At 51.6% G+C, this 278,611-nt stretch overlaps 12 protein-coding genes across 20 annotated transcripts; 7 read left to right on the top strand and 5 right to left on the bottom strand.

The window, feature by feature from the left end:
- Nucleotides 1–11,254: 11,254 nt before the first annotated feature.
- On the bottom strand, nt 11,255–41,211 carry CHRDL2 (chordin like 2). The gene is made up of 11 exons (XM_068419077.1): nt 41,130–41,211; nt 31,801–31,913; nt 31,253–31,346; nt 30,257–30,399; nt 26,283–26,376; nt 25,111–25,166; nt 23,746–23,914; nt 22,634–22,828; nt 19,145–19,327; nt 14,089–14,181; nt 11,255–11,692 (listed from the first exon to the last, which is right to left on the bottom strand). Exons 1-11 carry the CDS (start codon nt 41,209–41,211, stop codon nt 11,613–11,615), a joined length of 1,302 nt encoding a protein of 433 aa, XP_068275178.1. The 3' UTR covers nt 11,255–11,612.
- Nucleotides 41,212–58,923: 17,712 nt separating this feature from the next.
- On the top strand, nt 58,924–86,957 carry RNF169 (ring finger protein 169). The gene is made up of 6 exons (XM_068419001.1): nt 58,924–59,266; nt 74,987–75,063; nt 79,955–80,101; nt 80,813–80,925; nt 82,368–82,467; nt 85,201–86,957. The coding sequence occupies exons 1-6, from the start codon at nt 58,924–58,926 to the stop codon at nt 86,410–86,412; spliced, it is 1,992 nt and encodes a 663-aa protein (XP_068275102.1). The 3' UTR covers nt 86,413–86,957.
- A 6,798-nt stretch (nt 86,958–93,755) lies between these two features.
- Nucleotides 93,756–111,650, bottom strand: XRRA1 (X-ray radiation resistance associated 1). The gene is made up of 19 exons (XM_068395345.1): nt 111,580–111,650; nt 109,609–109,718; nt 109,408–109,422; nt 107,949–108,103; nt 107,643–107,714; nt 106,829–106,901; nt 105,716–105,813; nt 103,596–103,729; nt 102,485–102,583; nt 101,432–101,691; nt 100,595–100,635; nt 100,110–100,226; nt 99,058–99,151; nt 98,252–98,370; nt 97,233–97,490; nt 96,485–96,650; nt 96,246–96,358; nt 95,566–95,671; nt 93,756–93,997 (listed from the first exon to the last, which is right to left on the bottom strand). The coding sequence occupies exons 1-19, from the start codon at nt 111,648–111,650 to the stop codon at nt 93,756–93,758; spliced, it is 2,343 nt and encodes a 780-aa protein (XP_068251446.1).
- Nucleotides 111,651–111,778: 128 nt separating this feature from the next.
- Nucleotides 111,779–122,865, top strand: SPCS2 (signal peptidase complex subunit 2). Its single transcript, XM_068419273.1, has 5 exons — nt 111,779–111,865; nt 118,033–118,116; nt 118,459–118,619; nt 121,791–121,925; nt 122,606–122,865. The coding sequence occupies exons 1-5, from the start codon at nt 111,827–111,829 to the stop codon at nt 122,790–122,792; spliced, it is 606 nt and encodes a 201-aa protein (XP_068275374.1). The 5' UTR covers nt 111,779–111,826; the 3' UTR covers nt 122,793–122,865.
- Nucleotides 122,866–124,840: 1,975 nt separating this feature from the next.
- On the top strand, nt 124,841–126,886 carry NEU3 (neuraminidase 3). 2 transcript variants are annotated; one of them, XM_068419123.1, is made up of 3 exons: nt 124,841–124,982; nt 125,085–125,312; nt 125,429–126,886. In XM_068419123.1, exons 1-3 carry the CDS (start codon nt 124,956–124,958, stop codon nt 126,344–126,346), a joined length of 1,173 nt encoding a protein of 390 aa, XP_068275224.1. In that variant the 5' UTR covers nt 124,841–124,955; the 3' UTR covers nt 126,347–126,886. The 2 variants fall into 2 exon arrangements, with proteins under 2 accessions (XP_068275224.1, XP_068275215.1); XM_068419114.1 differs by having other exon boundaries at nt 125,082–125,312.
- P4HA3 (prolyl 4-hydroxylase subunit alpha 3) lies at nt 126,475–137,481 on the top strand. The gene is made up of 14 exons (XM_068395344.1): nt 126,475–126,595; nt 129,777–129,993; nt 130,995–131,137; nt 131,437–131,657; nt 132,691–132,840; nt 132,937–132,988; nt 133,178–133,335; nt 133,420–133,596; nt 134,016–134,080; nt 134,264–134,423; nt 135,211–135,273; nt 135,536–135,604; nt 137,062–137,158; nt 137,341–137,481. Exons 1-14 carry the CDS (start codon nt 126,475–126,477, stop codon nt 137,409–137,411), a joined length of 1,764 nt encoding a protein of 587 aa, XP_068251445.1. The 3' UTR covers nt 137,412–137,481.
- Nucleotides 137,482–138,734: 1,253 nt separating this feature from the next.
- On the bottom strand, nt 138,735–179,724 carry PPME1 (protein phosphatase methylesterase 1). The gene is made up of 14 exons (XM_068419137.1): nt 179,563–179,724; nt 163,517–163,610; nt 159,388–159,480; nt 154,671–154,728; nt 154,218–154,269; nt 151,811–151,965; nt 151,591–151,681; nt 150,044–150,109; nt 148,944–149,076; nt 148,462–148,591; nt 147,726–147,770; nt 145,937–146,001; nt 145,158–145,225; nt 138,735–143,414 (listed from the first exon to the last, which is right to left on the bottom strand). The coding sequence occupies exons 1-14, from the start codon at nt 179,658–179,660 to the stop codon at nt 143,396–143,398; spliced, it is 1,167 nt and encodes a 388-aa protein (XP_068275238.1). The 5' UTR covers nt 179,661–179,724; the 3' UTR covers nt 138,735–143,395.
- Nucleotides 179,725–179,962: 238 nt separating this feature from the next.
- C2CD3 (C2 domain containing 3 centriole elongation regulator) lies at nt 179,963–246,258 on the top strand. Of its 7 annotated transcripts, none has more exons than XM_068418896.1 (33): nt 179,963–180,032; nt 180,155–180,418; nt 181,746–181,903; nt 182,508–182,707; nt 183,147–183,364; nt 184,225–184,357; nt 185,689–185,814; nt 187,782–187,926; nt 188,327–188,487; nt 191,145–191,360; nt 191,833–191,945; nt 193,834–193,952; nt 196,645–196,767; nt 199,708–200,172; nt 201,745–201,896; nt 203,862–204,111; nt 205,249–205,432; nt 206,735–206,915; nt 209,533–209,705; nt 211,587–211,707; nt 213,399–213,667; nt 214,753–214,842; nt 216,128–216,748; nt 218,861–219,178; nt 222,159–222,297; nt 222,637–222,701; nt 223,802–224,007; nt 225,537–225,637; nt 226,778–226,954; nt 228,764–228,906; nt 231,654–232,701; nt 233,962–234,064; nt 245,695–246,258. In XM_068418896.1, exons 1-33 carry the CDS (start codon nt 179,963–179,965, stop codon nt 245,908–245,910), a joined length of 7,068 nt encoding a protein of 2,355 aa, XP_068274997.1. In that variant the 3' UTR covers nt 245,911–246,258. The 7 variants fall into 7 exon arrangements, with proteins under 7 accessions (XP_068274997.1, XP_068274990.1, XP_068275004.1 ...); XM_068418889.1 differs by having other exon boundaries at nt 228,689–228,906; XM_068418903.1 differs by having other exon boundaries at nt 228,689–228,906; nt 245,690–245,922.
- Nucleotides 246,259–247,591: 1,333 nt separating this feature from the next.
- On the top strand, nt 247,592–251,035 carry LOC137674054 (putative mitochondrial transporter UCP3). The gene is made up of 7 exons (XM_068419175.1): nt 247,592–247,679; nt 247,972–248,110; nt 248,261–248,471; nt 249,060–249,257; nt 249,362–249,463; nt 249,549–249,729; nt 249,942–251,035. Exons 2-7 carry the CDS (start codon nt 247,985–247,987, stop codon nt 250,036–250,038), a joined length of 915 nt encoding a protein of 304 aa, XP_068275276.1. The 5' UTR covers nt 247,592–247,679; nt 247,972–247,984; the 3' UTR covers nt 250,039–251,035.
- Nucleotides 251,036–253,838: 2,803 nt separating this feature from the next.
- Nucleotides 253,839–259,433, bottom strand: DNAJB13 (DnaJ heat shock protein family (Hsp40) member B13). The gene is made up of 8 exons (XM_068419308.1): nt 259,366–259,433; nt 257,833–257,936; nt 257,354–257,515; nt 256,720–256,877; nt 255,713–255,826; nt 255,000–255,113; nt 254,845–254,921; nt 253,839–254,025 (listed from the first exon to the last, which is right to left on the bottom strand). The coding sequence occupies exons 1-8, from the start codon at nt 259,431–259,433 to the stop codon at nt 253,872–253,874; spliced, it is 951 nt and encodes a 316-aa protein (XP_068275409.1). The 3' UTR covers nt 253,839–253,871.
- Nucleotides 259,434–259,673: 240 nt separating this feature from the next.
- On the bottom strand, nt 259,674–275,291 carry PAAF1 (proteasomal ATPase associated factor 1). 2 transcript variants are annotated; one of them, XM_068419090.1, is made up of 12 exons: nt 275,218–275,291; nt 275,093–275,133; nt 274,353–274,456; nt 273,854–273,943; nt 268,161–268,259; nt 267,285–267,435; nt 265,725–265,919; nt 265,295–265,386; nt 263,492–263,607; nt 261,766–261,848; nt 261,005–261,087; nt 259,674–260,119 (listed from the first exon to the last, which is right to left on the bottom strand). In XM_068419090.1, exons 1-12 carry the CDS (start codon nt 275,262–275,264, stop codon nt 260,042–260,044), a joined length of 1,179 nt encoding a protein of 392 aa, XP_068275191.1. In that variant the 5' UTR covers nt 275,265–275,291; the 3' UTR covers nt 259,674–260,041. The 2 variants fall into 2 exon arrangements, with proteins under 2 accessions (XP_068275191.1, XP_068275201.1); XM_068419100.1 differs by lacking the exons at nt 274,353–274,456; nt 275,218–275,291.
- Nucleotides 275,292–275,332: 41 nt separating this feature from the next.
- On the top strand, nt 275,333–277,985 carry COA4 (cytochrome c oxidase assembly factor 4 homolog). Its single transcript, XM_068419285.1, has 2 exons — nt 275,333–275,440; nt 277,552–277,985. The coding sequence occupies exon 2, from the start codon at nt 277,564–277,566 to the stop codon at nt 277,828–277,830; it is 267 nt and encodes an 88-aa protein (XP_068275386.1). The 5' UTR covers nt 275,333–275,440; nt 277,552–277,563; the 3' UTR covers nt 277,831–277,985.
- Nucleotides 277,986–278,611: the final 626 nt, after the last annotated feature.

Here is a 278,611-nt window from a genome sequence, read left to right as displayed (position 1 = left end):
AGAAGACATGGTGCCCATTCCAGCCCGTGGGTTGAACATCACCACCCCAGCCTGGCTGGGACCTGCACCTTCGCAGGGCAGAGAAGGTTAGTTGTCTTCCTTTGACCACCCAAAATCCACCCCTCTGTGCCTTCAGACCAAAAATCTGTCACACAACCACATTTCAGGGATGTCCAAGTCTATCCTGGGGAGATGTATGGGTGTATGATCAGATCTGAGCACGAGGCATGCTGCCATCTGGTCTTGCAAGCCATTGCCCTGTTGATGAGAAGAGGTTGATGCACCCAGCTGGCAAAGATCCTGGTGCAAGTTGTGGTGGCCACGATAGTGCCCCATGGAGGAAGATAAGGAAGATATGCCCCACACCAGTGCTCCTGTGGCTATGACAGGGCATAGAAAACTGGGTGCCCTCTCTGCAGAAGATATGGTGGTGTCCATGCTTAGCACAGCCTCCACCAGGCATGGCTGGACACCCAGCTCACACGTGCACAGTGTTGTTCCTACCCAAGACCCCATCTACACTCAGACCCCTCCAGCCTGGGGAAGACAGTGGACAGTGCATCTCACGTGGCTGGTACAAGGTGGTGTTGATGGGGATGTAGAAGCCCGTGGTGTCACCACTGCTCCTCCCATGATGTAGGAAGGGGTCAATGGGCCCCGGGGATACATGCCCAGGCATGAGGATGGGGAAAGGTGCTGGGACCCCAAGGGAAGAGCATTTGGGAACTGTAGAAGACAATTTTGAGGGGGGTGGACCAACGGTGGGCAACAAGAGGGCTGAAGGGGGTCTGGGGAGGAACAGCATGTGAAAATAGAGGGATAAGGAGATAAATGGGCCAGTTCCACCTAAGCAGGTGGATGGTCACTGCACTCGTCCCTGATCAGCGCAGTTTTTCTCCTTAATTAGGCTCCACTTCCTCATTAAGCTCCATTTCTGTTTGCCTGGGTGAGGGGCTCTCTCCTGTGTGTACACATGTGTTTGGGGGTCTGGGTGCCAGCCACACAGACCACAGGTCACAGCTGGGTGTTGGAGAAGCTGTCAGTCTGGGACGGATATTGGAGAGACTGGGGGGCTGCAAGTTGGGACTGGTGGGACTGGGATGTCCAAGCCAGCTAATGGAGAGACCATGGGACCTGGAGGTCAGCTGCTGGGAAGGTCATGTAGGGTGTACATGGGCTACCGGACATGGCATCTCCTAACTTATATGACCTGGGGAGCCTCACTTCTCAGTCGGCCTCTTCTCCCAGGCAACCAGCGATAGGACAAGAGGACACAGCCTCAAGCTTCGCCAGGGGAGGGTCAGGTTGGACATTAGGAAGCATTTCTTCTCAGCAAGGGTCATTAGCCATTGGAAGGGGCTGCCCAGGGAGGTGGTGGAGTCACCATGTCTGGAGGTGTTTAAGAAAAGCCTGGACATGGCACTTAGTGCCATGGTCTAGTTGCCATGGTGGTGTCAGGGCAATTGTTGGACTCGATGAGCCCAGAGGTCTCTTCCAACCTGGTTGATTCTGTGATTCTGTGGCCACCTCTGGGATGGACCATACATGACTCTGTCCTGAATTTCCAGCAGGCTCTGAGTCCCTCTTGGGGCAGCCTTGGACACGGTGAGTAGCCACTCACCCTTAAAAGGCAACAGTGCTCACCACAGCCTTCCCAACTTGGGGGAAGCCCAACTTGGCAACCCCTCAAATCCATCTTCCAGCACACACAAGAAACTGCCTGATCTCCAAAGCGGTCCAAGTCCTTCTGAGCACCAGCAGAGACCTCTTCAAACCCCAACCTTTCCATGGGGATTCCTCAAGCTTCACCTACTCAAACTCAACTCCAAAAGCTTGAAAAGGAGCATCTCCAGGGCAGAACTCCTTGCTATTTGGACATGTGGCCAAGCTCTTCTCCCCTGCTCCTTCCAAGGCCACCACTTCCCCATTTGGGGACACCAACCTGCAGCTCAGAGGGACACGGTGAGATATGGGGTGATGTTTGCTGCGCAGTCCCTCTCCCTGTGTCTAATGGGTCCATCAGGATTATTTTCATTGTCTGTGCAGCTGGGAGGCAAACAGGGGTGTCCGGGCCAAGTAATCCTTCTTACTTCATTTTCAACTGTTGTCAAAGCCCCTGATCAGACGACCCAGATGGTGCTAAACGGCCATGAACAACCTTTAAACAGTGGGTTATTGTTGTGCTCATTGAGTTAGATAATTGTGATGGGCCTGAACTAATTAATTTCTACCCAAAAAAAAAGCACTGAATCATGGTCTTTTGGCAGTGCTGGTGAGAAGGACTCAAGCAGTTTCCTTCGGATTTATCCAGGCCGTACAAACAGGGATCTCCGCCGGGGGCTGCGTGCTGCCATGGGCAAAAAATAGGAGAGCAAGAAACACCACTCCGGTGCGTGGGAGAGGGCAACTGGAGGTGGTGTGGGCAGCTCTCCTGCATCCCACTGGCGCACGTCTGCTATGGAGACAGGCTGAGAGAGCTGGGGCTGTTCAGCCTGGAGAAGAGAAGGCTCCGGGGAGACCTTCTAGCACCTTCCAGTGCCTGAAGGGGCTACAGGAAAGCTGGAGAGGGGCTTTTTACAAGGGCATGGAGTGACAGGACGAGGGGGAATGGTTTTAAACTGAAAGAGGGGAGATTGAGATGAGATCTGAGGAAGAAATTCTTGGCTGTGAGGGTGGTGAGAGCCTGGCCCAGGTTGCCCAGAGAAGCTGTGGCTGCCCCCTCCCTGGCAGTGTTCAAGGCCAGGTTGGATGGGGCTTGGAGCAACCTGGTCTAGTGGAAGGTGTCCCTGCGCATGGCAGGGGGTTGGAACTAGATGATCTTTAAGGTCCCTTCCAACCCAAAGCATTCTGTGATTCTATGATTCTATGACCCCACAGGGCAGGAGGACCACGAGCACTGCGGGATGCTCCACCGGCTCCTTTGTACCATCGATCTGTCCTGCGTCCCCTTTGGAAACCCCTCGTTTGGGGATGGCCAAACGTACAGGGCAGAGAGGCCAAGCATCACACCAGAGGAAAGGGCCCCTGGGGCTGCGGTTGTGCCGTGCTGTTCATGTTTCCTCCACCTCCCATCCCTCCTTCAGCTCCAGCCCCGCCAGCTGTGGTCTCCGAGGATTTCCCTGTTTTTCTCATCACCCCTTTCTCGGCACCCGTCTTCCAGGCAGCCGGGGGCTGTTTCCAGTGTCAGGATAGTCCTGACTTGCTGGCAAAGCTTTCCTCTGCAGGGAATTTTTTTTGTTTCCCAGTTTTGGGGGTGTCAAGCTTTGACAAAGCCGGAGGCAGGGAAATGCGATCTCGTTTCCCCGGCAGCTTGGACAACCCCCCTAGATTAGGTACATCCTGAGCTGTTCTGGCATCCAAAAAGGTGCAGAACAGGAGAAAAGAGTGATTACAGACACATTTCTATGTGAGAAGAGACAGGAAATATTAGGACTGTTTAGTCTGGAGAGGAGACAGGTCCGTGGTGGCACGAGAACAGCCTGTGAGCTGTGCAGCACGGACGATCCTCTGGTTTCTCCATTTCTCATCGCCGAAAAAGATGTGCAGGGGAGAGTGGTTGTGGGGGAAACGCTCACCCAGCACTGTGTGCAGGTCTCTATGGAGAGCTGCAAGCACTATTTTAAGAGAAATCCCATCCTTTTGGGGAGAAAACCCCCCTTTGGCTGAGGGAGGGTGACATGAGAATATACAACCCAATTCATTGGGAGATGCTTCATCTACGAGCCGAAAATTCAAACCATCTCCAGAGCTGTGGGCTTCACACAGGACTTTCAGGGCAGCACCAAACCCAACAAAACCTTCTTTTATGGGGCTTAATTTCCCCGTGGCAGAGCCCTAAGGGTGCGGTGACACCCCAAACTGAGTGGAGCACGTCACCAGCCCCTGCTCTCCTGTCTTGCCCGGTGGGGAACGAGGCTCCAGCAAACGTAGCCCAGAGGTACTGGCTTCCCCTTTGCTCCTGAGGTGCCTGTGGGGAAGGGGGGGGCTTCATGCAGATTAAGGTGAAAGTAGATATTTTGCATGAGTGAAAATCCGATGCAATGGAAAACAGCAGGAGCCAAGGACGTGAGTGTAGCTGGCAATTATATAGACATATAGAGAAGTGTTTTGACTAACCTGATAAGAGAGCATGAAATAGCATGGCTCTGACGTAAAAAACCCCTGAGACCCCGGAGGTAGAGCCAAGATTTCTGAGGGTGACTTGCCATCCGTCCTGGAGCACACAGCCACAGGGTAATTCAGGTTGGACGGGACCCCAGGAGGTCCCTGGTCCAACCTCCAGCTCCAAGCAGGGATAGCTTTGAAGTTACATCAGGTTGCTCAGGGCTGCGTCCAGGCAAGGGCTGAGTTTCTCCGAGGATGGAGATACCCCCCCTTCCCTTGTTACCTGTTCCAGCATTTGATTAACCTGAAGGGGAAAACTTTTTGGTGTATCTTTCAGCTGCGCTGGGTCCAGCCTGTCACTGCCTGCCTGGTACTGGGGACCCAAACTGGACCCAGTGCCCAAACATGCTCTGCAAAGACCAAAAGCGTCTCAGCACAGGTTGCACCAGCCATGGGACATCTGTTGCACTTATTGCACACAAAACAGGTCACAGCAAGAGGAGAGAGGGATTGCAGGAGGGCTGGCAGGAGTAGTATAGGTCCCATAGAAGAAGCTTCAGGAGATATGGGTCCTGCAGAAGAAGCAGCAGGAGGTATGGGTCCTGCAGAAGAAGCAGTAGCAGATATGGATCCTGCAGAAGTGGCAGGAGATGCAGGTCCTGAAAAAGCAGCAGCAATTAGATGACGACATCTTCTCCCTGAGGGCTGAGAAGGGACTGTGGTGAGGGGACAACTGCCCCAGCCAGGGATGCTGCATTAAACACCCCTGTGTGTTGCTGTTGCCCTATGGAGCCAAATCCCTTCCGACAGGAGAGATGCTGCCGTAGTCCAATTGCGTGGATGCACCTGCAAATACCCCGAGGAGCCCACAACAAGTTAAATGGAGCAGCTACTCAGCGGTGCTCAGAGTTAGCAACATCTAACCCACATGCAAAATGCTGGCAGAGGCCAGGCAGATGCAGGCAGGGTGGCAAAACCCATCAGTGCCACCTCATCCCTCATGCAAGAGGGCTGGACACGCTGATGTCCCCCTCTCCTCCTGGCTCAGGCCAGGAGTGGTGTTTGGGTCCATGCCAGGTTCCTTCAGACAGGACATTTGAAGCCCCGAAGCCCTCAGTGCCACACAAACCACATTGTGGTGTTTGCTCTGAGTTTTTTTTGCTCTCAAGACTTCAGGCAATCTCCATGCCACAGCATCAAGACCTGTGCTGCTCCTCCAGCTTGGTGGTGCCACCAAGGGGTGCTGGCTTTCCACTCACAGGGTTTTTATCCACAGCAGCAAACGTCTGAGCTGGCTGAAACTCCTTCTCATGCTCTGTGGCCAATTCTCTGTGGGGAAGGCAGTCTGGAGCAGGAGGACGTCAGCCAGATTATGCAGGGAGGTCTCAGAGAGCTCCATCTTTCCCAAACTGTGCATCATCTCTGCAACCACAAGCTGAGGTTTCTTCTTGCTCATAGATGTGCAAACACAGTCAGGATTGCAAGATTTTGTTTCCAACTCTTGAACAGATCAGAAATGAGTCACAACCAGGACAACTGGGCAATGACAGACCTGAAAACTCTGTTAAGAAGCTGTAAGAAAGGTGGCCCAGCTGTAAAGAAGGACTGCAGATCCTTCTTTTGTTACAGGGGCTTCTGCTGAACCTAGAGGCTCAACAAGGCCAAGTGTCGGGTCCTGCACTTGGGGCACAACAACCCCCCGCACCGCTACAGGCTGGGGGAGAGTGGCTGGAAAGTGCCTGGGGGAAAAGGACCTGGGGGTGTTGGTCGATGGCCAGCGGAATATGAGCCAGCGGTGTGCCCAGGTGGCCAAGAAGGCCACCAGCATCCTGGCTTGTATCAGCACTCGTGTGGCCAGCAGGACTAGGGCAGGGATCGTCCCCCTGGACTCGGCACTGCTGAGGCCACACCTCGAATCCTGTGTTCAGTTTTGGGCCCCTCACTCCAAGAAAGACCTTGAGGTGCTGGAGCGAGTCCAGAGAAGGGCAATGGAGGTGGTGAAGGGTCTGGAGCACAAGTGTGATGAGGAGCGGCTGAGGGACCTGGGGGTGTTTAGTCTGGAGAAAAGGAGGCTGAGGGGAGACCTTCTCACTCTCTACAACTACCTGAAAGGAGGGTGTAGCGAGGTGGGGGTCAGTCTCTTCTCCCAGGGAACAAGCGATAGGACAAGAGGAAATGGCCTCAAGTTGTGCCAGGGGAGGTTTAGATTGGAGATCAGGGACAATGTCTTCATGGAAAGGGTTGTCAAGCACTGGAACAGGCTGCCCAGGGCAGTGGTGGAGTCCCCATCCCTGGAGGGATTTAAAAGCCGTGTAGATGTGGTGCTGAGGGACATGGGTTAGTGGTGGCCTTGGCAGTGCTGGGTTAACGGTTGGACTTGATGATCTTAAAGGTCCTTTCCAACCAAAAAGATTCTGTGATTCTATGATTCCATGACCACAAAGGTGCTGAGATACCTTGGGATAAGGGGAGCAAATGCAATCATCAGCGAGGGGTTGTGGGCACTTAGCTCTATGCATAGCAGGGCGGCCTCAGCCCTGCACCCACCAGGAAGGACCCCATCCCTGCTGGCCCCCCAGCCGTGGTGGGATGGGTTCCTGCATGGTCAGGGCTGCAGCAGAGGTGATACCAAGACATGTGGGATGTCCCCAGCAGACCCTGGGAGCAGCCCCCCCCCAAGTCCCCTGCCGAAAGCCCAGCCCTGCCCTGCAAACTCAGTGTGGCAAGAGATGAAAGACCCCACAGCGCTGTGCCGGCTCTGCCCCCAAATCAACCCCGTCTTCACGGCTCGGGGTGGAAATGGGGTGATTCCTGCAGAGGCGAACGGACGCAAAGAGGAGGAGCGGGGCGAGGGAGGCGACGCCACCGACCGCGAAATGTTGGCTTCTGATCTGTGGCTGCTGATCCAATTAAAAGGGTTAATCCCCAGAGAGGCCCCCGCGGGGAAGGCAGCCTCTGAGAGGTCCCCCACGGGGAGGTATGGTCATTAGGGCAGGCTCCTGGCACGGCCAGGACTGGGGTATCACTGACACCATTGCAGGAGATTACCCATCGCTTGCAGCCCCGTCCAGCCCCCCAGCAAGTCCCTCTGCCCCTCCTCGGCCACACATCACCAGGCAGTGCTACGAAGTGGGTCACCAGCCCACGTGGCCCCTGTGCATGTCCCCAGTGCTCCTCTGGGGTGTTTTTTTACAGTCCTGGGAGAAATGAAGTTCTCTGACACTGGCCAGCATTCAGGGTAAATGAAGGTGAAGCTGATGTCTTCTCCCTCCCATGCCACTGTGGGGAAGGAAAAGCCAGAGGGTCCAAAAGGTTGTGACTGGAGAAGGATGGATGGGGAAGGATAGATGGAGAAGGATGGATGGATGGGGAAAGAAGGAAGGAAGGAAGGAAGGAAGGGGAAAGAAGGAAGGAAGATGGATGGATGGATGGGGAAAGAAGGAAGGATGGATGGAGAAGGATGGATGGATGGGGAAAGAAGGAAGGAAGGATGGATGGATAGATGGAGAAGGATGGATGGATGGATGGATAGGGAAAGAAGGAAGGAAGGAAAGAAGGATGGATGGATGGAGAAGGATGGATGGATGGATGGATGGATGGATGGGAAGAGTGAGAATCTCACCTAAGAAATCCATGGTTGAAGCTCTGTCATCTGAAGGAAGATCTGAGTCCACCCCTCATATCCCTGTTGGCTCAGGTATCACTTCAGATTGGTAAAAGCCCTTCCTGCCTCACCACAGAAAGCAGAGGGGATGCTTTTGGGTCTCCTTGGGTGGAGACAAGCTGTCCTATGCCACCTGTGGCTGTGTCCCTCGGACAGCAGACACTGATGCTGCTCCAGGACTGGTGCAAGGAAAGATGGCTTAGGCTCATTGCTCCAATCAAACCATCAAAAACTGGTGTTGTCCCAGTTTTCTCTGCCAGGAGCCAGCAGCCAAGACATGGCACGTGGCTCCTGCCTCACTGGAGCTCGCCCCTCTGGTCTGTGCTGCCGCAGTGAGTGAGGGGGAACAGCAGCCAAGGTGACAATGTTTTACTGTTCAATATAAAATTTATGGGGTGCCTTTTATGACAGTGTCCCAAAGCAGGGCTGCAGTAAAGGGATAACTAAAAGGCAGCAGAAAGCCTGACTCGCTGAGGTGGCAGTGGTGTAACACCTGATGGTGGGGAAGAAGCTGACACCGGAGAGGATGAGATGCTGTTTGGAGGCAGCCAGTGCCAGAGGGTGCGATGGGTGCAGGAGATAAAGAAAGTTATGGGAGGATGGGACAGTCACATCTGCAGCCACACCATGCAAATGGCATCTTGCAAGACTTCCATGTCTTCCTTCCATGGTGGGTACGCTCAGCACCAAACCTTGTTTGCCAGGACCAACTTCAGTGGTCTACAACTACCAGGACCAACTACTGCAGTCTACAGCTACCTGAAGGGAGGTTGTAGTGAAGTGGGAGTCGGCCTCTTCTCCTGGGCAACTAGAGATAGGACAAGAGGACACAGCCTCAGGCTTCACCAGGGGAGGTTCAGGTTGGACATTAGGAAGCATTTCTTCTCAGCAAGGGTCATTAGCCATTGGAAGGGGCTGCCCAGGGAGGTGGTGGAGTCACCATCTCTGGAGGGGTTTAAGAAAAGACTGGACAAGGCACTTAGTGCCCTGGTCTAGTTGCCATGGTGGTGTCAGGGCAATGGTTGGACTCGATGATCCCAGAGGGCTCTTCCAACCTGATTGATTCTGTGATTCTGTGATTCAGTGCAAGGACAACAGTGGGAGCAGAGCACACCCAATCCATCCTGGAGCATCTGCACCAGAGCAATGCCCTCGGTGTTTCCCAGGAAGGGACCAGGTAGCAGCACCATCTCTCAGTGGGAAGTTCCTTGGGATGAGGCTGCTCCTCCATCTCTATCTTGCGTCTCCATGAAACCTCTCTCTGAAGAAACTCCCTCTTGCACATCACTGTTGTTCTCTGAATCTCCATGCCCAAGGCAAAGCTCAGCCAGGGGTCCAGGGTGATGGGGTGATGCAGCTCTGGGGTTACTTCAAACACGTTTTTTAGAAGAAATATAATGCACCATGCTCTGGGCAGAGATTACTCAGTGAGGGACAGCAGGGTCCTCACCCCAGGCAGGTTCCTCCGTCGCTGCTCACCAAAGGGTTTCTCCTGGCCATGGAGCAGCTGGCACCATCCACCACCCTCCTGGAGATGGTAGAGGAGCTCTGTATGCCTGGCACTCAGATGATTTGCACCCAAGAGGTCTGCTGCCTGTGTCTGGGCTTGGTATAACCTATATGAATCATAGAATCATAGAATGGTTTGGGTTGGAAGGGACCTTAAAGATGGTCTAGTTCCAACCCCCCTGCCATGGGCAAGGACACCTTCCACCAGACCAGGTTGCTGAAAGCCTCATCCAACCTGGGCTCACTATAACCTATATGGGCTCAGTAACCTATAGATATCTGTGGGAACCCTCGTCTGGGCCAGACACTGCAGGGTTCATGCTGGTTTTCTCCAGGCCATCCCTAGAAACCCAACCACGCAGCTTCATTTCAAACACCCACCCCTTCCGGTAAACGAGCGTAAATTGGGCCTCAGCTCTACTTCAATTAGAGCACATAACAGCGAGTTAATTAGGCTGACGAGTGAGGGGTCAGGCTCTGCCTGGGGACTGGCAGCACCCTCCCTGCTGGGGCATGGCTGCAGTCATGCACACGGCTGTGGGACAAGAGGGACATGGCCCTTAGTGCCCTGGTCTAGTTGCCATGGTGGTGTCAGGGCAATGGTTGGACTCGATGAGCCCAGAGGGCTCTTCCAACTTCAGTGATTCTGTGTGGGGGCTTCACCCCTCTCCCTTCGCCCCACGCCACGGGGGACACCCCCAAAGCCCAAAGCATCGTTGGGATCTTTCCCTGGATGAGTTTAACCAGACCAGCCCTGTCGCCTGGGCCATCGCACGGCTCCGACAAGCGGTGCCAGGTCGGTGCCCACAGGCTGCTCCCGTTATCCCTGGTTGCTCCTCGCTGCAGGGCCGCTGGAGCTGCAGACGCTTTGCTCTCTGGCTTCTCTCTACTTTGGCTGCGCACAGACCTGGTTTCCATCCACACCCCGTGGCAGCAACCCCTGTTTTTTGGGAGCGTAACGAAGAGAGAAGGGGAAGGCATGGCCGTCCCTGGGGTGGGAGCTGCTCATATTGATCCTTTTATAGCCCCACGTGAGCCGTTGCCTGTCCAAGAGAGAGCACCTGCACTCACTTAGCAGCCTGCTTGGGCACCCGTCCAGCACACCAGGACCTCCCACTGCCTGGCCTGGGTTTGCCCCCAGCCTTCACCTGACCCCCGTACCCACTGAGCTCCGTTTTCAGCCCCAAACCATCTGTGGACCATAAGTGGGGCAGGATGATCCCCTGATGACGAGCAAAGCATCCATGAGATGCCCTCTGCATGCCCCAATCCCACATCCCAACCCTGGGGATGTTGCCTGAGTGAGTGGAAGGGGATCAGAGCCCACGGGGATGGGCGTCCCAACGAGGCCCCCCCCAAGTTGTACCACAGACCCTACAGGGAAAGGAGAGCCAGCACAGGAGGCTGAATCAAGAAGATGTTTTAATCAGATTTATCAGACAGATCTGGATCTCCAAATAAATAGATTTATCAAAACAGAATAAAACAAGAAACCAGGGATAAATACATGTACCAAAACAACCTGAAAACCCCCCAAAGCTATTTCCAGAAGGTGGAGGGCGATGCTGCTGCACGCCCTCCTCCCCACGCTGCAGAAATGGTCCTGTTCGCCCTTTGGGAGATGCCTCTCCTGTGAATACAGCCCAGTAGATATTAAGTAAGATATATATAAATACATGGCATAATAACATGCTTAGTAGCGACCTTAGTGCAGCGTTCGGGGCGTCAGACCCTGTCAGCTGGTGGGCCCTCCCCAAAACTACATCTTCAAGTGACCTGCAAAGAAGGGAAAAGAATCCTCCCAGCTGAAACAGAGGAGAAAAGACTCAAGATTACTCAAGAAATACCCTTTGGAGGGTGTTCAGCCAAAGAAACCCTTTGCAGGTCACAGGGGCTCCAAGAAAAGAAATAAGGATGATTTTTTCCTTTCCTTGCAGGTCATCTTCATGCCGGTGGTTGGTATAAAGCATGGTCACGTTCTGCTTTGCTGCCAGCTCCTGATGCTCCTCAGAAACGCCGGGGCATCGGGGATGTATCCCACCACGTCACGTCGCACCAGGTCTCACGTCGCCGCCGTCTCTCCCTCCTCCCTCTGCACACCTGACGTCTTATGTAGAGGGAGATGACAACTGCCCTCTTGGAGGCACCTCCACGGCTGTGGCTTCAGTGTGGTTGAATTTGGTTCGTTTGCTGGAGTTTCTGTAATTTACACTAGATTATCCTTTATTGCCGTGCCAGTCTATTTAATAATGCAACTTTTTTTTCATATATATGTGTATGTGTGTATGAGTGTGTGTGTAGATAAATCAATAGCTAATTTAAAGTTTTTTTTTCTTTACAAGTTCTTTGTTTCTTTCTCTGGGCTTTCTGTCATCCTCAGCTCTGACGTCTGGGCTCGGAAGATGTTCCAGTGACCTGGAGGAGCAGAGATGGACACTCATGAGCAGCAACACTTAGAATAGAATCATAGAATCACAGAATTGTGTTGGTTCAAAGGACCTTTAAGGTCATCAAGTCCAACCGTTAACCCAGCACTGCCAAGGCCACCACTAACCCATGTCCCTCAGCACCACATCTACATGGCTTTTGAATCCCCCCAGGGATGGGGACTCCACCACTGCCCTGGGCAGCCTGTGCCAGTGCTTGACAACCCTTTCCATGAAGACATTGTCCCTGATCTCCAATCTAAACCTCCCCTGGCACAACTTGAGGCCGGTTCCTCTCGTCCCATCGCTTGTTACCTGGGAGAAGAGACCGACCCCCCCCTCGCTACACCCTCCTTTCAGGTAGTTGTAGAGAGCGAGAAGGTCTCCCCTCAGCCTCCTTTTCTCCAGACTAAACACCCCCAGGTCCCTCAGCCGCTCCTCATCACACTTGTGCTGCAGACCCTTCACCACCTTCATTGCCCTTCTTTGGACTCACTCCAGCACCTCAAGGTCTTTCTTGTTGTGAGGGGCCCAAAACTGAACACAGGATTCGAGGTGCAGCCTCAGCTTGAAGCAGGAGAGCACAATTTACCCTGCGTGTAGCACCCATGAGGACCATGCTGGGAGAGAGATGGGGAGAGAGGTCTACCCTCAACACTGGCCATGGCCAGAGCAGCTCATCAGTGGTCCCATAATCCAGTCCTAGGCTTTGCCACCTTGCAATTAAAATGGTATTTGAGGTCAAGAGGGGCCCTATATACCCCACCTAGATACCCCCACAGCCTGACCGGTGATATGCAAACTGCCTGCAAAACAAATGCACAGGAGGGAGATGGGAAACACCCCAAAAATGAGCACAAAGTGTCCCAATCCCTCTCCTTGCTCCCTCAAAACACCAGCATCCCTGTACTTGCAGGAGATGGGTCATTAGCCATTGGAAGGGGTGCCCAGGGAGGTGGTGGGGTCACCATCTCTGGAGGTGTTTAAGAAAAGACTGGACATGGCACTTAGTGCCCTGGTCTAGTTGCCATGGTGGTGTCAGGGCAACGGTTGGACTTGATGATCCCAGAGGGCTCTTCCAACCTGACTGATTCTGTGATTCTGTGTGAGATGGCTGGAGGTGGTTTCCCTCTATGTGGTCACTTCCCCCCGTAATCCCAGCAAGGATTATGCAGCCCTAATGTCGTCATCCCCAGGGGGGGAATATTTTCTAGCTGAATTAATCTCCTGTTGTGAAGAAATCACTGGCCAATGCTTTCCTAGAACTTGCAGCAACGGCAGAGGGATGGTTTCACAACAGGGTTATTTGTCAGGGGAAACTGAGGCAAGAACTTACAAGGGCATGGAGTGACAGGACGAGGGGAACAGTTTTAAACTGAAAGAGGGGAGATTTAGATGGGATTTTAGGAAGAAATTCTTGCTTGTGAGGGTGGTGAGACCCTGGCCCACGTTGCCCAGAGAAGCTGTGGCTGCCCCCTCCCTGGCAGTGTTCAAGGCCAGGTTGGATGAGGCTTGGAGCAACCTGGTCTGGTGGAAGGTGTCCCTGCCAGTGGCAGGGGGTTGGAACTAGATGATCTTTAAGGTCCCTTCCAACCCAAACCATTCTATGATTCTATGGTTCTAAGAAGCAGTGGACACATGCCAGAGGTCCCATCAGGGTGCGAAGCCCAAACTGGGAGCAGGGACTTGAAAATCCCCCAGGATTTGACCAAGAGATGTTGTCTCGAGTGGATTGGAGGTGAAAACAAATCTCCACCCTCCCTGGGGCACTGGGTGTGCTGGTACAGACTGGGCAGCAGAGCCGTTCCTGGCTGACCCGACGACCCGTGGGTGCTGGACAATAGGGGAATGGCTCCGATCCGAACCTGACCCGTTAAACCCAGCCCAGGCGAAGAGGCAGCCAGCGGGAAATAGCACGGCAGTTTCACTCCGCACAGGCACTCTCGGCATGTGCACTGGCATTCCTGCTTTTTGTAACATTTACGCACATCCAAGAACATTAAGAATGATTTTTAAAAACATTTCAAGAGTTTATTTTTTTTCAAATCCCTTGCATAATTTTTTTTTTTTTTTCATCCTGCAACGCCAGATGGATTAAATATAAAAATAAAACAGTTTTACAGGCTTTGGAGAGACAAAGCCTTTGGATTTCACAAGCGTGCAGCCACTTTTAGAAAGCTGGCTGCCCTTTCCGATACCATAAAGTGAAAATGTGACCGCTAACCAGGAGTGTTGCGTGTAAAGACAGGTCAACCCTGACCCGGCAACGTTTGCACAAGCCTTTTCCCTACAGTTCACTCCCCACGTCGGGCTGGGATTTATGCAGCAAAACACGGGGTTGTTTGGGGCAGATTCTGTGGGGAAATGGGATTTTTCTCTCCCTACCTTCGTTCGTCCTGGTGATCAGCCTGAAGTTCTGCGCTTCTTGCTTGAATTCCTGTTTGCTGATCTTCTTGGTCTGTATCAGATGAAATATCCCTGCAGAGGGAAACAGAGGGCATCAGATCCTGCGACGCTCAGTCCAAGGCTCAGCCTGGTTTGGGTGCACACAGAATCACAGAATCAACCAGGTTGGAAGAGCCCTCTGGGATCATCGAGTCCAACCGTTGCCCTGACGCCACCATGGCAACTAGACCATGGCACTAAGTGCCACATCCAGTCTTTCCTTAAACGCCTCCAGAGATGGTGACTCCACCACCTCCCTGGGCAGCCCCTTCCAATGGCTAATGACCCTTGCTGAGAAGAAATGTCTAACCTGAACCTCCCCTGGTGAAGCTTGAGGCTGTGTCCTCTTGTCCTATCGCTAGTTGCCTGGGAGAAGAGGCCAACTCCCACTCCACTACAACCTCCCTTCAGGTAGTTGTAGACTGCACTAAGGTCACCTCTGAGCCTCCTCTTCTCCAGGCTAAACACCCCCAGCTCCCTCAGCTGTTCCTCATAGGTCAGACCCTCCAGACCCTTCCCCAGCTTGGTCGCCCTCCTCTGGACTCGCTCCAACCACACCTCTCTGTCCCCTCCTGAGATGCAAAAGGGACAGAGGCTGCACTGGATGCCCCAGGGTCCTGGTTCGGGGTGGGATCTGTTGTGGAAGCCTGATGGGAGTTTCGGGGTGAATCCAGGGCTGGCCAAGGACCAGGAGAAATCTCATTTGAACGCAGTAACTGCTCGTTAAATCAGAACACAACAACGCTGTGAAGCAGGTGAAAGCAATAAGATTTTGTTGCTCTGAAAATCATCTCGCACTGGAGGAGGTCCCATCTCCCCTAAAGCCATAAGAGAAATTAAGGTGAGACCAACTGGATCCCAGGATCCCCATCCTCTCTGCTCACTCCCGACCACCGATCTTCCCCGACCGCAGAGGCCCCTCCATCCTCAGATGTTTTCCTTTCCTGGAAGCAGCCGGGGACCAAAATTTTCCATCTCTCTGCCCCCAGCCCTGAAACTCCTCCAGGACAGAAAAAAAACCCCACGAATGACCTCAGCAGAGATTGATATTTCTATCCGTGCCAGCATCGTCCCGTTAGCAGAGGTGCCTGACTCAGACGTTTGACCCAAGGAAACCAGAACCTGCGTTTAGAAGTGACCTTTCTGCGGGATTAAGGGTTGCAATAGTCATATTTGCCTGCAAAGCGTGACAAACCGGGCAGGTATGTCTGGCATATCCTTCCCCACCTCTCACCCAGGCTCCCCGTGCGTCCAGCCTCTCGCTGCTGGCACATCTCAGAGGAACATGGTCCCCCTTATTTGGTGAAGAGACTTTCCCCGATTCCCAGCAGCAATTACACATAAAAAGAGTATGTAACGGATGGGAATCGGCGAGCAATCCATCGAAAGGAGATGTTATGGACTGTGGAAAATTAATAGAGGAAGTCAAAGACATCTGGAGAAATATGTGGATATTTGGACTATTAATAAGTCCTTCAAGTGGGTCAGGAGAAGAAGTCCTACCAGTAACAAAAGAAGATACTGGATGGAGATAATAAAACTGTTAATGACGCAAGAAAGGCACAAGTGTTCAATAAATCCTTCTGGTCTATACTTAGAAAGGAGCAGGAGGGTGTGCTTAGAGTCCCCGTGGCTGATGAAGCACTTTCCAGTACATTAGTAACCGAGAGGCTATTTTAAACAAGAGCTACAAGAGATAAACATCTTTTAATCAACCGACCTAGATAATGTTCACCCAAGAGCCCTCGGAGAGCTGGCTGAGACCTTTGGCCCCCCGGATGGTCGTTTCTGACAGATGTCAGGAGCTGGGGAGCAGCGGAGGAATGCAGACGATGCTCCAGCACGTACGAGGAGAGCACGAGGCAGCGCGGATAAGAATAGCCCGCTGCGTCTGCCGTCCACCGAAGAGCTGGGATAGAGCTGGGAAAAGGTGATGCCGTTTGCCCGCAAGCAGATCCTGTCCCACGGACAGGATTGTTCTTTGCAAAGTTTAGGATGAGATGGAGGGAGGTGGTGGGGCTGTCGGGCACTTGCCACCTTTCTTGGTGCTTTAAAGGGGGCTTACAAGAAAGATGGGGACAGACTTTCTAGCGATAGGAGGAGGGGTGATGGTTTTGAACTAAAAGAGGGGAGATTCAGACTAGGTAGAAGGAAGAAATGTTTTAGGATGAGGGTTGTGAAACACTGGTGCAGGTTGCCCAGAGAGGTGGGAGATGCCCCATCTCTGGAAACACTCCAGGTCAGGTTGGATGAGGCTCTGAGCAACCCGGTCTAGTTGAAGATGTCCCTGCTCATTGCAGGGGGGTTGGAACTAGATGATCTTTAACGTCGCTTCCAACCCAAACTATTCTATGATTCTATGGCTTAGGCACTGCCTCAGAACCAAAAAACAAGCAGAGTCCAGTACAGCACAAGGAATGAATTAAGGACCAGTCCCATCTCTAAGGGAACAATTCATCTTACCCAATATTGGAACGATAAGCTCTTCCACAGAGCTGTTCTGCCCATCCTGAAATGGATGGACGGGACATAGCTTCACTGCTTCTCTCTGCTGACTACACGAGGAACCAACATGACTCTTTAAACGTGGCACTTATTGCTGGGCTGGGGAGTGAAGTGAGCCTCATTCAAGAAACTGGTCTCAGGACTTGCTAAATCATGTGCAAAACAAAGCTTCAGGAGGTGGACAGAGATGGGAGCATGAGTGCACAAGACCCATCCCAGCAGGAGACAACCTTTGACACCCCATTTTGGGCTCTGTACTGCAAGAAAAACATAGAGGGAGTCCAGAGCAGAGCTATGGAAAGGACCAAAGGAGCAGAAATTTCTAACATCAAGGAAAGACTGAAAAAACTCAACTGTATAAGAGAGGATAGAGGCAGGAGCTGATGGCATCTGCAGAGGAAAGGAGTCTGCTCTTCACACCCGTGGTGAAGAGGATGAGAAGGCATGAGCTTGAGCTGCAGAGAGGCTGCACTTTGGGAAAAGTCATCCCTTACGAAGGGGTTTGTGGTTCTGGAAGAGATTACATGGGCTGCCAAGTCTCTGTGGCAGGAGATCTTCAAGTGCATGCCAGAAGAGTGCAAGGATGGCTGGTCCGGACCCTGCAAGTCCCCTCCAGTCGAGGTGTGAGGGTACACCAGCGTGATGAAACACTGGGGATCACTGAAGGTCCCAGAGCTCCAGGTTTTCAGGATAGAAAGGAATATTTTGGTCAATGTCTAATCAACAGCCTGGCAGGGTAAATGTGGGAAAGAGGTCCATGGGGGTACTGCACCTCCAAGTACAGCCTAGGCACAGTGAAGGGCAGGAGTCAACGACAGAGCCTCCAAACTGTGCTGGTCCCTCTCTGATCCTGCCTGTTCCTTTGTTGTCCTCACTCCCCATGATAAATCCTGCTCTAAAACATCAGCAAGTCACATTTCAAAACTTCTGAGCTGTTCAGACCCCTAAAAATGTGGGGAAGCCCCCACTGCAACCCATGTGGGTGCTGGTCACGCACCACCAGCAAGCTGGCTAAAGCTTTCGGATGGGTGTTGGCACCGGTTTCTCCTTCCAACTCCTGCCTTGTGGAGGAAACCGTGCCGGCACAGAAATAGATGAGGCCAGGTAGGTATCGTAAGCCCATACAAAGGCAGATGGATGGGTTCCAGGTGTGACTTGCAGCCTCTTTTCTCCACACACGCTGCTCTGTTGGTGGAGTGATGGACCATGGAGAGGTGGAATCCATATGTGACTGAGCTCATGCTCTTTCCCAATAGTAACACTTTGCTCTGCCAAGCAAAAGAGCTCTGTTGGCCTCGGGGACAAGAGCCTCCCCTGTCCTTGGCTGGCAGGGCTCAGGAGCTCCGTGCAGACGCGAAGCTTTTGGCCTCAGAAGGTGGCGAGAAGGTTTGGGTGGCAACCTCTGCCAAGGAGCGAGGAGAGGAAACGGTGGGGCCCAGACAGTGCAGGCTCAGAGCTGTCCTCCAGCTACAAGGTGCCATTGTGAAGGAGGCTTTGCCGAGGCAGGGGGGAGGATGGGGAGAGGGGCACCGTGAAGGATGGAGGATGGCAGGGGGAAAATGGAAACATGGTGGCAGCCACAGCTTTGTCTCTGGAGTTAATTTCTTCGGCTACTATCCACGTGTGCCTACCATTGGTGGCTGGGAACAGCCAGCAACAGGAGGGCTGAGGTCCCCTTAGGGAGAGAGGTGAGACATGACCATACCCAAGAGAGCAGAATATCTGCCTACACATGTCGAGAAGACACAGGCTGAGGGTCGCCGTATCCATAGGCAGGGTGCGACCAACCTCAAGTGCTCAAAGCACAAGTTTTTGCAAGGGGTAGAGTATGTCCAACGAATACTTGGGGTTGGGGCACTGTGATGCTTCCCCAGGCCCAAGAGAAACACAACACAAATATCTAGTGGACCAGGCGTCTCTAATTTCAAAGCTAAAGGTGTGGGGACAGAGCAAGAGATCGGTGTCATTTGACCTCTGGAGGACACACCACCAGACCCATCCAAAAAGTGGGCTGGGGGCAATTCATCCCCCTGCCCTGCATGCACCTTTGCAGCAGCTCTGCAAGCTTTGCTCCCAGTGATGGGTGGACTGGGGGAAAAAAAAGAGCAAAAGCAAAAATATGGAATGACTAGAACAATCTTTTGCTTTGTTTTCCATGTGCATTTGGCATGAAAGCGGGCAGGTTTGGAGGAACAGTTCCATGGCCCTTGCCTTGTTTGCCCATGTGCTGTGCCTCCGGGTGGTGTTGCAGCTCGTGGTGGGGTATACTGGAGCCAGAAGTGGTTTCCAGCCCCTGGTCTGCATGCAACAGCAGCAAAAGCGTGTGAAAGGGGGGAGTTAGAAAAGCCAGCCTGCTGTCAGCAGGTTTTGACTCACCACACAAGGTCTGGAGCACCACTAGAAAAGCCTGAAAAAGTGAACAAAGCTTGGAAAGCACCAGGTTTCCACACACACCTCCTCCATTGCTGGCTGGTTTCGTTACAGGACTCACCTTTAATCAGCTTCCAGTTGTAGATTTCCACCTCCTCCGCAGGCTCCTTCTCGATTGCAATCGTCCTGAGGATCTCCTTGGAGGTCTCCGAGCTTGGTGGCACAAACATGTACACCAGGACGCGGTTGGGGTTCTTGCCACACCGGGTGGTGACTATTTCGTCAGTGGGTTTGACTCTGGTTTCTGAGCAAAAACAAGGACAGAACTCATAAAATAGGGGCAGTAAGGAGCTTGGAGGAGGTCATCTCAGCAAGGGTCATTAGACATTGGAAGGGGCTGCCCAGGGAGGTGGTGGAGTCACCATCTCTGGAGGGGTTTAAGAAAAGCCTGGCCATGGCACTTAGTGCCATGGTCTAGTTGCCATGGTGGTGTCAGGGCAATGGTTGGACTCAATGATCCCAGAGGGCTCTTCCAACCTCATTGATTCTGTGATTCTGTGATCTCAGCACCCAAGCTGAGGGAAAGGCGTCTCATTGGCTTTGATGCCATGTGGCACAGCCTCATCTCCGAGTGGCTCCCAGGATCCGCTCCCCAGCACCGAGATCAGCAGCGGAGATGTTGCTAAAGGATCTGTGGACCTGCTCATCCCCGTATTTTCCATTCCCCTTAATATTGTCAGCCTTGATGCCAGCGGAGATGGGGAAGGGGGATCTTCTCCACCTGGATTCCCTGTAACCCGCTGCAGGGACCTTGGTGCCACCATCACTGCAAAGCCCAGGCTGGATTCCCCGCTTCCCATCTCGCTCCCGCTGCCGTCCCAGAGGAGCAACGTCAGCGAAGGGATGAGCCCGCAGCACGGGAGCCAGCGCCGTGGCCGGGCTGCCTGGGCACCGCGCCCGGCTCAGCCCCACGGGTGGGCTCAGCCCCAGCACAAGCCCCCTCCCCACATGGGGTGCAACACTGGGGCCACCGGCGGGACCCTACATGACTTTTTCAACATCCTTGGTAAAGGAGAACTGCTAATTTTAATTTTTTTTTTATGTATCTGGAGTAATTAAGAATCCCCCGTGGTTTTGGAAGCAGATTTATTGCCTTTGGTTGTGGTCCTTGGAACGCGGAGGAGCCCAGCTCTGCTGAATTTAGCCTTGTTCTCCCAGTCATTTTGGATGCTAAAGCTTTTTACACTACTCGAAAGAAAGTTTGGCTATAAATAGACACGTGGGGTTTATTTTAGTAGGACGGTTATTTTAGGCCTCATTCTGCTCTCCCCCGTGCTTTCTGGGGCGGTCCTGAGCTACTCTTCTCAGAGAGGGGATGGAAATCCCAATTTAAAGGGATGAAAACAGGGCTTTTTCATCAAGGAGAAGACAAGTGTTCAGCTCTGCAGGCTCAGCGTGACATGAAGGGGGAAGACCACAGCCCACCACCCTCACCATGGGGTCCAGATGCAGGGAAACTTCCATCCCAGACCATTAAACTTCACCCACATCAGAGCTGCTCTTTGCATCGATCAAGGCAGCCCCACCTTCACGATAGGGAAGGGGTTGTTTAGCCTGGAGAAGAGGAGGCTCAGAGGTGACCTTAGTGCAGTCTACAACTACCTGAAGGGAGGTTGTAGTGCAGTGGGAGTCGGCCTCTTCTCCCAGGCAACTAGCGATAGGACAAGAGGACACAGCCTCAAGCTTCGCCAGGGGAGGTTCAGGTTGGACATTAGGAAGCATTTCTTCTCAGCAAGAATCATTAGCCATTGGAAAGGGCTGCCCAGGGAGGTGGTGGAGTCACCATCTCTGGAGGGGTTTAAGACAAGACTGGACATGGCACTTAGTGCCCTGGTCTAGTTGCCATGGTGGTGTCAGGGCAATGGTTGGACTCGATGATCCCAGAGGGCTCTTCCAACCTCATTGATTCTGGGATTCTGTGATTCTGTGAAAGACACATCCTCACAGCTACAACAGGTATTTAACAACCTTGGAGCTTCACACTGGAGCCACTCGATGGCCAACAGCACTGGGGAGGAGGAGCAGGGACGCAGGGGTCCTGGTCACTAGCTCTGCCCCCAGAAGCTGCAATGGTCTCCCCATCCAATCAATTCCCCTTCAGGTGGGATCTCTTTTGCAAATAGAAATTACTTAGCGTTTCTCTCCAAGCTACTGGGTATAAAGGAGGAAGAGGAGGGCAGTCATGGAAACTGCCTGGATAAAAAGATCGGTGAAACCTCCGTGTAGTGAAGCAAAGGAGAAGCATGTAACTTGGCTGAGCAACGTCTATGTGTGTGATTACTATCTATGAGTACTGGAAAGCAAGAAGAAAATCATTTTGGCTGGGTCAGAGTGTTTAACTGGAAATAAATGAAGACTGAGCAGCAGACAAGAGATCCCAGCAGAGAAAGTTGTAGACTTTAAACCAGGAAGACCTGCTATAATGGGAATGTAAGACTGGAAGGGCTCTGCTCAGTCATCACATCCCATTCCCACCAGGCACCACATCATAAATCCTGCTCATAAACATATCAGAAACCTTATTAAAACAAGCCGAGCTTCTGCTCTTCACTCCCCCGGGGAGGCCATCCCAGAATCTCTCTGCTCAGAGGCTGGAAAACCTTGACAATCACGGCTGAAATTATTTTGCAGCCTGTTTGCCCCCATTTTTAAATGTGGCAACGCCCCGTGCTTGTTCTCCCAGGTGAGACCCCTCCACGAAACCACCTTGAAGATGCACATCAGAGGAGATCACCCAGAAACTGCTACGCCCGCAGTCAGGCTCAAAGGGACTCAGGTATCTTTAGTCTCTCTAGGGAAGCAGTGGGTGGTCCATCATCTAAACATCTACTGCTGAATGACAGAGGTACAACCTAGAAAACATTCTCCAGTGGGAACAGGAGAAGATTTCATGCCCTGCCACATCTTTGCCAGGTCTGTGGTTTAAGGTGAACAGCTTTCCAAAGACCAAGAAGCAGCTAAGAGACCCAAAATCCATTGAACATGAAAAAAAAAAAGAGGTCTTCTCTACCGTAACCCAGCACCAGCCCAGTTCTACCTGGCCCACCCCAATAGTTGTGTGCCTAACCCTCCCCTTCCAGGGATGGGGACCTCAATTCAAATTCAAACCAAACCACGAGTGCTGCAGATAACCCTGCACTTGGGAAGTCTCCTAATCTCAAACCGACATTTCAGCTGTCACAATTTAACCCTATGACTTCTTGTCCCAGCTGGAGGTCTGGAGAACAGACCATGCCCTCTCCCCAGAAGGCATCTTCTACCTGTCTGAAGACTCAGAGCATGTCCCTCCTTTGGCATCTTTCTCCAGACTCCACCCACTCAACAGATGCGACCTTTTGGTACCGGTGCAGCTTCCTCACCTTGGGTCAGTCCTGCTGCCCTCCAAGATGGCCCAACCCTTACATCAGTGCTTGCCCTGCTGAACTCACCTGGTGTGAATTCAAGTCACCAGTGTTGTGAACCCCTACACATCTGTCTGCTCGGAGCTTTAAAACAAGGCTGAAGGAAGGAACTGGAAGGCAGTTGCAGGAGCAGGTGGGATCCCACCTACCTGGACATATTTTACAGCATTTCCCATCTACTTTCTCCGGAGAGTCACAAGGATACTCCTTGGGGCATGTGATCTTCTGGCAGTCCTGGACACCGTCCCTGCAAGTGCAGAGGATGCAGGGCAGGAGGCCGTAGAGCCTGAAGACAGGGTGCCACACTTCCCCGTGGGAGTAGGTCTTCCCGTTGTAAACACAAGCTGGAGGAGAGAGAGAAAAGAGTTGCCAGTGGAAATAAATCCTCCTCCTCTTCGTACACCCAAGGCTTGGTGGAGCTCAATACATTTCACCACCTCAGAAACGGGTGGCCCTGCTGTCTTGAGGAGCATGGTCTTCTGGCAGCACATCCAGCAGCAGCGGACGCTGGGATATTGCAGCCACCCCACCCAGGAGGTGCCATGGGGCAGGGGGACCAGGCTCCAGGAGGTGGAGGCTACTGGGGTCAACCACCCTGGTGGGGGCGAGTGATAAGTGTGGGCAGGACCTTACCTGCCTCCAAGCCTCTGCAAGCCCAGGGTCTCTCCGAGGCTGTCACAGCCATGAAGCACAGTGAAGAGTGCCACCTGCTGACTCCTCCACGAAAATTTTTGGAGGTCCAAAATTTTCCTCCAGGGCTTCATCTCCAAGGACTGGAAAGAGTCCTTCTGGAGAAACAGCACTGGGAGAGCCCCCACGAGGAGAAGGGACCTGTCTTTTCCCCTTTGGCTCCATGAGGTTGCCTCCTCATCTCACTTTCCTACTCCCTGCTCCAGGAGAAAGACCACAGCACTGGGACAGACCCAGCACATGGTGGGTAGGTGCAAGAAGGAACATCTTATTCCTCTGCAGCACTCTCCTGGAAGGATCATGTGGGGTCTTTCAGCTGAGCACCTCCCTTCCTCAAAACACCCCAAGGACCAATCTTCTTCCAACATTTGTTGGAAAGTTGTAGATTCATGCAGCTAAGAGGCTGTGGGCCATCATGGCTGAGATAGCTGGGTGAGGCTGGCTGTGGAGGAGTGGGAAGTAGGACTTGATGGTGGAAACCTGCTGCTGAAACAGATTCCCTGGAGAATTCAAAGTCCTGGAGAAGTCACCTTAGGCCACGTACAGACTGCCTGGCCGCTCCATACCTTACCTTTCTTGTGCTTCTCTTTCAAGACGATCTTCACGGTGGTGCCACCTCCTCCTTTGGGTTTGAAGCTCCTGGGAATGAATTCCAGGGAAGAACTGAGAACAGTGGATGTGGTGGCTTCAGGTGGCTTCCTGCCCATTGCTTCCCCCAAGCACTGGTCTTGCGAGTGCCTCTGTGAGCAGTCAGAGAAAAGAAGGGGACTCAGACACAGGCAGTTGGGTTGTTCTCACTCCAACACATGTTGGAAAAAGCCATGCGGTGTCCTGCAGACCTTCCATCTTCCCAAGCTCAACCCAATGTCCTCAGAGAAGTATGTGAGGTCCTACATCACTAATACAGGCAGGGAAATAGGCTGGTCTTTCCTAGATGCCTGCTGGGAAACTGAGGACTGGCATCAGTGCAACCCAACCAGGATCAGAGAGGTAAGGATGGGCCATATCCTGCCCTCTCACCTGGTGGGCACCAGGAGGGTTGGTGTGGGGCTGCCAGCCAGCAGGACTGAAATCTCAGGAGCATCCCACGCTTCCAAGAGCAAACTGCTGGGACAAGACATGCAGCACAAAGGGTCCCCTTGTGTCTATTTTGGAGGCTTTATAGGTGGTGGAGGTGTGACGCTGGCGTTTCACCCAGTAGTATGGAAAAGGACAGGGCCAGGAGCTGTAAGTGACCTAATCCCACAGACCTGGCACGGGCCACCCAGCTCTGAAATGTCACCGTGAATCCACCCTCAGAAGCCAAGGAGTCACTTTTTCCTTGCTGGGGCTGCCGATACAAACAGCCTGGGGAAAGCATGCTGGTGATCAGCTCCAGCGCTGGCTGCTCTATGGGAGCTACAACTGGGAGGTGGGACACCTTTGAGCCCAGGGTGGAGAGACATCATCTCCTGAAGCAAAAGCCCCCAAAGAGAGATTTGGGCCATCTGACTCTATGGGTAAGAGCCATGTCTGGCTGTTTGTCACCTCTGAGTCTGCTCTGTCCATGTTCCTCAGCTGTTTTAACCCACTGACCAACCTCAGCCAGGTTGGCCAACAAGGAGAAGTGCCCAAGATTTCCAGTTCCTACAGGTATTTTGCTCTTCCAAAGACATCAGAAATGCTTCAGAAGAAGAGAACAAGAGTCTTTCCCTGGTGGTTTGAGGTCTCAGCCTATGCTGATAGCCCTCACCTAGAGTCAATTCCAAGACACGATTCATCTGCAAACCAGGTGTTGGTGGTTCTGCTGTCCAAGGAACTGACTGCCCTCCTAGAGCTGCTCTGGGTCATTTCTTTGTAGAAGACTATGGTCAAGGGCAAATGGTTTTCTTTGAGCTGCTCAATGGGGCTGAGCTAGAAGCAATAATCTGAGTTTTAAAATGCAAACGTCACGTACAACACCTCTGTTTAACTGCAGGGGTTCCTCTTCCGTGGACTTCTCATATGAGCCATCTGCAAGCAAAAAACATTGTCCTGTGAAATGCTGCAGAGCTGGATGAGGATTTGCTCTCTGAGGTCCAACTGACTAAAAGCAGTTCTCTTGAGGGTGATGGCCCACCTGCAAGGTCTGGAGAGAGAAAAGCTTCCAATATGCAATTCACATCACCCAAAGCAAATGGGAGCCATACCCCAAAAACCCTTTTATCCTCACTGACTATTAACAAGAGCTCAGCTCCAAGAAAGACACAGCCTTGTAGCTTCTGAAGTTAGGTGGCATGAAAACATCCCAGAGGTAGAGTATGAGTTGATGGGGATGATCTGGCATTCAAAAGAAATCCAAAGACACTTCTCACCGAGTCAATGACATGCCCCAGCTGCACCAAAGAAAACTAGGGGAGAGGAACACAGATTGCAGAAGGGGAGAGTTTGGAGGAGGCACCTGGAGGAGGTCATTCTGTGTCCATGGCCAGGAGACAACCACGGCCATCCAGCTTCATAAATATTTCTTGTATTAAAGAGTAATTTTATGCTGTGACTTCATTGTCAGCAAGGTGTGAACCTGCCCGTTCACTCCTGAGTCTGTCCCATCTGGAGACATGGAGCTTGATTCTCTCCTCACTCTCCCAAGTGTGAGCCAGGGGAAACAGCAGCAAATTCAAGAGTTTCTCCCCCACGGAGAGCTGCGGGAGTGAAACTCAGCCATGCTCTACTGGGGTGGAAGTGGGGGGTTTTTCCCTGACTATCCTGGAAACTTCCCTGGAGCAACAGCAGCATGCATGATCTTTATGTGGTCTATACAACCATCTTCACCCTGGTGGGTGAGTGGTCTGGAGGACTTCACCCTCCATGCAGGTCACATCTCTTGCATGATGCACCATTGGCAGGGCAAAGAGCTCAGCTCTGGCCAGCTTGTGGGCTGGAGGGAGGCAGGACACAACTCAGAGTGGAAGGGGAAACACGCAAGAAAAAAATGACCCCTCATCTTTTCTTTCTTGGTGCAAGTGGCCTGATTTACACCACAGGCTTCCAAAATCCTGCTAAAGGGGCTTGGGATGGCTCCTGCCAGATGGTGACAATGCCTGTGTCTCCCAGCCCTTGCTCAGGAGCAGCTCCTGGGCCCTTCATTACCTTTGCAGACCTGGCAGCAGGAATCCGGCACGGTTAGGGGAGAGGAGCACAACAGCTCTGGGCAGGTCACCAAGCCGCAGTAAATCTGGCCTTCCTAGGAGACAGGGGCAAAAAAAAAGCATTGTCAGTGGTCTTCCCCAAAACCAGGCAGGCAGTGCCTCCCTCCGCACCCGTAAACTCTGCATAACACCCACCCATTCGATGTAGCACAAGAATCTTTTCTCTGACATCTCCCAGGACAAGGACCTGGAGGAGACAGGTGGAAAGGGGAAGCGTGATGCTGAACCCAGACCCAGGTCCATGCCACAGCTCTGCCCTCCCTCTGTCTTGGGTTATTTGTAACACCAGAGTGAAGCACACAAAGACACTGGGTTGAGAGCTGTGGATGGACATCCAGGTGTAGACCTTCTTCCACTGGCTTGGTGGTTAGTTTGGAAAACATCATTGCTGTAGTGATTCAAGCTGAAAACCACGGGCAAAGGCCACGCTTGACCTCAGTGCATCCCAGTCCCACCTCAGTCAATGGGTTTGCCCCTGTTTGCTGCAGGGCAAAGTTTCTGATGCTTTGCAGAAGGGTAAAAAATGATGTTCAGCAGCCAGACCTTAACAGCAAGGTCATCCTCTCCATGCAGCAATTTTCTTTGGGGTATCCCCAAGCTCTCAGTCAATCAAAACCAAGAAGTTAACCAAGGATTTCCACAGAAAACCAAACCACAGCAGTTTCTTTTGCCATTAGGAAGTCAAGATGCTGTGCAGGGCATGTGAAGAGGAGGAAGAAAGTCTGGTGAATGAGAAGTGGAGGTCATAGAATCAGAGGATCGTTTTGGTTGGAAAGGACCTTTAAGATCATCAAGTCCAACCGTTAACCCAGCACTGCCAAGGCCACCACTAACCCATGGCCCTCAGCACCACATCTACACGGCTTTTAAATCCCTCCAGGGATGGGGACTCCACCACTGCCCTGGGCAGCCTGTGCCAGTGCTTGACAACCCTTTCCATGAAGACATTGTCCCTGATCTCCAATCTAAACCTCCCCTGGCACAACTTGAGGCCGGTTCCTCTTGTCCTATCACTTGTTACCTGGGAGAAGAGACCGACCCCCACCTCGCTACACCCTCCTTTCAGGCAGTTGTAGAGAGCGAGAAGGTCTCCCCTCAGCCTCCTTTTCTCCAGGCTAAACACCCCCAGGTCCCTCAGCCGCTGCTCATCACACTTGTGCTCCAGACCCTTCACCAGCTCCGTTGCCCTTCTTTGGACTCACTCCAGCACCTTGATGTCGCTGCAAACAAAACCCTGTTCTCTGCTTCAAGGACCTCCATGGAGTTCAGACCTGCACGGAGCGGGCTTTGGCCACGCAGCCTCTTCTTTCTTTCTCCTTCTGACCAGCAGCTCACGGCGAAGACCTGCCTCAGGCAGGAAAGAGCAAATGTCCTGAAAAGCGGGATTTATCCTGGAGGCTCTGGTCTCAGGGCAGTTTTCAAAGAGGTTTAGACCAGCTGTTCACGCAGCTGTTCTAGCAGCTGACAACATCAGACACAGCCCGGCGAGACCCCGCCGCTGCAAGGCTCCACAGCCATCCTTTTATTTTCCCCTTTGTATCCAAGGCATCATCCTGCCGAATAAACAGAGCCTGAGCGAGAGCCAGTGTCTCTGAGAGGGACACGAGGGTCCGCAGGCTTCTGGGGACAGTGGCGGATGGGAAGGCCACACAGGGCCAGGTGGGCATGTACAAATGGGTTTGAGGGCTCCTTCCTGGCAATTGTCCCCAGCTTTGTGGGCTGGCATCCAGTTGGGGTCCCTCAGCGAGGAACCAGACTCAAAATTGTATAATTTCTATGTCTGTGCTGTTCCTCTTGCCACCTGGCTCCAAGCCACCAAGCTCCGAGGCGTCCACAAGCATCAAAGGCTCAGGCCAGCTATCCTGGTATCACAGATACTTTCCTACCAAGCATCAGCTGATGGTAACCACCATGTGCGTGCTCTTGGCATGAGAGAGGGAGGTGGTTTGGGCTCTCTCACCCCTTTTTCTTTCCTCCCAAGCTTAGTCAAAATATTTGCTGCAAGCAAAGCACAGATCAGCAGAGCCTGGTCCCATCCAAGGGCTCTGGATGATGGGCAGCGAAAGCCAAGTCTGCAACCCTCTTCTTTTTTACGGCAGAGGCTGCAGCCACTGCAAGCAGTTCCCCGCAGCATCCAAGTCCAGCGTCAGCACTTTCTATCCCCCTCCCTCGCTCCCTCTCGAGGAGGAGGAGCTGCTCCATTTATCTCCCAACACTCAGCTCCTGGCACGCACCGCCCCACGCTCCGCACACCTTCCCCATCACCACTGGCCAGGCTGCCTCGCGTCTCCATCGGGTTTTGATGGTTTTTAGCAGGATCCCAGCCTGTGGGAGAGAGTTGGGCAGAGCGGAGCCAAGCTCTGTCTCAGGGCATTGCTGGTGGCTCACGGAGAAGGAACATCCCTCTGGTGCTGGCAATGGGTGGTGGATGGGCAATCCATCACGGGGATGCACGGTGAGGACCACAAAGGCCACCATCGCAGCTCTCAGGTAGGGCAACCAAGACCATCAAGATGGGGATGCAACGGTCCTGCACAGGTCATTGCAGCTCAGTGAGAAAGGCAGATGCATCCTGCAAATGTTTTTTGTAGACAGCCTGGAAAGCACGTGCACATCTCCAGGGCACAGCTCTGCACATGATGGCCTGGAGGGCTGGTGAACACACTGCAGGAGTTTCCAGATGAAATCGTCTCCTAGTGCATCTCAGCCACCTGACTGCTCAAGCACGGCTCAACCCTGGGTTCAGCTTCCACTTAAATCCAAGCAAGGGGGGTGAAGATCACCAGGCGCCTGCCCATTGCCATCCCTGATGGTCAGGCTCTGCTGCGAATGCCCCCATCTCCCTGCTGTCATCTGCCGGCTGCGTCAGGGGTGAGCTCCAGCCATGCAGGGCAGGAGATGGCTGCTGAAGGCACCGCAAGACCCAGGAACCCAGCTGTGGTTGGGAGCCACCAAATCATTTCTGGAGCTCAGCTCAGTCCCACCAGCTTGACACTGGACTCGATGTACCAAGAACTTCTGAAGCCCAAGAGCTGGCATCCATGTTGCCTTGCAGGTGTGCTGAGCTCCCCCAGGTCACACAATCACACCATCCCAGACTGGTTGGGGTTGGAAGGGCCCTCTGGAGATCATCCAGTCCAACCCCCTGCCAAAGCAGGGTCACCCAGAGCACATTGCACAGGGTCACGTCCAGGTGGGTTTGAATATCTTCAGAGAAGGAGACTCCCCCCCCCTCCCTGGGCAGCCTGTGCCAGGGCTGTGGCACCCTCAAAGCAAAGAAGTTTCTCCTCATGTTCAGGTGGAACTTCCCATGGTTCAGCTTGTGCTCATCCTCTGGCTACAAACTCAGACGATGCCTCAGTGGAGCAGGTGGGAGAGCTGGGTGCTGCAGGGACAGCACTGGTCCTTGCAGCAGGCAAAGGCACTTGTTGGCCTGCTCAGTGGGGACAGGGCTGTCCCCCTGCCCACCCCAAGGAGCCCCAGCAGGGTTCACCCAGAACAGGCCCATGGGATCTCCAGTGAATAACCCACCCTTGGAGCAGCTTGTTTGTGCTGTTCCCACCAAGGAGGAGACACAGGCGAGTGCTTTGTGCTCCGACCCCAGGGCCCAGAAGACATTTGCAGCACACCTTGCTCTGGGTCAAGGCCAGATAACACACCCGGGCAGAGGAGGAAGCACCCAGCTCTGTGGTGGGCCTTAGTCACTGGGCAGGGAGGACCCAGCACCATTTCAGAGGAAGCTCAGAGGAAGATCAATCTCCTGCACTGATAACCTGATCCTGATGATAAACCATCCCACCATGGGCTGGCACAAGCCAATGGTCCTCAAGAGGTTTTTGACCTGGTGGGACACTGTTGGGGTGCAGGAGCAGACCCCGAGTTCCCCCACCTCCCGTGGGCTCGCAGGTAGCTTACGGAGCAGCTGCACTGCACACACTGGTTCAGCTGGCGGCTGGGAAAGAGCTCGCTGGTGGTGAACATCTCGCCTTGCTGGTAGGTCGTCCCATTATACTGGCAGGACTTGACGGGCGCCCGGAGGCCAGAAGGGGAATGTGGCTCTGGAAAAGAAGATGAGAAAGGAACAGGATGAAAGTCAGCCCTTGCCTGGCGCCGATGTGGCACGGATGCTCAGCAGATTCCCCACCAGCCCAACTCAAAAGGACAAGGAGCCCTTTACACACCACAGTTACCATGAAGAAGTGGCCACGGCATTGCGTGGCCCATGGGGATTTACGTGCCTAAAAGCCTCTGGAGAATATCTTTAAGGTCCCTTCCAACCCAAACCATTCTATGATTCTATAATAGGGCTGCCCTGACCACGCTGAGCTCAGCACAAAGGTAAAACTGGAAGCCTGACCACCTGAGGTCTTGTCCCCCACCGTGCCAGAGTGGTAGCAAAGTTAGTCAAAAACCATCAACGATTTCGGAAATAAGGAAAAAAAAAATAGAAAAAAAAAAAAGGTATTTTTAGTTTTTAGCTAATTACTCATAGGAGAAGCCCTTTTGATCTGACTCCAGATGTTGGAGGTCATCACATCCAGGGGAAGGAAAAATTCAAGAACTTTGTTAAAAATCTTCAGAAATGGTTTTTGTTTTTTCCTGTATCCAACACATTTGCTGGCAAATGATCTTCTGGTTTATCCGTGAAGTGCTATTTTATTCCTCCAAGGCTTCTTGGGATGGGGGGCAGTTGGAGAAAGTGGTCTGGTAGAGAGCCCTCTTCCATCAAAATGCCATTTTTTGGGGGAAAAAGCCACGTGAGCAGCCCGAGTTGCCATTGCTGCCATGAGCATGGCCAGACCAGCATCGTTGTGTTGCTCCAAGTGTGACCATTCAAGTGGCTGCAGTTAAGGTACGCCCTGAAGGACCATGGCCACCTTGTCACCCCCTCCCCGTGGGATGTCCACCTACCGAGACACCGCGGGCAGCACTGCTGGGGGTCCGTGATGGGGTTGGCGCACTGCAGAGCCGGGCACTGGATCCGGTAGCACCTGATGTTGGCATTCTGGGGAGACACAGAGAGAAAGATGGTTTGTTCAGCTACAGTTCTGTGATTCTGTGATATGTTCACCCCTGCACAAGAAGGAAGATGTTGGATGATGGCCCTGTTATCATGACAGATTGTGCTGGTGTAGCTCACCCAGCCAAGGACATCCCCATCCCTGGCTCAAATCCAGCCAGCTCATGGTCTCATCTCTCATCATCAAAGACCACCCGTGGTCCCACAGCAGCCCTGAGCCACCTCCACCCGCAGCTCCCTCACAAGGTCAATCCAACACCCCCAGGGGTACATGGGGTTTTTCAAAAGGAAAGAGATTAATCCAACATCCCTATGGGACTAGAAAAGACTTCTCTGGTCAAATTAGACACCAGAAATGATCTGCTTAAAAGCTGCCAAAGCAATGCCCCAACGCAGCAGCAGCCCCACCACCCCCCATGGCACCATGCAGGGGACGTGCCTCGGAGCAGCTGCAGCGGATGCAGTACATCAGCCCCTGGGGCTCCAGGTAGGGATGCCAGCTCTCACCCGGGCTGTACTTCTTGCCGTTGAAGTCGCAGAACATATCTGGCCCTGAAAGTCAACCAAGAGAAGCTACATGAGAGAAAGGGATGGTCCTTGGGAGACCTCTCCTCCCTCTGCAATAAGCAGAGCAAGGGCAGCTCGGTACCTTCATGCTATCCCCCATGAGCAGCTGATGGCCACATCCCATCCACCAAACCCCAGATGGAATACATTCCTCAAAAGCCATTTTTTTTGCCACAATTTGTTTTTCTTTCTAGCCTGGGACCCATCTGACCAACTGGCAGCTCCTCTGTGCAAGCTGGACTCCCTTTGCAGGCAAGGAACAGAATGGGTGTTTTTGAGGCATAAATTAGAGTTGTCTCTCTAAAATGTGTCAGTAGAAATGCTCGTTTGAAGATTCACAGGTGATTTCAGGGTGATGCTATGGGACTGCATTTTCCCCAGAAGGGCTGTGAGTGGGGGGGGGGATAGAAGAGCCTGAGTTTAGGAGATATTTTCACTGTTTTACCCAAAAAAGAAGAAGAACAAAACACATTCTGGGGTTAGAAACACATTCTGAAGGAAAACCTTTTCATCCTCCTAAAAGCTTCAGCTCATTCTCTCAAGGACCCCTGGACAAGTGCTATCAGCACATGGGCAGCCGACCATCAGTCCTAAGGAGTAGGACCATGCTGGTTTGCCCCATCCCACCAGGCTCAGCCCCTTGGCTGTACCAGGCTTGACGCAGCACTGGTCCAGCTGGAGTGGATTGAACCATGCTCTTCATTTATGGGGCTGCCCATGGGGATAGCAAGTCCATCTCGTCCACTTTTTGCCCCCAAAAGCACAAACCCATGTATTTTTCTATTCCTCCCTGATCCTATCATCCTGAGATGAGCCAGATTCCAGCCGTGCTCCTGAACTGGAGGTGTCTGTCCCAGAAACAATCTAGCCCTGCCTACACTGGCATGGGTTTAACCTTGCAATGACACAGGGAGAGGGATGAGATCACAGAATCACAGAATCAATCAGGTTGGAAGAGCCCTCTGGGATCATCGAGTCCAACCATTGCCCTGACACCACCATGGCAACTAGACCAGGGCACTAAGGGCCATGGCCAGTCTTTTCTTAAACCCCTCCAGAGATGGTGACTCCACCACTTCCCTGGGCAGCCCCTTCCAATGGCTAATGACCCTTGCTGAGAAGAAATTCTTCCTAATGTCCAACCTGAACCTCCCCTGGTGAAGCTTGAGGCTGTGTCCTCTTGTCCTATCACTAGCTGCCTGGGAGAAGAGGCCGACTCCCACTTCACTACAACCTCCCTTCAGGTAGTTGTAGACTGCAATGGTGCCCAGCACGACTGGTGAAGGAGATCCCCTTTGGAGATTTTCCTTCTCCCTGGATTTTCGCAGGTCCCTATCAACCCCCTCCATCTCCAAGCCCTTGGTTACACACCAACCCTTTGGCAGGACAAGGCCAGCCTGTGGCAGGACCTGTGGGACAAATTGTGGCCATAATCACCAACAAGAACCACAGAGCTTTGGCCAGAAAGCCCAATTCAGTCATCCTTAATGTTCACAGCAAAAAGCATCGTCTGGTCCTGCAGAACCGAGCTCCTACCCCAGTCAGACCTGCAGGAACCTGGACCCCATAACTCCCACCACAGCCCATCAGCTGCTCCTGCTCTCCTGTGGCGTGTCCCCAAGCCCCAACCAGCTGAAGGGACGTGCTGGGGCTTAAGCTCTTTCATGAGTAAGCACATGCCTGCCCATGTGTGTTATTAGTGGTTTCAGTGCTTACAGCCCCCCTAAAAACTGAAGGTGATTTAAAAGGTTATGTCATCAAGGGGATTTGAGGTAGTTCAGGTGATTATGTTGCTCCAAGGCAGCAGGACTTTTACGCTCCCTGAAGCATTTATGGGTCTTTTAAAACCTTGCGGTGCCCTGGGGATGCAGGGAGAGGGGAGGGGGCTGTTTTCAGAGGCATGGTGCCCAGCTCCTGCCACATGAAGTCGGGCAAGCTGGTGGGTGCTGACCCTGCTACACTGCTGGAAGGACTCCTCGATGAATAGCAGAGGGCCCCCAAAATGACCTCGGTGGCTTTCACCACCCCAATGATGCTAAAAGCCATCCCACGCTCCGCTCTGTCACCGGGGGCAAAGCAGTTGTTTAGAGAGCCCGGCCGGCGTTGTCCCACCTTGCCAAAGCTGAAGATGCCACCTGCTTAATGCATTTCTCCCACCAACCAGGCAAAACTCATATGAATACACCGTGGGGGTGCTGCCATCCCTCCTCCAGCTTCTGACCATCCTCAGGATGAACCCAAGCGATGCTCTACCACAGCCGGTCCCTGTGGCCATCAGCAAGGGCAGCCCTACGAGTCTATGATGATCTTTATGGGTCCCTTCCAACTCAAGCCCTATGGGTGTGCCAGCAGCCCTGAGCTCCTCATTGAGTTAATGGCTTCAAGCACGATTCTCCAGGTTGTACCTTCAAAGGAGGTGGCCACCAGCTGTCCAGACCACCTACTCCAAGCACAGTGGTGTGGGGCCAGCAGAGGCAGAGATTTGCAACAATTTTGGGGTGGATGCCATCAGAGGGACAGGCAGGAGGCTTTTCCCTACTCAAGTCTTTACACCATCCCCATAGCTCGCTCCAAACCTCTAACGAGTCAGCAAACCCACATTCCTGGCCATGCATGACAAGAGCTTACAGCCAACAACAAGAACGGGGAGTGCGTGGCTGGGAACTGCAGAAACCCAGGAGAAAGGTGGGGTGGGGGGAGAAGAAAGAAAAGAAAATCATCATTTTGCAAAAGGGTGAGAAAAACGACTTCATTTTTCCCTGCTTGCAGCATCTCCGTGAACTACGCTGAGGGTGAAGAAATCAAGTTGCCTTCATGTGACGCGGCCCCGCTCTGCTCGCAGAGCCAGTTGGCTGCTTCGTGCAAACATTTAATCACTTGCCTTTCACAAGTGGAGCCCTGGTTTGGGTCCAGCCCTCGAAAGCAGCCTGATTCATGTCTGCAAAAGGCCCGCTGGTAAAATTAAAGCCGACTGGCAGCGCTGGGCAGCAGCAGACACTTGTCCGCATCTCAGTAGCACTATGCCGCGTATTTGGCAAGAGGCGCCGGCGTGTTTGGTTAAAAGCAAGCTGGGGATGGATGGAAGGAGGAGGCTTAAAAGCTGGAGGCTCTGGATCATTTTTTCCCATGCCAGGCTAATAATTTCATTTTCAGAGGTCAAACTTTGGACATCTTCCCAATTCACTCGGAGTGAAAAGCCATTTGTGGCAGTAAATTGCTCCCGTGCCGCTCAGTCTCCTTATTTATTGCGTCTTCGGCAACAGCACGCTCACAAAAGTCACGTTGTTTTACTTCTCATTTTCCAGAGAGGGCTCTTGAGTTGAGGAGTGTTTTCAAGGCTGCAGTACCAAACATCCAGATGAAGCCATCACCTTGTTTTCCTTCCCAAGGACCACGCAAACCCTGGGCAGGAGAAGACAGTGGGCCAGCCTGGTCCACGCCACCTTGGAGACACAACCAGAGCTTGCTGATTGCAAGCCAGAGGCTCCACGCTTGGAGGTGGCCCTATGGGACCTGGAAGCAGGAGCAGAGGTGGGAAGGAGCAAACACCTCGCATTGCAAACACCTCCAAGAACAGGTCCCATCTAACCAGTTTCTTCCCAAAATACAAGAAGCCCCCGATACAAGACTCTGCTCTTCAGGGTACCATTCTGAGTTGTATGAACCAGAAAGACCAACTGAAGGCCATGGAAATGATTCCTCTGCCACTCAGCAGCAAGTCCTGTGGCCTCGTGCCCAGAGGGAGGGTGAGAGATGCTGCAGAGAGTGACTCCTCCATGCAGAAGCTACTCTGCTTTGGCCACCCTAAAGAGCTCTGCTGGGGACATCATGGAGGAGGAAGGTTTCTCCCTACCTCCCTGTCCAACAGCCATTTTCTGCCGTGGCTCCAGTGTTTTCTTGGATGAGGACCACCTGGTTACATCCAAACCATTGAATACCCCAGGCCGGGGTCTGGGGGCAGTGGCCTGGCCCAGCTTATGTCCATGCCCACCTGCTGGAAGTGTCCTGGCCCAGCTGTCCCCAAGCATTTGGCAAAGCCCAAGTTGACACCGGTCAACACCACGTTGGGGAGTGCACCAGCAGCAAGAGTCTGGACACCTCCAGTCAATGCTTGAGGCTGTGCCCAGGCCCTGGTTTACTTTGATTATCATTAATTGTCATTAATTATCATTAATTGCATCCTGGATGGCAAAGAGGGTGTGTAATATGAGACGGAAATTATGAGGGGGAGGACGAGGCAAGAGAGGGCTGTTATAAAGAAAAGAGTGATCTCTGGCCATGGCAGGGACAAGAAGAAGCCATCAGCCTGGGGCAAAGCCTGGAAGATTTAGGACAGGTATTGTGGGAAGCTTGTGACCTCCCAGGAGATATAAACCCCAGAAGAGGCTATCGCAGAGGCTCTGAGACACTCTACGAACTCCCTGAAGCAGCATCCTCATGAGATGATCTAGAGACACCAGTCGAGGGTAACAAACTAAATGGCATGGAGAAACCCCTCCTGCACTGCCTTTGGTGACCGCTGACATCTCTCTTACACCATGAGAATGGCCCCAACACCTCTTTGGAAGGTATCTCAACAGCTTCATACACAAACCACCATGCCATCCTGCATCTTCATGACCTGCTCTAGATCCAGTGAGAGATCATGAACCAAGGGGAGATGGGTGAGACCCCACAGCCTCCTTATTGAACCACCAAACTGGCCACTGTTGGTCAGACCACCCCCAGATATCTTCTGGCCTTGGACACAGACAAGTCCCCTCAGGCCAGCACGTTCATGAGACCTCTCCCACCCACTGACACAGCCCGTTCAAGCCACTTCCTTGCACCCCTCCACATTTGCGGTAGGCTGTGAGGACAAGGACATCCCCATGGGTTTCCCTACGTGGTGTAACTCGTCCCACTGCCTGGGTGCTTTGACCATGGCTGGACCAGGGGCCAGAACAGGTCAGATGTTCTCCTGCACCCATCCCGAGCACAGCAGCAGGAACCACAGCGAGCTGTTAAACCTGCAAGCGTGACGGCTACTGGAATACCATGTTCTGCTGCCAAATCCTCCTTTGGCTCAGGCTGAGCTGTGCTCACTTCACCTCCCTCTGGACATAGGGACCGATGCTCAACAAACTCAAGACACAGACACACGTGCATGCAAGACCTGGCCCCTATATCCCCCACTCCCACGCTGGGGTTTCCCAGACTGAGCAGAGCGTCCTGATGGGTCATGGGAGGTTTAAAGCTGCTTTACATCATAGAATCATGGAATGGTTTTGGTTGGAAAGGACCTTTAAGATCATCGAGTCCAACCGTTAACCCAGCACTGCCAAGGCCACCACTAACCCATGTCCCTCAGCACCACATCTACACGGCTTTTAAATCCCTCCAGGGATGGGGACTCCACCACTGCCCTGGGCAGCCTGTGCCAGTGCTTGACAACCCTACTCCATCAGCCCAGGGAACAGCTCCCAGTTGCCCACCCATTACCCAGCCGGGTCTCTGTACACGTGGGATCACCATACATCAATCCGGAGTCACACTGGAGCTCCTCTACACTACAGAACACTGAGGAGTCAATGGTTGGACTCGATGATCCCAGAGGTCTCTTCCAACCTGATTGATTCTGTGAGTCCTGAGGGGTGAGTCCCTGCTGCAGTTAAAGCCTTGACCTGTGGCTAGAGAGGGGCTAATGCACCCATGAGCCCCCAAAGCATGGAAAGCTCCGTGCCTCAGTTTCCCTAGCAGGGACTTTCACTCCAGGTACCAAACTGGCTCCACCAAGGACGCTGTCAAAACACCCTGAAGCTCTCACCCCACTTCTCCCTCATTTCACCTCATGGCTCCGGGGTTTCTCCCATCTCTGCATCCCTGGGCGATCCCCCCGCAGCTCCCCCCCAAGCAGGACACGTCTGAACCAGGCTCCCGGCCCCGAGAGCTTTTTCGGAGGTCACACACCTGCCAGCCAGCACCGCGCCGGGCGCGCGGGGGTGTGTTTATGCAAACCAGTTTGCGAGGTTTAAGAGCGGCCATAAATAAAATGTAAAAAGCACTGTCTGGTACACGAAGTCCAGGCGCTCCTGTGACAGCCCTGTATTTATGAAGGGCTTAAAATGCAACTTAGCTGTGAAGGGACTGGTTAAAACACACCGGGCCCTTGACGTGTGGCATCCTAACGACTCCGCTCGCTTCCAGATCGCTTCCCACGCACTCGCCTTGCTCAGTCCTGGGCTGGGAATTTCTTCTCGGGACTTTGGGAGCCTGGAAAACTCTACAGCCTCATGAAGCATTGCTGAGCTCCCCAGGGTGGAGGAGCTGAGCGAAGTCCTGCACACAGAGCATCCCCACAGAGCAGCAGACGGGGCCCCATTTCCCTCCACTCCTTCCCAAGGGGATGCTGGGTTGTCTGAAGTGGGGTGTGCAGTCCTCACCTCTACCTTACCGTGGCCATCGGGAGGATTTGCTTTTCATCCCTGTCCTTTCCATCTTGGACAGAATCACAGAATCAGTCGGTTGGAAGAGCCCTCTGGGATCATCGAGTCCAACCATTGCCCTGACACCACCATGGCAACTAGACCAGGGCACTAAGTGCCATGTCCAGACTTTTCTTAAACCCCTCCAGAGATGGTGACTCCACCACCTCCCTGGGCAGCCCCTTCCAATGGCTACTGACCCTTGCTGAGAAGAAATGCTTCCTAATGTCCAACCTGAACCTCCCCTGGCCAAGCTTGAGGCTGTGTCCTCTTGTCGTATCGCTAGTTGCCTGGGACCACTCAGTCCCTCAGCACACTCATAGGACAGATGGATCCCACAAACCCCCTTTTATCCAGGAACCACGTTAAAAAGAAATGAAACAGTAGCTTCCAAGCTCCTGGGGAAAACCACTGCCCTGCACCCTCCAGAGATGCTGGTGTTTAAATGCCTCCAGCCGAGACACCGTTGTGTTCAATTATTGCCGCTGAATTACTGACAGTGGACGGGCTGCAGCCCACTGGGCCCAGTAACCTGTGTAAATCCCCTAAAATAGCCTGTTTCTGTGGGCAAATTCTTCTTTTCTGACTTGCCTTCAAGCCCGAGCATTTCTGCTTCTCACCTATTTTTAGCCACGACACTGTAGGTCTCTTGGCTGATGAGCCTGCTCGTAACTAATTTATTCCTGTCTTCATTCTCCCTGAGCTCTCGGCCCCAAGAAAAATGTGAGGCTGGGAGCTGCAGAGGTGGACAGCAGAGAAAAGTCCACGATTTCACAGAATCACAGAATCAGTCAGGGTGGAAGAGCCCTCTGGGATCATCGAGTCCAACCATTGCCCTGACACCACCATGTCAACTAGACCAGGGCACTAAGTGCCATGTCCAGGCTTTTCTTAAACACCTCCAGAGATGGTGACTCCACCACCTCCCTGGGCAGCCCCTTCCAATGGCTAATGACCCTTGCTGAGAAGAAATGCTTCCTAATGTCCTAAGCCCTAATTTGATGAGGACTTGTCACCAAGACCCCCTCTGCCCTTGTCCACGGGCCACCTGGAGCCCCAACCAACCTCCCCGCAGCAGAGCCAAAGCGATCCAGAGCTGGGGGCAATCCTGGACCTTCCTGCTCCAATCCTGTCCCACAGTCCCCAGCCCTTTATCACCATTATAAACCCCGACAACAGACCCCAGTGCTTCTTCCCAAAGCAGGCAAACCCCTACTGCCCCCATCCATCCTGGTTTATGCCCAATTTAGGGGCTCTGCTACCATCAGCAGGCACCTCCGAAGAGCAAACACCTCGTTGAGCAGCTGTTTCACCTTCTAGAGATGTCTCCATCCTCCTCCTAGTCTGGGTACCACGGTGAACGCAGCCCTGGCAGAGGCAGGGGGTCAGACCCACAGCCCTCGCACAAGAAACGGATGCTGCAGTCTGAGTTCGGTGGTTTCGATGAGCCCAGGGAAGGGAAAGGAGCCAAACTCACCCGAATTTTGCCCTCCAAGGCTCTGCACAGCCCCATCCAACCGCCTGCCCAGCACACCCCATCGCTGGGACAAGCAATCCAGGGCTCACATCTTGGGTCGACGCTCCAGGAGGACGATTATTTGCCGAATGCCGCTGGCAGCGGGCGAGTCATAAATCACCCTAATGCAGCCACCGACAGACTCCGCTGGGATTTCGGGAGATTAAAGGGGAGAATGAACGTAGGGACACGCCGGGTCCTGCTCTGGTTTGCTCGGTGCTCAGGTGGCTTTGCGATGTTGTAGGGGTGCTCAGCACCCGCTGGTGGTGTCCCAGTGCCTCGCCCAAGCCAAACACACCTCCTGACCCCAGTTAACACCTCCAGCACCCTCCAAGCTGCTGAACAGCCCTGGCCAAGTCCTTCAAGCCCTTTTGTACAAGGAAGTGCTGAACCTCCCTTCCCTTCCCCACCCCAAATCTTATCTGCCTCAGTCAGTCGGTTGCGAGCAGGAGCAAGGACAGAACAAGGGATGGACATGGAGATGGACAAGGGGTGGACATGGAGATGGACATGGAGACGGACAAGGGATGGACATGGGGATGGACAAGGGATGGACATGGGGATGGACATGAGGAGGGACATGGAGATGAACAAGGGATGGACATGGAGATGGACAAGGGATGGACAAGGAATGGACATGGAGATGGACAAGGGATGGACATGGAAATGGACAAGGGATGGACATGGGGATGGACATGGAGATGGACAAGGGATGGACATGGAGAAAAGCCCCCAGCTTTGGTTTGGGGGGGTCGTTTCCCCAAATTGCCCACCTCTCCGTCCACCCTCGGAGGGGAGATGCACCCGTGAGGGGTGGGATCTGTGCGGGGGAAGGGCTGTAATTCATCCCCCTGCCCTGTGCGATTTCCAGCCCACAGGATTGGGGTCCCAGACCTTCAGCACGTCCCTGCCAGCCCACGAAACCCCCCAGCCCCTCACCAGCACGCAGCAGCGTGCTTGGCACTGTTCGTCCCCGCAAAGCAGCAGGGGACAGCAGTGGGTGAAGGGGGACACAGCTGCGTCCCCAACGGACCTGGCTTGCTGCACAGCCTGGGACACCCTAGCCATGGAGGACCAGCACCTGCCATGGCAAGAAGCCTCCCCGTGTCCCTAGCCATACCCACAAAGCCGCCCCGCAACTGCCTGGGGACCACGGTGATGGGGAAACTGAGGCACGGAGGGACCCAGCGCAGCCAGGATGGGAGCGGCGGGGGGACTTACGAGCCCGGGCTCGGCTCTCGGAGGCGAAGAGGAGCAGCAGGCACCGGAGGAGGAAGGCGAGGGGACCCGCCCCGGGAAGCATCGCAGCCCGGCGATCGGTGCCCGGGGGCTTTGGTCCCGGTGCCCGGGAGTGCCGCTGCCCTATGTCCCGGTGCTGGTCAGGGCGATGTCTCGGTCCCGGTGCCGAGGGGTTTCGCTCTCGCTGCCGGTGCCCGACGGTGCCGCGGTCTCTGTCCCGGTGTCGGATGCCTCGGGGCCGGTATCTGTACCCGGCGGTGCCCTGCGATGCCCGGGGGTACCGGTGCCGGGGATGTCGAGGCGCCGGTGCCCGTGGGTGTCGGTACCCGGGGGTGTCGGTGAGGGGGGATGTCGGTGCCGGGGGTGCCGAGTTGTCGTTGCCCGGGTGTGTCGGTGCCGAGGGGTACGGGTGCCCGGGGGTGCCGCGGTGCCGATGCCCGGGAGTGTCAGTGCCCGGGGATGTCGGTGCCGGGGGATGTCGGTGCCGAGATGCCGGTGCCCAAGGGTGTCGGTGCCGGGGATGTCTTTGCCCGGGGGTACCGCGGTGTCGGTGCCGGTGCCCGGGGGTGCCGAGGGGCCGGTGCCCGGGGTGCCGGTGCCCGGGGGTGCCGCGGTGCCGGTGCCGGTGCCCGGGGGTGCCGGTGCCCGGGGGTGCCGCGGTGCCGGTGCCCGGAGGGGCTCGTCTCGCTCCGATCAAAGGCGCCTCCTTTAGAGAGAGCCGAGGAGTTTGTTTGTTGGTATTAAAGGCGGAGATTGATGGAGGGGAGGGGGGGAGACCCGCAGAGTGGTGTTTTTTTTGTTTAATTATTATTATTTTCCCACTTTTTTGGGTGTTTTAGGAAATTCCTCGGCGGCGGGAGGGCGGAGGGAGGGCGGGCGGGGAGGGGGTGCGGGAGCCGCAGGTTTAACCCCTGCCTCTCTGCAGCCTGGCCGGGGCTCGGCGGGGCGGCTCGGGGGGCTCAGCCCGGGGGGGGGTGGCTGGAAGGACCTGCCGGGCTGGACCCCGTCCTGGGGTGCTACGAGCCGGGAGGTGACACTAAAGGGACATGTCACCCCTTCACACAAGGCCCGGCTGCACCCCTTCTCCCTGTTAAACCCCACTCGGCTCTGAGATGCTTGAGCCCCCCTGGAGAGGTTTAAAGCCTCCACGCTGGGGCTGACCCCACGCAGATGCATCTACCCCATCCCTGGGCGAAGCCACCGATGCCACCCTGAGCATCCCACACTCCGAGTGGGGCAAAGCAGAAATCCAGGCTGTAGCCTCCCCTCCCAGGGCTCTGCTCCATCACCGAGGTCCCCCAGTGCCCTGACTCCCTTCCCAGTAAATCCCAGTTCCCTTCCCAGTGCCATGGATGGGCTCCTTCCTTCCCAGGGCAGCGGGGTGCAGCCATCCACCCCGTACCCACAGCATGCAGGGGCAGAGGTTTCAGCGAGACAAAGCAGTCGAGCTCGCTCTCCCCACCAGCTGCTTTACATTCCTCCAGCTGCATAAAGCCATCTTAAATGACCAGCGTAGCCCTTGCCTGCAGGGACCCCCCCCTGGCCCTCAGCCACCATCCCAAATCCTCCTCCAGCTACCCCAGCAGAGCGGAGAGGAGCGTTCGCACCTCGGCTGCCCTTCGTCTTCGCAGCATGGAGCTGCTGGGCATGAAACGCCATCGGTTGAAAAGCCACCGGTCACGTCATCACCCCTGGAGAAGCCACCTCACCTGCTCCTGTTCCTGCTGCTCCCCAAATCCTGCACAAAGTGGTCCTGCTCCGGCTGCCAGCCCTGCTCTGCCTGTCTGTGGGGCTCAGCTTTCTGCTCTCCAGGACCCCCGTGAAGAAGTTGGACAGCACTGGGTCCTCCCTGAGCAGCCGTGTCCACGCAGCAGCACTGCTTCCCATGGCCACCAGTCCATCGTGGAGATGGGTTTCTGCAGCTTCCTTAGACCCCAAAGGCCAGATTTTGTGTCCTTTTTCACCCGTTTCTTCTGCTCCACCTTCACAACTCATACTCCCAGGGGTGCTTAGAGCACGACACTCTACTAGCACAAGAAATACAGGCTTTAATGTAGTGCTGAACACCTTCACACCCACATTGCCCCCCGGGCAGGCTTGGATGGAGGTCCCAGACCTCGCAGGAGCCCTTTGCAAATGGCTTCATCTCTACACCACAGGGTCTCTCTCTTCCCCTCATCTTCTCCTGCTTCCTCCACCACTGGCCAGGGAGAGACTGTCACCACCTGCAATCCCTTTGGCACCAGGTGAACGGAGATCTCCTCCATCAGCCAAGTTATCATTTATTTTCCTCCATTAATTCAAGCTCGGGATCAGGCTTTACAGGGTGTGAGATCTTTGTGCCCGACCTCAACCCACTTGAAAGTAACACCAAGCCACCAGCCTGCCAACAACTCCAAGGTGGCCCCAAACCCCTAATCCTGGTCACACCAGCAACGTGCCTCATTCGGCTCAGAGAGGAAAGCAGTCAAGGAGAATTTCTGCAGCAAAAACTTGTCTTTCCATCCATCCCTTCTTTCCATCTGTCTCTAGCCCTGCCCCAGGAGCCAAACACATCCCTCTGTACCAAACTACATCTGTAGGTGCCTGTTCCTGCAGCTGGATATGAGAGAGGGAAATCTTTGTAATAAGAAACCTGTTTTAATAACACTTTAAATTGTCTGCTTTGTTATTTTCTCTTTAAGCTGCTGAGTGCAAGAAGTCAAGATGCATTTCTGCACCCCCATGAGCTGGATACATCTTTTGGGAAGATGTTGGTAATCACCAAACCACGGCTAGCAAATGCAGACGAGTCCTCACCCCACCTTGACTCTCCCATAAGGAATATCTGTGATCCTCAAAGAGCACAGCCCTGTGAGCAGAGCAGGAGACAGCGCTGGGTCGTCTGTGGGGATCGTCCAGTTCTGGGCCCCGCACTTCAAGAAAGATGTTGAGGTGTTGGAGCAAGTCCAGAGGAGGGTGACCAAGCTGGGGAAGGGTCTGGAGGGTCTGACCTATGAGGAACGGCTGAGGGAGCTGGGGGTGTTTAGCCTGGAGAAGAGGAGGCTCAGAGGTGACCTTAGTGCAGTCTACAACTACCTGAAGGGAGGTTGTAGCACAGTGGGAGTCGGCCTCTCCTCCCAGGCAACTAGCGATAGGACAAGAGGACATAGCCTCAAGCTTCGTCAGGGGAGGTTCAGGTTGCACATTAGGAAGCATTTCTTCTCAGCAAGGGTCATTAGCCATTGGAAGGGGCTGCCCAGGGAGGTGGTGGAGTCACCATCTCTGGGGGGGGTTAAGAAAAGCCTGGACATGGCACTTAGTGCCCTGGTCTAGTTGCCATGGTGGTGTCAGGGCAATGGTTGGACTCGATGACCCCAGAGGGCTCTTCCAACCTGACTGATTCTGTGATTCTGTCACAGGTCTACTTGTTTCCAATCTCTAAAAAGAATTTTGCCACTCGGTGCCCTCCCCTGCGAATTGCCAGCAGAAATCTGCTGAAGGACCAAGTCACTACAGGGGAAAACAGCAGCCCAGAACCCAGGGCTGATCTGCACATCATCCAGCACCCACCGTCTGCAGAAAGCACAAGCAGTGCCCTTGCTGTTGCATTTCAGGGCTAACCGGAGCAATCCTGACATGGCCACACACCTTCAAGGCAAACTACAAAGCTGGTTTTCAGAGAAGGCAGCAACTTGCCTTGTGGATTACAGTATCTGACGTGTCAGAGCAACCCAGAGCCTGGGATGGTCCACGCTGCCCACTTTTCCTCTGAGCGATGGGTCAGCACCCCTGCAGCCTCCGTGCAGGTCTGGGATGGGGATGTTCCATCGCTGGAATGAGTCCAGAGGAGGGCCACGAAGATGCTCAGAAGGCTGGAGCCCCTCTGCTATGGAGACAGGCTGAGAGAGTTGGAGCTGTTCAGCCTGGAGAAGAGAAGGCTCAGGGAAGACCTTCTAGCACCTTCCAGTGCCTGAAGGGGCTACAGGGAAGCAGGAGAGGGGCTTTTTACAAGGGCAAGTAGTGACAGGACGAGAGGTTTTAAACTGAAAGAGGGGGGATTTAGATGAGATATTAGGAAGAAATTCTTGACTGTGAGCATGGTGAGACCCTGGCCCAGGTTGCCCAGAGAAGCTGTGGCTGCCCCCTCCCTGGCAGTGTTCAAGGCCACGTTGGATGGGGCTTGGAGCAACCTGGTCTGGTGGAAGGTGTCCCTGCCAGTGGCAGGGGGTTGGAACTGGATGATCTTTAAGGTCCCTTCCAACCCAAACCAGTCTGTGATTCTATGATTCTATGTCCCAGGCTGTGGTCAGGGGACCTGCATTTTTTCCCCACCTTACTGTCCTCACTGCATTATCTGTGCACTGACAGCTCCATGCAGTGCAGATTCACATCATCCAGGTTCATCTCACCTGATGGTCCCACCCTATCACCATCTAACCCAGCTTCCCTTGTTTCACCGCTCCACTCATTTCCAGCTCCCTGCAATTTTTGCTAGCAATGCCCCTCTATTTTCTTCTCATGCCTCGATGAAGATATTAAAGGGGTTTGGGTAAACAGCAGGCTCCTTCCAGCTCCCACCAGGAACAGCCGGTTCCTCCTCTCCCAGCTCTTCCCTTGCACAGGGCAGGCTTGAAAAGCCCATTTGTAGCGTAGGTCTGTGGGCAAGTTATGAAAGTGTTTAGAAAAATGGGGACGTGAAGCTCAAGTCAATGAAGTTATTTTACGGCTGTGCTGCAACAGCAACAGCTGAATTCAGGACTGTAGATCCTGGCCCCACATCAGGGATAAAACTTATGGGAAAGTTCAGCCATGTCCTAAGTGCAGACCCAGGAAATAAAGGCCAGTCTTGTCAGGAGCAAGGTGCTGTGTTACATCTCTGTTGCGTCTCATAAAGAATACATTCACCCTTTGGCAAAAACGAGGCTCTTTATCTTCATCTGCGAAGGAATCTGGCTGACAGTTCGATACTGCCAACATCAATCCATCTGCGATCATGAATCAGGCTCCAAAAACCATGGGATTGGCTTGCAAATAATAAAACTTGGGTCCTTTTTATTTGCCTTCTGGTTCCTGAGCCTTTAGGTCAAACTCGCTTCATGTTTTCTGGGCAATCAAGAGGAGACGATTCCTTTTTTTAATTTTTTTTTTCCCGCATGAAAACTGAGATTCTCCTACAAACTACTGAGTAAACAGCGTGGGCTCCAATAACATCCCCCACCACGCAAGCCTCGTGGCAGGATCGTGAGCTGGCCAGACTGCAGGCTGGAGGAGCTGGCTGCACACCCTACCTTTCCCTGGAAGTTTGTAGCCCAGCGTCCCCGACGTTTGATCCGGCGTGCGTCCGCGGGCCAGGAGAAACGCACCGGCGAGGGCTGCCAGCTGCAGGCGATGGAGCTGGAAACCTGCAGGACCATGAACTGTTGCAAGACGGACTAAAGAAATCCGGCTGGAGGAGGGAGACCTGTCCCGGGGACAGAGGAGCTGCTGCCTCACTTGACATCATGCTGCAAACACACGTAGCCTGATGTGGGGTGCTGATGGACAGCCGGCTAAACATGAGCCAGCAGTGTGCCCAGGTGGCCAAGAAGGCCAATGGCATCCTGGCCACTATTAGAAATAGCGTAGCCAGCCGGTCTGGGGAGTGATCGTCCCTCTGTACTCGACACTGGTGAGGCCGCACCGTGAATCCTGTGTCCAGTTCTGGGCCCTGCACTTCAAGAGAGATGTTGAGGTGTTGGAGCGAGTCCAGAGGAGGGCGACCAAGCTGGGGAAGGGTCTGGAGGGTCTGACCTCTGAGGAACGGCTGAGGGAGCTGGGGGTGTTTAGCCTGGAGAAGAGGAGGCTCAGAGGTGACCTTAGTGCAGTCTACAACTACCTGAAGGGAGGTTGTAGTGAAGTGGGAGTCGGCCTCTTCTCCCAGGCAACTAGCGATAGGACAAGAGGACACAGCCTCAAGCTTCACCAGGGGAGGTTCAGGTTGGACATTAGGAAGCATTTCTTCTCAGCAAGGGTCATTAGCCATTGGAAGGGGCTGCCCAGGGAGGGGGTGGAGTCACCATCTCTGGAGGTGTTTAAGAAAAGACTGGCCATGGCCCTTAGTGCCATGGTCTAGTTGCCATGGTGGTGTCAGGGCAATGGTTGGACTCGATGATCCCAGAGGGCTCTTCCAACCTCATTGATTCTGTGATTCTGTGAAAGAAATCTGGCTGCAGGAGCCAGTCCTGTCCCAGGTACAGAGGAGCTGCCACCTCACTTGACATCATGCTGCAAACACACGTAGCCTGATGTTTCTTCTGCTCAGGTGTGAAGGCTGGGGAACACATGGGTAAATCCTGACTACCAGTCATCCCACAGTGAAAACCACAGTCCCCGTTCAAACCCCTCAGCCAGCCCACCCCACCAAACCTCAGCCAGCAACAAAATCCAAGCTGGCACCAACCTGCTTTCATCAAGCAAAGCAAATCGCCTCCCATGAGTGGATTCTGCTTTTTTTTTTTTTTAAAACACAGGCTGTGGCACAAGACCCTGAGCAAAACTCCCACAGCCTGGTGGGAGCTGCGGCCAGTGGGAGGGCAGATGTGCTGGCACCTGAATTTGGGGCTGCACAAAGCAGAGGCAAGATTCCTGTTTCAACAGGAAACGGTTGTCAAGCACTGGAACAGGCTGCCCAGGGCAGTGGTGGAGTCCCCATCCCTGGAGGGATTTAAAAGCCGTGTAGATGTGGTGCTGAGGGACATGGGTTAGTGGTGGCCTTGGCAGTGCTGGGTTAATGGTTGGACTTGATCTTAAAGGTCCTTCCCAACCAAAACCATTCTGTGGTTCTGTGATTCTAACCCCATAGTCTTCCTCCATCCCCGTTGATGACTAGAGACCATGTCCTTTATTTTTGGCACACATTCGAGGAGGAGTCGATGCATCCCACATCGGCATGCCAGAAGTTGAAGCCACAATCAGAGGAGATGGAGGTGGAGATGGAGTCCTCCCATCCCAGCGAGATGCACATGAAATGGCCTCTCCACCATACTCCACGAGGTACAGCTAAATCGAGCAAAACCCAAATTTAGTCCATACCACAACTTCACAAATCTCCCCTCCTATACCTGGAACCTCAGGGGTTTCCTCTCCTCGTCTGGGGATTTGAGAGCTGGTTCATGCCACTTCTGCAGGGAGACACAAGCTCGTGGTACCTTTCTGGCCCTCAGCTCCAGCCCAGCCTCCCAGGAGGGCAAAAGTCCTATCTTCAAAGCCCCCTAAGAGCAGAAGACATGCCACCAATGCTGGCAGCCCAGCCTGAGCCTTGCTGCAGAGTTCAAACAGGGCTGAGGCACAGCCCCAACTGACGCCCTCCATCTGCTTTCCCACACCACCTTGTTTTGGTGGGCTTTATCCCTCCCTCCCACTGCCCTCCTTGAGAAGGGCTCTTGTCACTTTTGTCACTTCTACATTGCGCTGCTGTTGTTCTCTCTCTGCAGAAGGATGAGGTCCTGCAAAGTCCTGCTTGGAGAGCATCACCCACAAACTGGACACCCTGGAAATGCTTCCTATCAGCCTTTTCCTATTTGTCTTTCTTTTTGGTCTTTCCAGTAGGCAGCAGCTATGAATTCTCCTCCAAATCCAATAGTGGCCACCACAGAGGAGTCGGTCTCCTCCACCTCTCAAAGCCTTGAGCTCATGCATGGGCTGGGCAGGAGGGTAAGACTCCTACTACTCCTGGTCCATCCTGCTTGACAATCCTCCTCCCTGTAGGCACAGAAACCATCGGGAGGTAGAAACGGACATTTGGGTAACTGGGGTTCATGGCTTGGGTGGCTCCATTCCCCACTGCTCCCTCTGGGCACCGTGCAGAGATGAAGAGTTGGATGAGGAGGCAAAACATCTCTCTCCGAGCTGCGGAGTAAATCTTGCCTCCCCGGACAATGCCCTAGGAGCTCCTCTCACCACAGAATCACAGAATCAATCAGGTTGGAAGAGCCCTCTGGGATCATCGAGTCCAACCATTGCCCTGACACCACCATGGCAACTAGACCAGGGCACTAAGTGCCATGTCCAGGCTTGTCTTAAACCCCTCCAGAGATGGTGACTCCACCACCTCCCTGGGCAGCCCCTTCCAATGGCTAATGACCCTTGCTGAGAAGAAATGCTTCCTAATGTCCAACCTGAACCTCCCCTGGCCAAGCTTGAGGCTATGTCCTCTTGTCCTAGAGCTAGTTGCCTGGGAGAAGAGGCTGACTCCACTGGCTCTGCAGCTCCGATTGTGGTGGGAGGAGGAGAGCTGGCAAGGATCCTTCAGGCTGAGCCTTCACCTGTTTCTGTGCTGTTCCTTCTCCTGCATTAAGCCAGCGGTGGAGTAATGCTGTAATTCACAGCAGTGAAACCACAGGAGAGGAGCTACCTCATTCCCACAACTGACGGTGTAACCCTTGAACTCCTCGCTGGGCTCGTGGCAGCCACCTCTGCAGCCAGTCTCCTGTGATGCTCCGACCTGGGGCCTGGCTTTGGTTCAGTGATGGCAGGAGATGTGCCTCCAAGCTGCAAGTCAGCACTGAACGTCTCCTGCAGCTGCAAGAAGACACCTTCCCTGCAGGCAATCAGCACCTCCTCATGATGCAGCAGCTTGGGGAAGCTGCCTCCGGTTGCAATTCTAATACAGACACCACTTTACCCAGCATCTGATTTCCTGCTCCATCCTGATGAGTGATTAACGCTGGTGAGAGCTCCTCCTGAAGGTCTCTTGAAGGCAACTGTGTCTGGGGGACGTTCAAGCAGATCGTTCATCGTGGAGCAGTCCCGGAGATTGCTTGCCCAATGGACCATGCATGAAACTCGGCCTCGCTCGGGAGCTTTATCACGTCTCATACCACACCTCAAGCTACAAAGACTCTACAGAGAACATCACCCTACCTCTCCTGAGGACACCACCCTACCTCTCCTGACTCATGCTCCAGGGAAAGGAAGGAGCAGCCTTTACATCTATCACCCCACAGCGATCTAACGACCTGCAGGGCTCATGCCAGAGGCAACATAATTTGTTACAGCACCTTGAATGCAAAGTGGGTTCCCGAGGGCTTTGTGGAGTTGCAACAGGATCTGGTCAAACCCTGCGAGAGCATGTTTCAGCTCTGGGTTGCTGGCATCTGAGAACATCTGTTCCACATGCAAACAGCCACAACTACAGCAGGCAGAGAGAGTTTTTGGATGAATCTGAGTGCTGGAGGACTTTCAAGAGATCTAAAGCTGCACCTTTGGGGGTTTAAGACAGTCAATGACTGATGAAACTTAAAAAGATGATTTACTAATGGAATCACGTTGGATTCCCCAACCTAGAACGGGAAATCTGGTAGGTTTTTTAGTGTCTGAGCCTGTTGCCAAGCACAAGACCAACGCACGGTAAATAGTCTATACTCGGTGATATAGAGAGGACAGTGAGTAAGAGATTCCCCTGTAGGGATGGAGGTCAGCAACCAAATAAGAGAGGGGTGAAGAGAGGCTGGGCAAAGCAAGGGGGAAGGACAGGGAGGAAAAATGGAGGAGAACAGTGCCCTGGACCTGTCCATCTCTCTTGTCTCTGCTGCAACACATCCCCACCTGCATCCCAAGGCAAGCGTTTGGCCAGGGCTGGCATCATCGCTGGGAGGACCACAAAGAGAAACAGTGGTGGCAAAACCCTGCCAGCTCCTCGGGAGAGGTGAGAAGCAGAGAAACATTCCCTGCAGGCTGGGCAAGGCAGAGGTTTTGGCTCAGGGTGGCGGGATGCGAGGCTGGAGCCTTGCACGGGCTTAGGATACCCTCTGCAGGCCAGCGCTGAGCTCCGCACATCCCGAAACGTAAAGTCACAGACTGGTTTGGGGTGGAAGGGACCTCAAAGAACATCTAGTCTAACCCTCCTGCCATGGGCAGGGACACCTTCCACTCGACCAGGTTGGTCAAAGCCACGTCCAACCTGACCTTGAAAGCTTCCAATGATGGGGCGTCCACAACTACTCTGTGCTAGTGTCTCACCTCATTCATCATAAAAAATTTTTTCCTCACGTCCAACCTAAACCTACCCTCTTTCAGTTTAAAACCATTGCCGCTTGTAGGGGTTTGGGTTGGAAGACAAGCTGGAGACACACAAATCAAGTTCTGCCCTGGGTAGGCTGGATGTGCAGGAGTAATTTGGCACAATTTCTGGCAGAGATCCCTTTCCAAATCCATTGTCACTAGGACCTCTGCAGAGAGCTAAAGCTCTGCACGCTGGCTTGTCCCACGAGTGGTTTTGGTGGGGAACTGTGGGGAACTGCCTCCTCTTCCCATGTTCTCTGTTCCTCCCCAAGGGCTCCTCATTTTAGTCATTTGACAGCTCAACTAGAGATAACTAAAGACAGAAGTGTGGGTGAGGTTCCTCATCAGAGAGGGACCCGACACTAAAACATGGTGAACAGACGGATTGTTTAAGTACCCCAGTAAATAGATTAAAAGAAGCAGAAAAGCAGCACAAGAGATTCCCATAGCAACCAGTGCAGAGGCTCTGGTTCCTCTGATTTTCTCTGATACACCTTCCCTGCACACAGATAATCCAGGGGTGCTGGTATGACCTCGGACCCCGCTGCAAATGGATGGCCTTAAAGGAGGTGCAGTGAGCGTGTGATGGAGCCAGGAGGACAGAAATCATAGAATCATTTTAGTTGGGAAGGACCTTTAAGATCCAACCATTAACCCAGCACTGCCAAGGCCACCACTAACCCATGGCCCTCAGCACCACATCTACATGGCTTTTGAATCCCTCCAGGGATGGGGACTCCACCACTGCCATGGGCAGCGTGTTCCAGTCCTTGACAACCCTTTCCATGAAGACATTGTCCCTGATCTCCAATCTAAACCTCCCCTGGCACAACTTGAGGCTGTTTCCTCTTGTCCTATCACTTGTTCCCTGGGAGAAGAGACCGATCCCACCTCGCTACACCCTCCTTTCAGGCAGTTGTAGAGAGCGAGAAGGTCTCCCCTCAGCCTCCTCTTCTCCAGGCTAAACACCCCCAGGTCCCTCAGCCGCTCCCCATCACACTTGTGCTCCAGACCCTTCACCACCTTCGTTGCCCTTCTCTGGACTCGCTCCAGCACCTCAAGGTCTTTCTTGTAGTGAGGAGCCCAAAACTGAACATAGGATTTGAGATGTGGCCTCACCAGTGCCGAGTCCAGGGGGAAAGTTCTTGCACACCTGAAGATGAACCTGTCAGGAAGCAGCGTCCTGGGGGAAGCCACTGAAGCAGCTGGGCTGGAGAGCACAGAGAGCAGAGAGGCAGCAACCAGGGGCATCAAAGCAGGGCCATGGCTGGAGAAGAAACATATCTTCTGAGCTGCACTGGCATTTGAGTTTTCTTCCTCTACTTACTATAGAGATATGTAATAGAAACAAATACTTGTTCAGACAGGATGGCAGGTAGAGGGGGACATCCCAGCAGGACCGGACAAATCCCAGGCTTCAATTTCAATAAGAGAAGTTTGGGTAGAAGAGTGAGATACTAAACGAGTGGGACTGAATATTTGGGAAGGCTTCAGGGTCCCCACAGCTGGAGATCTTTGAGAAGAGCATGAGCGTATCCATCAGCAATGCCCTACGTAGAGCTGATCTCACCTTGGACCAAAGTGTAGGAGCAATCTGGATCGCCGTGTCCAGCCCTCTGACCCAAAGCAGCAGAGGTTTAGTTCTGATGGTCAACAGGGCATCTACACCACACTGGGACACAAAACACCTCCCAACATCCCACCTAAGGAACACATTAACACACCAGGGGAATGTCTCTGAGATCAAAGACCTCTCATGCACCCTGGGAATGAAGGAAAGATGGGTATAATAAAGATTTAAGGATTTTTTTTCCAAGGTAATTTGTTCTCTCTTGGGTTTAGGTGGCCACCAGATCTCTCTGGTCCCTCTCCATCCTTCTGATACCTGCAGCACTTCCTCATCTTTCCTTCATTCCCAGGGTGCATGAGAACAGTCAAACCTGTGGCAGGTGACTGACCAAGTCCTGATTGTCCTATGTGCCCCTTCCCTAGTCTGGCAGAAGAAACAGCCTCTCCTGCTCCCTGTGTGAGTCCTAACACCCCAACCTCAGCCCCCACAGCTGGTACAGGAAAGAGCAAACTCACCTCAGGAGAAGTTTCAGGGCAATGCGACCAGGATGGTTCATCCCCCTCCTTCTTCCCTTCTAACTCATCTCCCAGGATGATGGGATGTTACCAAGTGTCCTGTGCGCTTGGCGCTGCACAAGTATTGAAGCAGGGGTCCAGGATGAGCTTAAGCAGAGGGACAAGATGCCTTCCCAACCCAGTGCACATGATAACGTGGAAAGCAGAAGAGCTGGTGAGATGGCCAGGTCTCCTGTGTGCACAAATGCTGTGCATCTCCCACTCCTCACATTTAACACCTCGAAAGGCCATGGCCCAGCCTCATGCACCTGCTTGCAGCCTCGCTCCTGCCAGGCCACCGCGGAGGTCTGCTGGTGGGCTTTCCAAGCAGATATCCCTCTCAGACTCATCACGAGGAGCCCAGATTTTGAAGCACTTTTAGGTGTCTGGAGAGGGAGGGAGGCATCAGGTGGGATTTTGACAGCACGGAGGTGGTGACAGCAAGGTGCCCAACATGGCCACCCTTGCCCACCCACCCGCTCCTTCCCTTTCCTGAGGTGCCACTCTGTTTGGGGTACATGTCACAGCAATTCGTGGTCTTTTCCTTCCCAAACATGGTGGCCACATCTAAACTACTTTTGAAGAACAACCTGTAGCCCCAGTAACCCTAAAATCGTCCCTGGGGATGGTCTGGGTTTGAATGGGACTAGTTGTTCGAGGCCAAAACTGTGCCAAGGACCTTTCTAACAATTCACTGAGGGCGCTTTGGGGTGTAACACAAACCCCTTCCCTGGGATCTGGACTCACCCCCCAACCCCAGCACTTCAATTCAAGGAGCAGTTATGCAAAGGTAGCTCCTAGTCTAGACTCTGTTACCAGCCTGAGACAGGAGGAAGGGATGTGGGTTAATGGGGCCAACAAGGACACCAAAACAAGAGTTATGGGAGATTTATGTGCAACAACAGCAAAAAAAAATACCTTTCTGTTGACAGGGATAGGCTCAGGCAGTCACCAGGAGGGAGGTGGGTTGCCAGCACTGGAGGTCTTTAAGAGGATGACCAAGTGTTGCTCAGGAGTGACTCGGGCTGAGTTGATCCTGCTGCAGGAAAGGGGATGACTGAATAACCCCTTGGGGACCTTGCCAGCCCGATTTTCCATGAGTCCTGCACCCCCTTGGGCAATGCCAGGGTGTGGTATCACACAGATCTGAAACTCCACATAGTATTTGCCTTTAATAACCAGCTGGTCAGCTTAGTCCCCTGTCACAGCAACATGGCAGGGAGGGTTGCACTCCCCCCGTTGCCAAGGAAAGCACGTGCATCTGGATGCCACAGCTCCTCTCCTCATCCCTTCCCTCCTGGAAGGGTGTCCCTCTGCAAACCCTGCCTGGAGGAGGAAGGGAAAAAGGGGAGCCACCATGAAACAGACCCCACAGGGATCACAGAATCCCAGAATCATTCAGGTTGGAAGAGACCTCTGGGATCATCGAGTCCAACCATTGCCCTCACACCACCATGTCAACTAGACCATGGCACTAAGTGCCATGTCCAGTCTTTTCTTAAACCTCTCCAGAGATGGTGACTCCACCACCTCCCTGGGCAGCCCCTTCCAATGGCTAATGACCCTTGCTGAGAAGAAAAGGATGTGAGGATGGAGCTGGGGTTCGCTGTACTCACAGAGCTCATCCCTGCCAGCAGCCCACACCCCCTGCTCATGCTCACACCTCGCTGTCTTGCTTATTTTCAAAGCCTGGCTGTTCTCTGCCTCCTTTTCCCTGCCCTGGATGCACATCCTCTCTATGACAGCTCTGTTTTGCAACCTCTTTCTCACACCCTCCCTTCCCCAAAAAAACCCAGGATGATTAAATGTCATTTTGCATCTCTTGCTCTGAGGCTCCCCCATAGGATGTGGGACCTCTAAGGAGGAAAACAGTTCAAAGCCTTTCTCTCTCGGTAAAAGCTGTTTGTTAAATCATTAGTCTGTTCCACAAGTATTGAAGCTCTCCTCCTCGTTTGCTAATCGCTTAATGCTGCAGGCCAAACGCTTTCGGTCTTCCTTCAGAAATGACTGTTCCTCATATTAAACCTCCGAGGAGTATTTGTTAAATGTTGTTAATGAAAATAATCAACTCTGCATGCTAAACAGAATCACAGAATCAACCAGGCTGGAAGAGCCCTCTGGGATCATCAAGTCCAACCATTGCCCTGACACCACCATGGCAACTAGACCAGGGCACTAAGTGCCATGCCTAGTCTTTTCTTAAACCCCTCCAGAGATGGTGACTCCACCACCTCCCTGGGCAGCCCCTTCCAATGGCTAATGACCCTTGCTGAGAAGAAATGCTTCCTAATGTCCAACCTGAACCTCCCCTGGCCAAGCTTGAGGCTGTGCCCTCTTGTCCTATCGCTAGTTGCCTGGGAGAAGAGGCCGACTCCCACTCCACTACACCCTCCCTTCAGGTAGTTGTAAACTGCACTAAGGTCACCTCTGAGCCTCCTCTTCTCCAGGCTAAACACCCCCAGCTCCCTCAGCCATTCCTCGTAGGTCAGACCCTCCAGACCCTTCCCCACCTTGGTCGCCCTCCTCTGCACTCGCTCCAACACCTCAACATCTCTCTTGAAGTGCGGGGCCCACAACTGGACACAGGATTCAAGGTGCGGCCTCACCAGTGCCGAGTACAGAGGGACGATCACTTCCCTAGACCGGCTGGCTACACTATTCCTAATAGAGGCCAGGATGCCATTGGCCTTCTTGGCCACCTGGGCACACTGCTGGCTCATGTTTAGCCGGCTGTCGATCAGCACAAACCTTCAAACCCTGGCAGCAGTGGATGTACAGCAGTGCCGTCCCTGCAGCTGCACAGCTTCATACAGCACCGTAGGTGGGAGTGCACCTTCGTAAGATTTTTAGCCCGGTTTCTTAGTTTGGGGTTAAGGAGGCCTTGGAGGTCTCATCACTTCGTAATCAGCCAGACCTTTCAACCAGCAGAAGTGGAAGTCTGGAGATGAATTTTAAGTCCCTGTTTCAAGCACTGATGGAAGATGATGGGTTGGGGGCGACCTGAAATTTTTGGGATGTGGGTGCAGAGTTGGAAGGGGTTAGCCTGAGGGTGCAAGTTGGGAAACTGGGTTCCTCCAAACCCTGTGGCTGTGGAGCTGAGCGCTGTGGTCACCAAGCAAAAATGCTGATGTCATGATTTAAGGCTGGGCTGGCTATTAAACCCGTGGCAGATGCTCTCTGTTAAACTTCCTCCCCCCCAAGAAGGGGAAGGAAAAGAGCACGAGACCCTCATGATCCCCCCGCTTTATACTGAGAATGACGTGTATGGGATGGAATACCTCACTGGTCAGTTTTGGGTCACCTGTCCTCTCCACTCCTCCCTGCTGGTGTGACCCTTCTACGGCTCTTCACTCGTAATTAATGAGGAATTTAGCAGTGACCTTGGTTTATGGGATAAGTATAAGCAAGAGCTTTTCTGCATACCATTCCTACTGGTACCTCAGTGATAACTAGAAACTTTGAGCGTTATCAGTCCTAGAAGCAGACACCGTCTGCAAAACATGCAGTGAGTTTCAGAAGGTGCAGTTACTTAGAAGAGACTGAGCTGAAAGTAAAAATCACTGAAAGGAAAATTGGTTCTGTTTTAGTCCAAACCAGGACAGCTGACTGAATACCTACAAGCAGATATTACCCAGAAAGGGTTAAATTAAAGGGCTGGTGTGGCACTGGCCCCGATGCTCTGCTGGTTTATAGAATCATAGAATCATAGAATTCTTAAGGTTGGAAAACACATAAAAGATCAAGTCCAACCATCGACCCAATGCCCCCATGCCCGCTAAACCATGTCCTGAAGTGCCACATCTAGACGTTGTTTGAACACCTCCAGGGATGGTGACTCCACCACCTCTCTGGGCAGCCTGTGCCAGTGCTTGACAACCCTTTTGGTGAAGACATTGTCCCTGATCTCCAATCTAAACCTCCCCTGGCACAACTTGAGGCCAGGCTTGTTACCTGGGAGAAGAGATGGACCTCCACCTCGCTACACCCTCCTTTCAGGCAGTTGTAGAGAGCAAGAAGGTCTCCCCTCAGCCTCCTTTTCTCCAGGCTAAACACCCCCAGGTCCCTCAGCCGCTCCTCATCACACTTGTGCTCCAGACCCTTCACCACCTTCGTTGCCCTTCTCTGGACTCGCTCCAGCACCTCAAGGTCTTTCTTGTCGTGAGGGGCCCAAAACTGCACCCAGGATTCGAGGTGCGGCCTCACCAGTGCTGAGCACAGGGGAGCAATCACTTCCCTCGTCCTGCTGGCCATTATAACCTGCTAATCTCATCTGTGGAGCTCCTGGACGTTTATAGCCAGCCAAAGAGTCGAATGGGAGCTCTCCACTGCTTGGCCTGTTGATGTCCAAGTCAAGCTGTGCTTAAGAAGTGTTGAGGAGTCCAAAGAGAAGCACGAGCTGTGCACATAAGGAAGAAAAGCTGAAAGTAACAAGAAATCAATGTAGAAAAGGGCTGTTAGTACACAGGGATTTTGTGGTGTCTTTTTAAAGACTCAGCGCTGGATCTGGTTGGAAGGTGGCTGTGGAGGAGGCTGGAACGGGCTGGAGGCAGCCAGAGGCCTGTGCTGTGCCCCACAGCCACGCTCTGGGGCTGCTGAGAGCCCCTACACCAAGAGGGAGGGTCTGAAACCCTCTGAGAAACCACAAGGATTTGAAACAGCTCCATGAAACTCAGACCAGTGGGAACGACCCGAGATTACTGGTGAGGCCGCATGTCAATTCCCGGGTTCAGTTTTGGGCTCCCTTCTGAGGAGAGGCTGAGGGAGCTGGGTCTCTTTAGCTTAGAGAAGAGGAGACTGAGGGGTGACCTCATTAATGTTTATAAATATGTAAAGGGCAAGTGTCATGAGGATGGAGCCAGGCTCTTCTCAGTGACATCCCTTGACAGGACAAGGGGCAACGGGTGCAAGCTGGAACACAGGAGGTTCCGCATAAATATGAGGAAAAACTTCTTTGCGGTGAGGGTGACCGAACACTGGCACAGGCTGCCCAGAGAGGTTGTGGAGTCTCCTTCTCTGGAGACATTCAAAACCCACCTGGACGCGTTCCTGTGTGACATGATCTAGGTAATCCTGCTCCGGCAGGGGGATTGGACTAGATGATCTTTTGAGGTCCCTTCCATTCCCTAACATTCTGTGATTCTGTGATTACACCCTTCAAGGCTGAAATAAAATATATTCCCCCCCACAGCCAAGCCGCGAGGATCTTCCCTACGGCAGGCCGCGGCCTGGAGACCAGCAGCTCGCTGAAGGAGCACGCAGCCACCGTGCCCGGGGTGGTGGAGGGGACACGGGCCTCCTTCAGGGCCAGGGCCGCTCCACAGGGAGCCCCTCTGCCGCCCCGCAGCCCCTCACACCGGGCCCAGGCTCTGTGAGCGGAGCTGCCTGCTACTACCCCAGTGCGAGGCCTCCCGGCTACTGAGGGAAGGGGGAGGCGGCCCCGTCCTTATGTAGCTGGGCGAGGCCTTATGAATATTCATCAGGAGGGCGTGGCGATGAGGAGGCGGGGGTCGTGAGTACTGACGCGCTCAGTGCTCATGAATATGAAGCGAGGGGGCGAGTCCCCTCATGAATTATGTGGGGTGGGCGGAGCCGCGCGCCCCAACGTTCTGTCCCTTCAAAGTGTGAGAAGATGGCGGCGGCGGCGGCGGGCCCCGGCGGCCGGGCCGCGGTACCGGCGCGGCGGGGGAGGCGGCGGCGGGGGCGGGCCGGGGCGGTGGCGGAGGAGGAGGAGGAGGTGCTGGCGGTGGCGGAGTGCCCGGGGTGCCGCCAGGCGCTGGCGGAGGCGGTGACGCCGCCCTGCCGCCACCCGCTTTGCCTCGCCTGCTTCCAGCGCTGCCTGCAGGGCCCGGGCCTCTGCTGCCCGCTCTGCCGCAGCCGCCTCTCCACCCGGGCCCGCCGCCAACAGGCCCGAGCCGAGCCCGCCGCGACGACGGCCGCCGGAGGAGGCGGGGAGCAGCGGCCGCCGGACCAAGGTGCGGCGGCAGCGGCGGCAGCGGCGGGCGCCTGCCCCCCCCCTTCCCCTCCGGTTCCAACCGCTGGCGGCGGGGGGGGTGCGGGGAGCGCGCGGCCCCGAGGGGGCGGGGCCGGCCTGGAGGGTGCGCTGAGTTTGCGGGGGCTCAGCCCCGTGCTGCGGGGCCAAGTGGGGTAGAGGGGGGGGGGCGGTGGGGCTGAGCCCACCCTCCTTTAGTAGCGGGAGGTGGGCCTCGGAGGGGTAGCCCGGTTGGGTGGACGTTTGCCCACCTCGCCGTGGCCAGCATCTGCTCCATGCACTGAGCGCGCCCGGGCTCAGCCGTCGGGGTCCCCTCGCCGACAGCATCAGCCATGGCAAGAGCGGGAGCAGGAGGATGGTGCCCCCCCTCCGCAGAGCGAGGTGGCAGGACGAGGAGGTGCGAAGGCTGTTGGGGTCCCCTCGCCAACAGCATCAGCCATGGCAAGAGGGGGGGCAGCAGGATGGTGCCCCCCTCCACAGAGCGAGGTGGCGGGACGAGGAGGTGCGAAGGCTGGGTGGGAGTGGGGCAGCATCTCGCCCCGTCCTCAGCCCCCACGCTCATCCACGGGTTTTAACAAAACACCCCTTCGTCGGGCAGGTCTGGCCTCTCCTTCGAACCCCAAAATAGTGAACGGCCAATTATTTTTATAGTAACGTTGCCCAAAAGTGAACGGTTCCAAGGGGCTGGTAAAAGTCGGGTGGGTTTCTGCCGCGTCGAGAGAGGACAGCTTTTGCCCCGTGGGAAGCCCCGCTCCCTTGTTGACATAAAAACAAGTCCATCGTTTCTGAGTTCATGGCTTTTTATCAGGCGTTTCCTCCCCAGCTCGGAAGCCGTCGGCCTTCCTCAACTCCTAGAAAACCGTTCCCTGCGTTTCCTTTCAAATAAATCCTCGTTTGAGCTGTCGGCGTTGCTCTTCCCGGTGGGAGCCGAGGCGCTGCGGAAGGTGCCCACCTTGCTGCTGTCCGAACTCCCCGGTGCGCCGGGAGCTTCTGCCGGTGCCGCGGCGTGGGTTGGTTGGAGAGATGATGCGGCTTAACCAACGCTGGTGGGAGCCCCGTAGAGCAGACGAGGCTTTAAGCTACGGATAAACATCCTTTTAGCCATCCAGCCGTGCCCTAACCGTTCCTTTTCGAGCGTCTTACTGGTGTCCCGGTTCATGCTTGTGTCAGCAGCCTTTAATTTGCTACGGGAAAAATTGGCAGGATGAGCTTAAACGGCTTAAATTGGTGGTTTGAACTAACCCCGCTGACCTCTGGCTGGAAGGGACTCGGGAAGCCTTCGCGCAGAAGGATTTGCTGAATCAATGACCAGACGGGCTGTCCGGAGGGAGCTGAGCCAAACGGCTGGGAGCGGTTCCTCCTCCCTGGCCCAGCCGGAGGAGGGACGACAGAAACTCCCCGAGCCGATCTCTGCTCCGAGGTAGTTGTATCAGTCACGCTTAAATATACTCGGCTTGGTCCAGCCTAGCTTGAAAGAGCAAATCCAGCCCTGCTGCAGGAACGCTTATGCGGTGCCTTGGTTGGTTTTTTTTAAGAAAAATTAGTTTTAATTCTCTGCTTGTCTTGAATTGTCATCGAGTGCACCCTCAGTAACTATCGAGTGCACCCTCAGTGAGTTCGCAGACGACACCAAGTTGGGCGGGAGTGTTGATGTGCTGGAGGGCAGGAAGGCTCTGCAGAGGGGTCTGGACAGGCTGGAGCGATGGGCCGAGGCCACTGTGTGAGGGTCACCAAGGGCAAGTGTCGGGTCCTGCCCTTGAGGCACAACAACCCCCCGCACCGCTACAGGCTGGGGGAGAGTGGCTGGAAAGTGCCTGGGGGAAAAGGACCTGGGGGTGTTGGTCGATGGTGGCTGGATATGAGCCAGCAGTGTGGCCAGGTGGCCAAGAAGGCCACCAGCATCTTGGCTTGTATGAGCACTAGTGTGGCCAACAGGACTAGGGCAGGGATTGTCCCCCTGTACTCGGCACTGGTGAGGCCGCACCTCGAATCCTGGGTGCAGTTTTGGGCCCCTCACGACAAGAAAGACCTTGAGGTGCTGGAGCGAGTCCAGAGAAGGGCAACGAGGGTGGTGAAGGGTCTGGAGCACAAGTGTGATGAGGAGCGGCTGAGGGACCTGGGAGGGTTTACTGTGGAGAAAAGGAGGCTGAGGGGAGACCTTCTCGCTCTCTACAACTGCCTGAAAGGAGGGTGTAGCGAGGGAGGGTCGGTCTCTTCTCCCAGGTAACAAGCGATAGGACAAGAGGAACCGGCCTCAAGTTGCACCAGGGGAGGTTTAGATTGGAGATCAGGGACAATGTCTTCATGGAAAGGGTTGTCAAGCACTGGCACAGGCTGCCGAGGGCAGTGGTGGAGTCCCCATCCCTGGAGGGATTCAAAAGCCGTGTAGATGTGGTGCTGAGGGACATGGGTTAGTGGTGGCCTTGGCAGTGTCAGGTTGATCATTGAACTCGATGATCTTAAAGGTCCTTTACAACCAAAACGATTCAGTGGTTCTATGAATTTGCCTGAGATGTGTGTGCTTTGCAGTGAGGCACATGGTCATCATGGTGGTTGTCATTTTCTGCCTGCCTGGACTTCCTAAAGCTCTGGAAGTTTCTTAGAGAGAATCATGGAGGTCTTAGCACTGAGAAATGTGGGTTGTGCCCCCAAACGTGGACGGACACCTGTACCTGAGTGTCACCTTGTAGTCTGAGTATGGCTTTGTCGTGGGCACTCTAAATTGGGCTAGACTAACCCCTACTCATCCCGTACTCCACGTTTCATACCATAAACCTCGCCTCTGTAAAATTGCACTGTGGAGTGGTTGGATGATGAGGTGAGCTAAAATGAGCTTGAAGGGCATTTCTGTGACATTTCTTGAGCCTTGGCTCAAGCTTGTCCTTAAGCAGCACCAGACGGCTGCATCGGGCTAAGAGCTGTGAAGGTAATTGGCCACTACTGTTGTAAGTTGGGCTAGTAGTGTGGAAATCAAAGGTAGTTGATCCGTGGCAAATGGTAACCTACTACGTGCAGAGAGAGGGCAGTGGATGTGGTTTATCTTGACATTAGTGAGGCTTATTGGAGAACCATAGAATCACAGACTGGTTTGGGTTGGAAGGGACCTTAAAGATCATCTAGTGTGTAAAAGCCATGTAGATGTGGTGCTGAGGGACATGGTTTAGTGGTGGGCTTGGCAGTGCTGGGTTAATGGTTGGACTCGATGATCTTGGGTCCTTTCCAACCAAAACAATCCTATGGTTCTGTGAGACTGGGGATTCTTCATTAGGTGCTACACAAATACGTATGAAGACAAAGTCCTTGTCACAACACTTGTCAAAGAAAACTGGATAGAAGTAAGCGGAGACAACACATACTCACTGCCTGTGTTATGTCATAGCGTGGGCTGGGTTTGCTCGCCTGCTCCTGGGCACCTGATGCCCTTTGACCTGCCCTGCTGCCTTCAGCCTGCCCTCCAGCTGCTGCCTCAGAAGGGTGTGTGTGGCCCAGCGGTCCCATGTCCTCTCTGCCTGCTCTGTGGGCATCTCTGAGTACCATATAGCACCTGGGAAGGCACCCCAGATGCTGGTGTAAAACCAAATTTTGAGCTAAGGATGCAGCATGGGCTGTAATACTTTGCTAAGTGAGGTTTCTTCTATTAAAACAGTTGCCTGGTGAAAGTCTTGGAAGACAGATAGGTGCAGCAGATGGGAGGCCTGGAGACTGAGGGTACATGTTTGAGGCTTTAGCTAGCCAAGAAGAACGAACATAACATGTTCATGGTGAGGTGCTCAGCCTGATTTGTAAGAAAATAAGTACATTCACGTTTCTCCCAAGATGGAAGACCCTATGAATCAAGACAAAAGAAAAGGGTCATAGAATCATAGAATGGTTTGGGTTGGAAGGGACCTTAAAGACCATCTAGTTCCAAACCCCTGCCACGGGCAGGGACACCTTCCACCAGACCAGGTTGCTCCAAGCCCCATCCAACCTGGCCTTGAACACTGCCAGGGAGGGGGCAGCCACAGCTTCTCTGGGCAACCTGGGCCAGGGTCTCACCACCCTCACAGCCAAGAATTTCTTCCTCAGATCTCATCTCAATCTCCCCTCTTTCAGTTTAAAACCGTTCCCCCTCGTCCTGTCACTCCATGCCCTTGTCAAAAGTCCCTCTCCAGCTTTCCTGTAGCCCCTTCAGGCCCTGGAAGGTGCTAGAAGGTCTCCCCGGAGCCTCCTCTTCTCCAGGCTGAACAGCCCCAACTCTCTCAGCCTGTCTCCAGAGCAGAGGGGCTCCAGCCCTCTGATCACCTCCGTGGCCTCCTCTGGACTCGCTCCAACAGCTCCGTGTCCTTCTTCTGTTGAGGGCCCCAGATCTTGTGAAAAAGGACAAGCAGCTGAGATCACGGCTGTATCTTCTCAGACAGCAGGCACAGGGCTCACCTTCGCTATCAGATACTCATCCACATTGATAGATTTTTGCCTGTCAATCCTGACGTTACCGTCCTAAATTATGGATGACTTCAGGAAGCTTGGAAAAGTGCTTGGAAAAGAGTGTTCCCCTGTGAACTGGGAAACAGAAATTCAGTTTTCCAAGGAAAGGGCTTGTTAAGCTGGTCAAGAGCTTTAAACTCCTAACATGAACGTGGTCTGGGAGGGAAACAATAAACAACTGCTTTTATAATAGACCCCTGGGTGTTTTTGGAAGGGACAGGGGAAATCTGTCTGGAAGTGGTGGAATCACCATCCCTGGAGGGATTCAAAAGCCGTGTAGATGTGGTGCTGAGGGACACGGGTTAGTGGTGGCCTTGGCAGTGCTGGGTTAATGGTTGGACTCAATGATCTTAAAGGTCCTTTCCAACCAAAACCATTCTGATTCTATCATTCTATCTGCTCTCCTACGCCAACGTAGGATGGAGGGTACCTAACCCATTCCTCATAGCCATCCAAGTCATCCGTTCATACACAGGTGGTAGAAGGGATTCCCATGGCCACCTTTGTTCCAACCTCTGAACACTTGGAACATTTTGCCCAATATCGAACCAAAATCTCCTTTGGTACAAACGCAGCTGATTTCTTTGTCTCTCTTCTGCCCGGTAGCTATGCAGAATAATTAATAACTGATGCTTTTATAAGAGGGGTGAGATGTTTCTGCCAGACTTCTAACATGACTTCTCCCTCCTTCCTCCAAGTCTTTTTTTGGCTGCGGTTTCCCTCTTTCCTGATGGATCAGACCAGTCTGGTTCTTGAGCATTTCCTGGTGATTCCTTAATTTCCTGACATTTCTGGTGCTCTGTAGCCTGTCGCCAGGTTTTTTGTTCTAAAACCACAGCGCTGAGGGTTTAGGAATGGCAATCTCGCTGAAGCCTTTCCCCGCTACATGAAAAGGAGTGATTTCCTCCCCACGTCAACCTGATTGAAGTTGACACCACCTCTTTCTTCCTCCTTGTTCCAGCATTGCTGTTGTATGGCTGGTTGGTGGGATGGGTTAAATTTAAGATTGCCCAGGAAAAAAGATAAGGTAGAGGTGCCTCTTCAGGGGCAATAACAACTGTGACATGAGGCTGCTGAGTGCTGGCACCTCCATCTCCTCCCTCACTGTCCTGTCTCTGGTCATCCACGATACTTAAATTATTTTTAATCTACCATTCAAGCCATTAATGAAGAGAGCGATTAGGACCATAGAATCATAGAACAGTTTGGGTTAGAAGGGACCTTAGAGACAATCTAGTTCCAACCCCCTGCCACAGGCAGGGACACTTTCCACCAGACCAGGTTGCTCCAAGCCCCATCCAACCTGGCCTTGAACACTGCCAGGGAGGGGGCAGCCACAGCTTCTCTGGGCAACCTGGGCCAGTGTCTCACCACCCTCACAGCCAAGAATTTCTTCCTCAGATCTCATCTCAATCTCGCCTCTTTCAGTTTAAAACCAGACCCAGAGCTGATGTGACCAGACCCAGTGGTCAACATGAGAGGCTGTCTTGGCATGACAGTGGATCTTCAACTCTTGGAAAATAATATTTCAGCTAATTGTGCATCCATCTGAATGGTGGTCATACCTAGACAGACTGTACTTCTAGGAATGTGTTTTATAATGTCCTTCCAAATGAAAAAGACAAAATATTTTTGATATACTCTTACTCAGGATGCTGGGAATGGGGTTATCCTGCACAACAGAATCACAGAATCAATGAGGTTGGAAGAGACCTCTGGGATCACCGAGTCCAACCATTGCCCTGACACCACCATGTCAACTAGACCATGGCACTAAGTGTCGTGTCCAGTCTTGTCTTAAACCGCTCCAGAGATGGTGACTCCACCACCTCCCTGGGCAGCCCCTTCCAATGGCTAATGACCCTTGCTGAGAAGAAATGCTTCCTAATGTCCAACCTGAACCTCCCCTGGCGAAGCTTGAGGCTGTGTCCTCTTGTCCTATCGCTAGTTGCCTGGGAGAAGAGGCCGACTCCCACTTCACTACAACCTCCCTTCAGGTAGTTTTAGACTGCAATATGGTCACCTCTGAGCCTCCTCTTCTCCAAACTAAACAACCCCAGACAGGGGATATATCCAGATAATACGGAAACTAAAGGGTGAGCTGGGAAGCAACATGCAAGGAAGCTTCATGGAATGAGCCTGCGTCTGCTGGGATTTCAGCTCCGTCTTGGGTCCAGCTCTGTTGTACCCAGCCTGGCAGCTCTGCAGGGTTGCACGTGTGTCTTGGGTCTGGAGACACGTTCTGGAGTTGCAGTCTACAACTACCTGAAGGGAGGGTGTAGCAGAGTGGGAGTCGGCCTCTTCTCCCAGGCAACTGGCGATAGGACAAGAGGACACAGCCTCAAGCTTCGCCAGGGGAGGTTCAGGTTAGACATTAGGAAGCATTTCTTCTCAGCAAGGGTCATTAGCCATTGGAAGGGGCTGCCCAGGGAGGTGGTGGAGTCACCATCTCTGGAGGGGTTTAAGAAAAGCCTGGACATGGCACTTAGTGCCATGGTCTAGTTGCCATGGTGGTGTCAGGGCACTGGTTGGACTCGATGATCCCAGAGGTCTCTTCCAACCTGATTGATTCTGTGATTCCTTAACTTTCTCTGTAAAGAAAAATTGTGGATATCAGTCTCTGCAGCAGGTAAAATACCCTCTCACCCCCAAGAGATGAACTCATATCGTTACTTGTTTCTTCTTCATCCCCTAATTATCCCATCAAAGAAGGAGACTGGATTGAATTAATGCAAGTTGTTCTTACAGAGTTGATGGTAGTTTGTCGTCTGCCTCTTACCTTCTAGATACTTGTTAATGAACTAACAATTGGTTGTAGCACCCGTTCGCATATTGAAACTAAGCCTGCTGTTTTACTGTTTTCAAGTAGCTGCTTCCCCTCTCGTTCCCCAGCTTCTCCATGACCTTAAAGAAAACCCCTTTGCTCCAGGAAGCCTTAAAGACACCCACAAACAGTTCAGAACTTACCGAGGGGAATTTCACCATCTTTCTTCTCTCTCTCCTTCTCACATCCCCAGACAGCCTCTCCATCTTCCATCTCTTCCTTCTTCCCAGGATTTTCAACAGCAGGAACACATCTTTTGGATTTATACCCAATGTGGCTCCAACAACTCCCATCTTCACCGAGACTGACTCTGGGCACACCATGCAGAGGCATCAACCGGTTCTCGGCCACATCCCTGGAGAGGTCTTTCCAGTTACAGTCTATTGTATTCTTGAACTTGGTACATTCCTTCTAGCTTAAATGGCCTTTCATCTATTTATACCGCTGCACACTCACAAATTTTATAAATCCCATCCTAAGACCTATTTACTGTACGTGCACCGTGTGAAACCTGCAGCCTGGTGTTCACCATTAGCTGTCCGTAGAAACCAGGCAAGACAAATCATTCATATGGATGAGAAACAGTATTCAAGAGAGTTCTTCCAAAATACCTTTCCTTGGCACTTTTTGTGCAATCTTTGTTATTTACTTCTTGTTTCTGTGCTCCTGTTCCTCAAAGCACCTGATCACAGTTAATTTTTGGTGAACACCAAAGCGTCACTCTTCTGAACACTTAAGCTTTCACTGTGTCACTTATTTCTCTGCCCTATTCCCATTAAGCACTGGCACAGGCTGCCCAGGGCAGTGGTGGAGTCCCCATCCCTGGAGGGATTTAAAAGCCGTGTAGATGTGGTGCTGAGGGACATGGGTTAGTGGTGACCTTGGTAGTGCTGGGTTAATGGTTGGACTTGATGATCTTAAAGGTCCTTCTCAACCAAAATGATTCTGTGATTAACTGATGGACGTTTTGTTTTCTGTCTTGCCTTTAATGCATGTCTAGATCCACTTTTTGGTGGCTTTGTGCACCTTTTCCCAGCTTCCCAAGCCAAACTTTTGAAAACAAAGAAATGGAACAAGAGGTGCAGGGGAAAGCAATGCTTTCCGTGCCCTGGCATCAGTGCTGGGAGAGCTGGATCGCTCTGTTTGGGACATGAATCAAGCAAAATCAGGTAATTTTCACCCTCTACTCCACTCTGGTGAGACCCCACCTGCAGTACTACATCCAGCTCTGGGGTCTTCAGCACAAGACAGACATGGACCTGTTGGAGAGGGTCCAGAGGAGGCCGTAAAGATGATCAGAGGGCTCTGGTATGAGGAAAGGCTAGGAGAGTTGGGGTTGTTCAGCTTGGAGAAGAGAAGGCTCCGGAGAGACCTTCTTGCAGCCTTTTTACCAGGGCCTGTAGTGACAGGAGAAAGGGCAACGGCTTTAAACAGAGAGTAGGTTTAGATTAGACATAAGGAGTAAATTCTTTGCTGTGAGGGTGGTGAGACACTGAAGCAGGTTGCCCAAAGAAGTTGTGGATGCCCCATCACTAGAAGTGTTTGAGGTCAGGTTGGATGGGGCTTTGAGCGTCCTGGTCTAGGGGAAGATCATAGAATCATGGAATCATTTAGGTTGGAAAAGACCTTTAAGATCATTGAGTCCAACCATAAACCTAACACTGCCAAGTCCACCACTAAATGTCCCTGCCCATGGCAGGAGGGTTGAACTAGATGATCTTCAAAGGTCCCTTCCAACCCAAACCATCCTGTGATTCTACAAAAATCTGTTGGGAAGACTTGTCTCAGGGAGATTATTGAAATTATTGGTACTGGCCTCTTTAGGATCACAGAATCAACCAGGTTGGAAGAGACCTCTGGGCTCATCGAGTCCAACCATTGCCCTGACACCACCATGGCAACTAGACCAGGGCACTAAGTGCCATCTCCAGGCTTTTCTTAAACCCCTCCAGAGATGGTGACTCCACCACCTCCCTGGGCAGCCCATTCCAGTGTCTAATGACCCTTGCTGAGAAGAAATGATGTAGAAGAAGGATGTAGTGAGGGAGAAATGACGGTATGTTAGTAGCTATCGACCACATTGATGTTTTTCTAGTGTCATCTCTTGCTTCAGCTGTAACTCCAGGCTCAGAACTAAGATTAAGTCTATTTCTGTTCCATTTGGCTGTACATGAGAACTGATCTGGACCCTGTTGTGGTACAGGAGCTGCTCTTGTTGGAAAGCTGTTTCCAAAGCTTCTCCATAGTCAGAAAACTTCTAACTTCTTGTTTTTTGTTCTGAAAACATGAAATCTCATCTTCCATCTGCAAGTATAAACACTAACTGCTGGAAGTTAAAAGGAAAAACTGTGAAAAACCTCAAGGTTTTGATTATCCCTGCCAGGAATAAAGGGAAGCTACAAAGTCTGCTGAAAGTTTCCATGGAAGCGGGGGATGAGGGGGATTCACAGAATCACAGAATCAACCAGGTTGGAAGAGACCTCTGGGATCATCAAGTCCAACCATTACCCTGACACCACCATGGCAACTAGACTATGGCACTAAGTGCCATGTCCAGTCTTTTCTTAAACCCCTCCAGAGATGGTGACTCCACTACCTCCCTGGGCAGCCCCTTCCAATGGCTAATGACCCTTGCTGAGAAGAAATGCTTCCTAATGTCCAACCTGAACCTCCCCTGACGAAGCTTGAGTCTATGTCCTCTTGTCCTATCGCTAGTTGCCCAGGAGAAGAGGCCGACTCCCACTGCGCTACAACCTCCCTTCAGGTAGTTGTAGACTGCACTAAGGTCACCTCTGAGCCTCCTCTTTTCCAGGCTAAACACCCCCAGCTCCCTCAGCCGTTCCTCGTAGGTCAGACCCTCCAGACCCTTCCCCAGCTTGGTCGCCCTCCTCTGGACTCGCTCCAACACCTCAACATCTCTCTTGAAGTGTGGGGCCCAGAACTGGACACAGTATTGAAGGTGTGGCCTCACCAGTGCCGAGTACAGAGGGACGATCACTTCCCTAGACCGGCTGGCTACTCTGCCATGGGTGGCAGAGCTTTGACTTGCTGGATGGCGTCGGTTTGGCAAAACCCAGGAGCTTCTGAACAACAGACAGAGAACCGAAGGGTGTCTGAATCGAGTTCAGCTTCTTTTTATTCAACCCATGTTGCTGAACTTACCAGATGGATGTTTCTGAATCTTCTGCCAGTAAATATAAAATCTTCTGGTCAGGAGTGTGGATTGACGGCGTGTAATGCACGGTTCTGTGTCCTAACGTCGAAAGGATGGAGTCACTCAAGGGGATTGAGGCTACAAGTCAAATGCCTCTTATAAAAGGAACCAGCGTTAAACAATTAGAAAATCTTTTGTCCTCTCAAACAGTGCAGAAATCAGTTGTTTTGTCCAAGATCTAGCACAACAGGATGAAACTCTTGTCTGCCAACATGAAAGAGCAGGATGCCAGGTTTGGTCCTGCTGCTGTGACTGTTTCAGTGCTATCACCCTGCTTAGAAGGAGCATCCCAGAGCCAGGCTTCCCAACCGCCCTGCCAAGTAGCCTTCATTCAGAAACCATTTCAGATGACACGCAGCACGCTTGAGAGGAAGAGCAAGCAGGAGATTTAGAATCATAGAATCACAGAATTGTTTTGGTTGGAAAGGACCTTTAAGATCATCAAGTCCAACCGTTAACCCAGCACTGCCAAGGCCACCACTAACCCATGTCCCTCAGCACCACATCTACACGGCTTTTAAATCCCTCCAGGGATGGGGACTCCACCACTGCCCTGGGCAGCCTGTGCCAGTGCTTGACAACCCTTTTGGTGAAGACATTGTCCCTGATCTCCAATCTAAACCTCCCCTGGCACAACTTGAGGCCGTTTCCTCTTGTCCCATCGCTTGTTCCCTGGGAGAAGAGACCGACCCCCACCTCGCTACACCCTCCTTTCAGGCAGTTATAGAGAGCGAGAAGGACTCCCCTCAGCCTCCTTTTCTCCAGGCTAAACCCCCCCAGGTCCCTCAGCTGCTCCTCATCACACTTGTGCTCCAGACCCTTCACCAGCTTCGTTGCCCTTCTCTGGACTCGCTCCAGCACCTCAAGGTCTTTCTTGTAGTGAGGTGCCCAAAACTGCACGCAGTTTTGTTCCAAAATCCAATAAAAGGCCATTTTTTCCATCATCTTCCCGATTTCCGTTGTTCTCCTAGGCTGTAGCACACATCGAAACAGCCAAGCAGCCTTGTCCTAGACTTGAACATCCAGAATGAGCATGGGGAGGTGTGCTGGACGATTACATGTGATACTTTGATCATCTTGCCTTCCAGCCCAACTGCATCCCGGTGTGAGGACTGATCTGGTTTGATTTGCAGCGGTTCTGTGCTGATGGAAGCATCCTTGGTTGGGGGCAGCCACCATGCAGCATCACTCTAACCCAGAAACTATAATGGGGTGTTGTAAACGTAGCTATATAGTTGCACATACATTTTTGTTTACATCTCTTCTACACAGAGTTAGAAATTTGGGGGTTCTGTCTTTTGACAACATCCTGGCTTGTGTCAGCACTAGTGTGGCCAGCAGGACTAGGGCAGGGATCGTCCCCCTGTGCTCGGCACTGGTGAGGCCGCACCTCGAATCCTGGGTGCAGTTTTGGGCCCCTCATGACAAGAAAGACCTTGAGGTGCTGGAGCAAGTCCAGAGAAGGGCAACGGAGGTGGTGAAGGGTCTGGAGCACAAGTGTGATGAAGAGCGGCTGAGGGACCTGGGGGTGTTTAGCCTGGAGAACAGGAGGCTGAGGGGAGACCTTCTCACTCTCTACAACTACCTGAAAGGAGGGTGTAGCGAGGTGGGGGTCGGTCTCTTCTCCCAGGGAACAAGTGATGGGACGAGAGGAACCGGCCTCAAGTTGTGCCAGGGGAGGTTTAGATTGGAGATCAGGGACAATGTCTTCATGGAAAGGGTTGTCAAGCACTGGCACAAGCTGCCCAGGGCAGTGGTGGAGTCCCCATCCCTGGAGGGATTTAAAAGCCGTGTAGATGTGGTGCTGAGGGACATGGGTTAGTGGTGGGCTTGGCAGTGCTGGGTTAAGGGATGGACGTGATGATCTTAAAGGTCCTTTCCAACCAAAACGGTTCTGTGGTTCTATAAAATACACACCTTGTTGCATAAAAATGCTGTATGTAAAACACCTCCACCTGATGTTAGATCACTAGCTAAACCAGCACAACTTCATAGATAAATATTGTTCCATTATTTAAAATCTCTTCTCGCTTGCTGAACCCACGTTAAGCAACCAAACAGTTGATGTGGCTTGTCTTCACCACTGCATGTTCCCCTCGGGGTAGCTCGTACGCTTTTATTACCCTGGAGGGATAAAAATACACCTTTTTAGCTGTGAAGATAAGGTCTGAGACAGACCTTAAACATTCAGAGGTAATTGAAGGTTGCTGCGGGCTCATTACGGATTGCTGCTGCTCTTGGGACTGCGTCGTGGAAGTTCAGCTTGATAAAATTCACAAAGAACTGGAACTGCTCAAGGACACAATTGAAAAAAAACAACATTTTGAGAAGCCAGTGGAAGGTTTCCAGCTCGGCCAGTTGCAGGCGCAGAAGCGGGAGCAAGGAATGCAGCCTGGCCTCCCCGGCATCGCCACGGCTCGGGGTTTTATCACCCATATTGAGACATTTGGGATGTTTTCCTTGAAAAACAAGCTTAGCTCACGCAGGCGTGTGAGTAAGAGGGAATAGCAGCTCTTTTTTTTTTAAAAAAAAGCCTTATAATCTATATGCTTGATGTTTAATTACAAGAGATTTTTTTTTCCCCTTTTAAAGCAGATATTAAAGAAATACTTGGTGATTTGTTCAGCTCCGGTGTTGGCAACGTTCCCTCTCCGGAGCAGGAAGCTCTGGAGTTTGTACTCACACTCACCAGTGGGGAAGGACTGAAGTTATGGGGCTTTTAAACTTCTAAGTTTAAAGTTCTTCTAAGAACTTTAAAAGCAAACCAGTAGAAGACAGGCTAGGTGAAAAAAGGATTTACTCAGTGTGTAAATGGCATGTTTCTGCAGCAGGGTTGTGACCTGTCCCCGGGAAGGAGGAGAACGTGGCCATGAACCAGGGGATACCCACTGGGGCCGCCGGCCGCTGTGTGACCAATTTACTTACCCCACCGTAAACTTTTCATTTCAGGCCAACGTGTTTGAGGAATAAAAACACTTCCTAAACAAAATATGTGGTGGAGCTGCTAGTTTATATCCCTTAATTTTAGGAATTAATTAAGGAAAAGGAAATACCACTGATGTTTCCTCCTTGGTCGTACCACGTCGTAGCACGTCAGGATGATGGGCTGTGCTGCGCCCTGCCTGGAGCAGTGACATGGGCTGAGGCAGGATGGTTGTTGAGGGGTTGTTTTATGACCTACCTAGGGTCTGACCTACGAGGAACGGCTGAGGGAGCTGGGGGTGTTTAGCCTGGAGAAGAGGAGGCTCAGAGGTGACCTTAGTGCAGTCTACAACTACCTGAAGGGAGGGTGTAGTGCAGTGGGAGTCGGCCTCTTCTCCCAGGCAACCAGTGATAGGACAAGAGGACACAGCCTCAAGCTTCGTCAGGGGAGGTTCAGGTTGGACATTAGGAAGCATTTCTTCTCAGCAAGGGTCATCAGCCATTGGAAGGGGCTGCCCAGGGAGGTGGTGGAGTCACCATCTCTGGAGGTGTTTGAGAAAAGACTGGCCATGGCACTTAGTGCCCTGGTCTAGTTGCCATGGTGGTGTCAGGGTAATAGTTGGACTTGATGATCCCTGAGGTCTTTTCCAACCTGGTTGATTCTGTGATTCTGGTTGTTCCCTCTTCCATCTGAGCTCCTCTGACTGTAGCCCAACTTGCCCAGACTTGTGCTGCACAGAAACGTGAGGGAGCTTTGAGGCCAACTTCAAGAAAGGAGTCATTTGGGGAGGAACAAACTCCAGGGAGGGAGGTTAAACTATAACCCCGTGGCAATATGCTTTTGGTTTCTTGATTTCCCAAGGGGGAAGGGAGGAAGCGGGAGCAGGATGGGGAATTCCTGCCGGACGGAGCAGCCCGCCCAGCTGGCTTCGAGATAATGACCTCGGGGAGTGGATTGTGAGCAGAATAAAAGCTGTGCTTGCTCTGGACTGGGGGGACAGCACTGCAAACGGCTGCAAAGCTGGAGGGGACATGGAGGAGTAAAATTACCGCTTATATAGAAAATAGAGCGTGCTCTTGATGTTCTTATTTAAATGGCAGAAGGGTACGGTGCACCAGTGCAGGCTGGGGGTGACCTGCTGCAAAGCAGCTCTGCAGAGAAGAACCTGGGAGTTCTGGGGGACACCAAGTTCCCCATGAGCCAACAATGTTCCCTTGGGGCCAGGAAGGCCAATGGTGTCCTGGGGTGCATGCGGAAGAGTGTGGGCAGCAGGTCAAGGGAGGTTCTCCTCCCCCTCTACAATGCCCTGGTGAGGCCACACCTGGAGTAACTGTGTCCAGTTCTGGGCCCCCCAGTGCAAGAAAGACCAGGAACTACTGGAGAGAGTCCAGCGGAGGGTACGGAGATGGTCAGAGGGCTGGAGCATCTCTGCTGCGAGGAGAGGCTGAGGGAGCTGGGGCTGTTCAGCTGGAGAAGAGCAGACTGAGGGGGGATCTTATCAATGCTTACAGATACCTTAGGGGTGGGTGTCAAGGGGATGGGGCCAGACTCTTCTCAGTGGTGCCCAGTGACAGGACAAGGGGCAACGGGCACAAACTGAGACACGGGAAGTTCCATCTGAATATGAGGAGGAACTTCTTTGGTGTGAGGGTGCCAGAGCCCTGGCACAGGCTGCCCAGGGAGGGGGGGAGTCTCCTTCTCTGGAGATATTCAAACCCGCCTGGACACGACCCTGTGCAACATGCTCTGGGTGACCCTGCTTTGGCAGGGGGTTGGACTGGATGATCTCCAGAGGTCCTTCCAACCCCAACCACTCTGGGATTCTGGGATTGTGTGATATGGGGGTGAATTCGGGGTGCTGTGCTGCTGCTGTCAGCCTGTTCTTGGGTGCCTGGCTGGAGCAGATGCTTAAAGCCTGGTTTTATTTCCAGGACTTAGATTCCCCATGACATCTCAGGGCTGTTACTTAACTTCTGTGTTTGCATCCTCCTAATAGTCCCCTGATTGCTTAACTGCTTGTCAAGAACTCTTGAGAATCTCAAAAGAAACTATAAAAGTCCAAAATGGTATTACTTGGCCATCCTTCTCCCAACGTTTCTGTGTGTTAAACAGAGCTTTGGTAGCAGTGTCATAATATAAACAGATGTGCTTGAAAAAATGCCTCAGAACCTCTTGTACAGGCCCTGGAGAGCGAACCCTTTTTGGGAAATAATGGACAACCCCAGTCATCGTACACTAAAAAGTGTTTCTTTTTTTTTCCCTTCTTTTTTTCCAGACTTTATATTCAGAGCACCCATTAAATTAAGCAAACCAGGGGAACTCCGAGAAGAATATGAAAACCAGCTAAGGAAGGTAAAGTATTGTGTGTAATTGTGGGTTTTCTTCCAGAATAACTTGGATTTCCTTCAGGAATGCCATCCTACCTGAAGGAAACTTGAAGGGCTTTTTATTCCTGCTCTGTCACAAAGGTCATTTATTCTCTTTATGCTGTTCAGCCAGTTCAGGAGAACGTTGGCAGGAATTGAGCACGTAGAAGCCAGATTTTGCTGTCTTAGGCTGCCTTCCAGCCCATGGAAATGTACCTTCCTTGGTGGACCTCGAGTGACTGGTTGGTTGTGCAGGGTTTAGTAGAGTAGCAGGATTTGTGGATGTAATTCCATAAAGGCTTTTGTGGCATAAAGCATCTCCTTGCTACTGCAGTAACATCCTTCTCAGAAACCATCTATTCCAAACTTGAGGTTTCTGTCTATTTTTAGGCAAGAAAAAAATGTCATTTAAAGACGAAAAAATGAGAAGGGAAGAAAAGCTTTTCAGCTGTTTTGGAGTTAAAGTCTGGGAAAATATTGTCTACATTTAAAAAGGGGTTTTTTTCCTTAATCTAAATCATTGAAATGTCTCTAGTGGCTGGTCATTTCTGGAAGTTGGCTGCTTGTTAAGTGAGAAACTGGCTGCTCATGGCTTGGATGGCCATACGCTTCGCTGGGTGAAAAACTGGCTCGTTGGCCGGGCCCAAAGAGTTGTGGTGAATGGAGTTAAATCCAGTTGGTGGCCGGTCACCAGTGGTGTTCCTCAGGGCTCAGTGCTGGGGCCAGTTCTGTTCAATGTCTTTATCAATGGTCTGGACGAGGGGATCGAGTGCACCCTCAGTGAGTTCACAGATGATACCAAGTTGGGCGGGAGTGTTGATGTGCTGGAGGGCAGGAAGGCTCTGCAGAGGGGTCTGGACAGGCTGGATTGATGGGCTGAGGCCACTGGGTGAGGGTCACCAAGGGCAAGTGTCGGGTCCTGCCCTTGAGGCACAACAACCCCCCGCACCGCTACAGGCTGGGGGAGAGTGGCTGGAAAGTGCCTGGGGGAAAAGGACCTGGGGGTGTTGGTCGGCGGGTGGCTGAAGATGAGCCAGCAGTGTGGCCAGGTGGCCAAGAAGGCCACCAGCATCCTGGCTTGTATCAGCACTAGTGTGGCCAGCAGGACTAGGGCAGGGATCATCCCCCTGTCCTTGGCACTGGTGAGGCCGCACCTCGAATCCTGGGTGCAGTTTTGGGCCCCTCACTCCAAGAAAGACCTTGAGGTGCTGGAGCGAGTCCAGAGAAGGGCAACGGGGCTGGGGAAGGGTCTGAAGCACAAGTGTGATGAGGAGCGGCTGAGGGACCTGGGGGTGTTTAGCCTGGAGAAAAGGAGGCTGAGGGGAGACCTTCTCGCTCTCTACAACTGCCTGAAAGGAGGGCGTAGTGAGGTGGGGTCGGTCTCTTCTCCCAGGTAACAAGCGATAGGACGAGAGGAAATGGCCTCAAGTTGTGCCAGGGGAGGTTTAGATTGGAGATCAGGGACAATGTCTTCATGGAAAGGGTTGTCAAGCACTGGCACAGGCTGCCCAGGGCAATGGTGGAGTCCCCATCCCTGGAGGGATTCAAAAGCCGTGTAGATGTGGTGCTGAGGGACATGGGTTAGTAGTGGCCTTGGCAGTGCTGGGTTAAGGGTTGGACTTGATGGTCTTAAAGGTCCTTCCCAACGAAAACGATTCTCTGATTCTATTACAAGTGAAAGCAATGGCTGCTCCAGCTGAGCAGATAGTGATTTCCATTGCAGCCCCTCTGGTGAGAGTCACTCGTAACTTGCTAAAACATTCACGCTGCCACTCGTAGCTCCTGCATCTGTTGTCCCTTCCTCTGCCTGGACCTGCGCACCGTCCTGCCCAAACAACGTGGACTCTGCCCCGCTGCCAGTGTCGCTGCCAATAGATTTAATCGCTGTCCCAGGGCCTTGATCTCTGTGATGGTGGTTTTTCCTTTGAGATGGGTCCAGCCTCTCACTGATTAGTTTACCTGCTGGGGAAAAAGAAGAAAGGAAGGGGGAAAATCACAGAATCAATGAGGTTGGAAGAGCCCTCTGGGATCATCGAGTCCAACCGTTGCCCTGACACCACCATGTCAACTAGACCATGGCACTAAGTGCCTTGTCCAGTCTTTCTTAAACCCCTCCAGAGATGGTGACTCCACCACCTCCCTGGGCAGCCCCTTCCCATGGCTAATGACCCTTGCTGAGAAGAAATGCTTCCTCATGTCCAACCTGAACCTCCCCTGGTGAAGCTTGAGGCTGTGTCCTCTTGTCCTATCGCTAGTTGCCTGGGAGAAGAGGCCGACTCCCACTGCGCTACAACCTCCCTTCAGGTAGTTGTAGGCTGCACTAAGGTCACCTCTGAGCCTCCTCTTCTCCAGGCTAAACACCCCCAGCTCCCTCAGCCGTTCCTCGGAGGTCAGACCCTCCGGACCCTTCACCAGCTTGGTCGCCCTCCTCTGGACTCGCTCCAACACCTCAACATCTCTCTTGAAGTGCGGGGCCCACAACTGGACACAGGATTCAAGGTGTGGCCTCACCAGTGCCGAGTACAGAGGGACGATCACTTCCCTCTGTGTCTCGAGGCAAGAGATTTCATCTCAGCTTCCCTGCCCGTGAAACAGGGATAACCCATGCTGGCTTTCCTCCTGAGGAAGGGAGAGGAGCATTCAAAAGGTTTTACACCTCCCGGATGCGAGTTGTTTTATATATCCTAGCTCTTGACCTGCTTCCCAGCCTTTTTGCAGTTGAAAACAAAGTCGTTACCATAATTATATACTGAAAAATTTTTATTTGAAGTGGATAATCTCATAGTGTAATTTTCTGAGCTGGCTTTTCCAGTGAGATGTCTGTGCAGGATAGCGAGATTTTTGTTTCCTCTTTTACACAGCTCACTCAGTGCTCTTATATTTTATATTTTTCCAAACGAAGATGTAATTTCTATGTTCGAAAAATCCTAACTCATCCTCTTCAACTGTCTTTCTATCACAAGCAGTCTATTGCTTGTAATCACACGGCCATCAGGAGGGAAACTCCTACCTGAGGCATGTGCTGACATGCAGCTTTCCAGCTTCATGGGTAGAACGGAGCAGGCTCAGGGAGTGAGTGAGCAAACCCAGACGGTTTGTGGAGTGAAGATGTCAAACGTGAGTTTACCAAACTTTTGGAAACAAATGTTAGTGTTGAGAATGATGCTCCTGAAATTCTCGTTTCTTGAGCAATTCTTGAGCAAAAAATTAGCGATTGCTCGTACAGTATTTTTTCCTGCAGTTTCAAACAGGTTATCTGAGAGGCTACAGACAGGTTAAAATGTGTTTTCTGATAAACATAATGCTAATAGAAGGCTCTGGGGAGACCTTCTAGCACCTTCCAGTACCTGAAGGGGCTACAGGAAAGCTGGAGAGGGGCTTTTGACAAGGGCATGGAGTGACAGGACGAGGGGGAACGGTTTTAAACTGAAAGAGGGGAGATTGAGATGAGATATTGGGAAGAAATTCTTGACTGTGAGGGTGGTGAGACCCTGGCCCAGGTTGCCCAGAGAAGCTGTGGCTGCCCCCTCCCTGGCAGTGTTCAAGGCCAGGTTGGATGGGGCTTGGAGCAACCTGGTCTGGTGGAAGGTGTCCCTGCCCATGGCAGGGGGTTGGAACTAGATGGTCTTTAAGGTCCTTCCCAACCCAAACCATTCTGTGATTCTAATAGCAGCTGGTGGTCCTGCATCCAGTATTTCCAAGATGCTACTCGGACAACGTAAGATATGTCTCCCAGGGTAGATGTTTCACACCAGCTTGCTTCAGTTTCTAGTCCTCATGTTCCAGCACAGTATTGCCACGTTTATAAGTAAATTCTCTGGGAGATAATTTACATCAGGCTACTTAAAATTATTTTTTTTTAATTAGTACAAATTTTATCATTAGAGTTTGCTGTTGTTTGTAACCTGAGTTCTGGACCTCAGTTCCTTTTTGTATCCCGTTCATTAGGATTAGGATCCTCTTGATGCTTTTTTCACTGTTCACTGTCAGCAGAGCTTGTGCTCGCACCTCCCACTAACTGTGCCATGGCTTGGCCTAAAATCCTTAAATATTCCTGTGTGGTGTTACATACGCTTGTGGCTTTAGATTTGGGAATTGACTATAATTTTAGAAGTTAGACAAAAAAAGTGAAGATGTCACAGAATCACAGAATCAGTCAGGTTGGAAGAGCCCTCTGGGATCATCGAGTCCAACCATTGCCCTGACACCACCATGTCAACTAGACCAGGGCACTAAGTGCCATGGCCAGTCCTTTCTTAAACCCCTCCAGAGATGGTGACTCCACCACCTCCCTGGGCAGCCCCTTCCAATGGCTAATGACCCTTGCTGAGAAGAAATGCTTCCTAATGTCCAACCTGACCCTCCCCTGGCGAAGCTGGAGGCTGTGTCCTCTTGTCCTATCACTAGTTGCCTGGGAGAAGAGGCCGACTCCCACTTCACTACAACCTCCCTTCAGGTAGTTGATCCCGTGGATCCCTGTACCTTATGTCCTAGATCCTGGCGTTCATTTGCACTTCTCATCCGCATTTTCACTTCAACTGATAAACTGAATTCAAGCTTTGGGCCTCCAGTTGGCCATGGGAGGGTTAGGAAATCTCTCTGGATCTTCTCCATCCCAACGCAGCCATGAAGCAGTAGGATTTCATAGAGCGTGTAGGTTTCAAGATGGGAATTGCTGTATCTAACCAGTTGATAGCATTGCAGAAACAAACCCATCTTCACGTTATTGCTAGTGAGGGAGGCGGTGGCTCTACTCTAGAGAAATGAAGACACTGAATTAAACGATGTGGCCAAACTCTTAGAAAATGACTTGTTGGTAACCAAGCGTAGTACTTAAAACATTGTAAACGCGCCGTCTCTTTTGTCATTGTTTCCAGCTGAGAGAAGAAAAACTACAAGAAGAAAAAGCTTCTGAGGATCTGATTCACAAGTTCATTCTAGATGACGTGGACGCAGGAAAAAGAAAAATGGAAGAACAGCAGAAAAAAGATGAAACTTTAGTGCTTAAAGTGAACCAAGAGTGTGTAAGTAAGCCTGTGCTTATTTCCTATCCACATCATAGACAATGACTGGTAGGTGAAATGCTGCTAAGAGTCGGTCCTGGAACAAGAAGTAGATTTCTTAAGATCTTGACTAGCTGAGTATCTCCTGTTCCTGCCCGTTGGAACTGGGAGCTTTCATCCTTTGACATAGGGAGCTATTGATTGAGCTCCTTGTAGCCCTTGAAGGCTATGAGCTACCAGGTCATAAAGATCCATGTTAACAAGAACTGTCTTCTAAGGTTTGTTATGACTAGAGATGTTCTCCTAGAGGTATCTGTCCCCTCTTTTACCCCCTGTTCTCGCGACTGAAGGTGCAGCTCAGTTAAATCTGGAGAGGTAACCGCTCTGCTCTGTGTATCCCTGGTCTTCAGGCACACGTGCATTTCCATGAACGTATCTCCACGAAGCTTCTCCAGTGTCGGCGTACGATGCTGTAGTCCAACAGATTGTTCATGCTGAGTTTTGCCTATTTCTCATTTCAGGAAATGCTCTTAACATTTAAAGACTGATGTGTGGGGACTGAATAACATCCCGTAGTACTTTTCTTGTAGGATTTCCTCACATTTCTTTGATTTGGGTGTAATGAGAACGGGGGCTTTTGAAATCTTTAATATCTTTGCAAGAAAGAGATTTATTTTCCAAGTGATTCTCTTTGTTGTACGTGTCAGCTAACTCTTCCTTGATTGACTTCAGTTTCCTGAACGTCTCTCGGATTCAGAGAATGAAGAACCATTCCAGGGCAAGCAAACTCATCGGTCGGCTTTTGTTTCCAAGACCAGCGCCTACTCCTTTGCTTTCCTTTCAGGGTAAGATGCTGAGACTTTATTCAAGCTGATTAATGTCCGTTACAGATGTTCTTTTGACTGTTGTTCTAAACGTACCTGAGATGCTTTAAATTTAATTAAAATGGTTGTTCCGATCCAAACTAAGTAATATTTTTTCTAGAATTTTAGAACAGACTAATTGGTAGAATGTAACGACTGGCTGATTACCTCCTACCTGTTGTAAAATCCTGGGGGTTAGCGAAGTTAGTGTTTGTCCCATGAAGCAGAAAAACCATTGCCTGTAGATTTAAATGACAGAAATCATTCGTGATGAACTCAGGAGTGCTGGATCCTTCGCCAGCACAGATGCTAAGAGAGAGCATCAGCCCCAAACAGCTTATCAGTGAAAGCTGTTGCATGATGTAGTGGAAGCAGCTGAGTAACTATGTGTGTTTTGACCTGAGGAGCACACAGAATCACAGAATCAATCAGGTTGGAAGAGCCCTCTGGGACCATCGAGTCCAACCATTGCCCTGACACCACCATGTCAACTAGACCAGGGCACTAAGTGCCATGTCCAGTCTTTTCTTAAACCCCTCCAGAGATGGTGGCTCCACCACCTCCCTGGGCAGCCCCTTCCAATGGCTAATGACCCTTGCTGAGAAGAAATGCTTCCTAATGTCCAACCTGAACCTCCCCTGGTGAAGCTTGAGGCTGTGTCCTCTTGTCCTATCGCTAGTTGCCTGGGAGAAGAGGCCGACTCCCACTCCACTACAACCTCCCTTCAGGTAGTTGTAGACTGCACTAAGGTCACCTCGGAGCCTCCTCTTCTCCAGGCTAAACAACCCCAGCTCCCTCAGCTGTTCCTTGTAGGTAAGACCCTTCAGACCCTTCACCAGCTTGGTCGCCCTCCTCTGGACTCACTCCAACTCCTCAGCCCCAAACAGCTTATCAGTGAAAGCTGTTGCATGATGTAGTGGAAGCAGCTGAGTAACTGTGTGTGTTTTGACCTGAGAAGCACACAGAATCACAGAATCACAGAATCACAGAATCAATCAGGTTGGAAGAGCCCTCTGGGACCATCGAGTCCAACCATTGCCCTGACACCACCATGTCAACTAGACCATGGCACTAAGTGCCATGTCCAGTCTTTTCTTAAACCCCTCCAGAGATGGTGACCCCACCACCTCCCTGGGCAGCCCCTGCCAATGGCTAATGACCCTTGCTGAGAAGAAAACAGAGGTTTCCACAGCATCATCATTAGCTCTGACCTCAATTAGTTACACGCCGGAGGTGGAGGTGTCAGTGTGTTTAGTGCGGAGGCCTGGAACACAGACCAGGACTTTGCTGCACATCCAAAATTCCCAGATCCCTTTACCCCGAGGGTGTAGGAGGCATCTTACGGCCAGCTGCTGCCAGGGCTGTCGGGCTGGTTGTTCCTCGGGTCAGGAATAATCTGCTGTTTTCACACATCTGCTTTTCAGGAACTTAACCGCCAAGGTGGAAAGGAGTCGGAGCTGCAATGACACCATTCAGGAGAGATCAAAGAGCAGGCAGAGATCAGCCCCAGCCAACAAAACAAAGGTACTGGCTGCGTCTGGAAACGTAGGGTTTCTGTGTGTAAACGTACTTATCTGAGGTTACACAGCGCCGCTAATCTGGAGATATAAAATACCGTGTTTGTGGCGCTGCTGGTGCTGTGTTATCGCCACGGGGCCAATCGCTTCCTTGCGGCTCACAATAAAAACCTGCTCGGTTAGAAATTACTAAGCAGCAAAGTAGACAGCTGACAGAGTTGTTTGTTAGTGTTGAAGGATAATTGGAAGTTGGAAGGGTGCTCATCATGCTTTTGTTTTGTAATTAATTTTCTTTTCAAGGCTGAATCCACAGACGATTAAAGAAAAAGCTTTTAGAAGTTTAGAAAAACATCTTCTCTTTTTCCCCCTTTCCTGCTCTTTCTAAAGCTGTTTAAACAGAGCAAAACTCATTGTTCTCCTGATGTTTATAGAATCACAGAATGGTTTGGGTTGGAAGGGACCTTAAAACCCATCTAGTTCTAACCCCCTGCTACGGGCAGGGACACCTTCCACCAGACCAGGTTGCTCCAAGCCCCATCCAACCTGGCCTTGAACACTGCCAGGGAGGGGGCAGCCACAGCTTCTCTGGGCAACCTGGGCCAGCGTCTCACCACCCTCACAGCCAAGAATTTCTTCCTAAGATCTCATCTCAATCTCCCCTCTTTCAGTTTAAAACCGTTCCCCCTTGTCCTGTCACTCCATGCCCTTGTAAAAAGTCCCTCTCCAGCTTTCCTGTAGCCCCTTCAGGTACTGGAAGGTGCTAGAAGGTCTCCCTGGAGCCTTCTCTTCTCCAGGCTGAACAGCCCCAACTCTCTCAGCCTGTCTCCAGAGCAGAGGGGCTCCAGCCCTCTGAGCATCTCCGTGGCCTCCTCTGGACTCGCTCCAACAGCTCCGTGTCCTTCTTGTGTTGGGGGCCCCAGAGCTGGACGCAGCACTGCAGGGGGGGTCTCCCGAGAGCGGAGCAGAGGGGCAGAATCCCCTCCCTCGCCCTGCTGGCCACGCTGCTTTTCATGCTGGGATATTTTCTGTTGCACTTCCACCCTACAGGAAGAGCTGCCCTGGCCTCGCTTCCCCTCGCATCCAGCACACCGAGTGAATTGACCGTATCTGTTACCCTGTGCAACAGGCCAAAGTTTTCAGTGCTGCAGTGCTTCAAAATGAGCGGTGACCACGAAGCACCGCTGAAGATCTGAGCTGGAGGTTTTTCAGGCTCTTCCAGCAGTAATCACTGGGTACCGCCCAGTCCTTGGAGATGACCTTTGCAAACACCTTTCCTTGCGCCGTGCCTGGTGGCACCACTGACCCCTCTGTTTGGCCCTGCCAGCAGAAGCAAATTTTGCACGCTCGCTCTTGTGCTAATCTCATGTCTCCGGGGCCGTACTCTGCCTCCTCTCTGATGTGCCTCCCTGGCCCTTGGAATCCTGGTGGCTGGCAGCAGGAGCTTAAATCATGAGAGCTGTGAGTGCGAATGTTGTGTTCAGTTTTGGGCCCCTCACTCCAAGAAAGACCTTGAGGTGCTGGAGTGAGTCCAGAGAAGGTCAACGGAGGTGGTGAAGGGTCTGGAGCACAAGTGTGATGAGGAGCGGCTGAGGGACCTGGGGGTGTTTAGTGTGGAGAAAAGGAGGCTGAGGGGAGACCTTCTCGCTCTCTACAAGTGCCTCAAAGGAGGGTGTAGCGAGGTGGGGTCGGTCTCTTCTCCCAGGTAACAAGCGATAGGACGAGAGGAAATGGCCTCAAGTTGTGCCAGGGGAGGTTTAGATTGGAGATCAGGGACAATGTCTTCATGGAAAGGGTTGTCAAGCACTGGCACAGGCTGCCCAGGGCAGTGGTGGAGTCCCCATCCCTGGAGGGATTTAAAAGCCGTGTAGATGTGGTGCTGAGGGCCATGGGTTAGTGGTGGCCTTGGCAGTGCTGGGTTAACGGTTGGACTTGATGATCTTAAAGGTCCTTTCCAACCAAAATGATTCTGTGATTCTAAGATGACAAGAAATGCTGGTCTTAAGCTCTGCTAGAGGCTGTCTCAGGCAGTGTCCGGTGCGGTGGCCGCAGTGTGGTCTGGGACCATTCATCAAGGTTGTTCCACCACTCTGCCTCAGGCACATCAACACCGTTTCTCATGACATTTTGCAGCGCAGTGTGTTAAACCTGGACCAAGTATTTATTCTTTCTCACCTATGGCTTGGTAGGGAGCAAAAAACCCTTTGGAGATCATTTTCCTTGAAGAGTGTGGCTTCCTTCCACCATGGTGGTGTTTCTTGGCTTCTCCTTGTCTTGCCTTGCTTCAAGCATTTTGTTATCGGAGTGGTTGCCATTGTGGCAAGAACAGCTCTTAAACTGAAATAAATTTGAGACCCAGATCGTGCTGGACTCCGGTGTCCCCTGGTTATGTAATGCCCAGGGAGGTGGTGTAGTTGCCCAGGGAGGTGGTGGAGTCACCATATCTGGAGGGGTTTAAGAAAATCCTGGACATGGCACTTAGTGCCGTGGTCTAGTTGACATGGTGGTGTCAGGGCAATGGTTGGACTCGATGATCCCAGAGGGCTCTTCCAACCTGACTGATTCTGTGATTGGCCATGAAAGGTGCTGTGACCACCAGAGGCTGCCACGGCTATTCCAGCTCTCCAGCTGGTCTGCTGCAGGAGCTGAGCGTGGTAGCCACACGTTCTCCTGTCCTCCTGCATGCTTGATCTGTATTCTTCTCAATGACAATCATTTTGAGCTGTGGTGCCTTGCCTTGCAGGTGCCACCCATCACCAGCACGCCGACGCCGCTGGTTGGAGTTTTGTCGTCCACCCAAAACAACCGCTGCCTCTCCGCCCCAGACCTGACGGCAGAGAAACGCCCGGTTCTCAACCCCGTTTCGTCCCTCTCGGCCCTGCACAAGCCGGAGCGATCCATCAGCCCCGAGAGCAACGACAGCATCTCGGAAGAGCTCAACCACTTCAAGCCGATCGTCTGCTCCCCGTGTACTCCTCCAAAGAGGCTTCCTGACGGCAGAGTCCTGAGCCCTCTCATCATAAAGTCCACCCCGAGAAACCTGAACCGGAGCCTGCAGAAGCCGACCACCTACGAGGCCAGTCCTAGGATACTGAAAAAATGGGAGCAGATATTTCAGGAGCGCCAGATCAAAAAGACTCTCTCTAAAGCGACCCTTACGTCCTTGGCTTCGGAGCCCGGGGAAGACGTTACCGTTCCTGACGTCACCAACTCCAGCACTTGCACTAAAGAGCAGCCACAAATGCAGGACGATCACCTTCCACCTGACACAACAGGAGACCCTCACCCCGAGCTGGATTTCTTCCCTTCCATCAGTGAAACGAAGCTGGGAAGAGGGAGTGAGAAGAACAGAGATTCACAAGCCTTAACGATAGACGACAACGCTGCTGAACCAGATGCGAGATCGAACGTCGCCTCCCTAAACACACGAGTGGCTGAAGCCCCCGACCTCAAAGCGAACGCGCTCATGGACAAATCCTGTCTTAGTCTTGGCCCAAAAATGCTGAGCAGAAGACTCATGGGCGTCAGCGCGTCGCTGCCTGACAACAGCGCGCTAGGAGTCCCCGTCAAGCCAGCGGGCAAAAAGCAGCTGAAATACCTGAACAACAGCGAGTTGATCAACGTGCAGAACAGCACCTGCAACTCCGTCGAGAACATCATCGGGGAACAGCCCCCGTCGCTGAGACGGGGCCGGAAAAGACGCTGTAAAACGAAGCACTTGGAGCACAACGGCTCCGTCAAAAGACTGAGGCACGCGGCGGGGGAGGTGGGGTTGCCTCCGGAGGATCGCTTGGTACGGGAGATGGAGCAGAAGCTCCAGCAAGAGGAGGAGGACAGGAGGTTGGCCCTGCATCTGCAGCGCATTTTCGACAGCGAGAATAGGACAGTGGAGAGGCGGAAAGTCAGAGTCGATCGGTATCTGCTGCGGTCGAAGAGCACGTTGGGTGCTAAGTAGCGCTGGTGGACGATGTTGCCTTTCTAGAGGACAATGAGGTTTATCAGATTATCTTAGAGGAAAACTATTTTTTGTCATACTTCCACCCACACAATGGTTTTCTCATTTTGGTGGTAAGACATTTGTAGGTCCAGTTCAGAGAGAAGCCAGAGTCCTTTCAGGTTAAGAAAAAAAAAAGAGAGAATGAGGAAAAAAAAACCTCCAGCCTTTCTGGTCAGTTGGTCTGAAAGAAGCGTCTGTCGTCCCCATGAATACACTGCAACGCCTCTACGTGCAGTCGGTGGCGTTTGGGTACCCCAGATAGGAGGGTTCTGTGAGCAGCAAATGAGGTACGGGATAAGGACCTCGTCTGTTCCTTGCCTGGCCGCTTCAATATGCCAAGAGAAATCAGAGCTCTACTTGCAGAGGGGAAAGTGGCTTTTTCTGTCCTAGAAAGAGTCACAGAATCCCAGAATCAATGAGGTTGGAAGAGCCCTCTGGGATCATCGAGTCCAACCATTGCCCTGACACCACCATGGCAACTAGACCAGGGCACTAAGGGCCATGTCCAGTCTTTTCTTAAACCCCTCCAGAGATGGTGACTCCACCACCTCCCTGGGCAGCCCCTTCCAATGGCTAATGACCCTTGCTGAGAAGAAATGCTTCCTCATGGCCAACCTGAACCTCCCCTGGCCAAGCTTGAGGCTGTGTCCTCTTGTCCTATCGCTGGTTGCCTGGGAGAAGAGGCCGACTCCCACTGCGCTACAACCTCCCTTCAGGTAGTTGTAGACTGCACTAAGGTCACCTCTGAGCCTCCTCTTCTCCAGGCAGCTTTTCTCCCAGTCCCTGCCTCTTCGGAGGCAAGAGGGTTTCGTGTTCTTCCCACTAACATTGAAATCTAGAAAGGGAAATGCTGGCCAGGTGATTTCGGGAAGGACGTTTTCCCCGCTGACACGTACCCTGCAGCTTCTTGCTCAGTTAAGAGCTCTCTCAGCACACCTAAGACCTGTTCTTACATGTCCAAGAGCGGCCCGAGGAGGCATCCCGAGGTACCTGACGCATCGCTGTCCTCTCCCAGGCACCCAACGGGTTGGCGGTAGAGCTGGGACGGGAGCCCAGCCCTCCCGGCCTGTGGGCACACGGATGCTCGGCGTGATGCAAGCCTGCCCTGCCCCTGCTCCGAGCTAGCTGTCTTCACGTTCAAACCACTAAGAAAGCTCAGGTGAACGATGCACTAACAATTTCCACTTCAAGGCATGAAGGCGGGCATGGACCAGAGCAAGCTGGGAGCCTGGGTTTGGTGGAGCGTGTGTTCTCTACCCAGATGTGGCCTTCAGTGGCAGCCCATCCTCCAGGCTCTTCATGTTTCTAACGTTCTTCCCCATCATCCATTAGCAGCACAATAATTTCATTGATTATTTCCAGTAATCAGGCTCAAAACCATCAGCTCAGCTTGATCCTTGAAAGCTGCCTTGCAGAGTATTCACTGGGGACCCTCGGTGCCCGCAGGGACCTTCATCCAGGGCGGAGGGGCTGCGGCGGTAACGATCTTGCTGACCCGTGTGCCAGGTGACGAGGGGTATTTTCAGGATGTAACTGAAGGACAGTGCTGGGGCAAACTTGCCATCACCCGTGGAGTGAAGGGAGGAGGGCCGATGCGTTTAAACAGATGGAGCTGATCGAAGAGAATGGTCGTTGCCAAATTTCTCCTCTTTAAAAAATGGTTGAATTTCTCCCTCTATCTTAAACGGTTAAAAAAACCCCCGAGAACTGGTTTTCTTTTTCTCTCCCAGCATACTTGCATAACTGCAAGGACCCTGGCGGGTTTTTTTCCTAATTGAACTGGATTTTTTTTTAAAAAAAAAAAAAGAAATCGTATATTTTAATGGATAAAATTTATATATTTTAAATACTATATTTCAACAGATTGACACTTTCCTGTTGAGAAATCCTATAGCAATGATTCCGTAATATATATATCTATCTCTGTATCTCCTTAACACACAAACTACTGGAGGTTTAAAGTCGGACCTAGGGCCAGCTAGACCCTGCTCTGCCTCCCCGCTGCGGCCCGTGGGCGATGGCTTTCTGTGCCCTCTCCCGTGCCGCAGCCTCGTTAGGTGCTGATTGAAGCAGGAGCTTTCGACCCAAACCGAATCCTGCTCCTGTAACCCAGCTGTGAATTGGAAAGAAATTAAGTAATTAATTAGAACCTTGACTGGAGCTAGAAGAGCGGCGCAGAGAGAAGTAGCGATCACAGAATCACAGAATCGATGAGGTTGGAAGAGCCCTCTGGGCTCATCGAGTCCAACCATTGCCCTGACACCACCATGGCAACTAGACCAGGGCACTAAGTGCCATGTCCAGGCTTTTCTTAAACCCCTCCAGAGATGGTGACTCCACCACCTCCCTGGGCAGCCCCTTCCAATGGCTAATGACCCTTTCTGAAAAGAAATTCTTCCTAATGTCCAACCTGAACCTCCTCTGGCGAAGCTTGAGGCTGTGTCCTCTTGACCCTTTACGGTGAAATAAGCTCAGGAGGGAAACCCACAGCTTTTACTCCGAATTCACGCCATTTTTTCCCCAGCATTTTGAGCTAAAGCTGCACTTCCCGAGTGCATCGAGAGTTATAATTATTTTCACAGGCCCCCTTCTCCCTGCCCCTTCCCCGTGGTTAATCCTTTGAGCCCGAGTCACACTTCCCTAAACAGTTTCCTTCTTTCTCGCAGCGCTTCTGCGAGTTTCACAGAATCAATCAATCACAGAATCAATCAATGAGGTTGGAAGAGCCCTCTGGGCTCATCGAGTCCAACCATTGCCCTCACACCACCATGTCAACTAGACCATGGCACTAAGTGCCATGTCTAGTCTTAAACAGACAGACTTTCATCCAGACGTGGGCTGCCGGGCGCTCTCTGAGCGAGCCTACACCCCAAAAAACTCGATTTACACGCTGAATGTATCCTCTTTTGCCCTCTTCAAATAGATTTCAGAGCCCCACGCACCAGGCTAGTGTCTTAAATCTTCTTTTTAAAACATTACAGAAATATTTAGGGGGTTTTGTGTGTTAATTTCCTCTTTTAAATCGGAGCTGGACGGAAGCGCGGGTGAGCTAGAGCTTGTCCCCAGCCAAAAATAAAAGCTTGATGGGACCCCTCACGCCTCCAGCTTCCCAAACCTCGCCTTCACTGGGCAGTCAACTCTCCCCAAAACAGAGTCCACGTCCTGGCAGCGCTGCTCAGCTCCTTCAGCATCACACGTGGTCTGTTGCGTCCACATTGAAGGAGACCTTTGGACGTGGCGTCGCAATCACGTCATGGAAGGGTTGCGGTCGCAACAGCTTTCAGTAAAGCGTCAGGGTGGGATCGATGTTTTCTCCTGAGGTTTGTGCACCCACAGGTTTTTAATCTGATGAAGCTGCTGGCTGCATTTCTGCCTTCGCTTCTGCATCTCGTTGCTTAAGGACTGGGGAAAACATGGGCCATTTTCCAGCCTAGACCTTCTCACCTTCTTCCTGAGCTAGCAAGAGCATGACTGCCCTCGGCTGAAATCCGCCCGAGGCGGTGTTGGGTTCGAGACCGGAGGCGATGTGGAACTAGGATGAATGTTTTATTGATGTAACACTCTGTAAGTTTGTGTAAGTTTGCACAAAAAAAAAATCATTGTATATAGTTACACTTTAAAAGAGCAGGAATTCCCAGCCTCCACCCTTAAAGGTGGGTATGACGCTACCTTTGCTGCAAATAATGCCAGCTGAGAAGTAAAATACCTCTTGCTGAATGGTGGATGCAGCATAAGACCTGCAGAATCACAGAATCAATCAGGTTGGAAGAGGCCTCTGGGCTCATCGAGTCCAACCATTGCCCTGACACCACCATGGCAACTAGACCATGGTTCTAAGTGCCATGTCCAGGCTTTTCTTAAACCCCTCCAGAGATGGTGACTCCACCACCTCCCTGGGCAGCCCCTTCCAATGGCTAACGACCCTTGCTGAGAAGAAATGCTTCCTAATGTCCAACCTGACCCTCCCCTGGCCAAGCTTGAGGCTGTGTCCTCTTGTCCTATCGCTGGTTGCCTGGGAGAAGAGGGTCTAAGATGAAACCGAGTATTTACTGTGTCCAGTTGTCGGCCCCGCACTTCAAGAAAGATGTTGAAGTGTTGGAGCGAGTCCTGAGGAGGGTGACCAAGCTGGTGAAGGGTCTGGAGGGTCTGACCTATGAGGAACGGCTGAGGGAGCTGGGGGTGTTTAGCCTGGAGAAGAGGAGGCTCAGAGGTGACCTTAGTGCAGTCTACAACTACCTGAAGGGAGGTTGTAGTGAAGTGGGAGTCGGCCTCTTCTCCCAGGCAACTAGCGATAGGACAAGAGGACACAGCCTCAAGCTTGGCCAGGGGAGGTTCAGGTTGGACATTAGGAAGCATTTCTTCTCAGCAAGGGTCATTAGCCATTGGAAGGGGCTGCCCAGGGAGGTGGTGGAGTCCCCATCTCTGGAGGGGTTTAAGAAAAGACTGGACATGGCACTTAGTGCCCTGGTCTAGTTGCCATGGTGGTGTCAGGGCAATGGTTGGACTCGATGAGCCCAGAGGGCTCTTCCAACCTCATTGATTCTGTGATTCCGTGATTTATTTACACTTACATGAAAGTCATTTCTAACCCTCCTCCTTTCTGCAGCCACCTTCTCTCCGGGATGAAGGCAGTCCTTGTGGGCTGTGGGACAGCATGGGTGTGCGAGCATCCTCCCAACATGTGAAGCTGTCTTCTCTTGCGAGAAGAAAAACAGGTCATGAGATTGCACTGCAGGGTAATGCTGGAGGGGCTGGGATTGGTTTGACGGCCAAAGGACCGTGTCTGCCAAAGATGCCACCGACTCTGGAAAGTTGCTTTCTGACTCTCCGGAGTTCTCTGCCCAGGAAAAGCCACAGAATCACAGAATCAATCAGGTTGGAAGAGCCCTTTGGGCTCATCGAGTCCAACCATTGCCCTGACACCACCATGGCAACTAGACCAGGGTACTAAGTGCCATGTCCAGTCTTTTCTTAAACCCCTCCAGAGATGGTGACTCCACCACCTCCCTGGGCAGCCCCTTCCAAACGGGCCGTAGGGAAAGGTCCATGTTTGGAGTCAGTGAGATCAGATAAATGAAGGACAAGTGCCAAAAGAAGGGATCATGGCAGATGAATGTATAATGTTGTTCTCTAGTGTCAGTATTTCTCTTCAGACGCTCTTGTACATGCAGTGCACAGTAGTCATGAAGCGTAGCTTGAACAAGAACTTCTTTGTATTTTTCTCCACGAAAGCAAAGGGGGAGGTTGAAGCCTTAAAGACTATCACCACTGATTGTAAAACCAAGCCTTTAGCAACGCTCGAGACCCCTGGGCTCCGCCTGGACCCTCCGACAGCCCTGGGCCATCTCCCAGTTATCCAGCAAAAGGTTGACAAGGAGTTTGGCCAATGCGTGGGGGAAAGCATTGGAGGAAACCCCATCCCCTCTCGCCTGTTGGGGGACCCAAGACAAAAACTTAACGCCTGTTGGACGCGACGGTCTCGCGTGGTGGGATGTCCCCATGGATGGCAGCTGGGTGCAACTGGGACGCGATGCCGGCTTGAACTCCAGCGTGGAAGCTGGGATGATCCCCACGTGTCAGACACAAACCTTGCTCTTCCCCGTGTCTAAAACCCCGCGACGCAGCAGCTCTAGAATTAGCTCTTCACTATGCAAACAGCAAAACCTTCAGCTCGGTGCAGAGGGGGTTTGTACGCCTGGTTTCCTTGGTGTTTACTGTCAAACTTTAAAACAAATCTAGATGTTGCTACATTTTTTTTCCAATAATGCTTTAAATCGTTGTGCTTTCACATTCTCAACTCACCAGCGGAGCACCGGGGTGGTAAAAGACTTTTAACGGGTCGTTTTGGGTCTCAGCTGAACCAACGTGGCTTCATCTGAATGTTTTCAAAAGCGATGGATGTTCCTGAAGGACTCTTGACTTGCATGTGTAAAATGTGTGGGTGAAATGACATGCAGGCGGCTGTCATGTTGTGGCTTCTGTTATTTGGACCAGAGTAAATCCTGCTTGTGAAAAATTGTCACAAACCAGAAATATGCCAACTGTGTACAAATGACGTGTACATTTTAACAGCGACGAGGACTTTTTAGCTGCGGGACAAAGGGCGACGTTAAAACAGAATAAAAACAGGTTCTGACAGTGAATTACGTGTTTCTGATGAAGTTGTTGGGCTCAGAAACAAGCAGGATCCTACTGCTGCCTGTCCCCAACGGGTTACAGTTACTCCTGGCTGAGTGAGGGTGTTGAGTAGTGGTTTTCAGGGGGAAAAAAAGCGGTAAAGGTGAGTATAATGACATATTTTTCATGTAGGTGAGCGGGCAGTGGGGAGTGAGCATCCTCCATCGCTTGGCCCAACCCCACTGACGCAGCTTTATTCATAAAATCATAGAATCAGGGAATGGTTTGGGTTGGAAGGGACCTTAAAGACCATCTAGTTCCAACCCCCTGCCATGGGCAGGGACACCTTCCACCAGACCAGGTTGCTCCAAGCCCCATCCAACCTGGCCTTGAACACTGCCAGGGAGGGGGCAGCCACAGCTTCTCTGGGCAGCCTGGGCCAGGGTCTCACCACCCTCACAGCCAAGAATTTCTTCCTAAGATCTCATCTCAATCTCCCCTCTTTCAGTTTAAAACCGTTCCCCCTCGTCCTGTCACTCCATGCCCTTGTAAAAAGTCCCTCTCCCGCTTTCCTGTAGCCCCTTCAGGTACTGGAAGGTGCTAGAAGGTCTCCCCGGAGCCTTCTCTTCTCCAGGCTGAACAGCCCCAGCTCTCTCAGCCTGTCTCCAGAGCAGAGGGGCTCCAGCCCTCTGAGCATCTTCGTGGCCTCCTCTGGACTCGCTCCAACAGCTCCGTGTCCTTCTTCTGTTGGGGGCCCCAGAGCTGGACGCAGCACTGCAGGGGGGGTCTCCCGAGAGCGGAGCAGAGGGGCAGAATCCCCTCCCTCGCCCTGCTGGCCACGCTGCTGGGGATGCAGCCCAGGACACCGTTGGCTTTCTGGGCTGCAAGCGCACGTTGCCGGCTCATGGTGAGCTTCTCATCACCCATCCCCCCCAAGCCCTTCTCCTCAGGGCTGCAGAGCACAACAGCAAGCAGACATGGTTTTCATGTGCTGTCAGAGCAGTGTTGTGGCTGTGTCGGTGGAAGTCACTGCCTGAAAGCCTGAGGTGAATCTTACCACCACACTGGCTTTTCCAACCTCAGGAGGGGAAAAATGGCTCCAAACAAGTTAAAAAATAACATACATTTTATGCAAGAGGACCAAGGTGTGGGATGCTTTATTCAATGCCTGCCTATAAGGTGGACTAAACATTGGGCACCTTCTTGGCCGTTCTCTTCCCTGGCAGCTGTAGCTGTTTGGGGCTGCCCTGCTTGGCCGTTGCCTCTGCGAGAAGGGCTTCTACTACCTGCGCCTCATCCAAGGTCTTGGCCATCTCCTTGCCGAAGGTTGCGGGAAGGATCTCAAACACCTCCTGGAATTCCTCCATCAGCCTCCGTGCCTCCCGGTATGCCTTGGGGTTGGATTTTTCCTTCTGTAAAACAGACACTGGAAGAGGCCAGGGGTGTGAGGAGAGCGATGGGACGGCTCCTTGGCTGCAGTATTCCATCTCCCCTCCCACACCTCTGCCCACCAGTGGCCCCACCTCTCCCCCATCCCCACGACATGGGGACATCACCATGGCAGGGACACAAAGGTGGCTGCTGGGATCTAGCTCTATCCTGACACCCACAGAAAACATGGGAGCCCCAAAGCAAAGGCACTGGTGGTCTCAAGCAACTCAAGAGTGAAGACAGATGTGCTGGGGTCAAGCCTGGGCAGTGGCTCTTACTGTAGCCTGCAAAAAGTGCCTTAATTTCTTGCTTCTCTTTCCTCCTCGCTTCCCTGGTCAGTGCAGGGAAAAGGGACAGCACTGGAGAGTAGCCAGGTCTTGCCTGCACTAGCAGTTGAGGATTGTACCACCATCGAGGCTGGGATGGAGATAAAACATGGCCAACGCTCAGAGACTCAAGTCCTGCTCCAAGGCCAGTCTCCCACCAGCTGGGTTTGGGGTGGGGTTAATCCAGCTGTGGATCCAAGGGGTCCCAGCAGTGTCTGTGTTGCGTTTACCCCCATTAACCAGTAGCCAGAGCATCGGGGTCCAACCTCATAGAATCACAGAACCGTTTTGGTTGGAAATGACCTTTAAGATCATTGAGTCCATCCCTTAACCCAGCACTGCCAAGGCCACCACTAACCCATGGCCCTCAGCACCACATCTACACGGCTTTTAAATCCCTCCAGGGATGGGGACTCCACCACTGCCCTGGGCAGCCTGTGCCAGGGCTTGACAACCCTTTCCAGGAAGACATTGTCCCTGATCTCCAATCTAAACCTCCCCTGGCACAACTTGAGGCCGGTTCCTCTTGTCCTATCACTTGTTACCTGGGAGAAGAGACCGACCCCCCCTCGCTACACCCTCCTTTCAGGCAGTTGTAGAGAGTGAGAAGGTCTCCCCTCAGCCTCCTTTTCTCCACACTAAACACCCCCAGGTCCCTCAGCCGCTCCCCATCACACTTGTGCTCCAGACCCTTCACCAGCCCCGTTGCCCTTCTCTGGACTCGCTCCAGCACCTCAAGGTCTTTCTTGTCATGAGGGGCCCAAAACTGCACCCAGGATTCGAGGTACGGCCTCACCAGTGACGAGTCCAGGGGACGATCCCTGCCCTAGTCCTGCTGGCCACACTAGTGCTGATACAATCCAGGATGCTGGTGGCCTTCTTGGCCACCTGGGCACACTGCTGGCTCATATCCAGCCGCCATTGACCAACACCCCCAGGTCCTTTTCCCCCAGGCACTTTCCAGCCACTCTTCCCCCAGCCTGTAGCGGTGCGGGGGGTTGTTGTGCCCCAAGGGCAGGACCCAGCACTGAGCCTTACTGAACCTCACACAGTTGGCCTCAAGGGCATTCAGCAGGTGAAGCCCTTGTCCTCTCCCCAGGGACATGGGGGGAGGCTGCTGCAATGGGGGGGGACCCTCCATTCCCACCTCAGCCATACCCTGGTGCCCCACCAGCTCAAGGACACCCCTGCCTCTGTGGTGCCATCAACAGTAGAGGCTGGGAATGCAGGAACATACCCAAGGGGACTTCAGTGATGTTCGAGGTGTTTCTCATGGCCATCAGGATTCCTTCCAGGACCTCCGCTCTTGTCTTTCGGGTGGGAGGGTCAGGCATCCTTCCACGCTGCAAGGAAGACCAGGAGGCTGCAGCGTGCCACCCCTCCACCCTCCAGGCTGATAATCCTCCACCTCCCTTTCCTGCCCCTCTCCCAAGTTAACACAAGCTCATGCTTCTGCATGAGGTAGGTGAGACAGTCTCTTTTTTGGACCAGTTTAGACACCAGTTTAAGATTATTGAGCAACACTGGCTCAGCTTTTTGTGACTGCAGTGGATTCAGGGACTGTAATTCTACTCAACCCACCCTGCAGACCCAGCTCAGAGGCTGTTTCCTCCTCCTCCCTTGGGAGGGGGCTGGCTTTCTCCAGGGTGTTGGTGACAAGCAGTTCCCCCCGCCTTGCCCAGGGGCTATCATGGCTCTTGGCCATTTACCAGCCCCGGTGTGCTCAGCTGCCCCATCCCTGCAGGTCAGTTCCCGTGGGGGCTGCACGCACCACGCCATGAGGGAGAGAGGACATTGAGGTGCTGGGATTGGGAACTGGGGCCAAGCCCACGCTCAGGCTCTCAGCACCCATCCAACCACGTGGGTTGATCCAAATACAGAGGCAACCATTCTCCCTTTGGAGCTTCGGCTCTTTACCTTTTTCTGAGGCACGTAGGGATTCTGAATGCTGTCCAGTCGTGGCTTGGTGTCCCAGTAAACCAGGGGGTGTTTCAGGATGTAGTGCAGCGCTTGCACGTTCTTCTGTATCCCTGTGAACCAGAGGGAAAATAGGACAACAAAAGCCTTTGCTGCTTCTTTCTTGGTCAGAGTGGACATAGTGTTCATCAATCTGCCAAGGCTTTTCCAAGTAAGAGCCCTCTGCTATCTTCACTCACCGACTGGCTCAATAAAATCTGGGTCTGTGTCTCCACCGAGCAGCTCCTCGTAGCCTTTGTATCGCTCTGGAACCACCTCGGAGCTTCCTTCCCCGCTCTGCTCGCTCCTGTTCTCCAGCCTGCCCTCTGCCACGGGTCTCAGCGGAGGGCTGGACACATCCTCCACCTCAAAGCAGCAAAATAAAGGAATTCACAGCAGCCCTTTCTTACCAGTCAAGCTGATGGAGTCAGCCAGAGCCTGTCCTGCTGTGGCCAGAGGTCTCTCCTGGTGGCACTGAGCCACGCAGCCACCACCTCATCCCATCTGTGCTCAGCAGGATCAGCACAGGGCAGAAAGGGGCCATCCCCATCCCAGCACAGACTTTTTTTTTCCCCTCATAATTCCAAGATTTTCAAGGAAATCAAGTCCAAAAGCTGCCCTGGTGAGTTCTGGGAGGGAGTTTTCCAGCAGATGCTGTAGGGACAGTGCTGGACAGATGAGCTCCTGCAGCTGGGGCTACCCACCAAACCAGCACAGCCCCATGCCACCCTGCGAAACAGGCCACCAATTCTCATTCTTGGTCACAAGGTTGCATTTATGCTTCTTGCTGGTGCTTCCTTCTTCAAATCCCTTGCAGTCAAAGGAGGTTTATAACCACCGGTGCCCACAGCGCGTGCACAAGGTTTGTTCACTTGGGGAATGAAGATTCATCTCTGGACCATTTCTGGACAAGCCCTGCAGCCCTGAACACTTACAGCCCGGCCTCACCTGCGTCATGAAGGAGGATGCAGTGTCCTCAGCTAAGCCAGGAGAAGGCCTGGAGACACCTTCCCCTTCCTCCAGTGCCATCTGCTCGTTGCCAGCTGAGGTCTCAGAGCTGATGGGGGGCAGTGGTTGGGCTGGACTCGGAGGTGCAGCATCTCTCACAGCCTCCACTGCAGCTGGGAGCTGTTTCCACAGCAAGGTCTTGGCAGGAGCTTCCAGCATCAGCGGACGCTTTTTGACTTTGGGGAGATGCAATGTGACCTGGGGGGACATGAGGGGCAGAATCACAGAATCCCAGAATCAACCAGGTTGGAAGACAACTCTGGGATCATCAAGTCCAACCATTGCCCTGACACCACCATGGCAACTAGACCAGGGCACTAAGGGCCATGTCCAGGCTTTTCTTAAACCCCTCCAGAGATGGTGACTCCACCACCTCCCTGGGCAGCCCCTTCCAATGGCTAATGACCCTTGCTGAGAAGAAATGCTTCCTAATGTCCAACCTGAACCTCCCCTGGTGAAGCTTGAGGCTGTGTCCTCTTGTCCTATCGCTGGTTGCCTGGGAGAAGAGGCCGACTCCCACTGCGCTACAACCTCCCTTCAGGTAGTTGTAGACTGCAATAAGGTCACCTCTGAACCTCCTTTTCTCCATGGACATCCATGCATGCCGCCATGAGTGTCAGCGTGGGGTCAGGCACGACGGCTGGAGGCTGATCCTTACGGGACAGGGAGTGCCAGGACAGCCCCGGCTCCAGGGACACGCTGGCAGCAGCTTCAGTCCCATAGGATCCCTCACCCCAAAACCCAGTGACAAACCCTGCCTGGGGCAACAACAAGGGGGTGGTTGGACTCCCCAGCCTCATCCTGAGCAAAATACCTCCAGTCCTTCCCACCCTTCCCTCCATCCTTCCAAGCCCACTGGGATCCATGTGTCCCACCAGCTCTTCCCATGCTCCCCAGCAAGTCAGTTCCTGGGCAATCCTGCCCTGAGGATTGCAGCAAGGGTTTCATCCCTGCCTTACCTTGCGGCTGGCTTTGAGAGGGATGGAGAAGTGCCACTTCTTCACAGCTGGGCTCTTCTGTCGGACAAGTTTAATCCCCAGGTTGTGCTGGAGGAGCCAGGTCAGGAGAGGTGGCGGCCCTGGAGGAAAAGGTTCAGCAGAGCTGCAGGCAGCCAGCGCAGAGCCCATGCCCTGCTCTGTCACTGGCAGCACACTGTGCCAACTAACCCCAGGCTCAGCTCAGAGCATGGCATTGCCCAGGGAGCAGAGTAGAAGCCACCCTGTTTTGTAGGGAGATGCTTTAGGACACACACCAGACTGGGTTACGTGCCACCAAGGCCAGAGGAACATCCCTGACCTGTTTTATTTACTAGTCTACACGTAGCTTGTGCAGGTAGCAACAACCATCACAACATTTCAGCAGCATCTTTCTGGCTACCTTCAAATGTTGCCTGTCGAGGCCACGGGCACATTTGGGGTTTATCCCCTCTGCTTAGAAAGCTGCTGCAGGAGAAAACCTGGACTGGCTTCAGACAACACCATTTGGGGAGTAAAATTTAGCCTGAGACTGCACTGCTGCAGTCAAAGATGGGCTGTTAGGGGCTTCCATGGGGCTGGGAGCAAAGCATTAATGGCATTTGCAAGAGCGGTGCTCATCTGTGTTGCTCTTTAGTGAGCAGAAATGATTAAAGCACCTCTTTGGGGGCCAGAGCCAGCGTGGCAGGAGTGTCCAGACACCAAAAGGCAGCGTGGTCTTTGTCCCAGAGAGCTACCAGGGAAGAAGGGAGAGAGCAGGAGTGCCCTGCAGAGCTGGGCTCATACTGTACCGCTCCGGGTGGTGGTAAGAGGGTTGTTGTGAAATGTGAGCTCCTGCAGGCATGGGAAGAAAGCCACGGGTAAGAGAGCTGCCTCATCTGCAATCTGCAAGAGAAAATAGTTTACTGTTTGCTTTAAGCACTGAGTCGTGCCAGAGGCTGTCGAGTTTCATCCCAACCCTCCCACCAAAACAGGAGCCTGGCACTGGGCAGGTGCGTGCAGTGGGGAGGAGGAGGAAGGAGATGACATCCCTTAACCAGAGATGCCCAGCAGCTCTGCTGCCTGTGAGTGTAGAGGACAGAGGCAGCGCTCCCCTCTCCCTCCTGCATGCTGCAGCCACAGGACTGGTGCCTCCTGGAAGGAAAGTCCTGCCTCTCTACCCTGTGGGTCCAAACCACAGCCTGGCCAGGGCACAGCAGCCAGAAACCATCTCACCGACAAAGCAGCGCCCTAAAAGAGGGAGATGACACACAGGGCACAGCAGCAGAGCTCGCTTTGCTGCCCCATCACGTCCCAGGGGGATGCCCCTCACTGAGCAGCGGTAACTGGGCACTGCCAGCTCACCTGGCTGGGACGCAGCGTGAATTGAGCCCTGGGCAGGAGCCAAAAGCACCAGGAAGAGAAGCTTAAATGCTGTTGCATGTTACTTGTCTGTTGGGGCACACTGAGAACCCGCTGTGGCTCAGCAGATGGGTATAACCTGGCAGTAAACCAGCAATGTCCTTGATGAGACATCACCATCCACCAGGCAGCTCCAGCAAAGGATCAGTCCAGGGGGAGATCCTGGATATATTCTCTGATGAAATCCCCGAATATGCAAAGGTTTAGACAAGCTGGGTGCAATTCAGCTGCCTAAATAGATGTCCTATCCCACCTGAGAGATCCTGGATATCTGACACATCCCTGGGGGCTGGCAGATGGACACACAAGCCCAGGAGAGCTGTTCCCTTCTGCAGTGGGAAGCTGTTCCCTTCTAAAGACCAAGGCTGTCTCCCAGGGAACTAATGCCAGGCTCAAGCAGCTCAATCTTTACACCTCTCCAGAGCCACAGGACCCAAATCACCTTGTTGAAGGCCAGGCTGAGATGCTTCAGTTCAGGAAAGGGAGCACAAACGTCCCTGCGCATAGGGGGAACCGGCAGAGTCTTAGAGGCAGATGGGTCTCCTTCCCTGGGAGAAACCTTAAAGAGAGAGGAAGAGGGTGAGCAGAGGCACGACTCCAGAGGCTCCAAAGAAAAGATTACAGGGCTAAGAATGAATGAACTCCCAGCTCCTGAGCTTCAGTCCCCACCTGAGCTGCAGAACAGAGGGGGCACACAGTCACAAGCAAATGGCAACCCAGCTTTTACTTGAAACTGATAAATTTAAGCTCCAGTGTCCCTTGGTTATGGGGAAATTTGCTCCTGATCTTTCTTGATGAGAGAAGATACTCACTACAAGCCTGGCAGGCACCCAGAGTCCTGGCTGTACCCACAGGCTTATTGAAATTCAGCTGAGAGACTTGAGGAAGGGAAGTTTTGGAGCTTACACCCCAAATCACAGATCTTACCAGTGCTGAGTGTTCCTGAGAGCCAGAATTAAAAACGACCCCTGCAACAAAACACAAGCAAAGGGAGGGTTTCTACGTGAAGCCGAGCGCTGGGCCAGCCCCAGCCATGGCAAGGCTGGAATTACCCTGGAAAAGCAAATCAGCATCAGACAGGATCTGGCTCAATGGCAAGACGTGCCCAAGGTGAGAGGGGATCAGGCCCACCGTAGCAGGCTTGCTGACAGCCCCATCGCTCCAGGTGACATCCACATCCCTCAAATACAGCAGAAACCCTGCGACTGGCCTCAGGGCAGCCAGGAGCTCCCCACAGGTAGATTTTGGTTTGGATAAATACTTGGTTTCATCTTAGACCCTCTTCTCCCAGGCAACTAGCGACAGGACAAGAGGACACAGCCTCAAGCTTCGCCAGGGGAGGTTCAGGTTGAACATTAGGAAGAATTTCTTCTCAGCAAGGGTCATTAGCCATTGGAAGGGGCTGCCCAGGGAGGTGGTGGAGTCACCATCTCTGGAGGGGTTTAAGAAAAGACTGGACATGGCACTTAGTGCCATGGTCTAGTTGCCATGGTGGTGTCAGGGCAATGGTTGGACTCGATGATCCCAGAGGGCTCTTCCAACCTGGTTGATTCTGTGATTCTGTATGTCCAGTAAGCTCCCAGTAATTACAGAGGGACTGTACAGGTTAGCTGAGATGTCAAAAATGGTTCCACATATTCCTCCCTCACTGTTTTAATTATGTCAAGCTGCTTCACTCACTAGTAAACATCTAGCAGATCCTCACCCTGACGTAACTGAGCCCCACGGCTTCGGTGTGGGCAGGGAGAGGCAGGTGCTGCTCACCCGTCCTGTCTGGATCCCTGTCGTTCTGTAGCATGACATGTTCAAGCTGTCCTTCCTTCGCTTCCAGCTCTGCTGGCATCTCCATGTCCTCCTGCTGAGGTGGCCGGGGCTGCTGCTGGAGGCTGCTCAGGGACTTGTACCACTCTGCCCTGAAGCTGTCGTCATGCAGCGCGGGGTGGAGGGAGAACTGCCTGCTCTCTGCTTGGTGCAGGTAGGGGACAGCTGAAATCCTGTTCCCATCCAGATTCAGCTCCCTCAGGCTATGGGAAGAGGAAATGCATGAGAAACCCCATGATTGCTGTCGGTGTCTCCATGACTGCTATCGGTGCACGCACCCGGCCATCTGCTCACCCTGGCACCCGCAGGGCAGGGAGCTGGCCCTCAACCTGCCTCCTCGCTGGGCTGCCCAGCAGCAGTGCGGAGGCATCCACGACACCCCCGTCTCGCTGCCCCATTCCCCCTCCTTTCCAAACTCCAAGCACAGGCTCAGTCCTTGGCACAGCCCAGCATTGCCCCTGGAGCCTGTGACCTCAGTCCCCCACACCAGCCTGAGGGTCACCTAGCCCTAAGCTCCTCTCTTGGTGAGAATTTAAGACAAGAGACATCCTGGCAGTTCATTAAATCACCCAGGGCTCTGACGAGCTGCAGTCCTGCAGGGATTCCCTAATGATGTTCCACCTTCTCATGGAAGTAGAACATCACCAAGGCCACAAGACAGCTTAGGAAAGAGCAGAAACCCAAACCTGCACACTCCAGCCCTGCAATCTCGTGCCTAAACCTCACCCACTCCCTCTCCTCTCTCACAAACACTGTGGATAAAGTGCAGTTTCCTCTGGGAATGTCTTGTCAGAGCCAGGGCAACAAGGCAGACCCAGTTCCCACCTCCACTTCGTAGCACTGGAAGCACCAGGGCAACATCTTTTAAGAAAAGACTGGACATGGCACTTAGTGCCATGGTCTAGTTGCCATGGTGGTGTCAGGGCAATGGTTGGACTCGATGATCCCAGAGGGCTCTTCCAACCTGGTTGATTCTGTGATTCTGTGATTCCTTACCTGCAGAGATGAGACAGGCTCACAAAGACACTTGGGTCTGACAGACGATTGTCATCCAGCAACAAGACCTCCAGAGATGGAAACCTTAAATGAGCAGAGCTGCGGATACAAAGAGGCTCATTAATAACACACGTGGGCAAAGACAGCTGAAAAACACATCATTTGCTGCCACCATGGGAAGATGTATCCACTGGGATACTGGTTTTCATTCTTTTATAGAATCACAGGATGGTTTGGGTTGGGAGGGACCTTAAAGATCATCTAGTTCCAACCCACTGCCACGGGCAGGGACACCTTCCACCAGACCAGGTTGCTCCAAGCCCCATCCAACCTGGCCTTGAACACTGCCAGGGAGGGGGCAGCCACAGCTTCTCTGGGCAACCTGGGCCAGGGTCTCACCACCCTCACAGGCAAGAATTTCTTCCTAAGATCTCATCTCAATCTCCCCTCTTTCAGTTTAAAACCGTTTCCCCTCATCCTATCACTACATGCCCTTGTAAAAAGCCCCTCTCCAGCTTTCCTGTAGCCCCTTCAGGTACTGGAAGGTGCTAGAACGTCTCCCCGGAGCCTTCTCTTCTCCAGGCTGAACAGCCCCAACTCTCTCAGCCTGTCTCCAGAGCAGAGGTGCTCCAGCCCTCTGATATCCTACCTCAAAGCAGCTAAATTGAATCAGTCCAAACGACCATCTAGCTCAGCATCTTATCTCCAAGGATAAGATGGATACCTTGGCATGGCAACTGTGGCTAAGCTGTACGTGAAGGGTCTAATTAACGATGAACAAACAGCATCCTCCTCACGTGGCTCAGCCACCCGACAGGGCTGCTGAATCCCTGCCCAGAGGTTCCTCTCTAGCTGCTGGTGACAGCAGATACCCTGGGTGATCTGGGGCTGAGCTGGGGTAACACTTCCCTGCCACCCAGCACCGACCAGTTGGTTATTTGATCTTCCAGTTTGCAAGGCAAGAGCTCTGCTGCCCAGACTGATAAATCCCAGGCTGCCCACCCTCGCTGCCAGCCCCACTGCTCCATCACCCTGCCTGCCTGCCCAGTGCACCCCACCAGTGTGCCAGCAGCTCCCCACCAAACTCAAGCAGCACTTGCTGTGCACTTACTCCCACGAGCCCGCCAGGTCTGGAGGCAGGGACCGAAGCTCGTTGGCTGTCAAACGAAGGATTTTGAGCTGGGACAAATCTCCCAATGTCCAAATGTCCTGGGGGGACAAGCTGTTGTAGGAGAGATCCAGGTCCTGAAGGAAACAGAAGAAACAATCCCCTGGAGCAAAGAACAATCTCTGTTGGCTTTCCCCAGGTGGATATTAAATCATAGAATGGTTTGGGTTGGAAGGGACCTTAAAGACCATCTAGTTCCAACCCCCCTGCCATGGGCAGGGACACCTTCCACCAGACCAGGTTGCTCCAAGCCCCATCCAACCTGGCCTTGAACACTTCAATATTTACAAATATTTACAGGAGACTTTCAGTCCTGCTACCACCTGCCCCACAGTGACACTGTGAGCGTCTCTGACTTGCAGGGACTTCACTTACAGCAGTGGGACTCTTCGCCTTTTGTAGCTGATGCCAGTGACAAGGCTGCTCACGTGGAGGCACACAAGGATGGACAGGATCAACCCTGGGCTCAGGAGCCTTGGAAATTTGGTTCCACATCACCTGGGCACGTGCCCACTGAGTCAAACCCTTGAGTGGGTTACCAACAGTGCATGGGAGAAACATGGGAGAAGCTCTCCTACATTTCATGGATTTAGGGACCTCCCAAAGCCTGCAGAATCAGAATCAGAGTCAATCAGGTTGGAAGAGCCCTCTGGGCTCATCGAGTCCAACCATTGCCCTGACACCACCATGTCAACTAGACCAGGGCACTAAGTGCCATGTCCAGGCTTTTCTTAAACACCTCCAGAGATGGTGACTCCACCACCTCCCTGGGCAGCCCCTTCCAATGGCTAATGACCCTTGCTGAGAAGAAATGCTTCCTAATGTCCAACCTGAACCTCCCCTGGCGAAGCTTGAGGCTGTGTCCTCTTGTCCTATCGCTGGTTGCCTGGGAGAAGAGGCCGGCTCCCACTTCACTACACCCTCCCTTGAGGTAGTTGTAGACTGCACTAAGGTCACCTCTGAGCCTCCTCTTCTCCAGGCTAAACACCCCCAGCTCCCTCAGCCGTTCCTCATAGGTCAGACCCTCCAGACCCTTCCCCAGCTTGGTCGCCCTCCTCTGGACTCGCTCCAACACCTCAACATCTTTCTTGAAGTGCGGGGCCCACAACTGGACACAGGATTAAAGGGGTGAAGGAGGCCAGGATCCAAGCGTACAGAGCTGACAGCTGAGCCACCAACAATTCTTTAAATAAGACAAGAAGCAAGAAACCTTTTAAGACAAAACTTTATATCCAGCAGCAATCAGAAACCAGAGAAACCCAGGCAAGGACGCCTCCTCAAAGAGAGCAAACCTAGAGAAGGTCAGTACAGCTGAGCCAGAGCCTGAGCTCTCCCTAGCAGAGACCCCCTCCAAGCTGGAGGGAGAGGACTTGAACCATCATCCCAGGCACAGTTGCTTGTTCTTAGAATCCTCTTTGCCTCTTCTTTAAAGAAAAAAAACCTAAACTGACCCCTTTGCTGTGTTAGAAATGCAGCCCATAATTTGGGGAAACTGCACACACCTATCTGGAGAGGAGGAGGAGGATGGGGATCTGCCAGGGACCACACAGCACCAGGGAGGTGAGGGATGCCACGGGTGACTGACACACTGCAGGGAGAGGATCCTACAGCAAAGGGGGTGGCCCATCACTGGGGAAACGAGGAGTTCTGTGGCAAGGGGCTGAGCAATGGGGATCTGCGAGGGATTGCTCTGCAGGAGAAAGCAAGACAGAATCACAGAATCACGGAATCAACCAGGTTGGAAGAGCCCTCTGGGATCATCGAGTCCAACCATTGCCCTGACACCACCATGGCAAGTAGACCATGGCACTAAGGGCCATGTCCAGTCTTTTCTTAAACACCTCCAGAGATGGTGACTCCACCACCTCCCTGGGCAGCCCAAGAGGTGAAGGTCCTTGAGGGACACAGCAAAAAGGACATTCTGGAGTCACAAGGAAGCAGGAAGAAAGAATGACCCTGTAGTTTCAGAGAACTCACACTGCAGGGACATATGTCAACGCTACGTGTAAGCTTCAGCATGATGGTTGGGAGGTGAATAAGGTCTCCGAGCCCCCTCATCTTACTTCCAAATGCAGGAAGTCTCCAGCGGTGATTTTCAGATTTCTTAGTCCATTCAAGGAAAGTTCCAGTTCCCGCAGTTCTGGAAACTTCCGAAATGGCTCTGCAAGGGTGGGAAAGGAAATGCTTCAGCGAGTGAGGAACAGTAGGAACAGAATAAACCATGTCTTGTCTGGGTCTGGAATGGACCAAAACCAGCAAGAACGAGAGCACCAGTATCATCAGTGGGCATGCTTGAAGAAAATGCCAGCTCAGAATCACAGAATCAACCAGGTTGGAAGAGACCTCAGGGATCATCGAGTCCAACCGTTGCCCTGACACCACCCTGTCAACTAGACCATGGCACTAAGCTCAGTTAGATGGTTGTCCATACAACACCTGATGCCCCACCAGCCTACTCCTTAGACATCTGCTTTGCTTTCATGCATTTCCTCCTACCCTAAACTGGATTATTGCTTGAAGCCACTGATGGCACATTTAGCTTCTATATTTTACTAATTATAAACGGATTTCCTTTTTTCTTCTTCGAATTAACTGAGCCCGTGACACTGGATTTGGATTCACCTCCCAGCTCTACCATGAACCTCCTGAGCCTTTGGGACAAGTCACAGAATCACAGAATCAACCAGGCTGGAAGAGCCCTCTGGGATCATCGAGTCCAACCATTACCCTGACACCACCATGGCAACTAGACCAGGGCACTAAGTGCCATGTCCAGGCTTTTCTTAAACCCCTCCAGAGATGGTGACTCCACCACCTCCCTGGGCAGCCCCTTTCAATGGCTAATGATCCTTTCTGAGAAGAAATTCTTCCTAATGTCCAACCTGAACCTCCCATTTCATTATTCCACGCTTCTATGTATTAAATGAGGATTTTCTTTGTAAAGAGCTTTGTTTTCTAATAATGAAAAGGACACCACAGTGGCACACAATTATCATTATAATAAAGGGAATTAGCGCAAGGATTTCAGCTCAGTAACAGGAAGGAAGCAATTCTGCAAAGAAGTGCCACTTATGTATCTTAAACCTCTCTGTAAAGCTCTAGACCTGTGTTCAGAGAAGCATAATCTTCCCTGGGTCGAAAAGCGGCATCTATTTTTTGGTAATGCAATCCCTTACCTAGTGTCAGCAGGTTCTCAGAAGCATTTATATAAGCAAGACGATCAAATTTCTCAAAATCATCTTCTTTAGCCTGAAAAATAGAGAAAAAATAAACATTCCAGAAGACCTGGATTAATTGAGCCCCAAAGCCAAGGCCTTTCTGTGTCCTCACTACTGACCTTTCTCCCCTGCTTGTGTCGCAGGGCTCCTGGGCCATATCTCATACCTAAGTGTGACCCAGCAAGTGTGACCCACCTTACAATTTACCACATCTATCCTTCACAGCACCATGAGGGAACCCTAAAAGGACACTAAAAACCTATCAGCACCTCAGCTCATTTTCTCTTTGCATTGCAAGTTAGTCATGAATCCAAACAGAAGTCACTTCTCAAGCTGAAGGTGAACTCCTGCCATAGTTGAGATAAACATTATGGGGCCTTGAGCAACCTGGGGTCTAGTGGAAGGTGTCCCTGCCCATGGCAGGGAGGTTGGAACGAGATCATCTTTAAGGTCCCTTCCAACCCAAACCATTCTATGATTCTACCATTCTACCCCTAATCCCAAAGAACAGCATTTTGGGAGGGGATGTAAGTGAGGAAGGGTCTACAACTGATGAAGACCAAGTTAATTTGGTTATGAAGACACAATCCAAAAGTTTGTAGGACAAATGCTCCAAGGCTGTTCACAGCTGGCTGGCTCACCTTCCTGTGCATGAAATATGCCTGTTTCTAATGTGTGTCTTCACTGATCTCTGGACATTCATGTGCTAATGTGGCAAAATTTTCAACTTTTAAGGAAGTTCCCTAATATTTCTTGAGTCTCTGATACTCACAGAGACCAGATTTTGGCTGCTTATGTTCACAGAGCACAGGCCAGAGGGGTTCTTCAAAGAGGAGTTCTTCATCTGGGAAAAAAAACCAAACAGAAATGGTTAGTCCTACAGCAATCCTGTCTGTCATGTCCTAGGACCTGAGCCCCAAAACCAGATGCCCCCAGGTGAGGGGGGCACCTGGTGCCTTGGATCGTGAGAAGGTGGCACAGAGATGGGGAGGGAGAGGCAGCTGCAGAGTCCGTCCACCAGCAGGATCTCCCCAGCTCCACAAAAGTTTAGGTCATAACAGAGGAAATCTGCACTCACCAGAAATGCCTCATCTAGGACATGGTCTTCTTTATTTTCTTCCATGGGGACAGACTTTGGGGGCTTTCTCCTCTGCTGTGGTGTCTTCCCGGAGGTCCCCTTCTCAGTCCAAGCCCTTGGGGTAGCTGTGTGTACCAGCACCCAGCGCCCAGACCCTGGCACGGCGATGGACCGTGGCAAAGGAGATGGCAAGATGAGCACGCAACCTTCCAAATGTGCCCTTCTCAAAGTAGCTGCACTCTGCCTGGTGTTTCAGCCCGGCAGTGAAATCCATCCCTTTAAAATCCCCTATATGGGGAAATACTGAAGTATAAAATCTTCAGTGACCATGAATTTAAGAAAGGAACATTCCAGAGCCATGGAAGAGGAGAAACATGCATCTATTTTATAGATGCTAGTAGAGCCATGGGTTGCAGACATGGAAACGTGGGCTGGAAGAGCCTTCTGGAGATCTCCAATCCAACCTCCCACCCAAAGCAGGACCATCAGCAACGTTCCATCAGTCAGTCATGGCTTTGTCTAGCGATTCCCTCACCTCCCAGGGTAACCTGGCCCAGAGCTGCACCTCCTCCCAGCAAAGATGTTCCTCCTAACGGCCAACCTAAACCTACCAAGGTGAAATTTTTGGCTTAGTTATGCCATCTGCCACTGTTAAGAGTTTGTAGCTCTCCTTCTGGTAGCTGTAAGCCACAATCTCCCCTTGGACTCCTCTTGGCCAGGTAAAAAACACGCTCAGCACTCTCAACCTCTCCTAGAAGGTCCTGTGCTCCAGACCCCTGACCAGCCTAGTACAGCTCTCCACCACTTCTCAAGTGTTAGAAGACATTTCTGCCATTTCTAAGCATTTTACAGACGTGACTCTCAAAGCCCAGAGAAAAAGGAGAAGCTCTAGCTCAGAAGAGCTGCTGGAGAACCATGCTGTGCTGTCCACGTGCCTGCCTGAAGCTTCCCTCCTGCTGGCATGTGGAGATGGCTGCTGGACCCTTCTAGACAACCCGCCTTCTTCATTCCAATGACTTTTTAAACTATTTTAAGACTTTCTCAGCACCCTTTTAAGTTCTGTTATCAACTGTTATCAGTGTTATCAGCTGTGATGGTGATCTAAGAAACCACAGCCGAATGTGCCCTCTATCTAGCCCAACAACAGGGTGGATGGTGGACCTCCCCCAAGGACACAACATTATTCTGCAGGAAGACTTCACCAGCAGCACTCCAAGAATCACAGAATCACAGAATCAACCAGGTTGGAAGAGCCCTCTGGGATCATCGAGTCCAACCATTGCCCTGACACCACCATGGCAACTAGACCAGGGCACTAAGGGCCATGTCCAGTCTTTTCTTAAACCCCTCCAGAGATGGTGACTCCACCACCTCCCTGGGCAGCCCCTTCCAATGTCTAATGACCCTTGCTGAGAAGAAATGCTTCCTAATGTCCAACCTGAACCTCCCCTGGCCAAGCTTGAGGCTGTGTCCTCTTGTCCTATCGCTGGTTGCCTGGGAGAAGAGGCCGACTCCCACTCCACTACAACCTCCCTTCAGGTAGTTGTAGACTGCACTAAGGTCACCTCTGAGCCTCCTCTTCTCCAGGCTAAACACCCCCAGCTCCCTCAGCCGTTCCTCGGAGGTCAGACCCTCCAGACCCTTCAGAAAGAAGTTTCACTTTCTTTACTTGCACTCAAAATCTTTCTGGCGGGGAAGCGGTTCGTTGGGTAGTTTCTTTCATCACCCATTTTATACAGTCCTGTTGTAGTCAACTTGACTGCAGTGCTCCTGGGGAGAGTGAGAAAGAAATAAATGGGTTAAAATTTTCACTGCCTCTAACATTACTTTGCTTTAACATCTCTTTCCAAGAGTTAATTAAGTGTCAGCCTGTAGGCAAAGGAACGGTGCCAGGGACACATGAGGAGAACACCCTCACACACCCCACTCACACCCACATATACACCCCATACACACCCAACACATCAACACACCCACACGCTCCTCACACACACCTCCTAAATACACCCCAGCACGCACACAACCCACGTCCTCAACACCCCAAAACACCAACACTGACACCCACGTACACTCACCCACCCACTCCCCACACCATCAGACACCCACAACGATGCACACCCCACACGAACACCCACGCACACTCTCACACACCCCACGTACACCCACACACACTCTTCACACTGGAGGACACCCACAACCACCTACCCCCACACGAACACCCTCCCACACCCCACTACACCCCACCACCACACGCACTCCCCACACTCGCAGACCCCCACAACCACGTACACCAACACGAACACCCTCACACACCCCACGTACACCCATGCATGCACTCCCCACACTGACAGACCCCCACAACCACGTACCCCCACATGAACACGCTCCCACACCTCACTACACCCCCCGACACGTACTCCGCACACTCACAGACACCCACGACCACCTACCCCCACATGAACACCCCCACTACACCCCACCACACGCACTCCCCACACTCGCAGACCCCCCACAACCATCTATCCCCACACGAACACCCTCACACAACCCACCACACACCCCCCAAACTCACAGACCCCCACAACCACCTACCCCCACACGAACACCCTCACACACCCCACTACATCCCCCCCCACACTGGAGGACACCCACAACCACGTACCCCCACACGAACACCCTCATACACCCCACCACACACACTCCACACCCTCACAGACCCCCACAACCACCTACCCCCACACAAACACCCTCACACACCCCACTCCACACACTCCACACCCTCACAGACCCCCACAACCACCTACCCCAACACAAACACCCTCACACACCCCACTACATCCCCCCCCACACTGGAGGACACCCACAACCACCTACCCCCACACGAACACCCTCACACACCCCACTACATCCCCCCCCTCACTGGAGGACACCCACAACCACCTACCCCCACACGAACACCCTCACACACCCCACTACATCCCCCCCCACACTGGAGGACACCCACAACCACATACCCCCACACGAACACCCTCATACACCCCACCACACACACTCCACACCCTCACAGACCCCCACAACCACCTACCCCCACACAAACACCCTCACACACCCCACTCCACACACTCCACACCCTCACAGACCCCCACAACCACCTACCCCAACACAAACACCCTCACACACCCACCACACACCCCCCAAACTCACAGACCCCCACAACCACCTACCCCCACACAAACACCCTCACACACCCCACTACACACACTCCACACCCTCACAGACCCCCACAACCACTTACCCCCACACGAACACCCTCCCACACCCCACTTACACTGCACCCACCCCACGCAGACCCCCGTGGGCACCCTCCCACACCCCACTCGCACACCCAACACACCCGCACACCCCCCCACGACACCACAGACACCCCCACTCCTGACACCCCCCTCACAGACACCCTCTCACCCCCCACCTCACGACGACCATAGAGTTCACGGTCCTCCACGGCCCAGAGGGGCCCCGCACACGTCTCCCGCTCACCCTCCCCGGACCCCAGACACCTCAGCCCGCCCGGGCGGCACCACCCGCCCCTCACCCCACACACCGGGGGCCGCCGCAGCCGCTGGCCCGTCACCACTCCTCGAGCAGGCCCCGCACCGCGGCCTCCATCACCGCCCCCTCCCCTCCGCGCCGCCCCGTCGCCATGGTAACGCGGGCCGCGAGCGGGGCGGACTACACTTCCCAGCGTGCACCGCGGCAAGGGGGGAGGGGGAACTGGGCGGGGCTTTTGTGCCCGCCCTCTCCCGTCAGTCTTCGCGCGGGGCCAATCAGGAGCGAACAGGTCGCGCGCGGTGAGGGCGGGGGCGGAGGGCGGTGAGAAGATGGCGGCCACAGGCGGCCGGAACGGGCTCCTCGATAAGGTACCGTGCCGCGGGGGCTGCCCTGCGAGACCGCTTCTGGGTTTGTTCTTATTTTCTGCTGGTTTTAGCCCAGGTGTCCTAAAAGGAAGCCGGCTGGGGGTGCGGCTGCCTCCTCCCGGGGGGTGTTTTGCCAGGAGAGTAACGCTGGACGTGGCAGAGATGTGTTCAGTGTTGGGCCCCTCGCTGCAAGAAAGACCTTGAGGTGCTGGAGCGAGTCCAGAGAAGGGCAACGGAGCTGGTGAAGGGTCTGGAGCACAAGTGTGATGAGGAGCGGCCGAGGGACCTGGGGGTGTTTATCCTGGAGAAAAGGAGGCTGAGGGGAGACCTTCTCGCTCTCTACAACTGCCTGAAAGGAGGGTGTAGCGAGGGGGGGTCGGTCTCTTCTCCCAGGGAACAAGTGACGGGACGAGAGGAACCGGCCTCAAGTTGCGCCAGGGGAGGTTTAGATTGGAGATCAGGGACAATGTCTTCATGGAAAGGGTTGTCAGGCACTGGCACAGGCTGCCCAGGGCAGTGGTGGAGGCCCCATCCCTGGAGGGATTTAAAAGCCGTGTAGATATGAGGAGGAGGGCCACGGAGATGCTCAGAGGGCTGGAGCACCTCTGCTATGGAGACAGGCTGAGAGAGCTGGGGCTGTTCAGCCTGGAGAAGAGAAGGCTCCAGGGAGACCTTCTAGCACCTTCCAGTACCTGAAGGGGCTACAGGAAAGCTGGAGAGGAACTTTTTACAAGGACATGGAGTGATAGGACGAGGGGGAATGGTTTTAAACTGAAAGAGGGGAGATTTAGATGAGATCTGAGGAAGAAATTCTTGCCTATGAGGGTGGTGAGACAGTGGCCCATGTTGCCCAGAGAAGCTGTGGCTGCCCCCTCCCTGGCAGTGTTCAAGGCCAGGTTGGATGGGGCTTGGAGCAACGTGGTCTGGTGGAAGGTGTCCCTGCCCATGGCAGGGGGTTGGAACTGGATGATCTTTAAGGTCCCTTCCAACCCAAACCAGTCTGTGATTCTATGATTCTATGTGGTGCTGAGGGACATGGGTTAGTGGTGGCCTTGGCAGTGCTGGGTTAACGGTTGGGCTTGATGATCTTAAAGGTCCTTTCCAACCAAAATGATTCTATGTCAGGTGGAGCAGAGCATGCTGTAAAAGGCTGCTGATAAGTCCAGTCTTGTCTCAGTAGTTTAAAGGACCTTGTTTGTAGAGTGGCTTTGATTTCAGCTTGGTTTGAAGTGGTCGGATGTTTCTCTTTGCAGTATTTGACAGTCTGGGAGCTGAAACTAAAGACCTGGAGGCATTTTTTTTGTCCACAAGAAGATGGAAATAGTTGTGTCTGTATCTCTGGGTGCGAGAGGGTGTATTCAGAGCAGTGTAGTTGGCATCTCACTGAACTTCAAAATATGGATGACTGCAGTTGAAAACACTTTGATTTTCATTGATACGTGTCTATTCATAACTTCTAAAGAGTATAGTTTTCTTGCATCTGAGATTAAATTATCCTTACTATCCCTAAGAAGTTGGTGGCTTTTCTTTAGAACAGTAGATGAAGTTGTGGAGCGAATGCTTTTAGGGGAAGGTGTACTGATGAAATGTCCCTGACTGTCTTCTGCAAATGTGCTCAGCTTTTGGTTTTGAAATGACGGCGCTTTGCGGTTAAACGTCAAGAGCTCTGGAAAGTATCGTGCACTCGAGGCGTTCCTGCTCCCCCCGTTGCGTTCTGTGGGTGCTGAGGGGTGGTTATTTCAGAAGGAAAAGGAGTTGTTGATAAGGGAAACGCGCTGTTGGTGCAGGAGCTGAATCCTTTTGTGTTTCAGCTATCGCATTTTTTGTCTTTCTCGTGTTCTTTTAAATGTTTGTGATAATCAGGTAGCTCCTCCTGGCCTTTCCCGACTTAACCAGGACCACCTAATAGTGTCCACTGAATTCATAGAATCACAGAAGGGTTTGGGTTGGAAGGAACCTTAAAGACCATCTAGTTCCAACCCCCCTGCCACAGGCAGGGACACCTTCCACCAGACCAGGTTGCTCCCAGCCCCATCCAACCTGGCCTTGAACACTGCCAGGGAGGGGGCAGCCACAGCTTCTCTGGGCAACCTGGGCCAGGCTCTCACCACCCTCACAGCCAAGAATTTCTTCCTAATATCTCATCTAAATCTCCCCTCTTTCTTTCAAAACTGTTCCCCCTCGTCCTGTCACTCCATGCCCTTGTAAAAAGTCCCTCTCCAGCTTTCCTGTAGCCCCTTCAGGTACTAGAAGGCTGCTATAAGGTCTTCAAACTGGTGTCCAGCAGTGGCTGCAATCCCCTCAAACACCTCGAGACTTCACCCATTTAGCTCAACACTAAGTTATTAACCACACTCTGCTGCTACTAGAGCAAAACCTTCGAAGGTTTTGCAAGCTCCAGGACTAAAACCACTTCCTGAATACCAGCAGCTGCAACTGCCTTCTGCTCCTGTGCCCCAGAAGGAGCTCTCTGGTACTGGGGGATGTTGGCTGTGAGTACAGCCTGGCAGCCCTGGTATTTAGGGGAGAGTGAGGTCCTGAATTCCTTCCTCCAAGGCAGAGGCTGAGCTAGTTGGAGCTGAGAAGGGCCACGCTGACTCACTGGAGTTTGCTACAACTCTTCCTTCAAGAGGAAGAGGAGGGAACTGATGTGCAGCGAGGTGTCCCTGCACTCTGCCACTTGCAAATCCTGCTTCTGCCAGGCTCGTGGTGTGCAATGGCCCCGTTATTTTAGGATTTACGTGGAGGGGTGGAGACCTGTGGTTTGGGACTTGCTGCTCTGTCAGCTGCAGCGTCAGCTCTGTGCCTCAAGGGAGTCGATGAGCTTCATCTGCTGAGGCTCTTCCAAGCTCCCGTGGCTGCAGCGTTGTGGGTCCCGCTTTGAAGAGTTTCTGATTGTAGGATTTAGGAAGGGGAGGTTACTTTCTTTTCATCCTTGTAACAGAAAACAGATTCAATGCAGAAATGTTACTCCCCTTGAAGAGTTCATATCATCTATGCTGACTGATGTTCCTCTTGCAGTAGCAACAAATCTTTTTTACTGTACGACTTGATTATTAACGTGTGTAATTCCCAAAGTGTGCTGTAAACTTCAGAGCGATGTTTGAAGAGACAAGCTACCCAGAAGATGTTGCAGCTAAAGTTGGTCATGATATAAATGAGGCTGATGGTAGTGGCAGAAAGAATAAGGCAGGGGGGAAAAAAAAGTTGTTTGTGGTGTGTCTTTCTTCTGAGATGCGAACATCTTGAAATTTCTCCTGTAGGATTTTTCCGTGCCTCCTGCTTGTGAGGGAGCTTTGTGAAGGGGTTGAAATGAAGGTGGTAGTTTGAGAAATGAGCCTTGCGAGCACTCGGATCCTGTGGTGTCTGCTCTGAAAGCAAGCACTTGCTCTGCTGTCCCTTTTTTTGGAGCTAACACAGAATGCTGCCCTGCTGCAGTCCAGCTGCAGGCAGCATCTTTACTGATAGAATCACAGAACGGTTTGGGTTGGAAGGGACCTTAAAGACCATCTAGTTCCAACCCCCTGCCACGGGCAGGGACACCTTCCACCAGCCCAGGTTGCTCCAAGCCCCATCCAACCTGGCCTTGAACACTGCCAGGGAGGGGGCAGCCACAGCTTCTCTGGGCAACCTGGGCCAGTGTCTCACCACCCTCACAGTAAAGAATTTCTTCCTAATATCTCATCTCAATCTCCCCTCTTTCACTTTAAAACCGTTCCCCCTTGTCCTATCACTCCATGCCCTTGTAAAAAGCCCCTCTCCAGCTTTCCTGTAGCCCCTTCAGGTACTGGAATGTGTTACAAGGTCTCCCCAGAGCCTTCTCTTCCCCAGGCTGAACAGCCCCAGCTCTCTCAGCCTGTCTCCAGAGCAGAGGGGCTCCAGCCCTCTGAGCATCTTTGTGGCCTCCTCTGGACTCGCTCCAACAGCTCCGTGTCCTTCTTGTGTTGGGGCCCCAGAGCTGGACGCAGCACTGCAGGGGGGGTCTCCTGAGAGCGGAGCAGAGGGGCAGAATCCCCTCCCTCGCCCTGCTGGCCACGCTGCTGGGGATGCAGCCCAGGACACCGTTGGCTTTCTGGGCTGCCAGCGCATGTTGCCGGCTCCTGGTGAGCTTCTCGTCACCCATCACCCCCAAGTCCTTCTCCTCAGGGCTGCTCTCCATCCATTCTCCGCCCAGCCTGGATTTGTGCTTGGGATTGCCCCGACCCACGTGCAGGATCTTGCCCTTGGCCTTGACAGGACGAGGGGGTACAGTTTAAACTGAAAGAGGGGAGATTTAGATGAGATTTTAGGAAGAAATTCTTGACTGTGAGGGTGGTGAGACCCTGGCCCAGGTTGCCCAGAGAAGCTGTGGCTGCCCCCTCCCTGGCAGTGTTCAAGGCCAGGTTGGATGGGGCTTGGAGCAACCTGGTCTGGTGGAAGGTGTCCCTGCCCATGGCAGGGGGTTGGAACTAGATGATCTTTAAGGTCCCTTCCAACCCAAACCAGTCTGTGATTCTATGAAGCAGCTGGTGCTGTTTCAGGGCAGTGCCCTGGTGTAGGGTTTTGCTAAGCAGAGAACATTTCCCCATCACCAGGCTCGTTGCATTTCGTTCTGCTCCCTTGTGAGAAACGGAGGCCGCACCTGGGACTGGTGAGGTCAAGTCTGAATGGGTTTCTTCAAAGCTGTTTGGATCTAGCTGTGGGATAGGAAAGAGGGCTTGGGTGTTGGTCTTAGTACTTAGACTTCTGACTTCCAGTTCACTAATGAGGAAAAAAAAGGTGTATTTTTTCCTCTCCCTGGTCTAGCTCTTGTTACTTTAATCTTTGGGAATCCCAAAGGGCAAGAAATAAACTGTTGCAGATGCTTTTATAAGGAAATATGAATAGTTGAAAGAATCCTTCTGTATTCTTTCATGGCACATGGTTTGGCTTTCGATTGTCCTGTGTGCTAATTAACCCTAGACAAAAATGAGGGCTACAAACAAGTAGCTGCCTAAAATATTTTGTAACTTACACCGGTGTGAGAGCTCTGTCCCAGTTGTCTGTGAGTTTTAAATGCTTCTGGATGGTTTTTGTCCCTCGTCTCTTCTCAGCAAGGGTCATTAGCCATTGGAAGGGGCTGCCCAGGGAGGTGGTGGAGTCACCATCTCTGGAGGGGTTTAAGGAAAGACTGGACATGGCACTTAGTGCCCTGGTCTAGTTGACATGGTGGTGTCAGGGCAACGGTTGAACCTGATGATCCCAGAGGGCTCTTCCAACCTCAGTGATTCTGTAAACGAGCTCCTGCATGTGGACGCGCGGTGACATTTACTGAGCACCTAATAATTCATTCCTGCAGAGCCTGAAGGAGAACTGGGCTTTTCCCTGGGCAAGTAAATCAGGTTTTACATCTTGTTTTACTCCTGCCAGAGAAGGGAAATGAGCTCTTCTGACAGGTAGTTAATAAATCCAACTTTCCTTCAGGAGCAGGAAATAACACGAGCGAAGGTGAGAATTGCTTCTAATGGCAGCTAAAATATGAGCTCAGGTCACTCAACTGTTTGAAATAATTGATGACTTAAAATACACAGGGCTCAAGCTCACAGGTCTGGCTAAAAGGAATAGTGTCCCCAAAAAGTCCTATTGTTCAGAGGAAGGTTAATCCCTGTGACAAGCATCTGAGATTAATAATTGATGAAGGAAAATATTTTCTGAGGAAAATCTGAATAGAGAAGAGCGACGGAGTCTTTTGGTTTCATTCTGGTCTGAGTGAAGCTTCATTTCTTCGTCGTGCCTTTATATTCTCCCCTTGTACCCGGATTGTTAAGGGTGCCTTGAAATTTTCCTCCTCACAGGCAAGAATTAAATCACAGCTGATGCTTTCGGTGGATGGCGGCAGGAGCAGCAAATGCAGAATGGAAATGAGAATAAAACTGATGTAAAAAGTCACTTCAGCGACTGTTTCAGTCCCTGTGATGAGATGTATAAGCTTAAATCTGGAGGGGCAGTGGGTGGGTTGGTGCTGAGGTGGCTTTTGGTGCGATTCAGCTCTGTGACACCGGATTCCCTCCGTCTCTGGTCAGGTTTTCCCAAACAGGTCGATGTTTTCGGGGTTTTCTCCTATCTTTGTGCTGACGAGAGGAACAAGCGTGTTAAAATGAAAAGCTAAACCCGTGCCACGTTCTCTTAACCCCCTTTGGTTTCTGTTGCAGTGGAAGATCGACGACAAGCCGGTAAAAATTGACAAATGGGACGGTTCAGCTGTGAAAAATTCTTTGGACGACTCTGCCAAAAAGGTACATTGTGTGACTGCTGGTTTCCCCCTCTTGGGGAACGCTCTGATTTCTTAGGTGTCTGCATTTAGTGTAAAAACTCTATAAACTTTTTTGGTTTGATTGTGAAGTGTCTGTGGCCATGCTGGTTCTGTAGCACGTCTTGTGATCCCCATGGCTAAAGCAGTGTTTGTGCTTAGAGCATCAGCAATTAGTACGATGTCCGATGCAGACATTAATTCTGTCTAAACTTTCTGCTCAGTTTACCCGTATAATCGAGGTGGTTTTATCTAAATCCTTTCCAGAAGCAGTTTGTAAAACGTGTGAAAAGCACCAAATAAACTCGTCGGCCTGTTTCTCCCGCAGGTTCTCCTGGAGAAGTACAAGTATGTCGAAAATTTCCGTTTGATCGACGGCCGCCTCATCATCTGCACCATCTCTTGTCTCTTTGCCATCGTAGCTTTGATTTGGGATTACCTGCACCCCTTTCCTGAATCCAAACCTGTTCTGGCCTTCTGTGTTGTATCATATCCTTTACGTACGTTGTCTCGTTTGTACCGAAAGGGAGTTTGTACCTGCTGGAGGGTAGGAAGGCCCTACAGAGGGATCGGGACAGGTTGGATAGATGGGCCAAGACCAACAGCGTGAGGTTCAACAAGAACAAGTGCCGGGTCTTACACTTAGGCCACAACAACCCCCTGCAGCGCTACAGGCTGGGGGAAGAGTGGTTAGAAAGAGCCCTGGGGGTGCTGATCGACAGCCGGCTGAATGTGAGCCAGCAGTGTGCCCAGGTGGCCAAGAAGGCCAATGGCATCCTGGCCTCTCTTAGGAATAGTGTAGCCAGCCGGTCTGGGGAAGGGATCGTCCCTCTGTACTGGGCACTGGTGAGGCCGCACCTTGAATCCTGTGTCCAGTTCTGGGCCCCGCACTTCAAGAGAGATGTTGAGGTGTTGGAGCGAGTCCAGAGGAGGGCGACCAAGCTGGTGAAGGGTCTGGAGGGTCTGACCTATGAGAAACAGCTGAGGGAGCTGGGGGTGTTTAGCCTGGAGAAGAGGAGGCTCAGAGGTGACCTTAGTGCAGTCTACAACTACCTGTAGGGAGGTTGTAGCAGAGTGGGAGTCGGCCTCTTCTCCCAGGCAACTAGTGATAGGACAAGAGGACACAGCCTCAAGCTTTGCCAGGGGAGGTTCAGGTTGGACATCAGGAAGCATTTCTTCTCAGCAAGGGTCATTAGCCATTGGAAGGGGCTGTCCAGGGAGGTGGTGGAGTCACCATCTCTGGGGGGGGTTAAGAAAAGACTGGCCATGGCACTTAGTGCCCTGGTCTAGTTGCCATGGTGGTGTCAGGGCAATGGTTGGACTCGATGATCCCAGAGGGCTCTTCCAACCTCACTGATTCTGTGATTCTGTGAAAGGGTTTTATTTTCCCCATAAAGCACAACAAAACCCTTCTCTATATTCCCATTTTCAGGCCTGTGGGAATTTTACTGTGGAGATCAGCTGATAATCAAGTAGTTTTCATGTGATGGCAAAATTCCTGCCTGGCTGGCTGTAACCCACACAAATCTGGGTGATTTGGGGGGTCCAGCCTTCCCCTGCAGCGGCACAGAAGCCTGGACAGCAATTCAGCTCACGTCAGAGGAGTCAGCAGCTGCCTGGGCAGCTGATCTGCTCTCCAAGCTCCTGAATGTGTGAGGTGATTTCCCAGATCTCAGACACCGACTGCGCAGAGAATCCGCTTCAGTGTGTTAATCTCAAACTGAAGATCAGCCCTTGAAAGCTTCGAGGGTTTGTTTTGTGTTTAGGTTATTTTTTTTTTTTAATTGTACCTATAGCCTGGTGACAGACACACCTGCCCTTTCCTAATAGGACAGATCAGGTACCGAGACTGAAGAGTAAAATGGAGGTAACTCTTGTCAACAGCTCCCCCGAAGAGGAGCAGATGCTGCATTTAAGAGGGTGGCGCTGCAAATCATGTCTGATGGTCAACAAGGGCAAGTGTCGGGTCCTGCACTTGGGGCACAACAACCCCCCGCACCGCTACAGGCTGGGGGAGAGTGGCTGGAAAGTGCCTGGGGGAAAAGGGCCTGGGGGTGTTGGTCAGTGCACGGCTGGATATGAGCCAGCAGTGTGGCTAGGTGGCCAAGAAGGCCACCAGCATTCTGGCTTGTATCAGCACTAGTGTGGCCAGCAGGACTAGGGCAGGGATCATCCCCCTGGACTCGGCACTGGTGAGGCTGCACCTTGAATCCTGGGTGCAGTTTTGGGCCCCTCACTCCAAGGAAGACCTTGAGGTGCTGGAGCGAGTCCAGAGAAGGGCAACGAAGGTGGTGAAGGGTCTGGAGCACAAGTGTGATGAGGAGCGGCTGAGGGACCTGGGGGGGTTTAGCCTGGAGAAAAGGAGGCTGAGGGGAGACCTTCTCGCTCTCTACAGCTGCCTGAAAGGAGGGTGTAGCGAGGGGGGGTTGGTCTCTTCTCCCAGGTAACAAGCGATAGGACGAGAGGAACCAGCCTCAAGTTGTGCCAGGGGAGGTTTAGATTGGAGATCAGGGACAATGTCTTCATGGAAAGGGTTGTCAAGCACTGGCACAGGCTGCCCAGGGCAGTGGTGGAGTCCCCATCCCTGGAGGGATTTAAAAGCCGTGTAGATGTGGTGCTGAGGGCCATGGGTTAGTGGTGGCCTTGGCAGTGCTGGGTTAACGGTTGGACTCGATGATCTTAAAGGTCCTTTCCAACCAAAACAATTCTGTGATTCCAAGATAAGACGCCAGCAGAGGTTTTACAACTGAAGTGTGGGCAACAGCTGAGTGGTGCTTCCCAAGAGCTGCCGCTGGGCCCAGTTTCAAGGGCAGTTTGGATGGTACCAGCGAGGCAGCAGGAACTCGTCTCCTGGAAGCTTGTTGCCAGCCTGGGAGTCACTGCTCACAGCTGTGTGATCTTGGGCAAGCCATTTCGTTCTTCCAGGCTACAGATCTGGTTGGCTTTAGGCACAAACGTTGAGATAATTCATCTTGCCGCACTTAAAATTATTTAATTCCAAAAATGAGAAAGATTAATTGCTTGATCTGTGCTTAGGAGGAATGCACAGCGATTAATTCTGTGGCTCATTTGCTGTCATGTTTTCCCACTTCATGGTTTCACGAACGAAGCGTTTTATGTGGCTGGAGAAGGCCCTTTCAGGAAAGCGTGTTATCAATCAATGAGGTTGGAAGAGCCCTCTGGGATCATCGAGTCCAACCATTGCCCTGACACCACCATGGCAACTAGACCAGGGCACTAATTGCCATGTCCAGTCTTTTCTTAAAGCCCTCCAGAGATGGTAACTCCACCACCCCCCTGGGCAGCCCCTTCCAATGGCTAATGACCCTTGCTGAGAAGAAATGCTTCCTAATGTCCAACCTGACCCTCCCCTGGTGAAGCTTGAGGTTGTGTCCTCTTGTCCTATCGTTAGGGAGTCCTCGCTTTCCCCACCGCTTCCAGGCATTGATTAATGCTCTTGTGCAACAGCAAAGAGTTTTGAAAACGTCCCAATTATTATTTAACTTCTCACGCTAATGAGGTGTCAGCCAAGCGTCCTCTTTGGAATGACAGTGTCCTGCGAGAAGGTTAAATGATGGTGTCTGAGGAGATCCAAGGAATTTCTCTGCTTAATTTCTACTTTTAATTGCAACTTCTTAGTTCCCTTAACTTTTTCCGCACGTATTTTGTGATGATGGGGATCCTGACCATCTACACCTCGTACAAAGAGAAGAGTATTTTCCTCGTCGCTCACAGGAAAGACCCCGTGGGGATGGACCCCGACGACGTGTGGCAGCTCTCCTCCAGCCTCAAACGGTACCGGCGCTCCGGCCGCCCGGGCTTGGCCAGCGTGGTGGGGCGGTACCGACACGGCTTCGGTGGGCTTGTAGCTACCCCGTGCCCCACCTTTGGGCAAAAAAACACTGTTTTGGTAACTCAAAATGGAGGAAAATATCAGTGTCTCTATGATATTGGTGTCTCTGCAGCGGGGACACGAGCTTTCTGCAAAGGATCGGCTGCTGTGTTGTGATCTTTGTGGCTTCCCAGGCAACTCGTGGTTAATATTATTGCTCAGAAGTAGAATATTATTACTCAGAAGTGATCTGGGACGGGCTTGCTGGTCTCGTGTGCACCATTTCCAACTCCGTAGGATCACGCTAAAATTTTTCCTTTATTTTTATATCTCCAAATATGTTTTGCTCCCGTCAAAATCGACATCCTGGTGTAGAAACAGGAGTGGTGCCAAGCACTTTTCTGCTGCGAATATTCACATTTCGCTTCTCTTTAAATGAGAGGGTGTGAAATTATAACATAATTAAAGATTCTTATACTCGTTGTGATTAATTTAACGCCTGAATGTTGCATGTGGGATGCTGTGTGGGGGGAGCTCCGCTCCTGGGGGCTTTCCCCCTTTACCAAACATTTCTCATTAGCTTTTCGTTGGCATTCTCAGCTGAGCCAGGCTTAAATTCTGCTCTTCACTCCCTCCCCCGCAGGTTTGATGACAAGTACACCCTCAAACTGACTTTCATCAGCGGGAAAACCAAACAGCAGAGGGAAGCCGAGTTCACCAAATCCATCGGGCGATTCTTCGACAACAACGGGACGTTAGTCATGGAGGCCTACGAGCCCGAGGTGTCCAAACTCCACGATAGCCTGGCCCTGGAGAGGAAAATCAAATGATTTCTGCTGCCTCCTGCCCCTTGGGAATGTGCTAAATTAACACAAATAAAGTAAAATAGCGAAGAATGTTGAATCGTTGCCTCTGGTTTTGTATTGAAATTCTAGTCCGGGGTGGAGGAGGGGGATTTTTAATCTCGGATCCAAGATTTTTTTGAAGCCATGGGCTCTGCCAGGAGGATTGGTTGGACATTAGGAAGCATTTCTTCTCAGCAAGGGTCATTAGCCATTGGAAGGGGCTGCCCAGGGAGGTGGTGGAGTCACCATCTCTGGAAGGGTTTAAGAAAAGCCTGGACATGGCCCTTAGTGCCATGGTCTAGTTGCCATGGTGGTGTGAGGGCAATGGTTGGACTCGATGATCCCAGAGGGCTCTTCCAACCTGATTGATTCTGGGATTTGCCCCCAGGGACCCTCGGGAGGGGGGACTGTCCCCAGCGTTGCCCCAAAGATCTCCACACCACGAGTGTGTTTTACCATTCTCATGCCACCACCGTCACCTTTTGCTTGAGGAATTCAGGACAAAAAAATCTGTAAAAGTGGCCGCTCACAAACAAGTTTTTCTTTATTTTTTAAATTTATCTAATTGGGGAGGGGGATTGTTTTATATAAAAGCCTTTTATGTGTTGGGGGGGGGGAGAATTAAATATGTTAATGCTGTATTATGCTGCGATGCTCATCTATAAGGTGGTAAGAAGGGAAGCGAGGGGCTTGTCGGGGCTGTCGCTGTCCCCGCTCCTCCCCGCTATAAAATACCATTTTCTAAAATAAAACCTTGTTTTTCCTCAATAAAAGGGAAGAACTGACGCCACCCGCCCGCCCAGCGTCTTTGGGGCGTTTCGGGGCTCGGGGCAAAGGGGGGGGGATCCCCGTTAACACCCACCCCCCCCCCGGCGGGGCCGGGCCCGACGCTGCAGGAAGGGGCGGGCAGGGGCGGAGCGGGCCCGGCGCGGCGGAGGCGGCGGGCGGTGAGGGGGGGGGGTGTTTGGGGGGGGTCGGAGGGTGCGGGGAGGGTATGGGGGGATGCGGGGAGTTGGGTTATGGGGTGCGGGGGGATGTAGGGGGGGGCACGGGGGGTGGGTGAGTGTAGGGAGTTGGGTTTATGGGGGTGCGGGGGGGGTCCGGGTATGGGGGGGGCATGAGGGGGTGTGGGGGCATGTGGGGAGTTGTGTTATGGGGTGCGGGGGGATGTATGGGGGGGTCTGGGCCTGGGGGGGACATGGGGGCGTGGGTTCATGTGGGGAGTTGGGCTGTGGGGTGCGGGGGGGTACGGGAGGGTGGGTTAATGTGGGGAGTTGGGCTATGGGGTGCGGGGGGGGGGGGGGGTCTGGGCATGGAGGGGGGCACGGGGGGAATGGGTGCATGTAGGGAGTTGGGTTATGGGGGTGCAGGGGGGTCCGGGCATGGTGAGGGGCATGGGGGAGGTGCGGTGCTTGTGGGGAGTCAGGCTATGGGGGGTGCAGGGGGATGTATGGGGGTGTCTGGGCCTGGGGGGGGGTATTGGTGCATGTAGGGAGTCGGGCTATGGGGGTGCTGGGGGGGTGCAGGGGGGTACAGGTGGGTCCAGGCCTGGGGGGTGTACGGGGGGATCGGTACGTGCAGGGGTGTGGGGGGGACAGGCCATGGGGGATGCAGGGGGGGTCCCAGCATTGAGGAATGCACGGGGTGGGGGGATCGGGGTATGTGGGGGGGGCGTGTGGAAGGATTGCGCTGGGGTGTGGGGGATTCGGGCTCTAGGGGTGCAGGGGGGGGTCCGAGCGGGAGGGGCTGCATGGGGGGGATTGGGGCACTGGGGGTGTGTGGGGAATGGGGGGGGGCATGGGGGTGATTGGGGCATTGGGGGTGTGTGGGGAATGGGGGGGGGGCATGGGGGTGATTGGGGCATTGGGGGTGTGTGGGGAATGGGGGGGGTGTGGGGGGATTGGGGCATTGGGGGTGTGTGGGGAATGGGGGGAGGCATGGGGCCACCAGGGGTGTTGAAGGGGCCCTGGGGGTGCGGAGCCCTTAGGGACAGCCTGGGGGGTGGCACTGGGGGGGTCATGGGCAGAGGGAAGCCCCTGTGGGACAGAGTGACATGGGGACACCACAGATGGGGGGGTGACCCCGCCGAGGGGCTCCGCTCTCACCCCGCCACCCTTCCACTGCAGCGGGGACCTTGGGGAGGTCACCATGTCCCAGCCCATCACCTGCCTCAAGGTGAGTCCTGTCCCTGTCCCCCATCTTGGGGGGCACGAGGGCCACCCCCACCTTTTACAGCATTTAACCCTTTCCCATCTGCCCTTCCCACCCCACCAGCAGCAGGGGGATGGCGGGGAGAGCCCCCCCCCACCGCCACCATCACCGGGATCCCCGCGGGAGACACTGTTCCGGCAGGGGAACGGGGTCACCTACCGCATCCCGGCTTTGCTCTACGTCCCCCCCGCCGCCACCTTCCTGGCCTTCGCCGAGAAACGCTCCTCGCCCAGGGACGAGGACGCCGAGTACCTGGTGCTGCGCCGGGGCCGGCGGCACGGCTCCTCCGTCGAGGTAAAAAACCCAACGTGGGTTGTAGGAACAAGCCGGGAGCGATGGCGGGTGGTTTTGGGGTCCGGTGACACCGCTGCGTCCCGTGGCTGAGCCCCCGCGTCCCTCCTCGCCCGCAGTGGGGTCCGGTGGAGGAGCTGTCGGCGTTGGCGCTGCCCGGCCGCCGCACCATGAACCCTTGTCCCCTCTACGACGCGACGAGCGGCACCGTCTTCCTCTTCTGCATCTGCGTGGAGCGGGGCAAGACGGAGCGGTGCCAGATCTGGCGTGGGCGCAGCGCCGCCCGCCTCTGCTACGCCGCCAGCCCCGACGGCGGCCGCGCCTGGAGCCCGCTGCGGGACGTGACGGACGAAGCCGTCGGCGCTGACCTGTCGCGTTGGGCCACCTTCGCCGTGGGGCCGGGCCACGGGGTGCAGCTGGACTCGGGGCGCTTGGTCGTGCCGGCCTACGCCTACTCGGCGCGCGGCGTCGTGCCGCTGCCGTGCTGCACCCGCCAGCGCGCCCTCGTCTTCTACAGCGACGACGGCGGGCGCAGCTGGCGCAAGGGCGGCCCGGTGGGCGGCGGGCGCACGGGCGAGTGCCAGGTAGCCGAAATCGGGGCGAGCGATGCCCGCCAGCCCTTGCTCTACTGCAACGCCCGGGCGCCGCGGCGGTGCCGGGCCGTGGCGTTCAGCGGGGACGGCGGGGCGAGCTTCGGGCGCTCGGCGCGGTGCCCGGCACTGGCCGAGCCGCCGCGGGGGTGCCAGGGCAGCGTGGTGACCTTCACCACTGAGGACGGACACACTTGGTTACTCTACTCCCATCCCACCAACCGGCGCCGGCGCAGCGATTTGGGCATCTACGTGAACCCGTCGCCGCTGGACGGGGCGGGGTGGTGGCACCCGTGGGTGCTGCACCCGGGGCCGGCCGGTTACTCGGACCTGGCCGTTTGCCCCGGCGGCGTTTTCGGGTGCTTGTTCGAGTGCGGCGCCGCCAGCGCCTGCGAGGAAATCGCCTTCTGCCTCTTCGCCCTCGAGCAGAACCTCAAAGCTTTTTAAAACGGACCCATTTTAGGGGCGGGGGATCACTCTGGACCTCACCAGGGACGTTTGGGATGCGCAGGAGGCTCAGTGCCACGTAGCTTTTATTTAATTAACGCTCGGCTTTTTAATTACCCAGCGGATAGATGCGGTTGGGGACGTGGGAGGAGGTGGAGGAGCCGCTGCGGACGCTGGCACGGCACCCGGAATACCACAGCTTCACCAAAAATCAGCGTTTTTCCCCCAATAGCAGCAAAAAAGCCGAAGGTGCCACTGAAAACAGCCGGTCCCTTGGGGAAAAAATACCCAAAAATGGTTTAGTTAAAAAAATCAGCTATTCCCATATCCCTCCCATGGGGCAGAGAGAGAATTCCCCTCTTTTACCATTTTTAATCTCTTTTTCACCATTTTTAATCTCTTTTTCACCATTTTTAATCCCTTTTTCACCATTTTTAATCCCTTTTTCTTCACATTCCAGGTTCAGGGGAAAAAGCACTCAGATCTCAGGGCAGGGGGGGTTTATTCTGCTCTGTAGGGGACAGGTTGTGACATGCCAACGGTGACCTCATGTCCCCAAATAAAATCCTCCCAAAATAAGTGAAATCCAGCTGATATTGGGAAAATCCTGAGGGAGATGACCCTGCTGGGGAAGGATGCGGGGTGGCCCTGAGCGTTGTCACCTCCAGCTCTGTCCCACCGCTACATTTTGGGGACGCAGCACCTGGAAGAGAAGACGACCCTCCCCAAAAGTCATGGGGTTACTGGGGTTTTTTTTGGGGGGGAGGTTGGTCCCAGTATCCCCGTCTTACCGGTAGCGCTGGGGACAGCTGAAAAGTCCCCGCTGGGTCTCATGGGTGAAGCACAATTGGCAGCAGTGACGGGCACTGGTGCGGGGACATGGGATATGGCTGATGGGGACATGGGACATGGAGTGATGGGGACGTGGAGTATGGCTGAGTGATGGGGAGGTGGGACATGAAGTGATGGGGACATGGGACATGACTGAGTGATGGGGACGTGGAGTATGGCTGAGTGATGGGGATGTGGGACATGGAGTGATGGGGACATGGGACATGAAGTGATGGGGACATGGGACATGGCTGAGTGATGGGGACGTAGGACATGGAGCGATGGGGACGTGACATGGAGTGATGAGGAAATGGGACAGAACAGAGTGATGGGGACATAGGACATGGAGTGATGGGCATGTGGGACATGGAGTGATGGGGACATGGGACATGGCTGAGTCGTGGGGACAAGCAACAAAGAGTGATGGGGAAATGGGACAGAGCAGAGTGATGGGGACATGCAACATGGAGTGATGGGGACATGGGACATGGCTGAGTCGTGGGGACATGGGACATGGCTGAGCAATGGGATGTGGGACATGGCTGAGTGATGGGGAAGTGCGACATGGAGTGATGGGGACATGGGACATGGAGTGATGGGGATGTGGGACATGGAGTGATGGGGACGTGGGACATGGCTGAGTCGTGGGGACAAGCAACAAAGAGTGATGGGGAAATGGGACAGAGCAGAGTGATGGGGACGTGGGACATGGAGTGATGGGGAAATGGGACAGAGCAGAGTGATGGGGACATGGGACATGGAGTGATAGGGATGTGGGACATGGAGTGATGGGGATGTGGGATATGGCTGAGTGATGGGGATGTGTGGCATGCAGCGATGGGGACATTGGACATGGAGTGATGGGGATGTGGGACATGGATGAGTGATGAGGACATGGGACATGGCTGAGTGATGGGGATGTGTGGCATGGAGCAATGGGGACGTGGCTGAGCAATGGGCATGTGGGACATTGAGTGATGGCAACGTGCAACATGGGGGAGTGACGGGGACGTGGGACACAGCTGAGTGACGGGACATCAGGGACAGCTGAGCAATGGGACATGGAATGATGGGGACAAAGGACACGGCTGAGCGATGAGGACATGGGACATGGCTGAGTGATGGAACGTGGTACCCAGACCCTGGAGTGGAGGATCTCAGAGCAATGCTCACCCCAGGCTCTGCACCCATCATGCCCTTGCACCCGTCACCCCCCATGGGGCAGGACCCAGCTGGCCCCTCCCGGTCCCTGGGCGCAGGCGCAGCCACCCTGGGAGGAACCCACATTTCCTTTGGGAATGCCACCAGTTCTGGCCCAGTTTCCCTGTAAGGCTCTGGGGTGGCCATGGGCTGGGGAGGTATTTTGGGGTGCCACCACAGCGCTGTCCCTGCAGATGTGACACCTGCGTCCCTGCTCTGCTGAGGTCTTCTGCAAAAACGGGGTTTTTCCAGGGTGAGAAAGTGGTTGCGGTGGTGGTGGGAACCCAGCGGGACGTCCCCGACCCACCGCCCTCACCCCACTGGGACAGGATGGGATGGGGACAGGGCAGGATGGGGACAGGATGGAATAGGGACAGAGAAGAGTGGGACAGGTAGGAGGGGAAGAGGATGGGATGGGGACAGGCAGGGTGAGGCCAGGGAAGGATGGGGACAGGGAGGGTGGGGACAGGATGGGGACAGGGAGGATGGGGACAGGATGGGATAGGGGTGGGCAGGGTGGGGATAAGGAGGGTGAGGACCGGGAGGGTGGGGACAGGATGGGGACAGATAGAACAGGGACAGACAGGATGGGGACAGGCAAGAGGGAGGCAGGCAAGATGGGGGGCAGGATGGGATGGGGACAGGGACAAGCAGGACAGGGACAGGATGGGATGGGGACAGGGACAGGCAGGATGAGGCCAGGACAGAATGGGATGGGGACAAGCAGGATGGGGACAGGCAAGATGGGGACAGGCAAGAGGGGGACAGGCAGGATGAGGGGAGGGCAGGATGGGGACAGGGACAGGCAGGATGGGATGGGGACAGGCAGGATGGGGACAGGGAAGGATGGGGACAGGCAGGATGGGGACAGGGACAAGCAGGACAGGGACAGGATGGGGACAGGATGGGATGGAGACAGGGACAAGGACAATCAGGGTGGGGCCGGGGCACGATGGGGCCCAGCAGCACCCTCCCCCTCACCCCCAGCCAGCGTGGCGGATCCGGGGCACCCCCCAGCCCCCACCCCCCTCCCCCCAAGGCGGGGCCTCCCCGCCCCTCCCCGTCCCCCCACCCCCCACCCGCCCTCTCCCGGCTGCTGGAGGCGGCGGGCGGAGCCGGGGGGCACCGGGAGAACTGGGGCTGAGGGAACTGGGAGCACTGGGAGTACTGGGAGCCTGGGGGCGTTAGGGCTGAGGGAACTGGGAGCACTGGGAGTACTGGGAGCCTGGGAGCACTGGGGCTGAGGGAACTGGGAGCACTGGGAGCGCTGGGGCGGGGGGCACTGGGAGTACTGGGGGCGGTGGGGCTGAGGGAACTGGGAGTACTGGGAGCACTGGGGGCGCTGGGGCGGGGGGCACTGGGGGTACTGGGAGCGCCGGGGCTGGGGGGGCACTGGGAGCGCTGGGGCTGGGGGCACTGGGGGCACTGGGAGCACTGGGGGCGCTGGGGCTGGGGGCGGTGCTGGCGCTGGTGCTGCCGCCCCCCCCCGCCGCCCCCGCCGACACGTTCGCGGCCCTGAGGAGCGTGCGGGGGGCGCTGGGCGCCGAGGGCCGCCTGCTGGGCCGGCTGCGGAGCTACGTGCGGGGGGAGAGCGCCCGCCTGCGCCGCCTCGCCAGGTACCGCACCCCCACCCCCCCCAACCCCCACCCCAGCACCTAATTTTTGGGGGTGCCCCCAAATAGGACCTGAGGGTGTCGTGGGTGCCCACCCCATGTCGCAGGAGGGGGACGTGGTGCCCCCCCCGCAACCCTGGGCTGGGGACTGAGGATGTGGGTCACGGCATCCCCAAGGCTGGATATGAGCCAGCAGCGTGCCCAGGTGGCCAAGAAGGCCAATGGCATCCTGGCTTGTGTCAGCACTAGTGTGGCCAGCAGGACTAGGGCAGGGATCGTCCCCCTGTGCTCGGCACTGGTGAGGCCGCACCTCGAATCCTGGGTGCAGTTTTGGGCCCCTCACGACAAGAAAGACCTTGAGGTGCTGGAGCGAGTCCAGAGAAGGGCAATGGAGCTGGTGAAGGGTCTGGATCACAAGTGTGATGGGGAGCGGCCGAGGGACCTGGGGGTGTTTAGCCTGGAGAAAAGGAGGCTGAGGGGAGACCTTCTCGCTCTCTACAACTGCCTGAAAGGAGGGTGTAGCGAGGGGGGTCGGTCTCTTCTCCCAGGTAACAAGTGATGGGATGAGAGGAACCGGCCTCAAGTTGTGCCAGGGGAGGTTTAGATTGGAGATCAGGGACAATGTCTTCATGGAAAGGGTTGTCAAGCACTGGCACAGGCTGCCCAGGGCAGTGGTGGAGTCCCCATCCCTGGAGGGATTTAAAAGCCGTGTAGATGTGGTGCTGAGGGACATGGGTTAGCGGTGGCCTTGGCAGTGCTGGGTTAAGGGTTGGACTTGATGGTCTTAAAGGTACTTTCCAACCAAAACGATTCTGTGATTCTATCCCCACGTACCCACCAGGGATGAGGTCGACCAACCTTGATGACTCCCCACCTCTGGCTTGACCAAAAAGTGCTGGGCAAAGCTGCCCCACTATGGGGGGGGCTCAGACCCCAGACCCTACCGCAGGGGTGTCACCACCCAGGAGCATCACTCAAAGTGTCACTCAATGGGTGCCTTTTAGGTTTTATGAGAAGGTGCAGGCGTTGCACCAGGACCCTGAGGCCTTGGTGGACAACCCCTTGCTGGCCTTCGGCCTCATCAAGCGTCTCCACTCCGATTGGCCCAACATCATCTACAGTGACGAGGCCACCGAGAACACCCAGGGTATGGGGGTGATGCTCGGCCGCGTGTCCTCTCTCTCACCTGGAGAGAGCCGGGAGGTGACGGGGACTGGGTGGAGGAGCAGAGGAATGGATGAAGGAGCAGGAGAACAGGTGGTGGAGCAGGGGAATGGGTGGAGGAGCAGGAGATCGGGTGGAGGAGCAGGAGAACTGGTGGTGGAGCAGGAGAATGGGTGGAAGAGCAGCATGTGGGGTCCCCAGGGATGGAGAAGGGCTGCTAAGGGTGATTGCACCCCAAAAGCTCATTAATCCCCCTCCATGCACCCCATTACCTGCCCTCAGCACTCCATGCTGGCTTCAAGGAGGTGGAGAAGGAGCTGCCTGGAGCCGAGGACCTGGACGGGGCTGCCCGGGCACTGATGCGGCTGCAGGACGTCTATGCACTCAGCGTCAAGGGCATGGTCAACGGAGTCTTCCAGCGAGCTGGTGCCACCCGCCCACCCCTTTACAGCCCTCGCCGGCGCGTCTCCCTCTCCGCTGATGACTGCTTCCACGTGGGCAAGGTGAGGGTGAACCCCATCAACCCCCACAAAGCTTTTCCAGCCTGGGATGTCACCTCCGTAGGGGCAGATGTTGGGTTTTCTTCCTGCCCCTCTGCCTCAGCCCTCAGGCATCCACCCACCTGCCATTGCCTCTTGGCTCTCGCCCAATAACAGGGCTTCTTGTTGCTTTGTGGCTTGGGGAAGGGAAGAGATGAGCTGGTGGCCTGGGGGAGACCTCCTGCCCCAGCACCCCGGTTGGGTATGGGGTCAGCCCCTGCCCGGGGGTAAAAGTGGGTCCATAAATCCCTGGGAGAGGATTTGGGTGCTTTGATAGAGGTTTTTGATCAGGGCAGAGTCCTCTGAGTGTCACTGCAGAGCTGGGCTGGAGTGTTAGAACGTGGGATAGGGTGGGACAGGGTGGGTGGGGTGGGATGGGATGGGATGACATGTGATGAGGTGGAGGTGGAGGTGGAGATGGAGATAGGGATGGAAATGGGGACGGCGATGGAGCATGATGGATGGGGATGGAGAAGGGGATGGAGGTGGGGATGGGGATTGGGGATGGGGATGGAAATGGGGGTGGGGATGGAGATGGGGATGGAGCATGATGGATGGGGATGGAGGTGGGGATGGAGTGGGATGGATAGAGATGGGGATGGGGATGGGGATGGGACAGGATGGGTGGGAATTGCAATGGGATGGGATGACATGGCATGGGGATGGGATAGAATGGGATGGGACAGGACAGGATGAGACAGGGTAGGAATTCTTGACTCTGAGGGTGGTGAGACACTGGCCCAGGTTGCCCAGAGAAGCTGTGGCTGCCCCCTCCCTGGCAGTGTTCAAGGCCAGGTTGGATGGGGCTTGGAGCAACCTGGTCTGGTGGAAGGTGTCCCTGCCCATGGCAGGAGGGTTGGAACTAGATGATCTTTAAGGTTCCTTCCAACCTTAAAGGGATGAGATGGATGGGATGGGATGTGAGGGGACAGGGTGGGGACGGGATGCAGGCCAGGCTGGCCCAGCCGGTGGCTCCGGGCGCTGCGCTGCCTCGCAGGTGGCCTACGACATGGGCGACTACTACCACGCCATCGCGTGGCTGGAGGAGGCCGTGAGCCTCTTCCGCCTCTCCTACGGCAGCTGGAACCCCGAGGACCGCAGCAGCCTGGAGGACGCTCTGGACCATCTTGCCTTCTCCTACTTCATGGTACGGCCACGAGCCCCATCCCCACCACCCCGGTGCTCGGTGGAGCCGAACCGTGGGCAGGTGGATGCTCACGGGCTCTCTGCTCCCCCTGTCCAGGCTGGAAACATCTCCCACGCCTTGAGCCTCTCCAGGGAGTTTCTCCACTACGGTATGTGGGGCAACCTCGGATGCAGCAGGAGGAGGGGAGAGGTTTTGGGGTGTCCCCATCACCTCTGCGTGGCACCAGCTTCCTTCACCCCATTTCTTGCCCCCACGTGGGGTAATTCTCCAGGGGCCGATGCCAGGGAAGGGGGGTGATGGGGACACGGCGTTTCGGGTGACACCACCTCTCCGGCAGACCCCAGTAACCAAAGGGTGGCGAGGAACGTGGTCAAGTACGAGAAGCTGCTGGAGATGGGGACGGCGGAGAGCGCCGGACCCCTGCGCCGCCCCAACGGCACCCGCCTGCAGAGCCGCGACGCCTACGAGGAGCTGTGCCAGCGCCCGGCGGGGCAGGTGGGGCTGGCAAGGGGGTGCCATGGTCCCCCACCCCACTGCTGTCCCCCCTTTCACGCCCTCCTTGGTCCTCTCTCTCCCCAGCCGACCCCAGAGCGTCTCCCGCACCTCAGCTGCTCCTACGAGACCAACGGCAGCCCCTACCTCCTCCTCCAGCCTGCCAAGAAGGAGATGGTCCAGATCCAACCCTACGTGGCTTTGTACCACGATTTCATCAGCGACGCCGAGGCTGAGACCATCAAGGGGTTGGCAGGGCCCTGGGTGAGCTGTCCCCATCCCCAGGGATGTCCTTCTCCTGGAGCAGGGTGCTCCAAGAGCTGGTGGTCCAGGGTGGACCACCCTGAGCATGCAGAAATAGGAGGGGTTTTAAGCCAGGGCTTAGCTAAAGCCTTCTGCAGTGAGACCCTGGGCAGGATGAGCCCAGCTTAGCTCCATCTGAGCCCTCCAGAAGATTTTGGGGAGAAACCAGGTCCATGCATGTCCCTAAATGAGGGGCTGGACTTGGTGACACCCAACTGCGTTGGATCCAGCTGCTCCCACTGCTTCCATCACCCCAGTGGGACACCTCGGGGTGGGGATGTTTGGTATAAACCCACCAATTTTGACCCCGACCGGGGTTCCTGCTTGGGGTGGGGGGTCCCCATCTGCACCAACATCCCCCTCCACCATGTGTCCTCCAGCTGCAGAGGTCCGTGGTCGCTTCTGGGGAGAAGCAGCAGAAAGCCGAGTACCGGATAAGCAAGAGGTAGAAGTCACCCCGCCACCTTGTCCTCCAGCCAGCGGGACCACCATGGCCCCAGTGCCACCACCGAGGTGGCAGTGAAGCCATGCTGGAGAGGCCTGGGTCCTCCACGCCCAGCAGTGCTGTGAGGGTTAAGCTCAGCCACACGTGGACCTGGGGGGGGCTGAAGGTGGGGTGGTCCCACAGCGCCTGGCTGAAGGACACCGTTGACCCCGCGGTGAGGGCATTGGAGCAGCGCATTGCTGCAGTCACCGGCCTGGACCTGCGGCCACCCTACGCCGAGTACCTGCAGGTGGTCAACTATGGGTTGGGAGGCCACTACGAGCCACACTTCGACCACGCCACGGTTAGGGAGCTGCTGGGGTGCTCGTGGGATTGTGGCCAGGGTGGTTCCTGCGGTGCTCTTGGGGTGATCCTGGGATGGTTCCTGGGGTGGTCTCTCAGATGGTCACCAGGGTGGGCTTCTGGGATGGTCCCTGGGATGTTCCTGGAGGTGGTCCATGGGGAGATCCCTGGGATGTTCCTGGAGGTGGTCCATGGGGTGATCCCTGGGGTGGTCCCTGGGATGTTCCTGGAGGTTGTCCATGGGGAGATCCCTGGGATGTTCCTGGAGGTGGTCCATGGGGTGATCCCTGGGATGTTCCTGGAGGTGGTCCATGGGGTGATCTCTGGGGTGGCCCTAGGATGTTTCTGGAGGTGGTTATTGGGGTGCTCCCCATGGTGCTCCAGGGGAGGCCCCTGGATGGTCCCTGGTGGTGTCCCCATGGTGACTCCTGGGATGTTCCCTGAGACGTTCCTGGAGGTGGTCCTTAGGGTGGTCTCTGTGATGGTCCCTCAGACGTTCCTGGAGGTGGACCCTGGGATGGTCCCCCTGGGGGGTGGTCCCCATGGTGCTCCTGGGATGGTTGCCAGGGGTGATCCCTGGGATGGTCCTTGGGAAGGGAGGGAGGAAGGAGGTGAGGAAGGATGGAAGGAAGGAGAGAGAGAAGAAGGGAGAGGGAGGGATTTCCCCAGGGGTGGCTCAGAGCCATCAGCTCTGGTAGGGCGTGAGGTGCCTCCAGGCCAAGCCGGGTCAGGTGGGACTGACTGTCCCCACGGGACTGACTGTCCCCACCTCCTCGCTCTTGGGGCAGTCCAGGAAGAGCCCCCTTTACAGAATGAAGTCGGGCAACAGGATCGCCACGGTCATGATCTACGTGAGTGTCCCCCAACCTGCACGGTCATCAGTAGGGTTCAGAGTGAACGGGATTTGAGATGGGGGGGGACAGCCCTAAATCAGCCCGTGGTGGGGTGTGAAATGACAACAACTGTGGAGTATTTAAGAGCTTGGGCCACGCTGTAGTGAGGGAAGCGCGGTGGGGGACCATGGGAGGGTCCGTGCCTCAGTTTCCCTACGCGAAGCAGCCGTATCCCAGGGGAGGGGGAGGGCCCTGGCTCATATTTTTGCTCCTTTTCCAGCTGAGCTCGGTGAAGGCTGGCGGCTCCACCGCCTTCATCCACGCCAACTTCAGTGTGCCCGTGGTTAAGGTGAGGGGGGGACCCACACAAGCCCCCCCCAGAGCGGGGAAGGTGGGGAGGATGCTGCTCTCTGGTGTCTCATCTCTCACAGGGAGCTGTGGCGGAGCCTGTCCCAATGCCAAACCCCAACCTCGGGGCTCCCAGCTCTGTTTTGGGGTGCTAAACCCTGATCCCACAGCTCCCAGCTCTGTTTTAGGGTGCCAAACCCTGATCCCACAGCTCCCAGCTCTGTTTTAGGGGTGCCAAACACCAATCCTACAGCTCCCAGCTCCGTTTTGGGGTGCTAAACCCTGATCCTACAGTTCCCAGCTCTGTTTTGGGGGTTCCAAACCCCAATTCAGGGGCTCCCAGCTCTGTTTTGGGGTGCCAAGCCCTGATCCCACAGCTCCCAGCTCTGTTTTGGGGTTCCAAACCCCAATCCCAGGACTCCCAGCTCTGTTTTGGGGTTCCAAACCCCAATCCCCAGGGCTCCCAGCTCTGTTTTGGGGGGCCAAACCCTGATCCCACAGCTCCCAGCTCTGTTTTGGGGGTGCCAAACACCAATCCTACAGCTCCCAGCTCTGTTTTGGGGTGCCAAACCCTGATCCCACAGCTCCCAGCTCTGCTTAGGGGTGCCAAACCCCAACCCCAGAGCTCTCAGCTCTATTTTGGGGTGCCAAATCCCAATTCTGGAGCTCCCAGCTCTGTTTTGGGGTGCTAAACCCTGATCCCACAGCTCCCAGCTCTGTTTTAGGGGTTCCAAACCCCAATCCTGGGGCTCTTGTCTGTGTTTTGGTCTGCCAAAAAGCCAATCTTGGGGATCCCAGCTCTATTTTGGGGTGCCAAAATCCCAACCCCAGGACTCCCAGCTCTGTTTTAGGGGTGTCCCACCCCAGCCCTTGGGCTCCTGGCTCTGTTTTGGGGTGCCAAGCCCTATGCTGGGGCTCCTGGCTCTGTTTTAGGGGTACCAAACCCCAACTCCAGGGCTCCCAGCTTCATTTTAGGGGTTCAAAACCCCAATTCTAGGGCTCCCAGGTCTGTTTTGGGGTGTCAAACCTCAACCCCAGTGCTCCCAGCTCCATTTTAGGGGTTCCAAGCCCCAACCCTTGGGCTTCTGCCTGTTTTGGGATGCTAAACCCCAATCCCCAGGGCTCCCAGCTCTGTTTTAGGGGTGCCAAATCCCAATTCTGGGTCTCCTAGCTCTGTTTTGGGGTGCTAAACTCCAGCCCCAGGGCTCCCAGCTCTGTTTTGGGGTGCTAAACCCTGATCCCACAGCTCCCAGCTCTGTTTTAGGGTTTCCAAACCCCAATTCTGTGTCTCCCAGCTCTGTTTTAGGGGTTCCAAACCCCAGTTCAGGGGCTCCCAGCTCTGTTTTGGGGTGCCAAACCCCAACCCCAGAGCTCCCAGCTTTGTTCTGGGGGTTCCAAACCCCAATTCTGGGGCTCCTGGCTCTGTTTTGGGGTGCCAAACCCCTCTCTCCTCCGCAGAACGCGGCTCTCTTCTGGTGGAACCTGCGGAGGAACGGGGACGGTGACGGGGACACTCTGCATGCCGGCTGCCCCGTCCTGGCTGGGGACAAGTGGGGTGAGATGGTGGCCAGTGTCACCCTGGTGTGACTCTGCTGGTGGGGGGGGCAAGAGGGGCTGGGAACCCAGAAAAATCCGGGATAATCAGGGAAAAAAAAAGTCACCGATACCGGAGTGGGGTCGGAGAGGGGCGCAGGGGGACGGAGGCAGACGGGGGGTCCTTGTCCTTGTCCCTTGTAGTGGCCAATAAGTGGATCCACGAGCACGGGCAGGAGTTTCGGCGGCCATGCAGCGCCAACCCCCAGGACTGAGCTGCTGTGGGCTCCAGGATGTGGCACCCATGGGTGGCAAAGCCACCACGACGCGGCGTGTCCCCAAGGCCGCAGCAAGAGGAGGGAGGGAAGGGGGTGGCAGCGGTGCAGGGGGGTGGTGGCACTTGCTCAGCTGTGGCCAATCCGGTGAAAATAAAGTCAAACGACACTAAACTGGAGTCTGGGGGAAACACCCTGATGGGATGATGTGGGGGGGCGTGTGTCTGTGTCCCCCCACCCACCCCTGATTCCAACCTGGACCTTAAAAGCACCCTCAAGCCCCCTCCTCCAGTGCAGTCATGGAGGGGAGGGGAAAAAGCAAAAGCTGTGGCTAAAGTATCCCCCCTCCCCCGCATCCTCCCCACCTCGGAGCACAGAGAAGGGATGGGGGAATATTTCAGATGATGAGACGCTTCCATGAGTCACTGGAAAAACTCAAGGCTTGGGGCTGGCCCTGGGACTGGCCCAGGAACAGCCGGATTGACTCCCTTCCTCCTCCACGGGCTGCTCTGAGGAGCCCGAGTCCTGCAGCTGAGGGGAAGAATCCCAGACTGGTTTGGGTTGGAAGGGACCTTAAAGATGATCCAGTTCCAACCCCCCTGCCATGGGCAGGGACACCTTCCACCAGACCAGGTTGCTCCAAGCCCCATCCAACCTGGCCTTGAACACTGCCAAGGAGGGGGCAGCCACAGCTTCTCTGGGCACCCTGGGCCAGGGTCTCACCACTCTCACAGTCAAGAATTTCTTCCTAAGATCTCATCTCAGTCTCCCCTCTTTCAGTTTAAAACCGTTCCCCCTCGTCCTGTCACTCCATGCCCTTGTAAAAAGCAACTCTCCAGCTTTCCTGTAGCCCCTTCAGGCACTGGAAGGTGCTAGAAGGTCTCCCCGGAGCCTTCTCTTCTCCAGGCTGAACAGCCCCAGCTCTCTCAGCCTGTCTCCAGAGCAGAGGGGCTCCAGCCCTCTGAGCATCTTCGTGGCCTCCTCTGGACTCGTTCCAACAGCTCCGTGTCCTTCTTGTGTTGGGGGCCCCAGAGCTGGACGCAGCACTGCAGGGGGGGTCTCCCGAGAGCGGAGCAGAGGGGCAGAATCCCCTCCCTCGCCCTGCTGGCCACGCTGCTGGGGATGCAGCCCAGGACACCGTTGGCTTTCTGGGCTGCCAGCGCACGTTGCCGGCTCATGGTGAGCTTCTCGTCACCCATCACCCCCAAGTCCTTCTCCTCAGGGCTGCTCTCCATCCATTCTCCACCCAGCCTGTGTTTGTGCTTGGGATTGCCCCGACCCACGTGCAGGACCTGCATGAAAGAAGAAGTTCCTACCCCAGGCTTTTCACAAATGCTTTATTTGGAGGCGAGAGAAACAGACACTGAACAAGACACGAAGAGGATGATGCTGACACGGGACACGGCGCGCGGTCTCCGCAGAACTGACACACACACACACACACACACACACACATTTTCCTTTTGGAAACAGCAGCACGTGGTAAGGGGTCACCTCACCAGCCTGGGAAAGCTTGGCCTAAACCAGCCAAGCATCCAACAGCAAAGCTGGGAGCAACCAGCCGAGCGCTATCCCGCAGGTTTTGATGCCTTAGGGCCAAGGTGCTGAGGGTGCAGCGGTACCGGACGGATCAGGGGGACAATGACGGCCAAGGGAGCAGGTTTGGACAACACAAACGGCAGCTTCAGGTTGTGAGCAGAGCGCCAGGCTCAAAGACGGGTGTTAGGATGCACCAGGGCCAAGTTGTCTTGGAAATGGCAACCCATAAACTATTTTTTTTGACCTTACCTGAAGATCTAGGTCTAGATTTTTGGGAGCGTTGAGCGCCAGTTCAAACCAGTGAATGGCTGATTGCCAGACACCTCCGAAGATCTCTCCTCCCACACCCTTCAACACCCAAGACAAAGGGCAGTAGAGGAGGGGAGGAGAAACACCAGGGCTAAAGTTGAGGAGGTGGAAAGCACCAGCACAAAGCTGTTTGCTGTTCCACAGAATCACAGAATCAATCGGGTTGGAAGAGCCCTCTGGGCCCATCGAGTCCAACCATTGCCCTGACACCACCATGTCAACTAGACCATGGCACTAAGTGCCATGGCCAGTCTTTTCTTAAACGCCTCCAGAGATGGTGACTCCACCACCTCCCTGGGCAGCCCCTTCCAATGGCTAATGACCCTTGCTGAGAAGAAATGCTTCCTGATGTCCAACCTGAACCTCCCCTGGCAAAGCTTGAACCTCCCCTGGTGAAGCTGGGGTGTTCCAACACCTGCTGGGTGCTCCCCCATTCACTGAAGACCCTGTTGAATGTGGCAGTATGAAGTTCTTGGGGTCCTGGGATGGTCTCGCTGAACGAGAAGCCAACAAGCGCCTCTGCCCTATTGCAACGGCTCAGCCCTGCCCTGCAGAGAGAGGAAAAGCAAGGAGGTTCACTCTGACCTGCCCCAGTGTGGTACTTACTGGGCGCTACTGGTGTTACCAACGCGATCCCTCACAAGAACACGACCTCTGAGAGCTCCTTAACCATGAGCTCAGTTTAGAATCACTCCATGTTTCACTGTAACCCCTATTTTTTTTTAGAGGGTGTCTCAGTTGCACAGAAAGTGACCTCCAGTCACAAGAAGCGTCGGTATTTTTAATTGGCTTTGGTATCATCTCCCACTCACTCCACACCCGGACCAGGGCAGGCTGAAGACAAAAAAAGACAAGGCTCAAAAAAAAAAAGGCGAGCTCCCAACAACGGGATTCGGCAGCGGTTTGAACACCGAGTGTCTGCGTCTGTACGTATCTGTACCCAACAATGTCAATGCTCCTGGAACCTACAAGTCACCAAGGGTTTTGTCCTTCCACTAGACGAGGTTGCTCCAAGCCCCATCCAACCTGGCCTTGAACACTGCCAGGGAGGGGGCAGCCACAGCTTCTCTGGGCAACCTGGGCCAGGGTCTCACCACTCTCACAGTCAAGAATTTCTTCCTAAGATCTCATCTCAATCTCCCCTCTTTCAGTTTAAAACCGTTCCCCCTCGTCCTGTCACTCCATGCCCTTGTAAAAAGCCCCTCTCCAGCTTTCGTGTAGCCCCTTAAGGTACTGGAATGTGCTAGAAGGTCTCCCCGGAGCCTTCTCTTCTCCAGGCTGAACAGCCCCAGCTCTCCCAGCCTGTCTCCAGAGCAGAGGGGCTCCAGCCCTCTGAGCATCTTCGTGGCCTCCTCTGGACTCGCTCCAACAGCTCCATGTCCTTCTGTTGGGGCCCCAGAGCTGGACGCAGCACTGCAGGGGGGGTCTCCCAAGAGCGGAGCAGAGGGGCAGAATCCCCTCCCTCGCCCTGCTGGCCACGCTGCTGGGGATGCAGCCCAGGACACCGGTGGCTTTCTGGGCTGCCAGCGCACGTTGCCGGCTCCTGGTGAGCTTCTCGTCACCCATCACCCCCAAGTCCTTCTCCTCAGGGCTGCTCTCCATCCATTCTCTGCCCAGCCTGGATTTGTGCTTGGGATTGCCCCGACCCACGTGCAGGACCTTGCACTTGGCCTTGTTGAACTCCACGCGGTTCGCACAGGCCCAGCTCTCCAGCCTGTCCAGGTCCCTCTGGATGCCATCCCTTCCCTCCAGCCTCCCAAACTGCACCTTCAGCTCCTGCCAAGCCTTGGGATATTCCATCGTGAAAGCTGCCACTGACCCTCAATCCAACAACTGGAACAAAAGCAAAAGAGGTTTCTAATTCCCCCTCCACCCACCCACACGCTGTCCCTGTAGTCACCTTGTTTTTTTGAAGCCAGCAACTACACGAGTCCCTGAACCTACTCTGCGCAAGTCAGGACTGAGAGCTTGGCACGGAGCGAGGCCACATTAAAGAGGCTGTTGAAATATTTATTTTTTCTACTCACTTCTCAGACATTAACAACAAAATATTATTCTGGGGAGCCCACAGGATTGGGAAACAGTCATTTGTTTTCCAACGGTGCTTCTACAGAACACAAAACCCATTTTCTTTTGCTTTCCACGGAGGGTTTTTTGGTTTTGGGGATTTTTTTTTAATATCTTGCAAACTGGAAAAGCAAATGAAAGGGATAACACGAGAGGCAAACGCCAGGAGTTACCGCAACGAATCACTCAAAGCCACATCCTCCAAGTTACTTCAGCACGGAGGAATGTGACTTCACCGAGATCATTCATGAGTAGGACACGCACATGCTTAACTATCCTGTGAGTGAGACTCTGGACACACACTATTAGCTCAGTCTCTAACAATTTGACCACAGGAGTCATCTGGAAAGGACCAAAAATGATGCCAATCTTCAGGATACAGCTGGGGAAAGTGCTGTTTTGCATCTCAGCGACTGAAGATCCATTTAATCCCGTCAGTAATTAAACCAGGGGTGGACATCACATCAAAGTCACAGTAAATTAACACAATAATTAACACGGTGACTTACAAGGGAAGCGCAGGGAGCCAGCGATTGCTCTTTTAACACCTGAGTGTCAACGGCCGAAGCGCCAGGAGAGAGGAGAGCTCTCTGCAACAAAACTTTCTTATCTCTAACCCAGGCCTTTCCCCACCCTGATGTGTCAGGGAAGGGACTTGGAGCACGGCCACGACTGCCATGTCCAGGACTCACACGTGAATGAATCAGAGGAGGTGAGTGGCTCTTCACCAGGGTGAACGCCAACGTGAAACCGGGCTTTGCCACCTCTTCGTGTCGTCTCCCCACCTGCACCTCACAAGTGCCAAGAATTCACGTTGGCTCTTGTCCCAGGACGCAGACACACATCGCAGCTCCCAAACCAGGCCAGCAGCAGAACTCTGCCTCAGCAAAACAGCGTTAGAATACTGCTTTCAGCCTACAGCAAAGGGTTATGGACACAAGGCAAAAAAAAAGACAGATTTTGGACATCCACCAGCAAAAATATTGAGGAAAACTGCTCCAAACCGTGTCTGCTCTTGTGCTCAAGTGTGATTCTGAGGTGAAAGCAACCTGACAGCTGGCTGTGGGTAATTTAACCCTGAAGAAAAGCTCTCTGGGTGTCTACTGCATTTATGTGGAGATACGGAAGGCAGGGAGCGAAAGGATCTAGGAAGTGATGGTGAAAACAAGGTCTTTCCTCCTCTGCTTGGACTCCAAACTCTTCCAGGGTTTTATCTATGGTATTTTTTTTTCATCCAAAGGCCCTGATCTCTGCTCAGTTGTGTGTAGCAGCTACAAGCATAAACACATTCCAGGCACAGGCAAATTGCCTGCAGGCCACGGTGTTACTGCTGCTCTTGGGTCTTCCCCGTGAAGGCAGGCCCAGAGTCCCCTGCCTCTTATGTGTCTGCAGTAGATAGAGTTATCCAGGCTATTTTTCTCAGTGAGAACTTGAAACGACTCTGAAATGGAGCTCACGGTCCCCCCTCACCTTTTTGTTTTACAGTCCCATCCAACTTTGCACAGGGAAGGAGCATCTAGGCTGTTCCCACAGCTTAACTCATAAGGCGCCAGCCTGAGACGAAGCCTGAGCTCCCAACGAAGCCGATTCCTCGTCTGCTTTAGGGGAAAGAAATGTGTATATAAAAAAAAACCAAACCTAAGGGGCACTTCAAAGACAATTAGATGATTCCACGGAGCAATCCTGAAGCCTTTGGCTACGCTGCAATGCCCTCGGTGGATCTGGACTGCCAACGGTCCCTTTTGCAGTTGGGTCCAAGAAAGCCTGAGAATCGATGGAGATAGGTATGATCGACTACTTGGGATTTCAGGAGGTCTTTCCTTGTGGCAGCAGAGAGGAGCCCACTTCCAAGGGCCTGAAGAGCTTTTCATGGTCTTCAGAACAAGCTGCTTCCCAGCAAGGAAGTCCCTAAGCATTTACACATTCTGGAGAACTAGTTCTAGGGGATGAATCTCACACCAACTTCTCACTGCTGCTGAACTGGAGAGATGAAAGGATATGGATACATCACAGTGGCCTCTGGTGCAGTTTATTTACAACAGGATTCAGTGCTGGAGAACACCGGGGTATTAACAAGCAGGAAACACACTAGGAGGGAAAAAGAAGAGTGGAAGAGAGGTCACATGTTAAAATCAAGGTCTTCTCTGCAGATATTTGACTCTGCAACACCCTAAATTTAGCTGATTACCCCAGATGAAACAAGGCCAAAAGGAGTCTGTCACGCAGGTTAAAAGCAGCATTGATGCCTTCAACAATAACTTGTAGGCTATGTAATAGTGATACACATAAAAGCTTAACATGGTGCTGTCTATGGCTTAAGGACACCATAAGGGCAGCAAAGCCACTTCACTTCCTTCAAGCTGCTTCTTTTAAAGCTGCTTTTGCTACAACCGTAACGGCAGGAGCAACAGGACAGTTCCTTCAAAGACTCACAGAGAGCACAGGTTGCCAAAGAGCTGGTGGAGATTCAACGTTACAATGTGGTACAGTCACAGAATCCAGAGTGGCTGGGGCTGGAAGGGACCTCTGGAGATCATCCAGCCCAACCCCCTGCCAGAGCAGGGTCACCCAGAGCACGTTGCACAGGGTCGTGTCCAGGCGGGTTTTGAATATCTCCAGAGAAGGAGACTCCCCACCCTCCCTGGGCAGCCTGTGCCAGGGCTCTGGCACCCTCACAGCAAAGAAGTTTTTCCTCATATTCAGATGGAACTTCCCATGGTTCAGTTTGTGCCCGTTGCCCCTTGTCCTGTCACTGGGCACCACTGAGAAGAGTCTGGCCCCATCCCCTTGACACCCCCCCTAAGGTATCTGTAAGCATTGATAAGATCCCCCCTCAGTCTGCTCTTCTCCAGCTGAACAGCCCCAGCTCCCTCAGCCTCTCCTCGCAGCAGAGATGCTCCAGCCCTCTGACCATCTCCGTACCCCTCCACTGGACTCTCTCCAGTAGTTCCTTGTCTTTCTTGAACTGCGGGGCCCAGAACTGCACACAGTTACTCCAGGTGTGGCCTCACCAGGGCTTGATTACTTAAATAAAATGCTATTTAAACTCAATACCATAAAGCTTCTCATTCTGCCTTCTGGCAGGCTATGAAGAAAGGAATCAGCTAGGGAGGATCCGCTTCGCTCCTCCCCTCCAAGGAAGGAGGCTTCATTAGCACAAGTTAATACACGAGAAGTTTAGAGAGAACACATAAACATAGAATCATAGAATGGTTTGGGTTGGAAGGGACCATAAAGATCATCTAGTTCCAACCCCCCTGCCACGGGCAGGGACACCTTCCACTAGATCAGGTTGCTCCAAGCCCCATCCAACCTGGCCTTGAACACTTCCAGGGAGGGGGGCAGCCACAGCTTCTCTGGGCAACCTGGGCCAGTGTCTCACCACCCTCACAGGCAAGAATTTCTTCCTCAGATCTCATCTCAATCTCCCCTCTTTCAGTTTAAAACCGTTCCCCCTCGTCCTATCACTCCATGCCCTTGTAAAAAGCCCCTCTCCAGCTTTCCTGTAGCCCCTTCACGTACTGGAAGGTGCTAGAAGGTCTCCCCGGAGCCTTCTCTTCTCCAGGCTGAACAGCCCCAGCTCTCTCAGCCTGTCTCCACAGCAGAGGGGCTCCAGCCCTCTGAGCATCTTTGAGGCCTCTTCTGGAGTCGCTCCAAGAGCTCCACGTCCTTCATCAAACACACCACTGGCTGTGAGTCCAAGCTGTTTGTTTACATGTGGTTTTTAGCATTATGCTAAAAGTCCAACCTCCCACATCGAGAGCCAAACAAGCAGTAAGAGCAAGAGCTCTGCCCGAGGACTGCACAGCTCTAACACCCACAGAGCCTTACCACTGGAATCCACCGATGGGCTCTGTAAACCTGTGACGGATCAGGAAGGTCGCAACAGCTTCAGCAACCTGAGGGAAGGGAAAAAAAAATCGGTCACAATTTAAAGGGGCACGAAGAGAACAAGAAATCCAGTGGTTTTCAAAGCCTGCAGCATTTCCAACTACAGTTTGTGTCCTCAGGACCCTCTTGTTGAATCAATCCCTGTTTCAGATTGGCAAAGAGAAGCACAGAAAGGCTGAGTTTGTTTTACACTCACGGTGGTCAGTGTAGAACAAGCTTTAAAACCAGACGTGTTGCCAACCACAGGCTCCACTGGTTGCACCACATTCCTCCTCCTATCTGGCCGCTGACCTCAGCAGCACCCAGCAGCAGCACTGCTCTGGCAGTCTTTAAGCTGTTGCAGGAATATTTGCTTTGTATTTGGAAAACCTGACCCACCCAACTCAGAAAAACAGAGAACAACTCCAAAAGCTGCAGCTTAGTAACAAGGGAGAGTGGAGAACTTCATGAGGAAAGGTTTGAAGATTAAATCCAGAGTTAGTTACATCACCACTAGCCTGAGTTAAATCTGTAACCTAGCCAAGCCCTGTGTCGTGTAACATCTCAGCCCAGTCTTTCCAGCCAGCTTAAAAACGTGATTAAATCCAAGTTGGTTTGTGAATAGCCAGTTAAGATGTCGTGCCAAAAACCGCCCCTGAAGTATAATCTCTGCTTCACAGTAAGCATTGAAGCTGTGAAGACTGTGACTTATCCAGCTTCAACCCCACAGTGGGGCTTACCTTGTCTGGAGCGTCTTCATGGACTGCATGGCCACACTGGGGGAGGACCTGCATCTGAAACTTCCCTGCGGATCAAGAGAGTCATCACTGGAGCCGCTGTTTAAGTGGTCTTGAGTTCACAGAATCAATCAGGTTGGAAGAGCCCTCTGGGATCATCGAGTCCAACCATTGCCCTGACACCACCATGGCAACTAGACCATGGCACTAAGTGCCATGGCCAGTCTTTTCTTAAACTCCTCCAGAGATGGTGACTCCACCACCTCCCTGGGCAGCCCCTTCCAATGGCTAATGACCCTTGCTGAGAAGAAATGCTTCCTAATGTCCAACCTGAACCTCCCCTGGCCAAGCTTGAGGCTGTGTCCTCTTGTCCTAGCGCCAGTTGCCTGGGAGAAGAGGCCGACTCTCACTGCGCTACAACCTCCCTTCAGGTAGTTGTAGACTGCACTAAGGTCACCTCTGAGCCTCCTCTTCTCCAGGCTAAACACCCCCAGCTCCCTCAGCCGTTCCTCATAGGTCAGACCCTCCAGACCCTTCACCAGCTTGGTCGCCCTCCTCTGGACTTGCTCTAACACCTCAACATCTTTCTTGAAGTGCGGGGCCCACAACTGGACACAGGATTCAAGGTGTGGCCTCACCAGTGCCGAGTACAGAGGGACGATCACTTCCCTAAACCAGCTGGCTACACTATTCCTAATAGAGGACAGGATGCCATTGGCCTTCTTGGCCACCTGGGCACAGCAATGGTTTAGGTAAGCAATTCTTGTGTACACAGGAAACATCAAACACTGCACCCTTAAAAGCACTGCGAATTTATGAATTCTTCGAAAAAAGATCTCACATTCTTCACAAACAAACCTCACTAAACCTCACTATATAGAATGACAGAACCGTTTTGGTTGGAAAGGACCTTTAAGATCATCAAGCCCAACCCTTAACCCAGCACTGCCAAGGCCACCACTAACCCATGGCCCTCAGCACCACATCTACACGGCTTTTAAATCCCTCCAGGGATGGGGACTCCACCACTGCCCTGGGCAGCCTGTGCCAGTGCTTGACAACCCTTTTGGGGAAGACGTTTTCCCTCATCTCCAATCTAAACCTCCCCTGGCACAACTTGAGGCTGTTTCCTCTCGTCCCATCACTTGTTACCTGGGAGAAGAGACCGGCCCCCATCTTGCTACACCCTCCTTTCAGGTAGTTGTAGACAGCGAGAAGGTCTCCCCTCAGCCTCCTTGTCTCCAGTCTAAACACCCCCAGGTCCCTCAGCCGCTCCCCATCACACTTGTGCTCCAGACCCTTCACCACCTTCGTCGCCCTTCTCTGGACTCGCTCCAGCACCTCAAGGTCTTTCTTGGAGTGAGGGGCCCAAAACTGCACCCAGGATTCGAGGCGCGGCCTCACCAGTGCTCAGGATAGGGGGAGATACGCATCAGGCAAAGAGGGACCAGGAAAGGCACAAGAGTCTAAAGCAAACTGTACAATTCACACAGCAGACGGTTTCAAAAGAAATCAAGAACCGGCTACTTAATTCATCTTCCCCAGGAGTCTAGAGCAGGGTCCCAGGAGTTAAAACAAAGCTGAACTTCTTAGAGCTTCTCGACGCAGGTGAGACCACCTTTCAGAGCTGGAACCGTTATCAGATCTACCTTAACATAATGTTTGTCCTGCTACCCAATACTACTGGTTGCTCTGGAAATCAATGAAGCTGGGACAGGGGGAAAACCAACCATAAACCCAAAACATTAATGGAGATGCTGAATAAGGATAGAGTAACAATTTAAATATTTACCTTGCATCTGTCCAATTGTTAGATCTTTATCCAGCCTGTCAACACCTACAATCAAACAAAGAGATGTATTGGAGAAAAGCCAGAGAGAACATGACTGTCTAAGCAGGCCTTGACTCAACATTTTGAAGGAGACATTTGGCTTGAAAAACTCGAAAGAAACATCATCTCTGACACCCACAAGGACTTTTCACTGCTGCACCTCAAGAAAGTAAATTGACAGGAAAGAATCCCAGCCAAAAATGCAAGAACACATCCTTCCCTACAACTAAAAAGGGTATTTATCTTGGTTACACACTTAATTTCCTATCAGGGCACAAAAAGGGCTTACACTTGGCTCTAGAACATTGATAATTTGACTTTCAGTTGAAAAGTTCAAATCACACCCGTATCTGTAGGAAAATATCGTAGCAGTGGAGGCTGAAGGGCAGCTTGGATCCATCCTCTTTGCTCTTCTTCCCCATCATACAAGAAGAACCCTCACTCAACAGCAGCAATACACAGGATGCCATTACGTGCTTATTTTGATATTAAAGGCTCTGAACCAATTTCAGATCTCCACGGATCAAATGGACTGGTTTATGGTATTTCAAGATACATCGAAAAGTCAGGGTGGCAGAGACAAATCTGCCTGTCTCAGAGAAAGACATTAGCCAAATGCTGACCCTAGTCTCTAAAACACGAGTGGGACTGGAATGAACAGCCTCTGTACCTAAAGAGGACTGGAAGAGACACGTACCAGCTAAAAGCAAAAGCTTTGGAGTTGGACAGCTTAGGAAGAGGTTAGATAACCCCCTGAACCAGCCATCCCAGTACTTCTCTGTTTTCGCCAGTTCAATTCGCCACGTGTACAAGTGCTCCTTCTTTGTCTGCAGGGAGGAGAGAGAGCTCTGCATTAGTTATCAGTAAACCAGCTGAAATAAGAGGAAGTCAGAGTGCCACTTGCAAGCATATATATAAAAAATACTGGCTCCCTCTGGTGGATTACACATTTCCAGGGGATGACCCTCCTTGCTCTTCAATTTCTCTCCAAATCACAGCCAAAGTACACGAGTAGGGAACAAGAAAATCAGCAGGACCTACAATAGCCAAAAAAAAAACCCAATAGCCAAAATACAAACTTTTTGGTCCCTGGAGTTGCTCCCTTTTATATCAGAATGATTTCTGTAACTACTGGTGGCTACTCTGGCAGGGGAAAAACACAGCAAGAAATTCCCCTACCTCTGTGTCATCTTCTTTCTTCCTTTTGTTGACAGAGCCTCCCCCTTCCTCATCCTCTTCCTCCTCCTCCTCTTCTTCAATAATACCCTCCACTATGGCTTTAGGACATTCAGGACTGGCAGCTCCTTCACACCTGTGAAAATAAAACCAGAAACTGATTCCCTGCCAAAACAAAAACAAATAACAGGTTTTAAGCTAAAGTGTTCAACAATTTCGCAGATACTGGCTGCAAAAAAATCTTCTCAAGTTTAAAGTAGCTGTGGATGAAAGATACAGTCATGACTGTGCAGCACATGTATCCCAGGGCACAAATAAATGCAAACAGCTACTTAAAGAAGGCAGAAGTGGTCAAACAATCCACAACAGCTTTTCTTAACGGAGTACAAGACATTTGCAAAGGCTCCAGGTATGTCAAGGATTAGAGTGGCACAAGCAGGTTACTCTGATCCTTGCAAACCCACCTCAGATCCCTCCCGAAACGCAACAGATAATTAGAGGAGGGCAACCAAGCTGGGGAAGGGTCTGGAGGGTCTGACCTATGAGGAACGGCTGAGGGAGCTGGGGGTGTTTAGCCTGGAGAAGAGGAGGCTCAGAGGTGACCTTAGTGCAGTCTACAACTACCTGAAGGGAGGATATAGCAGAGTGGGAGTCGGCCTCTTCTCCCAGGCAACTAGTGATAGGACAAGAGGACACAGCCTCAAGCTTCGCCAGGGGAGGTTCAGGTTGGACATTAGGAAGAATTTCTTCTCAGCAAGGGTCATTAGCCATTGGAAGGGGCTGCCCAGGGAGGTGGTGGAGTCACCATCTCTGGAGGGGTTTAAGAGAAGACTGGACATGGCACTTAGTGCCCTGGTCTAGTTGCCATGGTGGTGTCAGGGCAATGGTTGGACTCGACGATCACAGAGGGCTCTTCCAACCTCATTGATTCTGTGGTTCTGTGATTCAGTGCTGCCACCAGTATCAACTGTGATCAAATGAGAAGAAATTTGTATTTGCTAGAAGAAATTTTCACTTCCAGGTGCATTTATGCTCTGTAGTAAGAGTATTGTAAAACTAACAAGATGATTTTAAGAGCTTTAAAAAAACCAAAACCCACTTACTGTTTGACTTGACCGACCATAGAAACTCTGGCAGATTCCAGATTTCTTATTTGTCCACTTTTTACACTAGGAAATAATAAAAAAAAAAGCATAAGAAGGGCAGAAATATTTACTAAACAGATTCAGGAACTAGCAGGCCCAGAAACAGAAGCAAAAATCCTTTACAGCTCACGATTTCCCTAAACCTTTCAGAGTGTCTTCTCAGCGAGTTTGCTGATGATCCGAAGCTGGGAGGTTTGGCTGATACACCTGAAGGCTGTGCAGCCATTCAGCACGATTTGGACAGCCTGGAGAGCTGGGCAAAGAGAAACCTGATGAGGTTCAACAAGGATAAGTGCAGAGTCCTGCACCTGGGAAGGAGGAATAAAATGCACCAGTCCAGGTTAGGAGGTGATCTGCTAGAGAGCCACTCCGTGGAGAAGGACCTTGGAGTCCTGGTGGACAAGTTATCCATGGGACAGCAATGTGCCCTTGTGGCCAAGAAGGCCAATGGTGTCGGGGGGTGCATTAAGAAGAGTGTGTCCAGCAGATCGAGGGAGGTCCTCCTCCCCCTCTACTCTACCCTGGTGAGACCTCACCTGGAGTATTGCGTTCAGTTCTGGGCTCCCCAGTTCAAGAGGGACAGAGATCTACTGGAGAGAGTCCAACACAGGGCTATGAGGATGATTAAGGGACTGGAACACCTGCCTTATGAGGAAAGGTTGAGAGACCTGGGGCTTTTTAGTCTGGAGAGGAGAAGACGGAGAGGGGATCTGATTAATGTGTATAAATAGATGAGGACTGGGTGTCAAAAGGAAAGGAGCAACCTCTTGTCACTTGTGCCCTGCGATAGGACAAGGGGCAATGGATGCAAGCTGGAGCCCAGGAAGTTCAACCTCAACATGAGGAAGAACTTCTTTACTGTGAGGGTTACAGAGCACTGGCACAGGCTCTCCAGAGAGGTTGTGGAGTCTCCTTCTCTGGAGACTTTCAAGCCCCGTCTGGATGCGTTCCTGTGTGACCTGCCCTAGATTGGTCCTGCTCTGGCAGGGGGTTGGACTCGATGATCTCCAGAGGTCCCTTCCAACCCCTGACATTCTATGATTCTACGATTCTATGATACATGAGTATTTGGCAACAGAACTGAGCTTTCTGTAGTCCAATTGACAAACTTAACCACAAGGCCTTTCCCTTTCAAACTCAGCCACCAAATGTAGAAGTAATTCTTGCTGAATTGCAAGTAAGTCCTGTTTTTTACACATGGGATGGATGTCTCAAGCTGCTGCTGTAATAGTTGGGACACTTACAAGGAAGCTGCAATTCATACCATGAAGTTTTCCCTTAGTTGAAGCTCTTAGAGGATCCTTCTCCAATGCCTAGCCAACTCTCCCAGGAAATTAATTATCTTTGAGACCTATCTCTGTCAAATCAGCCAAGGAACTGGTGACAACAGTTGGAGAAGTGAGCGCCAAAGGAGAAAACAGACAAATTTTATCAGTTTTTGTTTCCTTCAGGAGTCAAGCTATGAAGACAAGTGATTTTGGAGATGACATAAGCCCATGCATTACCTCCACTCAATGGCATTCTCAAGTGACTTGAATGTTTTGGGACGACTCCTTAAGAAGTTCTGCATGCTGTTCAATGCATCCATGGCTGTACCTAAAAACAAGTATTTTAATTTTATGATGAAATTATTGCCACGTCCCTCTGTACAGAACTGGCTACCAGGGAACAGCCTCAGAGAGAGCTGGAGCTCCCTGGGGATTTAACGCTGGCACACGCACTTACCTTCCACAACGTCAATCATGCACAGCCCCAGTAAACTTGGCACCAAATTTGCGACCGCCGTGTGCACTGCGATGGCACCCCCCATGCTGTGCCCGATCAGCATGATAGGGGGAGGAAGGTCCCCGTAGAGAGCTTCAACCACGTTTCCAACGTCTCTGCCAAACGGAGATAAAAGCATGGTTGGCATCTCTACCTTGACACGTTTCTGAAGCAGATTTGTACAATAGGAAGAGAAAGTACAGATCCAAGACAGATGCCTGACGCCAAATCCTCTCATTTAACCCACAGGTACTTGAGACAGGTTTATTCTCTTATCACTGTTTCATCTAGGCACCAATAGAGGAAATCATTCAAGCCAATACTTTCCTGAACAAGCATCTCACCTCCCTTTTTATTAACAGAAAGTGCTCATTTAAAAGGGTCTGGAGGGTCTGACCTACAAGGAACGGCTGAGGGAGCTGGGGGTGTTTAGCCTGGAGAAGAGGAGGCTCAGAGGTGACCTTAGTGCAGTCTACAACTACCTGAAGGGAGGGTGTAGTGGAGTGGGAGTCGGCCTCTTCTCCCAGGCAACTAGCGATAGGACAAGAGGTCACAGCCTCAAGCTTGGCCAGGGGAGGTTCAGGTTGGACATTACGAAGCATTTCTTCTCTGCAACGGTCATTAGCCATTGGAAGGGGCTGCCCAGGGAGGTGGTGGAGTCACCATCTCTGGAGGGGTTTAAGAAAAGACTGGACATGGCACTTAGTGCCGTGGTCTAGTTGACATGGTGGTGTCAGGGCAACGGTTGGACTCGATGAGCCCAGAGGGCTCTTCCAACCTGGTTGATTATGTGATTCTATGAAAAGAAATCCCTGAAGAGAACATTTTACATTGACATTAGATGTTATATAAAAGGTGAGATGCTTCTTGCTTGGAAGAGTAGACTAAGAAATTCCTCATTCTGAAAGGAGAAACCTTCTGCAATTAAAGAGAGAAAATAACTGAGCCCTACTGACCAAGGCAAAAATAAACACCACTGAGCACCAGCAAAAGGATTCAGACTTTCTATGAGTAGATACTACAAGGCAAAGGGCAATTTCCCCATCCTTTCCATGTGGGTCGACCAGCCTGTTTGCTCCGTCAGAGAAAATTGCTTGAGGATTTGATAAAAAAAAGAAGAAAACTAGCTATAATTTAAGGGTCCCATTTAAAGGCTATTCAGGAAAAACTTTCAAGCTCATTGCTAAGAGGAGAGGAAGGTTTAAAAACAAAAGGCAACTTGTTTCCCTCCCACAGTAGTGCTGCTCCAGATTTAAAAAATCCTAATCATTTCATACGGCATCTCCTCAGGACAATAACGCATCAGGATCTGACAAGCCCTAAGCAATAGCAATAAGGTACACAATGGAAGTCAGAATTCATTTCACACATGGCCTCCTCACAACAAACCAAGTGGATTTGTTCACATGAAGGTTACAAAATCCTTCGTGATTTAATTGTAGTCGTAGCAAAGAGTCTCTTTGTACTAAATGTGGACGGAACATAACGTGCTCAGCAGTGGGTATTTGCTTTTCTTACAGCTTAGTCAAGAGGGGGATTTGCATCCCCAGGCAGGTCATGGTAGTTTGAAAAAGCAACTCCCTCCACGCTTCAAAGTCTCGGTCTGTGACCCACAATTTGGGGATGCTGCCAGTCCAAGGCAGCTCTGAACGCTTGCTGGAGGAGCCGAAGAAGAACCAAACTGGTGATTTCAAGTTCAAATGCCCCAGTTGGTCATAGAACCATAGAATGGTTTGGGTTGGAAGAGACTTTAAAGATCATGTCCGAGGAAAGCATTCCCCTTCTAGTAGGAAATCTCCAGCAAGTGTTAGAGCGTGTTGCAGGTTTGAAGCGTTCACTGCAATGAAGACATTGATCTTTAAAGTGAATCACCAGGGGAGGTTCAGGTTGGACATTAGGAAGCATTTCTTCTCAGCAAGGGTCAGTAGCCATTGGAAGGGGCTGCCCAGGGAGGTGGTGGAGTCACCATCTCTGGAGGGGTTTAAGAAAAGACTGGACATGGCACTTAGTGCCCTGGTCTAGTTGCCATGGTGGTGTCAGGGCAACGGTTGGACTTGATGAGCCCAGAGGGCTCTTCCAACCTGGTTGATTCTGTGATTCTGAGCTTAAAAACTGAGGGCACCTAGAGAACGATTCCAGTTTGGAAGCTGACTCAGCTGGAAGAGGTATAATTTTCAAATAAATTTCAAACTGTCCCAAAAGGGAAGGAAAAGAAGGGATAACTACCAGAATCACGTGAACTGAAACTACCTTCCAGCTCCCTTGAATGAAGGCTGGGTGTCCTCAAGTAGTTTATTGTTCAATAAAGGAAAGAAAATAAAGGTTTGTGAAAAGTGACACACTGAAGAGAGAGCATAAGCTTCCTTACTTTGACATCGTTTCTGCAGACAGATCTTCAGGATTCCTAACTTTTGTTTCTCCTGAAAGAAGCAAAAAAAGTTAAGTTCACATAAGCTGAGAACCTTCAGACCCCTCAGGACTTTGAGCAGCAACTGTACAAAGCTTTTTGGCACGGTCATTAAGAGTGAGCCTACTGCAGTTAACATGAATAATTAAGAAACCCAGAATTAATAGGAATGATTGGGACTTTATGGCATTATTGCTCACGGGTAGGAAACGCTCCCCATAACTGTTCCATATTTGCAATGTTATGTTGAACCTAAAGAACAGACCTTATTTCTAATGGTAAAGACCACCTATAGGCTATGAAAATATGAAGGATGCTTTCTTAGTCATCTTGGGAGGGATTCATTACACCTTCTTTAAAAAACGAGAGCGTGTAACATGCTTATATGATTTTAAATGTCTTTATTTTACTTACCATGGCCTCGGAGATCTAAAGCCACGATCCGACACTGAATCCTGTTAATGATTGCGGACTGCAAGAAGGGACAAAGAGAAGATAATTTGCAAAGTGCCACACCTCATCTACAACAGGATTAACAACATTAAGCACTCCCTGAAATAACAGCAAAGGCTCGGATGGTGCCACAAGACCCCTCCGCTGCCAACAAAGCGGCCGGACCTGGATTGCACGAGGTGTCACAGAAAGCAGGAATATTGTTGGAGCGAGTCCAGAGGAGGGCGACCAAGCTGGTGAAGGGTCTGGAGGGTCTGACCTATGAGGAACGGCTGAGGGAGCTGGGGGTGTTTAGCCTGAAGAAGAGGAGGCTCAGAGGTGACCTTAGTGCAGTCTACAACTACCTGAAGGGAGGTTGTAGCGCAGTGGGAGTCGGCCTCTTCTCCCAGGCAACTAGCAATAGGACAAGAGGACACAGCCTCAAGCTTGGCCAGGGGAGGTTCAGGTTGGACATTAGGAAGCATTTCTTCTCAGCAAGGGTCATTAGCCATTGGAAGGGGCTGCCCAGGGAGGTGGTGGAGTCACCATCTCTGGAGGGGTTTAAGAAAAGACTGGACATGGCACTTAGTGCCATGGTCTAGTTGACATGGTGGTGTCAGGGCAATGGTTGGACTCGATGAGCCCAGAGGGCTCTTCCAACCTCATTGATTCTGTGATTCTGTAATACTCTAGATAAACCACCCTTAATTAACCAAAGCTCCATCCAAACCACCCTTAATTAACCAAAGCTCCATCCTTTCTACCACTGTTCACGTCGTCTCCGAGGACATTTATTTCACTGTGCATAAGATACTGAGTTTCCAAAGATAACGAATTCAAGCTCTGAAGCACCTCTGAAAACCTGCAATGCAGCAGTGGGATCACAGACACCAAAGTAATGCCCCAAGCCCCACACGTTACAAAATTAGTCTTGACTATACAGCAGACACGAAGCTGAAGCAGCTGCTTTGCAGCACACATTCAATTTGCTCTCAAAAGAACAGAATTTTACAGTAAGGCTGAAAAGTAGAAAAATTTATTAGTCCAAAGAGGTTGGGGGGAACAAGGAGGAATCTTTTTAAAGTAAGGAAGGGCTGCAATACAATTATGGCTCTATTTGTCCCCGACAGCTCAATTTACATAAGTTATTTCAGGCATCACAGCGATTAAGTGGCATTCTTTGTCGAAAGGAAGACTTGGGTGTTAAGGAATCATTGATTATTTAAATAACAGTCCTGCAGGAGTGGGGGAATTTGTTGAGGGATTCTCAACAGAACCACCTACGTAATGGGCACATGAAAGCTCCCCAGTCCCCATATTTTGGTTGTTCAGCTGTTCAACTCCTAAATGATGGCAGCACTTGCTCTCCTAAAAACCACTGCATCCACAGATGAATATTTTAGAGCCCCTAAAGACACCCCGCAACCTCAACCTGCACGGTACTTACGCACCTAAGCAATAATTTAACTAGTCAGATAGACAGTCTGCTGCTAAAAATCAAACTATTGTCAGCAGTGAGTAAGGAAAGAGGATCATCAACATGACGAGGGAGAATGGGGAGCTGCCCAGTGCCCTGAGCTTTCTCCCAATACGAGTGGCGTTCCTCAGGGGTCGGTACTGGGACCGGTCCTGCTTAACATCTCTGTCGGCGACACGGACAGTGGGATTGAGCGCGCCCTCAGCAAGTTTGGGATGACACCGAGCTGTGCGGTGCAGTGACACGCTGGGGGGAAGGGATGGCATCCAGAGGGACCTGGACAGGCTGGAGAGCTGGGCCTGTGCGAACCGCAGGGAGTTCAACAAGGCCAAGGGCAAGGTCCTGCACGTGGGTCGGGGCAATCCCAAGCACAAATCCAGGCTGGGCGGAGAATGGATGGAGAGCAGCCCTGAGGAGAAGGACTTGGGGGTGATGGGTGACGAGAAGCTCACCAGGAGCCAGCAATGTGCGCTGGCAGCCCAGAAAGCCAACGGTGTCCTGGGCTGCATCCCCAGCAGCGTGGCCAGCAGGGCGAGGGAGGGGATTCTGCCCCTCTGCTCCGCTCTCGGGAGACCCCCCCTGCAGTGCTGCGTCCAGCTCTGGGGCCCCCAACACAAGAAGGACACAGAGCTGTTGGAGTGAGTCCAGAGGAGGCCACGGAGATGCTCAGAGGGCTGGAGCCCCTCTGCTCTGGAGACAGGCTGAGAGAGCTGGGGCTGTTCAGCCTGGAGAAGAGAAGGCTCCAGGGAGACCTTCTAGCACCTTCCAGTGCCTGAAGGGGCTACAGGAAAGCTGGAGAGGGGCTTTTTACAAGGGCATGGAGTGACAGGATGAGGGGAAACGGTTTTAAACTGAAAGAGGGGAGATTGAGATGAGATATTAGGAAGAAATTTTTGCCTGTGAGGGTGGTGAGACCCTGGCCCAGGTTGCCCAGAGAAGCTGTGGCTGCCCCCTCCCTGGCAGTGTTCAAGCCCACGTTGGATGGGGCTTGGAGCAACCTGGTCTGGTGGAAGGTGTCCCTGCCCGTGGCAGTGGGTTGGAACTAGATGATCTTTAAGGTCCCTTCCAACTATGATTCTATTTTGGCCAATAGAAATACAAACACATCATCTAGGAAGTTCCCAGGCCAATAAGCACAAGAAGAAAGGAGCACACTGCTCCTGCAGGCTGTTATTTTATTTAGAGATGGTTACTCTCCACGCTTCCCAATTTGGGTTGTTTCTTGGGTTTTTTTTGGAGAGGAGTTGTTTGGTTTTGGTTTTTTTTTTGTTTCTTCAAGTTAAGTTCTGGTTCATCCCAGACTTTTAACACTTGATTGCTTGGGACAAACGTTCATTTCAAAATGCTAACAGTAACATGAAAAGTCAGTAACTGTAAGGTACGGTGTTATGACTGCAATCACTCTGCTAAATTCAACTCTGGAGATTTTTAAGTGTAAGAATGCTATTGGTTTTGCTACTGGAAATAAAGAGCTTAGAGAGGGTGGAAGTGACTTGTAAGAAGCCCTTAACTCAGAAAAACATGACTTCATACCTCTGCCTCCAATTAAAAGCAGTGACCTTCATTATATCTGTTTAAGGCACTTGTATATCATAACAAAAACACTAAACTAGGAGAGGAAAAGACATCTGCCCATCTTGGCAACTAGTGAACTACAAGCAAGTAACTACAGGATTTAGTACGACAGATTTAAGACTTAACAACGTATCTTCACCACTCTGTGGGTCAGGTAAAGTTACAAATGAACTGTTAGGTGTAAAACTACTATTAAATACCAAAATTACAGCCCAGTTGGCAAGGGATTTTTCTGATGTGCCTCATCATACCGTAAGGTGGTTTACGATGACTCCATCAGGATTACTCAACGGTAGTCACGTTGGGAATTCAAGAGCAGTTGGTAGTGACTCTTCTGAAACATTCATTCTTGTTACTCATTTGAACCTCTGCTTAAAGGCTACGTGATCTACAGCGCACCAAACCACTAAAAGGTAACAAATACAGCCAAAGGCACAGGGGAGAGGCAGAGAATTCATCTATCCAGTTGCACTTCCATGAAAGTCATCCCATTGCACCCTTCTGTTAAGGGCACTAAAGAGCTCCTGGATTAAAAAGGTTCCCAATAAAAATCACGCACCGCAAGTGATTTTCCTTTACTTGAAGGTTTTCTTCCTTAACTCCCTTTATTTTTTAAAGGGAATGTGTAGGAAGGAGGAATTTTGGTTTGGTCAGTCCCCACACTCACTCCTATTGCCACCACCTCGGTTCGTGTTTCAGAGTTGCTTGAGCAGCAAATGAGATTCCTCGACAAGTCAAACAGGACCTCAACCATGCAAAGATAATATTGTTACGATGAGATAAAAGCTGTTGAACTTTCACTGGTAGTCACGAAAAAGCAGCCTTCTGAAAAAAAATGGATGTGCTCTGATGACAAACATCTTGGCTCTTCATTAAAACACGCAAGCTATTCGGCAGACGTAGTTTTGGTTACTGCTGATAATTAAAACCTAGATGATAAACCTTTGCATGTGCTTTGCCTATTTAATATACACACTGACAGTGAAGTATTTATAAGACTTGAGTCAGGAGTGCACCACACTACAAGACAGTTTTCTGAACTGATTTTCCCATACTTTCCTTCCAGTTGTGGGCCCCGCACTTCAAGAAAGATGTTGAGGGGTTGGAGTGAGTCCAGAGGAGGGCGACCAAGCTGGTGAAGGGTCTGGAGGGTCTGACCTATGAGGAACGGCTGAGGGAGCTGGGGGTGTTTAGCCTGGAGAAGAGGAGGCTCAGAGGTGACCTTAGTGCAGTCTACAACTACCTGAAGGGAGGTTGTAGTGCAGTGGGAGTCGGCCTCTTCTCCCAGGCAACTAGTGATAGGACAAGAGGACACAGCCTCAAGCTTCGCCAGGGGAGGTTCAGGTTGGACATTAGGAAGCATTTCTTCTCAGCAAGGGTCATTAGCCATTGGAAGGGGCTGCCCAGGGAGGTGGTGGAGTCACCATCTCTGGAGGGGTTTAAGAAAAGACTGGACATGGTCCTTAGTGCCCTGGTCTAGTTGACATGGTGGTGTCAGGGCAACGGTTGGACTCGATGATCCCTGAGGTCTCTTCCAACCTGGTTGATTCTGTGATTCTGTGATTAACACGGCTGGTTAGTTGCTTTCCATGCTGGGAGGACTATATTTGCACGCATAAATACTTCTATAAAGTAGCAGTTACTTACAGTAAATACAGCCCAGGAAAGAGCAGAATGGCCTCCACCGTGTAGCAGCAGTAAGACAGGTCCCTCCGATCCGCTTTTGTAAATTCGAAAAGTGTATGAACAGTTAAGGACATTTCAGAGAGTTGTTTGAACTTAGCTGAATGTATTTGGGCATCTGCAATACCCAACAGTGGTTTGTTTCTACACAAGGCCTCGTTTCTCCCTCTGATTCTGCGCAAGCATGACCTGGACAAAACTTAAGCTACTTAAGCTTCAAGAGTTGTTTTCCTGCTGCCCAAGTCCCCTCCTCCCTGTAATCCACACACCTCCTGCCTGCACCCTGTGCACAACAGTAAATTGAATACCTAAGAGAAACACTAAACCAGGATCAGCTTCAAAGCACGTGCTTTTGGAGTATTTCCCTATCACTTCCAAGGAAAAATGTCAGATAAGCCAGTAAACAAGATTTTTAAGGCAATGTAATTAGTCTCTGGAACATATACAGCAAATATGCTTCACTAGGGTAGCTAAAGTCCCCTTACAGTATATATTTAGATACAGAAAAATCAGTTTAACTATCACTAAAAACAAAGTCACTTCAGAAAAGCCACAGACTGCGAGTCGTGAGGCCTCTTCTCCCAGGCAACTAGCGATAGGACAAGAGGACACAGCCTCAAGCTTGGCCAGGGGAGGTTCAGGTTGGACATTAGGAAGAATTTCTTCTCAGCAAGGGTCATTAGCCATTGGAAGGGGCTGCCCAGGGAGGTGGTGGAGTCACCATCTCTGGAGGGGTTTAAGAGAAGACTGGACATGGCACTTAGTGCCATGGTCTAGTTGACAGGGTGGTGTCAGGGCAATGGTTGGACTCGATGAGCCCAGAGGGCTCTTCCAACCTCACTGATTCTGTGATCTGTGTTCAGTGCCCGAAGCTGCGACCAACAGATCAGACAAATCACTTCACCTCCTTCCGCCGTTCTCCTTCTCTTCCTTGGGGTGGACAAAAATGTTCCTCTGAATCTAACCGTGCTGATGAGGCTGTTCATCGTTTTTCTGCTGAATCCCACAGTGCCCTTTGGATCTGCTGGTTGCAAACAGTTCACGCAGGTGCTCCCTACACCCTTTCAGTTACAGAGAGCTGTGTCAGCTTGAACAGTTTCAGCAGCTGGGCTTTGTCCACACAAGGAGATCTGATGGAGCAGTAACAGGCAGCTGGGGCACAACAGGGGGCACCAACTCCATTCATTAATTCAGCTCCTCCCACAGTACACATCTGTCCACAACCTATCATGTAGCAGCTCAAGCTTCTGTTAAAGTTCATAGGTAACACAATAAATCCCAAATAACTAATATTTGCTTAAATTTAGGATGCTTACGTACACCACCTGTCCGAATAGGTCCATTATCCTTTTTATTTTATTATTTATGAAGCCTCACAGAATCAGGATCAACCAGGTTGGAAGAGACCTCTGGGATCATCGAGTCCAACCATTGCCCTGACACCACCATGGCAACCAGACCATGGCACTAAATGCCATGTCCAGTCTTTTCTTAAACCCCTCCAGAGATGGTGACTCCACCACCTCCCTGGGCAGCCCCTTCCAATGGCTAATGACCCTTGCTGAGAAGAAATGCTTCCTAATGTCCAACCTGAACCTCCCCTGGTGAAGCTTGAGGCTGTGTCCTCTTGTCCTATCGCTAGCTGCCCGGGAGAAGAGGCCGACTCCCACTTCACTACAACATCCCTTCAGGTAGTTGTAGACTGCAAGGGTCTGCCTCAGGGGTGTGCACGACCCTTACATCAAATGCAGACAAGGTTGCATACCATGAAGAATTCATAGGATCAATTGGAAAAATGCAGTTAATAAACATAAAATAATGACAAGTTGAGCAAAACAACAAGGAGAGAGAATTTTCTCATTTCAAAGCATCACATGCTACCAGCATTAGAGAGTAATTAGTAAATTGGTGTTTGGACAGAAATAGCTTGGAAGTTTGGTTTTCCTCATGGGGCAAGCTAGAACATGCATGCTTAAAAACTATGCAAACTATGCAAAAAACTATGCAAAATTACAAGGTTGTGTTATTTGAACATAGATTAAAATGTTTTCATTTTGTAATTAGGTCAAAAGACCTGGAAGTACCTCTCAAACTGCTTTGGTCTTAGACATTGGAGGGTCCAATAACCCCTTAAGGGTTATTAGACATTGGAAGGGGCTAATAACCCCTTAAGGGTTATTAGAATGCCTTTCTACAGGTAGTAGAATGGGCTAATAACCCCTTAAGGTTTATTAGCCATTGGAAGGGGCTGCCCAGGGAGGTGGTGGAGTCACCATCTCTGGAGGGGTTTAAGAAAAGACTGGACATGGCACTTAGTGCCACGGTCTAGTTGCCATGGTGGTGTCAGGGCAATGGTTGGACTCGATGACCCCAGAGGGCTCTTCCAACCTGGTTGATTCTGTGATTCTGGTCAGAGCTATAGGCAGAGGTAGGACTGCTGGGAAGTCTTGTCCCAGAACCAGCTCCCAGTTAGCAAATGGCCTGGATAACAACAGCGGTTTGAGCATGTCAAAGGACATGACTGCCACCAGCTGGATTAAATGTAAAAAAAAAGTAACTGGAAGACTGGCAAAGAGGAGTGAGCTTGAAAAGAAGTATAAAAGCAACAGGAACATTGGCAAAGGGGGCAGAGATCTCTGTGAGGAACCAGCTGCAGCCAAAACCTGGTCTGACACTACCAGAAGACTCTCTGCTGACATCACCACCTCTGCCTTGGCCAGAAGGAGAAGCTTGTCTGCACACCAGGTAGTGGGCTGAGAATTTGGGGTGCAACAAGTAGGGACCCACACCTTGGGTGTATGTACGTGACCTCAGGCAGTGTTTTCTCAGTGTCATTTGTACTAGTGGGAGCAGTGTAGGTCGCATCCACATTTCCCACAGGAGATCCTGCAGTCCCAGAAGAGCCCGTGTGTGCTTGTAACCCACACTTCTCAGGGGTGCATATGACTGTGCATGTATGTTTGTGTCTGTACAGGAACAGAACTGCCTGGGATTAGCTGCAGAAAGGTTGTACTCGGCACTGGTGAGGCTGCACCTTGAATCCTGTGTCCAGTTCTGGGCCCCGCACTTCAAGAAAGATGTTGAGGTGTTGGAGCGAGTGCAGAGGAGGGCGACCAAGCTGGTGAAGGGTCTGGAGGGTCTGACCTACGAGGAACGGCTGAGGGAGCTGGGGTTGTTTAGCCTGGAGAAGAGGAGGCTCAGAGGTGACCTTAGTGCAGTCTACAACTACCTGAAGGGAGGTTGTAGTGAAGTGGGAGTCGGCCTCTTCTCCCAGGCAACTAGCGATAGGATAAGAGGACACAGCCTCAAGCTTCTCCAGGGGAGGTTCAGGTTGGACATTAGGAAGCATTTCTTCTCAGCAAGGGTCATTAGGCATTGGAAGGGGCTGCCCAGGGAGGTGGTGGAGTCACCATCTCTGGAGGTGTTTAAGAAAAGCCTGGACATGGCACTTAGTGCCATGGTCTAGTTGCCATGGTGGTGTCAGGGCAATGGTTGGACTCAATGACCCCAGAGGTCTCTTCCAACCTGGTTGATTCTGGGATTCTGTAAAAGGCATTTAGAAATGTGCAGGTATTTATTAACATTAAAGAGGTTGGTGTTGAGGTTTATCTGTTGTACTGCTGATACTGATCCTGAACATACAGTTCACTGATTGCCAGTTAACTACCTGTTGTTAATAAAAATCAATAAACAGCTTTGATCCTGATATGGTTTGAACTATGGGAACTGATAGAATCGTTTTGGTTGGAAAGGACCTTTAAGATCATCAAGTCCAACCGTTAACCCAGCACTGCCAAGGCCACCACTAGACCCTCTCTGATGAGTATTTCCCTGCAAAATACATTATTGAGCTCTTGGAAACACTTTTTTAAATTAATGATGACTAAAGAAGCCATGCCAGGAACTGACCTGGCCTAGGTACACCTTAACTGTCAGCTTAGAAGGGACAGCTCTAGTTACTGATCTTGCTCTCTACAAAAGGAAAAATGGAAGATGAGAAGAAATAGATGAAAAAGCTGAAGAGAACCCCAATAAACTCAACGACAAACTTAAACATGGTAATGCCCCAGTCACTGAGAATAAGAAAGGATATATCCTTGCCAGTTTCATTTTCTACCACAACGTCCTCCATAGATTCAAAGTACTGGCTCCAAAGCACCGGCGAAAAATCCCGCTTTCTTCCAGGGCTGTAAGACACAAAACAAATTCAGTAAGATGTATTTTTAAAATCTTTCATTTAAATTGGCATGCAGGCATCGTTACATACAGTGAAGAGAATACACCGGTGTTACACAACAGTTTAGGACTGGAAGCAAATGATGCTTTGGTGAAACTCCCACACAACTGTAATATTGGCAGTTTTATGGTCATTAAGGAAATCCCCCTTTTCCTCCCTAATTATTGCTTCTGTTGAGGAGATCACAAAGACCAACAGGGAAACCAGTTGAGACACAAAGAGAAGATTTTCCTCATAAAGCAATCAAGGAAGATTGAACAATGGTGATTTTGACTCCACAGACCTAATCCAAGGGAGAAGAAAGAGAACAGGGCACATAGTGATACTGTCCCAGCACAATCTTCCAACTTGCAATGACCCAGAGAAGCTGTGGCTGCCCCCTCCCTGGCAGTGTTCAAGGCCAGGTTGGATGGGGCTTGGAGCAACTTGATCTAGTGGAAGATGTCCCTGCCCATGGCAGGGGGTTGGAACTAGATGGGCTTTAAGGTCCCTTCCAACCCAAACCATTCTATGATTCTATGACCCACAGATCAGGCGCTTCAAAAGTCATTAAATATCTTTGTATTTAATGGTCTTGCTCTAGCCTTAAAGCAAGCCTGACGCTGCCACGCCTGGGAGCACCCCAGTGCCTGGAACACACGAAGCCATCCTCAATTTATGACTCAGGCCATGAATCATAATTAAAAAAAGAATATGTCCCTCTCTGAAGTCACCTTGACACCACAGTATTGAAAAGCTGAGTGTAAGCTATTTACTGAAGGTTACTACTAATTTAGCATGTACTGCGTGTCATGAGATTACAACTTTCCTAGAAATCTCTAATTTTTGGAAGAAATACCATTCAAACAGAAAGTCAACCTGCCCCGATGGCTGAGTGGCTGGTAGGAAAACTACAGAGAGAACTGAACAGTGTGGTATATAGAAGAAACTTAGAAACGTTGTTGGGAGCAGAATAACTTAAACCTGATGAATTTTAATTTAACAGCAGCAAGTTTTAATTACAGCTCAAGTTTCCTGGAATTTATCACAACGGTTAAAACTTCAACATATTTGTAGACAGATGTAGTATTTAAACACCGTATGTAGGGCAACATCAGGACTGTGAAGGAAAAGAACAAGCCCAAATTAATTCAGTCTGTGCTTCCATATCTATCCTGCCTCAGTTATACTCAAGGACCATGAGAACAGCATCGCAATAAAGACCAATAAACACTCCTCAAGCTGCCTTCCTCCGCGTTCTTAGAGCACAGCAACTGTCTGTGATTCTGAAAATATCCTATAATAAACCCAGCTCGTTAGGAAAGATGCTATCGAGTCCAGCAACGCAAGTATAAGGCAATGAGTCCAAAAGGCTAAAGTTATAATAAATAAATCATCGAGTCCAACCATTGCCCTGACACCACCATGGCAACTAGACCAGGGCACTAAGGGCCATGGCCAGGCTTTTCTTAAACACCTCCAGAGATGGGGACTCCACCACCTCCCTGGGCAGCCCCTTCCAATGGCTAATGACCCTTGCTGAGAAGAAATGCTTCCTAATGTCCAACCTGAACCTCCCCTGGCCAAGCTTGAGGCCATCTCCTCTTGTCCTATCGCTGGTTGCCCAGGAGAAGAGGCCGACTCCCACTCCGCTACAAGCTCCCTTCAGGTAGTTGTAGACTGCAATAAGGTCACCTCTGAGCCTCCTCTTCTCCAGGCTAAACACCCCCAGCTCCCTCAGCTGTTCCTTGTAGGTCAGACCCTCCAGACCCTTCACCACCTTGGTCGCCCTCCTCTGGACTCGCTCCAACACCTCAACATCTCTCTTGAAGTGTGGGGCCCAGAACTGGACACAGGATTCAAGGGGCAGCCTCACCAGTGCCCAGTACAGAGGGACAATCCCTTCCCCAGATCGGCTGGCTACACTATTCCTAATAGAGGCCAGGATGCCATTGGCCTTCTTGGCCACCTGGGCACACTGCTGGCTCATGTTTAGCCGGCTGTCCATCAGCACCCCCAGGTCTCTTTCCGCCGGGCCGCTCTCTAAATTAGGGAGCTAGTGCCCAGAAGCAACATTTATTTTTCTATAATATAATTTGCCAAATACTGATGAACGAGCACTGCACGGGCAAGAAAATCGTAATGGTGGACACCAGGGGAAGAGAAGGTGCTTTGGAGATGGACCAAAACTGTTGTGTTAAAAGAGGACTCGATGTGATGAAAGATTGGGGTATCGGTGCTACCTGCGAGCTGCTTCGCATCTAGTAACTGCTTCTACCTGGAGGGGTTTCCTCCTTTTCTACAAGCTGGCATCTTCCTGCCACTGCTCTGCACGCCCAGGAAATTAAACCTCAACAGAGGCAGGGAAAAAAAGTCTGGTTTTCCCAATAACACGTTTCCAAAACGTGAATCACTGTCGTTATTCCCCCTAAGCAGTGAGACTCATCTCCTCCTTATAATAAAGCTAATTTCTGCTGCAGTTTGTCTTGCCTTCATTTAAGTCTTGCCTTAAATTAGCTGCTCCTGTAGTACTAATGTCAGGTTGTATCCAGCACCGTAAGGAACGCAATTCCCCTAAATTACTGGGTGAATGCAGAAGACCTGTTCTGTGGACGCTGTATAAACCAGGACTCCCAGAGGTGCCCAGTTGACACCAATTTATTTTTCACTTCCATCAAAAGGTGCAGCTGTGCCCTCTCCTTCTACCCCATCACTAACAAAAGGCTCCGCAATCAGAATTTTCCTGATGACTCAGTTGATGTAAAATCTGTTTCTCAGACCGATACTCACTCAGTGAGGCTAAAAGAGTAGTGCTTAATTTTGGCAGGGATATAATTAGGCTAGATTGGAGCCCAGTACACAGGATGAGTAACTGGGCACCATTTTAACTGGCTTTTTGCACTTCAGCTCTTCTGGGGGAGGGAATCAGAGCACGATATTAAAATCACGCATGGGCGTGGGGGGTGAAAGACCTTCACAGAAGAAAAATCTCCTCTGTTGAAGGAAGTTTCTCCTGAATTCTTGTCTTCCTAAAGAAACAGAAAGGAACAGACAAAGCAGCTTTTCAATTATGTAGAAACAAAGCTTCTATTTCCCCTGATATTTCTAGAATATGAAATATAAAACAACCACCCCCTGAAGGGTCCAAATTCTCTTCTGTGGGTTTCCAGACTTGAGTCTTGTTCTAGTCAGATTTCAATTAAATCAAGGGAGATGTCACATACCGACGTAATCCAGCAAATATTACTCTCTCTTACTGCCTCAGCTTAATCTCGTTCTCTGATCAAAGAAAAAAAATCATTCAAACCTCAGCGTTTCAAAGACTGCTGTAGATCAGGAAGAACAGAGCGATGTAATATCAAGATGACAAGTTGTTGTACTATTGGGAAGAAGCAAGCACACCTGCACAGGTGTCTGAGTATCCAAGGAATGGAGAAGACATCTGCTGTGACACTGATAAAACATCCTGCTAGGAAAAAAATAAACACAAAAACTCCCAGCGTGGGTCAAGATTAAAAAAATCAATTAATGCTGACTTGGACACCAGTGACGAGTGGTGTTCCTCAAGGGTCAGGATTAGGACTGGTCCTGTTTAACATCTCTGTTGGTGACATGGACAGTGGGATTGAGCGCGCCCTCAGCAAGTCTGGGATGACACCGAGCTGTGTGGTGTGGTGACACGCTGGAGGGAAGGGATGGCATCCAGAGGGACCTGGACAGGCTGGAGAGCTGGGCCTGTGCGAACCGCATGGAGTTCAACAAGGCCAAGGGCAAGGTCCTGCACGTGGGTCGGGGCAATCCCAAGCACAAATCCAGGCTGGGCGGAGAATGGATGGAGAGCAGCCCTGAGGAGAAGGACTTGGGGGGGATGGGTGACGAGAAGCTCACCATGAGCCGGCAACGTGCGCTGGCAGCCCAGAAAGCCAACGGTGTCCTGGGCTGCATCCCCAGCAGCGTGGCCAGCAGGGCGAGGGAGGGGATTCTGCCCCTCTGCTCCGCTCTCGGGAGACCCCCCCTGCAGTGCTGCGTCCAGCTCTGGGGCCCCCAACACAAGAAGGACACGGAGCTGTTGGAGCGAGTCCAGAGGAGGCCACGGAGATGCTCAGAGGGCTGGAGCACCTCTGCTCTGGAAACAGGCTGAGAGAGTTGGGGCTGTTCAGCCTGGAGAAGAGAAGGCTCCGGGGAGACCTTCTAGCACCTTACAGTGCCTGAAGGGGCTACAGGAAAGCTGAAGAGTTGCTTTTTACAAGGGCATGGAGTGACAGGACGAGGGGGAACGGTTTTAAAGTGAAAGAGGGGAGATTGAGATGAGATCTTAGGAAGAAATTCTTGGCTGTGAGGGTGGTGAGACCCTGGCCCAGGCTGCCCAGAGAAGCTGTGGCTGCCCCCTCCCTGGCAGTGTTCAAGGCCAGCTTGGATGGGGCTTGGAGCGACCTGGTCTGGTGGAAGGTGTCCCTGCCTGTGGCAGGGGGTTGGAACTAGATGATCTTTGAGGTCCCTTCCAACCCAAACCATTGCATGGTTCCATGATTCTATGATTCTGTGATTTTCATAAGCAAGAATTTCATATAAAATACAGCAAACTTGTATTATTGATAAGAGCTTCAAGCTACCTGACTTACAACTGGTTTATCCACAAGGACCTCAAGAATCAGCATGACGAGAGACAGCGAAAGTCCATCCAGTTCTGCAACGTGTCACCGAGGGATGCCAGCACAGCAAGTGCTCTGGGAAGGGTTAAGAAGGGAACAGGGTATGACCTGCCTCCAAATTTTCACTCTAAGCAGGATGGGGATCTCCAGAGGCTGCATCCTCAGCACTTAGGGAGGGACATCAAGGGAGGACAGTTTCCAGTAGCTCGTCACATAAAATACAAGTCACTTCCAGCCAGAGCTACTCTCACAACATCTGTGACAACGGTGCCATGATTTAGTGAAGCTTTTAGCAAAAAGGATTAGTTCTGTTTGCTTTCAAGCCCACACTGTGACAATGTTTGTCTGTTCTTCTCTACAATATCAATGACTGCATATACCCCATCATATCTCCCTTGCCTGGGCCATGTATTTTTCAAGTCGAGTCCTCCTTTTCTCCACACTAACCCCCCCAGGTCCCTCAGCCGCTCCTCATCACACTTGTGCTCCAGACCCTTCCCCAGCCCCGTTGCCCTTCTCTGGACTCGCTCCAGCACCTCAAGGTCTTTCTTGGAGTGAGGGGCCCAAAACTGCACCCAGGATTCGAGGTGCGGCCTCACCAGTGCCGAGTCCAGGGCGACGATCCCTGCCCTAGTCCTGCTGGCCACACTAGTGCTGATACAAGCCAGGATGCTGGTGGCCTTCTTGGCCACCTGGGCACACTGCTGGCTCATATCCAGCCACCATCGACCAACACCCCCAGGTCCTTTTCCCCCAGGCACTTTCCAGCCACTCTCCCCCAGCCTGTAGCGGTGCGGGGGGTAAATATACCAAAACTCCTGTTTGCAGGGGAATTGGAGCAGAAAGCAAAGAGGAGCCAGGAGTTAAAAACTATTGTCACCTCCAATGCAAATATATGCAAATTGTCATTTAAAGCAAAATACTTCCCTCCAAACAACGCTTAAGAAAACATAAGTGATCTCTCATTTAACAGTGAACCCCAAAAAGGGCAGAATAAACACGTAGTTTTCCACAAACCCCCTGGTGACCGCAGGAGGCTGCGCAGCGGCTGATTTCAGGGAACCATTTCTCTGAAGAATGAGTATCTTTGATTTGTTATTTTTTTCCTAGAGCTTCTTTTTTTAGCGATACTTCAACACACATTCAAAATTAGAAGCAAGCCCGACAAACAGCAGCTGTGATTTTGCACCTTTCTATGCCGAAGAAGTATTTTCATGATCAAATATTTCAACTGACAGAACTAATTACGGCTTTTTAAAGTATCCGGCAGATCAAAACAGAAACGGAACCAACATAATAACTTTTCTAGAATGATCCTTAAAGTCCAAGCCAGCCAGGCAGCGTATTAAACTGGAATCACAAAACAAATTCTGGGCACCCTCTACAGCTAGTTTTATCCTATTGTGCAGTTTGTCCTCTTCATCACGTCCTGAAAATGTGCACATACTGCAAACGATCCCGGAGCACCAGCAACCCACGCGGCTCAACAAATCTCTCATCAATTTTTTAAAAGGATTTTCTTTCAGGTATCTTTCTTAAAAGGAAAAAAACCAAAAGGTTGTACTAAGCAGGAGGAATAATTTTTAGAAATGCCTTTTTTTTGCTGACTGGGAGCCCGTATTTAGAACTACTAATGCAATTAAACAACATCATGTGCATCAATCAAGGTACTTAATTCCTGCACCGTAGTTGAACCTGACCAAAGCAAATCAAACATAATCTGTATGTACAAACTGCTACAACTGACAAGTTGTATTTAAAAAATCTAAAAATTGACAGAATCACAGAATCAATGAGGTTGGAAGAGCCCTCTGGGATCATCGAGTCCAACCATTGCCCTGACACCACCATGGCAACTAGACCAGGGCACTAAGTGCCATGTCCAGGCTTTTCTTAAACCCCTCCAGAGATGGTGACTCCACCACCTCCCTGGGCAGCCCCTTCCAATGGATAATGACCCTTGCTGAGAAGAAATGCTTCCTAATGTCCAACCTGAACCTCCCCTGGCGAAGCTTGAGGCTGTGTCCTCTTGTCCTATCGCTGGTTGCCTGGGAGAAGAGGCCGACTCCCACTCCACTACAACCTCCCTTCAGGTAGTTGTAGGCTGCACTAAGGTCACCTCTGAGCCTCCTCTTCTCCAGGCTAAACACCCCCAGCTCCCTCAGCCGTTCCTCGTAGGTCAGACCCTCCAGACCCATCACCAGCTTGGTCGCTCTCCTAACAAGGACAGTATTTTAAGTTCTGCCTTAAAGATGCTGAATACACAAAATGCTTCTTTCTTTAAAAAAGTTTCAGGAAAAAAGTTTATTAAAAAGGGAGAAATTATTTGAAATTGTCATGATCAAATCACACAACAGATCCAATCACAGAATCAATCAGGTTGGAAGAGCCTTCTGGGATCATCGAGTCCAACCATTGCCCTGACAATCAAGCCCTTCTAGATAATTAAAAGATCTTAGAAAATCCTACATAATTTTTATTTGCGTATTGGAAGAGAAGAGCAAATTCTTCTTCATTTCTAAATCCCATCTGGATTCTCAGCTCTGAATAAGTTAGTTCTGTAAGCAAACTAGTGAAAAACTTCCGATGAAATAAGACAGCACATGCATCAGCTGTTACAGCTGTCAGGAGCTGCTTCTGTGGGTCTCGGTCCTTTTGCTTCACTAGTAATTTTACAAACTCCATTATTTGATTTCCCCAAAGAACTCTTGACCATAAAGTATGATTTTATTTCCATTGCAACCGACCAATTCAAATGAATCACTATCAACGCTCAGGCAATTTCAAACACAACCTTAACCAGATTTGCTCCTTAAAATAAATGGCCATTGAAAAATGAAGTTCAAGTTCCTCTTGGTGCTGTGATTTTCACATACTGGTCGAGTTGAAGAGAAGCACCATCTTCCTTTAAAAACCAGCCTTTTGGTAACATCATTCAGTTGGACAATTCTGTCGGAGAGCGCTTCAATCCAGGCAGGAGAGCGCTCCGCTAGCAAAGGAGGGTATGGCTGGAAGGGTGCACGCACACGTGTGTCTGAAGAAGGGAGAGGGCTGTAATTTATAGGAAGCAAAGTAGCAGAAATCAATGTGATGTGCTGTGAAATACGATGAAATTCATCTTGTGCCGCCACAAAAGCCAGTCACAACTACGTCGCAGCAGCCATTTTAACCAGTCAGTGGTTTTACTTAAATATTAATACCCGCGTTCCACACAAACAAGGATTCAACAGCCCCACTGCTTGCGTTTTCACACGTGTCGTTCCTTCGATATACAAGTGGAAGAGGTTGCAGCTGCAAGCAGAGCTGAGGTTCGCAGGAGCAGAGCACTATGAGACAGTGAGGACACAGCCTCAAGCTTTGCCAGGGGAGGTTCAGGTTGGACATGAGGAAGCATTTCTTCTCAGCAAGGGTCATTAGCCATTGGAAGGGGCTGCCCAGGGAGGTGGTGGAGTCACCATCTCTGGAGGGGTTTAAGAAAAGCCTGGACATGGCACTTAGTGCCCTGGTCTAGTTGACATGGTGGTGTCAGGGCAACGGTTGGACTCGATGATCCCAGAGGTCTCTTACAACCTAGTTGATTCTGATTCTGTGTGACAGTCCCATGGGCACAGCACAGCGATCTGCTTTGGCCGCTTTGACTTCTCCAATAAGTAAAGACACCTAAGGGAGTGATCAGGTTGGATAGATGGGCCAAGACCAACAGCATGAGGTTCAACAAGAACAAGTGCCGGGTCTTACACTTGGGCCACAACAACCCCCTGCAGCGCTACAGGCTGGGGGAAGAGTGGTTAGAAAGAGCCCTGGGGGTGCTGATCGACAGCCAGCTAAACATGAGCCAGCAGTGTGCCCAGGTGGCCAAGAAGGCCAATGGCATCCTGGCCTCTATCAGGAACAGTGTAGCCAGCCGGTCTGGGGAAGGGATCGTCCCTCTCTACTCGGCACTGGTGAGGCCGCACCTTGAATCCTGTGTCCAGTTCTGGGCCCCGCACTTCAAGAAAGATGTTGAGGTGTTGGAGCGAGTCCAGAGGAGGGCGACCAAGCTGGGGAAGGGTCTGGAGGGTCTGACCCACAAGGAATGGCTGAGGGAGCTGGGGTTGTTCAGCCTGGAGAAGAGGAGGCTCAGAGGTGACCTTAGGGCAGTCTACAACTACCTGAAGGGAGGTTGTAGTGGAGTGGGAGTCGGCCTCTTCTCCCAGGCAACCAGCGATAGGACAAGAGGACACAGCCTCAAGCTTTGCCAGGGGAGGTTCAGGTTGGACATTAGGAAGCATTTCTTCTCAGCAAGGGTCATTAGCCATTGGAAGGGGCTGCCCAGGGAGGTGGTGGAGTCACCATCTCTGGAGGGGTTTAAGAAAAGACTGGACATGGCACTTAGTGCCCTGGTCTAGTTGCCATGGTGGTGTCAGGGCAATGGTTGGACTCGATGATCCCAGAGGGCTCTTCCAGCCTCATTGATTCTGTGATCATACCGGAAAATGTCAAAAAAAAGAATAAAATAAAAAAAATGAGAGAAACAAGTCTATTTTCACCTGTTTCAATGCAGTAATAGGTGCCATTTTATTACAAACTACTGAAACACGGATTAACCTTTTAACAATGTATTACCAAAAAGATGCAAGACTTATTTTGGTTAAGGAGTCCTCAGTATAAATGGCAAAAGCATCTCTGCAAAATGAATAATCTCCGAGTAAGTTTAAAAACGATGTTTTGAAGATAGCATCCTCACAGAATTCTCACAGAATCAACCAGGGTGGAAGAGACCTCAGGGATCATCGAGTCCAACCATTGCCCTGACACCACCATGTCAACTAGACCATGGCACTAAGTGCCAATCCTACCCCGTAACTTGCCTTTCCACTCATGGATGACTGAAACTTGAGAAATCTCAGTGCCACAGTAAATTATTTTTCTATTTTCCTACATCAATATCACTTGCTCCACCCTCTGCTTCTTATGATCTGCTTTCAACACACCACACAGTCACATTAACGTGGCCTGCCTGGTTGATAAAAAAAGAAAGAATAAAAAGAGAGTGCCCACCACGCTAGTCAGAGGATCGGTGAATACGAAGCAAAGCCTTTAGCCATGGAAAAATCAACTTGCCACTGTGGGATATGAAGTTTAAATGCACTTTAATGGCCCTGCTTCCAATTCAAGAAATTCAAAGCATAGAAATAAAACCGATTTATAAACATGAGATGCTTAACACAGCAAACAAGTGCTTCTCTAAGTTTAATTATTTTTGTTCCCTGTAAAAGCTTGAATTTTAAAGGACTATTTCAGTACAGCCTTGTACACTCGCCAGCATCACAAGTCACACACTCGTTTTCCTCTGTATAATTAATCACATTCTCTTTTGGTGGCCTGACTCTGGAATCTTGCACTTGTTTGTATTGAACTGCGTCCTGCTAAGGCCAAACTTAGCCAAGCCTAAGCTAAACCTTGGTAGGAATAACTTAAACGAATGCAGGCAAGATGCAAGCAGCCACGTAGCAGAACTGTAGGCCACAACCTGAGCAGGGGGGCAAAGAAAACCCCAGTTCTGCTGAGACTGAATGAAATTATCATCTACTAATGCAGATGAAATAATCTTTCCAGTTCACAGGTGTGTGAAAGCCTCTGTTGAAGTTCCTCTGAAAGCTTCAAAAGCCCCTGTTGAAGTTCCACATACAGTTTTGGGCACTGCTGTCAAAAAATGAAAATGGGCTTAAGATGAGGAGAGATCAGAGATCTTGGGGGAAGAGGAAAAGGTTAAAGGAGCGAAGTATTGAGTCTACTGACTGATCAGGCTCCGAAGAGTTGGGGCTGTTCAGCCTGGAGAAGAGAAGGCTGCGGGGAGACCTTCTAGCACCTTCCAGTACCTGAAGGGGCTACAGGAAAGTTGGAGAGGGGCTTTTTACAAGGGCATGGAGTGACAGGACGAAGGGGAATGGTTTTAAACTGAAAGAGGGGAGATTTAGATGAGATGTGAGGAAGAAATTCTTGACTGTGAGGGTGGTGAGACACTGGCCCAGGTTGCCCAGAGAAGCTGTGGCTGCCCCCTCCCTGGCAGTGTTCAAGGCCAGGTTGGATGGGGCTTGGAGCAACCTGGTCTGGTGGAAGGTGTCCCTGCCCGTGGCAGAGGGGTTGGAACTAGATGGTCTTTAAGGTCCCTTCCAACTCAAATCATTCTATGATTCTATGATTCTATGAAGCAAAGGTCTAGATGATGCTGACGTCCAGCCACCCTTAACTCCTGTAAGCTTCATCAGCAACCAGAGACAAGTGAATGACACCATCCCACAAACAGGTTCACAAATACAATTCCATACAGTTCTGGCATTTGAAAGCGTTGACTAAGAATCTGAGCCGCAGTGCCTGCTGCACCACTAAGCCCAGCATCCATTACCCACACTCCATCTTCAGAGCAACGTTGGGGCTCTCCGATGCACCACCCTCCCTACCCTATTTAAAAAGCCACCTCCCCACCTTGCCACATCCACCTTCCAGCCCTCCTTTGCGACAACAGCCATAAAAGTGTCTACAGTGCGACAGCTTCCCCTCCCCATCACTTGTACTTTGCTGCCTCCATATTCCACTTCTTCTTGTCTCCTTTTTACACTTCACAGAATCACACAATCAGTCAGGTTGGAAGAGCCCTCTGGGATCATCGAGTCCAACCATTGCCCTGACACCACCATGGCAACTAGACCATGGCACTAAGTGCCATGGCCAGTCTATTCTTAAACCCCTCCAGAGATGGTGACTCCACCACCTCCCTGGGCAGCCCCTTCCAATGGCTAATGACCCTTGCTGAGAAGAAATTCTTCCTAATGTCCAACCTGATCCTCCCCTGGCCAAGCTTGAGGCTGTGTCCTCTTGTCCTATCGCTGGTTGCCTGGGAGAAGAGGCCGACTCCCACTGCGCTACAACCTCCCTTCAGGCAGTTGTAGACTGCAATAAGGTCACCTCTGAGCCTCCTCTTCTCCAGGCTAAACAACCCCAGCTCCCTCAGCTGTTCCTCAGAGGTCAGACCCTCCAGACCCTTCACCAGCTTGGTCGCCCTCCTCTGCACTCGCTCCAACACCTCAACATCTCTCTTGAAGTGCGGGGCCCAGAACTGGACACAGGATTCAAGGTGCGGCCTCACCAGTGCCGAGTACAGAGGGACGATCCCTTCCCCAGACCGGCTGGCTACACTATTCCTGATAGAGGCCAGGATGCCATTGGCCTTCTTGGCCACCTGGGCACACTGCTGGCTCACGTTCAGCCGGCTGTCGATCAGCACCCCCAGGGCTCTTTCACTTAAGTCACAAGTATCTCCGGGTGACGCTGTTCTCGTGTCAGACGTGCAGTTCCTCGCACAACGGGAACATCACCCGTAAAGGGATTTACTCCATGTCAGAGCAGCAAACCAAAAATACTACTGCGCTACGCCACGACAACGCGATTACAAACTATTCCCTGCTGCTTCGAAGGGGAAGGACGGGGGAATTCTTCATCCTTAACCCCAACGTCGGATTTCACATCAGTGCTTTCAGAAAGTATTTGAAAGGGAAAAAAAAAGGGCATTAGAGAACAATAGAAAACAAACTTCCCTTCATAATCATTTCCCTAACAGAGAACGTTCAAAAAACCCTCCAAAGATCGGCAACATAGGAAGCATTATATAAATTACTATATAGGATTGCTACTAACGAGCACGGCACAAGCATAAATATCCTTGAACTACAAAAATACTCCACAGGCATACATAAAATCCATTTTAAAAGCCCTGGAAATGCTCAATTGTCATTTGTTTGTTTACCTGCGATGAGTAAGTGAAGCAACAAACATCACGGGGGTTTTGTCAGCACCTCGTTACGTTAATAACTTAACACCCTTTATTTTGTCTATTTTTCTAATAAAAATTATCACAAGGATGGATTTACAGAAATAACAACACCGGCGTGGAAAAAACATCCAGCAGCACGGCATCATTTTGGAAGAACACAACTAGAGGCACAGGAAAACCACATCAGCTCCTTCAGCTCACTGCCTCCGAGGTCTCGCAGCAGATCACCCTACGCTGCAGGAAATTAATTTTTTACCTTTTTATTTAACACGGAGACACCTGCCTTCAGGAAAGAAGTGACAAAACGTGACAGCAGCAGCAAGACAAACTGCAAACTGATTTTCAGCCTGTTTAAGGCCATCTTAACGCTGTTGTTTGAAGTTTTTATATTTATTATTAAAGAAGGAGCACCTGACTGAGCAAGCAACGTGTCACAGTGTTTGTTTACAGTGTCATCGTTGTATGGAAAGAATTAGATGGGGTGCTGACAAAGTTCACAATGCATGAAACCAGTATAAAGTACATTCAAAGGGACACAAACCAACTGCAAGGGATGAGACTTTTAAGTTAAACAGGATAAAACAAGAGAAAGAAACAAAAACTTTTATTTCTTCACGCAAAATTTTTTTCTTGTGCCCTCAGCAAGTTTGGGATGACACCGAGCTGTGCGGTGTGGTGACACGCTGGAGGGAAGGGATGGCATCCAGAGGGACCTGGACAGGCTGGAGAGCTGGGCCTGTGCGAACCGCATGGAGTTCAACAAGGCCAAGTGCAAGGTCCTGCACGTGGGTCGGGGCAATCCCAAGCACAAACACAGGCTGGGTGGAGAATGGGTTGAGAGCAGCCCTGAGGAGAAGGACTTGGGGGTGATGGGTGACGAGAAGCTCACCATGAGCCAGCAACGTGCACCGGCAGCCCAGAAAGCCAACGGTGTCCTGGGCTGCATCCCCAGCAGCGTGGCCAGCAGGGCGAGGGAGGGGATTCTGCCCCTCTGCTCCGCTCTCGGGAGACCCCCCCTGCAGTGCTGCGTCCAGCTCTGGGGCCCCCAACACAAGAAGGACACGGAGCTGTTGGAGCGAGTCCAGAGGAGGCCATGAAGATGCTCAGAGGGCTGGAGCCCCTCTGCTCTGGAGACAGGCTGAGAGAGTTGGGGTTGTTCACCCTGGAGAAAAGAAGGCTCCGGGGAGACCTTCCAGCACCTTCCAGTGCCTGAAGGGGCTACAGGAAAGCTGGAGAGGGGCTTGTTACAAGGGCATGGAGTGATAGGACGAGGGGGAATGGTTTTAAACTGGAAGAGGGGAGATTGAGATGAGATCTTAGGGAGAAATTCTTGCCTGTGAGGGTGGTGAGACACTGGTCCAGGTTGCCCAGAGAAGCTGTGGCTGCCCCCTCCCTGGCAGTGTTCAAGGCCAGGCTGGATGGGGCTTGGAGCAACCTGGTCTGGTGGAAGGTGTCCCTGCCTGTGGCAGGGGGTTGGAACTAGATGGTCTTTAAGGTCCCTCCCAACCCAAACCAGTCTGTGATTCTATGAAGACAGAAGGATTGTGTGTCTGGCAGACTCTGTACAGCATAAGGGTTTGCTTCATTAAGTCTGTTCTGAACAGAGCCAGCATAATTAAATAATATATTTAACATTAAATCTAGTCTTATATATGTACCAAATAACCTTCAGCAAACTCCTGTGACATACCAGACTCTCCACAACACAAACCAGGAAACAAGAGGTTTAACGACTTGCTTGTAACCCCACGGTTCAACTCAACGTCAGGAAACAGAGCCCACGAGTTCCAACTCTCAATTGCAGATAAACAAGAGATATAGGAGAGCAGACAGCAGCCCTGAGAGAGAGCAACCCCCTCCAAAAGTCATTCAAAACCACTTCTTTCTGATTTCTATGCCTACCTAAACAGTTTATTTCAGGCACAGCGGAGTAGCTGTCTTTTTCATTAGTTCTTTTACTTATCTGATTTCATGCATCAAGGCAAAGGAGATTTCCTGTAGGAATTGTCAGATATTTTTATCCTCCAAATAGAGCACTTCATATCGTGCAGGATTATCACCAGCTAAGATCACCTTGCTCTCCTTTAACCAATAACCAGGTACCTGCTTGGAAGACAAGCTTCTCCCTCGCACCTTTAGAGGTGAAATTACTAAATTCCCTTCAAAGCCATCCCATTTGCAACCCATCTTCTCCCCCTGACTCATCGCTAAAGAATAAAGCTTTTGCCAAGGTTGTTCTTGTCCAGTCAGTCCTTTTTAGTTGCCATTCACACAGACACTGGTCAATCTTCTCTCACAGTTTCTAAAACACATTCTCACTCCTGCCTCCACGTTTGGAGTTCTGTGTTGCACCGTACCAGACTCTCCCAGCTGAAATATTACAATCACCTGAAGCAGGGATTTAAGTCACTTGGCAGAATTCACCTACTACACAGCTTCACCTAAGTGTCTGCTGCTGAGAAATAACATTTAAATATATCTCTCTCCCCCAACCATGCTTTCACCGGCTTTGAGGTGCCACCTAGATAAATCACGACGCGTTAGATCCTCCCTTCAAACACAGACGGCAAAAGGACGCAGAGAAAAGGGCGGCTGAAGAGCACTGCCAGCACCAGCCACCTTCCCCCAACACCGAGGATACTCTTTGTGCAGTTACACCTTTGCCTGTCTCCTTGCCAGGAGGAGGCGGCTGGAGAAGCCCGGTCCAGACGCTGCTCTCCCAGGGCACTGGTGAGCACTCCAGCACGCAGCAGGGCCAGCCCGGGGGCGTGATGGCCTCTCGCATCATGTCACCATCCAAGGAGACCCACCACGCTGTCAGCCACCTCCATTGGGCTGCCACCCCCGCACAAAGATCCCCTCACCCTAAACCCCCAGCAAACAGCACCCGCTTTGCTCCCTTTCCCTGCCAACCCCCCAAGAAACAAGCATCCCACCCATGAAGATCCCTCTCCCACAGCCTCCCCTCAACAATTAGCACTCCCACCCTCAAATACCTCGTCAGCAGACACCCCAGCCCCCGTTATCCCCCCAGCAACAAGCAACCCATCCCCCAAGCCCCCTCCAAATACACCCCCAGCTCCCCTCAGGACTGAGCACCCCTCCCTTGTACAGGGCACCCCAACCTGGCCGCACAAGGGTGGCCCCTCTCCCCTTTCCTGCCACCTTCCAGCAAAGAGGACCTCCTGCTCCTAAATCCCCCCTATAACGAGCACCCCCCTCCCTTCAGACCCCCAATAACGAGCACCCCTCCCTCCAGACCCCCAATAACGAGCACCCCCTCTCTCCAGAGCCCCCCCAAGTAACGAGTCCCCCCCCAAACTACCACTGAGACCCTCAGGCCCACAGGAATGAGCATCCCTCACCCCCCCAGCCGCTGTAGCCCCTTTCCCCTCCTGCCCCCCCCAACCCTCCCCCCCCTCAGTCCCCTCAGCCGCTCCTGCCCTTCCCCCACCTACCCCATGCGCATCTTCGAGCCGGACTGGCCGCCGCCACCGGGCAAAGGAGGCCGGGGCGGGAGGCGGCCCAGATGTAGCTGCTTCTCCAGGGCCGACATGACGGCGAAACGAGGAGCCGACGCGCCGCGATCCTCCCCCCACAACCGGCCCCGGCCGCCGCCGGCCCCCGCTCCGCCCCACCGGAAGTGCCTCCTCCCCTCCCAGCACCGCCGCGCGGCATCACGGGAACTTCCGGCTGCCGTCACCCGTCGCGCCCTCCCGTGGCCTTCTGGGAAATGTAGTCCGCGTCTCCGTGTGGTGCTATGGGGCCGCGGTGCATGACGGGAGTTGTAGTCCCGGAAGCGCAGTTTGGCGCCCCGCGGTGGCGGCGGTTGCCCCGGGAGGCCCGAGGCGAGGCGGGATGCGGCAGAGGAGGCCGAGGGCGCTGGACCCGGCGGCGGCGGCGGCGGGGGGCTCCCGGCGGAGGGGAGGTGGGCAGCGCCCGGGCGGGAAGGAAAGGCCGCGGGGTGGGATGGAGGGCGGTAGGAGCGGCGGCGAGGGGTGCGAGCGTCGTGCCGGGCACCTGACGCCGCTCGGTCCTTCGTCCCCGCAGGTACCGGCGACATCCCCGCTTCCACCAGCCTGCCGCCATTAGTGGAGGGCCCGCTGCGTTGTTTCCTCCGCTGCACCGTCTCCCGAGTCTTATGGACGGCCTCCAAGCCCCCCGCCGCCGTCCTCGTCCGCCTGAGGTGGTGGGGGGAAACCTCCGACGGCACCGTCTTCCAGCCCACCTCCCGGCCGGGGCAACCGGCGGGGGCAACCACCGCCCGCTACGCCGTCCGCTGCGGGCCCCGGCAGTTCGCTGCCTACCTGACAGGTAGAGCTGCTTCGCCCTGGTCAAGGCAGGTCAGGGTCGGAGCTGTGGGGAGCTCCGCAAAAGCCGAGGAGTTACTCACCTGCCCAGTAACCCCAGTGCTGTTTTCATTTATGGCTTTTTAGGGCGTTTTCCTGATTCTGGAGGCTTTTGATCTCAGCCTGGAATTGCTGGTATCAGTCTCTGTAGTAGTCAGGTTTAGCACTCAGGTCTGCAAACGATTGAAGTCTCCTGTAGTCCCCATCGTGTCAAGATCAGATGATTTTTAGTATTAGGCATATCATATTAAACAGGCTTTTTAGTGTTCTAAGGGCATGAAGAATAAAACAATACTCAGATGAGCTTGTAATGTTATTAAGGTACTTAAGGTCTACAACTACCTGAAGGGAGGTTGTAGTGAAGTGGGAGTTGGCCTCTTCTCCCAGGCAACTAGTGATAGGACAAGAGGACACAGCCTCAAGCTTGGCCAGGGGAGGGTCAGGTTGGACATTAGGAAGCATTTCTTCTCAGCAAGGGTCATTAGCCATTGGAAGGGGCTGCCCAGGGAGGTGGTGGAGTCACCATCTCTGGAGGTGTTTAAGAAAAGCCTGGACATGGCACATAGTGCCCTGGTCTGGTTGCCATGGTGGTATCAGGGCAATGGTTGGACTCGATGATAGCAGAGGGCTCTTCCAACCTGATTGATTCTGTGATTCTGTAATTCAGTGAAAGATGAGCAGGAAATTAATACAAGCCTGATGTCTAGAGTCTGTCCGTAAAACTTGTGCCTGCTATTGCTACTCATAGAATCATAGAATGGTTTGGGTTGGAAGGGACCTTAAAGACCATCTAGTTTCAACCCCCCTGCCACGGGCAGGGACACCTTCCACCAGACCAGGTTGCTCCAAGCCCCATCCAACCTGGCCTTGAACACTGCCAGGGAGGGGGCAGCCACAGCTTCTCTGGGCAACCTGGGCCAGCGTCTCACCGCCCTCACAGCCAAGAATTTCTCCCTAAGATCTCATCTAAATCTCCCCTCTTTCGGTTTAAAACCATTCCCCTTCATCCTATCACTCCATGCCCTTGTAAAAAGCCCCTCTCCAGCTTTCCTGTAAGCCATGGCATGGGGTTGGGACTAGATGATCTTTAAGGTCCCTTCCAACCCAAACCATTCTGTGATTCTATGATTACCAGTATAACACTTCTTTACCAGCTGCCTCATTATCGTAATTTCATGATATGACATTATGTTAACTTCTAGCATCTCTGTCATTGACAGAAAAGTTTTAATTGTGTTTGGTTGTGACCACGTTGTGTCAGGCTGAATTGAAGCTGTTCCTAATTTTTGCAGATATGGGTGTGCTTGTCCTGGAGGTAGTGACCAAACTTGACCATCTTCCTATTGGCAGAGTGCAAATCACCGGCTTGTCCCAGCTCACTCCCAGCCATCCCATCGATGGGTCTTTCCCTGTAGTTTCACCAACATCTGATAAACTGGGAGAGCTGCAGGTAGTCCTTACAGTCTTTGCTCTTTGTTATAAATTGTGTTGCTGTAATGCTTACTGGTGTGATCGGATGCCAGGGTCAAGCTGTGAGAGGTGCACTGCAGACCTGGTCTCTGTCCAAGGCATTCATAAACTAAGGTAGCAAATGAAAAACGAATACTGATGGTGTTGACTCTGTTTTGTTTAGAAGGATGTGTGGCATTGGTAGTTCAACTTGAGGAAGAAAATTTGTGGTCTCTACGCTGCGAGTGAGTTTTAACAGCGGATTTAAAAACAGATACTCAGTTCTAGCACATCTCCAGAGCCTCACTGGGCTGAAATTGTAAAAGATTTTGAAATCGGCGGTTAAGAAGGTGATGTTGTGTTTTGCAGCCCTCGCTCTGGACAATTTGTGCTGAAAGATAGTTACCTGTGATTTGAAAAGACAGGATGTGAAATAAGTAGGTGTAAATATGTCAGAGTTTTACGATGTTACCAAACTGTATGATATAAATATTACTTTGTATAGAAAAGCAACATTTTTCCATAGTGTGAATTGCAAAATTGAATAGTGTGTGTGTTGCACTTAATTAAGAAAAGAATGAAATAGTATTTTCACATTCTTTCAGGTCTCACTAGCTCTAGAACCTCTGCCAGAACTGTATGACGCCAGGAGCTCTGTCCCAACCACAGATGCAAGTTTAGATATTGCTCCTGCTCAGGGAAGCAGCAAGCCCCAGTTTCTTGCTCCATCACAGCACTCCAGGCAAACACGGGTGACTATTGCTGACCAAGAGTCCGTTCACAATAGCAGAGCCACAACTCCCAGGTACCTTTTTTTTTTTCCCCATAACAAAATTCTGGTTTATTTTGCAGTTCACACCCTTTTTTTTAAGGCTATACACTTGTGGGTTATGGAATGCTCGATCTTTTTGAATGTGCATTTTATACAAAATACAGAACATTCAGCATTTCAGAGCTTACAGGGACAGTTTCTCATCTGATATAAATTTGCATCCTACATTGACTTAGTTCAAGCTATGCTAATTGAGACAAGAGGTGCCACAAATCTTTTCTTTACAGCTTGAGTCGGTCTCTCTGATGGTATTAGTGGAAGATGAGGAGTCAATAAAATAACACGGCACATTTCTTTTTGGAGCATTTACTGAAGGGGAGCAGCTGCAGTGCTAGGGAGAATCTGAGGAGGTTTGAATCCCTTTGCCAATCCACTTTAGTTGTTACTGAAATAATATTTCATTTTGCAATAGAGGAAAGGACCATTTGCTCTTTCAAGAGGACTCTGAAAACATAAAGGACGCTTTTTCTGCTTCTCATCACCGTCAGATTTTACCAGATGAATGTTTGAAAGTGAATCCTTCAAAGCAGCAAGTGTCGTCTCCCACCAACACCGATCCTGAAGCACCTTCTAGAACAAACACACGGGTCCTCTCTTTGCATAACCCAGCTACAAAAGACCTGCTCTCAGGTTTGTACACCATTGGCATCATCTTTTAGATTTCACAATAAATAGTTCTTGATAATATTTCAGGTTTTAGAGATAAAAACTTAAGGAGAAGTGTTACTTTGCACGCTCTCACTGTATTATTTCAAACAGCAAATGATAATAAAAAGGTCTTGACTTAAAAAGTACTGATTTAGTCTTGTTGGAAGGTGGCTTGAGTATCCAGATCAGGCAAAACATGCTGCCCTAGCAGTATGCCTGAGCTCTGACCTGGAGGGATAAAAGAAAAGCAAGTTCAGCTTCACAGGCTGTTTAACCATTGACACGTCTTCCAAGGTGGCCATCAAAGGTGCCACTCACGTTCAAATAGGTCTTGGGAGAATTTCAGATAGAAAATGATTTATTTTCCATCACCTGCCAATTAGCATCACTTTTAGATCACAGACCACCTGGACTCGATTCAAATGAGCATCAAAACATGGCACATTTCCCTGTGTGTTGTCTTTTGAGTTAGATTTCTATTTACAGAGAAGACCTAAAATGAGACTGCTCTTGAGACATCCTAAGGTGACAAGCTGCTCTTCCATAAATTAAGCTTTCTGCTGTATCTTAATAACGCCCCTCTAATGCCTGACTCGGTGTGTGCAGATGAATTATTTGTATGGCTCTGAGTGGAAGACTGATAGAGGATTACTTTCACTCACTCCCAGCTGTGCTGTCTGTTTTATGGTGTATAGCACACACTTAATCTCCAGTACGTCAGGATCTCTTTATAACAGCAGAAAACAAGTTTCTTGACTGTAGCTGGCACATTTATTGCGTTTACACATTGCTTTTAAATTGCATTTGAATGCTGTGATTTAATCCTTCTGCTTATTTCTCAGCTCTTTTGGATCAAGGCAATAAACTTCGTGATGCCATGGTTGTTTCTGCGATGAAATCTAGCCTGGACATGGAGATTGAACTGAATGAAGTGTCTCCTTTTATAGAGAGAGATGATTTCAAAGCACCAGCAAAGTGAGCTTGGGAAGGGGGGAAATGAGATTAAGTTCCAAACCATAAATTTTGAGGCCTTATCAGGAAAACTTTAAGTACTGAGATTCATGTGATGTATTTTAGGATTCTTATTAAAATGGGAAATTAATTTATTTTTGTGAATAAAAGCCTAAATTTTGCAAATTGATTTTAATCATTATGTAGTAAGACTTGATTTAAGTCGTTGATTTTCACAGAATCCCAGAATCATCCAGGTTGGAAGAGCCCTCTGGGATCATTGAGTCCAACCATTGCCCTGACACCACCATGTCAACTAGACCATGGCACTAAGTACCATGTCCAGTCTTTTCTTAAACACATCCAGAGATGGTTTTAATTTTAATTTAGATTAAATTAATTTTAATTCAGATTTAATTTCGTTTCACAGTATATTTGTATTTAGTACAGAGTTATTTGATAAGGAAATACTAAATGTTGATAAGGAATAAGAGCAATGTCAGGAACATAGCAAATTAAATGGTGCTTCATCACAGAGAGCAGGTTTTCAAAGAAATGTAAGTAATTAGTGACATAAATTAAGTACTTTTGCATATTCTGGTTTGTATCGCTTGGTGCCAAAATACCCATGAAAATTTGCATCTCTAACCATGTTCTCAGAATTAGTAGTCATTATCTTCTGCCATATGATCTTAGCAGATTGAAAAAAATAAGTGTTTGTGCCTTTTCAACTTCTACTTCCACCTTTGGTACTAGGCTTAGTAAATGCTCTCAGTTGAGTGAAACTGAAATTTAGAAGTATTAAGGTAAATGCATGTTTTTTACAGGAGAAACTTCAATTCCTTGTTTTTGGAAAAATATGAATATTGCCTTTTGTTCCTCTATAAAACAAAGAATAATATCATTGTCTGACAGTCGATGATGCTGTTGCAACACAGTTTAAATTATTTCTGCTCAAACTATTCCGATTTGTTTAAAAGTAGGTGATTTTGGACTTTCCAGGAAAAACTGATAGACCATCATTTATAAACATCTTGCTTGTCTTTCTCAGGCCCTCTCCTTGTTGGCAGCAACTGTGCTTAAGCTGCGAGACTGGGCCAACCTTTATGGTTGGACTCGATGATCTTAAAGGTCTATTCCAACCTAAATGTTTCTATGATTCTGTGACAAAGATTTGGGATGTGACTTGCAGCAGACTGCAGGGTTGCAGAAAGTTTTTGTGTATCTAGAGATTAAGCTACAAACTGGAGAAGGCTGTACATAACCTTTGTTTTTTATCCTTGATGGATTAATCTTGAATGTACCTTAATATCTTTATTTTTCCTTTTACTGCTCTCTGTGCTGCTGTTCTCCAGGAGCCCAAAAGGCTTGAACTCAAGTTTTGTGCCCACTCAAGATCCCCATCTCTTTCCATCTGAAGTTTCAGGTCAGCAATTTGACTTAAACTCTGAAGAGAGAACAATACAGTTACTGTTGGGCAGGTGAGTGTAATGTGCTGGGGGTTACTGCAAAATTGTCCTTGTTTGGCCACTTCATACTGAAAAATGTCTCTTGACTCAGAATCACAGAATCAACCAGGTTGGAAGAGACCTCTGGGATCATCGAGTCCAACCGTTGCCCTGACACCACCATGGCAACTAGACCATGGCACTAAGAACTCTTCCAAGTTCTCCCCGTTTCTGAAAGTGTAACCAGTGAATCATACGTGCAAGCGTTGGAGGTGTTTTATACCTCAGCTTGCACTCAGCTTTACTGGATGACAACCTAGACAGCTCCTTGGAAAAAAGTTATGTCAGAAAGATTAACCACAATCTTTGATAAAATGAAGTTATTTAATAGTTGTAACTGTTGTGTTCTAAAATGTTAAGTAGTACATAAAACAAATACAGGGTTTCTTTGAAGAACTTGCAGGCTGTAAATTAAAAATAGAGAGAACCAATAATTATTGTTAATCTTTCTCCCAATATTAAATTGACCATTTTCTCTCGTTTTGTGAGGAGTAGTAAGAGTATAAATGATGCTTGGGTTGTCTTTATCCACATCAGGGGTATGATGCATAAAGCTTCTGTGTCAGATATGGTCCAAAATTTCAGCCCATATGTCTTGTGCCCTGCACTTAATTTTCCTTGTGCTTTATCACTGGATGACACTGAAGTGTTTGCAGATCATAAAATGGTTTTGAACTCACAGCACAGATAGAAAACCCTTAAACCAAACCAAACCCAGCTTGCTCCAGCCATGTTCTAAAGATACTTGTGTTTACCTCCTCAGATATAGCTGGTATTTATTTTTTATTAAAGTAAATTGTCCTTAAGTATTACTGATATCTTAAAGCATTCCAAAAGTGATGGAGTACTTATAGATAAATATTATAGGTAGATATTAATAGATATTTCTTACTATAAGGGTCATCAAGCTCTGGAACAGGTTGCCCAAAGAGATTGTGAAATCTCCAGCTTTGGAAATATTCAGAGTCGGACTGGACAGTTTTCTTATTTACATACTCTGCCTTTGAGCAGGGGTTGGACTAGATGGTCTCCAGAGATGTCTTCCAATCTCAACTGTCCCATGATTCTGTGGATATATATTCACATGCACTTCTTGTAGGTTGGACTCAGAGATGTTTTCATAGAATTTCACAGAATCGTTTTGGTTGGAAAGGACCTTCAAGATCATCAAGTCCAACCGTTAACCCAGCACTGCCAACCCCACCACTAACCCATGTCCCTCAGCACCACATCTACACGGCTTTTAAATAACCCCAGGGGTGAGGACTCCACCACTGCCCTGGGCAGCCTGTTCCAGTGCTTGACAACACATTTGGTGAAGACATTTTTCCTGATCTGCAATCTAAACCTCCCCTGGCACAACCTGAGGCCGTTATCACAAGATAACTCAGGCTGGGTCACAGACGTGTAGTAGGTTGAGCCCAGTGCTGTGTAAGTTGGTGTTCCTGCCCATGGCAGAGGGGTTGGAACTAGATGATCTTTAAGGTCCCTTCCAACCCAAACCATTCTGTGATTCTATGATTCTAAGTACAGTTGGGCTGTATCTGGAGCCAATATAACAGTCTGGAATAGACAGTATTGTGGGAGTCGGCCTCTTCTCCCAGGCAACTAGTGATACCACAAGAGGACACAGCCTCAGGCTTCACCAGGGGAGGTTCAGGTTGGACATTAGGAAGCATTTCTTCTCAGCAAGGGTCATTAGCCATTGAAAGGGGCTGCCCAGGGAGGTGGTGGAGTCACCATCTCTGGAGGGGTTTAAGAAAAGCCTGGGCATGGCACTTAGTGCCCTGGTCTAGTTGCCATGGTGGTGTCAGGGCAATGGTTGGACTCGATCCCAGAGGTCTCTTCCAACCTGATTGATTCTGTGATTCTGTAATTCATAAGACATTGACTGCAGAACTTGCAGCACTAAGTTGTGTTTCTTTCTCTTGTGTCCGCAGCACTGATTTATCTCCTGGGCATTTCTGGGATCGGACAGGTTCCCTTTTGGATTCTCTCTCTCTCGGGAGTGAAGCGTATGACAGTGAACTCAATGATCCCCATTACGACCAGAGTCTGCTCGAAAGTCTTTTTTACACGACTCCTGTAAGTGGAGAGCAAAAGGAAGATGTTAATATGTAGTCCCTAAGGTGAAGAAAATCAGAAGTCTGCATCAAAAATAAAAAGCAGCTACAGATTTCAGTATTAGTAAGGCTTAATTAAGCATTAAGTATCATATAGAAGCTTGTGAGAGCATTGCTTAAAATTAATATCGTTAAAATAATGCTATTAAGACTATAAAGTCAAGCAGTCAGTTTGGAAATTGCTGGGATTGAGACTGTCCATGAAGACTTTTTTAATACCGCTATGAAAAATTTTGATACAATTTTAATTGTTTAAATTATACAATCTGCAAGTGTTTTTTCTTTCTGTATCATGACTGTTATGTATCTTTCTTGACAATGATATTTAACTTCTTATTTTCTGTGCATTATTTCCCTTTCAGAAATCTGATTCCAGTTTAAGTGATTTCCTCAGTGATGATGATGTTAACTTCTCCAAAAAAGTAACCAAGAAAGAAACTCTCAAGAAAGCTGATCCAATGGATCCACAAAAGGTTTCTAATGCTTTTGATTGGGATCAGAAGGTGACAGAAATTAAACCCAGGTAAATACTCAACATGAAATGACTTGTTCTGCAGCATCTGGCTTGTTCTAAGTCAGTATTAACAAGAATCACACTGTGTTATTGTGCCCCGTCATTATCACACAATTCACTGAATAACCATTTTGGTGGGGAATTTTCATAGAATCACAGAATCGTTTTGGTTGGAAAGGACCTTTAAGATCATCAAGTCCAACCATTAACCCAGCACTGCCAAGGCCACCACTAACCCATGTCCCTCAGCACCACATCTACACGGCTTTTAAATCCCTCCAGGGATGGGGACTCCACCACTGCCCTGGGCAGCCTGTGCCAGCGCTTGACAACCCTTTCCATGAAGACATTGTCCCTGATCTCCAATCTAAACCTCCCCTGGCACAACTTGAGGCCGGTTCCTCTCGTCCCGTCACTTGTTCCCTGGGAGAAGAGACCGACCCCACCTCGCTACACCCTCCTTTCAGGCAGTTGTGGAGAGCGAGAAGGTCTCCCCTCAGCCTCCTTCTCTCCAGTCTAAACACCCCCAGGTCCCTCAGCCGCTCCTCATCACACTTGTGCTCCAGACCCTTCACCACCTCCGTTGCCCTTCTCTGGACTCGCTCCAGCACCTCAAGGTCTTTCTTGGAGTGAGGGGCCTAAAACTGCACCCAGGATTCGAGGTGCGGCCTCACCAGTGCCGAGTCCAGGGGGACGATCCCTGCCCTAGTCCTGCTGGCCACACTAGTGCTGCCATAAGCCAGGATGCTGGTGGCCTTCTTGGCCACCTGGGCACACTGCTGGCTCATCTTCAGCCACCATCGACCAACACCCCCAGGTTCTTTTCCCCCAGGCACTTTCCAGCCACTCTTCCCCAGCCTGTAGCGGTGCGGGGGGGTTGTTGTGACCCAACACAGCATCTCTGGGAATGATGGAGCATCAGCATCACCCAGGAATTGCTCCATGTTTTTAAAGAAACTATTGAGATGCAATTAATTAAAATCACGAGTTTGCCAAAACTGCAACAAGCCTAGTAATAACGTTTTGAACTGTGGAAGCAGAAATGCTAAAGCCTGAGCAGGCCTCTCAACTGAACTCTCACCCTTTCTCCTGAAACAATAATCACTGTGTAACCTTCATGCTAAATTAGTCCCTGTGCTGAAAAATGTATATGTAACAGATGTTAAATAACTCTCATCCTATTATCTCTCTTTGCACTATGTCTCTAAGTGTATAAAATTTGTATCTACTTTACAGGGATAGAGTTCATATCAACAGAGTCTTTCTTTGCTGATCTATGTTCTCTCCTACAGCTATAGGAAATCAACTTCTCTTCTGACCTGATCTAAATTGTATTTCCTTATTTGATGCTCAGAGGGCTGGAGCACCTCTGCTCTGGAGACAGGCTGAGAGAGTTGGGGCTGTTCAGCCTGGAGAAGAGAAGGCTCCGGGGAGACCTTCTAGCACCTTCCAGTGCCTGAAGGGGCTACAGGAAAGCTGGAGAGGGACTTTTTACAAGGGCGTGGAGTGACAGGACGAGGGGGGACGGTTTTAAACCGAAAGAGGGGAGATTGAGATGAGATCTTAGGAAGAAATTGTTGGCTGTGAGGGTGGTGAGACCCTGGCCCAGGTTGCCCAGAGAAGCTGTGGCTGCCCCCTCCCTGGCAGTGTTCAAGGCCAGGTTGGATGAGGCTTTGAGCAACCTGGTCTGGTGGAAGGTGTCCCTGCCCATGGCAGGAGGTTGGAACTAGATGATCTTTAAGGTCCCTTCCAACCTAAACCATTCCATGATTCTATGATTTCCATGACAGAACCAAGCTTTACTTACACAATACCAGTTAGTATTAAGGTTTTATGACTTTTTTCTTTTTAATTAACTCCAAACACTTATTTCTGAAACTTTTCTTACAAATATTACTATTTTTCCATTCAGGTAAAATTCATATCTGCAGAGGTACCTGCGCAAAACCATTTACAAGTCAACTCTTCCAAATAAAGTGCACGTGAGATTTTAAATTATGACAAAAGCCCTGTTGCTGTTCCTCTGCAGCTGTGACTTGACCATGTGTATAACTGTATAATCTCCCTTTTTTTGTATATTACGTTAAATGAAGCTTTTCTTTTTGAAGTGTTAGACTGCATAAGATTTTTTCAAAACTCCAATAATGTGGAACTTTTTTCTTTTCAATTATGTATCCTAGATATCACAGAATCACAGAATCAATCAGGTTGGAAGAGCCCTCTGGGATCATCGAGTCCAACCATTGCCCTGACACCACCATGTCAACTAGACCATGGCACTAAGTGCCATGTCCAGTCTTTTCTTAAACCCCTCCAGAGATGGTGACTCCACCACCTCCCTGGGCAGTTATATTGTATATTGTAAGATTTCTGTTACAGAGACCACCGAATTTGTTGTAAAAAATACATTTAAAATGTGCATTTTAATGAACTCTGAGCAGTTTTTAAATAATATCCCACCAAGCTACAATTTTCCCTTCACGTGGTTGTGTTAAGGATGTCCTGTTGGATGTTGGATGGGGCTTTGAGCAACCTGGTCTAGTGGAAGGTGTCCCTGCCCATGGCAGGGGGATTGGAACTAGGTGGTCTTTTAAGGCCCCTTCCAACCCAAACCATTCTATGATTCTATGTTCATGTAGTCCTGATTCTCAGTTTTATCTCTTCAGCTTCTCTCCTACTAGACCACTTCCTCCTCCAGAAGATCACACAGAAGCAGCTCATGTCACATCCTTGAGCGCAGACAGGTTGGCATTGCTGGGGCGAATCCACCTAGCCAGAGTCATCATTGAAAGCTTGCAAATCCCTCCTGAGATCATCCAGATTACAACAAGGAAGAAAGGTTTAACGGGGAAGCCTCCAAGGCCTGCATCAGTTAAGAAGTGGTAAGGAGGATTCTTTCTGACCAGCTTGTTACTTGTGCCTTCGAGGTAGATTTCTCTGAGGTCTGCTGTGTAGTCCAGCTTACCAAAGCTCTCAGGCTTCTGAGATCTTCCCATTTCTCTGCTCCTCTCAGGAAATTGTGTACCATGGACTTCTCAAAATAGGAGATGTCAATAATTTATCCAGATGTGGTCTCACTTCAGGCTGTGCTTTTTCTGGGATTTTGGGGGAAGTACAAATGTGCTTTGTGCATGGCTGTACCTTGAAAACAAAAGGTTTTTTTAATTTTTGGAGGAGAATCTGACATACACATCATCTATTGAAGGAGTTCATAAAATAGGTAGTTCATTTATTCTAAAAAAATAGAGTAATGTAATAAATTATAGATATGAAACTTGCCTGCTATGTTCAGTTGCATTATGTACATTAGATTTTTGATGGATTGTGATCATCCATTCTCTTTTTTATTTATAGTACCTTCTTTGTTGAGTACCACTTTCCTCTGGGAGCCTCCAAGGATGCAAAAGGACAGGTCTCCTTAACAACAGAAGTAATTCGAATAGCCTCAAGTAAAATCACAGATGATGGTAAGAACATTATTTTTCCCCCTTGTATTTAGTGTTGTTGACTCCTTCATCTCTTAAAAATTGTTTAGTAGCAATTTCTATGTATTTTCTTTGCTGCCTGAAGAATACAGTATGATTAGTGGCACCTCTCCCAACAGAGCTGCTGTGCTGCAGGTGGTGGAATGCTCCTCTCAGGGTGGAGGAAGCCAAAAGATTGGGTTTTTTTTTTCTTCCAAGAAGTATTCATATTGTTTTTTTCACATTTCATTTCCTAGGGACATAATAGCAGGTTGGTAAGCCCATTCCTTCATGTCAACATAAAACCAATATAATTTCTGCAATAGTATGAAGATTGTAAGGTATTTTTAGAAATATCAGAGATACTCATAGCTCAAATAAATGGTTTTTCCAGATGCTGCAGTACGTCACATAACATCTGCAAGAGCTCAGAGAGTCTGCTGGATCCAAGAGATCTTGACAAGTCCTGTGCTCAAATCAGTAGACATTAATCTCTTTACTGCGAGTCACCAGTGTTTGTATCCCTGAGGAGAATTTATGTTATGTTCTCTCCTCACTGAGCAGTGAATGCTCTCTGAGCAAGATCCTCTCTGCCCGGAAATGGGAATTCCAGGGTGACTTTCAGGTGCCTCTCCCATATGGTCATTCATTGGCTTTGTGTCTTTCTGGGTGGCACTTGAGAGATCTGGGGGTAGTTCTGAGTAGTTCTGAGTTCTTTTGTATCTTCGATCTGCTGGAGGGCAGGAAGGCCCTAGAGAGGGGTCTGGACAGGTTGGATAGATGGGCTGAGACCAACGGCATGAGGTTCAACAAGAGCAAGTGCCGGGTCTTACACTTGGGCCACACCAACCCCCTGCAGTGCTACAGGCTGGGGGAAGAGTGGTTAGAAAGAGGCCTGGGGGTGCTGATGGACAGCCGGCTGAACGTGAGCCAGCAGTGTGCCCAGGTGGCCAAGAAGGCCAATGGCATCCTGGCCTCTATCAGGAATAGTGTAGCCAGCCGGTCTGGGGAAGGGATCTTCCCTCTCTGCTCGGCACTGGTGAGGCCGCACCTTGAATCCTGTGTCCAGTTCTGGGCCCCGCACTTCAAGAGAGACGTTGAGGTGTTGGAGCGAGTGCAGAGGAGGGCGACCAAGGTGGTGAAGGGTCCGGAGGGTCTGACCTCCGAGGAACAACTGAGGGAGCTGGGGGTGTTTAGCCTGGCGAAGAGGAGGCTCAGAGGTGACCTTAGTGCAGTCTACAACTACCTGAAGGAAGGTTGTAGTGAAGTGGGAGTCGGCCTCTTCTCCCAGGCAACCAGCGCTAGGACAAGAGGACACAGCCTCAAGCTTGGCCAGGGGAGGTTCAGGTTGGACATTAGGAAGCATTTCTTCTCAGCAAGGGTCATTAGGCATTGGAAGGGGCTGCCCAGGGAGGTGGTGGAGTCACCATCTCTGGAGGGGTTTAAGAAAAGCCTGGACGTGGCCCTTAGTGCCCTGGTCTAGTTGCCATGGTGGTGTCAGGGCAATGGTTGGACTCGATGATCCCAGAGGTTCTTCCAACCTGATTGATTCTGTGATTCTGTGTGATTACTTGCAGAATTGTAACATAATTTAATAGGTTGAAACCTCGAGAGATTCTTGGTAAGGGTTCCAGTGACAGCCCTTCCCCCTTCAGCTCCCAGCCTTGCTTGATCTCTGATTCTGGCAGATGTGCAAATGCTCTCCGTGTGTTTATCCATCCTTCTCAGAAGTGCCATCACTTTCCCCTCATGCCTTCTGAACTTCATGGGTCTCTCCTCACCCTCTATATGCTCTGCAGAGACTGAAGATTTCTCTGCTCCCGATCAAGCTCAAAAGACAGGTTAGCTCTGAATCCAGCTAAGAGCTGACAAGTCTCTATCTTCCTTGCAGTGGTGAAATTTCAACAGCGGTTTGTGTTCCCTGTCCATTTTGGTGGAACGATGATAGAGCACTGGTGGAGCTCTGACCTGGCTTTTAAAATCTACATGAGAAAAAGCACCCAGAAAAAGGTACTTATTAAAAGTTGTTTCTACTTTGTGTATTGAAAAGCAAAGAAATTCTTTGCATTTCTATTTCTTCCAAATACTTACACAGACAGCAGTGGCTTTTCTAAGTCTTCTGCAATCATAGAATTATAGGATCGTTTTGGTTGGAAAGGACCTTTAAGATCATCAAGTCCAACCATTAACCCAGCCCTGCCAAGGCCACCACTAACCCATGTCCCTCAGCACCACATCTAGACAGCTTTTAAATCCCTTCAGGGATGGGGACTCCACCACTGCCCTGGGCAGCCTGTGCCAGTGCTTGACAACCCTTTCCATGAAGACATTGTCCCTGATCTCCAATCTAAACCTCCCCTGGCACAACTTGAGGCCGGTTCCTCTTGTCCTATCACTTGTTACCTGTGAGAAGAGACCGACCCCCACCTCGCTACACCCTCCTTTCAGGCAGTTGTAGAGAGCGAGAAGGTCTCCCCTCAGCCTCCTTTTCTCCAGGCTAAACCCCCCCAGGTCCCTCAGCCGCTCCCCATCACACTTGTGCTCCAGACCCTTTACCAGCCCCGTTGCCCTTCTCTGGACTCGCTCCAGCACCTCAAGGTCTTTCTTGTTGTGAGGGACCCAAAACTGCACCCAGTATTCGAGGTGCGGCCTCACCAGTGCCCAGGCTGGGTACCCAGAGAACAATTGCTGCTACCCCCACCATCAGAGGCAAACAAAGTAACGTGGCTTGACTGAGCCACTTCTTAATTGACCATTGCCAGATGTTATGAAGGGAAATGACATTATGTGCAGATACTATAAGCTGTAGTAATTGCTGTTCAACCTTGTCACCCAACTAAATGATTTCCTGAGTTCGAGACTAACAGGCAAAAAAAATTGTCCTTCCTTCATCTTTAAAACTGATCTCTCGCTGTTTAAGCATATTGGATCAATTAAAGTGGATTTAAGTCTACCTTGACCTTAGCAAGGCGTTTGACACCGTTTCCCATGACATTCTCATGAGCAAACTCAGGAAGTGTGAGGTAGAAGAACAGACAGTGAGATGGATTAAGAACTGGCTACACAATGGAGCCCAAAGAGTGGTAATCAATGGTGTCAAGTCCAGCTGGAGACCTGTAACTAGTGGAGTCCCCCAAGGACCAGTGCTGGGTCCAGTCCCGTTCAACATCTTCATCAACGACCTTGATGAAGGGACAGAGTGTCTTCTCAGCAAGTTTGCTGATGATCCGAAGCTGGGAGGTTTGGCTGATACACCTGAAGGCTGTGCAGCCATTCATCGTGAGTTGGACAGACTGGAGAGCTGGGCAAAGAGGAACCTAATGAGGTTCAACCAGAATAAGTGCAGAGTCCTGCACCTGGGAAGGAGTAATAAAATGCACCAGGACAGGTTAGGAGGTGATCTGCTAGAGAGCAGCTCCGTGGAGAAGGACCTTGGAGTCCTGGTGGACAACAAGTTATCCATGGGACGGCAATGTGCCCTTGTGGCCAAGAAGGCCAATGGGATCCTGGGGTGCATGAAGAAGAGTGTGTCCAGCAGATCGAGGGAGGTCCTCCTCCCCCTCTACCCTGGTGAGACCTCACCTGGAGTATTGCATTCAGTTCTGGGCTCCCCAATTCAAGAGGGACAGAGATCTACTGGAGAGAGTCCAACGGAGGGCTATGAGAATGATGAAGGGACTGGAGCACCTGCCTTGTGAGGAAAGGTTGAGAGACCTGGGGCTTTTTAGTCTGGAGAAGAGAAGACTGAGAGGGGATGTGATTAATGAGTATAAATAGATGAGGGCTGGGTGTCAAGAGGAAAGGGGCAACCTCTTGTCACTTGTGCCCTGCGATAGGACAAGGGGCAATGGATGCAAGCTGGAGCACAGGAAGTTCAACCTCAACATGAGGAAGAACTTCTTTCCTGTGAGGGTTACAGAGCACTGGCACAGGCTCTCCAGAGAGGTTGTGGAGTCTCCTTCTCTGGAGACTTTCAAGCCCTGTCTGGATGCGTTCCTGTGTGACCTGCCCTAGATTGGTCCTCCTCTGGCAGGGGGTTGGACTCAATGATCTCCAGAGGTCCCTTCCGACCCCTGACATTCGATGATTCTATGATAAGCATTAGTCTTCAATGAGAACACGGCTCGTTTAGCAATATAGAATGAGTTAATATGGATGCAGTTGATATCATGACTCTGCCTAGAGTAAGGGGGATAAGATGAAGTGCGGGAAAGTGGTGTAACTTGTGCCTTTGGAGGGGAAAAAATGTCTGTTTCGTTTGGCTAAAAATATTTGCATATCATCTGCATATGATGAAGTCAGTGCGAGGTGTTAACTCAGCTTGTGTCTTGTTTCAATCAACAGCAAGGAACAGCCCATCTATTCTAACAGGAGCTTCTCTTTTAATGAGTGAATAAATTACATCTTTAAGTATAGAAATTTGACTCGGTTACTAAGATTTGGGATGTTCATTTTTGCATTAACCTGGAACTGTTTACTGGGGCTTCTGGGAGAATTTTTACTTACTGCTGTCCTAGTGATACTTGAAATTGGAACTAAGGGAAACTTTCCTACAAATCCCCCATGGTAAAACTAGTCGTAAAGGAATAGGGAGGGTGAGTGGCTGAGCACGGCTTCCCAGAAGGTTTTCTCTTCACAATATGGCCTTAGTTCTTTAAATCTGACTGAAATCTTGCCAAATGGATTCTTTTTCTGCCCTCAGCCCGTGGCCATTGGCTCAGCAGTGCTGCAGTTACGCGAGGTTATTCAGTCAGAGTTGCTCGCTGTCAGCTGTGAAATACCCGTGGAAAAAGAAAGAGGTCAGACACAAGTTGGACCGCTGAAGGTATGTGGTTTACCATGTAGGGTTTGAGTTCAACCACCTGTTGTTACTAATTTTGGTTGGATCTTCTCTCTTTTTTTTCTTTCCTCTTCATTTTTCCTCCTCTTTCCTTTCTCTGTTTGTTTTAATTTGCCAGGACTTGGATATGAAGGGTTGTAAGACCAATACAAGATAACATGAACCTTTTTTTTTTTTCCTTAAGACTTTTGGAGGAATATTTTGAACCTTCTGCATATCTAAGGATGTTGCTGTGTTGCCCTGGCTGCAGGGGTAAAACGAGGGCTAGGGCTTGGATACAGAAACCACTCTCCAGACAGATTTTGAGTGGCGTGTGTTCAGGGCTGGGAGCTTCGACTCCTGCTCCACATGTGACATGAGCTGGGGTCTCTCCTGACACAGAGGCCTGATGCTCCCCGTCATTTGTACCACCTTGTCACTTTAGGAGTTGTTTTGGGGTGTTGGAGCGAGTCCAGAGGAGGGCGACCAAGCTGGGGAAGGGTCTGGAGGGTCTGACCTATGAGGAACAGCTGAGGGAGCTGGGGGTGTTTAGCCTGGAGAAGAGGAGGCTCAGAGGTGACCTTAGTGCAGTCTACAACTACCTGAAGGGAGGTTGTAGTGGAGTGGGAGTCGGCCTCTTCTCCCCTGGGCAACTAGTGATAGGACAAGAGGACACAGCCTCAAGCATGGCCAGGGGAGGTTCACGTTGGCCATTAGGAAGCATTTCTTCTCAGCAAGGGTCATTAGCCATTGGAAGGGACTGCCCAGGGAGGTGGTGGAGTCACCATCTCTGGAGGTGTTTAAGAAAAGCCTGGAGATGGCACTTAGTGCCATGGTCTAGTTGACATGGTGGTGTCAGGGCAATGGTTGGACTCGATGATCCCAGAGGGCTCTTCCAACCTGGTTGATTCTGTGATTCTGTCTTCTCCAGCCAAAGTTTCTACTAGCATGCTCAACTTCTGATTGAGAAGGACTAACAGTCCTGCACAGCAGGTTTGAGAGGTTTGCCAGTTCTGAGGATAAACAGCTCTCTAGATTAACAGGTGAAGGTTTAAGAGAGTATTTGGGAATGTTACATTCAGAGCTCCTAAATTATTCCCAGCGAACGTGAGCATGGATTGCTTCTGTCACTTTGTAGTTCACGGGATGAGCGATGTTCTCTGTCACAGGGGCTGGGAAACTTCGAGAGAAGCCATTCAGGAGAGCTGCCAGTAGAGGAGCTGCAGAAGGGTGAGACATCAAATGTAGAGGGTAGGTGTGGGAGGAGCTAATTGAAGGCAGGGAGGAGAAATGGTGTGTTGTGTGGGAGAGAATGGAGCAGAACAGGGTGTGAGGGGAGAAGAGTGGAAGGAGGTGGTGGGGAGAATTCATGAACTGAAGTTCAGTGCAAGAACTTACGCAAGGGGAAGCTCATACTTCAAGAAAACTGATTTGGGTCGCCCTGTCTCTTAGGTTTCACTTGCTCAGTGTAATACCTGGCCAGAACAGCAATAAATGTGGGTCCAGCTCTTCTGGCCAGGGCATGGGGGATAAGGGATGTCAGCTATTGAGTCCACTTTGCATTTCTTGGGTAGTTTCTGACAGGTGATCATGAACTCCTCATCTTTGGACATGTTCTTTATACCCTTTAGGAGCAGATACTGTTTGGGATCTTTTGCTGCAATATCTTGTCTCATCACTCCTAATTCATAGGCAAAATTCTTGAGTCTGATTATTTTTTTTCCCTTATTTGGACATTTTATGGCTCCAATCCTTTTCTTTATCCTGCTGCTTTATCTTCTGGGCTTCAGTTTGTTCCTCCCCTTCTTTCTGTCTTGTCCTGTGAATGAATCCAGCAGATTTATGATGCTCTGCGGCAATTAACACTTGCAGATTAACACTTGCAATTCCTTTAACCTTTGTTCTAGTGTTTCTTTCATTGTTTTCACACACACATTTTCATTCGTACCAGTCTAACTATTTCTCTTGCAAATCTTGACAACATGAAGAGACAATTCAGATGTAGGATGGAGCGTTAAAAAGCAAAACAAAAGCCAAAAAAACCCAACCTCAGAAAAAAAGACGACAAATGTAGCGGAATATGTAGACCACGGGAGAGAAAAAGGAGCTCACAGAAGGGAGAGGAGTTAGGGACAGCTAAAAGCAGCAGGGAATGTAAAAGTGAAAGAGCAGCGAGAGAAAACACATAGAGAGAAACACTTTTTCATAATTTTTCTCAAGCAGCAAGTGCTGTAGCAAAGTGGAGCAAATGGCAGTTGTGATACTTTGTCGCAGGACTTTTCACCTTGGCTAGATCGGTGTTCAGCTTTGTGATTGCTTTTAATTGTTTCATTTATTCAGCTGTAATTGTGTGTTTTGGTACTTCAGTTACTGCTTTATTTGATACAACAGCAGGTAGTTTATTTTGCAGTTCCGGCTGTAGCTTGTAACCAGCACGTGTCTAAAGGTTCTTCTTAGCCTGGAGAAGAGGAGGCTCAGAGGTGACCTTAGTGCAGTCTACAACTACCTGAAGGGAGGTTGTAGTGGAGTGGGAGTCGGCCTCTTCTCCCAGGCAACCAGCGATAGGACAAGAGGACACAGCCTCAAGCTTGGCCAGGGGAGGTTCAGGTTGGACATTAGGAAGAATTTCTTTTCAGCAAGGGTCATTAGCCATTGGAAGGGGCTGCCCAGGGAGGTGGTGGAGTCACCATCTCTGGAGGTGTTTAAGAAAAGCCTGGACATGGCACTTAGTGCCCTGGTCTAGTTGCCATGGTGGTGTCAGGGCAATGGTTGGACTCGATGAGCCCAGAGGTTCTTCCAACCTGTTTGATTCTGTGATTCTGGGTGATGATCTAACACAGTTCTTGAACAAAGCACACAGTGTATTTTCCTGAGTTTATGTTGCAGTCTCTCGTCTGTGTATGGAGCTTGTCTTCTGATCAGCCCACCTTGCCTTGCACAACGCAGGTATCCTTAGAGCTCGCAGCCGACAACAAAGACTTCACCCGCACCGCTGCCAGGTCGGCTACGGCTGCGCAGCGAGTCCCTGCTCACGCCATAAGAAGTCCCCGGCTGGAATTGCAGGAGCCCAACAGGAAAAGTGTGAATGCAGAAAGCCCTCGCTGCTTGAAACTTAACTACGAGGATTCCCAGAAGACAGGAGCAGGCAGCATAAACATCGTGCAGCCACCGCGGGCTGTACCAACCTCTGTAGCCCGTAATCTGATGACGCAAATAACTGCATCTGAAGAGGATGGGTTATTATTGCATGTGCTGTTGATGGTACCTGATGGAAAGGATTTTGTTGCTGACGACTATGGGCTCCACAGTTCTTGTAATGTGTATTTAAACTGCAAGCTGCTCAGCACTGAGGAGGCCACGAGATCTGCTGTCATGTGGGGCACGACACAACCTGCCTTTAATTTTTCTCAGGCAAGTCACAGTTCTGCTGTTTCACACTGATTGAAATGTGCCATTCCATAGTTGCAGTCTACAACTACCTGAAGGGAGGTTGTAGTGAAGTGGGAGTCGGCCTCTTCTCCCAGGCAACTAGCGACAGGACAAGAGGACACAGCCTCAAGCTTCGCCAGGGGAGGTTCAGGTTGGACATGAGGAAGAATTTCTTTTCAGCAAGGGTCATTAGCCATTGGAAGGGGCTGCCCAGGGAGGTGGTGGAGTCACCATCTCTGGAGGTGTTTAAGAAAAGCCTGGACATGGCCCTTAGTGCCCTGGTCTAGTTGCCATGGTGGTGTCAGGGCAATGGTTGGACTCGATGATCCCAGAGGGCTCTTCCAACCTGATTGATTCTGTGATTCCGCGTTGAGAAATATATTCCAAAGATAAATTACTTTTATATATGTAGGAAATTCTCTCCTGGGCTCTGTCCAGTATATTAAAAGTATTTTCAATAGTTTTGGCTGCATTGCGTAGTTTGCAATGCAGTCCTTGAATCATCCAAATAATAAATGAGACTTTTGCAGTACAAAAGAAAAATAGTCAGAAAAGTTTAGGTTAAAACTGAAGAAAAAGTTGATTTTTCCTTTCCCTGAGGCCGCACCTCGAATCCTGTGTTCAGTTTTGGGCCCCTCACGACAAGAAAGACCTTGAGGTGCTGGAGCGAGTCCAGAGAAGGGCAACGAAGGTGGTGAAGGGTCTGGAGCACAAGTGTGATGAGGAGCGGCTGAGGGACCTGGGGGGGTTTAGTCTGGAGAAAAGGAGGCTGAGGGGAGACCTTCTCGCTCTCTACAACTGCCTGAAAGGAGGGTGTAGCGAGGGGGGGGTCGGTCTCTTCTCCCAGGTAACAAGTGATGGGACGAGACGAACCGGCCTCAAGTTGTGCCAGGGGAGGTTTAGATTGGAGATCAGGGACAATGTCTTCCCCGAAAGGGTTGTCAAGCACTGGCACAGGCTGCCCAGGGCAGTGGTGGAGTCCCCATCCCTGGAGGGATTCAAAAGCCGTGTAGATGTGGTGCTGAGGGACATGGGTTAGTGGTGGGCTTGGCAGTGCTGGGTTAGTGGTTGGACTTGATGATCTTAAAGGTCCTTTCCAACCAAAACGATTCTGTGATTCTGTGGTTTTCTTCTGTTTTGGCAAGAAAACCTATTGTTGATGGCATCCTGATAATTAAATATAGAATTTTTTGGTTTGTTCCATTACTCAGTGTTCTTTTTCTTCTCAATGGATATTGCAGCACAGAAGTGGGGGTTACTGTCCTAATATGGGCCAGAGCCTTCCCCTGGCAAACAGCAGAATTTCAGGCATTTAATAATCTTAGGCTATTATGTTAAATTTAAATAAATTGCATTTATTTTCCTGGCTAGCTCTTTTCCAAGCCTACCAGTTTTCTGAAACTTGTTAGGCAAGTATGCATTTAATTTTTAATTTCCATATCTAAAGAGCACAATGCTGTAGACTGGAATAATGTAGCGTTACCAGAATGCTCTGTACTTAGCAAACAGCTTCCAGTGTATTCTGTGTACTAATTCTGCCTTAAACTTTTTCAGGTGATGCCTTTTTCATTGACTTCCAAACGCTTGGAGCGGCTAAAGAACAACGTCATGGTTATTGAAGCCTGGAACAAGATGGGAAGCCCTGGCTGCGACAGACTCCTGGGATTAGTGAAACTTCCTCTGCATCAGTTTTACATCTCATTCAAGTAAACATCTTGGTACCATATTTTATTGGGTTGGGAAATATCCTAAATGATGCTCGGAGAAGGAAGTCACGGATGGTGTCTGGGGTTTGTGTGGGAGGGTTCTTAATTAAACTTACCCCCCAGCTTCTGCTCCGCTCTCGTGAGACCCCCCTGCAGTGCTGCGTCCAGCTCTGGGCCCCCAACACAAGAAGGACACGGAGCTGTTGGAGCAAGTCCAGAGGAGGCCACGGAGATGCTCAGAGGGCTGGAGCCCCTCTGCTCTGGAGACAGGCTGAGAGAGCTGGGGCTGTTCAGCCTGGAGAAGAGAAGGCTCTGGGGAGACCTTCTAACACCTTCCAGTACCTGAAGGGGCTACAGGAAAGCTGGAGAGGGACTTTTTACAAGGGCATGGAGTGATAGGATGAGGCGGAACGGTTTTAAACTGAAAGAGGGGAGATTGAGATGAGATATTAGGAAGAAATTCTTTGCTGTGAGGGTGGTGAGACCCTGGCCCAGGTTGCCCAGAGAAGCTATGGCTGCCCCCTCCCTGGCAGTGTTCAAGGCCAGGTTGGATGGGGCTTGGAGCAACCTGGTCTAGTGGAAGGTGTCCCTGCCCGTGGCAGGGGGTTGGAATTAGATGATCTTTAAGGTCCCTTCCAACCCAAACCATTCTATGATTCTATAGCAAAAGGCTTTTTTGTCCTTCCAAGCTTCCTCTGGCACTTTACTACACTGAGCAGTGTATGGGTGCGTTACACTGTCCTCGTACAGAAATACAAGTAGACTGTGAGAAATAAAGCCACTACACTGCATCAGGTTTGGAGCCAGTTTAACTTGTGGTCCCATGAAGGAGTAGAACTCTAAGATATCAAAGTGACTGCACAGCAGAATTAAGTCTGGCTTTGCACTGGTAATTTTCCAAGATTGTGCCTGATTGAGTGATTTTGTTCCTCTGTGCTCTGCATAGATCCCATTGCTAGGGGATGCTGTCATTTTGCACAGCACAGCATAATGCTTGTGGTATCAAAAAGGTCTCTAAATATTTCATGTTTTAATTGTTGTCTTATCCAATGGGTCTCTCCAGAGCTCTTTGTTCTTTTTGGTTCAGTGTTTTGGCTTCTTGTTCAGTCAATTAATATAAAATAAACCACTTTAAATTAATGAAACTACTGGACAGAAGAGATTCTTTCTAATGCAAAGGCTTCATTCGCAGAATCAGAATCACAGAATCAACCAGGTTGGAAGAGCCCTCTGGGATCATCGAGTCCAACCATTGCCCTGACACCACCATGTCAACTAGACCAGGGCACTAAGTGCCATGTCCAGTCTTTTCTTAAACCCCTGCAGAGATGGTGACTCCACCACCTCCCTGGGCAGCCCTTTCCAATGTCTAATAACCCTTTCTGAAAAGAAGTTCTTCCTTTTATGTTGGTCAGACTAGTGATAGGTGGATACCAGATGGTGCTGGAACTGACTGGCCCCTACTTTGTTAATTATTAGTGTGTCATTTTATGATTTTTTCAGTAATCCACTGTAGTTGGCTTGTGTAGATCTGCAGTGTATTATCAGAGGTTTTTACACTTCTCTGGGAGACTGTCCCTGGTCCTTCTTTTCTTCCTTCCCAAGTCCATCCCCAAAGGCACATAACTGCCTCATAAAACCATAATATGGCTACAGGATATTAATAGAAGTCTTGTTCCAGTTCATCACCTCGCTTATGGATTTCTAGGCCGGCTTATAGCTAAGGCTGTGTTAGATTTTGGAGAGCTGTTCTTTCTCATGGCTGAAAACAGCTCGTGGATCTGTGCTTTGTGAAGACTAATGTCATTGAGATGGATTTTGGAGGAATGGAGATAGATTGGTTTCTAACTGCATTGAAAGCCCCATTTAAAATGAGCTTTGTGTGATCACGTTCGTATTCAGGTGGCTCATTCTCATGCTGAGGCTTTTTTGTTGTTTTATTTTTTTTCTTTTAATTTATTCTAGAGATCCAAAGATTTCCCACCTGCTTCTTCAAGCTCAATATCCCGTGGTTGCTGTGGACAGCTATATGCCTGTGATAGATGTTTTTACTGGTAGTAGAAGTGGAAGCTTGAGGGTCATCCTGGCGATGGGATCAGCTGATCAAATAGTGGCACTGCAAAGGCTAAAAAACGAAGAAGGAATCGTCCCTCCCGTCACACAGCGCCCTTCCCACTCTCTGGACCCTCCTCCTACAATGCCCACGACGGTATTGGTCAGTGAATGCCCATTCTTGCTGTTAGGGACATGTGAAAAGGATTTTATGGGTGGGTTCATTAACAGACCAGTGATCCCCAGTCTCTTTTCATGCTGTAGCCAATTTTGTTATAAATAATCGCGTTCTACGCAGAATTATATTGTTTGTACTCTTTTCTTACCAGCTTTCTCTCGCCAGTATTGACATTATTGCTTTTTTTATTGCCCTGCATATCCACTGCTTCTATCACAGAAGCACAGAATCAGTCAGGTTGGAAGAGACCTCTGGGATCATCGAGTCCAACCATTGCCCTGACACCACCATGTCAACTAGACCATGGCACTAAGTGCCATGTCCAGGCTTTTCTTAAACCCCTCCAGAGATGGTGACTCCACCACCTCCCTGGGCAGCCCCTTCCAATGGCTAATGACCCTTGCTGAGAAGAAATGCTTCCTAATGTCCAACCTGAACCTCCCCTGGCAAAGCTTGAGGCTGTGTCCTCTTGTCCTAGCACTGGTTGCCCGGGAGAAGAGGCCGACTCCCACTGCGCTACAACCTCCCTTCAGGTAGTTGTAGACTGCACTAAGGTCACCTCTGAGCCTCCTCTTCTCCAGGCTAAACACCCCCAGCTCCCTCAGCCGTTCCTCATAGGTCAGACCCTCCAGACCCTTCCCCAGCTTGGTCGCCCTCCTCTGGACTCGCTCCAACACCTCAACATCTTTCTTGAAGTGCGGGGCCCAGACCTGGAGACAGGATTCAAGGTGCAGCCTCACCAGTGCCGAGTCCAGAGGGAAGATCACTTCCCCAGACCGGCTGGCTACACTATCTACTTGACAAGTACAGTAAAGAAAACCCCAAAATTATAGAAAATCTTAATTGTCACGGCCTTATTCTGTACCATACAGGTATTGCCCTACCTTTGAGTTGGATATGTAGGAACTTCCATGCTTTTTGTATGCTGTGATTTTTGGCTTTTGCAGAAGAAAAAAAAATTGCTGTCAGGCTTTCGATGTTTCTGTGAACTTCAGGGAGAAAACAGCAGATAGTGGTTCTGAGCCTCTCGTCTCAGGCTTTTTAGAATCTCATGTTCCCAGTCCTCTTGTATGCTGTTTCCCAAAGTCATCCTTTCCATGTGGATTTCCTTTGTTTTATTAGCAGTTAGAGCAAGAAGGGGAAGATCTGATGGAGCATGTGTTTGAGATCCATGTGGAGAGTGTGAAGGGACTCACTCCCTTACAGTCCACCGTCTGGGGAGAGGCTGACTGCTACGTCCAGTACTATTTCCCAGTTCAAGAGGCTGGGTGCGGTGCACTGCGAGGAACTGAACTGCATGAGGATGGTAAGTTTCTTTTCTAATGTGTCCTTATTTAGAGTGTTGCTTTAGTTAAATATTATTTAGTAATGTTAGAATCATAGAATCATGGAATCGTTTTGGTTGGGAAGGACCTTTAAGATCATCAAGTCCAACCATTACCCCAGCACTGCCAAGGCCACCACTAAACAATATCCCTAAGCACCACGTCTGCTCCTTCATAGGACCACATCTACGAGAACGTCACATGTTCTCTCTGCTTAAGTAAGAGGGGGGGTGTTTTTCTGAGCTTTCATGCAGCCGATGCGTCCTTTCCTCAGAAGATCTTCATACAACTGTTCTTGGGCTACGTTAGTAAATTAAAAGCCTTCTTTGACTGAGGCAGATGGCAAAGTTCCCAGCAAAAAAAAGATACCTAGTTCTGAATCTCTTCACGTGATACCTTTTTGTTAAAGATCCTGGAGGGCTTCACCAGCTGATCCTGCAAGAACGGATTCTTAGGGATTATTAAGATTGTATATGGTTAAATTCAACGAAAGCTTTATATACCCAAGCCTGGATGTGTTTAAGAAAAGACTGGACATGGCACTTAGTGCCGTGGTCTAGTTGCCATGGTGGTGTCAGGGCAATGGTTGGACTCGATGATCCCAGAGGGCTCTTCCAACCTCATTGATTCGGTGATTCTGTGGGAGGTTCAGGTTGGACATTAGGAAGCATTTCTTCTCAGCAAGGGTCATTAGCCATTGGAAGAGGCTGCCCAGGGAGGTGGTGGAGTCACCATCTCTGGAGGGGTTTAAGAAAAGCCTGGACATGGCACTTAGTGCCATGGTCTAGTTGCCATGGTGGTGTCAGGGCAATGGTTGGACTCGATGATCCCAGAGGGCTCTTCCAACCTCATTGATTCTGTGATTCGGTGATTCTTTCAAGGTGCTCATTTTCATGGATGCACCAAGAGAAGACTTGCCTGGTTTAGATCATTGGGATTATAAAGGAGTATTTAAATAATTACAATTGTAGAAAAAGACTTCGTGTTGACTTCGAGTGCTTTGAATCACTAATAGATTATTTCCTCTGAAAAATGACAGTCAGTAACGTTGTTCCACAGCAACTCTTGTGGACTATGTCAGCTTCCAGCCACATTTAACAGTAGTTTTCAGCCTGTGGCTCACATGGGACTGCATGAATTGCTTGTCAAAGATTTGTGAAGTGAAACTCAGAAGGAGGATTGACCTTATTGTCCCCGGGTCCTGCCTCCTGAAGGACTGCAAATAGGAAAAGGTTGAAACCCCCAAATGAAACCATTTTTAACCAACTCTGCTTCACTTGTAGGCATCAAATTAAAGCCGTTTCGCACAGCAACCACTTTGTGCGTCCCTGATCCCGTCTTTAATGATGAGCGTCATCATTCTCTGTTGGTTCCTGCTGATGTCCCAGTCCAGAGGCTTCTGGTCAGTGCATTTATGACACCAGGAGGGGCTGGAGGAGGAATCCAGTTTGAAGTCTGGTGCAGGTACAGAATAACATCCTATTCTTTGTAGATGTCACAGCAATACAGGTAGAGACATATCTGGTATTGAAAAATCTCTAGCTGTGGGATGGATATTTAATAATAAGTGAAAAAATGGTGAGCTCATCAACATTTGGTGATGAATAAGTGCATTTAAGGTTGCATTTAAGACACATGAGCCTTGTTTTCCCCCCAAGAGTGCTGATTACTCTTCTTCTTACAACTTCATTAGAAAGTGGATGCTCTTAGTTTGCTTTCTTCCACTTTGTTATCAGCATAGTGATCTAAAAGCAGTGTTTAAACGCTTGGCACATCTAAATTTGACTTAATAGCCCCCTGGCAGTATAATTTAATTGTTTTGATTTTTTTTCCCTAATACAAGTCACTGAGTACAAAAGAATATACTATAAAATGTTTGTAAGCTTAAAGTGTAGTTTCTTTGGCAACTGAAACTAATTACTGGTAATGGAAAGCAGAGACCATGAAGACAGGTAGCTTTAAAAAGCATAATTATGCTTGGTTCAGTTTCCTGAGGACAAATGGACTTTGGTTTAGTCTTGCCCTAACCACTCACTGATAGTGGCTGGTAAATTTTTGGGTGAAAGGAGCAAATTACTGAGCCAGAAGCCTTTTAAGAATTCTGTAAACATCCTCTTGCCAGTTTGCAATATTTGAAATGGAAAAAGCCTGCTGCATCTGGGCAAGAACAACCCCATGTATGAGTACGAGTTGGGGACAGACCTGTTGGAGAGCAGCGTAGGGGAAAGGGACCTGGGGGTCCTAGTGGACAGCAGGATGCCCATGAGCCAGCAGTGTGCCCTTGTGGCCAAGAAGGCCAATGGCATCCTGGGGTGGATTAGAAGGGGTGTGGTTAGCAGGTCAAGAGAGGTTCTCCTCCCCCTCTACTCTGCCCTGGTGAGGCCGCATCTGGAATATTGTGTCCAGTTCTGGGCCCCTCAGGTCAAGAAGGACAGGGAACTGCTCGAGAGAGTCCAGCGCAGAGCCACGAAGATGATGAAGGGGATGGAACATCTCCCTTCTGAGGAGAGGATGAGGGAGGTGGGTCTCTTTAGCTTGGAGAAGAGGAGACTGAGGGGTGACCTCATTAATGTTTATAAATATGTAAAGGGCAAGTGTCATGAGGATGGAGCCAGGCTCTTCTCAGTGACATCCATTGACAGGACAAGGAGCAACGGGTGCAAGCTGGAACACAGGAGGTTCCACTTAAATATGAGGAAAAACTTCTTTACAGTGAGGGTGACTGAACACTGGCACAGGCTGCCCAGAGAGGTTGTGGAGTCTCCTTCTCTGGAGACATTCAAAACCCGCCTGGACGCGTTCCTGTGTGACATGATCTAGGTAATCCTGCCCCGGCAGGGGATTGGACTAGATGATCTTTCAAGGTCCCTTCCAATCCCTGACATTCTGTGATTCTGTGATTCTGTAACAAATCCTTGTTGTTAGGAAGGAGATTAGATATTGGCTGCTAGATTCCAAATCAAGAGAGTTCTTGCTATGATGCTGTCAGCATCTTGAATTACTCCTAGAAGCATATGGGGGAAAAAGTAGAAACCAACAGGTGTAATATTCCAAGATGTTGGGCCTACTGGTCAGGCAGTGCTCTACCCAAGACTCGAACAGTCAATTAATGTTCAGGATTTGTCCCAAAATGGAAAGGGAAACACACGTCTATAGCATTACCACGTTACTCAGTCACTGCTGCTGAAAACCCAGTGGGTGCCTTTCTCCTGTTGCCAAAACTCACTTTAGGATGAATCTGAAGCCAAGCAGCACAGTAAGAAACAGTCTAGACTTGTTTTTTACACTTACAAACTGATCCCACAAATTGTTCTGCAAGTAGCATTTTTGTGTATTAATTGAAATCGAGAGTGGAGAATATTTGGTGCCAGATCCTTCTCTTGTTTTTTCTTTGGGGTGCTGATTTTTAGTAGAGTTTCTGCTAGTTGACGTGCTATGACTAATGCAAAAGTACCTTTGTAGCATTATAGAATCATTTTGGTTGGGAAGGACCTTCAAGATCATCAAGTCCAACCGTTAACCCAGCACTGCCAAGGCCACCACTAACCCATGTCCCTCAGCACCACATCTACACGGCTTTTAAATCTCTCCAGGGATGAAGAGTCCACCACTGCCCTGGGCAGCCTGTGCCAGTGCTTGACAACCCTTTCAGGGAAGACATTGTCCCTGATCTCCAATCTAAACCTCCCCTGGCACAACTTGAGGCCAGTTCCTCTCGTCCCATCACTTGTTACCTGGGAGAAGAGACCGACCCCCCCTCGCTACACCCTCCTTTCAGGCAGTTGTAGAGAGCGAGAAGGTCTCCCCTCAGCCTCATTTTCTCCAGACTAAACCCCCCCAGGTCCCTCAGCCGCTCCTCATCACACTTGTGCTCTAGAAGTCTTCTCTACATGAGCACTTACTGGGTTTTTTATCTGTGGAAATTCACTTACTTGCGTTTATCCCTTGGATGTCAGGACACTAACTAGTGTTTGAAGACACACAAATTGAAGTTGACTCATGTACAGTCTTGAGGGCGATGATGATCATTTTGTCATCATCAAACCAGCACGACTGATGCCGCTTCTTTGTATCTTCCCAGGTATTATTACCCAAATGTCAGAGACCAGATGGTTGCCAAAGGGACCTTGCCTTTGTCACGACTCTGTGCCATGGTGACTATGCAGCATCGTGAAGAAATAGGGATACAGAGTTTTAATCTTCCGTTGGTCCCCAGGACTGATTCTTCAGGGGAATTTCATCTGCGGTCTTCAGGTAAGGAAGACTTGTGGGTTTTCACTTTATATGTAAAAATGAAAGTCGATGTATTTGCTTCTGAGGCAAATAAAAATATGGATTTGTGTTGGCAACTGATACCAACCATGAGTGTTTTTCCTCCCAACGTTCACTGTCGCCATACCTAGTGAAGAAGCAGTGATTAAACATGAGGACCCCTCAAACTCCTAACCAGTTTTAAAACAACAAGCTGGGGCTGGAGAGGGAGTTCAGTATTCTTCGATTATTTTGTAATAGGTTAGACACATGCAGCAGCAGAAAATGTGTCTCTCTGAAGATTTTGTCACTGAGGTGCTATAAAAAGGATGTGTTGAAATACTCAAGTAGGATATCTTGCAGGCTGGAGAGCTGGGCCTGTGCGAACCGCATGGAGTTCAACAAGGCCAAGTGCAAGGTCCTGCATGTGGGTTGGGGCAATCCCAAGCACAAATCCAGGCTGGGCGGAGAATGGATTGAGAGCAGCCCTGAGGAGAAGGACTTGGGGGTGATGGGTGACGAGAAGCTCACCATGAGGCGGCAACGTGCGCTGGCAGCCCAGAAAGCCAACGGTGTCCTGGGCTGCATCCCCAGCAGCGTGGCCAGCAGGGCGAGGGAGGGGATTCTGCCCCTCTGCTCCGCTCTCGGGAGACCCCCCCTGCAGTGCTGCGTCCAGCTCTGGGGCCCCAACACAAGAAGGACACGGAGCTGTTGGAGCGAGTCCAGAGGAGGCCACGGAGATGCTCAGAGGGCTGGAGCCCCTCTGCTCTGGAGACAGGCTGAGAGTTGGGGCTGTTCAGCCTGGAGAAGAGAAGGCTCCGGGGAGACCTTCTAGCACCTTCCAGTGCCTGAAGGGGCTACAGGAAAGCTGGAGAGGGACTTTTTACAAGGGCATGGAGTGATAGGATGAGGGGGAACGGTTTTAAACTGAAAGAGGGGAGACTTAGATGAGTTCTTAGGAAGAAATTCTTGGCTGTGAGGGTGGTGAGACCCTGGCCCAGGTTGCCCAGAGCAGCTGTGGCTGCCCCCTCCCTGGCAGTGTTCAAGACCAGGTTGGATGGGGCTTGGAGCAAGCTGGTCTAGTGGAAGGTGTCCCTGCCCGTGGCAGGGGGGTTGGAACTGGATGATCTTTAAGGTCCCTTCCAACCCAAACCATTCTGTGGTTCTATGATCTTAAAAGTATTACAGGGGCGGCACACATGAGATTGTGGCTGGGTTAAACAGCCTCTCCTGGTTGTACTCTGCCATATATTCATCAACAAGAAGGAAATGTTAAGACCATCTGATCTGACTGCCGGTAGGTCAGGTCGCAGGATGCGGCCCTTAAAATTTCCTTCTGTGCCTCCTGTACCAGGCTGTAACTTGGCTGAAGTACAGCATCTTGCACAGCCGGTCCCAATGGATGTGGAATTATTTTTCTGCATTAATAGAGTAAGTTTTGTATTGAGAAGTGTAACTGAGTATTGATTATGTTGGATGTAACTGTATAAGGAGAAGAGGAGGCTCAGAGGTGACTTTAGTGCAGTCTACAACTACCTGAAGTGAGGTTGTAGTGCAGTGGGAGTCGGCCACTAGCGATAGGACAAGAGGACACAGCCTCAAGCTTGGCCAGGGGAGGTTCAGGTTGGACATTAGGAAGCATTTCTTCTCAGCAAGGGTCATTAGCCATTGGAAGGGGCTGCCCAAGGAGGTGGTGGAGTCACCATCTCTGGAGGGGTTTAAGAAAAGAGTGGACATGGCACTTAGTGCCCTGGTCTAGTTGCCATGGTGGTGTCAGGGCAACGGTTGGACTCGATGATCCCAGAGGGCTCTTCCAACCTGATTGATTCTGTGATTCTGTGATAAAAAGCTGAACATTTCTTTCCTTTCTTTCATTTAATCCAGGCTTGCTTGACGTGAGCATGAGATACCAGCGATCCATGAGACCAGCAGCAGGAGTAGCTGCTCAAGCTGTTTCTCTTTCTGTACAAATACACCGAGCAGCTGGTTTGCAAGCAGCAGCTAGGTAAAGCCTAATTCCAAAAGGAAGATTTTTCTCTTAAAATAGCTTTATCTGGAGGCAGCAGGCTGAGACATTCGGTCAGAACAAATTGTAACTGGCCAACTTCCCATCTGCAGAGACCAAGGTTCAAGCTGGGTTCTGATCAGAAGTGAAAATAACTTTATAAAGAACATCAAAGGTTATTTTTGTCCCTTAAGCTGCAGTACAGTGTGGTAGCATTCATTCTGCAGCAGGATCGAGATTGTAAGGGCACATTTTTTTTACATTTCCACATTTTTCTACACCGAAAGCTGATATAAAAATTGGCTGATGTAAAATGGTACCTATTTGGGGATTGGATCTTGGTGTTACTGACGCTGTTTAAAACGTTGGAGCGAGTCCAGAGGAGGGCGACCAAGCTGGTGAAGGGTCTGGAGGGTCTGACCTCCGAGGAACGGCTGAGGGAGCTGGGGGTGTTTAGCCTGGAGAAGAGGAGGCTCAGAGGTGACCTTAGTGCAGTCTACAACTACCTGAAGGGAGGTTGCAGTGGAGTGGGAGTCGGCCTCTTCTCCCCTGGGCAACTAGCGATAGGACAAGAGGACACAGCCTCAAGCTTGGCCAGGGGAGGTTCAGGTTGGACATTAGGAAGCATTTCTTCTCAGCAAGGGTCATTAGCCATTGGAGGGGGCTGCCCAGGGAGGTGGTGGAGTCACCATCTCTAGAAGTGTTTAAGAAAAGCCTGGACATGGCACTTAGTGCCCTGGTCTAGTTGCCATGGTGGTGTCAGGGCAACGGTTGGACTCGATGATCCCAGAGGTCTCTTCCAACCTGGCTGATTCTGTGATTCTGTGAAAAGCTAGCTGAGATTTGTTTTCTTGAATTTTACTGTGGAAACATTGATAAACTAACTAATAAATGAAACATATTCCTTGTAACCTGAAGGCTCTGCTCTAAATGCATGGTATCACCTGAACTTAGTTCCAATGTACGATTTTTCAAGAATTAAGAAAGAAAAGGCTAGAAGAGAGGGAGTGAATTCCATAAGAGAAGGATGGCTCCTGTCATTCTAGAGCAGTGCTCACTGACTCTTTCTCAGTGTTGCTGAGCTCCTCATCTCCATCTTAATTCAAGTAGACATTGTAAGATGAGGATCACTACCGTATGGTGCTTGGAGAAGTTAAGAAAGGAATGACCTAAGTGGAATGACCTCAGACTCCTCATTGTTCAGAAGTATGACCTGAGTAATAGCTGGGTCTGTTTTACTTGTAAATAATTCCATCTGATAATTTCACCTCCTTTTGCTTGTCAGTACTAGCCTATAAAAATAATTTGTCTTGGTCTTTTGCTTTCTTCTAGAGCAGGTTCTCTGGGAAGTTATCCTACAGCTTTTTCTACAGTATGGGATATTTTTAAAGGTGCTGAGGACTTTCTCAACCACTTTGGTCTCAGATCCTGAGAATGATAAGACACAGCCACCACTGATGGACCTTGTGATAGTTCCTCTCACCATTTCATATGTGTTCCTAGATGAAAAAAAATGGTGAAAAATAATATGCAGCCAGAACCCACATCTGTTTTGACTTACAACATTCATTATTTGTACCATCTTTTCACCATAAAGACTTGAAACCTTTGCTTTAATTACGTTGGTTCCTAATTTCCTTGTACATTATATTAATTTGCTTTCTTCTTTTCTTTTTACGTACTAAACGAAGAGCTGTGGCGCAAAGGAACCCTTCAGTCCAGTACTACGCAGGTGTGGGAGTCAACGCTTATGTCTCTGTGCACCTCTCCTTCCTACCTGAGGCAGAGAGACGCAACACACGAGCTGTGGCTCATACTTTCTGCCCAGAGTTTGAGCACCATGTAGAGTTTACTTGTAACCTCATCATTCAGAAAAGTAGTGGAGAAGCCTCTTGCCTGGGGGAACTCTTGCAGTCTGCCAATATCATCTTCTCTATCTACCATCAAAGCACAAAGTCAGGTAAGGAGGACAAGTGATTACAATGGCTGAATGCTGTTGAGGAATGATCCAGTCCCCTAAATTTTAAGTTTAGAAGAGACACTGTACATAGAATCATAGAATGGTTTGGGTTGGAAGGGACCTTTAAAGGTCACCTAGTCCAACCACCCTGCAGTAAGCAGGGTCATCTTCCAGTAGACCAGGTTGCTCAGAGCCCAGTCCAACTTGGCATTGAATATTTCCAAGGACTGTTCTGTGTAGTTGCTAATAGATGAAAGGCTTTGGGAGATGCTGTTCCCCTTGTGCAAAGAGTTAAGGTTTCTAAGATCATCTCTTAAATGAAAAGATAATGCTGTTAACAGTAATAGTGCTTGACTCTTGGAGCACCCTCCCTTTGTATGTGCATGCCTTGTTGCCTCCAATTCATGAGAGGTAATGGAGGTTCCTTGAGTCCCCATCCCTGGAGGGATTTAAAAGCCATGTAGGTGTGGTGCTGAGGGACATGGGTTAGTGGTGGGCTTGGCAGTGCTGGGTTAATGGTTGGACTTGATGATCTTAAAGGTCCTTTCCAACCAAAATGATTCTATGATTCAGAATAATGATAGCTTAAAATCCTCCAATGATCCAGTGGCAGATAGGAAGGTTTGTTCTACAACATAACAACAGGTTGTAGAATTACTGTATAAACAAAATTTACCTAAAGATGGCGTAGTTTTTTTACTCCTGGGGGAGAAGAGTCAGGAGTGGCATGTTGTTAGGGTAACTGAGTAGTAATGTAGATCACTAGCTCCCCACTGGTTACCTAATGCTCATCTATGGAAATATTCCTTAAAAGTTTCTCCAAATTCAGTGGTGGTGGAGCATATATCCTGTCATGAATGTGGGGCTTGTTTACACCCTTGTTTCACACAGATTTTGGCCTGATACGTGCTGGGTCATTGATTTTGACTTTGTCCTTTACTCATGGGTTACAAGTGTTTTCAGTATGACAGCTGAGCTGTTTGCTCTTGAGGTGATACAGCTTTCTTTCAAAGGAGATGCTGTCTGAATCACTTTTAAATCTTACGTTCCAGTTTGGTGTATTTGCAAAATGATTTGTTTTCCAGCCACTGAGACCTTGGCAGCTCGGACATCAAGAGATTATCTTCTTGGGACAGTCACAATTCCAACCAGAGACCTGCTGAGAAGAAGATCAGGTAATACATCAGCATTACACTGCTGACATTCTGGTTAAATGCTCCAGTAATTGCTTAAACCAATTTTCATTCACATTTTGGAGGATTTTGGTAATTTTTTTAGACCAAAGCGCTCTCAGACATTGCACATGCCTTCATTAAAAATCCTGTATTAGAAAACTCATATAAGGGTTGTTGTTTGAAGGTTGGTTTTCAGGGTGTAGGATCACAGAATCACAGAACCAACCAGGTTGGAAGAGCCCTCTGGGATCATCGAGTCCAACCGTTGCCCTCACACCACCCTGTCAACTAGACCATGGCACTAAGTGCCATGTCCAGTCTTTTCTTAAACCCCTCCAGAGATGGTGACTCCACCACCTCCCTGGGCAGCCCCTTCCAATGGCTAATGACCCTTGCTGAGAAGAAATGCTTCCTAATGTCCAACCTGAACCTCTCCTGGCGAATCTTGAGGCTGTGTCCTCTTGTCCTATCGCTGGTTGCCTGGGAGAAGAGGCCGACTCCCACTGCGCTACAACCTCCCTTCAGGTAGTTGTAGACTGCACTAAGGTCACCTCTGAGCCTCCTCTTCTCCAGGCTAAACACCCCCAGCTCCCTCAGCCGTTCCTCGTTGTGTAGTAGTTGAACGAATATTAACCTCCTTAGTATTTTATTCAGTGCCATTTATTTTCTACCTTAAGATGGAAAGTCCAAGAGTAGTAGTGTTCAGTGGAGGACTAATGATTGCTTTTGAGATGTCAAAGCTGGAAACAAAGGCTTAGATAGGTTAAAAAGCAGTTGGATTAACTTTTTTTAAACTAAATGTAAAATATCTCCTCTAACTAGTGTTAATTTGTGATGATTATGTCTTATAATAATGTTTTCATTATCATCTTGGTTATTTCTGCTTTAATCTCAGTATAGTGGTCATTTTCTCCAACGTGAAATTTTGGGTTTGTTTTTAATGGGAAGAGAGGAGAAAAAAAAAAGAGAATTATTAATTTTATAATTGAAGATTCATGGAATTTTATAATTGGAGATGCACGGGATATAGTTTCGTTGTACAATGAGTATCATTAATGAAATGGAAAGTAAAATGCCTTTGGGGTCAGAACTACTGCTGAGGTTTTCTGAGGTCGAACAATTTGCTGTATTTTTCAGGTTAGAAATGATTTGACAAATTCCAGACTTTCACAAGAAATAACCACTTCAAGTACTGGTCCTCAATTAATGACCAGAGAGCGGAAGATTTTTTCCTGACATTTTTCAAGAGGTAGGATAAGTCTAATTGTGATCTCTTCTCCTGAAGGTATTACAGGCTGGTACCCCGTCACCCTGTCTGAAGATTTAATGCCTTCACACTGCACAAACGTCATGCAGGCCATTGTGGGAGGACTGGAACTTTCTGTTACCTTTGCTCATCAGGATGACAGAGAGCGTGTTTTGGAGGCGGCTGAGCTCTTCGGATGGAACGGTGAGGAGAGCCGTGAAGACAGCATGGATGATAGCGACGAATGGGCGCAGAGTGCCAATCCAGTGACTGTGACCATCTCAACCCCAAGAGTCTGGCTGCCAGTCCACTGCGTGCTGCTTGCAGGCCAGACACACCTACATAAAAACATTTATTGCTACCTCAGATATAAGCTATATAATCAGGAAGCCATGTGGACTTTGCTTAGGAGGCCAAAATTGAGTGACGACGCAAAGAACGTTACAGTGAACTTTAAGAAACCAAACAAGGTGACTCTCAGAAGGAGCCAAGGACTGCTTTGGTTCTTCAGAGAGGAGAAATTAGAAATCCAGGTGTGGTGGGCATATGGTAAAGAAAATGACGTGGAAAGACCACTTGATACAGATCGTCTTCTTGGATCTGCCTATGTTGACCTCGCAGCATTAGCAGAGAGGTCAAGGACAACATTAAGTGTTAGTGGTAAGTTCCTAAAGAACATTGTCATGTTTCCTCTTTGTTGATGTTTTAGTTTAGTTACTTCTCTAGTCACTTTAAGCAAAACATTTACAGCTTTGATTTGTCCTGTATGTCTAATAACCCTTCAGAAAGGGTCATTAGCCATTGGAAGGGGCTGCCCAGGGAGGTGGTGGAGTCACCATCTCTGGAGGGGTTTAAGAGAAGCCTGGACATGGTACTTAGTGCCCTGGTCTAGTTGCCATGGTGGTGTCAGGGCAACGGTTGGACTCGATGAGCCCAGAGGGCTCTTCCAACCTGATTGATTCTGTGATTCTGTATGCAACACGCACTCACCTCCTCCTTTCACTGAAGATAAACAAGGTTCAAATGCTTGGGTCTGTGAATTCAAAACTTAGCAAGTTTAAATGGGTGAAAAATTGGCAGTGATGACCAGTAACAGGGCGAGCAATTAGCCTACATGGCCTGATGAAGAATGTTTCTTCAGAATTATGGATTTGGCGTCGTGAGAACGAGTAAGAATAATGTCTCTCAAGGAGGCTGAATGCCTGCAGTCAGAGCAAAGGACTAGACACCAAGAAGGTCGTGGAAGCTTCTGCTCTGTTCGATTGGATATTGATTAGATTGGATATTAGGAAAAATTTCTTCATGGAAAGGGTTGTCAGGCACTGGAACAGGCTGCCCAGGGAAGTGGTGGAGTTACTAGAGGTATTTAAAAGACGAGTAGATGTGGTGCTTAGGGATATTGTTTAGTGGTGGCCTTGGCAGTGCTGGGTTAACGATTGGACTTGATGATCTTAAAGGTCATTTCCAACCAAAACGATTCTATGATTCTATGATTCTTTAGGCTTCTATCACCCACGTGGCATTCACCACCCACCAGCTTGCAGGCAGATTTGTGGACAGATTATTGGCGCTTCTTCGGAGTGTGCACAGGGAAGGGAGAAGGAACAAGAGTTAAACCAAAATTTCATGCTGCTTTTGTGCAGTGTTTCCCATATACGTGTATAAAATTATGCAGAGGCACTGTTCCCAGCTCAGGAAGTTCATGTGCTTTACAGAATCACAGAATCACAGAATGTCAGGGATTGGAAGGGACCTCGAAAGATCATCTAGTCCAATCCCCCTGCCGGAGCAGGATTGCCTAGACCATATCACACAGGAACGCGTCCAGGCGGGTTTTGAATGTCTCCAGAGAAGGAGACTCCCCCACTCCCTGGGCAGCCTGTTCCAGTGTTCAGTCACCCTCACCGTAAAGAAGTTTTTCCTCATATTTATGTGGAACCTCCTGTGTTCCAGCTTGCACCCATTGCCCCTTGTCCTGTCAATGGATGTCACTGAGAAGAGCCTGGCTCCATCCTCATGACACTTGCCCTTTACATATTTAGAAACATTAATGAGGTCACCCCTCAGTCTCCTCTTCTCCAAGCTAAAGAGACCCAGCTCCCTCAGCCTCTCCTCAGAAGGGAGATGTTCCACTCCCTTAATCATCTTCGTGGCTCTGCGCTGGACTCTCTCTAGCAGTTCCCTGTCCTTCTTGAACTGAGGGGCCCAGAACTGGACACAATACTCCAGATGCGGCCTCACCAGGGCAGAGTAGAGGGGGAGGAGAACCTCTCTTGACCTGCTAACCACCCCCCTTCTAATCCACCCCAGGATGCCATTGGCCTTCTTGGCCACAAGGGCACACTGCTGGCTCATGGTCATCCTGCTGTCCACTAGGACCCCCAGGTCCCTTTCCCCTCCGCTGCTCTCCAACAGGTCTGCCCCCAACTTGTACTGGTACATGGGGTTGTTCTTGCCCAGATGCAGGACTCTACACTTGCCCTTGTTATATTTCATTAAATTTCTCAATTTAAATTTAAATGAAATTTTAAATTTCATTTAAAATCAGAGCTGCCAGTAGGAAAATGAAGATATACCAAATTCGGGGGATTGGTCACTGTTTTTAACCTTTACTCTACCAGTGCGCTGAGTGCGTAGAAATTACATTGAAAATCAAAATTCATTCTGAGGTCTGATGTGAGATCTCTGCTGTAATGAGCCGTACCAGCTGTTTTCCAAGATCCTGGTTTTTCTTTGACTTATTTAGCTGGTTGATTGTGAATTCTCTTGCAGGGGTTTATCCGTTGTTCCGATGCAATGCTGCAAACCTTGCAGGAGCTGCTGTACGTGTTCACATCGCCCTTTCTTCCACTTCTGCTGCTCTGCCCAGCAGACTTCACCGTGCTGAGGAATACAGCAACAGCGAAGATGAAGGCACAGAGCGAGCACCTCATCTGAGCCAACAGCTCTCTGAAAATCAGAGTCAGAAACTGGATATTGTAAGTTCAGAAATCACCGGTGGCCAACCACAAGAAGATGACATGATGTTTCTGGAAAACACGGTTGCTGTCAATATCCTTGTGGAAAGAGCAATGCATCTAAGTTTAAAAGGTAACACCACCACCACCCCCTTTTCTTCTTTCTTTTTCCTTCCCTTTTTTTTCCCTGGTATCTGTTCACTAGGGCAGGGATTGTCCCTCTGTACTCGGCACTGGTGAGGCCGCACCTTGAATCCTGTGTCCAGTTCTGGGCCCCGCACTTCAAGAGAGATGTTGAGGTGTTGGAGCGAGTGCAGAGGAGGGCGACCAAGCTGGTGAAGGGTCTGGAGGGTCTGACCTACGAGGAACGGCTGAGGGAGCTGGGGGTGTTTAGCCTGGAGAAGAGGAGGCTCAGAGGTGACCTTAGTGCAGTCTACAACTACCTGAAGGGAGGTTGTAGTGAAGTGGGAGTCGGCCTCTTCTCCCAGGCAACCAGCGCTAGGACAAGAGGACACAGCCTCAAGCTTCGCCAGGGGAGGTTCAGGTTGGACATTAGGAAGCATTTCTTCTCAGCAAGGGTCATTAGCCATTGGAAGGGGCTGCCCAGGGAGGTGGTGGAGTCACCATCTCTGGAGGTGTTTAAGAAAAGACTGGACATGGCACTTAGTGCCCTGGTCTAGTTGCCATGGTGGTGTCAGGGCAATGGTTGGACTCGATGATCCCAGAGGGCTCTTCCAACCTGATTGATTCTGTGATTCTGTTCATAACAGGTACTGCATGGAGCAACGTAAAAACAAATCCTCAGACTTACTCCGACACAGTGAATGGATGTGATGGCTTTTGAAATTGGCTTCATAGTGTTGCAGCCCTGAGAGCATTGCATCATTGATTAAGTACAGGGGAAGCAGAAGGTTAAACTATTCAGCCTATCTCTATTAATAAAATCCAAAATATAAATAATGTTCACCATTACAGATGACAGCTGAATTCTGAAGTTAAGCGTTATCTGAATAACTTAACCCCAACGCACTCATATCTCAACGACTCTTGCAAATTTGCATTTTTAGCATACAATCAATTTATAAAGCTGGCTTACTCGTGCTGTCTGGAGACTGCCAGACGCAGCAGTGAGGAAGGGCAATGTAAGGGCAGAGCAGTCTGAGCTCACCCAGGCTTGACACACTGCTTCCCGCTCTGCAGAGTGGGGATTACAGTTTAGTGGCTACTTGAGGGTCACCAAAGAATTGCTCTTTGCTTTGAAATTGATGCTAAAGCGTATTAAACCATTCCTTCCCAGCAGGTGATGTTTGTTTCTTGATGTGTAGCAATGTAACAGAATTGGTGAATTTGCAGGTTTTTGGGGCTGTTTGTTTTTCCCTCAAGTTGCAGTTTGTAAATGAATCTCTTTGATAAACATGAATTAAACCCTTTAAAACACATCAAGTGCTGTACCCTTCACCTTGGGCGACATTGCGTTAGGCCATGTGAGGCTCATAAATGATAGAATCACAGAACTGTTTTGGTTGGAAAGGACCTCTAAGATCATCAAGTCCAACAATTAACCCAGCACTGCCAAGGCCACCACTAACCCATGTCCCTCAGCACCACATCTACACGGCTTTTGAATCCCTCCAGGGATGGGGACTCCACCACTGCCCTGGACAGCGTGTTCCAGTGCTTGACAACCCTTTTGGGGAAGACATTTTCCCTGATCTCCAATCTAAACCTCCCCTGGCACAACTTGAGGCCGGTTCCTCTCGTCCTATCACTTGTTACCTGGGAGAAGAGACCGACCCCCCCTCGCTACACCCTCCTTTCAGGCAGTTGTAGAGAGCGAGAAGGTCTCCCCTCAGCCTCCTTTTCTCCAGACTAAACACCTCCAGCTCCCTCAGCCACTCCTCATAATGATATTCCTCTGAGGAGGGTGGTACTTGTTTCTACCTTGCAGGAATGTTAAGTTTCTCTATTTCAGTCTTTTTGAGATGAACTAATAGAGGCTATAAAAAAGGTTATTAATCCTTGAATATCACAGAATCCCAGAGTGGTTAGGGTTGGAAGGGACCTCTGGAGATCACGCAGTCCAACCCCCTGCCAAAGCAGGGTCACCCAGAGCACGTTGCACAGGGTCACATCCAAGCGGGGTTTGAATATCTCCAGAGAAGGACTGTCGCTAACACCAGCTCTGTGATTTCTTATTCAGTCAACATGAGTGAGCTTCACCTCCACAATCCAGCTTTTAAGTCGAACTGCCTTTTGTAACGCTGGATATTTTCTGTGTTTGCAGCTAGGATTGCCAAACTCTGTGGCCTCACGTGGAAGGTAGATCAAGCACTGCAACAGGGTCCTGGGAACCTGGGTTTTATTCCTAGCTTTGCCTCTGACATCTCAGATGATCTTAGGCAAATGGTTTTTCCATTTCTCCTTTGAATATTCCAGTTTTTGCTCTGCAAAACATTAATGTAATATTTGCTCCCGTTGTAAATGTAAAGTATTTTCAGCTCCACCAGTGAAAAGGAGTATTTCCACTTCAAGAAAGATGTTGAGGTGTTGGAGCGAGTCCAGAGGAGGGTGACCAAGCTCATGAAGGGTCTGGAGGGTCTGACCTATGAGGAACAGCTGAGGGAGCTGGGGTTGTTTAGCCTGGAGAAGAGGAGGCTCAGAGGTGACCTTAGTGCAGTCTACAACTACCTGAAGGGAGGTTGTAGTGGAGTGGGAGTCGGCCTCTTCTCCCAGGCAACCAGCGATAGGATAAGAGGACACAGCCTCAAGCTTGGCCAGGGGAGGTTCAGGTTGGCCATTAGGAAGCATTTCTTCTCAGCAAGGGTCATTAGCCATTGGAAGGGGCTGCCCAGGGAGGTGGTGGAGTCACCAGCTCTGGAGGGGTTTAAGAAAAGACTGGACATGGCACTTAGTGCCCTGGTCTAGTTGCCATGGTGGTGTCAGGGCAATGGTTGGACTCGATGATCCCAGAGGGCTCTTCCAACCTGGTTGATTCTGTGATTTCCTAGATGGTGGATTTCTTTGTTAATTATCCGATTTTAATTTCTGAACTGCCTTTAGATATTTTTTTAATTGTTAATAAAAAATCTGTATTTAATTCTGTATCATTTTAGGGAGTCCTTTGACAGAACGTGAAGTAACAGCACCCAGTAGCTGCGTATCGTTTGCTGTTGCTGGTGCAGATGCTCCAATAACCACTTCAGTAATAGAAAATACAGACTCACCCGTCTGGGACTTTCAGCAACAAGCAAGGTAAGGAAGGGGGACTCGCACAGACTCACTTGGGATCTGACAGGCTAGATGTGAAAAGGACATTTCCAGTTAGAATTGCCTTTCTACTTGATGGCCCTGTACGCTCAGCTAAAAATGCTGATTCTGTAGTTCTATGATTGTGACTTAAGACCTTGGGTGAGTCAGTCCATTTCCACCCATCTGTAGTTTCCCCATCTAGAGGAAGGAACTGCTAATTGCTGAAGGATTCTTGGGAAGGTTAAGTAAGACTTGATCCAATTTATTGTTTTTTTCATAGAATCATAGAACTTGTTGGTTTTCCTACGTTACATGAAATATTATTATTATTGTTCGTAACAGATTATCCAAAGAGCTCCTGCTGGATCCACAGCAGACCCTGGTCTTCAAAGTGTGGCATAAAGCAGGTAAAGTTTGTAGTGCCGTATTGAGTGTCTTTTCTGCATCCCTTTCCTTGGACTTGTTTTTAATATAAGTAAAGTAAATTCTATTAAGTACATTGGAGAGTAGAATTGTAAAGACATATTTTACCTTGCACTAGAAGAATGCTAGAGATAAATCACAGAAGCACAGAATCAACCAGGTTGGAAGAGACTTCTGGGATCATCGAGTCCAACCATTGCCCTGACACCACCCTGTCAACTAGACCAGGGCACTAAGTGCCATGTCCAGTCTTTTCTTAAACCCCTCCAGAGATGGTGACTCCACCACCGCCCTGGGCAGCCCCTTCCAATGGCTAATGACCCTTGCTGAGAAGAAATGCTTCCTAATGTCCAACCTGAACCTCCCCTGGTGAAGCTTGAGGCTGTGTCCTCTTGTCCTATCGCTAGTTGCCTGGGAGAAGAGGCCGACTCCCACTCCACTACAACCTCCCTTCAGGTAGTTGTAGACTGCACTAAGGTCACCTCTGAGCCTTCTCTTCTCCAGGCTAAACACCCCCAGCTCCCTCAGCTGTTCCTCGTAGGTCAGACCCTCCAGACCCTTCCCCAGCTTGGTCGCCCTCCTCTGGACTCGCTCCAACACCTCAACATCTTTCTTGAAGTGTGGGGCCCGATTGTCTCTTATTTCTAGCCCATTTTCAAGCTGAATATTTTTCCCTTTATTACAACCCTTGCTTAACTAATTCTTCTGATTAAGTATTGCATAGGGTACGTAACCCTCACGTCCTTTCCACACCTGCGGCGAGGCCTTTATTCTGCTGTGAATTATGACCGATGTAGGTGTTCAGGTTATCAACAGCTGCAAGAGCGACAGCTATTTTGGCAAACCCAGAGGGAAGAAGCTGGTTTAATTGCTTGAAACAATTTTTCCTCTTTGTTCCATGTTTCACTTGCTCTTTACCTCATAAGAGCTATCAGCTTTTAAACCATTTTTCCAGTTTTATAAGATGTCTTTCCCTCTATAAAGATTTCAAGGGCTGTAAAATGGACTGATTTTTAGCATCCCTGAAAATACTTTTTCTACATGCAGTTTAAATTAATATGTGCTTCATATTCTTCTTCCCCAGAGACTGAGCGAGTGATAGGATTTGCATCAGTGGACCTTTCTCCTCTTCTTTCTGGCTTCCAGCTCGTGTGTGGGTGGTACAATATTACAGACTTCAGTGGACAGTGCCGAGGGCAGATCAAAGTAGCAGTTTCCCCTCTTCAAAATCTAAATAATCTCAAAGAACAAAGGCAGGCAAGGATCCGGACCCAGCCACCAGGTTCTTCAGTACGTACTTCAGTTTCCTCCTCTGTGCATAACTGACTGGATTCCTAATAATCACCGCTGACTCTGAGGGTTTCTGAAGTAATGAGCAACATTGGGTCCTGCCCTTGGGGCACAACAACCCCCCTCAGCGCTACAGGCTGGGAGGAGAGTGGCTGGAAAGTGCCTGGGGGAAAAGGACCTGGGGGTGTTAGTCGATGGCCAGCTGCATATGAGGCAGCAGTGTGCCCAGGTGGCCAAGAAGGCCACCAGCATCCTGGCTTGTGTCAGCACTAGTGTGGCCAGCAGGAGTAGGGCAGGGATCGTCCCCCTGGACTTGGCACTGGTGAGGCCGCACCTCGAATCCTGTGTTCAGTTTTGGGCCCCTCACTCCAAGAAAGACCTTGAGGTGCTGGAGCGAGTCCAGAGAAAGGCAACGAAGGTGGTGAAGGGTCTGGAGCACAAGTGTGATGAGGAGTGGCTGAGGGACCTGGGGGTGTTTAGTGTGGAGAAAAGGAGGCTGAGGGGAGACCTTCTCACTCTCTACAACTGCCTGAAAGAGGGCGTAGCGAGGGGGGGGGGTCAGTCTCTTCTCCCAGGTAACAAGCGATAGGACGAGAGAAACCGGCCTCAAGTTGTGCCAGGGGAGGTTTAGATTGGAGATCAGGGACAATGTCTTCACTGAAAGGGTTGTCAAGCGCTGGCACAGGCTGCCCAGGGCAGTGGTGGAGTCCCCATCCCTGGAGGGATTTAAAAGCCGTGTATATGTGGTGCTGAGGGACATGGGTTAGTGGTGGGCTTGGCAGTGCTGGGTTAATGGTTGGGCTCGATGATCTTAAAGGTCCTTTCCAACCAAAACAATTCCATGATTCTGTAGCACATTCACAGTACTGTAACGGATCAGTCTGTGTAAATGTACCAGAAACACTTAAAATTCCTTGTTCAAGAATTCTGCTGGAAAGAACTTCCATGGTAGCTGCAGGCCAACACTAGTTACAGCGCTCATTCAAACCTAGATCATGAACATCTCCAGTGTCTTCATTATGTTGTTCCTTTGTGGGTGTTTGGGGATTTTTTTATTGTTAGGAGAATATTCTGTGGTTTTGGATGTCTGGGAGCCTGGCATTGTTCTGGTTGCTGCTTTGGGTGGCAGCTGATGCCCAGAACCACTGTAAATTCAGCCTTTTGTTGGTTAGGAAATTTCTAATTTGGCAGAAATTAATTTGTCTGGAAGATTTGGCATTTCTTGTGGTTTTTTTTTTTAATTCTCTAGACTTTCCAGTTACACTGGGGTGTGATTTACACGTATAATGGAGCCCTTGTGCCCTACTTCCCATTGGTTTACTCTTCAGTAGTGTGGGGGGAATTGACAAATGTTTCTGAATTAAGAGTGTTGTGAAATGGTGCTTTGGCTCAGTGCTGGAAAATCCTTTGAAAATTTAAAGCTATTTAGAAAACTTAAGTTTTTGTTTGGTAGCTCAGCAAGATACTACTTTAATTTCTCTATTTTCTTGCTGGGGAGTGTTTATGTGTGGTGTTCCTCTTTCTTCTAGGTGAAACCCAGCTTTCCAACGTTTCCCAGTAATGCTACAAGCTTTTCCAAGCAGAAGTTGAACGCCTTGTCAAAGGAAGCTGGTGTTCCTACTCGAGAGCGGTAAGTCAGCTGGCTGTTGGTCCTTTAGATCACAGAATCACAGAATCAACCAGGTTGGAAGAGCCCTCTGGGATCATCGAGTCCAACCATTGCCCTGACACCACCATGGCAACTAGACCACGGCACTAAGTGCCATGTCCAGTCTTTTCTTAAACCCCTCCAGAGATGGTGACTCCACCACCTCCCTGGGCAGCCCCTTCCAATGGCTAATGACCCTTGCTGAGAAGAAATGCTTCCTAATGTCCAACCTGAACCTCCCCTGGCCAAGCTTGAGGCTGTGTCCTCTTGTCCTATCGCTAGTTGCCTGGAAGAAGAGGCCAACTCCCACTCCACTACAACCTCCCTTCAGGTAGTTGTAGAAAATGCTGTAGTATTGCACGTTCCAGGACTAGGACCATCAGATATCCTGCAGTAATTCCTGCTTTCTGTCCCTTGGAAGAGCTAGTTTCATCCGTCATAGAACCATAGAATCATAGAATCGTTAAGGTTGGAAAAGACCTAAAAGATCTGGGCCCTGCACTTCAAGAAAGATGTTGAGGTGTTGGAGCGAGTCCAGAGGAGGGCGACCAAGCTGGTGAAGGGTCTGGAGGGTCTGACCTACAAGGAACAGCTGAGGGAGCTGGGGTTGTTTAGCCTGGAGAAGAGGAGGCTCAGAGGTGACCTTAGTGCAGTCTACAACTACCTGAAGAGAGGTTGTAGTGCAGTGGGAGTCGGCCTCTTCTCCCAGGCAACTAGCGATAGGACAAGAGGACACAGCCTCAAGCTTCACCAGGGGAGGTTCAGGTTGGACATTAGGAAGCATTTCTTCTCAGCAAGGGTCATTAGCCATTGGAAGGGGCTGCCCAGGGAGGTGGTGGAGTCACCATCTCTGGAGGTGTTTAAGAAAAGACTGGACATGGCACTTAGTGCCGTGGTCTAGTTGCCATGGTGGTGTCAGGGCAATGGTTGGACTCGATATCCCAGAGGTCTCTTCCAACCTGATTGATTCTGTGATCGAGTCCAACCATCGACCCAATGCCACCATGCCCGCTAAACCATGTCCTGAAGCGCTCTTTTATGCATTTAAAGATGTTGGATATTCTTAGTTGGCAGACTTTTCACAATTACAGTTTTTGAACTGTTTTCTGTTGTTAAACATAGGTCTGCTGCTAGCAGAATTAGTCCCCCTGGAACACACACGCCTCGTCATGAAGAGCACATGCAGAACGTGCGCAGATTTCACGAATGCCTGCAGCAAGCGGAAGGCAACGCGCACCGGGCGGCAAAGAAGGACTCGTTATCGCTGTCATCGCGCGCTTCTCTTCTAACTGCTCTCAGGTAATGCAGAGCTATAGGCAGCAAGGTAATGCAAAGCCTTAGGTTTGCTAAGCAGAGCTTGAAACTGAAGAATTCTTCCAAATTAAAATGAAAATATACAATAAGTGATGAAGAGGTATCGGTGGGATATCACAGAATCACAGAATCAATGAGGTTGGAAGAGCCCTCTGGGATCGTTGAGTCCAACCATTGCCCTGACACCACCATGTCAACTAGACCATGGCACTAAGTGCCATGTCCAATCTTCTCTTAAACCCCTCCAGAGATGGTGACTCCACCACCTCCCTGGGCAGCACCTTCCAATGGACTTTGCCCCATTCACCACCGCTCTCTGGGCTCACCCATCCAGCCAGTTTTTAACCCAGTGTAATTTACAGCAGGATGAGATGAGATTGGAAAAGCAGGGACTAGGGGGGCAACTCTGCGTCAGGACTGAGGTGCTCTAACAATGCTGTGAGTTTCTGAAGTCAAACAGCAACAGCAGTGTTTTTAAGTCTGGATGGAATGCTTTGCTTTATCCACCTTTGTACATCTTTGTACATCTTTGTTTAGTCTGGAGAAGAGGAGGCTCAGAGGTGACCTTAGTGCAGTCTACAACTACCTGAAGGGAGGTTGTAGCACAGTGGGAGTCGGCCTCTTCTCCCAGGCAACCAGCGATAGGACAAGAGGACACAGCCTCAAGCTTGGCCAGGGGAGCTTCAGGTTGGACATTAGGAAGCATTTCTTCTCAGAAAGGGTCATTAACCATTGGAAGGGGCTGCCCAGGGAGGTGGTGGAGTCACCATCTCTGGAGGGGTTTAAGAAAAGACTGGACATGGCACTTAGTGCCATGGTCTAGTTGCCATGGTGGTGTGAGGGCAATGGTTGGACTCGATGATCCCAGAGGGTTCTTCCAACCTCATTGATTCTGTGATTCTGTGTGATTCTATAACGCAACTCACACTATTAATCCAATAGTCCTCTGAGATGGTTTTCAGAGATACAAGAAGAAGCCTGTAAGCATTTTCACAACAGGATGTCCTTTCCCAACATGATGCCTTTCTCCTTGCTAGGAGCACTTTTCTTTTGACTATATTCTAGGTTTAAATCAGGTATAAACTTTAGGAGAAGAGTATTTATTATCTGTAGGAATGTAAGACTGAAAGAGACTGAGTCATTCCATCCCTTCCCCTGCTATCACAAGCAATATATCATAAAATCCTTAGATCTTAAGCAGGTAAATATCCTCAGATGTTTATGAAGCTCAGTTATAAAGGCAGTTAATATTCTTGCCTTTATGACTTCTATAGGAAGGTAATCTCAAATCCAACTCCTTCGATTAAGTACGTTTAAAACTAGCTCTTTTTTTTAACTTCCAGCCTAAGTTTCATAGCTAATTTGTCATTTGTTCTTGAGTGTTATCCTCTTGCTTAGACAGAGCAACCTCAACACTTCACCTACTGATCTAGTTTTTCAATACTATCACTGAATCACTGAATTGTTGGGGTTGGAAGGGACCTCTGGAGATCGTCTAGTCCAACCCCCTGCCAAAGCAGAGTCACCCCGAGCACGTTGCACAGGGTCGTGTCCAGGCAGGTTTTGAACATCTCCAGAGAAGGAGACTCCACAACCTCCCTGGGCAGCCTTAATCTTATGTTTGCATATTTACATGCTGTTGACTAGAATAATACAAATAGAATCAGTCTGCCCCAGGTTTTTTTCTCCTCTTACCAAATTTCTTACCACATCTTACAGAAAAAACTTGAGTGAGCTGGATGAGGTTCAAAGATACTTCAGTCAGAAGCTGACCAGATCTTTTCCTGACTTCAGTTACGGTAACACATCCAAACCAAGTTGTGAGGAGCAGGAGAGTGATCATCGGGGCTTGATGAGCCGAGATGTGGATCCCAATGAATGCCATCTTTTGGAAAAATCCAGTCAGCTGGTGTCTCAGGTCAGCAGCCTAATCAATGGTAAGTTGTCACTTGGTTGGGAGTTTTGTTGGCAGAAGTTGCCTTAAAGTATCTTCAGATTTCTTACATTATTGGGACCAGTTCCTGGTGTTGGTAGTCAGCGTGTGTACCACTGGGAGAGTGCTTCAGAGGGACTTTCAGCCTCCCTTCAGTAATGGTAGTGTTGAACTGGAACATTCAGAAGGCAGATTAGGTGGGAGTTAAGACCCTCTCAAGATAGCCTAAATTCTACTTAAATTTCAATGTCTGCTCAGGAGAAAAAGGAAGGTCTTGTGGAAAAACAATCCCTAGAACGGTGCTGAATGGAGTCTGTGGTTCTTTGAATCAGAATCAGAATCAATCAGGTTGGAAGAGCCCTCTGGGATCATCGAGTCCAACCATTGCCCTGACACCACCATGGCAACTAGACCATGACACTTAAGTGCCATGGCCAGTCTTTTCTTAAACACCTCCAGAGATTCTGACTCCACCACCTCCCTGGGCAGCCCATTCCAATGGCTAATGACCCTTGCTGAGAAGAAATGCTTCCTAATGGCCAGCCTGAACCTCCCCTGGCCAAGATTCAGGCTGTGTCCTCTTGTCCTATCGCTAGTTGCCTGGGAGAAGAGGCCGACTCCCACTGCACTACAACCTCCCTTCAGGTAGTTGTAGACTGCACTAAGGACACCTCTGAGCCTCCTCTTCTCCAGGCTAAACACCCCCAGCTCCCTCAGCCGTTCCTCGTAGGTCAGACCCTCCAGACCCTTCACCAGCTTGGTCGCCCTCCTCAGGACTCGCTCCAACACCTCAACGTAATAGGATTTGGCATATCTCTGTTTTCAGGTGAAATTTGTGCCCTATGAATAGCTAAAATAAGGCTCTTTTAGAATAGGTAAGACAAAGCTCTTAGTAAGCCTCAGCTTTTCTCTTTATCACATTCAATACATTTCCTCTTTTAGAGGCATCAGTGCAATTAATTTTCCCTCCTATTAGTGCTGCTGGACACAGAGTGACATCCTCAATAAGGATGGAGTTTGACCCAACAGGGAAGGAAATCCTCTCTCTTTGTACACTTTGTTTTCAGATATATGTTTTTTCACTTTGGTTTCAGACTTGATAATTTTACCACCACAACTGAGCGTTAGTCCTGAGTGAATTTCTGTTTTACAAATATTTAATTAAGAATTGTCTGGCATTTGATTCGAGTTGGTAAATTGAACTGAAAGCTGGAGAATAGCAGTAGCAACTGTGTGTTCTGGGCCCCTACGGTAAAACTGGGGAAGCTATAAGAGGAAAAGGTGGTTGGATTATCTGTCTTTGCTGTCTAGATTATTCCTCTCTCCTTTCCACGTGGTCCCAACTGTCCAAGCTGGTTTTAGCCACTCCAAGCAATAGGTATTTTTCCATTTGCTTTAGGTGTACTCTGTATATCAGAGCATTTTCACTGTCTAATTTTTCTTTACATTGGTGTAGGTGTTTCTAGTTATTTCCCCGTAATTTCATCCCGAACATTTCCTTTTTTCCTTAGCATTTCTGTCCTTCTCCTGGCCTTCTCAAGGGTAAAGAGAGCAGGATGTGATCACAGCAGCAGAGTGTTTGACAAAGCTGCAGGCAACTAGTGATAGGACAAGAGGACACAGCCTCAAGCTTCGCAAGGGGAGGGTCAGGTTGGACATTAGGAAGCATTTCTTCTCCGCAAGGGTCATTAGACGTTGGAAGGGGCTGCCCAGGGAGGTGGTGGAGTCACCATCTCTGGAGGGGTTTAAGAAAAGACTGGACATGGCCCTTAGTGCCCTGGTCTAGTTGCCATGGTGGTGTCAGGGCCATGGTTGGACTCGATGATCCCAGAGGTCTCTTCCAACCTGGTTGATTCTGTGATCACAGAATCACAGAATCACAGAATGTCAGGGATTGGAAGGGACCTCAAAAGATCATCTAGTCCAATCCCCCTGCCGGAGCAGGATTGCCTAGACCATATCACACAGGAACGCATCCAGGCGGGTTTTGAATGTCTCCAGAGAAGGAGACTCCACAATCTCTCTGGGCAGCCTGTTCCAGTGTTCGGTCACCCTCACCGTAAAGAAGATTTTCCTCAAATTTAAGTGGAACCTCCTGTGTTCCAGCTTGCACCCATTGCCCCTTGTCCTGTCAAGGGATGTCACTGAGAAGAGCCTGGCTCCATCCTCATGACACTTGCCCTTTACATATTTATAAACATTAATGGGGTCACCCCTCAGTCTCCTCCAAGCTAAAGAGACCCAGCTCCCTCAGCCTCTCCTCATAAGGGAGATGTTCCACCCCCTTCATCATCTTCATGGCTCTGCGCTGGACTCTCTCTAGCAGTTCCCTGTCCTTCTTGAACTGAGGGGCCCAGAACTGGACACAATATTCCAGATGCGGCCTCACCAGGGCAGAGTAGAGGGGGAGGAGAACCTCTCTTGACCTACTAACCACCCCCCTTCTAATCCACCCCAGGATGCCATTGGCCTTCTTGGCCACAAGGGCACACTGCTGGCTCATGGTCATCCTGCTGTCCACTAGGACCCCCAGGTCCCTTTCCCCTCCGCTGCTCTCCAACAGGTCTGTCCCCAACTTGTACTCATACATGGGGTTGTTCTTGCCCAGATAGAATCACAGTGATCCTGTGGTTCTATGTTTAACTCTTCGCCATTCTTACATATATGATTTTCCGCAAAAAGCCCAGATAAATCAGATAAAAGGTGAATTGTTGCTCCGTGCGTTTACTGATGCTGTTTTCTATTAATCAGACTTACAGACTGTAACTAAAAATAGTAAAGAATCTTCTCATGTGCATCAAGACACCAGCAGAAAGCTGGGTGCTACACATGTACCCAACCAGGAGGATGAAGAAGCCAGAACCGAAGCAGGTCAAGGCCAACTCGAGTTGGACTCGCCCAGCGTTCGCAGTGATACGCAGCAGCCGTGCTCCTTTGGGAGATCTGTGTTTGAGAGACACATGTTGCATGAACTTCTAGACCAAGCTGTCCCTGAAGATGAGCATCCGTTGCCAGTGGGCTACATCCAGGATGATGAAGGTGCTTTTGCTGTCCAGCCACCCAGTGAAGAAGAATATGAAGAAGATGTTATAGAACCACGAACTCTGAACGAAATAACAACTATAACGGACAAAACTAGTCCCTGGTCCAGCGTGCTGTCCGAAGCAGAGCAGGGTGCTGACCAGCAGCCCACAGACTTGAGGCCTGAAGATCAGCGCTCAGTGGATATAGATTGTTTCCGAAGAGGGAACAGCAGATGGAGCAGCACCTTGTCCAGCATCCTTCAAGGTGACAACCAAAGCACGCTCACGACCCTTAGCCCGTGTGTAAGCCTCCATGCAGACGAGAGCAGTCCTTGGGCAGTAACAGAAGGCTTTCAGAGCTTGAATAGTGGCACAGAAACAACTGGGAAGGAGCTGTTCCAGCCTGCTCATTTGTCAGAAGTGCATCAAACAGCCAATGGCCTCGTAGAAAATGGAAATTGTGATTGGGGTAGAGCATTTAACACTAAACTTATAGAGCAAACTGTAGAGTTTCATGCAGCCCCTGAAGAACTGCTGGGATTTCCGCCAGATGTTGGTTTGGCCAATCCAAAAACCACAGAAAGAAAGAAGGAGGAAGATGGTGAAGTTGCCAATGAAGGTCATCAAGGCAAGGAAGAAAGTGGCTCCGATGAGATCTGTGTTAAGAGTCTATCAGCCCAAGCAGGCTCGGAAGGAAACAATGAAGGTTTTTCTGATGACAGTAGTGAAGACCCACTGGAAGAGTCAGAAAAATCTGTCAAACCAAAAATTGTTTTGTATCCTTCTTTTCTCTTTTCTTAAACACATGTTGCATTCAAGGACCATGTCCTATTTCTTGGCTAGAATCTCACTGGCCTCAGGAAAGAGAAATTCCCTGTGTGGAGCTCTTCCCTGTAAGATGAGTAGAATGGGTGACCTGGGAAGGTGTTGGAAGACCCTGTTGCGTTGTGTTTCACACACTCTAGTGCTGACTTCCTTACCATTTGTAACGAATATATTCTGTGATCCATGGGAGTTATTTAGTTTTGGGTAGTTTCAAAGTATCTTCTTGCATTTTATGATTCTATGATTTTTTTCCCCATGTTGGTTTTCTCCATGTGTTACAGCTCTTGTGTTTCTTCTGTATTAAAAGACACGCAGTTTAGTTTGCTTTTAAAATACTTTCCCATGTTTCTTGCACGGATCCCAAATCTCACATTCAGTTTCATTAAGTTGTGTTGGAATTTTTGCAGGATAGAATCGTTTTGGTTGGAAAGGACCTTCAAGATCATCAAGTCCAACCGTTAACAGATGAAGTACTACAAATATGTGAGGTATTACTGTAAAGCAGGTTGATGCCCCATGTTTTGTGAGGCCAGGTGAGAGAACCAAGTGTTCAGAACAATAGTATATTGATTAAAATTAATGAGATTCACCATCTGGGATCCATTAGCAGCTGTCTAGTTCTGGGCCCCGCACTTCAAGAAAGATGTTGAGGTGTTGGAGCGAGTCCAGAGGAGGGCGACCAAGCTGATGAAGGGTCTGGAGGGTCTGACCTACAAGGAACGGCTGAGGGAGCTGGGGGTGTTTAGCCTGGAGAAGGGGAGGCTCAGAGGTGACCTTAGTGCAGTCTACAACTACCTGAAGGGAGGTTGTAGTGGAGTGGGAGTCGGCCTCTTCTCCCAGGCAACTAGTGATAGGACAAGAGGACACAGCCTCAAGCTTGGCCAGGGGAGGTTCAGGTTGGACATTAGGAAGCATTTCTTCTCAGCAAGGGTCATTAGCCATTGGAATGGGCTGCCCAGGGAGGTGGTGGAGTCACCATCTCTGGAGGTGTTTAAGAAAAGCCTGGACATGGCACTTAGTGCCATGGTCTAGTTGCCATGGTGGTGTCAGGGCAATGGTTGGACTCGATGATCCCAGAGGGCTCTTCCAACCTGGTTGATTCTGTGATTCTGTGATTCTGTTAGAGTGAGGCTCATTCCACATCTGCAGCTCCTGTGGAGCTCTGCGCAACTACACGCTGCCAACAGTTGTTCCTTAACAATCCTGCTCAGATCTGATCCTGTTGTTCTTCCCAACTTCTTCCTTCCACCCCAGGAGATGGAGGCCTCCATGAGACTGCTCAGCATTTCTTCTGATCCTTCCACAGCTCTGAAAGTAAGTATGGGACATCCTTTATCGTCCTAGCTTAACGGTGTCCGCTCGTTAAAGCAGGAATGGAAGTACTTCTCCCTGTCTTTGCCTGTCAGCACTCAGGCTAGAAGTGATGGCTTCCAAATCGAGTCAAGGAGAATCTGATACCTCTTCTCTCTGTGAGAATCATTTCCACCATTCATGGCTGCATCGTCAGTGATACTTATGCATTTATGTTAATCAGTTTGTCTATATACAACAGTGAATGTTGCTCTTCTCCTCCATTGGGGTCAGTGGAAGTGGCAGGTGCTCCCTCCGCACTTCTTTGTGCTTTAATATGAAGTAAACTGCCCAGTTTCGAGCTGTAACTTGTAATTCTGACTCCAATTTACATCTTTTAGATCAGGATGAAGGGAGGGAGTTTGCAGCGAGGAGCCTCTCCCTGCGAGGTATCACATAACTGTTCCTCAACGGAGGGAATAGTAGAATAGTTGGAGTGCTCGTTCCTCATACAGGGAAGCTGCTGATCCCTTTTGCTGTTTCACAGGTGGTTTTATGTGCATAAACATTTCTTTGTGGCTCTGTTATTTCAAGGTCTACGTTATTATCCTTTTCCAGCCACAGCTTTGATGTGGATCTGGGTGCTGCGCCAGCTGGGCTGTTTGTTTCCCACTCCCAGGAAAGATAATGTGTTGGTTCCCCTCCTTATGACCGATGAAAGAAACGCTCTAAGGAACGTTGATGTGATCAGAAACAGCTTCCTTGATTAAACAGTACAGAAACAGGCAGGATCTAATAGCTCTGAAGTAATGGAAACTACTTTAAATTAATAAACATGTTTACAGCTCAGGTAAAATACCTCACTTTTTGCTGGTTTGTGTTGTAATAATGATTTTTTTTTTTAATTTTACATAATATTATTTTTCCCTAAAGCCCTTGAAACTTGCTCCTGATGAAAGTACAAACCCCTGTCAGAGGAGATGATGATCAGAGGGCTGGAGCATCTCTGCTACGAGGAGAGGCTGAGGGAGCTGGGGCTGTTCAGCTGGAGAAGAGCAGACTGAGGGGGGATCTTATCAGTGCTCACAGATACCTCAGGGGGGTGTCAAGGGGATGGGGCCAGACTCTTCTCAGTGGTGCCCAGTGACAGGACAAGGGGCAACGGGCACAAGCTGAAACATGGGAAGTTCCATCTGAATATGAGGAGGAACTTCTTTGCTGTGAGGGTGGCAGAGCCCTGGCACAGGCTGCCCAGGGAGGGGGGGAGTCTCCTTCTCTGGAGATATTCAAACCCACCTGGATGTGACCCTGTGCAACATGCTCTGGGTGACCCTGCTTTGTCAGGGGTTGGGCTGGGTGATCTCCAGAGGTCCCTTCCCACCCTTAACCATTCTGTGTGTGTGAGTCTTGGGCATAGCATGCTTCAAGGATCCTAAGATGTATCTTCATTGTAACACCTAGACTGCAGTGTGTCTTAGTGCTTGTTAAACATACTTTTCATGCTGTGTGTAAATATTTTGGAGGAAATCAGAAGCAGAATCTCAGATGTGTTTCTCCTTTGGAATCTCCTTCAAATTCTCCGTCTTCGCCTCTGTCCATCGCCGATCACAGAATCAATGAGGTTGGAAGAGCCCTCTGGGATCATCAAATCCAGCCATTGCCCTGACACCACCATGGCAACTAGACCAGGGCACTAAGTGCCATGTCCAGGCTTTTCTTAAACCCCTCCAGAGATGGTGACTCCACCACCTCCCTGGGCAGCCCCTTCCAATGGCTAATGACCCTTGCTGAGAAGAAATGCTTCCTAATGTCCAACCTGAACCTCCCCTGGTGATACCCTCTTCCCCTCTGTTGTGCTGTTATGCCCCCGCTTCTGAGTTTTGCTTTCTCTGCAGAGTTAGTTCTGGTTCTTCCTGCGGAAGCACCGTGTCTTTCTGTGCCTCTTCAAGTCATCACTCAAACCTACGGTTTAAAATGAAAACCCGCTTTCCTTGAATTCCCTCTCTCTGCAGTGCTAAGCTTAGTGGCTGGAAACGCACTCCTGAAAGTGATTAATAATTAGGGACAATATTAGCAAGGCACTATTTGCATATAGCTGACCTTAAACCAGCCTAATTCCAGGATTAGCTACGGCTAATCCTTCGCAGTGGCACTTGTAGGGGTCTGTTGAGGCAGGACTCGGTTGTGCCTTGTGTTGTGCATCAAACACCCAGCATGAAGAACAAGGAGGTTTTCACTGACGGTAAAATAGAGTTCAGGAAAAACGGCTTTTTGTTTTGTTCTTCATTAGCCTTAAGAACATCAGTTTCTAAATCTGGGTTTGTTTGGTTTCTGCACAGTTCAGCAAACACCGAGCGTGACAGCAAGGCTGAAATCCGAGCTGTTCTCATCCGAAGATCAGCAGTCCCCTCTCGCTCACGTGGCAGCTGGCAAACTTCTCTCCTGGCCTCCCTAGTGTTCCTGAGACCTCTCCCTGTCGGGTCTGACTCCCTGCTTTCACAGAATCACAGAATCACAGAATGTCAGGGATTGGAAGGGACCTCTAAAGATCATCTAGTCCAACCCCCTGCCAGAGCAGGATTACCTAGATCATATCACACAGGAACGCGTCCAGGCGGGTTTTGAATGTCTCCAGAGAAGGAGACTCCCCCACTCCCTGGGCAGCCTGTGCCAGTGTTCGGTCACCCTCACTGTAAAGAAGTTTTTCCTCATATTTATATGGAACCTCCTGTGTTCCAGCTTGCACCCATTGCCCCTTGTCCTGTCAATGGATGTCACTGAGAAGAGCCTGGCTCCATCCTCATGACACTTGCCCTTTACATATTTATAAACATTAATGAGGTCACCCCTCAGTCTCCTCTTCTCCAAGCTAAAGAGACCCAGCTCCCTCAGCCTCTCCTCAGAAGGGAGATGTTCCACCCCCTTAATCATCTTCGTGGCTCTGCGCTGGACTCTCTCTAGCAGTTCCCTGTCCTTCTTGAACTGAGGGGCCCAGAACTGGACACAATATTCCAGATGCGGCCTCAGCAGGGCAGAGTGGAGGAGGAGGAGAACCTCTCTTGACCTGCTGACCACCCCCCTTCTAATCCACCCCAGGATGCCATTGGCCTTCTTGGCCACAAGGGCACACTGCTGGCTCATGGTCATCCTGCTGTCCACTAGGGCCCCCAGGTCCCTTTCCCCTACGCTGCTCTCCAACAGGTCTGTCCCCAACTCGTACTCATACATGGGGTTGTTCTTGCCCAGATGCAGGACTCTACACTTGCCCTTGTTATATTTCATTAAATTTCACTGTCTTCCTCCGCAAACTGATGAAGAAACGGCAAGAAGGTGAAGCGGGCAGTCATGTCAAAGGAGCTGGCAGCATTTTGAGACAAAAGGGTCCAAAAAACTGGATGTGACACTTAGTGCCCTGGTCTAGTTGACATGGTGGTGTCAGGGCAATGGTTGGAGTCAATGATCCCAGAGGGCTCTTCCAGACTCAGTGATTCTGTGATTCTGTGGGTCGTCTCAGCTCGTGCTGCGAGGACATGGGAATGTGAGAAGGTGCCCCAGCAGCTCAGGCCTCAGCCTGGATGCTGTGGCCACCTTCCAGGGACCTGAGTTTTGCAGAGCCTCACGAAATCTAAAATTTTTTGATCTTTTTTCTCCATTCCATCAGGCTCAGGCTTTTAGTTCTTGAGGTCCTGCCCAGCTCTCCTCTCCCACACTGGTCACCGCTGTTCTGTCTGACCCAGCAGCCCTGGTTCAACTTTTGCCACTTTTCATGTTCCGCGAGCAGCTTTGTCCTTTACTCCTCCCAGTCCTTTTCCAGGCAGTTCCTGATACAACTTAGGGAAAACTATCCAAGTTCATGGCTAAACTTAACAGCATCCAACACTGTATCGTATTTACTGTAAAGCTACAACTGGTTTTGAAATGAGTCAGAGCCATGGTGTAGGTGGCCCAAATTATTTGGTTTGGTGGCCACCAAACACCATGGTGTAGGTTACTACCCAAATTATTTCTGACTGTTGCCCCTGCCCCCTCCCTTCTCATCCCTCTTTGCTTTAGCTGTGTTCATATGTTCCATAGGCTGGAGCGATGGGCCGAGGCCACTGTGTGAGGGTCACCAAGGCCAAGTGTCGGGTCCTGCCCCTGGGACACAACAACCCCCCCGCACCGCTACAGGCTGGGGGAGAGTGGCTGGAAAGTGCCTGGGGGAAAAGGACCTGGGGGTGTTGGTCAATGGCGGCTGGATATGAGCCAGCAGTGTGCCCAGGTGGCCAAGGAGGCCACCAGCATCCTGGCCTGGATCACCACTCGTGTGGCCAGCAGGACTAGGGCAGGGATCGTCCCCCTGTACTCGGCACTGGTGAGGCCGCACCTCGAATCCTGGGTGCAGTTTTGGGCCCCTCACGACAAGAAAGACCTTGAGGTGCTGGAGCGAGTCCAGAGAAGGGCAACGAAGCTGGTGAAGGGTCTGGAGCACAAGTGTGATGAGGAGCGGCTGAGGGACCTGGGGGGGTTTAGTCTGGAGAAAAGGAGGCTGAGGGGAGACCTTCTCGCTCTCTACAACTGCCTGAAAGGAGGGTGTAGCGAGGGGGGGTCGGTCTCTTCTCCCAGGTAACAAGCGATGGGACGAGAGGAACCGGCCTCAAGTTGTGCCAGGGGAGGTTTAGATTGGAGATCAGGGACAATGTCTTCATGGAAAGGGTTGTCAAGCACTGGCACAGGCTGCCCAGGGCAGTGGTGGAGTCCCCATCCCTGGAGGGATTTAAAAGCCGTGTAGATGTGGTGCTGAGGGCCATGGGTTAGTGGTGGCCTTGGCAGTGCTGGGTTAAGGGTTGGGCTCGATGATCTTAAAGGTCCTTTCCAACCGAAACTATTCTATGATTTTATATGCTATTGCTGATTTTTCAGGGCAAAAATTTAATCTCTAGGTGTGTTGTTTCACACACAAGACTCTGCACCATTGATTCTGGTCAGGGTTTGGGGCAACCGTACGCTAGAGTGAAACTATTTCAATGTGATTCCAGTGAGATGCTGGCTGGGAAGGGCACAGTGAGGCTTGCTGCCTTTCAGAGTTGGCCCAGTAATGAAGCTGGGTTTTTGGTGGGCAGGAGGAAGTGTTTAAAAAATTGTAGAGTTAAACTTTACATTAAAATATCTTGATTTATTTTTCCGCTCACCTCTATGAATATCCCAAAAGGATAAGAAACTTATACGGAAACCGGTTTTACTCATGATAATTAATATTTATATATACATGGATTTACCTTTAGCATAAATATAACGCTTTTATAACACAGACTTCAGATTCAGAATAACAGGCTTTCATCTGCTCTAAAAAGGTCAGCAACGGTCCAAACGTCCTTTCTCAGCTGTGATGTCTCTTCTTGATCTGCTCCATTTCAGTCACAGCCACTAAAGCTCTTCTTTTTCCTTACTCAGCTTCCCCAGAGAACAGATCCAGGAACGGCTGAGGGAGCTGGGGGTGTTTAGCCTGGAGAAGAGGAGGCTCAGAGGTGACCTTAGTGCAGTCTACAACTACCTGAAGGGAGGTTGTAGTGGAGTGGGAGTCGGCCTCTTCTCCCAGGCAACCAGCGCTAGGACAAGAGGACACAGCCTCAAGCTTGGCCAGGGGAGGTTCAGGTTGGACATTAGGAAGCATTTCTTCTCAGCAAGGGTCATTAGCCATTGGAAGGGGCTGCCCAGGGAGGTGGTGGAGTCACCATCTCTGGAGGGGTTTAAGAAAAGACTGGACATGGCACTTAGTGCCCTGGTCTAGTTGCCATGGTGGTGTCAGGGCAATGGTTGGACTCGATGATCCCAGAGGGCTCTTCCAACCTGGTTGATTCTGTGATTCTGTTTTGCCCACTGAATTTCTCCTCCCACCCTGCTGACCAGCAAAGCTGACCTTCTCTTTCATTTTCACCATCAGCAAAAGAAGAAAAGGTGGTTCTATTCTTCACACCCCTTTCGGAGGTGCTGGCTGTGGTCCGTGATTTAATGTAAACCTTTTCCTGTCCCGAAAGAAGTAGGTGCGAGGTCACCCCAGGTTCTACCCTGTTAACACAGATCTGTTTTCACTCCTTCATCACTGTGCACAAACAAACCCACCCATTAAACCTGCTGAGCCACGGAGCTGAAACATTCTCCACCTCAGTTACCAGAATTCTTTGACCTTGAAATAAGTCATCCCCCCAAGACCTATAAAATGCTTATAAATCTGTTTGCTTTCTCCAGGCCCTGGCACACGGCGACTGGATAATCCTCGGCTGGTTTAAGTGTCCTGTCGTGTCGCTGCCATTTCTATAAAAAGGAAAATGAAACGTGATCTCCTGTGCATTAAGTCCTCCTTCCTCTTCCATCTTTCAGATGAGACCTGTGCGATTCGTGGCCGAGCATCAGATACTCAGAGTCTGTGACTGTCTTGGCTTAAAGACAGAGAGGGAGAAGCCCAGGAAAAGCACTGCTTGTGCTCGGGTCATGGTCTGAGCTGGCAAGGCCTGTTTTGGAGGCGAGGAATGGTGTAAACATGACATTTCAGATGTGTGCGCTCAGAAATACGCAGAAGGTTAAAACTCTGTTTGAAACTGCCCATTCGATGTATTGAAGGAGGATCTTAAAAATCACAGAATCACAGACTGGTTTGGGTTGGAAGGGACCTTAAAGATCATCCAGTTCCAACCCCCCTGCCACAGGCAGGGACACCTTCCACCAGACCAGGTTGCTCCAAGCCCCATCCAACCTGGCATTGAACACTGCCAGGGAGGGGGCAGCCACAGCTTCTCTGGGCAACCTGGGCCAGGGTCTCACCACACTCACAGCCAAGAATTTCTTCCTAATATCTCATCTCAATCTCCCCTCTTTCACTTTAAAACCGTTCCCCCTCGTCCTGTCACTCCATGCCCTTGTAAAAAGCCCCTCTCCAGCTTTCCTGTAGCCCCTTCAGGCACTGGAAGGTGCTAGAAGGTCTCCCCGCAGCCTTCTCTTCTCCAGGCTGAACAGCCCCAACTCTCTCAGCCTGTCTCCAGAGCAGAGGGGCTCCAGCCCTCTGAGCATCTCCGTGGCCTCCTCTGGACTCGCTCCGACAGCTCCGTGTCCTCCTTGTGTTGGGGGCCCCAGAGCTGGACGCAGCACTGCAGGGGGGGTCTCCCGAGAGCGGAGCAGAGGGGCAGAATCCCCTCCCTCGCCCTGCTGGCCACGCTGCTGGGGATGCTTTGGAGATGTCTTGTGTTTGGTTATCTGGTTATGGGCTCAGATGACGAGCACGTTGAGTATTAACCCTGCAACAGCATTTTTGGTGAAAACCCTGATGGGAAAAGACCCTGTAGATAAATACCACACCCTGATCTACACATCCTGGCCCAGGTTGCCCAGAGAAGCTGTGGCTGCCCCCTCCCTGACAGTGTTCAAGGCCAGGTTGGATGGGGCTTGGAGCAACCTGGTCTAGTGGAAGGTGTCCCTGCCCATGGCAGGGTGTTGGAACTAGATGATCTTTAAGGTCCCTCCCAACCCAAACCAGTCTGTGATTCTATGATTCTAATTTCATGAGGCTTCTGATCCTCTCTGCGAGCTGGGAGCATTAACTGTGCTTTTAAACTTCTCCCATTTTAATTCACATCTGTGCACACAGAATAACAAGAAGAGCTGCTAAACCTTTCCTGTGGCTGGAGGTTCATTTTTAGGAAGGTCCTTGGGGTAGATACGTGCATCTTAACATCCCTGCGTTGCTGCAAATGAACACGGTGTGGAAATGGAAGGAGTATTTTAGCCACTTCTACATGAAACAGCGTGGAAGTGGTCTGTTTTCCAAGCACACCTTGTTTACTGGCAGTCAGGAGCGTACGAAGTGCTGTCCATCACCTCGGTGTCATCTGATAGCAGCTGACACCTGCTCTTCTCTCTTATTTTCACTTCCAGAGTACAGTGCTCTTTCGGGGTATGTAATTACACTGATGGCAAAATGTGAGCGAGGGGCAGCGTTTTCTGCAGCAGTTTCCAGAGCAGATCAGGAACAACTCAAGTTTGTGACGTGCCCCTGGCTCCACCTGAGGCAGGAGAAGTACCTCCAGATTGTTCACTCTAAGAACAAAGGAGAAAATCGCATTTAATTTCTCCTTTAGAATCGATTCTAAAAATTCTTACACCCAGGGTAAGATTATTTTACAGCTGGTTTGGGTCACTGGGTTAGTGCAAGGCAAAAAAAAAAGTCCTTTCATTTCTGCACAAATACTTAGCTGCTGTCTCTGGTGGATCTGGGATTTTCAGGGCAATTTTATTCTCTTTGCCTTTTCCTTACCCACAGGGTCTGTTATATTCTCTTCTGAGTTGTAGGATTTGCAGCTGCACCCACTGAAAATCGTTAGAAAAGTCCTGTTGGGTCAGTGAAAGCCATTTCTGTTTATTCCTTACGTTGGAAATGGGAGTTGCTGGGTCAGTTCGTAGCTGTGCGTGAAGGTGGTGAAGGGTCTGGAGCACAAGTGTGATGAGGAGCGGCTGAGGGACCTGGGGGGGTTTAGTCTGGAGAAAAGGAGGCTGAGGGGAGACCTTCTCGCTCTCTACAGCTGCCTGAAAGGAGGGTGTAGCGAGGTGGGGGTCGGTCTCTTCTCCCAGGGAACAAGCGATAGGACGAGAGGAACCGGCCTCAAGTTGTGCCAGGGGAGGTTTAGATTGGAGATCAGGGACAATGTCTTCATGGAAAGGGTTGTCAAGCACTGGCACAGGCTGCCCAGGGCAGTGGTGGAGTCCCCATCCCTGGAGGGATTTAAAAGCCGTGTAGATGTGGTGCTGAGGGACATGGGTTAGTGGTGGCCTTGGCAGTGCTGGGTTAACGGTTGGGCTTGGTGATCTTAAAGGTCTTTCTCAACCAAAATGATGCTGTGATTCTCTGAAGACGTGTGTAGCACAAGTACCCGTGAGAGGGGAACCGGGAGAGGTAGGAAGAGCTGTTTCATGACCCTTTGAAATCAGGTTAATTGGATGATTTGTGGAGTTTGATAGCGAGCGCTTGCTACGGTGTAAACCTGCTTCTGGTTTAATATTGCTGGTAGTTCCTGCAAGCTTTTTGCGTGCATGTCATTGTGCAAACGGTCTTTTGTAGGTGTGTTAGCGGTGTGGCCTCCTCCAGGGGCTGAGGGACAGGGTGCTCCATGCTAATTCTTTGCCAATATATGAAACCACTGTTCAGAAGCGAACGCTCCTTGATGCACTGGAAACCAGAATCACAGAATCACAGAATCAACCAGGTTGGAAAAGCCCTCTGCGATCATCGAGTCCAACCATTGCCCTGACACCACCATGGCAACTAGACCAGGGCACTAAGTGCCATGTCCAGGCTTTTCTTAAACCCCTCCAGAGATGGTGACTCCACCACCTCCCTGGGCAGCCCCTTCCAATGGCTAATGACCCTTGCTGAGAAGAAATGCTTCCTAATGTCCAACCTAAACCTCCCCTGGTGCAGCTTGAGGCTGTGTCCTCTTGTCCTATCGCTAGTTGCCTGGGAGAAGAGGCCGACTCCCACTGCACTACAACCTCCCTTCAGGTAGTTGTAGACTGCACTAAGGTCACCTCTGAGCCTCCTCTTCTCCAGGCTAAACAACCCCAGCTCCCTCAGACGTTCACCAGCCCTCCGAGCTTTCGCTTTGAACATTTTTTTCTCTACGAACTGCGTACAAATGCTGTGCAGAGATCAGGGACCAGCACCGAGCCAGCGGGAGCTGGTTACTGTCCATCTCCGGCCACTACTAATGTTTCAGCTGTTTCATAGACAGTTGGCACAGAAATAGCATGGGAAGAATCAGCTACTGACCCAGTCTTCTCTGGACAACCTTGAGCAGAACACGCTGTCAGAGGGAGGTGGTTTGGCCAGCAGGCATCTCTCTCTGCTGGTTTTTAAGCTTCTGATGTTGCCAGGTCTGCGTTTAATGTCTCTCGACTTCTTGCATTTTGGTTTAGGAAAAATCATCCTAGAGCAGCTTTATGGAATCACAGATGGTTTGGGTTGGAAGGGACCTCAAAGATCATCTAGTACCAACCCCCTGCCACGGGCAGGGACACCTTCCACCAGACCAGGTTGCTCCAAGCCCCATCCAACCTGGCCTTGAACACTGCCAGGGAGGGGGCAGCCACAGCTTCTCTGGGCAACCTGGGCCAGGGTCTCACCACCCTCAGCGAAGAATTTCTTCCTAAGATCTCATCTCAGTCTCCCCTCTTTCACTTTAAAACTGTTCCACCTCGTCCTGTCACTCCATGCCCTTGTAAAAAGCCCCTCTCCAGCTTTCCTGTAGCCCCTTCAGGTACTGGAAGGTGCTAGAAGGTTTCCCTGGAGCCTTCTCTTCTCCAGGCTGAACAGCCCCAGCTCTCTCAGCCTGTCTCCATAGCAGAGGTGCTCCAGCCCTCTGAGCATCTTCGTGGCCTCCTCTGGACTCGCTCCAACAGCTCCGTGTCCTTCTTGTGTTGGGGGCCCCAGAGCTGGACGCAGCACTGCAGGGGGGGTCTCCCGAGAGCGGAGCAGAGGGGCAGAATCCCCTCCCTCGCCCTGCTGGCCACGCTGCTGGGGATGCTTTGGAGATGTCTTGTGTTTGGTTATCTGGTTATGGGCTCAGATGACGAGCACGTTGAGTATTAACCATGTGACAGCATTGTTGGTGAAGACCCTGATGGGAAAAGACCCTGTAGATAAATACCACACCCTGATCTACACATCCTGGCCCAGGCTGCCCAGAGAAGCTGTGGCTTCCCCCTCCCTGGCATTGTTCAAGGCCAGGTTGGATGGGGCTTGGAGCAACCTGGTCTGGTGGAAGATGTCCCTGCCCGTGGCAGGGGGGGTTGGAACTAGATGGTCTTTAAGGTCCCATCCAACCCAAACCAGTCTGTGATTCTGTGATTCTATGATTCCAAACCCACTTATTCCTAATAAAGCCCTTTCCCTCCCCAAATGGTTCACATCAAAGCGGGGGGCATGCAGGAATGGGGATCTGTCGCTGTTTCTCTTGGGAGGGAGCTGATCACCTTAGGAGACCTTTCCACCGCGACTGTGCCCGGCGAGGCTGAGCCTGGGTGGGACGGAGAAGCAGCCCAGCGATGTAGGCGAAAGGCCGGGCTGGTGTATCGGCTTTCCGAAACAAACCCCACTCTCAGGAGACCTTCTTGACCCCGCAGCTGAGGAGCGGCGCGTCCTGAAACAGCACAGCTTGCTTCAGCCTCTAATGACAGCTGAAGCTGGATGTCTTCTCTCTGTGGTGCTTCACGGGCACAACACGGCTCTAAACTCGTCGGGGGGAAATGCAAGGTCCTGAAGGGAGGTTGTAGCGCAGGGGAAGTCAGCCTCTTCTCCCAGGCAACCAGCGATAGGACAAGAGGACACAGGCTCAAGCTTCGCCAGGGGAGGTTCAGGTTGGACATTAGGAAGCATTTCTTCTCAGCAAGGGTCATTAGCCATTGGAAGGGGCTGCCCAGGGAGGTGGTGGAGTCACCATCTCTGGAGGGGTTTAAGAAAAGACTGGACATGGCCCTTAGTGCCCTGGTCTAGTTGACATGGTGGTGTCAGGGCAATGGTTGGACTCGATGAGCCCAGAGGGCTCTTCCAACCTCATTGATTCTGTGAGTACTGGAATTACCCACATCTATGAATCACTAACACCTTCCTCCTTCTCTCCGCAGAGCAGGAGCGGAGCCGTGCCGCGGGGCATCCCGTACCGAAGGCCGAATCGTCCCAGGCCCGCGGCCCATCTCTCCGAAGAAGAAACCAAAAGGATCGCCCAGATCTTCTCTGCTCAGCTCTCCAAGAAGGAATAGCGTTGGCGAGAGGCCGAGCCACGGCCCGACGCGGCCGCAAACGCCGGCTCCTCCGGGGAAGAGGAGATGGAAGCCGTAGGTCTTAGGCTCTGATTTTTAATTCGCCTAATTGGTACCTCGTTAGAGGGACTCAGAGCCTGGTGGTCAACCAAGGGGAGCTGGGAGACCGTGTGTCTTGCAAGGGCGGGTCCTTCAATGAGACTCACCACATCAGGTAACCGATGAGCTGTTACCTGGGCTCCAGCTTCTCCATTTTGAGGATTTTTTTGAGGTGTTTTACTAAAACTATGGAACTTTTATATTTCTAAATTATTTTTGTACATTTTTATGTCGGGTACCTTGCGGAGAACGGCCTTGGATGCAAAACGAGCGCCGTTATTTTTGTCCTGCTCTATCGTGTTTGTGTTTCAATAAAATGTCCCTGGTTTCTTGTCGGCTGGTGCCAAGCGTCCCGCTGCCAGGTCACGAGCCTGTCTTTAACAGGTGGAGGGGACTCCTTGCCCCGGAGCCAGGTGGGAGGGGACGTCGGAGGAATGATTCCTGGAAGATGGTGGGGCTGGGGGCTGGTGTCAACCTTCCTGGGTTGGAAGGGACCTTAAAGATCATCTAGTTCCAACCCCCTGCCACACGCAGGGACACCTTCCACTAGAGCAGGTTGCTCCAAGCCCCATCCAACCTGGCCTTGAACACTGCCAGGGAGGGGGCAGCCACAGCTTCTCTGGGCAACCTGGGCCAGGGTCTCACCACCCTCACACTAAAGAATTTCTTCCCAATATCTCACCTAAATCTCCCCTCTTTCAGTTTAAAACCATTCCCCCTCATCCTATCACTCCATGCCCTTGTAAAAAGCCCCTCTCCAGCTTTCCTGTAGCCCCTTCAGGCACTGGAAGGTGCTAGAAGGTCTCCCCGGAGCCTTCTCTTCTCCAGGCTGAACAGCCCCAGCTCTCTCAGCCTGTCTCCAGAGCAGAGGTGCTCCAGCCCTCTGAGCATCTCCGTGGCCTCCTCTGGACTCTCTCCAACAGCTCCGTGTCCTTCTTGTGTTGGGGGCCCCAGAGCTGGACGCAGCACTGCAGGGGGGGTCTCCCGAGAGTGGAGCAGAGGGGCAGAATCCCCTCCCTCGCCCTGCTGGCCACGCTGCTGGGGATGCAGCCCAGGACACCGTTGGCTTTCTGGGCTACCAGCGCACGTTGCTGGCTCATGGTGAGCTTCTCGTCACCCATCACCCCCAAGTCCTTCTCCTCAGGGCTGCTCTCAATCCATTCTCCGCCCAGCCTGGATTTGTGCTTGGGATTGCCCCGACCGATGTGCAGGACCTTGCACTTGGCCTTGTTGAACTCCATGTGGTTCGCACAGACCCAGCTCTCCAGCCTGTCCAGGTCCCTCTGGATGTCAATAATAAACAGCTTCTTCCTGCTGCATTTAGGGCAGCTGCAGAGCACGGTGCAGCCAGGAAAACAAGAGAGCAGCCAGCTGGAGAGGGCTGTTGGCGCCAGACGAGCGTCTGGAGTTCGACAGAGCAAAGGTGGCTTCAGGTGTCAAACCAGCTCGAAATCCCTCTCCCACGCCAGAGCGGAGGGAAATGCCTCCACAATCCCTCTCTCACGGGGGTGTGCGAGCTCGTGGGGGGAGCAGAGGGCTGAAACAGCCACCACGTCACGGGTGCTGGGTGGCCCCGCTCTCATCGGCTCAAATGCCACCGAGGGAACGGGGTGTCACTGTCACCTGATCCCTGCGGCCGCTGGAATGTCCTCGTGGGTGCTATATAAGCGGGGGCCAAGGAGGTGGCTCTCAGGGCAATGGCTGCGCGCAGAGGGGTGTAAGGCCGGAGCCAGGACACGGTGCCGAGGTCCCTTCGGTGAGGACGTGGGGGACTCAGCCCTGGGCAGGTCATGGTGGGGGAGATGCTTTCCCCCAGCATCCCTGTTTGGGCCTGGGTGGGACGGGGAGGGGTGGGCATTGGTGAATCCCACGAGGAAGCGCCGTGCCTCAGTTTCCCCAGGGATACAAGCGAGGAAATGGGGCAGGATTTGGCTTTCGGGGTTGCCCGAAGCCACCCCAGCACGTCGTCACCACTGTCCCTAAACCAGACACCTGCTTGAAGCCGGTCCGACGCAGCAGCCTGACTGCCCCCTCCCATTTCCTTCCAGCCCCTCCGCCACGATGGTGGGTCTGAAGCCCCCCGAGGTGCCCCCGACGGCTGCCACGAAGTTCGTCAGCGCGGGGATGGCCGCCTGCATCGCCGACCTCTGCACCTTCCCCCTGGACACCGCCAAAGTGCGGCTGCAGGTACCACCCCTTGGCCCCCCCAAAAATCCCCCAGGCGGAGGGAGCAGCCACGACGGTGGGGTGCACGTCAGCACCCCAGAACTGGTGGCATTTTGGGGGGGGGGGGGGGGGGTGGGCAAAGGGCAGGGTGACGCGCTCGGCACCCCGCAGATCCAAGGCGAGGTGCGGATCCCTCGGAGCAGCGGCACCGTGGAGTACCGGGGTGTTTTGGGGACGCTGAGCACCATGGTGAGGACGGAGGGACCCCGCAGCCTCTACAGGGGGCTGGTGGCCGGGCTGCAGCGGCAGATGAGCTTCGCCTCCATCCGCATCGGGCTCTACGACTCCGTGAAGCAGCTCTACACCCCCAAGGGTGCCGAGAGTGAGTGGGGAGATGGTGGGGAGATGGTGAGGAGATGGTGGGGAGATGGTGGGGAGATGGTGAGGAGATGGTGGGGAGATGGTGGGGAGATGGTGGGGAGATGGTGGGGAGACGGTGGGGAGATGTGGGGAGATGGTTGGGAGATGGTGAGGAGATGGTGGGGAGATGTGGGGAGACGGTGGGGAGATGGTTGGGAGATGGTGAGGAGACGGTGGAGAGATGGTGGGGAGACGGTGGGGATACGGTGGGGAGATGGTGAGGAGATGGTGGGGAGACGGTGGGGAGATGTGGGGAGATGGTGGGGAGATGGTTGGGAGATGGTGAGGAGATGGTGGGGAGATGGTTGGGAGATGGTAAGGAGATGGTGGGGAGATTGTGATGAGATGGTGGGGAGATGGTGAGGAGATGGTGAGGAGATGGTGGGGAGATGTGGGGAGACGGTGGGGAGATGGTTGGGAGATGGTGAGGAGATGGTGGGGAGATGGTGAGGAGATGGACCCCAGGGAGGGTCCCTACACAGCCAGGGGTCCCCACAGGGCTGGGGGGGATGTCCCCAAGGGGGGGGTCCCAGCAGCTGCCCTCTTCCAGGCACAGGGCTGGCAGCGCGGCTGCTGGCGGGCTGCACGACGGGGGCGGTGGCGGTGACGTGCGCCCAGCCCACCGACGTGGTCAAGGTCCGGTTCCAAGCCAACGTGGCGCTGCCGGACGGCGCCCGCCGGTACAGCGGCACCGTGGATGCCTATCGCACCATCGCCAGGGAGGAGGGCGTCCGCGGGCTCTGGAGAGGTACGGGCACGTGGGGACGGGGACAGCGGGGCTGGGACACCCATCCAGGGTGCTCCCGGAGGTGCTGCGACCGCCAGCCCTGAGGCCACCACCCTCCTGCGCAGGGACGCTGCCCAACATCGCCCGTAACGCCATCGTCAACTGCGGGGAGCTCGTCACCTACGACCTCATCAAGGACGCGCTGCTGCGGGCGCAGCTGATGACAGGTGAGGACGGTGCCGGGGTGGGGACAACGCAGCCGGGCGCCGTCCCTGTCCCCACGACCCTCAACACCCTGGCTCTGCCCCGCAGACAATGTCCCCTGCCACTTCGTGGCCGCCTTCGGGGCCGGTTTCTGCGCCACGGTGGTGGCGTCGCCGGTGGACGTGGTGAAGACGCGGTACATGAACGCCGGCCCCGGGCAGTACCGCAACGTGCTCAGCTGCCTCCTGGCCCTGCTCATGCAGGACGGCCTCGCCGGCTGCTACAAGGGGTGAGTTTAGGGGACGTGTCCCCGCTGAGCACCCCCAAACTCAGTGCAACCATGTGCACAGACACCGCCATGGACCGGCTCCGTGTCACACCCCCAACTGTCCTAACCCGTGTGCCACCACCGAGGCACCGGGCAGGGCTCTGGGGACCGCAGGGGTGTCCCCCCCCCCACCCCCTGCGATGTCCCCTCCAGCGCTGCCCTTCCCGGCGCAGGTTCGTCCCCTCCTTCCTGCGCCTCGGCTCCTGGAACATCGTGATGTTCATCTCCTACGAGCAGCTGCAGCGCGTGGTGGCGCTGGCCCAATCCTGACCCACCCCACCCCGGCCTCTCTCGTCAGCGTTGGCGAGACACAAGAGTAAATTATATTAATTACCGAAGCAACGGGGGAGCAGCAACGCCAAACAACCCCCCCCCAGCCCGATGGGGACCCCCCAAGAAGGACCGGTGAGATGGAAGGAGAAACGATGCTGTTTGTGGAGGGACGTGGGCGAGCGCAGGTGGCCAGAGAGGAGTTTGGGAGGAAGAAAAAGATGTTCAGCCCCGAAAGCCACCGGTGTCCTGGGCTGCATCCCCAGCAGCGTGGCCAGCAGGGCGAGGGAGGGGATTCTGCCCCTCTGCTCCGCTCTCGGGAGACCCCCCCTGCAGTGCTGCGTCCAGCTCTGGGGCCCCCAACAGAAGAAGGACACGGAGCTGTTGGAGCGAGTCCAGAGGAGGCCACGGAGTTGCTCAGAGGGCTGGAGCCCCTCTGCTCTGGAGACAGGCTGAGAGAGTTGGGGCTGTTCAGCCTGGAGAAGAGAAGGCTCCAGGGAGACCTTCTAGCACCTTCCAGCACCTGAAGGGGCTACAGGAAAGCTGGAGAGGGGCTTTTTACAAGGGCATGGAGTGACAGGATGAGGGGGAACGGTTTTAAAGTGAAAGAGGGGAGACTGAGATGAGATCTGAGGAAGAAATTCTTGGCTGTGAGGGTGGTGAGACCCTGGCCCAGGTTGCCCAGAGCAGCTGTGGCTGCCCCCTCCCTGGCAGTGTTCAAGGCCAGGTTGGATGGGGCTTGGAGCAACCTGGTCTGGTGGAAGGTGTCCCTGCCCGTGGCAGGGGGTTGGAACGAGATGATCTTTAAGGTCCCTTCCAACCCAAACCAGTCTGGGATTCTGTGTTCAGAGAGTTTTTCCAGCTGGGAGGCGCGTGGCTCCCCAGCAGCGGGGGGAACAACGCGAGCGACGTGGGCACGTTGGGTCGGGGGCTGCGGCGATCCCTGTTCGTCCCTACCGATGCTTCCAATAAACTGCCCCTATGGGGTCTGAGCGCGGCGGGTCTCGGGGCTCCCTCACTGGGGGTTTTTTTTTGAGGGGAGGGAGGGTAGGGTTGTTGTCCCAGCCCTGGGGTGCTGCTGACCTCCAGCCCCCCCATCACGGGGGACTCTCACCCCTGTCCAACCTGCCGTCACGGGGGCTCGAACCCGCATCCTCCCGCCGTCCCTCCCGCTCTGTCCCCCGTTACTGGCCCCACAGCAGCAGGTGGGTCCCCAGGGCTGTGCTGGGGACCCCCCCACCCCGGGGATCCCCATGTCCTTGCTGGGGGGACACACCTCCCCCCCCACATAGGGTCATCTGGGGACTTCCAAGTCCCCTCCTGGGGAACCCCAATCCCCTTCCAGGGTCCCCCCCCCTCCCTGGCTGCCCCCTGTCCCCTCCTGGCTGCCTTGGGGGTCCCCCAGCCTCCCCCCATCCTCTTCCCAGCTGCTCCTGCTCCACCAGCCCTGAGTGGGGTGCAGGCAGGAGGTCCCCCCCTTTTCCCCAAGCCCCCTCCCCACAATGCAGTGGGGTGTGTGCAGGGGATGCCTGGCCACAACCACCCCCCCCCCAATCCCTGCAGCTGGGGACCCCAACCTGCATCTTCCCACCTCCCAGGGGGACCGTGGCACCTACGGGGGGGGCATCTCCCACCCCTCTCCTCCCCACCCCCCCCAAAACTGGCTCCCCCAAGAACCAGGGAGCAGCTGCCCGAACCACCCCCGATGCCTTTGGGGGACCCTGAAGTCCCCGAGGTGCCGCAGCGAGTCAGAGCGGGCAGAGCTGTGGTGGCGCCTGAGGTGACCCCGGTTTTGTCCCCCACCGCCAGCCCCAGCTGTGGGGAGCGGAGACCCCACAGGGGTCCTGGTCTCTGGGGAGTGGGATGGGGCTGAAGCGGAGCTCAGGCGGGGAGAGGAAGAGGATGGGGAGGCCGAAGGGGGCAGCTTGTTTCAACCCGCTCCGATGACACATGGGGTGGGGACACAAAACTCAGCTTTTCTCCTATTCTTACCCCAAATCCCCCAGTCCCAGGAGGGTCCCACACCCATGTAAATCCACTTCACCCCATTTTTCTCCCCCCACGGTGAAGCTCATGGGTGCAGCGCAGGCCAAGGGGGGCTGCAGTACCACCAGGGCACTGTGGACGCCTACAGGACTGTCCCCAAGGAGGAGGGTGGCTGTGGGCTGTGGAGAGCTGGTGCAGCCCCGTCACCCGCAGTGAACCACGCCGAGTTCCCACACGACATCCTTGTCTCTAAATTGGAGAGACACAGACTTGACAGATGGACCACTCGGTGGGTAAAGAGCTGGCTGGGTGGTCGCACTCAGTTACGGTCAACGGCTCGATGGCCAAGTGGACACCAGTGACGAGTGACGTTCCTCAGGGGTTGGGATTGGGACTGGTCCTGTTTAACATCTCTGTCGGTGACATGACAGTGGGATTGAGCGCGCCCTCAGCAAGTTTGGGATGACACCGAGCTGTGCGGTGCGGTGACACGCTGGAGGGAAGGGATGGCATCCAGAGGGACCTGGACAGGCTGGAGAGCTGGGCCTGTGCGAACCGCATGGAGTTCAACAAGGCCAAGTGCAAGGTCCTGCACGTGGGTCGGGGCAATCCCAAGCACAAACACAGGCTGGGCGGAGAATGGATGGAGAGCAGCCCTGAGGAGAAGGACTTGGGGGTGATGGGTGACGAGAAGCTCACCATGAGCTGGCAACGTGCGCTGGCAGCCCAGAAAGCCAACGGTGTCCTGGGCTGCATCCCCAGCAGCGTGGCCAGCAGGGCGAGGGAGGGGATTCTGCCCCTCTGCTCCGCTCTTGGGAGACCCCCCCCTGCAGTGCTGCGTCCAGCTCTGGGGCCCCAACACAAGAAGGACACGGAGCTGTTGGAGCGAGTCCAGAGGAGGCCACGGAGATGCTCAGAGGGCTGGAGCCCCTCTGCTCTGGAGACAGGCTGAGAGAGTTGGGGCTGTTCAGCCTGGAGAAGAGAAGGCTCCGCGGAGACCTTCTAGCACCTTCCAGTGCCTGAAGGGCCTACAGGAAAGCTGGAGAGGGGCTTTTTACAAGGGCATGGAGTGACAGGATGAGGGGGAATGGTTTTAAACTGAAAGAGGGGAGATTGAGATGAGATCTGAGGAAGAAATTCTTGACTGTGAGGGTGGTGAGACCCTGGCCCATGTTGCCCAGAGAAGCTGTGGCTGCCCCCTCCCTGGCAGTGTTCAAGGCCAGGTTGGATGGGGCTTGGAGCAACCTGGTCTGGTGGAAGGTGTCCCTGCCTGTGGCAGGGGGTTAGAACTAGATGGTCTTTGAAGTCCCTTCCAACCCAAACCAGTCTGTGATTCTGTGATACACAGGACATGTGGAGCCCAATGCTGGCCGTGCCGGCAGGGTCGTGCCCTCGTTCCTGCAGCTCAGCTCCTGGAACATCATGATATTTGTCACCTATGTGCAGCAGAAACGGGGTACAACAGGCACAGGCAGCTGGCGGGATGTCCCCTCCTGAGCCCCACGCTGCTATCGCCACCTTCAGCAGCGAAGCTTTGAGTAAATCCCGTTGTTTCTTCCCCAGTTGGGGTCTTCCCCTCACCCCTCTGTGCACAGTCACCCCCAAACCATCACTGTTCCCACACACGAGCTGGGAGGACTCCAACCCCACCCCAAAATCCTCCATCACCCTCCATGCCACTGCTGTGGGGTGGCAGCTACGGAGAAGACTCTGGAAAACAAGATGGAGCCGCATCCCAGGGGAAACAGTCTCAAGGGTGCTGGGCTGTAGGATGCTCGGTACCGGCAACACCCTCCACGCGGTCCCAGTGGTGGCTCCAAGGGTTTATTGGGGAAGGTCACCGAGCCCTAGGCCAGGAGGGCGCTTTGCAAGAGCATTTTCTTGTCAGGCGTGAGCTTCTTGGGGAAGAGGATGTTGAAATAGATGAGCAGGTCGCCCTTGCGCTGGGGGTCCTCGGGCAGCGGCATCCCCTCCCCTGGCACCGCTTTACAGTACGTGGGGCTGCAAAGCAACAGAAGGAGCCGGGGGATGAGTCCGACATGGGGGATGCGGCACCGAGCCCCGATGGGGCCACGTTGCAGAGCCCCACGCACGCTTCTGAGCGGGTTTCTTGCTCCTCCAGCTTCAACTGCTGTCCCACCCTCCTCTGCCAGCCTTGGCCCCAGGTTCCTGGCCTCGCAGGCTCTACCATCCAGCCCTCACCTCGCTCCTGGCTTCAACCCACCCACACCAAGCCCTCTCCTGGCATCTGCTACCAGCAACGTGACCCAAGAGTAGCCCATGGTGGGCATCCTCTTCCTCCTCCAGGCTGGGGCACCCTGAACCTGCTGGAAAAAGGAGGGTGTAGCGAGGTGGGGGTCAGTCTCTTCCCCCAGGTAACAAGTGATAGGACAAGAGGAAACGGCCTCAAGTTGTGCCAGGGGAGGTTTGGATTGGAGATCAGGGACAATGTCTTCATGGAAAGGGTTGTCAAGCGCTGGCACAGGCTGCCCAGGGCAGTGGTGGAGTCCCCATCCCTGGAGGGATTTAAAAGCCATGTAGATGTGGTGCTGAGGGACATGGGTTAGTGGTGGCTTTGGCATTGCTGGGTCGATGGTTGGACTTGATCATCTTAAAGGTCTTTTCCAACCAAAACGATTCTGTGATTCTGTGAAAAGCTTTTGAACCACCCTGGCAATTCAGGCAACGTCCTTGGGCTCTTGCCAAGGCGAACAGGCCAAGACTGAGGTTCTTCCCAAGCACCCATTCACCTCCTTGGCCAACAAGCTCTGGAGAAAGCCCCCGTCTGACCCCCCCAGCCGTTTGCCCCACAGCACTTACTGCACGATGTCGTTGATGGGGATGTTCAGCAGCCTCCCGTCCAGCGTCCTCACGTCCACCGTGCAGCCGATCAGCGCCTGCGAGGCACGGAGCGGGACACGGAGCTGCATCTGCTGCCCCAAACAGAAGCTCTGTCCCCTCGCTCAGCTCTTTACCTTGCCCAGGGGGATGGTAGCAACGTAAGCGAGGTCGTTGTTGGCTCTTTTAAACCTCGGGTGGAGCTTCTCTTGGACAATGAAGGTGATGTCAGCTGGAATGATGTTTGGGCCCTAAAAAATAAAGGGGGGAAACAAATAAAGATACCTGGAAATGGTTTGGTGCAACACAAGTGGTTGTATGCGGGGAAAGGTGACACAGGGAAAGGGCAACGAAGATGGTGAAGGGTCTGGGGCACAAGTGTGATGAGGAGCGGCTGAGGGACCTGGGGGGGTTTAGTCTGGAGGAGGCTGAGGGGAGACCTTCTCGCTCTCTACAACTGCCTGAAAGGAGGGTGTAGCGAGGTGGGGTCGGTCTCTTCTCCCAGGTAACAAGTGATGGGACGAGAGGAAATGGCCTCAAGTTGCACCAGGGGAGGTTTAGATTGGAGATCAGGGACAATGTCTTCACCGAAAGGGTTGTCAAGCCCTGGCACAGGCTGCCCAGGGCAGTGGTGGAGTCCCCATCCCTGGAGGGATTTAAAAGCCGTGTAGATGTGGTGCTGAGGGCCATGGGTTAGTGGTGGCCTTGGCAGTGCTGGGTTAACGGTTGGACTTGATGATCTTAAAGGTCCTTTCCAACCAAAATGGTTCCGTGATGCTATAAAACCTGCAAAGAATGCACAGTGGGTCCCAAGGAAACCAGGCCCAGAACTTCACCCCACCGTCATTACCTGGTCTCCTTCCTTCTCGAAGGTGATCCTGGTGCCCTGCTTCCACCCTGGCTGCACGTCGATCGTTAGGATCTTATCTCTGATGGTGCTTGTTTGACCATCTTCATTCATCACCTGGGGGGTGGACAAAGGGGTTAGAAGAGCTGAGTCTTGTCTGGAGAGGTGGTTCTGTGGCCAGGTGGGAGCTCTGCCCTGCTCTGTCATCAGAGCAGCCAGCACCAGGTGCTGGTTCCATCCATGGTGGCGCTCAGCCCTCAGGCTGGATCATGACCCTGTGGTGCTGGACATAGCTCCGCAGATGGGGCAGTCACCTCTGGGCTGCCACCCAGTCTGTCATAGAATCACAGAAGGGTTTGGGTGGGAAAGGACCATTAAAGGTCATCTAGTCCAACCCCCTGCAGTGAGCAGGGACATCTTCAACTAGATGAAAGTTCTACAACTACATGAAAGGAGGTTGCAGCGAGGTGGGGGTCGGTCTCTTCTCCCAGGTAACAAGCGATAGGAGGAGGGGAAATGGCCTCAAGTTGTGCCAGGGGAGGTTTAGATTGGAGATCAGGGACAATGTCTTCATGGAAAGGGTTGTCAAGCACTGGCACAGGCTGCCCAGGGCCGTGGTGGAGTCCCCATCCCTGGAGGGATTCAAAAGCCGTGTAGATGTGGTGCTGAGGGCCATGGGTTAGTGGTGGCCTTGGCAGTGCTGGGTTAATGGTTGGGCTTGATGGTCTTAAAGGTCCTTTCCAACCGAAACCATTCTGTGATTCTATGAATTCCCTTTGACAAGCCCCAAGAGGAGGGTACAGGTTCAGATCCTGCCGGCGTTTGGGCTCGGTTTGGTTCAGGTCCCTCTGCCCGGCACAGACGTAGAGTGCCGTGGTCTGCTGGGCCCCCTGTGCAGAACCAGCCCTAAAAGGCTCAGGCTTTGCTGTGGAAACATCCTACACCGCGAGTCCAGCCCCAAATTCCCCACCCTGCCGAGCGCGCTGCCCCTTCAGCCCCCCTGCCCCTACCCTGCGGGAGATCTTGATCTTCTTGGTGCAGCCATAGAAGAGGTCTTCAAGGGAGAGGTAGAGATCCCGCACGATCGGGGGGTCTTGCTTCACGGCTCCTCGGCCTCGCAGCCCTCCAAAGGGCAGGAACAACTCCGAGCCGTCCTCGTCAAAGAACTCTGCGTGAGAGAGAAGAGAGGGGGGTCACCTCACTCAGATCAGAGGTCAGAGAGCTCCCCTGGGGTCTCCTTATCGTGGAAGCTGAGCACCCCAAATATTGCACCCAGAAACCTCCCATCTGCTTCTGCCTGGGACCACCTTCCTCCTCCAGCCGAGGTGTTTTTATCTTGCTTACGTGTTTAGGGCAGTCTCACCAACCTGAGCCCTCTTTTTGGGGGAAATCCGCCAAGAAAAGGGTCACAAGAGTAGCTGGGGGGGAGCTGACAGCCTGAACATGCCCCCCCCCCAGGCCTCCCACCCAGCCGGGACTGGGGGAAGTCAGGATGTAACCTCCAAGCACTGCGGACCAGCAGCCCCAGAGGGACCTGAGAGTAGCTGGACACGGAAACATCCCCGTAAAGCTTAAAAGCTCCGAGCTGGCGGTGGCCACAGCACCACAGCAGCCACAGACGGGGCCCTGGGCCCCCCTACCTACCTGCAAAGGGGTTGTCTCCGCCAAAGAAATCCCTGAAGACTTTGTCAGCGTTGTTGTGGAACACATAGCCGACGGTCCAGGGATTCTCGGCGCCGAACTCCGAGGGGATGCCACCTTTGAGCCCCTCTTCGCCAAATTTGTCATAGATGCCTTTCTTCATGGCTTAGGGAACAAGGAGTTGGGAAGGGTCATGCTCTGCCATGCTGGGGGAGAGCCTGAGATCCAGGCTGTGCTTGGGCAGAGGCTGGAGAAGGGGGTCCCCCGGCACCTCGTGAACAGCAGGAGGTGGGATGGAGGCAGGAGCATATGGCAGCTCTCAGCCTGGCTGTGGGTCACAGAGCTGATGCCACCTCCCCGGGTGTGCCAGGGACCAGGGGTTCAGACCTCAGCACGCCTCTGGTCACACCAAAGATGCTTCACCCCCTGTCCAACCCCTCCTGCTCCTAAAGTCTGTGGGAGAGAACCGTCTGCCCACTTACGGTCGCTGAGCACGTCGTAGGCCTCCGCCAGCAGCCTGAACCTCTCGGGCGCCCAGGGCTCCTTGCATTTCAAGGGGTGGTTCTTCAAGGCCAGTTTCCGATAGCTACGAAGGGAAAAAGAGGGGAGAACCCAGAGGCAAGTGTAGGATCCTGCACCTCGGCAGGAATAACCCCACGCACCAGCACAGGCTGGGGGTGACCTGCTGGAAAGCAGCTCTGCAGAGAAGGACCTGGGAGTTGTGGGGGACAAGAAGTTCCCCATGAGCCAGCAATGTGTCCTTGGGGCCAGGAAGGCCAATGGTGTCCTGAGGTGCATGAGGAAGAGTGTGGGCAGCAGGTCGAGGGAGGTTCTCCTCCCCCTCTACAGTCCCCTGGTGAGGCCATGCCTGGAGTAACTGTGGGCAGTTCTGGGCCCCCCAGTTCAAGAAAGACAAGGAACTACTGGAGAGAGTCCAGCGGAGGGTACGGAGATGGTCAGAGGGCTGGAGCATCTCTGCTACAAGGAGAGGCTGAGGGAGCTGGGGCTGTTCAGCTGGAGAAGAGCAGACTGAGGGGGGATCTTATCAATGCTTTCAAATGTCCTATGAGGAGCGGCTGGGGGAACTGGGATTCTTTAGCCTGGAGAAAAAAAGACTGAGGGGAGACTTTATCGCTCTCTACAACTACCTGAAGGGAGGGTGTAGCGAGGGAAGGTCGGTCTCTTTTCCCAGGCAACTAGCAAGAGGACAAGAGGACACAGCCTCAAGCTGCACCAGGGGAGGTTCAGGTTGGATATCAGGAAGCATTTCTTCTCAGCAAGGGTCATTAGCCATTGAAGGGGCTGCCCAGGGAGGTGGTGGAGTCACCAACTCTGGAGGTGTTTAAGAATAGACTGGACATGGCACTTAATGCCCTGGTGTAGTTGACATGGTGGTGTCAGGGCAACGGTTGGACTCGATGATCCCAGAGGGCTCTTCCAACCTGGTTGATTCTGTGATTCTGTGAAATACTTTGGGGGCGGGTGTCAAGGGGATGGGGCCAGACTCTTCTCAGTGGTGCCCAGTGACAGGACAAGGAGCAACGGACACAAACTGAAACATGGGAAATTCCATCTGAATATGAGGAAAAACTTCTTTGCTGTGAGGGTGCCAGAGCCCTGGCACAGGCTGCCCAGGGAGGGTGGGGAGTCTCCTTCTCTGGAGATATTCAAAACCCGCCTGGACACGACCCTGTGCAACGTGCTGTGGGTGACCCTGCTTTGTCAGGGGTTGGGCTGGATGCTCTCCAGAGGTCCCTTCCAACCCCAACCACTCTGGGATTCAGTGAACCCAGCCTCACAGCCAGCCCCGGGGTGCCAGGACACCCCCAACCCTAGCTGCTCCCTCCCAGGTTCTCCCAAGCCCGTTTTCCCCCTCAGGCCCCTGCTGTGGGCAGGCGAGGGGCACCCACGCACAGGGCCACCCCCATCCCCGACACCACCTCCCGGACCCCCAGGCCTGTCCCCTACTCCAGCAGCCCCTGAGGCTCCCCCCCCACAAGGTCAAGGCCCCTCACGCCTTCTTGATGTCGGCGTCCGAGGCGCCGCGGCCCAGTTCCAGCACAGCGTAGTAGTCCTGCCCCATGGCGGCCCTCGCTGCTAATGCGACCCTCGCTAATGCGGCCCTCGTTGCTATGGCGGCCCTCGTTGCTATGGCGACGGCGGGACAGGCGGCACTTCCGGTCCCTGCCCGCGCGGGGCACGATGGGAGTTGTAGTTCTCCCCACGCACTTCCGGCCTCTGCCCAGGCCCAGGCCTGACCCCTTTATTTTTTTTCTAAAAGAAAAAATAACTTTTCTTGGAAAATTTCGCTTCCACACAGGTGTTATCAAAAGCAGCCGCTTTATTTCAGTCAGTGCTGTGATACAGACACCTCCATCGCACCCCACCCCCAATTTATTCTTAATTTTTTCCCCTAAAAACGGCAGGTTTTCAGCAGTGGAAAAAGAAAAAAAAACAACACGGTTGCAACACAAGATCCTCTCTAACGCCTCACAGCCACTCTCCAAATTAAAAATTATCAAAGTTGTGTTGTAGTAAGAAACAGTACCTGTCACCAAACCCCTCTGTACAGAGCCCGGCTGTCACAACAGCCTCAAACTTCTATATACACCTCTCGAAGCACCGTGCAGGAAAATGAGCTTGGAAAAGCTATTTCAATGCGTCTCTCTGCTATTCGGCTGATCTAAACGCTTAAAGGTCAGAAAGTTGGTATCTCCTCACTATGCCGTCTCTGCAGCACGTGTAAATTTGCTTCTCCCAAAAAGCCACCTGAAAAAGAGTGGGAAAAAAAGCAGTATTTAAGCACGGTATCTCTCAAGCGACAGTAAAGAGTAAAATTCTGGCAGTTATTTAGAGATCAACTTTCCTTTTGGACTTTTACAGAGGGAAGAGGAGGTGAGTGTCCCCTGAAAGGGCATTAGCAGGTTTAAAGGACAGCTCAAGGTTTCACCAGGAGCTCAGGGAGCAGGTAAGTGCTCACACGAGGGTTCTTCTCTTAGACCCAAAAGAGAAAATGACTTTTCTCACACCTTTCTCATGTTTTGCTCACGCCAATGAGTTGTGCAGGTCCAATCTCAGCCTCCGTGTCAGGCCGAGTGTTACCCTCGAGGGTGTGTGTTGGCTAGGAGAGGGGGAAACCGGACCGCAGAGCTGGAATGGGTTAAAAACAAAAGCTAATTTCCACCAGCGGCACCAGGATGAGAGCCCAGGGAACCTGATCTGTGCAGCTGTTGTGTTTCCAGACGCCTCACAAGACCCACTTTCTGGTCTGGAGTCACCAGAGGACAAGAGAAGACAGGCAGCACTGCAAAGCCAGCTGCTGCTTTTACCCCCATGATCTTCCAAGCACAATTAATTCACATTTCTTTACAGAAACACAGCTTTGCCAGAGCTACTCCAACCACCAAGCTACTCCACTGCTTCAGTTTCGCTCCTGCACGATGGAGATAATGCCAGCGTGTACCACAGAGGATTTGTTGATGCAAAAATATTAAGATTATTCAACTAGAAAAAAAAAAAAATGAGCTTAAAAGTCAACTGTGTGAAGGAACCTGTCGTGCACGCTGACAAATCCCGAGATAAAGGCAGCTGCCTGCCACCTGGCATCACCTTCCCCTACACCTTTTATCTTGGGTGATACGCCATGTTCCTCACCTTGTACACGGGGTCGCAGTCAGCTTCTGTGAGATCGAGGACATAATCGAGGTCTTGCTGAATGATAAAGCAGGTTCCATCACCTACATGATCAGAAGAGATACCAAGCAAGGAAGGAACATCAGCCAATTAGTGAGGAAACAGCCTCAAGTTGCACCAGGGTAAGTTTACATTGGATATTAGGGAAAATGTCTTCACCAAAAGGGTTGTCAAGCACTGGCACAGGCTGCCCAGGGCAGTGGTGGAGTCCCCATCCCTGGAGGGATTTAAAAGCCGTGTAGATGTGGTGCTGAGGGACATGGGTTAGTGGTGGCCTTGGCAGTGCTGGGTTAATGGTTGGGCTTGATGATCTTAAAGGTCCTTTCCAACCAAAACGATTCTGTGATTCTATGAAATAAGCCGTGCTCTTAATTACAAACAGGCACTAACAGGTCCATCAGAAACACCTGATCACAGGGTATGAAGCCCCCAGGAAGAGGGAAACACACTGTGAAGATGTCAGAGAGATGGGAAAAGGCTCTAACAGTTGAAAGGCACCTTGGAGGCCCTGTTTTGGAGGAACACGGCAGAGGTGGGGGGTGGAAATCACAAGGCAAAAAGCAACCATGCAATACTACATCCCCCTTTTGCCACGCACACTGTCCAGCTCTCTTCTACAAGGTAGCCAGCGTTTGTACGTAAAGAGGGCAACACCCAGAGAGCACAAACCTCCTCGATTCGATTCTACAATTTCTACTGGCACAACACAGCACTTGAGTTACCTTGGCTGGCAATAAATCCATCTCGGTACGAGAGCAGCAAAAGCACTGGTGCTCCTGATCTGTGGATGACCTGGATTGGAGCACTAGAAAGAGAGGCAGAAACAAGGGATGAGTATTATGGTGTATAGTCAAGAGCCCATTCCAAGGGGTAAACACTGAAAGAAGAATGTGAGCTTGTGGTTAAAAGATATGTGAGGAGAACATACATACATGGGGAGTTGATCAGTGGTTAGCAGAGAGTCTCTGTCACAGAATCCCAGACTGGTTGGGGCTGGAAGGGACCTCTGGAGATCATCCAGTCCAACCCCCTGCCAAAGCAGGGTCACCCACAGCACGTTGCACAGGATCGTGTCCAGGTGGATTTTGAATATCTCCAGAGAAGGAGACTCCGCCCCTCCCTGGGCAGCCTGTGCCAGGGCTCTGGCACCGTCAAAGGAAAGAAGTTTTTCCTCATATTCAGATGGAACTTCCCATGTTTCAGTTTGTGCCCATTGCCCCTTGTCCTGTCGCTGGGCACCACTGAGAAGAGACTGGCCCCATCCCCTTGACACCCGCCCCTAAGGTATTTGTAAGCATTGATAAGATCCCCCTCAGTCTGCTCTTCTCCAGCTGAACAGCCCCAGGTCCCTCAGCCTCTCCTCGTAGCAGAGATGCTCCAGCCCTCTGACCATCTTTGTAGCCCTCCGCTGTCCTCTAGAAGCAGACAGAAGTCAGCACTTTTTCCTGCAGATGTTGCCACAGGATGGAAATGGGAGTAAAGAGTTAGGTAGCAGGTGAACCCCAGCACGCCTCCATGGATTACAGACAGGGATTACCCTTACGAAGGCACAGACAAAAGCTTGGAGTTCATTAGTCTGACACTAATCAAAACCAACTCCGAGCAGCTCCCACCCTCAGCGACAGCTCAGTTGCAGTCCTGTGCTGGAGTGAGGATCAGGGTGAACGTTAGGAACCTACGAAGACACTCAGGTCTCACCACTGAAGGAAGAGGAAGGGGTTGTGCTTTTGGTGGGAGGAATACTGCTGCCATATATGTAGATAGATTTAGCAGAAAACTTCTTTATGTATGCAGATTATATATGATCACATAAATATTCATATATAACATAATATATAATGCAATACATGAACACGATTTTTATATATATTTTTAAAAAAAGCAGTAATCTGAGAGGTAAGGCTACGCCAAGAGCACCCCTGGTCATAGATCAAGACTGAAAAGCTTTTCAGAAACCAAGGAACCTGCACAGAGCCTACAGTCAGGGTGGACATTAGGAAGCATTTCTTCTCAGCAAGGGTCATTAGACACTGGAAGGGGCTGCCCAGGGAGGTGGTGGAGTCACCATCTCTGGAGGGGTTTAAGAAAAGACTGGACATGGCACTTAGTGCCCTGGTCTAGTTGCCATGGTGGTGTCAGGGCAATGGTTGGACTCGATGATCCCAGAGGGCTCTTCCAACCTCATTGATTCTGTGATTCTGTCTTTTAGGAGGCACTTTCCAGACAACATCCCATCAGATCACCAACACAAGCAAGAATATCCTCCCCAGTGCTCCACAGGAAAAAGAAACACCCACAGGAGGCTCAGCAGCTCACGGTGCCACGGCTTGGGCTGTATCCACCCTTCAGAAGGGGCACTGTCAGCCAGCACTCTCAATCTGGCTCTCTTTCTCAGCCCAAAAAACTCATTATTGTTTAAATACTTGCAGCCCCGGGGCACTCACTCACTTTGTGTTTCTCACATCCAGCTGATATATGTTCCCATCCTGAGTCCCAGCTAGGATATAGGTACTTGAGAGGAACGTGCAGCAGTTGAAGGCATCTGATCCGATGAAGAGGAACACCTGGGAATACAGGAGCAAACTCAAGTGTCAGACGCTTACAGATGAGGACACAGGACACCCAGGAGAAGGAAGCAATAATTTATGTAGAAGAGACTAGAGTGGCTTCCATGAGTCACGGCACAAAGTGGCAAACCCAGAGCTAGGTTAGTAACCCCTCACCTCTGTCTTCTTGGTTTCAACAACATGCACATCGCTATTCTTTTCAGTCCCTCACATCTCATCTCGGCCACAGCAATATAAAATTAATAATAACGTTTCATTTGCTCTTTTTACCATACCTGAAAGCACAAAGATGGGGTAAGGCATCTTAGAATCATAGAATAGAATCATAGAATGGTTTTGGTTGGAAAGGACCTTTAAGATCATCAAGTCCAACCGTTAACCCAGCACTGCCAAGACCACCACTAACCCATGGCCCTCAGCACCACATCTACACGGCTTTTAAATCCCCCCACAGATGGGGACTCCACCACTGCCCTGGGCAGCCTGTGCCAGTGCTTGACAACCCTTTCAGGGAAGACATTGTCCCTGATCTCCAATCTAAACCTCCCCTGGCACAACTTGAGGCTGTTTCCTCTTGTCCTATCACTTGTTACCTGGGAGAAGAGACCAACCCGCACCTTGCTACACCCTCCTTTCACGCAGTTCTAGAGGGAGGGGATTCTGCCCCTCTGCTCCGCTCTCGGGAGACCCCCCCCTGCAGTGCTGCGTCCAGCTCTGGGGCCCCCAACACAAGAAGGACACGGAGCTGTTGGAGCGAGTCCAGAGGAGGCCATGGAGATGCTCAGAGGGCTAGAGCCCCTCTGCTCTGGAGACAGGCTGAGAGAGCTGGGGCTGTTCAGCCTGGAGAAGAGAAGGCTCCAGGGAGACCTTCTAGCACCTTCCAGTACCTGAAGGGGCTACAGGAAAGCTGAAGAGGGGCTTTTTACAAGGGCATGGAGTGACAGGATGAGGGGGAACAGTTTTAAACTGAAAGAGGAGAGATTGAGATGAGATCTTAGGAAGAAATTCTTGGCTGTGAGGGCGGTGAGACACTGGCCCAGGCTGCCCAGAGAAGCTGTGGGTGCCCCCTCCCTGGCAGTGTTCAAGGCCAGGTTGGATGGGGCTTGGAGCAACCTGGTCTGGTGGAAGGTGTCCCTGCCCGTGGCAGGGGGTTGGAACTAGATGGTCTTTAAGGTCCCTTCCAACCCAAACCAGTCTGTGATTCTATTAAATTTTACTTCATTCACAGATCTGCTTTGCCATCTTTAATCCCGTAGGACAATTAGTGAGCAAGTCTTATTCCTCAAACCCCCAAATACAACTCTGGCCAGTAGGAAGGAGAAAAAGCGTCACTTTATTTACCAGGTTTGAGTCTCTCCTCCACAGAACACATATGGGGGAGAACACTGCAGTGTGGGACCTCAGCCAAAGGCAGGCAGATCAGCCCTCCCCTGCCTCCAGCCTGCTTCTGTCCCTTTATGTGCCATGTGGTGAACCACACCAGGGGAATGGAACGGGATTAACACTAACCAGTTCACCTATCCAGGTTAGTTTTAACCTCAGCCCGGTGCTCTGCACTGTCACGAGAATGGTGGCTTACAAACCGAGGAGCTGCTGCGGCAGACTGATGCCTCCAAGCCCATTTTACAGCAGCATCTCAGAGCACTCTCCCAAGCAGATATTTTTGACAGTCTCAGACTCTTACCGGCTGCCTGCTCTGCAGTCCCACTCCTTCAAGCTTCTTGTCTTCTCGAGCCAGCAGTAGGATTTTCCCTTCTGTCCCAATCTCACGTTCACCTGACAAAAGGACAACAGGTAATTCCAGCAGTGGGTACGCAACAAATCTTGATGGTACCAAAACCTGACAGTTTGGATCTGTAACAGCATTCCTCCGTACCCTAAGACACCAGATGCAGTGAGGCAGGCCAGTAAGCAAAGAGATCCCAGTCTTAAACTGCTTGAGAAGCCTCAATTTCTCCACAGGACTGCAGTGCTCTGTTCTGGTGACCCCAGCTCCCTTCCCTAGGTGGTACAAGGGCACACAGCAGCATGCCACGCACTCAGGATTATTGGTGACAAACCTAAGCAGGATGGGACAGGGGAATGAAGATGAATTTTAAGAGAAAGATCCTTACTAGGAGCTTTTTCAGGCGTGCCCAGGTTCAGCGAGTTGTCAGCAGTGCCCACAGCAATGCCGTTGACAGGAGAGCCACAGTCAGCGATGACACCCAGACAGGCGGATTTTCCACAGTCCCAGAGACGGGCAGTCCCGTCCCGAGAGCAGGAAAGGACATTTCTTCCCCGCTCCACAATGGCAGTGTCCAAAATACCTGCATCAAAGCAAAGGCTGTGTTCAGACAGACAGCATGGCAGGCAGACAGAGAAAACATCCCATTTCCCAAGGCAAACTCAACTACAAGCCCCAAGGCACCGTCCCCAGAGCGTCACCAGTCACACACAGAGCCAGTGTGCGTGGGGTGCAAGGTGGGGCAGGGAGCCACGGCATCTAGGAAGAGGTGTGTGTGGAAGGCAGCAGCTCCCAGCAAACCACACAGAGTGGGAGCCACCACCCGGCACAAAGGCAAGATATTACCAGGAAAATTATCGGCAACACCTCGCCTCAGGCTGAGCTGATACCCCAGCTGCTGCCGAGTTTCTACCTCCAAAATTAACCTCTGACTTGGGCAGGAAACAGTCTGGCCCAGCACTCTTATTGGTAGAAGGTTTAATTGATGCTTTCCCTACAGGAGCAGTCATTAAACAAGCTGAAATGACAGGATAAGCCAAGCAAACAGGCTACAGCAGTTTGGGCTGCAGTTATAAGCAGTGAAAAAGTAAACTTCAGAGTTGGGAAGTTTGTTCTGACCTGGGGGTCAGATAATTTGGGGCAGGGTTTTGGGTATCTAATGCCACATCCACAACTCACTTGGACTTGCTCATGATCACCCAAGTGTTCAAGTTGGCATCCCTTAGGACAAGACAGCATCACCAGCCACCGTGCTCGGGGCCAGGTGTAAACAGGAATCAAACAGGAGCCTCCTTAAGCATTACATATAAATCCACACCGCTTCTGAACGAGGGCTCCTGGAAACCAAAGCTTCTTTCCAGAGATTAACAGAGGCTCTGTCCAGAAATTGCTTCAACCACAGCTCTCAGGAACCTTTCTGGGTAGCTCATTTTTCACCCCTGGCAGTTCTCTAGGACTAAGCCAGTGTCAACTGGAGGAGTTTGTAGTGTGGACCCTGAACAGTGTTCAACTCACCACATAAGGTGGTCAGTGCATCCTCTACGTGAGGACACAAGGAGGGTGAAGAATTTACTCTCATTTTCAGCAGCAAGATCATCAGCAGGGGCAGAGCTGAACATCTGCCCTCGGTACAAGGGTGAACAAGCTTATTCCACCCCTTCTTAAGAAATAATCACTTAAGCATCCTCGCAGCTGCTCTTGCTGTGCCTTACTCACTTTCAACAGTGAGTAATGGAGAAAACACAGGTGAGAGAAACCATTTCAGCTGTCTAATAGAGCAACTACTCATCTTTTTATTCAAGTTCTGGGAGCTTGAAAAAGATCCTCTGGACATCTGAGACAAACGCACAGTACGAAGCGCAGGAGGCTGGTGACAACGTTAGCCCTCGGGTGCAACACAATTATACCCACGGCAGATGAAGCATTTTAAAGGCTAAGCACTCTGTACCTCCTTTGTGACCTTTAAATGTTACTACGCAGCTGGCATCTTCTGCTGACCAGATCTTGAGCTGGGCATCCATTCCCCCACTCAGAACCACGAGGCCCGATGGGAAAAACCTGCAACAATTCACATCATACACATGGCCTTCCAATTGTCTCTGGAAAAACAAAGAACTACGTGCTAGTTCCATTGTTATCACCCTTACGCCGAGCAATTTTTGAGCTATGACACTGGAAAACTTGATGTTCCCATGTGGGCAGAGGATTAAGCTCAAATCCTCTGGGTTTGTGTTCCTGCAATGGACTTGTCTGAATTTGAGGCAGTCAAAGAGTTAGCAGGTACACTTTGGGCCTCCCTCTGCCACTTGAGGAGGTAATTATATCGCAAAGGATACTACATTTGTGTCTAATAACAGGTTAAATGTCTTTATCCTCTGTCAAAACAAGCAGCTGACAGGTCAAGCTCCAAGAAACACCTTCATTGGGGAGGCAGCTAGCCGTGATGTGGTTAATCCATCGCAGGCAGGAGTCTTTCTCCTCACCTCTTCTCTAATGCAGAAGAAATTCAGTGCTTGTACCACGCAGGTTAGGAGCTGTCAGTCACCTTCTGCACTCTAGCTGCCATTCCCAAGCACCCATTCTCATTTTCACCCTGGGACTCCTCTCTGGATTGCTGAGCATGATTTCCCTTGGGAGGTATCATGCTTTCCAACAGATTTGACTTCAAAGCTCCGAGATGTCACATTTCTATTAGCTTTTCATTCAAAAGCCAGATTCTTGCCCACCCTAGACCACAGCACATGGATAACCTGACCAAAATCATGGCCGAATGTCTTCAGTAATGTCACATACAAGGCACAACATCAAAGCTAAATGCTCTTACTCTTATTTCTCCATTCGCAGCCTGCCAGATTTTCATGGTCCCATCTGTGCTGGTAGACACACCAAGCCCTCCACCACTGGAAATATCAAGACAGGTAATCTGTAGGAGAGTAAAGAACACAAACATTAGTTTTATATGACCCCATGTATGGGTATTTCTGCTCAACAGCCTGACTGTGCTGGGGGAGACCTGCTAAGTACATCATGCAGTGCTACTCATAGAACCATAATAGACTGGTTTGGGTTGGAAGGGACCTTAAAGATCATCTAGTTCCAACCCCCCTGTCCACGGGCAGGCACACCTTCCACCAGACCAGGTTGCTCCAAGCCCCATCCAACCTGGCCTTGAACACTGCCAGGAAGGGGGCAGCCACAGCTTCTCTGGGCAACCTGGGCCACTGTCTCACCACCCTCACAGTCAAGAATTTTACTAATATCCCATCTCAATCTCCCCTCTTTCAGTTTAAAACTGTTCCCCCTCGTCCTGTCACTCCATGCCCTTGTAAAAAGCCCCTCTCCCACTTTCCTGCAGCCCCTTCAGGTACTGGAAGGTGCTAGAAGGTCTCCCCGGAGCCTTCTCTTCTCCAGGCTGAACAGCCCCAACTCTCTCAGCCTGTCTCCATAGCAGAGGGGCTCCAGCCCTCTGAGCATCTTCGTGGCCTCCTCTGGACTCGCTCCAACAGCTCCATGTCCTTCTTCTGTTGGGGGCCCCAGAGCTGGACACAGCACTGCAGGGGGGGTCTCCCGAGAGCGGAGCAGAGGGGCAGAATCCCCTCCCTCGCCCTGCTGGCCACGCTGCTGGGGATGCAGCCCAGGACACCGTTGGCTTTCTGGGTTGCCAGCGCACGTTGCCGGCTCATGGTGAGCTTCTCGTCACCCATCACCCCCAAGTCCTTCTCCTCAGGGCTGCTCTCAATCCATTCTCCGCCCAGCCTGGATTTGTGCTTGGGATTGCCCCGACCCACGTGCAGGACCTTGCACTTGGCCTTGTTGAACTCCATGCGGTTCGCACAGGCCCAGCTCTCCAGCCTGTCCAGGTCCCTCTGGATGCCATCCCTTCCCTCCAGCGTGTCACCGCACCGCACAGCTCGGTGTCATCCCAAACTTGCTGAGGGCGCGCTCAATCCCACTGTCCGTGTCGCCGACAGAGATGTTAAACAGGACTGGTCCCAGTACTGATCCCTGAGCAACGCCACTCGTCACTGGTCTCCGAGTCACTACCCAAGACACACTGCTGGACTCATTTAAAACACCCGACAGAGCCTCCATACTCCCAGCTAAGCAGCTTTAGCCTGACAATATCCTAACATTTAAGCAAGGATTTCACAGGCTTTCTCACCTCACCCTCACCCATTTTAAGATATTAATTAAGCCCTTAAGTAATCAAAAACTAAGTGGATCCCAAAGAGCAGGCTTTTTCTAGAGGACAAGATCAGCACAAAAAGAAATTCTCCCCAATTTATGTGTTTACACAAATTACTGCATTCCTCCTTCAATCTGCTGATCTAGGCTGCCTTGCAGCCAGGGCTCAGACAAGTTGGGGGACTGGAACCTGGCACGAAGCACCCCAGATTTCTTGTAATTGCCACCAAATCTGACAGAGAAATTGTTATTCTCTGCCCGTGACTCTGCAGAGATCTGCAAAGCAGGGAGAAAAGGAAATGCTGAGTCAGAAGCCTGCGAAGGCAGCAGTTGTAGTTCAGGTTTACCCCAGGTGAAGCAGAAATCTGGATTTTTCTAGCAACTCCTGCACACAACTAAGGAACTGAGCCAGGCTGTTCTGCACTAGCCCGAGACAACTGGCCAGCGTGAGGGCAGCCTGACTCACAAAGCCCACAAGACATTGTTTGAGGTATTTATGAAGCCTAAATTTGTTGAAAAGCTGACTCAAAACTAGTTCCTCATGCAGGCAAACTTCTCCCCCAGTCTGTCCCACTAAGGTACTAACAACTGCCTGATTTGCATAAACACTGGGAGACCTAATTAAAGAGATCAGATGTTGAGCTTATGTCCTTGTAAAAGGGGAGCCTTTCCCGTGACACCAGACATTATTGCTGCCTTCTGGGAAGGGTGGATGCATTTTAGGCGTGGATAAATGCAAAAAATAATAAAACTATCACAGCTACGTAGGGGAACAGCTCCGTTGTCTTGCAAGATTTTGGAGTCATGCTGTGTCACCTCCAAAAGCTTCCTAATGATTGCATTTGTATTCCATGGAGTAGAAGAAAATACTACAGTGGTAAAATCCACCGACAGAGAGGAGAGAGGCAGATCCACCATGAGAAATGGAGATCACAGTTCTGTTGTCACCCCAACCCTCACCACCACGACAAAGCACAGGTTCCTGGTCTTAACTTGCACTGTCCCTCAGTGAGCTTGAAGGTCCCAACCACCTGCTCAGGTGTGTAAGGGATGAGGCTGCTCATCTTCATCCCAGGCTTCAGATTAAATGCTTTTCTGAACAATTAACTATTCCCAAACTTTGTCGATCCTCCCCTAGCAGCCAGCCTGGAGAGAGAGCTGGATTTACTACCGTGTTCACAGGGAAACCCAAAGGTACGAGTAGATTGAGAGACTTTGCCAAGAAAGATGACAGCTAGAGGCCTGAGCTCATGCCCTCAGGCAGACCAAGTACATAACAGACAGCATCAATCTCCAGCTGTTTCCAGATGTTAAGGAGGATGTGCTATGGCATCCTATTGCTGCATGTGCATCAGCCAGGGCTGATGGGGACATGATATACCACACTTCAGTCGTAAATTCTCTTATCCAAGCAAGAGTGGGACCAAACTGCTCTGCTGAAAAGCTCTGATAGCTCAAATCACAGCTTATTTTAACAGGGTGCAGAATTTTGCACCAGCACAGGCTGGGGGTGACCTGCTGCAAAGCAGCTCTGCAGAGAAGGACCTGGGAGTTCTGGGGGACAACAAGTTCCCTGTGAGCCAACAATGTGCCCTGGGGGCCAGGAAGGCCAATGGTGTCCTGAGGTGCATGAGGAAGAGTGTGGGCAGCAGGTCGAGGGAGGTTCTCCTGCCCCTCTACACCACCCTGGTGAGGCCACACCTGGAGTAACTGTGGGCAGTTCTGGGCCCCCCAGTTCAAGAAAGACCAGGAACTACTGGAGAGAGTCCAGCAGAGGGGTACGGAGATGGTCAGAGGGCTGGAGCATCTCTGCTACGAGGAGAGACTGAGGGAGCTGGGGCTGTTCAGCTGGAGAAGAGCAGACTGAGGGGGGATCTTATCAATGCTCACAGATACCTTAGGGGGGGTGTCAAGGGGATGGGACCAGACTCTTCTCAGTGGTGCCCAGCGACAGGACAAGGGGCAACGGGCACAAACTGAACCATGGGAAGTTCCATCTGAATATGAGGAGGAACTTCTTTGCTGTGAGGGTGCCAGAGCCCTGGCACAGGCTGCCCAGGGAGGGGGGAGTCTCCTTCTCTGGAGATATTCAAACCCGCCTGGACACGACCCTGTGCAACGTGCTCTGGGTGACCCTGCTTTGGCAGAGGGTTGGACTGGGTGATCTCCAGAAGGCCCTTCCAACCCCAACCAGTCTGTGATCAATACTCAACCTCCACTTGAAAAAAAAATAATTGGGAATTAAAACAGGAATTGGAAGATTTAAATAAGAGCATGAGGTAACAGTTTAGCCATTACAACAGCCATTAAGTACATTTACTTACACATTGGCAATGTGAGAAATACACTGGTAACAGAGTGTCATTTTATAGAACAAACCGATCTGTGGTAATTTGCTCCCTAGTTAAAAAAAGCAGCTCGTGAAGGTCATTCAAGCAGGAACAAAAAGCCCCCCTGACCTCTGACATACCCTCAAACTTTCAGGAGGGGCATGTAAACAGGCAAGGCCAAGCACCAGTGCTCAGAAGAAGAGGCAGCAGGTAAAAAGAGTAACTGGAGCTTAGTCCACATTGGCTTTAAACTCATCTACATATTAATAGATCTTGCTTCAGCTGCTTTCCAGAGGAGAGATCTGCAGTGCAGCTTTGAACGTTGATTCCATTTATCACACAAAAGGGCAGCTGGGGACTCTTCAGTAGCACAAAGCTCAGAAGTGATTCACTTCTGTCTCTGGAGCTGCCTTACTGCCAAGCTCCATCCCTCAGCAGAGCTCTGCTTCCTCTTAAAACAGCTGGAGAGACACAGAATTGCCTTTCTGTCAAAAAGCACCTTGATTTATAGCACTTTTGAGCTTCACTAACACAGACTGACTTTTCAGCTGGGTTTATCACAACAATTTACTCAATAAATCATGAGACAAGTGTACTAAAACATCTCCAGGAGCCTTCAGGGGAATCCCTTTAGGGTAGCTGGCTGTACCTGCAGGCTACACACTCCCTAGTTTCTTGGATCATTTCCACGTAGGATTAAGTGTTCAGCAATGGACTACTTCCCAACAGAGCCAAGTTATGTGCTTCTCTTCAGTGAAGAAATGAAATTTCAGGTCAGGGTCAGCCCTTCTGTATCACTGTTCAGTGAGATGATCTACGTGTTGCAGCCCCAGACTGATGGGAGTGCAATAAGAGAGAAGATTATTCAGCCAAACGAGCAGGACTGCTTTTAAATAAGTGAGAAGTTCATGCAATTTATTTATTTTTTTAAATACAAGCCAGGCTTTTCTCATATCCAAATTCCTACCGGGTCAGGATGAGTTTATGCAACATTCAATTCCCAGAACCACCAACAGAAGTTCATATGGCAAATATCAGAGACAGACAAATTCATTGTCACCCTGTACTTGGCACTGGTGAGGCCACATCTCGAATCCTGTGTTCAGTTTTGGGCCCCTCACGGCAAGAAAGACCTTGAGGTGCTGGAGCGAGTCCAGAGAAGGGCAACGGAGCTGGTGAAGGGTCTGGAGCACAAGTGTGATGAGGAGCGGCTGAGGGACCTGGGGGGGTTTAGCCTGGAGAAAAGGAGGCTGAGGGGAGACCTTCTCGCTCTCTACAACTGCCTGAAAGGAGGGTGTAGCAAGGGGGGGTCGGTCTCTTCTCCCAGGTAACAAGTGACAGGACAAGAGGAAACGGCCTCAAATTGCCCCAGGGGAGGTTTAGATTGGAGATCAGGGACAATGTCTTCATGGAAAGGGTTGTCAGGCACTGGCACAGGCTGCCCAGGGCAGTGGTGGAGTCCCCATCCCTGGTGGGATTTAAAAGCCGTGTAGATGTGGTGCTGAGGGACATGGGTTAGTGGTGGCCTTGGCTGTGCTGGGTTAAGGGTTGGACTCGATGATCTTAGAGGTCCTTTCCAACCAAAACGATTCTGTGATTCGTTACATGGGAGCAAACAGCCACTTTAAACCAGGGATAGATTTGAACCAGACATATGAAGAGCTCAGCCTGGAACCTCTTCTTCCTATCTTGATTTTTGACACACTAACTCACACATCTTACTCCTTTACAGGGGGATCTATCACGGGCCTGAAGTGAGCAGAAATTACATCACTCCCAAGAAAACAGTCTAAAGAATTAGAGAGATTATTTTTGTGGGGGTGAACTCAACCAGGATCAAGTTTCCCGAGTTTCTCTGATCTGATTATGTTTTATTACCTAGTTCACACACGAAGTCATGCCACAGGCCACCCCTCAGAAGAGCACACAACAGTCACAGACACGTTGTGGAAGTTCACAGTCACTTCCAGTTATTCCCCACTCACTTTGCAAGGTTACTTACACTTTTCTGATGAATTCTACAAAAACTTGTGTACGGGGCCAGGAACTTTGTGGACACGTTTTCATGAGGACAAGAAATGAGAATGCTTTTCTAGAGGAGGAAAGAGAGGAGAAAAAAGAATTAGATGTGATGTTAGTCCTACCAAAACACAGAGGCTGCCGAGGTAGAACTACGATCTGGACCCGGCTGTGGTCTCTCACAGCCTGAAGACTGATGGAAGGTGCAGCATTGGGCTCGTTTCCTTACACCTCCTCAAGACCCAGGCCCTGGATGGCAAGGGATGGCCACTATGGCCTGGCCAGCCATGATACATGGCCCCCACCCAGCTGTGGGATGCTACAGACCAGCTCTGGGGTGCTGAGCAGGGTAAGGACCACGATATGTGCTAGTTCAGAACTACGCAGGGGACTGGGCGACAGCTTCACGCTGCTGTTTAAGAGCATCGTCCCTTCACGCACAAAAGGCGGTTGCCAACCCCCGCGCCCCCGAGCCCTGGCACCTTGGTGACTTCCCCAACCACGAAGCCCTCGGAGGCAGCAATGTCAGGGACACCCTCGGTGCTGAGCCCGCGGCGGGTCAGGCTGCCGTACAGGGTCGGCTTCCCTGTGGGGAGAGCAGCCATCAGCTCAGCCACCTCTCAGACACCAGACTCCCCACCTCAGCTCACTTTCCTCTCACCCCCTCCTAACCCACAGAGCTCCTCCAACCACCCTCACACCCCCTCCTAACCCACAGGGCATCCTCCAACCTCCCTCACCCCCTCCTAACCCACAGAGCACCCCCCAACCTCCCTCGCCCCCTCCTAACCCACAGGGCACCCCCTCAACCTCCCTCACCCCCTCCTAACCCACAGAGCACCCCCCAACCTCCCTCCCCCCCTTCCTAACCCACAGGGCACCCCCCAACCTCCCTCCCCCCCTTCCTAACCCACAGGGCACCCCCCAACCTCCCTCCCCCCCTTCCTAACCCACAGGGCACCCCCCAACCTCCCTCACCCCTCCTAACTCACAGGGCACCCCCCAACCTCCCTCACCCTCCCTAACCCACAGGGCACCCCCCAGCCTTCCTCACCCCCTCCTAACCCACAGGGCCCCTGCAACAGCTCCCACCCCTCCTAACCCACAGGGCACTCCCCAACCTCCCTCACCCCCTCCTAACCCACAGGGCTCCCTCCAGCCCCTCAGACACCGCCCTCAACCCGCCTCCCTCCGAGGCCTCCGCAGGCCCCTCAGCACTCACCAGGGCTCCGGCAGCTCAGCCAGGCCTCGCCCTCGTCCCTCCTGCGAAGAGAAAGAGCCGCGGTAAATGCGGGGCGGGGGAAGGGGCCCGGGGCCGGGGAAGGGGCCCGGCAGGGCCGTACCCACCTCAGCGCTTGGCTCCAGTCGCTCTGGATGCGCAGCGTGGCCGCCATCTTACCGGGGCATCCACATCCCCTTCCGCCTCCTTCCTTCCCATCAACCCCCGCGGGGCGGAAGCGGAAGTGGGAAAGCGCCCTCCAATGAGCGAGCGCTCTCGCCGCCACGCCCCGCCCCGGCAGTGCCTTTCTTGTCGCCAGCCTTAAAGGGGCCGCGCTGCTCTGCGGGGCAGGTACGGGGGGGCTGCGTACAGTATCGGGGGGGTAGGGAGGGTGCTGGGCACCCATGGGTGGGGTAGGGTGCATAGGGGGTGATGGACACCCATGGAGGCGGCATGAGAGGTGCTGTGGGTGCTGTGAGCACCCATGGGTGGGGATAAGGTGCGTGGGGGGGTGCTGGGCACCCATGGGTGGGGGTAAGGTGCGGGGGGGGTGCTGGGCACCCATGGGGGGGGTGTGTGAGGGGTGATGGGCACCCATGGGTGGGGGTAAGGTGCGGGGGGAAGGCTGGGCACCCATGGGTGAGGGTAAGGTGCGGGGGGGGGTGCTGGGTACGCATGGGGGGGTGCATGGGGGTGCTGGGCACACATGGAGGCGGCATGAGGGGTGCTGTGGGTGCTCTGAGCACCAGTGGGGGGTAGGGGGGTGCTGGGCACCCATGGGTGGGGGTAAGGTGCGGGGGGGGTGCTGGGCACCCATGGGTGGGGTAGGGTGCATAGGGGGTGATGGACACCCATGGGTGGGGGTAAGGTGCGGGGGGGAGGCTGGGCACCCATGGGGGGGTGTGAGGGGTGCTGGGCACCCATGGGTGAGGGTAAGGTGCGGGGGGGGGTGCTGGGTACGCATGGGGGGGTGCATGGGGGTGCTGGGCACACATGGAGGCGGCATGAGGGGTGCTGTGGGTGCTCTGAGCACCAGTGGGGGGTAGGGGGGTGCTGGGCACCCATGGGTGGGGGTAGGGTGCATGGGGGAGGTGCTGAGCACCCATGAGGGGGTGCGTGGGGGGTGATGGGCACCCATGGGTGGGGGTAAGGTGCATGGGGGGTGATGGGCACCCATGGGGCGGCATAAGGGGTGCTGTGGGTGCTCTAAGCATCCTTGGGGGGTAGGGAGGTGCTGGGCACCCATGGGTGAGGGTAAGGTGCATGGGGGGTGCTGGGCACTCATGGAGGAGGCATGAGGGGTGCTGTGGGTGCTCTGAGCACCCATGGGGAGTAGGGGTGTGCTGGGCACCCATGGGTGGGGGTAAGGTGCATGGGGGGTGATGGGAACCCATGAGGGGGTGCGTGGGGGGTGATGGGCACCCATGTGGGGGGTGATGGGCACCCATGGGTGGGGGTAAGGTGCATGGGGGTGATGGGAACCCATGGGGGGTGCTTGGGGTTGATGGGCACCGGTGGGGGGGTGAGTGGGAGGTGCTGAGCACCCATGGGTGGGGGTAAGGTGCATGGGGGGTGATGGGCACCCATGGGGGGGGGGGGGGCATAAGGAGTGCTGTGGGTGCTCTAAGCATCCGTGGGGGGTAGGGAGGTGCTGGGCACCCATGGGTGAGGGTAAGGTGCATGGGAGGTGCTGGGCACCCATGGAGGGGGCATGAGGGGTGCTGTGGGTGCTCTGAGCACCCATGGGGAGTAGGGGTGTGCTGGGCACCCATGGGTGGGGGTAAGGTGCATGGGGGGTGATGGGAACCCATGGGGGGGTTGCTTGGGGTTGATGGGCACCCATGGAGGGGTACATGGGGGGTACTGGGCACCCATAGGTTGGGGTAAGGTGCATGGAGGGTGCTGGGCACACATGGGGGGGTAAGGTGCATGGGGGGTGATGGGCACCCATGGGTGGGAGTAAGGTGCATGGGGGGTGATGGGAACCCATGAGGGGGTTGCTTGGGGTTGATGGGCACCCATGGAGAGGTACGTGGGGGGTGCTGGGCACCCATAGGTGGGGTAAGGTGCATGGGGGGTGATGGGCACCCATGGAGGGGGCATGAGGGGTGCTGTGGGTGCTCTGAGCACCCATGGGGAGTAGGGGTGTGCTGGGCACCCATGGGTGGGGGTAAGGTGCATGGGGAGTGCTGGACACCCATGGCAGGGGTAGGGGATGGGCACCCATGGGGGTGATGGGGCTGCGTTGGGGGGGTGCATGGAGTGTATGGGGGCACCCATGGGGGCACGGAGGGTGCCAGGCACCCACAGGGGCGTGGGATGAGGGTGCAGAGTGTGCTGAGCACCCATGGAGGTACGCGGGTGCTGGGCACCCTCGGGGGTGCCCCCCAAGAAGGGGGCAGTGACCCTCGCAGGCCTCTCGAGGGGAAGGCAGCGCCCTAACGCCTGCCGCCTCCCCGCAGGCCGCCTCGGCGATGGCGAGGCCCGGCCACGCCTGGAACCGTCCGTCGGTGGAGGAAGATGAGGATGAGGAGGACCCGCTGGACGCCATGATCTCGCGCACGGGCTGCGCGGCGCAGCACCGGGAGCTGCAGGAGTGCATGGCGGCGCGGCAGGACTGGCGGCACTGCCAGGCCCAGGTCCGGGCTTTCGGCGAGTGCATGGCCCGGCGGCAGCGGGCCCAGGAGCCGCGGCGGGCGGCCGGCTCACGCCAAGCCCACCCCGCGCCCACCGGGGACTGAGATCACCGGGGACCCCGGCACCGCCCACCGCGGGCACCCCAGGAACGGGGCGGCTGCACCATTTGGCCCTTTTTTCTTGGGTTAGTTTTGATTCCAGCGGGTGGATGTGCCAACGCTACGTGGTTGGGAAATTAAATCTGGTGGTTTTCAGCGTCCTGGCTGAAGCGTTCGTCTCCGTCTGCGTCGCCGGGGATAACTGGGAGGCCTGTGTCTAGCGGAGTCCCTCAAGGGTCGGTACTGGGACCAGTTCTATTCAATATATTCATTAATGACTTGGATGAGGGATTAGAGTGCACTGTCAGCAAGTTCGCTGATGACACCAAACTGGGAGGAGTGGCTGACACCCCAGGAGGCTGCGCAGCCATTCAGAGAGACCTGGACAGGCTGGAGAGTTGGGCGGGGAGAAATTTAATGAACTATAACAAGGGCAAGTGTAGAGTCCTGCATCTGGGCAAGAACAACCCCATGTACCAGTACAAGTTGGGGGCAGACCTGTTGGAGAGCAGCGGAGGGGAAAGGGACCTGGGGGTCCTAGTGGACAGCAGGATGGCCATGAGCCAGCAGTGTGCCCTTGTGGCCAAGAAGGCCAATGGCATCCTGGGGTGGATTAGAAGGGGGGTGGTCAGCAGGTCGAGAGAGGTTCTCTTCCCCCTCTACTCTGCCCTGGTGAGGCCGCATCTGGAATATTGTGTCCAGTTCTGGGCCCCTCAGTTCAAGAAGGACAGGGAACTGCTAGAGAGAGTCCAGCGCAGAGCCACGAAGGTGATGAAGGGGGTGGAAC

The sequence above is a fragment of the Nyctibius grandis genome, chromosome 2 (genome assembly GCF_013368605.1).
Source record: "Nyctibius grandis isolate bNycGra1 chromosome 2, bNycGra1.pri, whole genome shotgun sequence".
Classification (NCBI taxonomy): domain Eukaryota; kingdom Metazoa; phylum Chordata; class Aves; order Nyctibiiformes; family Nyctibiidae; genus Nyctibius; species Nyctibius grandis.
This window is presented reverse-complemented; position numbering and strand designations above follow the sequence as displayed.

Coding starts and splice junctions, on each gene's coding strand:
- NEU3 (XM_068419114.1), top strand. CDS start 124,956: ATGTCCCAGCCCATCACCTGCCTCAAG. Junction 124,983..125,081: donor AGCCCATCACCTGCCTCAAG/GTGAGTCCTGTC, acceptor CCACCCCACCAG/CAGCAGGGGGATGGCGGGGA. Junction 125,313..125,428: donor GGCACGGCTCCTCCGTCGAG/GTAAAAAACCCA, acceptor CCTCGCCCGCAG/TGGGGTCCGGTGGAGGAGCT.
- RNF169 (XM_068419001.1), top strand. CDS start 58,924: ATGGCGGCGGCGGCGGCGGGCCCCGGCGGCCGGGCCGCGGTACCGGCG. Junction 59,267..74,986: donor GCAGCGGCCGCCGGACCAAG/GTGCGGCGGCAG, acceptor CTTTTTTTCCAG/ACTTTATATTCAGAGCACCC. Junction 75,064..79,954: donor ATGAAAACCAGCTAAGGAAG/GTAAAGTATTGT, acceptor CATTGTTTCCAG/CTGAGAGAAGAAAAACTACA.
- CHRDL2 (XM_068419077.1), bottom strand. CDS start 41,211: ATGCTTCCCGGGGCGGGTCCCCTCGCCTTCCTCCTCCGGTGCCTGCTG. Junction 14,182..19,144: donor CAACTGGAAGCTGATTAAAG/GTGAGTCCTGTA, acceptor TTCCCTCTGCAG/GGATATTTCATCTGATACAG. Junction 11,693..14,088: donor GATCACCAGGACGAACGAAG/GTAGGGAGAGAA, acceptor CTGCTCCTCCAG/GTCACTGGAACATCTTCCGA.
- PPME1 (XM_068419137.1), bottom strand. CDS start 179,660: ATGTCGGCCCTGGAGAAGCAGCTACATCTGGGCCGCCTCCCGCCCCGG. Junction 151,682..151,810: donor CATGATTGACGTTGTGGAAG/GTAAGTGCGTGT, acceptor ACTTGTTTTTAG/GTACAGCCATGGATGCATTG. Junction 147,771..148,461: donor AAAGCTTTTGCTTTTAGCTG/GTACGTGTCTCT, acceptor GTTTGATTGTAG/GTGTTGACAGGCTGGATAAA.
- C2CD3 (XM_068418889.1), top strand. CDS start 179,963: ATGCGGCAGAGGAGGCCGAGGGCGCTGGACCCGGCGGCGGCGGCGGCG. Junction 184,358..185,688: donor GATTTCAAAGCACCAGCAAA/GTGAGCTTGGGA, acceptor GCTGTTCTCCAG/GAGCCCAAAAGGCTTGAACT. Junction 222,702..223,801: donor CAAAGTGTGGCATAAAGCAG/GTAAAGTTTGTA, acceptor CTTCTTCCCCAG/AGACTGAGCGAGTGATAGGA.
- SPCS2 (XM_068419273.1), top strand. CDS start 111,827: ATGGCGGCCACAGGCGGCCGGAACGGGCTCCTCGATAAG. Junction 111,866..118,032: donor GGAACGGGCTCCTCGATAAG/GTACCGTGCCGC, acceptor TTTCTGTTGCAG/TGGAAGATCGACGACAAGCC. Junction 118,620..121,790: donor CTGGCCTTCTGTGTTGTATC/ATATCCTTTACG, acceptor CTTTTTCCGCAC/GTATTTTGTGATGATGGGGA.
- PAAF1 (XM_068419090.1), bottom strand. CDS start 275,264: ATGGCGGCCACGCTGCGCATCCAGAGCGACTGGAGCCAAGCGCTGAG. Junction 268,260..273,853: donor GTAGAATTCATCAGAAAAGT/GTAAGTAACCTT, acceptor ACTCTCCTACAG/ATTACCTGTCTTGATATTTC. Junction 260,120..261,004: donor ACTGCGACCCCGTGTACAAG/GTGAGGAACATG, acceptor ACTCTTTTTCAG/GTGGCTTTTTGGGAGAAGCA.
- XRRA1 (XM_068395345.1), bottom strand. CDS start 111,650: ATGGCGACGGGGCGGCGCGGAGGGGAGGGGGCGGTGATGGAGGCCGCG. Junction 103,730..105,715: donor GAGACTTCCTGCATTTGGAA/GTAAGATGAGGG, acceptor TGTTTCCTTCAG/GACCTGGATCTCTCCTACAA. Junction 97,491..98,251: donor CTCTCAAAGCCAGCCGCAAG/GTAAGGCAGGGA, acceptor ATGTCCCCCCAG/GTCACATTGCATCTCCCCAA.
- DNAJB13 (XM_068419308.1), bottom strand. CDS start 259,433: ATGGGGCAGGACTACTACGCTGTGCTGGAACTGGGCCGCGGCGCCTCG. Junction 255,114..255,712: donor TCGAGAAGGAAGGAGACCAG/GTAATGACGGTG, acceptor TTTATTTTTTAG/GGCCCAAACATCATTCCAGC. Junction 254,922..254,999: donor CTACCATCCCCCTGGGCAAG/GTAAAGAGCTGA, acceptor CGTGCCTCGCAG/GCGCTGATCGGCTGCACGGT.
- LOC137674054 (XM_068419175.1), top strand. CDS start 247,985: ATGGTGGGTCTGAAGCCCCCCGAGGTGCCCCCGACGGCTGCCACGAAG. Junction 248,111..248,260: donor CCGCCAAAGTGCGGCTGCAG/GTACCACCCCTT, acceptor GGCACCCCGCAG/ATCCAAGGCGAGGTGCGGAT. Junction 249,258..249,361: donor CGTCCGCGGGCTCTGGAGAG/GTACGGGCACGT, acceptor CCTCCTGCGCAG/GGACGCTGCCCAACATCGCC.
- P4HA3 (XM_068395344.1), top strand. CDS start 126,475: ATGCGGTTGGGGACGTGGGAGGAGGTGGAGGAGCCGCTGCGGACGCTG. Junction 133,336..133,419: donor GCCAGCGCCCGGCGGGGCAG/GTGGGGCTGGCA, acceptor CTCTCTCCCCAG/CCGACCCCAGAGCGTCTCCC. Junction 135,274..135,535: donor TCGCCACGGTCATGATCTAC/GTGAGTGTCCCC, acceptor CTCCTTTTCCAG/CTGAGCTCGGTGAAGGCTGG.
- COA4 (XM_068419285.1), top strand. CDS start 277,564: ATGGCGAGGCCCGGCCACGCCTGGAACCGTCCGTCGGTGGAGGAAGAT.